This window comes from Triturus cristatus, chromosome 12 (assembly GCF_964204655.1).
Source record: "Triturus cristatus chromosome 12, aTriCri1.1, whole genome shotgun sequence".
Taxonomy (NCBI): Eukaryota; Metazoa; Chordata; class Amphibia; order Caudata; family Salamandridae; genus Triturus; species Triturus cristatus.
In genome coordinates, this window is record NC_140595.1 from 782,926,054 (window position 1) to 783,199,792 (window position 273,739).

Sequence of the window (273,739 nt, forward strand, 5' to 3'; positions counted from 1 at the left end):
CCCAGTTTAATCAACCAATGGATACACATGATTATTTAAGGTTATAATGAGTTATTAACATTAAAATATACTCACAAAGGGTGATATGCTTCTAATCACAGAATGTTCCAAATACGATAAAATGTGGAAGCACAATCCATTTGTCTCCGAGCCATGGGGTTTCTGTCATCAACACTGCTCCCTTTTTCCACAACAGCAGTTCAAACATGAATGGCAAAATATCCTACATTGCAAATGTTTTGTATATAAATATGGCCCTGCCATATTTGCCTCATAATGCAAGATTTGCTGAATAATCTGACCATTTAAACTAATGCATTGCTTGTAGCTCAAACGCATCAAAAGTTAATAAGAAATGTGACTTGTGTTGCTGCGGAGTGGATGGCCTATTGGAAAAGTTGACTGATCACCTTTCTCACTGCTGCATTTGTATGTTACACTGGTACTAATAAGGCAAAATCTTTCCAGAGACTGTTAGCGTGTACACATATCAGAATAATAAAACAGTCAGAAAATATACTGCATTACGTTGCAGCTTTTTTTTTAATGCATAATTTAGTCAACACTGCAGCATAATTTTGTCCTCCTTTGCTGCATAATGAATTCCAGTGGCCCCACAGCGGGCACCACTTGTTAAAAGTGCTCGTGAATGAAGCAGAGAGACTGTGAAGTTTGCAAACTTAGTTTGGTGTGCGTGCAAATCCTACATTGCCAATCCCTGGTGAGTTGCAGCTACTACTGCGGAAACAAGGCCAATATAGGTACCTATCAGTGAGGCAGACTGGTCTTGAGGGCAGGGCCTTCTAGGGTCTAGCATGGGATTGTGCTCTCTCAGGAGAGTGGTCTGGTGGACTGGTTATTTAGGCTGAGCCTGGTTACCCAGTTGCAAATTCAACAGCTCTGGCCAAAGTGCCACATCATCTCCCCCACTGAACACCATACTGCCCCACTGAGAAAAACTCACACTGCCTTCAACTACAACCCAATTGTTGCCAGCTATAAACACCCGGATGCGACTCAATTTATATTACGCACTAGACAAGAGCAATATGCGGCCTACAAAAAAAAGTAACAGTCTCCTGGAAAAAGCAAACACTCATAGGGAATGCAAAATTTAGCAAACCATGTGAAATGTAAGCAGGAACAACATGGTTACCTTAACGCTTTTACACTCACTATTCAGAAATCAGTGAGTGCTTTTGCCTGAAAAGTTAAAGACACGACTACAGGGCCCTGAATGCACCTATTTCAATGTCCATTGCTTATATCCTTACAAAACGTAAGCAATATGGTAAAAACACCACATCTGTGGACGCAGAGCCGCAGTACACATTTTGTTTTCCAATCCACACATTGCAGTACGTCCAGGATTGGTGCACTAGTTCCAAGTCCAGGGAAAACAAAGACAAGAAAACAAAATTAGAGCTTCACTGGCAAACTCTGTAAAAGTGGTGCTAGTGTGTTTGGGTGTGAATAAAATCAATCTGGCCAGTTTGCTCCCACTCTGTCTTACTTTATTTAGTTATTTTTCATATTTTTAACCTTTTATTCCCGACGCTGCACTTTGGAATTAAAATGTCAGAAAAATACGACATTTCCAGCAAAAGTGTTTTTTGGATCCATTTCACAGGGGGGAGCAAATAAGGGAAAGAGAGTGAGAACCCCGTCTTGAAGTGACGGTTTTCAGTAAGAGAAGAACTGATAGACAGAAAGAGAGGGAAGAAGGAAAGAGTGGGGGGGGGGGGCAGCTGAAGCGGCATAGCAGAAGTGGACACTGTCCTTGTCTTCTCTGGGCAAGAAGGAAAAGACAGAGTCCTTACTTATCTGCCGCCTGGCCTCGAACGCCAGGAACGCCGAGCTTTATCTATAGGCGATGGAAATTTCTTGCGTCCTGGGACGCATTTTAAAAATAAAAAAGTAGGGGAACGGAATCTTTAGAATTAAAGAAGTAGGGGCACGCCGTGCCCTGCCGATCCTGCCCACTTCGACCACTGGATGCGAGACACCCGAAGGGATGACAGGTCAATGGAGGAGCCACTTCAGTGGTCCTCAGTGATGGAGCGAGGGGGTGGGGATGGAATGATGAGCCCAGTGGGGTGCATGAGTATGAGAGTGATGGAGCGAGGGGGGATGGAACGATGAGCCAGGTGGGGTGCATGAGGGGGAGAGTGACCCCTAAGGCTGAACATGTGTGTGTGGTTTAGGGGTATGTCACTGTATACTGTGATTGTGAGGTTCTCGATATCCTTGTGACCAATCGCGTTCGCACTGCTCCCACTCTGGAGGAGAGGAACATGAAGGGAAGAGTGGAGAGATTGATAGGCTCGACTCGAGCTTCTGAACGGACTGTAGACTCTGGAGGAGAGGAACATGAAGGGAAGAGTGGAGAGATTGATAGGCTCGACTCGAGCTTCTGAACGGACTGTATACAACAAGTCTTGATCATTTAGACATACTTGTGATCTCTGAGCGGAATACTGTGTAATGTTCTGGTTTTCTTTTTTGCAAAACTACAATAAAAATACAAGTTCTTAAAAATAAAACAAACTTGCATAACACTAAGGCCCACATTTACGAAGCTGTCAGTCAACGCAGCACTATCTTGCTCTCTCCCCAGTGCAGGAGCACAATCAGGCTGCCGAGCACCACACACTGCCCTTTGCACCATAGTGCAACGCTGCCTGTGTGAGTCTACCCCTCCACTACAAAATACTATGCTTAGACTAACTTTAAAACACTTCCAACTTTGGACGTGTGCTGTGCAGTGCAGCACACATGCAAAGTGGGAAAAGTTAGGAGAAATGAACGCATCACAACTTTTCAAAATCTGCTTCTAAGTGGCATTATTTTTTGGTGCAAACCCTGTCCACTATTGTTAGTAGAGCGGGTTTTGCATAAGAAACATGGGTGGTTGGATGGGAATGCCGATGTACCACCCAGGGAACGCTCCCTCCATGCAGTGTGATGCAAAACTGCAATTTGCGCTGCTTTGGGTTACTTTTAGACAACGTTTCAGCTCAACACTACTAAAAAACTGTTACTAGTGCTATAATCTGGGAAAAGGGACAGTATTTGCCCATACTAACAGCAGTAAAACCTTGGGTGGTCCCCAAACACTCCAACAAAGTCTAGCACGCTGTCTGTGAGCAACATGTCAAAGTCATGTAAAGCCGTTGTCAAGGGACTTGTGGCATGGATTTCTAACACCAACACAATTAACATCTGGGCATGTTGGCATGTTGGAACTGTGCCAGGGACTTTGGACCCTACAGCAGGCCTTGCCTCTCGCGCACTGGTCTGCCTCTTTAAATAAGGCCTCTGGCCTCCCCCGCCTCTTGCCTAAACTATTAACATCCACATCTGCTTCACCTGTGTGCACGAGTGGACATCTACCTCTGCAGAGTCAACAGAGCTGAGTGTTTACCTATCCCAGGAGAACAAAGGTCTAATCTAAAAGGAAGAATTCAGCAAACCAAACAGGATCATTCCCCAAAGAAGCTCACTCCAGCGACAGCTCTCGGATCATGGACCCCCGGGGTCTCTCCTGGTGATTGAATGAAATCCAGATAGACTGCTCACACGAAGAACCTCAGCCCTGCCACTCTTCGGTTCCTCACCCTGACTTGTTCTATCCCCATCCCTACTGACTGCTTTCAGGACCTGGGTCCCTCGGTCCCTCCTCAGAGATCTCCCTTGAGAGCCTACGCTATCTGCTGCTCATCTCTAGTTGAGGGATCACTCTAACTCTAGACCCCCTCTTCCCACCATCCCTTCGCTGCATCTCTGCATCTTTCAGCCTTGACCTGCCCTCAACTGAATCCACCACAACCCCTTGAGACCTCCCTATTGACAAACCCTCCTCGCAAACAACAGTTACCCTCAGGCTCACCGACTTGTTGACCAGCCCCATCGGATCTGCACACAATGGAGACTCGCGTTGGTCTGCTCCTGGCGCTGTTGACGCTGTTGCATCTTACTAACGGAGACATCAGTCCCAAGCAGGAGAATCCCAAGGACGAAGAGGGGGTAAGTTGGAAACGGGGTCAGGTTGAAGCTTGCGGGTGCTTGGCCAAGGTTCGACAACCTGGTGTAGACCTCTTTGTCTTCTGGTCCAGTTGAGCTGGGATGGCATAGCTGCTCGTCCCAACAAAATATTTGGGGGTGCCTCTGCTCAGGGGGGTTTAGGCGTGTTCACAAACAATAGCCAATTGCTTTGTTTCTCCCCACAGATTGGCTTGTGCCACAATATATACCACAAGGACACCGAAGCACTGAACATCGGGCAGTACTGGTCCGGGGCTGTCCCGGCTGCCACAACGCACATCGACCTGTCACAAGTGACCAGGTAAAGGGGTTTTAAGAAAGTGTCATGCATAATTACATACGACTCCCTGGTATCCATTTAGCTTGTTGCAAGGGCTGGAAAGAATGGCAGGGCTGCTACCTAATAAAAACAAGCATTGGCAAAGTTGATATATCTAGCTTTAACACATACATCACATTTGTGTACGTCTGTGTTTGCATGAATTATAGAGGTAGTCGAGACTCTGAAAGCTCCAACCTGAAACCTGGTGGAGGTCCTTTTGGACCCTCGAGCCTGTGGCCTGCTGAGCTTTCATGTGGCTTTTGTCTCTCTCCCTCTATCCCGGATGTGGAACTAATGAAACAGGTTGAGTCTGGACGTCAGATCAACATCCTGCAAATCACACAATCTCCCCATGCCTATAAACAGTGCCTGTGCCCTTGTATAATGAAATTGGTGCTCATGTAAAGAATTCCAATACCTTCGGGTCGAGTTCTCTCTGTATTTAAAAATTGTAGAAGAATGCACAAAGAGGTAAAAACAAATCCTTTACATTGGGAAAAACAAATAGATACCCAATTACTGGATAAATCGCGGCTTCCCTGCTCAAATTGTGTGATCTTAGGCAAATATTTTATGTCACTAAAACTCTTTTTTTCTTCAATATCATGTATGAAAGCACTTTTGAATATGTGAGTTCAGTCTACCAGTTGTACAAAACTATCACTTATAATAAGTACTTCTCAGTGCAGTGCTTCAAGGTGCCATGTTAATGTCAAAGCTTCCACATATAAAATAAATATTTGTTTCAACTTTGAAGAGGCTTTTGCATATTTTACATGGTTTGGTGTATGATTTACATAACATATTTTCAGAGCTCGGCTCGTGCATGGGCTCTAAGACCCTGGCTAGAACCTTGCCTCGGCTCTCCCTGTTCATTTGTTTGCTCACCACCTCTAATGAATTAGTTCAATAAACCCAGGTCTATTGGCTTTGCCATTGCTTGATTGCTTGTTTATCTCTGCCTTTTTGTATTTTTCACGTCTGCGTGTAAACTACGAGTATCAAATTGAAAGTCATAATCTGTGTTGTAGTCTTTTCTATCATGGAACGACTTGATGTCTCTGTGGTTGTAGGAACATGTGCTGGTTTGGGGCTAGGGTGCTTTCAGGAGTGTCTTGGACAGGTGCCACGAGTACATGTTTCTAGACGCACAGAGCCCCAGTGGAAGTGCTTCTCAGGTTGCATGACCATGTAGCAATACAAAGAGTCGACAATAGTAAAGACGGACTAGCATCCAGTGTTTGCTGTGAGGTTGTGAGTGGGGGTGGGTACAAAAGAGGCCCAGATCGTAGCTGGGTCTTCAGCAAATTTTACAATTGTATTTAGAGCCTGGAGAGGCGCACTAGTGAGACACCTGGAAAACACATGAACTCTTGTGAATGGCTTGAGACAAAAGAGTTCCCTAAAAGTGAGCAGTGGAAGGACATAAGTAAAATTGGAATGCTTTAGGGCAGGGACAGTTACACAAGATGGACAAGCAAGCTGGGATAAGAAGCAGGGATGTGACAGTAAAGTGAAACCAATGCTGAGCTATGGGTAGGCTGCAAACATCCCTATGTTCTAGGTAAACCCACAGTATGTCTTTCACAACCAGACGGCTGCTCTGCCTAGTGGGCTCGACCTAACAAGATGGTGCAAATTCTAATGCTCTATATTGGTGCAAAATCTAATGCTCTATTTTAACATCAATTAAAATGACAGTAAATGCAATGACACCACTTCTTACAACCTAATGAAAACACTCAATAGAATATTCTAACTTCTATCTGGCATTATAAAACTAGGGACAAGGTCACAGACTTTGTGACAAGAATGTCATGTTTTGAACTTTCAGAGACTTACTTGCCAGCAAATGCCACCCTCCTACCCTGCCTAGGTACGTGTCACAATAAAGCATTTTCATGGTAGGTGGATCATTTAAATGTGACATTGTTTAGTGGGAATTTTCGAGCTGGAAAGATGCCTTCAAGTATAAATGATGAATTGTAGAGTTTTGACTAATGTAAAACATTATAACCTTTGGTAGAAAACAGAGGATTCCACCCACCCTTAGCCAAAACTAGGAATTTTTTAAACCTTAAAACAATACTTATTACATTTATTGTATACCCTGTCTGCGGTGCATCCTTCAGTCCATGCGCAAACAGTTTTTGCAGTTCCTTTAATCTCTTGCTTTGGTTTAGTCTCTTGTGCCCACTCTAATCTGTACTAAAAACCTATCCCATGTTTCACTCGGGCCATACCCACTATGGCATTCATGGCATCAAGCAGCATTCGTACCACACCAAGACCATTGCTACCCGCAGGGCGATACCACTAAGGGGGCTAGAGCAATACTTGTTAAGACCATTGCGACCCTCGTGGCGATAACACTAAGAAGAAGGCTACAGTTATACTTGTAAAGACCACTGCAACCCACATGGTGATACCACAGAGACGGCTAGAGTTATACTTGTAAAGACCATTGCAACCCACAGGGCGATACCAACAAGAGTGAGGCTACAGTTACGCTTGTAAAGACCACTGCAACCCACAAGGCGATACCACCTAGAGGGCTACAGTTATACTTGTAAAGACCACTGCGACCCACATGGTGATACCACTAAGAGGGCTAGAGTTATACTTGTAAAGACCATTGCAACCCACAGGGCGATACCAACAAGAGTGAGGCTACAGTTACGCTTGTAAAGACCACTGCAACCCACAAGGCGATACCACCTAGAGGGCTACAGTTATACTTGTAAAGACCACTGCGACCCACATGGCGATTCCACCGAGACGGCTAGAGTTATACTTGTAAAGACCACTGCGACCCACATGGTGAAACCACTTAGAAGGAGGCTACAGTTATACTTGTAAAGACCACTGCGACCCACATAGTGATACCACTAAGAGGGCTAGAGTTATACTTGTAAAGACCATTGCGACTCGCAGGGCGATACCACTAAGAGGGCTAGAGTTATACTTGTAAAGACCATTGCGACCCGCAGGGCGATACCACTAAGAGGGCTAGAGTTATACTTGTAAAGACCACTGCGACCCACATGGTGATACCACTAAGAGGGCTAGAGTTATACTTGTAAAGACCATTGCGACCCGCAGGGCGATACTACTAAGAGGGCTAGAGTTATACTTGTAAAGACCACTGCGACCCACATGGCAATACCACCGAGACGGCTAGAGTTATACTTGTAAAGACCATTGCGACCCACAGGGCGATACCAACAAGAGGGAGGCTACAGTTACGCTTGTAAAGACCACTGCAACCCACATGGCGATACCACTAAGAGGGCTAGAGTTATACTTGTAAAGACCACTGCTACCCGCACGGCGATACCACTAAGGGGGCTAGTGTTATACTTGTAAAGACCACTGCGACCCGCACGGTGATACTACTGAGAGGGCTAGAGATATACTTGTAAAGACCACTGTGACCCGCACGGTGATACCACTGAGAGGGCTAGAATTATACTTGTAAAGACCACTACAACCCGCAGGGCGATACCACTGAGAGGGCTAGAGTTATACTTGTAAAGACCACTGCGACACGCAGGGCGATACCACTGAGAGGGCTAGAGTTATACTTGTAAAGACCATTGCGACCCGCAGGGCGATACCACTAAGAGGGCTAGAGTTATAATTGTAAAGACCACTGCGACCCGCAGGGCGATACCACTAAGAGGGCTAGAGTTATACTTGTAAAGACCACTGTGACCCGCAGGGCGATACCACTAAGAGGGCTAGTTATACTTGTAAAGACCACTGCGACCCGCAGGGCGATACCACTAAGAGGGCTAGAGTTATACTTTTAAAGACCACTGTGACCCGCAGGGCGATACCACTAAGAGGGTTAGAGTTATACTAGTAAAGACCACTGCGACCAGCAGGGTGATACCACTAAGAGGGCTAGAGTTATACTTGTAAAGATCACTGTGACCAGCATGGGGATACCACTAAGAGGGCTAGAGTTATACTTGTAAAGACCACTGCGACCCACATGGCGATACCACTAAGGGGGCTAGAGTTATACTTGTAAAGATCACATGACCCACATGGCGATACCACTAAGAGGGCTAGAGTTATACTTGTAAAGACCATTGCGACCTGCATGGCAATACCTCTAGGAGGGCTAGAGTTATACTTTTAAACACCACTGCAACCAACATGGCGATACCACTAAGAAGGCTAGAGTTGTACTTGTAAAGACCATTGTGTCCTTCATGACGATACCACTAAGAAGGCTAGAGTCAGGCGTGGCCGGTACAGGTAAGAGCAGTGGGGTGGACCGGTGGGGGTGCGCGGGAATTTGACATATAGCGGGATAGGGAAATAAAATAAATAAATAAAACCACTTACCTTGCGCTCACCCCATCACCGAGTTTGCAGCGGGGCGAGCGCAAGGTAAGCGGTTTTATTTTTTTTATTTTTCCTATCCCGTCGTATGTCGACTTTCTGCCACACCCCTGCCCCATCGCTTTTACCTGTACCGGCCGCGCCTAGCTAGAGTTATACTTGTAAAGACCATTGTGACCTGCATAGCGCTACCACTGGACTTGGTGGTGATCCACTTGAAGATCTTACGAAGCAGGCAGAGCGTGTGAAAGCAGGACGACGAAACTGCATTGTCTTGGCAGTTCATTGAGAGCGAGGAGTCCTGGTTGATGCATAGGTTTTGTGCCTGATCTGTGGGTGTGGGTGGGTTCCAAGTGCTGCGGGCCAGCAAGAGTCAGTCCGAGGCTGAGGGGGAGGAGCCCAGGATAAGGACTTCGGTCTTGTCTGAGTTAAGCTTGAGGCAGGGGTCATTAATCCAGGTGTTGACTGCCTTCATCCCACTGTGGAAGTTGCTCTTGGTGGCTGTGGGTTCATCTGTGAGGGAGAGAATCATCTGGGTATCATCAGCGTAGATGATGTTGAGTCCATGGCTCTTGGCGATGGCTGCAAGCGGGGCCATGAAGATTTTGAAGAGGATGGGGCTCAGTGAGGATCCCTGAGGCACTCCGCAGCTGATCGGTGGAAGTCTGACTCTCTGTATTCGACCGGGGAGGAAGGATGGATCCATTCTAAGGCCTTGTTGTGGATGTCGGCGTCATGGAGTCTTGCGCAGATGGTATTATGGGAAATGGTGTTGAAGCGGCTGAGAGGTCCAAGAGGATGAGAGCAGCAGTCTCGCCTCGGTCGAGGAGGGTGCGGATGTCATCTGTCATGACAAGGAGAGCCATCTGAGTGCTGTTGTTGCTTCTGAAGTCCAGGATGTTGTTTGTTTCGATGAACTCGGAGAGTTGGCCATTGATGGCTTTCTTGATGACTTTGACTGGGAAGGGGAGCAGAGAGATGGGTCTGTAGTTCTTGAGGTAAGTCAGGTCGGCAGAGGGTTTCTTCAGCAGGGGTTGATCCCTGCGTACTTCCAGTCTTTCAGGAAGGTGTGGACTCGGAGCAGTCTATGGTGCGGCAGAGTTCGGGTGCAATGGAGGTGCCAGCTCTGTTGAAGATGTGGTGTGGGTAATGATCAGAGAGGGCTCCGGAGTGGATGTTTCATGATCCTGAGGGTGTCATCAGAGGTCAGGGTTGTCCAGCTGGTCAAGGTTTGCTGGGGTGTGGAGCCACTGGGTGCGATGATTGTGAGTGGGTGGGTCTTGGGCTGCAAAGCTGTTGTAGATCTCCTTGATCATGCGGTGGAAGAAGGTGGTCAGGTTGTCACAAGTTCTTGTCGGGGGAATGTCTGCTGTCTCTGTGCTGGGTTTAGCGAATTCTTTGACCACGGCGAAGAGTTCTTTGCTGTTGTGTGTGTTGGTGTTGATGCGTCCCTGGATGGCTGCTTTGATAGTTGTTCTGATGAGGCAGTTGTGTTCGGTGACAGTGGATTTGAAAGGCTGCATGGTCTGCTGTGATCCTGCTGCTCTTCCTTTTTTCTCAAGCCGTCTGCAGGTACGCCTCGACTCTTGGAGTGCAGAAGAGAACCAGCTGGCTTACTTGGAGGGCTGTTTGCCTGGCGTTTCATGAGGGGGGTAATGTGTTGGTGCAGTCTGAGATCCAGTGGTGGAGGTTGCATGCTGAGGTGTTGGCGTCCGTGGATGTTGATGGTGGGGTCTTGCTGAGGGAGGTGGTGAGCTGGTCTTCGGTGACCTTGTTTCAGCTTCTGCCAGGATTGCGGTGGGTGTGGTGACGTACGGTGGGTTTGGTGATGAAGAAGTGGACGCAGTAGTGGTCGGTCCAGTGTGGCTCAGAGGTGTAGTTGATGGAGATGTTGTTGCTTGTGGAGAAGATGGGGTTGAGCGCCCCTGCTTAAGAATATATGTTAAACCACAGTACAGTGACTGACTGATAAGAGATGTTTGTAGCTTACATTTATGTCAAACACTATAACATCAGTTGGAGAACATTGTGTGATTAAAGACAATGTTTGCAGCTTCATTGTAAAGAGTTTTCCTAAAACCTAGTATTTGGAGGTGTCAAAATGAAAATTTTTAAAAATTGTATTTCACTTGCTTAACTTGAGATCACTGGGACCTTGGTCAGAGGGGTGGTCTGAAAAGCGTCAGTGGCCTGGACGGGTAATGCATTGAGCCCTGGTCAGCAAGTAGCTGCCTATTAACATAATCAGCAATATAACAGGAAGTGACATCACTGGAAGTTGTTTCAAGTTCCCAAAATGTACATACAATTCCTAATGTACATACAATTCCTAAATTCCTAATAACCTCAGAATGGATGCAAAGGTTAATCCTGTCTGAACTGGATACATCTTAACTAGAGTTTCATACTTTTATGACAGTTCCACTCTCCGAACGGAGCCTCCCTTCACAAGCAGCAGTTGGTTTTATAGGGTGTGTGGTGGAAGCGTGCATAGCACACATTCACTCTAATGTTGTTGGCACTGCACCAGGTGGAGCCCACGTAGCACTGTGTGACAATGCAGGGCCAGTATAAATACACAGCGCACGTCATCAGATTACTGAGGCACCTAGATAGAGATATAAAGGATTAATGCTACTTCGAATATGCTTGTAATAAGTTAATGGTGCCTCCCCTGGACTGGCACACAATACTGGCGGAAGTGACGTCTGACGTGGATTCTAGGCCGGTGGAATGTAAGGAACCGAAGAACTTAAGAAATGGAAGTTATTTGGACAAAACATGCCATTCCTACAGCTCTCTTATTACTGCCAGACAGGATGAGTGTTCAGGCCCCACCACAGGCTGTTCGGTGGGATGCTCAGGTAGGGGGTGACGGGGTGTATAATTACCAAATCCAAAACGGAGACTCTTTGGTTTAATACTACTCCGGAAGTCTTCCCATGCAAGTTTAGGGCTGATTATAATCGGAATCGAAAGAGAATTAGGTGTGTATTATTCGGAATTAATGTTGGATATTTATTATTTAAACTACATCCCACTTTTAAGCATAATTCAGTCATGTTTTGAAATTGGAAAATCCCTCCCTACTTCTATTATAGGTCACACCTCACTTTTTAACATGTCTGTTTCTATTTTTATTTTTAAGTGTTCCTTGCAAAGTAGAGAACGATTTTTTTTAACCAAATTGGACAGTATGATGACATCATTTGTTTGGGGTAATAAGCCCTCCCGCGCTCATATGAGTATTTTACATCGCCCCACATCTGCAGGCGGGCTGGCGCTTCCCAGTTCTACGCAGTACCATTGGGCGTTCTTCATATTCCAGATCTGAAGACTTTGAGGGAAACCGGCCAAATTCTATGAGTTTGTTGTTTCACACATGCTGAAGAATGACGGGTTCAGCAGTCTCCACGAGGCCATTAAAGAACCCAAAGTACCGAAAAAGGAGAGACATGAGGCGCTTTGGTCTACTCTGCGTCAATTGTTTACAAAGTACAACATCCCCACAGTCTATGCTGAAACACCCCTGACCTGTTGCAAACTTGTATCCCCTGGTTTTCAGGGGATGCTGAGATCTTTGCTCAGATTTCAGGTCAGGTATGTTAACACTTGAACCATCACCTCTTTAGGCACTCTGCGGTATTGCTGCAGACTTCCCATACGGAAAGAAGGTGCACAATTTATCTTTATTTCAATAGGTGGTTGCCTGTTGGATTATTACTAAGCATTGGAAGTCTCCTATTGGTCCTACGTTTGCTGAATGGTCTTATAGAGCCTTCTAGCCTACCGTAGCGGGCTATACGAGGCATTAAAGGTCCGCTCTGGCGTTAAAGGCCCGAGCCAACAGTGAGGGCTTTTAACAAGGGACCGTGACTTTAATGCCAGTATAGCCCAGCTACTAGAAGGCTGTAAGACGACTAGAACATTCCGCCACTTGAGGGCAGAATGTTCTAACAAATAAAGCAAAGGCTTCACAGAGCCAAGGGGATAGGAATACCTTCCGGCTCCGTGAGGCCTTCACAGCAAAAGCTTTGAACAAAAACATTGGAATTTTGGAGCTCCGGGCTTCTATCGGTCATTAAAAGCCCGAATCACTCCATTGTTTTCAATCAAGCTTCCAACATTCCAATATTCTAATAGGTTAAAGATAGTGAAAGAGAGCTTTGGTACCATATTCAGATCAACAAAACAACACCCTACAATAAAATATGGGGCCTTTTTGCCTCAGAGCGAGTAAGTAGGTCTGATTTCACACAAGGCCAACTGGGTGGTTATGGGTTTGAAGTCCATCTGGCACAGGTGTATGGTCACATTTTGGCGTGTCAAGGTGGAGCAAGCATTGTTGGCACTTTATCGTAGTAGGCTGCGGGTTTTTTGTTTTACAAGAATACTGCAGGGGTTATGTGGTAGCTCAGTTATGCCCTTTAGGTGACATTTGCACTTTATGGGAGTTTTGGAGGTGAATTGCCTGAATAGCTGTATATATTGATTCGTATGAAATGTTGACAGTTATGTTTGTTACGTTGTAATGTGTAAAGTTGTGTAAAGCTGTAAAAATGCCAATCCGTCCAAGGTGTTTTGCAGTGAGTGTGCATTACCACCACAGAGTGGTGTTTGCAAAGGGCACGCATTGTTTAAAGAAGTCTCTTAACTGCCTTCAAAACATATGTGTGTGTGAGGACCACACGTGTGCAGAACCTATTCCACAGTATAATTGTTCGCACTCTTCACCTACAACAATGCAACCTACGTCATTTCAGAAGAAAAGCTGATGTATTGAGTTTAATGCTTTTGGGGCGAGGAGTGACACTGCACAACCTAATTAAAATATCTATTGATGTATAATCTGTAGATGCATGGGTGTGTGGTAACCGCTTACACTGCTGCTACCTGTGCCCTACAATCATTTTCTGTCTCACCGACCCCTTGCGTAACACGTTTCACTATACAAAGGACGAAAAAATTTGCTTTGTCAATTGGTGATTTAGTATTTGGCACTGGATAACGGAGGGTAGAGTGTGTGCAAAAATGTCTGCCTTCTATGAGCAGAAAGGATAAACAGGTTGAAACACACACAATCACACTTTCAGAGAAGCATCTGTAAAGGAAAGCTTGCAGACCATGAAAAAGTAGCAAGACACCAGCAGGGATGATCACCAGGGGATGTGAAACCAGGAGGGCAGGTCTGCCAGGAGTTGTGACACCAACAGAGAGAGTCTGCCAGATGTGTGACACCAGCAGGGATGGTACACCAGGAGGTGTGACACCAGCATAGGTGGTCTGTTAGAGGGGTAACACCAGGAAGGATGGTCTGCTAAGAGGTGTGACACCAGCAGGAATGGTCTGTCAGAGGTGTGACACCAGGAAGGATGGTCTGCCAGGAGGTGTGACACCAGCAGGGATGGTCTGTCAGAGGTGTGACACCAGGAAGGAGGGTCTGCCAGGAGGCGTCAACCCAGCAGGGATGGTCTGCCAGGATGTGTGACACCTGCGGGGATGCTCAGCCAGGAGGCGTGACACCAGAAGGGATGGCCTGCCAGGAGGTGTGACACCAGCAGGGAGGGGTCTGCCAGGATGGGTGACACCAGCAGCGATGTTAAGCCAGGAGATGTGACACCAGCACGGATGGTCTGCTAGGAGGTGTGACACCAGCAGGGGTGATAAGCAGGAGGTGTGAAACCAGGAAGAGTGGTCTGCTAGGAGGGCTGAAACTAGCAAGGATGGTCTGTCAGAGATGTGACACCAACAGAAAGAGTCTGCCAGGAGATTTGAAACCAGCTGAGAGATGGTCTACCATGAGGTGTGACACCAGCAGAGATGATCTTCCAGTTTTTGTGACACCAGGAAGAATGATCTGGCAGGAGGTGTGACACCAGGAAGGATGGTCTGCCAGGAGGTGTGAAGCTAGTAGGGAAGGTCTACCAGAGGTTTTACACCACCAGGGATGGTAACCTAGAGGGGTGACACCAGTGGACATGATATGCAAGGAGGGTGTTACACCAGCACTAGTGGTCTGCCAGAGGTAGGACACCTGCAGCAATAGTCTGCTACGATGTGTGACACCAGCAGAGATGATCTGCCAGGATGTGCGGCACCAGCAGAGATGATCTGCCAGGAGGTGTGACACCAGGAAGGATGATCTGCTAGGATGGCTGAAACTAGCCGGGATGGTCTGCCAGAGATGTGACATCAGCAAGCATGATCTGCCAGGAGGTGTGACACTAGTGGGGATGGTCTTCTAGGAGGCGTGACTACAACAGAGATGATCTTCCAGGAGGTGTGACACCAGTAGGGAAGGTCTGCCGGAGGTGTGACACAACCACGGTCACCTAGAGGGGTGACACCAGCAGGGATGATATGCAGGAGGTGTGAAACCGGGAAGAATGGTCTGCTAGGAGGGCTGAAACTAGCAAGGATGGTCTGCCAGAGATGTGACACCAACAGAGAGAGTCTGCCAGGAGATTTGAAACCAGCTGAGAGATGGTCTACCATGAGGTGTGACACCAGCAGAGATGATCTGCCAGTTATTGTGACACCAGGAAGAATGATCTGCCAGGAGGTGTGACACCAGGAAGGATGGTCTGCTAGCATGGCTGAAACTAGCAGGGATGGTCTGCCAGAGAGGTGACATCAGCATGGGTGGTCTGTCAGGAGGCGTGTCATCAACAGGGCTGGTCTGCTAAGACGTGTGACACCAGCAGGGATGGTCTGACAGAATGTGTGATACTAGCAGAATGGTTAGCCAGGAGGTGTGACACCATCAGAGATGGTCTGCCAGGAGGTGTGAAGCTAGTAGGGAAGGTCTACCAGAGATTTGACACCTCCAGGGATGGTAACCTAGAGGGGTGACACCAGTGGACATGATATGCAAGGAGGTGTTACACCAGCACTAGTGGTCTGCCAGAGGTAGGACACCTGCAGCAATAGTCTGTTACGATGTGTGACACCAGCAGAGATGATCTGGATGAAGATCAGCCGACTGAAGTCGAACACGGACAAGACGGAGGTCCTCATCCTCAGCTCCAACCCTTCCGCCTGGGACGACTCCTGGTGGCCGAGGGCACTGGGGGCAGCCCCGACACCCACCGACCACGCATGCAACCTGGGAATCATCCTCGACTCAACGCTCTCCATCACCAAGCAAATCAAAGCCATCTCCTCCTCCTGCTTCAACACCCTCCGCATGCTCCGCAAGATCTACAGATGGATCCTGACAGACACAAGAAGAACAGTCACCCAGGCCCTCGTCAGCAGCAGACTCGACTACGGAAACGCCTTCTACGCGGGAGCCCCGACCAAGCTTATCAAACGATTGCAACGCATCCAAAACGCCTCTGCACGACTGATCCTCGACGTACCACCTGAGAAACCTGCACTGGCTCCTCATCAACAAGAGGATATCCTTCAAGCTCCTCATCCATGCACACAAGGCACGCCACAAGACCGGCCCAGCCTACCTCAACAGACGACTTTCCTTCTACATCCCCAACCGCCAGCTCCGCTCCGCCGACCTCGCACTCGCCACCGTCCCTCGCATCTGGAGAATAACCACCGGTGGAAGATCCTTCTCCCACCTCGCCGCCAAGACCTGGAACACCCTCCCACTGAGCCTACGACAGAGCCAAGACCTGCTGACCTTCAGGAGGCTACTCAAGACCTGGCTGTTTGACCAGTAGCGCCCCTCCCCCTCACAGCGCCTTGAGACCCTCGTGGGTATGTAGTGCGCTCTACAAATGACTGATTGATTGATTGATTGATTGATCTGCCAGGAGGTTCGACACCAGCAGAGATGATCTGCCAGGAGGTGTGACACCAGGAAGGATGATCTGCTAGGATGGCTGAAACGAGCCGAGATGGTCTGCCAGAGATGTGACATCAGCACGGATGAGCTGCCAGGAGGTGTGACTTTAGGTGGGATGGTCTTCCAGGAGGCGTGACTCCACCAGAGATGATCTTCCAGGAGCCGTGACACCACTAGGGAAGGTCAGCCGTAGGTGTGACACAACCAAGGTCACCTAGAGGGGTGTCACCAGTGGGCATGATCTGCAGGGAGGTGTTACACCAGCAGTGATGGTCAACCAGGAGGCGTGACACTAGCTGGGATGCTATGCCAGGAGGTGAGACGCCAGCAGTGATGGGCAGCCAGGATGTGTGATACCAGCATGTGGCCCCCTCCCTGAGCCTTAAGAGGCCCTGGGAACACCATCCCTGGGGCCAACCAGTAATAATAGCATGGGGGTGCGGGACGCCAATTACAAAGCCTTATTAGGGGCCGAGGACCCTATCCCATGGACCGAATTCTATTAAGGGAAAGGAGCATGTTGCACCCCTTCCCAACCCTTATTAGGCTCCGAGGACCCCATAACCCAGAGCCAAATGAAAAAAGCAGGGGAGAGGACCAAGAGTCCCCCTCCAAAGCTTTATTAGGCCTGGGGAACCCATCTCTTGGGCCGAATTGTATCATTAAGGGGATGAGGTATGCAGTCCCTCTCCCCAAGCCTTCTTGGACCCTGGGAACCCCATCACCTGAGGCCAGAGGTGGATGCCCAGGTGCCCACTTGGTGCACCCAAAAACCACTAGTTAGGGGCTGTGGGCGGTGGCAGGGCCACTGCAGCCCCAGCCAGCTCCCTGCCTCGTAATAGAGCTGGAATTGCTCCCCCGGAGAGGAAGCAGCTGTTTATGCCTGATCCCTACATGCTAGAGAAAATTCTGTTTCTCTGCCCTTGGAGTACTAGAAGGGAAAAGATGTCTCCTCCCACCGGACAGGAGCATTTTTAAATGTCCTGCTGGCTGGGAGCTGACATGCCTTCCCTGCCTGCGCTCCTGAAGGCAGGAAAGGCAGTTTGCTCTTGCTCGGCTGGAGATTTAAAAGTGTTCCTACCGGGCGGAAGCAAGCATATGTTTCCTTGTACACACTGATCCAGACAGAGTATTTGAGCTGGCCCTGGGGACGGGGTCCTTGGGGCCTATGAAGGCTTGGGTAGCGGGGCCATGCGATCTCCTTCCCCTTTGTTAATGAATTTTGACTTTGGGAATGGGGTACCTGGGGTCTGTAGAGCAGTTGCGGCGGGCATGACTTGCGGGTGGGGTGGTCGCGCAGGGGGGAGGTTTAATACAAAACAAAAAGGGTTAACTTACCTCCGCCAGCCCGGTCTGGTCCTACATCTTCTCTGCTTCTCTGCTCCTCATAGGAAGCAGGCAGCCTTCCTCCCCTCTTCTAAGCCAATCATAACGCTGCAATGGCAGTTGTGATTGGTTGGGACGCCGACCACACAGACGTCTATGGGGAGGCCATTTTCTCCATGTAGCCTGCAAACAGCCTACATGGAGAAAAGGCAGAGTGTGTATGACTGGTTTGGTCAACCCTGGGGCCGACCTAACAGTCAGCGCCCTCAGAGTGGGCAAACCACTCCTCCCCTGCCCTAGACCAGGACTGCCCAACCAACCAAACCCTTCTGCTTTCTCGCAGTGCGAGAAGCAGAAACATAAAATGGTATTTTTAATACCATGTTATGTTTCTGCTTCTCGCAGTGCGAGAAAGCAGTGGGGCAACGCTCCTCCACCCATATGGAGGAGCCCCCCTGCTTTAGAGTCTTGGGGAGGTGGGGTGCATGGCCCCCCTCCCCTTCATTAGAATTTGGCCCTGGGGATGGGGCCTCCCGGGCTATGATTGACCCGGGGAGGGGGTTGCATGCCCCTCTCCCCTGAAATTAAGAACCTAGCCCTGGGGTCATTTGGTCCTTTAAAGGCTTGGGGAGGGTGGTGTGTGCCCCCTACCCGTTTTTAGGTCTCGCGAGCCAAAGGCTCGAAGAGACATTTTATATGTGGGATTTTCAAAGTGCTACCCACAGTCTTTTGGCTGGCCTAAACCTTGAGTGCACGATCACATGCACGTGCACAGCTGCTCCTCTGCTCATTGCATTCCCCCCTCCCTTCTCACCCAGCCCTTTGATGCTCTGCTCGATTACTTTCACACGCGCGCAGCGCCATGTGACTTTCCTCCGTAGCACGCGATCGTAATCTCGATCACTTTCACTTTCGCGGCCGCGTCATTGCCAAAGCTTGTGTATGTATCGCGGCCGCGTCTGCTTCACTTTCGAGGCCTCGTGGCCAATGCTTGTTTGGTTGTTACATATGCTTCCTATACACGACTGTGTGCTTAATTAAGGCCACATTCAGGGATTTCTTACAGCGTGAACGATCTTCGAGTAAACAATTAACATCCCACCAGGGAGGTTCTATGCAGTCGAGGCCAGACCGATACCAAGGCAACCTCTTGAGCTCTGCAATTCATGATTCTGTAAGAACAGCTCGTAACTTTGTTTGGTTTCATCATTAGTCAGTTCTGATTTTATCTACAGTTTCATGACTCTCCACGCACTAATCTCGGTTTTAATAATGGTGTCCAGTTTAATGACGGAGGATCGTGATTTTATCAACCTCTGCCCCCTCACGCCGTCCTTACGCACCCCTCCGTCTAACAGCCTCTCGCACCCTCTTTCTTTACCATTCTCTCTGTCATCCGATCTCTTTACTCTTCCTGTCTGTACACCTTCTGCCTCTTACTCTCCCTGTCTCGATCTTACTCTCCGTTGTGGTCTCTGCCTCACCGGCGTCTCCCCTCCCATCCGCCTCTGTTTTCGTTTTGTCGTTTTCTTTCCTTCCCCGCTCCACCACGCTTTGCCCTCCTGCACTCTTCTGCCGTCGCCGCTTCGCTCCCTTTCTGTCGGACCTTTCCCTCCCCTTCCTTCTGCTCGTCGCTTCTTCCCAGTCATTTCTCGCCCCTTCATTCTCCCCTCGCCCTCTCCCTCTCCACCCTCGGTCTCTCCCTCTCCACCCTCTTCCCTCGCTCTCCCCTCTCCCGTAAGAGGGCAGGTGGAGGGGTGGGAGTCAGGGGCAGTCGTCTTTAGCACATTAACCTTTTCTGGGCTGTGCACAGGGGTCCAGACACATTACAAATGGTCAGCTTTCATCATGATGTCAGCTCATTAACCCGCAGAGACCCCTCACTGCAAAACCATTTCAGAGCCAGTCCTTCATCGCCGGGCTCGGCTGCGCCTACATCCTTGTCCGTCCAAACAGTCCCGCCTGTCTAAGTCGACCTGCTTGGCCCCAGCCCTGCCTGCCCCGCGTGCCTCACCATCCTGCCTCTGCCTTCACCCAGTTCTGTGCTTTCATCTCTGCCTGTCCATATAGACCTGATAGTCCCCGGCCCTGCCTTCAGCTGTGCCTTCATCCCTGCCTGCCCGCCCCGTTCCTTCGCCCTCCCTGTCCACCCAAACCCGCCTGCCCGTAACCCTCTAGCTCTCTGTCCTGCCTGTCTCCTCCCCTCCCCTCCCGCCTTGCCGATAGCAACACATTGCTTTCCACTAGCTTTTTGTTTGACACTCTTATTTTTGGCCCCATCTTCGATGGTTTTTATTTGTGTTAGCCTGTCCTTGCTCCTAGCCTAGTTATCTCTCCGACTCATTTAAATATTCTGCAAGTGTCGGATTTTCGGGAACTTTCTTCTTTTTCTAAAAGCCCTCCATGAGAGTGCATGTGTTTCCCCCATGGTTTGCGTTTTCCCACTTCTCACAGCACATTTCGCTCCCTAGAATTATAAACAAAATATTTTCCACCACTTTGTCTTAAGCGGTCACTTTAATGGAGATTTGCACTTTAAGCCTCTATAATGTGCCCTTACTCTCCACGTTGCACTCTTAACCGTTCACTTCCAGCTCCCCATGTTGCTCTGTCACTTTGCGTCCGCCACCTGTGCCTTCCAGGCTGCTTCCCCCTGCACACCCCAGTGGTGCTTCTTTCTGCCTGCCCTTTGTGTTGCTTACCCGCTCTCTCAGATTCCACCCCTCTTTTGCTTTCCACAACTGGTTTCTTCCCTCCACCTAATCACGTCGGATCAGTAAAGAAAAACAAGCATTTGCAATGCAATAGGTCTCGCATTTACGGGAGTTTGAGCTATTGGCATTGTAAATGACAATGCCTTTTATTTATGTTTTGGTTTTTAAAACATAAAATAAAAGGCATTGTCATTTACAATGCCAATAGCTCAAACTCCCGTAAATGCGAGACCTATTGCATTGCAAATGCTTGTTTAAAAGTTGACACAGAGTGATGGAGTCTCTGGGGCTGAAAATCGGCTCAGAGAGGGGGCTCTACTCAAGTCCCCCTCCCCAAATATATATATTATTTCATGTCAGGCCTTCATCTTTGATTCTGCTGGTGTCCCATGGACTCGCTGCAAAACCTGCCATTTTTTTTATTTTGGCTCTGGGGTCGGGGGAGGGTTCCCCTCTGGTTTTCTCCACAGGTCCTAGAGGGGCTGGGTATCCCTACCCTGTGCACTTATTGTTATTTGACAACATTTCAGGACAGGAGATTAAGTCTCCTAGTCCTGTAATGGCTGCCAGCAACATTTTTCTTCATTTTGCTGGCAGCCAATCAGAGCGCTTGCTCCTATGGGAATCTGACTCCCGTGGGAGCGAGATGCCCAAGGGAAAAAGAGCTCCCTGGGTCAATTAGATGGCTCTATCTTTTTTAAATGGGCTTGTGGAACTCTCGTGAGAGTCCCTGGAACCCAACTGTCCAGATATACAAATATTTTTGGAGCTTAATAGCTCCAAAACTACTTAATTGATTTACACTAAATCACAAAAAGCACAATCTGGGGACCAAGATCTAGCTTCCTGCCAAATTTAGGGTAATTCTGTTTAGCAGTTTTTGCAATAGAGATGCCTAAAAATGGTTATGGAAAATGCTTGGGGGTTTGGCGTTTTGGGACTCCCCTTTTCACTCAGCTCCCGCTTGATGAATGTCCCTGAAACTTTCCATGCACAAACTCGGCAAAAAGAGAACGTTTTGGGAAAGTTTTGTGTAGATTCGTCAAATGGCGCCAAAGTTAATAAGAAAACAAAAAAGGCATTTTTCTGTGGAAATGCTGACTTAACTATAGCTATTAAGTAGCGACCGCCAGTGGGTAATATATATAGGTTTTTTTAGGTCTCGCCTGGTGTTAGCAGCGTGCATGCGCTGCTCTCGCCATGTGAGGGCCTTTTGCAATCAATACGATTTCAGAAGGGGGCTTTAAGCCACGCCCTTCTTTTTAATTGGCTCGTGTCGTCATTTATGTTAAACGATGGTGCGTGATTGACAACCGGGATTTTTTGTTTCCACCTTGTCCACTTTTAGGACGGTACCAAACAAAGCAAAGGAGTACTCCCAATCGACAGAAAACTGTCTTTGGGGTATTGGAACATAGAGCAGAGGAAAGAGATTATCTTTCTGAAGGAGACCCCTCACTCACCAACCTGGTTGGTGACATGCTTCATCATCGGGGTCCCACCTGGACAACCGAGTGCCATCCAGGTGTGCTGCGACACCTGACTACATTGGAGCTGGTTTTTGTGTGAAGGTGAATACAAAATTTAGGTTAAAAATTGGCCAAATTGGACCCAATCCAAATAATTTATTCTAGGGCAATTTGGACAATGTTAAAAAATGATATAGATACCGTGATAGGTTAGATTGACCTATAGTATCTTCAAGTGAATAAAAAGTGAAAAAAGGTCTACATGTTTCAACCATCCGTTGTTATTACCGGGTTTTAGGACGGCCCATTTCGACTGGCCGACGCCATCTTTGTTTGGCGTGACGTGGGAGGGTTTGGTTTTGCGCATGCCCGCTTTCACTTTTAAAGTGCAGCCGAGACAAGGCGCCACGCTTTCACTTTCAATATGGGGGCCGCCCTCTTTTACTTGCCAAAGCATACGTTCTTTTTTTATTTTTACAAGCGCTACTGTCTGCTTGTTTTCTTTGTTTCTACTGTTGCTTGCCCATATTGCCCGAAATACACCTCCTTCTTAACTCTGCTTTCACCCACTGTCACACGAGCGACGTTTATCGCTTGTCCCTCCCCCTTTTCTATTGACCCTTTGCCTTGCTACACTCTTGGCTATGCCCAGCGTGTTTCCCCAGACCTGTCCCTCTGGGAAAGGCCAGTAATATGGTACGTTCCCACAGATCAGGGGGTGGTGCTCATGGATTAGTCGTCTCCTCAGAAGCATAGCATGGCTCGGGATCGGCCACCTCCCTCAGACTGTTTACAGTCCGGTAAGCGATGCTCTCCGGTACTGAGGCTTCGTTAAGAGGGCTCCCGTGTCATGGATGTGGCTAAGGGGGTGTTGTATTCTGTTGCAAGTAAAATGTGCTAACAGGAACTGCCTGCATTTTTTAATATGATGAAATCCGGGAGACATTGTGGACGTACGGCCAGAGCTGCTGACTTTGGATGGAGCTGGGGAACCAGGTTCGAGCCTCGGCGTCAGCTCAGCTTCCTGTGATTCTGGGCAAATCACGTAATCTTCCCGTGCCTACCAACAAACAAATGTGTCACCTTGTGTAACGTAACTAGTGCTCGTGTAATGCACTCCAATACCTTCGGTCGAGTTCGTGTTACATAAAACTGCAAAAAAGAGAGAGTTCCTAAGCCTGATCGCCGGTGCCGAGATAGCTTTAGACGCTTTTTTTTTTTTTTTGCCGATTTATATAGCGCAAACTCGAGCCGAAGGTATAGGAGCGCTTTACATGAGCACAGTTACATTACACAAGGACACACTCATTTCCTGACAGTGCATGAAGATGCGCCAAAGGGCTTGCTATAAGGTAACTTGGGGCAAGGGATCAACTAAATTTGGCAGACCTGGTCGAGTGAATTGGGCATATTGTCATATGTTTGATCACAGAGGTGTTTAACATAACTCTTCATGACGGGGAGACCGCCCAGCAGCGAGATGGGAGTATGCTTCTATTTCTTGAGGCTAGTGAGCAGTTTTCATGCTTGCTCAAAAGCTGCACCTTTTCTGTAGTAAAGCCTAGCTTGAATTCAAGCATTGACTGCTGGGACATCATTATCGGAAACCGTGAAATGTTGAATGTTTTAGCACTTTTAAATAAGCACCTATGGTACTTCACTGGCATGGTTAATCAATTGTCGGCACCATGCTGCTTCTTGAGGCGCAGTTATCTAATCTCCTCTTTCACCCTCCCGTGATGTACATTTTCATGTCTGGTGAAAGTAGACGTGGGTGTCAGCAGCATTGATGGTGCGCACAAGGCATAATTATACAGGTTTCTGTTTTTTACAATTTCTGAACATTACTGCGGTGACATGAAGAATGCACATCCTTATAAACAACCAGTTAGCCCCTCCTAGTTTGGGGTAGACTTAACCTAAAATGACTTCTTCTAATCGTTCTGCTTCCCTAATCTTAAACACTGCTCCTCTCCTACTAAACTATGCTTTAAACTACTACACAGCTCACAAATACAATTCCAAAAGCATAAAATAACTACATATCACAAACATACAGTAATTTATACAAATATATAAAACAATACAATTAGCAAACCAAATTGCTTTAACTTAAACAAAGGCGAGACCTATTGCATTTCCAATGCTTGTTCTTTACTGGCACTGGAGGAAGGAAAGTGTGATAACCAAGTAATCTAACATATCGGTGAAATATCTGTGCGGGTAAACATGACAAAAGCCAAGAAGAGAGTCAGAACGGGGACAAAATGATGTTCTGAGTAAATGTTCCCGTTAGCCAGGGGAGGAAGTAGGGAGCCAGTATGGTCCTTATAAATGACAATAGGTATTAACTCTACCTCGAAGTTTGTTGGTCTTGCCCAGAAAGGAACTACTTTGTTTGTAGAAGAAATATACTTTTATTTGATTTCATAAAAACCTTAAAAGGGTGGAGAATACCACCATAAATAAAACTTTCAAGAATGTACATTGTGATTGGTAATATAAAAAGTATAAAAAATTAGCATTTGAACAAGAATTTCGAATGATTTTGAAACCAGTTAGTCTAATACAGCGTAAGTTAGTTAGCGGATTCTGTATTGGCCAAATCTTTTGCTGCATTTTTTAGGAAGTTTATGACTCTGCAGGACAGTGGGATGGATGAGCCCGTAAGACAGTGAATCACTGCTGCTCTACAAGTTCTTATTTGTTCCGTCCTAAAGATCTCCCGGAGGTCCTTTTTGCTTGTAATATTCAAGACTTTGGCATAATATATGCTTTGTTCTCTCTTTCAGCCCTGCCTCTTCCTTTGAATTTCGCACCTTTGACCCGGAAGGAGTGATCTTCTATGGAGACACCGCGTGGGGCAAGGACTGGTTCACGCTAGGCCTAAGGAATGGGCGGCCAGAAATCCAAGTGAGAAACACCTTTTCTCCTGCCAGTGTCTCTGGCTGTAAACCGATCAACGATGGGCAGTGGCATCTGGTAAGGACCTTTGGAGTCCAGTGTTATGGGGGTGAAGGGAGGGGTATACACTTCTGTCAAGTCACCCACGGGTGTTATGTTATCAGCTATTTATATAGTGCTTGTAAACGGGAGCTTCATGGTGCTTCCATAAACCAGACTCCTCTGTTTAATTACTGAACAGGAAAGCTTTTAACTGTTTCCTAAAACAGTTTAAGAACAAGCATTAGAAATGCAATAGGTCTCGCATTTGTTCGAGTTGGAGCGATTGGTATTGTAAATGTCAAAGTTTTTTACCTATGCAACAGATATGCCCTCCCCACCTTAATAAAATAAAGAACTCAGTTGTGTATGTTTTAATGTACTATTAACATAGCTATAAAAAAAAAAAGTCCTTTCCATAATAAAACACTAGCCAATCCTGATTGGCAGTTTTAAGTAATTAAAATGTCTTCCTGGCATAAAACGCAGCCCATGACAAACTTGACATATTACAACATATGTTGTTTTGTTTCACTTATTGAATATGTTTTCGTTGTTGTTAATACTAGAATACTTGTATCCAATGTATATAGTGCTGATATGCCAAGACATCAGCTTCAAAGCACGTACATAGAACAAGTAGCAATAAATACAAAGTAGACAAGGGGACAAAGGAGGACAGCAAAGTATAACAACACGTTCAGGTGTGTAACGGCCCCATTTTGTTTGTATTGTTGTGTTTTCAGCTCCTCGATGTTTCATATGTTTAATAGTAGTTATTGTAACAGATATTGTTCTCAGTAAAGTGCTCTCACCCACCGCCTGGGCCTTTTATGTGCTACAAAAAAAGTGTCAATAAACATAGATGCACACAAAGACTCACACAAAAGTGCAGGCACAGATTCACAGAAACACGTATACACACACAAATGCATACACAGACATGCCCACATACAGGAACACAGCCAGCTGCAGCCTCATAGACAGATACATGCAGACACACAAGCAAACATACACACACACTCATGCACACACATTTGCAGGCACCAGCACATACATACAAATAGACACACGTGCACATAGACATGCACTTAAGCAAGCAAGCACATACATATACAACATTACCAAGGGGAAATACATCGACACACACACAAATGCACTCATACAAGCACATACACACACTCCTACATACCTGTGCACACTCAGACACACATGTGCAGGCATGCACGCACACACACAATTATCGTGTCATCAGGTTTGTTGGGACATGATATGACACCAGCCTAACTGTTGTGTTTGGATTTTCAGGGGAGCTCTGCGGCTAGCTTTCATTTTTAAAGCAAAACAGATCAGTTTCAGGGAGTAAGTGGCCTTTTCTTGTACAGTTCAGGGTCTGCGGAAGATTAGTTGAAGACAGCAGCCTTGCAGCCTTGTTGCTGCCAGCAGGCCTGGATCCTCCTGGCTCTGGCTTTGCCATCTTGCTCAAGCATGGACATACATATGCGCACACTCACTCACATACATACGCATGCACCCACGCAGTTCTACATAGTAACCTACAGATGCACACTCAGACACACACACACACCAAAGCCCAATCACACACGCATGTAAACATGCAAGCACACGTACAGACACACACAGACAAGCATGCACATACATATACGCACATACGAACACATAAGCACAAACATGCTCATCAACTGACAACATTCACGTGCATACAGAGGATCAGACATTTATGTTGGTTTTTATGGCATCTTTCTTTTGCCTAAACCGGTTTTCCTGAACGTTGTAGGTGAGATTAACGTTTATTCTTTATAGGTGATGTTTCATCCTGATGCTAAATAAGTCTTGTCTAGTAATCTGGCCAGGCCGCCTGTGAAGAGTTGAAATTGATGACAGCGTCTGTAAAAGCGTTCACTAATTACTGGATTAATGGACGGGTGGGAGGACTGACATATGGAGATCTTGAACACTGGAGATGGGCATGGTGTGAGCGCTGGTCTGCTTCCCACAATACAATAAGAGTAATCAAAGAGAAATCATTGTTTACTCTTATCTGAACTGGGAAAGGGGGGGGCATCTTATTAACCCAGGTGGAGGCCTTGGGAACATGGCGGGCTAACACTATTACATGCTCACTTAGATGGGTGGGATGTGTGGAGGGCATACAGGTTATAGAACCAGGCACCTGTCAAAAGGTGGTTGAAAGCAAGGTGGGTACCCAGTGCAGTAGTTACACAGATTATCAGTTTGGACGAATTTGGTCATTTGAGGACTGACCTGGCATAGTAAAACCAAGGGTGGGAGTTAGCACGTTTTAGTTATTATCGGTGATGGCGTTCAGTGTCTCATTTAAACCCCACTTCCCAGTGAAGTTTCAAAACATTGGAGCACTTGCACGAAGGAGGGTTTTATTTGCATTTGTTCGGTTAGAAAAAGACACATTTTCACACCTATGATGAGATACTGGCTGGGACTCTTCCCCGAGGGGAACTCACCAGCCTCTTCTGGAAGAGAACGGCCCACATGTCAGCAAAAGAAGATGCTCATATGAAGGACAAAATGGGAACGGTCTCAATTCGCTGGTCAAAATACAGGCAATATGCAGCTCTATTAGAAATTCCCATCCAGATGTATGCCTCCAAGAAACGCACCGCATAAGGAAGGACCAGAACAGGATGAAACCTTATTACAATATTGCCTATTACTTATCCAGTGCATATACTCAGTATGGGGCCTCCATTTAACGCAGACTCCTTTTTAACTACACAAGACACCAAAATAGACATGGGAAGAAGATAAGTCATACTATGGAGCAGAATAGGAAGGAAGGGCACTCGCTATAGCTTTCGTGTATTCCCCTAATAGGGCACCAGACTAGTTTCTGATTAAATTCCTCAAAACACTGGAGGAATGGGCCAATGGAGCTATTGTCGTCACTGCAGATTTCCATTTGATGTGGGACATATCCCAAGAATTTGGGGGTGGGGGTATGCGAGAGGAACTTCATCCTTTAGGAAAGAGAATACTCTTTTGCACATCCACCGCATGTATTCCCTCAGATTTACATTTAGAAAGTAACCCTCTAATGTATTCACTCTAAGTGTGAAGAGGGGTACACTGGGTTTTTTCGAAAACACACACACACACACACAAACAAACAAGCGGCCGTGTGGCCACGAAAGTTAAAGTGATCGCGATCAAAGCGGCCGCGAAAGTGAAAGTAGTTGCGGTCAAGCGGGGCGCGCGCGCCCGCGCACATGCACTGTAGCTCTAGGCTGGCCTGGTAGCACTTTTTGGAGCACTCTCAATAAGTCTTGCCAGACCAGCGCATGCGCTGGGTCAGGCGAGACCTAAAAAACTAATGTTGTAGGCATTATGGGAAAGAATTGCAGGCCCTAGCAAAAAAGCCTCGTCGCCAAAGTGTGCTGCTTCTACCTTTGGGACATCTACCATGGAGATCAAACAAAAGGAATGAGAAGGCTCAAGCTAATAAAATTTAAAAGCGCTGAAATCTGGTAGATGCAAATGTTTGGCTAAATGGACGAAAACCACTGGGCGTCATCCGCATTTTAGGTTAAACCCCTATAGAGCCATAAAATTAGGCTTACAGCGCACACGCTGAGGCTAGCCTGTAAATGTAATTGGGGTAGGAACTAGTCTTCTTCAGTCAGAGTTATCTCACAGTCACCTTTGGATCCTGTGAGATAAGTTCATCCCTGAAGAGTTACAGAAGGTGTGGAGCAGCAGCATGTCTTACTTCCTGTCAGGGTCACTATGTGTTGTGCAACATCACCAGCACCACGCTGACAGACGGACAAGCAGGGGCAGCGATCACAACTGAATACTAGCATAGAGACTGATCCTTGGTACGTCCCCCCTTCCAAAAGGTGTGGGGGTATGCCAGGACCAATGGCCTTAGTGGAGGCCATCCCGAACCCGGACTGGTCAAAATGAGCATAAACAAATGCAAGGAATGTACCTGGTCTCCCTAGCTGGGCACTGGGTCCATCCTAGTTGTAATTGTAGGCAGTGTAATTCCTCCTTGGGCTGAGGGGGTCTATTTACCCTCGAGTAACCGTTTTCTCTTGGTATTCAACACGTGATAGGAGATCACATGGTGTGCTGGTGCAGTGGCATTGCACTGACAGTCTGTGACTGACCTCTGCGTTATTTACAGAGCCATCACGACCTGCTTATTTTGCAGACAGGCTCCCCACTTCTAGTGGCATTCGAAACACCTGCAGCCAGGACACCATCCGACTGCAGACGAAGAAGTGTAAAAAATAAAAGCAATGCAGCTGGTCTTTTCCATGTATGCACCCAGGACCTGGAACAGCATTCCTGTTTACATCATCACCGCCCCAACGCTGCTCCAGTTTAGGAAAGAGCTGAAGACCCACCTCTTTAAAGAGTGACACAGCAGAATGGATGACTAGTTCACAAACCAGCTACTTCTCCTATTGATGGTTAACTTTATGTTTGTCTTTGACCCGATAACGCACTAGCTTCACGCTATAGAAATACTACATTCATACACACATACAAATGCCCCTCAGCCACAGGCTTTGTACTGTGTATGCAGGGCAGGGTTCACCAGGTTCATGGTGTGCAGCAGCTGGGCCAGCCTTCATCGGGCATGCAACACATATGTGTTAGGAAAGCACAGTACCGTACTGTTGATCTGCAGAAAACATTTCTTTCAGCCATATTGCTCTCTGCAGCTCGTGGGCAAGGAGAGGGAAAAATGTACAAGCTCCAGGGAAGAGTAAGTGATAGACGACCACTTGAGCCGCGAGGCTCTCCTCAGAACCTTTAAAGGGCCCACAGGGGTATGGGCAGGTGGCTCAGGATAGACCAGAAACTGCGACAGCCCTGGAATTGCTCCCGTCACTCCCACTTGATAAAGAAACACAGAGACTCGTTTTCTTATAAGCAAAACTAATTGTTCTTTTCACATCATTTTATTTTCCAGTCACACAAGAGCAATGAGAGGCCACAGGTGATTGGATTTTCAGCGTGGGCTTCTGTTATGCAAACTCCAAAATCATATTAAACCTCAGCCTGGCAATTTCTCGACTGCACTGGCAGTGCAGATAAGACAGAACAAGAAGGGGTTTCCAAGCGGCCCAGTGTCCAAGATCACACAGATAGGTCAAATGGGGACTCCAGGATGCAAACCAAGTCCTGAAAGCCCTTATGCTCCATCTGTACTTCATTCTCCTCACTTTCCTTTTCTTGCTAAAGATGCTGTTGAGAACAAAAGACGAAAAAAATTGTGTGGCATGTGTGGAGAGAGGATCCTTAGACATCCCTTTCTAGATATTTATACGGAAGTCCCGGAGCACTGAAAATGTTCAGAAACTCACCCCCAGTCATAGATCTGGGTTGAATCCATCATCGTTCTTTAGCTCACTCCCCCACCTCAGTTCAGACCCAGCTATATGCAAATCAGTCTTGGCCCTGTACCTCATGGGAACAGTCCAGCCCAAACTGCCAAGCCAGGGCTTCCCTGAACCTGAAACAAGCATCATGGGACTGGTTTCGGGGTAACACCCCTCATCATTCTAAACTCTCCACCATGGTAAAACTCTGAATACCTCAGTAGTTGCCTCATTGTTGTCATGTGTAGTTGACAGGTAAGGGTATAGAGTCTGGTTTTGACATCAGACCTGAGGGGGGTCACGCTTAGGTTGTCATGAATAGGAAGACTTCTGCAAGTCAGAATTCAGCTGGGGCAACGACAGAGAAAGGTGAGGTCAGGATTGAGGTGTAGTAGCAGATCTGTGGCAAGTAACATTGAGGTGCTTTGGTAGAGCTGCAGGGGCTGAAGATTGAGATGTAATTGTGAATTGTATTTATATGTTATGTGTTAGAATGGGGAACCTCTGGTTGGCACCGGTAGGTACTGGTGACAAGCAGTGGTCCCTTCTTCTATTCAGGGCAAGAGAATTACCCCTTCAGAACAACCCCTGCTCACCCTGTAGGTAGTGTGGCGCGAGCGGTCAGGGCTAAACTTCAGGGCGTTACGCCAGTTAAGCATTTATGATCACACACAGTAAGTTACGAAGATCCCCCACAAACGGACACCAGGCGTAAGTTGTATCAAAAATACGTATACTTTATGTAAAAGTTTCTTTGTTACGCAGGCATGTACAAGACCATAAATAACGGTTGCGGAATGGGGGCCACAAGATAATAATTAGGCACTGTTCTCTTCTTTGGTAGATTTCTTCTGTTACTGGCGCTTCGTAGCGCTCTTTCGAGTTTGTCCAGTCACGGTGACGCGCAGCACACCCGGTGTACAGTGATACGGGGATATCAGAACGTTGCGGACCCCGAGTTCACTGTACCTGGGGACGTGCGGTGTGTTGGATGGGTCTTCGATGGGAGGTGCAGGTTCTGCACCTCGAGGGTCTCCGGATCGGGAATCAGCGGGCGGCTCTCAGTAGACAGGCGCGGCCCCGGGCCTCTGACACGGACTGTGCGGGAGGTCACTTCAGAGGACGGCACAGTCAGACTCTTGTTGGGAGGCGAAGCGGGGCGGCCGGATACGTTACGACGTACGGGCGGCCGTCCGGGGCTTGATTTCGCTTTCCGATTAGAAGGCGAGGGGGCACCAAGCACGCTCCAGTGGCAGGCAGGTGACAGGGAAGCGGGGCAGCCAGACCCGATGGATCAAGAGTGACTCAGGTAGAGCGGGGCTCTCGGCGAGTGGAGGCGGCCAGGCTTCTGGGTGTCACGGCCCTAGGAGGGGGGTGCGAAGGTGCGCAGAGCACTCCGGCGGGAGAAAGCACACAGCTCGATTCTCAGACGAGCGGAGACATGGGGAACCCACTGGTCCTGGGGTTCAGTTCAGGGGGCAAGCTCAATCAATCCCTTGGAGATTGCTGTGAGCACAAGTTTTTGAGCAGATAAATAAAGCAAGTCTTGGTGAGTTTCTTCTCTACTTTGGCAGCGAGGCAACCACTGCAGGCAAGTCCTCCAGACTTTAGGAACAGCGTTTCCTCCTTCAGCTTCAGGTTCCTCCTCCTCAGGCAGAGCGTTCTTTTTGGTCACGAGCAGGATCTGATTTCTTAGGAGCGGGGCTCCTTCTTTTAAAGCGCAAATCTTTTGTTCTTTGTCGCCAGGGGGCCTGGGCCTGGCTCAGTCCAGTTTTGGAGCACTTTGTTGTGGTGACTCTGCTCTTTCCTTTCAGCAGCAGGGCAGAGACATCAGCCGCTCCACAGGGGGTGGAGCCGGCTTTGTGGTGGCAGAGCACAGGTCTATTCAAGAGTCAAGGTGTACTCCTCCCACCCATCCTGGTGTAATCTCTCTACCCACCACCTGGCAGCCAGCCTGTCTCCTGGAATTCCCCAGCCCTGCTCCTACCGTTGCTAGGCAGAACACACACACACAGCGCAGAGGCGGACTGAAATGGTTAGGCAAGCAAAGGCTAAATTTCTAAAAGTAGCATTTGCAAACCCAGGATATTAAAATAACCTTTACTAAAAGATGTATTTTATTTTTCTAAGTTCAGGCATACTAAACATGAATTTCTACCATGCTTCCTGAGCTTGCTAGGATTATAGAGTGTTATAATCTAGCAGCCCATTCTGGCCTATGGAGAGCAGGTAGCCTTGCAATAGTGAAAAACGAAAATGGCTGTAATTCACTATTAGGACTTGCCACACGCATCAGGGCATGTCCTACCGTATCCTTACAATACACCCTGCCCTAGGGCCTACCATAGGGGTGACTAATATGAAGGTAAGGGAAGGTTTAGGACTGGCAAGTGGGGACACTTGCCCAGTCAGCATGACAGTACCAGACTGCATGCAGGTTCTGCAGTGGCAGACCTTAGACACATTTTACCAGGCTGCTTCTGTGGTTGGCACAACCAGTGCTGCAAGCCCACTAGCAGCATTTGGATATACAAGCCCTTGGCACCCCTGGTGCACTCTACTAGGGACTGATAGTAAACCAAATAAGCCAAACATGGAAGTCAATTCACATAATACACTTTACCATAGGGAGAGCATATGCACCTTAGCACTGGTCAGCAGTGGTAAGGTGCCCAGAGTCATAAAACAGCCAACACCAGGTCAGAAAAAATACAGGAGGAAGGCAAAAAGTTTAGGGATGACCCTGCAAAAAGGGCCAAGTCCAACACAACCCCCTTCCAGCCAAAACGCAGGATAGACCAATCACCACCGTGATGGTCTTCCCTGCTTGGGGCGATAGAACAAGGACCTGGCCCGCAACTGCAGGGGCAGACTCCAGTTCTACGCCAATCTGAACCTATTGGAATCCCTCTGTTCATACTCTCAGGGCCCACCAAGCCAATCCCTGGGGAACCCTTCTCCTCACCTGTGGACACCACCTGTGCAGCACCTAACCTTAACCGGCCCACAGATGTGTCCCAACAGACAGACAGCAAAATGCTACCGTGGCCACTGACAGTAGTCAGGGATGAGACCCAGGCCGTATGCCTCTCAGGGCTCTCAAACCTCTGTGGCGCCAGGGAGCGGGGGGCAGTAGCCCCAGGTGCTTGGCACCCTTTGTCCATTCTCCCCCTTGTCAGGTCAGGTATGACATCCTGGCACTGACCCACCAGCCCCAGGACTGTACCCGGCGGCTGGACTAAAGACTGGGGTGGCCTCTCCCACACCCGGTCCTCCCTCTTGGGGCTCTGTACCCTCCCACCTGGAGTGGTACCCCCTTCCAGAATTGCCAGGGCACCTGGGGCAGGTGTCCTGCGCAATTCGCCCACCAGTTCAGGGGTTCTATCCTGCAACTGGGCGTCCAGGTCAGGGCGGACACCCTGCACCTGGTCCTCTAAACCCTTCAGTTGAGCCGGGGTCAGAGGCGAGGACTCCCTCCCTCTGCACCCCCTTCCAGAGTACTGCCCACTCCCAACTGGCGTGGTACCCCTAGAAACAACATGGGTCAGGACACTGATTACAGTTGTCCCACCCTCCAGGTCAGACAACACCTGAACCTGGCTTCCCAACCCTGGGTCCAACCCATGCGGTTGAACGCTCGCCTGGCGCACCAGGACTTCCCGGGGAGCACGCATGCCCCTCCTGAGGGTGACACATAACTCATGTGTCGTGTGACAGTCTGCCTGGCGCTGATCTCCCGACCCCTGTCCATCTGACAGTGCCTGAAGATCCCCCAGGACAGAAGTGGTGTCACCATGGTCATTCCCTGGTGACGCAGCCCTCCTGGCTGGCCCCTGACCCACTAGTTCTTCCACTGGGGACTCTTTCCCCCTCTCACCCCTCACTCTGCACTTCTGCACCCTCCCAACTGGAGCGGTACTGCCAGACACCAGAACCGAGGGAGGCCTGCTTACAGACACTCCCCGTCCACTAGACTCTAGGGGATCCCCCTCAACGGGCGGACCATCAGGACAGCCTAGGCTCCCCGCCTGGTGTTCCCTTAAGGAACCATCCAGGCTCTGAGACTGGGTTTCGGGCACCTGGGGGCACGCAGCCCCGCACTCACTCCTTCTCCACTGAGACAGGACGTGAGCCCCTACACCCCTCCCACTACCATGGGACCTAGCTGGGCTACTCTGCACCACTTCCACCACTCTGGGTTGGAAGATACCTGAGCCACTCCTCACGGGGTCACTCCCCAATGCCTCTCCGGACCCTCTTGAATCCACCAAAGGGTCTGCCTCCAATGTGGGCTCTCTGCGGTCAGAGAACTCACCCTCACACAGGTGTTGGCATAGCTCTGGAAAACAGGGACTTACAATATGCTCTCCCACAATTGGATCACACAGCCCCCTAGCAGGGTTAACCAAACTATCCTTCACCTTACCATCCCGTGCCTCGCACACGTACTCCACACCACTCTCCTGACACTGGCTAGACAGTATCTGACTGTCTCTGTCACACAACCCACACTCTTCTGGGCGGTCTTCACACTCACCCACCAGGACTTCAATTTTGGGGGAACCCCTCTCCCTGTACCTCTCAGCTAGAGTCAGTAGAGTGTCCCTCCCTCCACTAGGACTATGAACCCCTGCGCCAGTTACCCTATTCCCTTCAGGGATACTGCGCACTACTGGAGCTACCTCATGCCCTTGAACCTCCTGGTGTATGTTAACCCCCTCCTTCAAGTCAGGCGCCACATCTCTGGGTGTGCGTACTACTCTCTCAGCACTATAAAATTCAATATTGCTGCCACCAGAGGGAGAGTTGTCTAAACTCTTGGCCTCGAGATCCAACTCCCTCATTCTTACTTCATGCTCCATGGCCAGCCTTTGTCTTTCCATTTCCATTCTCAGTTTTGCCATCTCCACTTCATATGCTCTTGCAGCCCTCCTGTCGGCCATCTCCTCTGGCGACAGGCCTCTGCCAGGCTTAGAAGCACCTTCTGGGGGTGTCACCTCCCGCCCATTCTCTGGGAACTTGGATTCGTACCAGGCCCTCAGCGCCTTTGTGTACTGCTCCTTGTTTTTCAATTTAGTTTGTTTAATTCTGTACTTGGAGAGGTATCCTTTCAAGACTTCACTTGTGCACTTCAGCAGTGCCCTCTCCTCCCAATCTATGTCATCAACTCCAGAGAATATAGAGGACGCCCCGCCTCCATTGACTGAGCTAGGCATGGTTTCTTAAAGTGGAGATTCTTCAGCAAAACAAAAATCAATCTGTGGCTACGTTATAGGTCTGCTCTCCCTACGTGGTGATCAATAATTCACTGTATGTAAATCATAAATGCAAATTCGAAATCCTCACCGCTGCCACCAATGTTAGAATGGGGAACCTCTGGTTGGCACCGGTAGGTACTGGTGACAAGCAGTGGTCCCTTCGTCTATTCGGGGCAAGAGAATTACCCCTTCAGAACAACCCCTGCTCACCCTGTAGGTAGTGTGGCGCGAGCGGTCAGGGCTAAACTTCAGGGCGTTACGTCAGTTAAGCATTTATGATCACACACAGTAAGTTACGAAGATCCCCCACAAACGGACACCAGGCGTAAGTTGTATCAAAAATACGTATACTTTATGTAAAAGTTTCTTTGTTACGCAGGCATGTACAAGACCATAAATAACGGTTGCGGAATGGGGGCCACAAGATAATAATTAGGCACTGTTCTCTTCTTTTGTAGGTTTCTTCTGTTACTGGCGCTTCGTAGCGCTCTTTCGAGTTTGTCCAGTCACGGTGACGCGCAGCACACCCGGGGTACAGTGATACGGGGAAATCAGAACGTTGCGGACCCCGAGTCCGAAAGGGAGTTCACTGTACCTGGGGACGTGCGGTGTGTTGGACGGGTCTTCGGTGGGAGGTGCAGGTTCTGCACCTCGAGGGTCTCCGGATCGGGAATCAGCGGGCGGCTCTCAGTAGACAGGCGCGGCCCCGGGCCTCCGACACGGACTGTGCGGGAGGTCACTTCAGAGGGCGGCACGGTCAGACTCTTGTTGGGAGGCGAAGCGGGGCGGCCGGATACGTTACGACGTACGGGCGGCCGTCCGGGGCTTGATTTCGCTTTCCGATTAGAAATCCGGCGGGAGGGCGAGGGGGCACCAAGCACGCTCCAGTGGCAGGCAGGTGACAGGGAAGCGGGGCGGCCAGACCCGATGGATCAAGAGCGACTCAGGTAGAGCGGGGCTCTCGGCGAGTGGAGGCGGCCAGGCTTCTGGGTGTCACGGCCCTAGGAGGGGGGTGCGAAGGTGCGCAGAGCACTCCGGCGGGAGAAAGCACACAGCTCGATTCTCAGACGAGCGGAGACATGGGGAACCCACTGGTCCTGGGGTTCAGTTCAGGGGGCAAGCTCAATCAAGCCCTTGGAGATTGCTGTGAGCACAAGTTTTTGAGCAGATAAATAAAGCAAGTCTTGGTGAGTTTCTTCTCTACTTTGGCAGCGAGGCAACCACTGCAGGCAAGTCCTCCAGACTTTAGGAACAGCGTTTCCTCCTTCAGCTTCAGGTTCCTCCTTCTCAGGCAGAGCGTTCTTCTTGGTCACGAGCAGGATCTGATTTCTTAGGAGCAGGGCTCCTTCTTTTAAAGCACAAATCTTTTGTTCTTTGTCGCCAGGGGGCCTGGCTCAGTCCAGTTTTGGAGCACTTTGTTGTGGTGACTCTGCTCTTTCCTTTCAGCAGCAGGGCAGAGACATCAGCCGCTCCACAGGGGGTGGAGCCGGCTTTGTGGTGGCAGTCTGGTGTAATCTCTCTACCCACCACCTGGCAGCCAGCCTGTCTCCTGGAATTCCCCAGCCCTGCTCCTACCATTGCTAGGCAGAACACACACACACAGCGCAGAGGCGGACTGAAATGGTTAGGCACGCAAAGGCTGTCTAAAAGTAGCATTTGCAAACCCAGGATATTAAAATAACCTTCACTAAAAGATGTATTTTATTATTCTAAATTCAGGCATACTAAACATGAATTTCTACCATGCTTCCTGAGCTTGCTAGGATTATAGAGTGTTATAATCTAGCAGCCCATTCTGGCCTATGGAGAGCAGGTAGCCTTGCAATAGTGAAAAACGAAAATGGCTGTAATTCACTATTAGGACATGCCACACACCTCAGGGCATGTCCTACCTTATCCCTACAATGCACCCTGCCCTAGGGCCTACCATAGGGGTGACTAATATGAAGGTAAGGGAAGGTTTAGGACTGGCAAGTGGGGACACTTGCCCAGTCAGCATGACAGTACCAGACTGCATGCAGGTTCTGCAGTGGCAGACCTTAGACACATTTTACCAGGCTGCTTCTGTGGGTGGCACAACCAGTGCTGCAAGCCCACTAGCAGCATTTGGATATACAAGCCCTTGGCACCCCTGGTGCACTCTACTAGGGACTGATAGTAAACCAAATAAGCCAAACATGGAAGTCAATTCACATAATACACTTTACCATAGGGAGAGCATATGCACCTTAGCACTGGTCAGCAGTGGTAAGGTGCCCAGAGTCATAAAACAGCCAACACCAGGTCAGACAAAATACAGGAGGAAGGCAAAAAGTTTAGGGATGACCCTGCAAAAAGGGCCAAGTCCAACATTATGTTAAGTGTGTGAGAAGTTGGCCTGGTATATGCTGTCCACTAGTTATAGTGGGCACCTTGTACCAGTCCAAGCAACCCCTAGGTTAAAGACAACCTTTATTGAAAGCTATCCTAGTGGTAGCTATGGAGAGCAGCCTTCAGGCTAAGTCTTGAAGGAATAAGCAGCTTGTTTTGCCAGTCTATAATCTCTTGAGTGCCTAAATGAAAGACAACCACACCAGATATGTATATAAAATATATTTATTTATTTCTAAACATACCCTCCTAGACTCTTTATGAGGCTAGAGGTCAAAACACATAAGTTACACTTTACATATGACAGTAATAAGCACAAATACACATTAAGGCCTAGGGGCGAGCCAAACCATATACTAAAATAGTGGTATAAGAACCACAACTTAACTAGACACAAGGCCTAGAGCCTGTAGAATGGCTGGGACCCCAAGGAACCACCCAAGGTAGTGACACAGGGGACCCACGGGGGCCGTGTGCAGTGTGAGAACACAGCCGTAAACTCCTGTTAGCTTCTATGGGGAAAGTCGCGGTTAGGTTTTTAAAGATTAGGGACACATAGAAACGAACTAGGACCAAACCCTTTGGGACTTAGGAAGTTGTAGGGTCAACACCCACGGGAGCACCAGAGTACTCGTGTTACCCCACCCAGGGAAGCTGGGTGCATAGGTGTCAAATGGTGTCGGGTCGCTTCGTCGATTTCAATGGGAGCTGGCAAAGAAGTGCTGCTGCCGGGAAGATGCGAAGTGTCTGAAGAGATCCAAGCCTGGATCGAAGATGGAAGAACCTGAAAGCAGAGGGGACAGAGTCTGGGTCACTTGCCAGTGACCAGGAAGGCGATAGGCGGATGCCCACCGATGTCGGGTGCTTCAGGTGAAGAAGGTGAAGCTTGACTCCTCAGCCACGAGGACCAGGAGGCATCGAGGATGACCAGGAGCTGGATTTGAGCTGTCCCACGAAGGATGTCGAGTGCTGCAGCATCGGTGCCCGGATTGGACACAACAAGCCTTGGCAACAGCAACCTATGCAGGAAGGAGAAAGATGCTTCGGTGCAGACCAGCAAGGTCTGAGGGACTCACTACTTGGTTGGGAGTCAGGGCACGTCTGGAGCAACCAGGGAAGCCCAAGGAAAATCAAAGTTACCCCCTCAGGGACCCACCAGTCGATGGACCAGGGATCCGAAGGGTCTTCGAGAGGAAACACAAAATGGCAGCCCATGGGTCACTCAGGGTGACTGGGCCAACAATCTTCGGAGGATCTTCTGCTCGAGGTGGGGGCTACAAGTAACCCCAAGCACGACTTCGAGAGACGTTGAGAAGTCAATGCACTTGCAAAAGTGCATGGTGACCAGGAGTTCCGGTTCCACGCTACTCACGAGGGCTGCGGGTCACAGCTTTGCTGGGGACTCAGGTCGGCCTCTGGGATGTCTGGAAATCCTCTTACTGGGCTGCAAGTACTTCGGAGTCCGGTGGGAGCTTCGGAAATGCAGACCGGAAAATTGCTTCGTTGGTGACTGCCAAGCAGGAGAGTCACATGTCCAGGGATATCTAAAGTTCTGGTTACAGAGGTTCCTTACTTATTCCTAAGGAAGGTGGTTGGTCTAGCTCTAGGGACCCACCTATGGGAGGGTTTGGAAAGAGGGGTGGCTACACCCATTTCCATTGTCCAGTCTCGCACCAGAGCAGAGGCTGGAAGCCCCTGAACTGGTTTGAGCTGGACTATGCACAGGGACACCACATGTGCACCATTGCAGAACTTCAAAGCACTCTGAGAGTGCTCCCACCCAGCCCCAATACACATTATCCTGTCTGGGAGGTGGTTACACCTCCCTTTGACAGGAAACCTATTGTCCAGGCCACCCCTGCCGGAGTTTTGGTCAGCAGCAGGAGGCCAGACCCGTGTCTGTGGCTGCAGCATCCATTTTGTGATGCCAGGGCTCTATTAGATTTCTACCGGGTAACCCAGTACTGCCATGTCTCTCCCTATTGAAGGGTGGGATCATATCCTCACATCAAGAACTGATGTGGGGGTATGAATCCAAGGTTGTTGACACCAAACATGACATGTTTCCGTGCAGCCAGTCCAAAGTTAGCATAAACCGTTTAAGATATAATGCTCTTAAGAGTATATGGTCAGGCTGCACCACTGACAACCCCGGAGAAGAGATTCCGAAGGCTGCAGAGGGGCTCAGCTCATGCCTGGCCACCCTCTCACATATAACCAAGCACTCTGCCTTCAGGATTGTTAAGGCCTGCCATAGGAGTGACTGATAGGTTTGTATGTGCAGTGATAGGTGAGGTATAGTGAACCTATACCTCAGTAAGGGGTGCATGCACCACCTTAGCCAGGCTGCAGTAGCAGACCTGTGGTGTCATTTTGGGTGGCTTTCCAGGGGTGGCATAATACATGCTTCAGCCCCTGGTAGGCCTCTGGGGTACCTATGCCCTGGGTACATAGTATACCATATACTAGGGACTCACAAGGGTACTTCAGGATCCAATCTGTGGTGTACCTAAAGTACATGCAATCAATTTAGAGAGGAAGCAGCTAGGCTGGGGCCCTGAATGCTAGGGTCCCAGCCAGACTAAAGTCGAAAAACAGTGAAACACCAGCATAAAGTGGGGGTAAACATGTGAAGCAGATCCTACTCTCCTACACAACCCCCTCCCCAAACGCAGGGACATTAAACTAACCTTGACCTTGAGTCATCATGTTCTAAGTGGAAATATCTGGAGAGTCCATCTGCATTGGCATGGTTACTCCCTGGTCTATGTTCCACAGTATAGTCCATCCCCTGTAGGGAAATAGACCACCTGAGAAGTTTGGGATTTTCACCCTTCATCTGTTTTAGCCATGAGAGAGAGGGGCTTATGGTCTGCCTGAACAATGAAGTGAGTACCAAACAAGTATGGCCTCAACTTCTTCAGAGCCCAAACCACAGCAAAGGCCTCCCTCTCAATGGCTGACCAACGTTTCTCTCTGGGGTCAACCTTCTGCATATGAAAGCTACTGGTTGATCCTGACCTTCATCATTCAACTGTGACAGTACAGCCCCTACCCCAACTCAGATGCATCTGTTTGGACAATTAACTTTTTGGAGTAGTCAGGACTTTGCAGAATGGGAGCAGTGCACATGGGCTGCTTCGGGTCATCAAATGCCTTTTGAGCTGTCCACTGAACCTTTTTGGGCATTTTCTTAGAGGTTAAGTCATTCAGGGGTGTCACTATTGATCCATACCCCTTGACAAATCTTCTGTAGTACCCAGTCAGGCCTAAGAAGGCTCTTACTTGAGTGTGGGTAGTTGGAGCAACCCAGTCCATTATGGTCTGCAGTTTGCTCTGCAAGGGTTGAACCTGGCCTCCACCTACAAGGTGGCCCAGGTACACAACCTGACTCTGCCCTATCTGGCACTTATTAGCCTTGATAGTTAGGCCTGCTTTTTGCAGGGCCTCCAAAACATTCCTCAGGTGGACCAGGTGATCCTCCCAGGTGGAGCTAAATACAGCAATATCATCTAGATATGCTGCACTATAGTCTTCCAGGCCTGTAAGGACTTGATTCACCAACCTTTGGAAAGTGGCAGGTGCATTCTTCAAACCAAAGGGCATTACCATAAATTGATAGTGCCCACTAGGGGTAGAAAATGCTGTCTTTGCATCATCAGCTAGTCTGATCTGCCAGTTGCCAGCTGTCAGGTCAAATGTGTTTAGAAACTTGGCTGAGGCCAAAGTATCTATCAGCTCATCTGCCCTGGGATGGGATGGGTATCAGTCCTAGTGACTGCATTGAGACCCCTGTAGTCCACACAAAACCTCATCTCTCTCTTGCCATCTTTGGTGTGAGGTTTAGGTACCAGGACTACTGGACTAGCCCAAGGGCTATCTGCGGGTTCAATGACTCCCAAATCCAACATCTTTTGGACTTCTGTCCATATACAGTCCCTGACATGGTCAGGTTGCCTGTAAATCTGATTCTTCACAGGAAGACTGTCCCCAGTGTCCACTTCATGAGTGCACCAGGTGGTCTGACTTGGAGTCAGAGAAAACATATATCTGTACTGACTGAGAAGCTTTCTGCAGTCAGTTTGCTGCTGGGCAGTGAGGCTGCCTGCCAAGGCTACACAATCAACTGAGCCATCATCATGGTTCTGAGAAAGCAGGTCAGGGAGTGGGTCACTCTCTTCCTCCTGTCCTTCATCAGTAGCCATGAGCAAGCCCATGTCTGCCCTGTCAACATATGGTTTAAGTCTGCTGACATGAAGTACCCTGTGGGGACTCCTAGGGGTTCCAAGGTCTACCAAGTAGGTGACCTCCCCTTTCTGTTCAACAATTGTATGGGGGCCACTCCATTTGTCCTGGAGGGATGCTGGGGCCACAGGCTCCAACACCCACACTTTCTGTCCTGGCTGGCAAACAGTCAGTACAGCCTTTTGGTCATACCAGGCCTTTTGTAATTCCTGGCTAGCCTCAAGGTTTTTAGTAGCCTTTTTTTATGTATTCAGCCATCCTTGAGCGGAGACCAAGTACATAGGGCACTATGTCCTATTTAGGGGGTTTGAGAGGTAACTCCCATCCCTCCTTCACCAGACACAAAGGACCCCTAACAGGATGGCCAAACCAAAGTTAAAAAGGGCTGTAACCAACCCCCTTTTGTGGCACCTCCCTGTAGGCAAACAAAAGGCAGGGCAAAAGGATGTTCCATCTCCGCCTAAACTTCTCTGGGAGACCTTTGATCATGCCCTTTAAGGTTTTGTTGAATCTTTCAACTAAACCATTGCATTGTGGGTGATAGGGTGTGGTGAATTTGTAATTCATTCCACACTCCTTCCACATAGCAGTTAAGTAACTTGACATAAAGTTTGCATCTCTGTCAAATACTACCTCCTTAGGAAAGCCTACTCTTGAGAATAAACCCAAGAGAGCTCTGGCCACCACAGGTGCTGTAGTGGTCCTAAGTGGGCTTGCCTCTGGGTACCTGGTGGCATGATCCACTACCACCAGGATAAATCTGTGCCCAGATGCAGTTTGAGGATCCATGGGACCAACAATGTCAATCCCAACCTTCTCAAAGGGAACCCCCACCACAGGTAGTGGTATCAGGGGAGCATTTGTGGTTCCACCTGTCTTGGCACTGGCTTGACAGGTCACACAGGAGCGACAAAACTCCTTAGTGTCTTCAGACATGTGGGGCCAGTGAAAGTGAGGGACAATTCTGTCCCAAGTCTTGTTCTGGCCCAGGTGTCCTGCTAAAGGAATATCATGGGCTAGTGTCAATAGAAAGCCCCTAAACTTCAGAGGTATAACCAACCTCCTGGATGCACCAGGCTTGGGGTCTCTACTCTGAGTAAAGGAGTCCATCATCCCAATAAATGTTATGGGTGCCACTAGCATTCCCAGCAGCCTCATCAGCAGCTTGCTTTCTGAGGGGTTCAAGAGAGGGGCAGGTTTTCTGCTCCTGGCTCAGATCAGACCTGGAAGGGCCCCCTGTCCCCAAGAACTCAACCTGGTCAGGTTCAAGCTCCTCTGGAACAGTTCCTTCTTCAGGCTCAAGAACATCTCCCTGAGGAGACTGATCTGCATTCTGAGTCAGGTGGGCAGGCACTGTCTTATCCCTACTGCTCCTCCTCTTGGGAGGCACCTGGTCCATTATTCCAGAATCCAGGGCCTGTCCAGTGTTAGACATTTTGGCCTGTGACCTAGTCACAGCAAAGACATGAGCAGGGATCCCTAACATTTCTGCATGTGTCCTGAGCTCCACGTCAGCCCAAGCTGAAGTTTCTAGATCATTGCCAAGCAAGCACTGTACTGGTAGGTCTGCACTTACCACAACCTTCTTAAGGCCAGTTACCCCTCCCCAGGAGAAGTTAACCACTGCGAGAGAATGGTCTGTTCTGACATTACTAGCATTGGTCACATGGTACATTTCACCAAGTATAAACTGCCCAGGATCCACAAGATCTTTTGTCACCATTGTGACACTTGCTCCTGTGTCCCTGAATGCCAAAGCCTCTTTTCTATTTATCAAAGGCTGCTGTCTGTATTTGCCCAAATTACTGGGACTCACAAAGGGGGACATATCCATGCCCCCATCACAGACTAGGACAGCCTGAGTTGGAACTCTGACTAGGCCAGAGTCCATCTCAGATCCCAGGGTCAACCCTGCTACACCCTTATTCTGAACATTACCACCACCAATTGTAGCTGTACTGGGGAACAGTTGCCTTAGGGGCAATGGTGGCTGGAGTTGATTCTTTGGACTTGGTGCAGTCACTTGTCCAGTGAGTTTTCTGCTTACAGATTTTGCACCATGGTTTCTTTGGGCCTTTTCGCTTGTTAGACTGTGAATCCCCACCTGAAGAAGATTTTTGGGGCCCTTGTGAAGACTTCTGGTCTTTACCTTTCTCCCCACCCTTGTCAGAGTTTTTAGGATCTTGCTTCTTGGGTTCACCACCTTGGTTTTGTACCTTCTGCCTCACCCTGGTTCTGACCCACTTGTCTGCCTTCTTTCCCAAATCTTGGGGAGAGGTCAGATCTGAGTCCACCAGGTACTGGTGCAACAGCTGATTTTGACAGTTATTAAGGATCTGCCCCCTCATAATCAAATTGAACAATCCTTGGAAGTCATGCACTTTGCTGCCAAGTAACCAACCCTCCAGAGCCTTAGTAGCACAATCTACAAAGTATACCCAGTCTTGATTCCGTGCCTTTTGGGTATCCCTGAACTTTAACCTGTATTGTTCAGTGGTTAGGCCAAACCCTTCAATTAATGCACTTTTCAGACTGTTAAAATCACCTCTCTCCTCCTCTCTAACAGTGAGGAGCTTATCTCTACCTTTGTCTGCAAAGGAGAGCCATAGGATTGCTGCCCGCTGCTCCTGGGGGGCCCTTTGAACTTTCCAGGCCGTTTCCAGTGCAGTTATCCATTTATGGATGTCATCCACAATCTGGTAGGGAGGGACAATCTTATTCAGGTTTCTATGGTCATGAGAACTCTCCCTATCTCTAGGGATGTTGCTGCCACCATGGGACTCTAGTCCCAACTTTTTTCTAGCTCTACAGAGCTATAGGGACTCCTTATCTAGGGCTACCTGCTTTCTTCTGATTTCAAGCTGAGCTTCCTCATACTTAAGCAGTCTCTCCCTCCTCTCCAGAGAGGTTTCCCTCCTATGAGAGGAAATAGAGGTCCCTATAGATGAACCAGAATGGTCAGACTCCACTGAGGGAGATCTTGACCTTCTAGGCCCACCACCAACTCTTCCAGGAGGGAAAAAGGGGGGCCAGTGAGGCCTTCTTCCTCATCTTCCAGGGGAGCTGGATTTTCCAGGTCAAGATCATTTTCATCTTCCTAGTCAGCATTAGAGGTCAGGTCATGGGGAATTTCACCCCTAGGCCCTTCCTCATGTGCTGTCCCACCCACTCTGCCTGCCCCTTCAGACCCTATAGGTCTTCTGAGATCATCCAGCCTGAGTACCTCTATGAGATGCTGGGAGGTTGGACTTTTGCCTGTCTTCAGTTTCCTAGCTGTGCATAATGCTCTCAGTTCCATGAACGGGATGTTATCATACTTGGAAACTAGAAGCCCATTGGCTTCTGGCAGGGACACTGGTGAGGTGTGGTGTATTGCACTACCTACTCTAGTGTGGCCTACTAAACTCTCTTGAGTTGTAGAAAGGGTGTGTTAAGCCCTTAACATACAGCTCTAAGTTCAGTAGAACTTACTGTATTCTAAAGCTTGTATTATATGTACCTAGGGCACCTTTAGTGGTTTTCAGTTAGTCACTCAATTGAGATTATCTGGTAAAACAATAGCATGCTGGAATCCCACACGCTGCACACCAATGTGAGAGGTTGGCCTGGTATATGCTGTCCACTAGTTACAGTGGGCACCTTGTAGCAGTCCAAACAACCCCTTATTGGTTATAGGTTAAAGACAACCTTTATTGAAAGCTATCCTAGTGGTAGCTATGGAGAGCAGCCTTCAGGCTAAGTCTTAAAGGAATGTAAAGCAGCTTGTTTTACCAGTCTATAATCTCTTGAGTGCCTAAATGAAAGACAACCACACCAGGTATATATATAAAATATATGTATTTATTTCTAAACACACCCTCCTAGACTCTTTATGAGGCTAGAGGTCAAAACACATAAGTTACACTTTACATATGACAGTAATAAGTACAAATACACGTTAGGCCCTAGGGGCGAGCCAAACCATATACTAAAATAGCGGTATAAGAACCACAACTTAACTAGACACAAGGCCTAGAGCCTGTAGAATCACTGGGACCCCAAGGAACAACCCAAGGTAGTGACACAGGGGACCCACGGGGGCCGTGTGCAGTGTGAGAACACAGCCGCGAGCTCCCGTTAGCTTCTATGGGGAAAGTCATGGTGAGATTTTTAAAGATTAGGGACACTTAGAAACGAACTAGGACCAAACCCTTTGAGACTTAGGAAGCTGTAGGGTCAACACCCACGGGAGCACCGGAGTACTCGTTGTTACCTCACCCAGGGAAGCCGGGTGCGTAGCTGTCAAATGGTGTTGGGTCGCGTCGTCGATTTCATTGGAAGCTGGCAAAGAAGTGCTGCTGCTAGGAAGATGCGAAGTGTCCGAAGAGATCCAAGCCTGGATCAAAGATGAGAAGAACCTGAAAGCAGAGGGGACAGAGTCTGGGTCACTTGCCAGTGACCAGGAAGGCGATCGGCAGATGCCCACCGATGTCGGGTGCTTCAGGAGAAGAATGTGAAGTTTGAATCTTCAGCCACGAGGACAAGGGGCCGTCGCGGACAACCAGGAGCTGGATTCGAGCTGTCCCACGAAGGATGTCGAGTGCTGCAGCATCGGTGCCCGGATTGGACTCAACAAGCCTTGGCAACAGCAACCCACACAGAAAGGAGAAAGATGCTTTGGTGCAGACCAGCAAGGTCTGAGGGACTCACCACTTGCTTGGGAGTCAGGGCATGTCTGGAGCAACCAGGGAAGCCCAAGGAAAATCCAAGTTACCCCCTCAGGGACCCACCAGTTGACGGACTAGGGATCGCGAAGGGACCTCGAGAGGAAACACAAAATGGCCGTCCACGGGTTACTCGGGGTGACTATGCTGACAATCTTTGGTGGATCTTCTGCTCGAGATGGGGGCTACAAGTAACCCCAAGCATGACTTCGAGAGATGTCGAGAAGTCAATGTACTTGCAAAAGTGCATGGTGACCAGGAGGTCCGGTTCCACACTACTCACGAGGGCTGCGGGTCTCATCTTTGCTGGGGACTCAGGTCAGCCTCTGAGATGTCTAGAAATCCTCTTCCTGGGTGGCAAATACTTCAGAGTCCAGCGGGAGCTTTGGAAATGCAGACCGGCAAATTGCTTTGTTGGTGCCTGCCAAGCAGGGGAGTCACTCCTTGACCCCAAGGGAGATTTCTTCAGTCCTCTAGTCTTTAGTAGAGCGTCAAAGTTCCAGGATTCAGCTTCATTGTTTCGTCCAGGGATATCTAAAGTTCTGGTTACAGAGGTTCCTTACTTATACCTAAGGAAAGGGTTGGACTAGCTCTGGGGACCCACCTATGGGAGGGTTTGGAAAGAGGGCTGGCTACACCCATTTCCTTTGTCCAGTTTCGCGCCAGAGCAGGGTCTGGAAGCCCCTGAACCGGTTTGAGCTGGACTATACACAGGGAAACCAAATGTGCCCCAGTGCAGGACTTCAAAGCACTCTGAGAGTGCTCCCACCCAGCCCCAATACACATGATCCTGTCTGGGAGGTGGTTACACCTCCCTGTGACAGGAAACCTATTGTCTAGGCCTCCCCTGCCGGAGTTTCGATCAGCTTGGGAAAAAGGGGGTGGTGATGGACAGAGTTTCTGAATGATGCAGAATACTCTTACCAAGTCAAGAGATCATGGTTTTAATCCATCACCGTTTTTTAGCTCACTGCACCATCCCAGCTCAGAACCTGGCTACATGCAAATTAGTCTGTACCTGTCCCAGTGCATGATGGGAACAGGGCAAACCAAACTACCAGGCCAATTCTTATACTGGGAAGGAAACAAGCTTCCGGGGACCGGTTTCTGGCATCACAGCCTTCGTCGGCCCGGCTTGCCTGAATCCTGATGGTGCAATGAGCAAGGGACTCACGTCTGAGCATACCCTCCCACACTGAGTGTGGATAAAATCGATTTGGGAAAAAGGGGGTGGTGATGGACAGAGTTTCTGAATGATGCAGAATACTCTTACCAAGTCAAGAGATCATGGTTTTAATCCATCACTGTTTTTTAGCTCACTGCACCATCCCAGCTCAGAACCTGGCTACATGCAAATTAGTCTGTACCTGTCCCAGTGCATGATGGGAACAGGGCAAACCAAACTACCAAGCCAATTCTTATACTGGGAAGGAAACAAGCTTCCGGGGACCGGTTTCTGGCATCACAGCATTCGTCGGCCCGGCTTGCCTGAATCCTGATGGTGCAATGAGCAAGGGACTCACGTCTGAGCATACCCTCCCACAATGAGTGTGGATAAAATCGATTTGGGAAAAAGGGGGTGGTGATGGACAGAGTTTCTGAATGATGCAGAATACTCTTACCAAGTCAAGAGATCATGGTTTTAATCCATCACCGTTTTTTAGCTCACTGCACCATCCCAGCTCAGAACCTGGCTACATGCAAATTAGTCTGTACCTGTCCCAGTGCATGATGGGAACAGGGCAAACCAAACTACCAAGCCAATTCTTATACTGGGAAGGAAACAAGCTTCCGGGGACCGGTTTCTGGCATCACAGCCTTCGTCGGCCCGGCTTGCCTGAATCCTGATGGTGCAATGAGCAAGGGACTCACGTCTGAGCATACCCTCCCACACTGAGTGTGGATAAAATCGATTTGGGAAAAAGGGGGTGGTGATGGACAGAGTTTCTGAATGATGCAGAATACTCTTACCAAGTCAAGAGATCATGGTTTTAATCCATCACCGTTTTTTAGCTCACTGCACCATCCCAGCTCAGAACCTGGCTACATCCAAATTAGTCTGTACCTGTCCCAGTGCATGATGGGAACAGGGCAAACCAAACTACCAAGCCAATTCTTATACTGGGAAGGAAACAAGCTTCCGGGGACCGGTTTCTGGCATCACAGCCTTCGTCGGCCCGGCTTGCCTGAATCCTGATGGTGCAATGAGCAAGGGACTCACGTCTGAGCATACCCTCCCACACTGAGTGTGGATAAAATCGATTTGGGAAAAAGGGGGTGGTGATGGACAGAGTTTCTGAATGATGCAGAATACTCTTACCAAGTCAAGAGATCATGGTTTTAATCCATCACCGTTTTTTAGCTCACTGCACCATCCCAGCTCAGAACCTGGCTACATGCAAATTAGTCTGTACCTGTCCCAGTGCATGATGGGAACAGGGCAAACCAAACTACCAAGCCAATTCTTATACTGGGAAGGAAACAAGCTTCCGGGGACCGGTTTCTGGCATCACAGCCTTCGTCGGCCCGGCTTGCCTGAATCCTGATGGTGCAATGAGCAAGGGACTCACGTCTGAGCATACCCTCCCACACTGAGTGTGGATAAAATCGATTTGGGAAAAAGGGGGTGGTGATGGACAGAGTTTCTGAATGATGCAGAATACTCTTACCAAGTCAAGAGATCATGGTTTTAATCCATCACCGTTTTTTAGCTCACTGCACCATCCCAGCTCAGAACCTGGCTACATGCAAATTAGTCTGTACCTGTCCCAGTGCATGATGGGAACAGGGCAAACCAAACTACCAAGCCAATTCTTATACTGGGAAGGAAACAAGCTTCCGGGGACCGGTTTCTGGCATCACAGCCTTCGTCGGCCCGGCTTGCCTGAATCCTGATGGTGCAATGAGCAAGGGACTCACGTCTGAGCATACCCTCCCACATATAACCAAGCACTCTGCCTTCAGGATTGTTAAGGCCTGCCATAGGAGTGACTGATTTGTATGTGCAGTGATAGGTGAGGTATAGTGAACCTATACCTCAGTAAGGGGTGCATGCACCACCTTACTCAGGCTGCAGTAGCAGACCTGTGGTGTCATTTTGGGTGGCTTTCCAGGGGTGGCATAATACATGCTTCAGCCCCTGGTAGGCCTCTGGGGTACCTATGCCCTGGGTACATAGTATACCATATACTAGGGACTCACAAGGGTACCTCAGAATCCAATCTGTGGTGTATCTAAAATACATGCAATCAATTTAGAGAGGAAGCAGCTAGGCTGGAGCCCTAAATGGCAGTGTCCCAGCCAGACTAAAGTCGAAAAACAGTGAAACACCAGCAAAAAGTGGGGGTAAACATGTGAAGCAGATCCTACTCTCCTACAAAGTGAATTTGTAGAGCACGGCTAATCACCAGTGAGGGTATCCAGGTGCTGAGTTGGGCAGGCCTGTGGGGGAAGCAGGAGATCATGCCTGTTTCACCAGGAAGAGCCATGTCCTGAGGTTCCTTAGGAAGTTTATGAGAGAGGGGGAGGTTCTGAGGTGTTTCGGGAGGTCGTTCCAGGTCTTGGCTGCGAGGTATGAGAAGAAGCGCCCTCCGGTTCTGGTTGTCTTGATGCGAGGAAGTTGTGCTCTTGACTGGGACGCCGATCGAAGGTGTCTTGTGGTTTGGTAGAAGTAGATGGCGGTGGTTGAGGTAAGCAGGACCGGTGTTGTGGAGAGCTTTGTAAGTGTGGGTGAGTAGTCTGAAAGTACATCTTTCCTGGACTTGGAGCCAGTGGAGATTGTTACTACCCCTGACGAGACGCTGAATCGCTTTGTATGCAAGTAGCACACTACTCCGGCACCCAAGATTAGAGTTTGTGTTGGTAGTGAGAGGGCAGACCTGCATATTGAAGTGCATTGTTAAAGCTTTGCAAATAAGCTTGAGTTGCATTTATTATGAATTTTAGTACTGCCTAGCTAGCCTGAGTCTGAAGGTGTTTGGGCATAAAAAAACACCTCAATTAACTATTTGCAAAAACGTTTCTTACCCATTGGGCACCTGTCCAATGAAGAAGCTGTAGGTTTTTCTGAAGAGCAAATGTTAGCCATGACCTTAGCTGTAGGCCATATTATCTGTAGGGCTGGGCCTAACACAGTGGTAGTTTCCAAGGGGACAGCTTGTGGCATCTCTTGCAGAAGAGACTGTTAATGAAAAAGTAAAGGTATCCAGGCATTGTTCGTGCACATGTACACAGGAATGCTCAAATGTAGATCACATGCACATATACAAAGGAGTGCACAAAAGTAGCTCACATGCACATATACAGAGGAGTGCACAAAAGCAAATTACATACACATATAGACAGGAGTGCACAAAAGCAGATCACATGGACATGTACACAGGAATGTACAAAAGCAGATCACATGAACATGTACACAGGAATGCACAAAAGCAGATCACATTAACATGTACACATAATTGCACAAAAGTAACTCACATGCACATATACAGAGGAGTGCATAAAAGCAGATCACATGGACATGTACACAGGAATGCACAAAAGCAGATCACATGAACATGTACACATAATTGCACAAAAGTAACTCACATGCACATATACAGAGGAGTGCACTAAAGCAAATGACATACACATATACACAGGAGTGCACAAAAGCAGATTACATGGACATGTACACATGAATGCACAAAAGCAGATCACATGAACATGTACACATAATTGCACAAAAGTAACTCACATGCACATATACAGAGGAATGCACAAAAGTAAATTACATGGACATATACAGATGAGTGCACAAAAGTAGATCATATGCATATGCACACTAGAATGCAGAAAAGTAGATCACACTAACATGTACACATAATTGCACAAAAGTAGATCACATGAACATGAACACATGGATGCTTAAGTACAGTACAGTTTTGTTTTTTAAATTAAAATATTTTTTATTTTATCATGAAGAAAAGTACAGCTGAAGCAAAAGATCACAGAACTTATAATACCATAGATATAGGTCTAAATATGATTAATAAAAATCATTGTCCACTAAGACCATATACCAAAAACTAGAGACTTTAAAAGAATGAGGTCTATATAGAGGCAATCGAAAATTTTAGAGGTTAATGCAGTTGACTTTTCATATAAAACAAAGCTATATTCGATAAAAGGATAAGAAGCAAATACAGCGACACCCTTTCATCACAAGTCATACATTTCATTCTGCCTGTATAAAAGGAGTAACCCAGGTTGTAAACAAGCCCCAAATCTTTTTCCCTTTTATCCTACCCTTTCTCCATCTTCTATCATAAAGTGCTTTTTCTAGATTATAAATGTGTAAAAATCGTCCTTTCCACTGTTGAAAAGTTGGAGGTTGCGAATCTAACCAGGCAGAAGCAACACTAGGGTGCCGATTACGATCCGGTAAAAACCGGGTACGAACCGTCGGTCGGAGCGTTTTCCCCGTCCGACTCGTACCGGTCGTAAAACTTTACAAACATGGAATTACGATTCGCACGGAAACACCATTTCCGTACGAATCGTAAAAAACACCGACCGACGAAAATATACATACGAATGTGATCCGGGAATGCTGCGACGTGACGTCGGTACGCTTTCAGGCAGCGTTTCACGACCCAGGAATTACGATTCGAACCGACAGCAGTCCGGACGGCAATATTTTCACGGCACCCAAAAAGTGCCGCAAATGCGAAGTACGGCGCGAAACGACCAGAGTAGGTGGCCCGGTAAGCGCCGTACCCCCCCCCAGCCCCCGCATGTACGCACCGTACCCCCCCCTGCCCCCGCATGTATGCACCGTACCCCGCCCTGCCCCCGCATGTACGCACCATACCCCCCCCTGCCCCCGCATGTACGCACCGTACCCCCCCTGCCCCCGCATGTACGCGCCGAACCCCCCTGTATGTACACCCGTGTACGTGTCGAACCCCCCCTGTACGTTCGAGTCGAACCCCCCCGTGTACGTTCGAGTCGAACCCCCCCGTGTACGTTCGAGTCGAACCCCCCCGTGTACGTTCGAGTCGAACCCCCCCCGTGTACGTTCGAGTCGTACCCCCACCCGTGTATACACGGGGGGGTTCGACTCGAACGTACACGGGGGGGTTCGACTCGAACGTACACGGGGGGGTTCGACACGTACACGGGTGTACATACAGGGGGGGGTCGGCGCGTACGTACGGGGTCTGGGGGGGGTCGGCGCGTACGTACGGGGGCTGGGGGGGTCGGCGCGTACGTACGGGGGCTGGGGGGGGGTCGGCGCATACGTACGGGGGCTGGGGGGGGTCGGCGCGTACGTACGGGGGCTGGGGGGGGGTCGGCGCGTACGTACGGGGGCTGGGGGGGGGTCGGCACGTATGCGGGCACGTCTCCATGGTTGCTATGGGAGTTCGGTGCGGACGGTGTTTTTTCCATCCGGTTGTGACCTCGGACGCACGGGATGGATCGTGATTCCTCGTCGGACTTGACTTTTCACGTTTGTACGGTACATCGTCCGAGGACGTGTCGGACACATTTTCCGACCCGAGGACGTGTGGGGAATGATTCCCAATGCGGTTCGTATGGACTTTTTACCATGCGAATCGTGATTGCCAGTTCGTACGGCACTTGTAAAATTCGTACGGTAAAAAGACCGGATACGAGTCGCACGGGGAAATTTTTTACCGGATCGTAATCGGCACCAAAGTCTAAAAACTGCCATTGCAATAAAAATAAGCTCTTCTCCCTGTTCCCCTATTAATTTGTTCACCCCCAATAAAATAAGATGTGGTGATAGGGGAACATCCTCTTTTAAGACAAGCTGTAAAAAAGTACATGTTTCTTGACCTAGTGGCTCAATGCGGGGGCAGGTGGAAAAGATGTGTATTATAACCGCATCATGTGCCTTACATCTAAAACAGTGGATTCCCTCCACACCTTCCCATTTTGCGATATTCGCCGGCGTGATATAAAGATCGAACAGGGTCTTGAAATGTTGTGATTTCAGATTTGCTGAGTACAGCACAGAGTTCCCAAATTCCACTGACTTAAGGAAACGTAAGTCCGAGACCCCCAACTTATCCTGCCATCTTTGCCTGTGCTTGTCTAAATCGTCTGGCAACCCTGCCAGCTATAAAGATTTGAGATTGATGAACCCGAACTACGAGTCAGCAAATCTATTATCGCCACCTGCCCAAAACCTGCGGCGCCCCCCACTTTTTCAAGAAGGAAATCTCTTAGCTGTAAAAAAAAATTAAAATCCCGGGTGCCTATACTAAATCTTTCCCGAATTGTATCAAAGGGAGCTATGTAATTCCCTTCCAACAGATCCGCAATCCTATAAAAGCCACCTCTTTCCCACCTTGCCAAGCACTCATCTTGTAGAGCCATCGGCAGCTGATCATTCGCGATCAGGGGAGTGTACCTGTTAAACCTGCCTACTCCTAATTTTTTTCCTTACACCAGCCCAGTTACGAAAGGCAGTCATTCAAACTTTAAACCGTGTTTTTTTGAAGTAAATGGCTTCATAATATTTTAAAAGGCAGCCATTTGCCCGAGTACCCATCAAAATTTTGAATATTGAGGGGACATAACTAGGATTGTTTCCCTCCCTAGCCTTGACTCTGAGGAGAGGCCCATAGTATTGCATGACTGAAGTACAGTACAGGTTTGATGACTTAAAGGACGAGCTGTCTGTAATGTAGCAGAAGCCGATATCTAAATCTTGTGTTCATTCCGACCTCAGTCTGCTGAACTATTATTTTATTTCAAAAGTTTTATTAGATTATCAAGATATACAATAAATGTTCAAGGTACATAGTAATTTAACAAAGTCTTCATATAAGAAATGTCTCAGCCAGTGCTTAGACTTCAGTGCGCTTGACACTTAACTTCTTTCTAAGGCTCTCATCATGAGTGCATTTGTAATTTCACACAGTAGTGTCAGTCCCAGAATTACCAATGGATTCTGAGATGCAAAACTTACTGCACTGATTTCCACAGGTAGTTCCCCAATTCGGGGACTTTTCCTGAGAATAAAAACTGCAAAGTTTGACCTGGAAAATGTGTACTCTGAAACACTCTGTGTAAAACTCGACGCAAAATTAGCACATGTTGTGTAGAGTCCTGCTGGACACATACTAGTGTTTCTACCAAGCACTCCCAGAGGGCTGGCTTTTACTACCACCCCACACCTATCCAACAATCCAACACAGGTGCCACCGGTCAGTTGACAGCCAATAAAAAGGTCCGAGCGCACATACTTGTGGTCAGTTCCAAGTACCATACTGACAGTGTGTGTGTGTCCTTTATTTCTATAGCATCTGGGTCTAGGGCCTAGGGCCCACGACTTTACATTGGCAACGAGGGGTCTGACCCCTTACATTGGCGATGAGGGGTCTGACCCCACATGCCGTGCCACCTTGCACCTCTGCTGCTGGGAAAGAGGGGAGAACGGAGATTGTTCATCTCCTGCAGGCTACCGGGGTCCACGCAGGAGACCCGCTAAGAGGGCGGCCGCTCTTAGTGCCACAAGAAGTGGGACCCTCAGGGGTCCAGTATGCAGCGTCACTTCCGGGATAGAGGAGGCGGGGGGTGAGGTATTTATACCTTTCCCTGCCCACTGGGCGCCCTCTTTGCCCACTACCCCGATGCCGTTTCGGACGTGTCCCCCGGATCCGTGCATAATTGTGGTGAGTGCTGTTCCTCCCTCCCCCCTCCCCCGAAGCTGGGCGGCCGTGCCCGGCCCCTGCCGTGGTCTGGTCTGCCATGGGGAGGGAGAGGGCAACAGCTCCCGGGAAAAGGGTAGCGGCACCCCTCCCTTGGTAGTGCCCTGTGACTGGGGAGTGGGTTTTTAATTTAATTCAGGCCCAGGGGAAGTTCCAGGTGCTGGCCTGACTTGGACCCCAGGGCCACTGCTGCTTGTCGCCGGGGCTTTCACCTGCGTGGTGGGGGGGTGGATAGCGAGCTGCGGCCACCACCAGCAGGCCTCCTTCAGGCCCCTGACCCTGTGTCTTCCTTTGCCTACCTCTTGTGGGGGTTGCACTTCCGAAGGGAAGGAACACAACGGGACTGTTGCGTGTGGGGCGGGGGATGGTGGGTAGCTCACCGGTTGCGTGCACGGCTGCTCCCACCTGGCGGGGACAGAGTAAACCGGGCCTTACTAAGTGCCTTTACCTCCCTGCTGGACCCCCAGTGGAGCCGTCCTCGAGGTTTAGACAGTCCCGTGCAGGCCTGCTGTTGCCGAGGTGGGGGGGACATTGAGTGATGGCCCCTCCCCCCAGCCCCTTGTCCGACTCGTCTGGTCCGCAGCTTCTTCCCCAGTGCAAGTGCAGGCTCTGCGCACAGCAGCGACATCGAGTTGTGTAAAACAGCCGGTCAGCTGATAAGCGTGATTTATTTTCTGCAAAACAGACTCCTAAATGCCACCCACCAACCTCAATAAGAAACAGAGAAAGCGGCATATAAAACGAATATTCAGCATATTAACATAAAATTAACAAAGCCAATAGATGTTCGCATAATTATAGATTCGCCTCATTTGCCTCATAATCCATCATCAGGAGCATAATCTGCATATTTCCGAAAGAAGGAATTCTTTTCTAGTCCAAGCAGTTCAAAAGTTACAAAAAATGCAGTGACACGTGTTGGCAAGCGGTGGAAAGCCCTGCAAAGCTGGACTGGTCACCTTTCTATAGCTTATTGCGGTATTTAGGTATTAAACTGGTACTAATGAAGTGCAACCAATGCCCAGACAGTGTTGCCAAGTTTAATAAAAATGTGAAAATAATGAAGTAATACAATTGCCACTCGCTGCCCTTGACTGTGGGACGCCTTGGAGTTTGTTCTCTCTCCCCACCGGACCTACCTGTTTGCCTGGGACGCTGTGCTGATCTTGCTGAGGCCGCCAGAGGGGTTCTAACAGCCGGGACTGCGAGGACCAGGGTGCTTGTCACTCGCTTCACCCAGCACACCTGCCTCCTCTTCCCGGCCCCGCCTCCATCTCCTTTATTACTGCTCGCGGCCCCCGCTTCGCGGGAGGCACTCGCTGCCCTTGACTGTGGGACGCCTTGGAGTTTGTTCTCTCTCCCCACCGGACCTACCTGTTTGCCTGGGACGCTGTGCTGATCTTGCTGAGGCCGCCAGAGGGGTTCTAACAGCCGGGACTGCGAGGACCAGGGTGCTTGTCACTCGCTTCACCCAGCACACCTGCCTCCTCTTCCCGGCCCCGCCTCCATCTCCTTTATTACTGCTCGCGGCCCCCGCTTCGCGGGAGCCACTCGCTGCCCTTGACTGTGGGACGCCTTGGAGTTTGTTCTCTCTCCCCACCGGACCTACCTGTTTGCCTGGGACGCTGTGCTGATCTTGCTGAGGCCGCCAGAGGGGTTCTAACAGCCGGGACTGCGAGGACCAGGGTGCTTGTCACTCGCTTCACCCAGCACACCTGCCTCCTCTTCCCGGCCCCGCCTCCATCTCCTTTATTACTGCTCGCGGCCCCCGCTTCGCGGGAGCCACTCGCTGCCCTTGACTGTGGGACGCCTTGGAGTTTGTTCTCTCTCCCCACCGGACCTACCTGTTTGCCTGGGACGCTGTGCTGATCTTGCTGAGGCCGCCAGAGGGGTTCTAACAGCCGGGACTGCGAGAACCAGGGTGCTTGTCACTCGCTTCACCCAGCACACCTGCCTCCTCTTCCCGGCCCCGCCTCCATCTCCTTTATTACTGCTCGCGGCCCCCGCTTCGCGGGAGCCACTCGCTGCCCTTGACTGTGGGACGCCTTGGAGTTTGTTCTCTCTCCCCACCGGACCTACCTGTTTGCCTGGGACGCTGTGCTGATCTTGCTGAGGCCGCCAGAGGGGTTCTAACAGCCGGGACTGCGAGGACCAGGGTGCTTGTCACTCGCTTCACCCAGCACACCTGCCTCCTCTTCCCGGCCCCGCCTCCATCTCCTTTATTACTGCTCGTGGCCCCCGCTTCGCGGGAGCCATTCGCTGCCCTTGACTGTGGGACGCCTTGGAGTTTGTTCTCTCTCCCCACCGGACCTACCTGTTTGCCTGGGACGCTGTGCTGATCTTGCTGAGGCCGCCAGAGGGGTTCTAACAGCCGGGACTGCGAGGACCAGGGTGCTTGTCACTCGCTTCACCCAGCACACCTGCCTCCTCTTCCCGGCCCCGCCCCCTTTCAGACCTCCCATCTGCTATAAGCTTCCCGCTCATACGCGTTAGCGGGACGCGCGCGGGACGCAGCCCGGGGCGAAGACCGGGCAAAGAGCGGGCCGTTTGAGGCCGTTCGAGGTCAGCGAGCTCAGGTCGGGGCTACCCTTTCTGTTATATCATTTTAACAGCTCTGTCGTTCCTTATTTGTTAATTAGTTATTATTTTATACCCACAGTTTAGTCAGGGGGTTGCCGTTGTTGTGGTTGCCAAGCTATGTCTACAAGGCAAACACGGAGCAAGGCCGCAAATAGCGGTCCCTCAATCATTGGTCCTATGGACGATTTTATTACTCGTACTAACACAGCTATAGATTATGAGATTTCTAAACTCCAGACTCGAGTTTCCCTGGAACTCGCATCCGCAAGGAGACTGTCCCAGGTAATTGATTTGTCAAAAAAATCTTCCCTGGGCCATATAGCCACTGCGGTTACCCCGGTGCGCCCAGCTATCCCCCATTGTGTAGTTACACAGGTTGACGTTCATCACACCCCGGTTCTCCCCACACTACCCCCCACTTTAGAGCCATTGACTCAGGATAGTGCAATGAATTCTCTTAATACGCCTTTTAAGCAGGATGTTAGTTCTAACAATTCTACCCCTGCTATGTTTCCACCCAGGCGCTCTATTAGTAAAAATTATCAACCCAAAAAAAGATGCACCTCTCGGTCTGCATACGGTCGCAAGAAGGCCAAAATTGTGGTTGCACAATACCCGAATGTGACTAGTGCTCCGGTTTTAAATTCTATAGAAGGGTGTGTGCCCAGGGAACAACCACATCATGTGGGAGTTAAATAGGGTCCAGTCTCTGCTCCCTTGACTGCCCCTACGGTCACGGAGTCAGAGGTTGAGGGCCTACATGTGGAGAATGGGGAAAGTAATGAAGGAGAATTCATAGGTTTAGTTTGGGAAACCCTTAAAAAACTTCTTACCCCTCTCGATCTTAGACTCTCACGCATTGAGAATAATCTGCTCGAGATGGAAAAGAGCATTATTGCTCTGGCCACTCTCGGCCTGAGAAGTCTAGAAAACCAGGGTTTTCCTGCTGTTGAGCCACCTCCTCATGGTTTAACCCCTCAAGTCCCGCAAACCTCCCTTCCTGTCCCTGCCACTGCACGTTTGATTCCTACATCAGGGACTGTGGGTGTGGATCCTAGTAACACCGCCTCCATACCTAAGGCTCTAAAGCGTCCTATCCCTCAACCATTAGCTAAATCCAATGTTGGTGCACCGCGTAGTCCCCCTCCCAGTGAAGTGGCGTTGCATTCATCTAGGAGCCCTCCTGCTAAGAACAACTTTAGAGGGGGTTACATTGATCTCCCTCCAGAGGCCAATGATCATGTGGTTGTGCTGACGGGTGTCCCCGAGTTAGGAAGTGGCCTTCATGAGAACTATGAGTCTCTGGAGAACAAGACAATCCATTGGCTTAACGTGAATAGACCAATCCCTATTGGACAGAGAAGTAGAATCTTGATGGTACGCAGAACCCCTGGGTGGGCCCCTCAAAGAAATCTAGTCCCGGGGACTGTATAGTGGTGACCTTTGAGGACCCTCACACGGCACATCACATCTGCTCCTGGCCTACTGGTGAAGGTTGTCTTGTTACACCAAGGCCATTGCCCTTTTTTTACCCACCGCGTCCTAGATACACACGGGAAGAGGACTGGTCTGTAGCACACCACCATAACTGGAGGAGCCATCCCAAAAAATTTCAAGATCCATGTATAAATTGGTATGGTTTCTCCACCTCGAATCGGTTTGCTGGGCTTGAGGAGGTAGATTGACTCGTATGCCAACCGGTTCCCCAGGTCCCCTTATCACAGGTCTTGGGGCACAACAACTCTTTTCTTGTAGTGTCTGTTCCTTCGGTTGTTAGCCCCCCTAGTCTAGAGGGAACGTTTTCTGTTTTACCTATAGAGGAGAGTTTGTATACACCATGTATTTCCGACTCCCAAGTAGTAAGGGATCAATTGAATCCATCTTGTACGATCCCCTTGCCTCCAACTCAGAATGTTTCGCCAATCCAAAATGTTTCATCAACCAGGAGGTTGACTGCTGTAGCAATAGCTCCCTATCACCATCAGTTTGAGCCACTGCCTAGGCTAAATAGATCTACTGCGGAGGGGGTAGGACCTGCGTCTATTCTGGCCACAGTAGTTAACCCTCCAAGGGAGATTACCCCTGACGTCCCTTTGCTAAAGATTATAAGTTGGAATGTAGCAGGGCTTGCCCGCAATTTTGAAATCCCTGAATGGAATGCCTTTTTGGACCCTTATAAAATCTGTCTTTTGCAGGAAACGTGGTGCCTTGAACCTAAGCATCGAGTGGGTTTTACGACCTACTTTGTTCCAGCTTCCCATCAATATGGACGTAAAGGCCGCCCGTCGGGTGGCCTTCTTATATGGGTTAATATTGCTTTAGGTTTAAGTGTAACCCAAAAGCCTACGCATTCTCCTGATCTTCAGAGGATAACCATCCTATGCCCAGGGGGCAGGAAGCTGGAGGTCTTTAACCTCTACTTAAGGGGGGCTAGGGGCGGGTCTTCTACTCTATCCTCCACAGGATTAAGCAATGATTTATCCGCCTACTGTATTGATTCTTATATTCTTCTCGCAGGCGACTTTAATTGCTGTTTCGAGCCATTGGCCAGGGAGGATATTTTGGATACCTGGGATGAGGATATAAGGAGAGGCATTCCCACCCTGACCCTAGACCCGATCCCTAAATGGTCCCAGAGTACGGTAGACATCAATGCACTCTGTATGGAATATGACCTAAGACCAACCAATGGTCGATCCAAATCGGATCCTTTGGGTGCGCACACCTATAACAGGATGGGACACACTTCTAGAATAGATTATGTTGTGTTGAATTATAATTTGTGGTCACTCCATTATGATATGGAGGTTATTGCGTCTTGCGATAGCGACCACAACCCTCTCTCCTTAACATTGTTTTCCCCCTGGCAGGCTGGGAACACAGCTGAGATCCCCTACAAGTGGAAAACCTCCCATGAGCTTGCTCCTTCGCGCTGTGGCAGGCGCCTAAAGTGGGCTAAAGTAGCAGCGGATGAGGAAAGGATGGCACAGGCAGGGACCACTATGGCAGCATCGGGCACGCGCCTTGAAGCCCTGGGTACCACCAGCCAATCTGTTTCATCATTATTCACAGAAACCATTGCGCTGTTAAGTGATTTGTTTATTATACCCCAACCCAGCGTGAAAGTTTCTGCGAAAAGTGCTCCTAGGGCAAGAAACAAGTGGTATTCTTCTAAATGTCGGGTTGCAAAGGGGGAACTTATTTCTGCAGTGAAAAGTAAGGATGCAGGCAACATTAGATGGGCGAGGAAACTCTATAAAAAAGTTGTGGCAGAGGCAAAGGAGGCCCATGATTATAGTTTTTGGTGGGATCTAGTGGAGGCAAGCTCCAGGAAAGACTCCAAGGGGTTCTGGGAGCTGCTGAGAGCTAGGGACAAACCTTTTGATTCCCTGCTTACCTGCAATATTCCTGGCGATCTTTGGTTTGCCCACTTCTCTAAACTCTACTCTGTCCAAAGTGGGGTACCCCATCCTAACATGGGCCTCCTCGCCAGCTTAACAGCTGAGATCTCCATTAATGCCTGCCCCTTCAGCACTGAGGAAGTTGCAAGGGCAATTAGTTGTATTGTTTCTAACAAGGCTGCCGGACCGGACGGAATCCCGGGTGACTTGCTGAAGAAATATCCATTATCCTGGAGTAGGTTAATTGCATCACTTTTGAATGAGGTTGTGTCGGGAGGTTCTCTCCCTGACTCATGGAGGGGTGCTGAGGTCGTCCCTATTTTTAAAAAAGGTTGTCGGGACGACCCAGCTAATTATCGTCCTATTAGCTTGCTTGCTTCTACACAAAAGGTTGCGGGCAAAGTGGTACTAGGTAGGATCCTGCAGTGGGTTGAAGAAAACCAGGTTCTGTCAGACTCCCAGGCAGGTTTTAGATCAGGGATGGGTATCATCGAGCAGACGTTTCGCCTTCTAATGATATATTGGAAAGTGGTTGTGCTGGGTGGGGGCAGCTTGTATTTAGTCTTTATAGACTTACGAACTGCCTTCGACCTGGTCCCACGAGTTCAATTGTGGAATGTCTTAGGTAGGTTGGGTTTACCGCCCTATTTGTTGGCCTTGCTTATAAAGTTCCATGAAAGCAACTTTGCCCAGATTAGGTGGGGTACCCAGGGGGAGAAAACACCTCGTATCTCCGTAGATAGGGGCGTCCGCCAGGGATGTGTGCTTGCCCCCACTCTGTTTTCTCTTTATGTTACCGGAGTGGTGGAGCATCTGCTCCAACAGCTGGCAGAAAAGTACCTACGCTCCTTTTCGCGGATGATACCCTCCTAATTTCAAAGTCACCAGCAGGTATCCAAAAGTTGCTTTCCAGTTTTAAGGCCTTTTGTGATACAAAGGGCCTGTCTATAAACATAAGCAAGACCAAGTTCCTTGTTCTTAACCCTCCCAGGAAAGCGGCTGTTCCTCCTTCCCTGGACTCTGTTCCCCTTGATAGAGTCAACGAATTTGACTATCTAGGTATCCGTCTGTGTGCCAATATGAGCTGGAAGGCGCACCACCAAAAGGTGTTTTTGACCCACAAGAGGGTCACAGGGGCCCTGCTCAAGGAACAACGTGCCTCAGCTTTAAAACCTATTGGGGCACTTCTTGATATTTATAGGGCAAGGGTGGTGAGTGCAGCTCTGTATGGTGCGGAATTATGGGGTATACAAAGAGTTGACATTTTGACACACCTCGAAAATAATTTTCATAAAGACCTTATGAAGTTACCCCACAGTACCCCTTCAATTCCTCTCCTGTTAGATGCAGGCACACGCTCAATCAGTGAGCAAGCTAGGCTACGTCCCCTTTTATTATGGGCCAGGATATGGAATGTCCCTGAATTGAGTAGTTATGCAGATGCCCTCAGCGAAATCTTATCCTTATCCGGCTGGTATAAGGTAATCTGGCTCAGGGAGGTTAAGCGACTTCTCTATGACCTGGGTTTAGGAGATGCTTGGGTCAATAGAACAGCACCCTCAAAACAAATGCTCAAGAAGATCTATTGGCTCTGGGTGGATAATGAGAGGTTGTGTAACCCCAATCATTGTAAATCTGTCGCCCAGTTTTTGTTAGTTAAGGAGATCCCTTTCAGAGAACTTTATTTGGATGCAATCTCCAACCCAGGCGATAGAGCATTATACTTTAAATTCAGGGTGGGTGTCCTTCTCCTAGGATTTTTTACGTCTACCTGGAAACCTCCATACCAAACCGTCCCTTACTGTCCCTTTTGTAATTTAAGGGTCGAGTCCATAGCTCATCTGTTGTTCGAGTGCCATGCTTATTCTGTGCCTAGGTCGAGATGGCTGAAGCCTTTATGTAGGAGCCTAGGCACAAGATCATACTTGGAAGCTTTACGCATATTGCACTCTGACGCTCGTCCCTTCTTCGCCTGCTGTTTAGCTACATTTTTGGGTTGGGCTTGGAGGATAAGAACTGCAAGGAAACAGCTGTTACAGTAATATCTTTTTTTAATAATTTTTAGATATCCGACAGTATATGGAATTTAATAATTATTTTATCTTGCAACTGTATTGTATTATGCCTTATTTATTGTGCGTTATGTGTTGTATTGTTGTGCTTTTATGACTAACTGTTGAAATAAAGCTTTTGAACGAACAATTACAAGATGTGCCATATTATGCCACATCATTTGCCTTTTCTTGGTGCATATTTACTCAACCCAGCCGCATTATTTGTCCCTCTCAGCCACATAATTCCAGTGGCGTATCAGAGGGCCTGGAGCAAACAGATAATTATGTATAGAAGTCACAATTAGGGGACTTTCTCAGCGATGCCGCAGCACATGCTAGCACCGGTCGACTAGGACTGGGCGTTGAATGTGCGGAGATGTGGGGCGGGCAGCGAGTTTGCGCCGCTCTCCTCTCGTGCAAAGGTGAGGAGGAATGTTCGACAGACGTTTACATTCTCAGTCTCCGAATGCATTGGTCCGACTGCTGTCAGTTATTTTCAGCTAGGAATAGAAATGCAGTTGCTTATGTGTAAAGGAGGCTGTACGCACATGGGGTAACACAATCTTGCAGAGGCAAGCATTGTTCACCAAACCCCCTTGGGTTGGCGGCAGTAGGGGGGTGGGGGGTCGGCACGCCACTGTAAATTACAGAATGGTTACTGCTTGAAAAGTGCTGCTAGGGGTAAAACCAGGCTTGTAGCGAGGGGCTGGTGAATTTGGTGTTAGGTGCCCCTCTTTTATGTTTTCATAAGCAGGGAGGTTAGCAACTGTTCTAATAAAGTATTGTAATTTTCAGGCACAACACTGGTTCAGGTGCAGTGCTTTTAGGCTCCTCCTGTCTCTTTGTAGTTTAATTGGTTTTCTGACGGCCCGCCTGGCAACTCTTGGTAGCTGTATTGTTGTGGCCTCAGATCCTGTTTGGGCCGGGTCCCATTTTAGAGAGAGACACCAAGGAGTCCACTAATACTCTGAGCATTAGTAAGTAAGTGAGTTTGGGGTCGCAAAGTGAGTCACATGGGTCCCTCACCCCCACCCCCCCCCCTCCCGGCTTGTACCTGTGGCAGCCCGCTCGTTCCCGGACCTGTGCTGCTCCAGCTCTGGTTCAAGTCTCGGCGGGGGCAAGCAAACCAGTGATTCTGGGCAAATCCTTCGCTCTCCCCTTGTCCAATAAATAAAATAAAAAACTGTGTGTAATGTAAATGGTACTCATGTAAAGTGCTCCAATACCAGCTGGTCGCGTTCGCGCTATACTAATTGCACCAATCAGTGCTCAAAGGAATGATGGTAAACACTGATTAAAGGGGAAAGAAGCAAAAGAAAAACTGCCGATTTAACACAGCTTTGTGTAAAATTAGTCTTTTCAAACCACTGAGGGCGCCTGGCTGGCAGACGCGGCACAGTGCCGCGGAGCCCCCTCGGCAAAGCAACCACTGCACGGGTGGGAAGTTACGTGACTCTGAGAGTCAGATTCACTAGTTATACAGCTTAGAGACTGCACAGGTGAGGCCCAAAGCGCAAGCTAGTGGTAGAACAGTGACCGCTTTGCCGGCTGGGCGCCTGCAGTCGGCTGTGTGGGGTCCCCGGGACAAGCCTATGCAAATTTCAATTTCTATCCGAATTTCAGGTAATAATGTTCCGGTTCAACGACCCTTTCGCCATTACTATTGGTACGCAGGTTTGGTCAGCAGTCTGGGTGCTTCTGCTTTGTTCGCTAAATTGTTTCCGCCTTCCACCTGTCGGTGGTAAGTAAAGGCAGCTAGGAGCATTGCTGACCCTGAACAGGCTATATTTTAAACCACCCAGCATTGGAAAAGAGCCTTGTGGTGGGCTTGACATACCGCCCAATTAACGTGGTTCATAACAACTAACACCTGCCAGCCTAATAATTCTTAAAGCTTGGGGGGCTCGACCAGTCTGAACTTTCACACTGGTGCGGTGTGATGGGTAGGAGTTAGGGAAGGTCTTGCGCAGGCAGTGGCAAGGCGTAAACATCAGTGGTGAGGCAGCTCCTCACCCAGGTCAGTGGATCCAGGCAATGCTGTGCAATGCAGGTGTTGCAGCGGGTGACCTCCTCTTCCCACAGTAATTGGCCGGGTGGTTTCCGGTCCTCAGCACCATCACTTATTGTCGATACCGGCAATGGTGACAGCCTGCCTCTCAGGGCGCTGCCTCTCTGTTTTAGAAATGACCACAGCATCGGACATTTATTAATTCAACGTACATTAAATCTATTGCCTGCTGCCCACGCCATCCTTCTAGCACTGGGGGCCTGGAATAGTCTGAATATTCACACTTGCACAATTGTTTGGGTTAGGAGTTGGCATGTTAACTAGTCTCTTGTATATGGCCCGTCTGGTGTACCAAAACTCCCCACCGCAGCGACATCTAAGGGTCTAACCATGGTTCTTTGCGTAGCCAGTTTTCTGTTCTAAAAGAAACCCATTGCTAGGCCCCGTGCTTCTAATTGCACCAGTCTTTGGGCAGGGCGGACCATATTGAAAGTACTAGTGCGCGCTGCCCATGCCTTGCTTTTAGCCGTTGGGGCTTGGAATAGTCAATTGGTTTTGTATACTGCAGGGGGAGGGACTCAATCATTTTCACCCCTGCCAATATAAAGCATAGTGATACACACTTTCCAGATTTCTACGGGGGGGCAAGGGGCAGTTACATGGGCATAGCTTCTTGCTGCAATCAGCGCACGAATCTAATGCATGTTTATGTAAGGGCACGGCATAGCACAAGAACTGCAAATTACATACATCCTCCAGTACCTTCAGTATACATGTGCGTCCATTTCTCACACTTCCTGTGGAGGGCTAGGAATCCCGGGCGATACAAAGGGAACCAGAGCTATGGTTGGTTCAGCACCAAGGGTCACTGTTGGTCAGCAGGTAGGGTTACCTGGGATAGGACTACAGCAAGTAAGCAGGATGGGCTGTGTAAGGGTCTCCCCACACAAGGTGCAGTGACTGCAATGGGGGCACTTACGAACCATCCCTTAATCCAGATTGACTCCATTCATGTATTCGCCATGTTACAGGATGCTTCAGTTAAACAACATTCCCTGCCCGAACAACCATAGATACTGGTCCGTGGTATGGTTTCTCATTGACAGAAGTTTTGAAGTGCAGGACTTGCACGAGGGAGGGATATCGGCCTGGAATCACAGCAGTTATATGCACAGGCAGAAGGGAACGGGTAGCACGCATTATGGCCATGTTATGTAGCAGCTATATACAGCTATAGGTCTCACATTTGAATACTAGTACATTTCTTAGGGTGTTCTTGCAGTTGGCATAGAGTTCGAGGTGTATCCCCAGGTCAAAGATCCTTTCCAAACGAGATAGCTCACTAGGGTATGTGCCTGCTGCTAACCCACCTGTGATGTGCAGTGCATGAGTAGCTAGCTCATTCTTTCACTCTTTGAGTGTGATAAAACTTTCACTCTTTGAGTGTGATAAAATTGTACGGGGTGTACCATGCACAGTTATTATTCTTGGAGAAACAGGGTAGTAGAGCACTAAAAGGCTTCTAGGGATTAAGAAACGTTGGCATTCCCATTAGTCTATTTGTCTTACTGTGCCCCCTCCATCCACTTGACTGCGCCATGGTTTCACTCTGGCAGAACATTTTTAGGAGAATGACTGCGCTTGGAGGAGACAGCAGCCTGGAATCCCAGCACTTATATTCACAGACAGAAGGTGTGGGGCTAGTGCGCAATGGCCAGGTTATGAAGTGCCCAGTAATGGGGATGGCGCTCAGCATAAGCAGTGGGTACCACAGGACACTTCCCTTATGGGTAGGTAACTGCCTGCCCCTTAGCTGGACCATGCAGGTGGGTAGGAGTGGTTGCTCTTAGAGGGGGGCAGGGTCCTCAAGGTATGGGATACACTTGTTGGAGGACTCAGGCTGACTAAGTGTATTAAAGATCCTATATTTCCTCTCCTGCATCCCAGCGATAGTCCAACCCGGGGGCTGGGTGATCCACACCAGGGTGGGTGCACCGGCACGGCAACACAACATCCATCAAAGTCCGCAGTCAGACTGGGTTTGGATTCGGGGCAGACTGTCCTTCCGTTCTCACCATCCACTGGTCTGCTTCCTGGTTTTCATTACCAGAAGTTGGGCAAGGGACTACTCGCGCCAGGGTGGGGACAGTAGCAAGGTGACTCCGCATCTTTAGATCGCTTTCTTATGTTCTACATCCTAAAATCCACAGCATATACTTACTCCCCCGGCACCCTGGTAACAAGCGGTAAAAGCACATAGGGGCTACAATGTCTCAAGAATACTTGGCATGACCCTTTTCGATTTTCAGGTTGTACAGGTAATGTAGGCATGCTTAAATATGTCAGGCAAGCGCTGGTCACTCAGTTAGGATAGGGACAGCAACCACAGCAGTCAGGGCTGGCTTGTCCGCGGATCACAGCTTACAGATGGGACAATAGGAATCCCATGGTTTTAAGAGGTACACCCGACCGTAAGCCACCCAGGGGAGTGGCCGGAAGACTGGTTAAGCGTTTTATGTACAGGCGAATTGTGAGTATACCGAAGGTACCCCTGTGTGCCAGATGGGTAGGAGCGGTTGCCCTTGAAGGGGGGCAAGATCCTCAGTGTGTGGGTACACTTGTGGGAGAACTCTGGATGATAGTGTATTAGTGCTCCTACTTTTCCTAGGGCAGGCAAGTTATTTGGATGGTTTACTACAGGGCTTCACTAGCCTCGAGCCACTTGACTCTCTTGAGGAAGAGGGATCTGTGCCGGAGATGAAGTCCTCCATGTGTAAGTTAGGCTACAATTGGAGGCATGTGAGTTTGCCATGCCAATTCACAGGGTGTTTTGAAGAAGATGGGGTTACACCTGCTAAAAGTGTTTGCTGGACCGGGGAGAGGCCCGGGTATCAGCTGGAAGAGCAAACAGGATGTAGGTAAATAGGCTTAGGTGCAAACTGGAGTGTACAGAAAGGTGTGCAGTGCTCAATTAAGGGTGTTAAGCAACCCAGCATTCCTTTATTTTGCCAGGATCAATGGTTGGTTATATGGCCTTTTGTGCGTCTTCATGGGTGGCACGAGGGACATGTGAGTTATAGGGGTCAAGAAAAACCCCTTGCTTAGTGAAGCAAGGAGCCCGGTCAAGGGAGGCCAGGAAGCCTCATGCAAAAGAGTTTACCGCACCATGCGTAATTCACTGTACAAAATAGACATTATTTGGCTAAGATACCCAGGCATGCGCTGGACCAGCTTGCTGAAGAAGCTACAGCAGAGTCTTGGGGGGGGGGGGGGGATTCCTCCTCTTAGTTTGCTGGCCATACACCTGGGAGCGAATAATCTGGCATCTCTGAGGAGAAAGGCACTGTTTCAAGCATTACAGTCACCATGTGTAAGTTGAGCAACCAGCTGGGGACCTGTGAGATATGGTGGCCTGAGATAACGCCCCGGGGTGTGGCAGGGCGCACAATCCTGGGATGCCATGGAGGTCTCTCGCAGGAAGGTAACAGCGCCATGAGGAAATTTACTGAGAAAGGGGGTTTGCCTTCCTCCGTCATGGGTTACTGCACACTAAGACCACAGGGTGTTTTGATGAAGATGGGGTACACCTGTCCAGAGTGGGTATGGACCTGTTCTTACTTGATCTGGGGGAGGCCTTAGAGACAGCAGGGTGTAAGTAAGGAAGCCTATCTTGGTGGGGGGCTCTGGGGTGACGGTGGTCACACCCAGAGCTGTGGCGGAGTTACAGGGCGATCTAGAGGCTGTAAGGTACAGAAGGGTTCCCTCTGCACGAGCACAAGAAGGGTGCTAAAGCCAAATATCCCCAGGGAGGTCCTCGCGTTGGACCCTGGAGGAGCGACGGTGCCCCGTTAGTCCTACGGGCGGTTGTGGACCTGAGCAACCGGGGGTTGCCTGGAAGGCTCCGCCCCCCTCTGGGGCGTGAGCAAGGGAGTGGACTGGCGGTCCACCGGGGGGAGGGGTCGCCCCTCCCCCAAATCTGACTAACACCGATTAGATTGGCCACGGTGTAATTTGGCTCATCAGGTGGCAGGTGGCAGGCGGCAAGGGGCTGCCTGCCTTAGGATCGCCCGTAAGCTAACCCAGCAATCTTGGCATTGTTGTAATGCTAATAAACCTGCAGCAATTTTCTCCACAAAGAAGGTGTCTTGTCTGGTTATTTCGCTAAGAGATTGCTCTATGGGGGATGGTGAGTGTTGCCGATATTGGCACTATGCCGGCTGCCGGGGGTCCACGCAGGAGACCCGCTAAGAGGGCGGCCGCCCTTAGCGCCACAAGAAGGTACAGAAGGCAGCCTCCTAGTGTTTGGGACACTCAGGGTTCCAGTATGCAGCATCACTTCCGGGTAGAGGGGGCGGGGGGTGAGGTATATATAACTTTCCCTGCCCACTGGGCGCCCTCTTTACCCACTACCCCATATGCCGTTTCCCTCCCTACCGCATACCCGGCGTTAAGACAGGGTGTGGGCGGGAGGAGTTTTTGTCTAATGTATTCTTTTGTGTTGCAGGCGGAGTTACAGGGCGCTCCAGAGGCTGTAAGGTACAGAAGGGTACCCTCTCCACGAGCACAAGAAGGGTGCTAAAGCCAAATATCCCCAGGGAGGTCCTCGCGTTGGACCCTGGAGGAGCGACGGCGCCCCGTTAGTCCTACGGGCGGTTGTGATCCAGAGCAACCGGGGGTTGCCTGGAAGGCTCCGCCCCCCTCTGGGGCGTGAGCAAGGGAGTGGACTGGCGGTCCACCGGTGGGAGGGGTCGCCCCTCCCTCAAATCTGACTAACACCGATTGGATTGGCCACGGTGTAATTTAGCTCATCAGGTGAGGCGGCAAGGGGCTGCCTGCCTTAGGATCGCCCATAAGCTAACCCACCAATCTTGGCATTGTTGTAATGCTAATAAACCTGCAGCAATTTTCTCCACAAAGTAGGTGTCTTGTCTGGTTATTTCGCTAAGAGATTGCTGTATGGGGGATGGTGAGTGTTGCGGATATTGGCACTAAGTTCCTCTCCCAAACTGCTACCGCCCCCATGCTCAGTAAGGGGGGGACATCTGGTAAGGTTCGTGGAGAAACACCGGCAACGCTAGCAGCTAGACGCCAAGGACAGTTGCTTTGTGGCCCATCAAGGTATGCCTGGGCCCAGGCATCGCCCCTACCTGGTGAAGTGCTCCCAAACTGCCCCAGCCTGGCACCATCTGTCCCGGGGTGAGGAGGAGAGAGGCGCGCCCTCACAATAAGGCGATGCAAATATACACTGCTTCAACCGGCACTCAATAGAAGGTAGGGTTAGAGATGACTCTCCGGTCAGGCTCTCCGGTATGAGGCTAGCCGCCGGGCACCGGATCTGCACCACGTGAAGAAAGGCCCCGCCCACCCTTTCACCATGCCCTCAAGCACAGAATAGATGTGGGTGAAATTGGTCCAAGCGATAGGCCCTGGGCTCGTGCCTCACCACAGAGAGGTGTTGGAAGACAGGGCAATGGAAAACACCCATAACTAGTGCTGCACTCCCTTTGCACGACTAGCAGAGTGCAAAGTAGCATGCGGCCGTGGAGGCTGAGTCCGTGAAGGAAAGCCGGGGAGCACAGCGCGCCGCCGGGCTGTCGCCTACTGCCACCAATAAGAAACTGCACACAATTTTCCGAGCAACGCGCTCATTCATGTGAATGGGAACTGCAGAATGCGGCGCCGCAGCCGGCCACCAGAGGGCGCCCTTGCCCAATTCAAACATAAAAAAAGACAGCCTGTCATTATCGGGATGCAGGGCGCTCCCCAGTCCCACACAGTGAGTAGGAAACGGAGCGCCAGTTGCTGGGAGCGTCACCTGTGTAAGGCCAGCAGCGTACGGCCTCCGTCCTGAACAGGTACTTCGGAGGCATTCCTCACCCCGGGAGTTATACACTGCAATCTGCACGCAGCCTGAACTCGGAAGGCTACTCACTCCAAAGCCTGGCAAGGAACAGTAAAATCAACAGGCAACTGAACTGAAGCAGAAAAGGTGTCATCACCTACCTTTTTTGGCATCGCCCGCTCCTCAAGGGCATTTGGCAATCCAGCGCAGGCACCACAACTGCCTCCCCTGCTTCACTCTACTTTAACCCGGTCTCCCATTAGAAGGAGGGAGGGTTGAGTTGCTGCGGAGACTGTAGCTGAACTGGCCATGAAAGAGGTGCACGCCCCCTGCTGGGGACCGGCCGTCACCGCATGCAGCCTTGGCAAAGGAGAAGCGTACTACATACCCCCCTCCCCCCAGCTGGTGGCCACAGCAAGACTAAAGACACAGGCAGAGGGAACCAGCCCAGGGCACCCTCAAAGAGACGATTTATGTTACGAAAAGAGCCTGGGTGCCTGCCAGGTGCGCCCGCGAAAGAGATACTGCACATGTCCAGTGCTTCCCAGAGGAAAAGAGGGGAGTAAAAGCTTAGCGGGGCCTGAATGCGGCAAGGGGATCACCTACACCCCAACTGCACTAGCACTGCCCCGAAGACTTCAGAGAGTGTCCCCAACACTGCCTTAAGACTGTGTTGCACATCGGCCCATCACAGGCACGCCCCCTAGTGGCAAGCTGCCACCACTGCAACATGAAGAGGAGAAGAGTCCCAGTCCTATAGACAGGACAAGATCAGCGAGAGGTCCGTGCAAACAGGACTGGCGCCACGTGGCCTAATGCCACCTTTCAGCATCTGTAGAGAAGACATGTAATTGGCTGGTTGGCACATCACCCTGCAAGCAAGAAGAACAGAGCGAGGTGCAATGCGACATAGTGAAGAACTGAAAAGGAGAGGAAAGAAGAACGTGTGACCAGACCAGTCACACTGGAAGATCGGACGACCACATATGAGCAAGAGCGCAAGACCACAGGATGAAGAGATACAGGACTCGTGGCACTAACGAGAGTGCCTCTGCAGACACAAGCTAGCCACTAAAGGTGGATCGACGTCCCTGGCGACAGGTCAGTGGGAGAACCAAACGAAAGCCTCCAGCAAGCGCAAATCGGGTCTCTACCTGACTCTTCGCAGTGCGACCGTCAGTTTCCAAGCATCGGATGCTTGAGGCAGATGGCAACTGCACCAGGATTGATACCGAGCTAGGGGACTGCAAAGTCCCTCTAGTCACCCTTGCTCCATGCAAGTCATCACCATCTGTCGTCCAGGTCTTCTAATGGCAGCTACACCATCAGTACTATGTGCATCACCCAATCCAATGAAGGAGCATCTCACCACCAGGGTGGATCCTTACACCTGCAAAGCGTCAAGAGACCAACAAGATGCTCCTGGAAACGTAATAGACCAAGTGTCAAGAGACTATCTGATAGCCCTCCTACACCTGGGTCCTGTGCGTAAGCAAACTGACCATGAGTCATCCACCCTTGTGGGTGCAAAAAGGACTTTGCTGTGGATTCTGTTTGCGATCCTGCAGCGGCCCCCAGGCACCCCAAACGCAGTCCTTGCGGTTCCGTGGTAACCCAGAAAAAAGGGCCTTAAGGACATTCCTGCCAAAGGTATCCTGGTACGTGAGATGGTCTGGAAGCTGCTCCACCAACAAGATACCGGAGATTTGGAGGAAGATGTCCCAAGCATCGTCGACGCCATCCCAGTCCTGAAGAGACTTGCTTTATGGAGTCAGGATGCCCCAGAAGTAAGCTCTACGCTCCTGATGCACCACGTTTGAACTGTTTGACACCGAACGCATCACTGCAAGAGCACGCAGGACTGACCATCAGTGCATGAGTGGACATTGACCCAACTGACATGCTGTCAAAGAATCCGGACTCCATCTACACATTGTTTGTGCCCAGTGGTAGCTGGTTAAACCATGGACGCCTGCAGAGATGCCCAGGTGCTTCCAGCTGCACCTGTCCACCACTGTCCTGCGGAGAAACTAAGTGGTGTCTTGTGTGTATTGTTTTATTTCCATGGGTTGGACTTGTTTTATTTTTAATAAAGTTTGAGAGGAAGGTAGTGTCCTGATGGACACATACTAGTGTTTCTACCAGCCACTCCCAGAGGGCTGGCTTTAACTACCACCCCACACCCATCCAACACAGGCATCACCAGTCAGGTGACCCTGCCAATAAAAAAGGCCCGAGTGCACAAGCTGGTGGCCAGTTCTAAGTACCATAGCGACTATGTCTGTGTCCTTTATTTCTATAGTATGTGGCCCTACGGCCCACAACTTTACATGAAGTATCTTTAAGAATTTCCAATTTGTCTGGGAACTCCCATTACCGGCTCAATCTGAATTCTGACCCACTTATAAGGAGGGCCCAAGAGAAAAGTCAGCGGAGGAGGCTGAACCTGTCAGAGGGCTTGGGTCGGACAATGTTAAACTCTTATTGTCCTCTTTTTATCTCTACAGGTCGCAGTGAGGAGTGAAGCCAGTAATATCGTGCTACACGTAGACCATGAAGAGGTCTTCCGCGTCTGGCACCTCTCGATGCCAGTGAACGAGAGTACAGGCATGATTCTGCGCATCGCAGTCGGGGGAATGCTCTCCAATCAGAGCAACCTGCTGGTTCCAGTAAGGACAATCCATGTTTATCAACTCCCAGGGTGCTTCCCAGACCTAATTTGGCTTATGTGCCCCGTCTCTTGATTTAAGAGAACCCTTTGATCAGGAAGGATAGCTGCCAACTGGCCCCATGTCATGAGTGTGCCGTTCATGTTTATCCTTTTAGGTCCAAGCATACCAGACAGTGCAGCTGTTTGGTTGAGAGCAATTTCTTGGGGACATTCTGAAAGCTTCCCTAGAAATGCATTCTGTCCTTTGCTTACAATTGGCTTAGTGTTTTGTAACTTACATCTGCTTGCTTCCTATTTGCTGGCTTTATTTGTGTTAGGCTGTCTAACATGTCTCTGTGCATTGCCTGTTTACCACATCTCCGACTGGTTCCCTGTATTCTTCCACGAGTGTTTGCTTTCTGGGAACTCTTTTTTTCTTTTTCGTGAAGCCCTTCAGAAGAGTATATGTGTTTTCAGTTGTCTCTCTTTGAATGCTAGTTCAAGAAACACTAAGCATGCAGTATTTGTTTGAAAAGGTTTCCTGCCTCCTATCTTTCTGCTTGACTGTTTCTACTCATATCTGCCACTACCAGTTCATCAATCTTGCACGCCTGTGAGGAACAGTGTTCTGTCTATGAGCTTGTTTATTTTGGTCAGTGCTCTTTACCAATAGCATAACTTAATCCTCTTCCTCAATTTCTCGCCCATGCCAATAGGCACTGGAATTAGGGGAGAGGGGGGTGCTGAAACACACCCAAAATATCCATGCTGCAGTTCAGAACTTAATAAGCAATAAGAAGCCCTTCAAAGTTTGTTTTATCTTGTCACATTTGCTGTGCATTCAAGGACAGAGATCAAATGTTAGGCTCTGTCTTCCAGGGAGCCTGGTGTTTACTTTTCTTTTTCTGACTGCAAAGTGAGAGAATTTATGTGACGATTTTGCTGGGTAGTGGGGGTGAGGAGAAGGAAAGGCTGTAGCATGATATTTTGTTTCTAGCACACAACACAATTTAAATGCATGTTAATAAACTGTAAAAATGTTTTGGAATATATCAGAATTAAGAAAGCACAAATGAAGCACATTTTTTTAAAAATTCTGAAGTGTGGGGGAAACACATATTTTAAACAGAGCTGCACACTTTCAGCTTTCTTATGGGGTTCCCCAAGAGTCATTCCTAAGCCCTACTTTATTTAACTTGTATGTTGCACACCCGGCAAAACTGGTGTGCTCCTTCGGTTTCCATGTGTTGTCCTATGCGGATGACACCCAAATCACTGTTTCTATCTCTGATGACTGGAAAGAGGTAGCTGATAAGTTTAGTGCTTGTATGCAGGGGATTAGCAGATAGATGAGGGAGAGCTGACTCAAAACGAATGGGGAAAAACCAAGATTGTGGGGTTTGGATTTGAAAGCTCTATCTGGACTCACCGCTGATGGCCAGAAACTTGTGGTACTTTACCTGTTCCAGCGGCCAAAAACCTGTGGGTGATTTATGATAACACCTTGACTTTTGATACCCAGGATAATAGAACAGTGAATTATTGATTCTGGATGATTGGAGTTTTGAAGAAAATATTGCCTCTTCTCCCGAAAGAACTCAGGGTGTCAGTGGCCATTCCACTTATCACCTCCCGCTTAGACTACTGTAATGCCCTGTATCATAACGTCAAACAACTTTAGTTAAATAAGCTCCAAATGATTCAGAATGCGGCCACACGCTTGGTCCCCGGAGTATCCAAACACTCCTCAGTTAGAGAAGGATTGAGATCTCTACCATTCAAGAAGCGGGTATCTTTTTAAGTGATTTGCTTCATGCATATAAATGAAATGAAATACCAGCATTTGTAAAGCGCACATAGCTACCTCCGAAGAGGTGTCCCGGCGCTGGGGGCCCTCGGGAAGATTAAGCAAGCTATTGCCCAGAGTCACATGGTGCTCGGCTAACCCGGCGCCGGGGATCAAGCCGTGAACCCCGTGTTCCGGAGTCAGGCACCCTGGCCGCTGCGCCACACCTCTTCCACATAAAGCCCTCCACTCGCAGGGATCAAGTTATCGTAGGACAGCCCTCTAGTGGTATGTTCCTGGGAAGCCTTTGAGATCAGCATGGTGCTATAAGGTGGCGGCTCCACGATGTAAGAAAGCTGGGTCGGGGGAATGTGCTTTTACCGTGGCAGCTGCCAGGTTGTGGAATTCCCTTCCTGAACATATCCGGAGCCTAAGCCCACATTTGTTGTTTTGCAAGCAAGTCAAAACATCGCTTTTTGCAGATTAGGCTTCAGTTGGGGTTGTATGAAAGAGGGTCTTTGTCTGCTCCAGGTTGTCTCTGTCTCACTCTGTTCTCTCTCGTTATTAGTGCATTGATGCTTTTGGGTCTATTGCGCTTTAGAAACAATACAAATACGATCCAAACAAATCCATTGTCTAGGTGATGCCAATTTTCACACCATTATCGTTTGTGCGCTGTATAGTTTTATCAGTAAAACGGTATGTCTCCCCTAAGGTAAGTCATTTTAATTGAAAATGAGATCACTATCACATCATGCATACTCCAGTCTATGCCACTCCACTCCACCACACTCTATGCCACTCAACGCTCCTCCACTCTGACACTCTACTCCACCCTGTACCACCCATCGCCACTTTCACTCTATGGTGATCCACTCAAGGCCCCTCTACTCTTCTCTACTCCAAGCCATGGAATGTCACTCCATTCTATGCCATTCCATGCTACTCCACTCTCTACTCTATGCCACTCCACTCTATGCCACTCCACTCTCTGCACCTACACTCCACACCCCTACACTCCACTACACTTTGCTCCACACTACGTCACTCCACTCTGTGACACTCCACTTTATAAGACTCTACTCCACTCTGGGCAACTCCACTCCACTATAGGACATTCCACTCTACTATACTCTACTCCATTCTGCACCACTCTACTCTAAGACACTCTACGGCACTCCACTCTATCACGCTCTACGACACTACGCTATTCCACTCTACGGCATCCAAGCCACTCCACTCTGACACTTCACTCACTCTATGTCACTATACTCTGTGGCACTCTACTCCTCTTTACTTTACTCTACGTCACTGCACGCCACTCCACTCTACGACACTCTACTCGACTCTGTTCCACTCAGCTCTGCTCCACTTCACTGTACGCCACTCCATTCTATGACCCTCTATTCCACTCTTAGCCATTCTGCTCTACGACACGCTACTTAACTCAATGACACTCCATGCTCCTCCTCTCTACGACACTCTGAGCCACTCCACACCACTATGCTTCACTTTACGCCACTATACTCTACTCTATGCTACTCCATTCTACGGCACTACACTCTATCCCACTCCATTCTAGGACACTCTACATAAATCAAATTTCCTGCCCCGCTCTCCTCGGCAGAAAACATAGCTTTTTTCCCTCCCGGTGGGAGCAGAAACAAAACCTCACAAATGACATCACTCATGTCGTTCTATGACATCATTGATAACATCACTAATATCATCTGAAATGTCATCAGTAACATCATGAATCATGTAATTTGAGATGTCATAAGTGATGTCATCTATGATGTCATTGAACATGTCATGAGTGATGTAATAAGTGAGGTCTTACGCAGTGCATGGTGAAGGGCGCAAGTTAAAGTTAGCTCGCTGAACTAATCCTGGCAAATTTCAGTGGGTTTTATGGTTTAAAACGTTATGTTATCACTGACATTGCCATCTAACTATAACGTCCTTTTAATCTTTGTATTTTTTCAGTGAATTTCTAGGGCGTTTTTAACATAACTTAATTTCTTTTTTCAATGCCTATTACGTTACTTTAACTGTTGTTTTTTTCATCTTGATGTCCCTCCTTCCTCCATGTGCGTGCCCCTGCCCCCTCTCGCTTCCTTCCTTGGTCCATTGAGCTGCCCCTGCCAGCCTGCTCGCCGTGACCAGATTGCTACCTCTGCCCCCACAATCCATGTGCATGCCCCTGCCCCTCCCACCTGCCCTCCATGGTCCATTGTACTGACCCTGCCCAAGCCAGCCTACACTCCGTGACCAAATTGCTGCCTCTGCCCCCCTTCTGCTTGCCGTCAGTTCACCATCTGCATGCCCCTGCCCCGTCCCGCTAGTCCACTGTTGACAGTTTACTGTTCCTGTCTGCCTGCCCTACATGGGCAGCTTGCTGTCCATGCTCCAGCACCCCTCATCCATGCCCTTCGTTTTCTATGTACCATCTCCTACGCCGACAACACCCAGCTCGTCCTTTCGCTCTCAGCCGACCGCCACCTCGACAAAGACAAACTCCCACAATTATATAAAGAACGCCTCAGTCTGGATAAAGGAGAACTGCCTCGAGCTCAACACAGACAAGATGGAAGTCCTCAACTTAGGCAAACACACGGCCCTCTGGAACAACTCCTGGTGGCTGCCAGAACTCGGACCCATGCCAAAAGACCACGCCCGCAACCTCGGCATCATCGTTGACTGCGAATTCTCAATGAAATGTCAGGTCAATGCTGTCTCCTCAGCCTGCTTCCACATGCTCTACAAAATCTTCAAGTGGCTCCCCATCAACACCAGGAAGACCGTAACACAGGCCCTCATCACCAGCAGACTGGACTACGGCAATGCACTCTATGCAAGCACCACCACTGAAATCATACAGAGACTACAGACGATGCATAACACAGCCACCAGACTTATCCTAGAACTGCCCAAGAGTACCCACAACACCCAGCATCTGAAATACCTCCACTGGCTCCCGCTCCAGAAGAGATGCCAGTTCAAGTTCCTGACACACGCCTACGAGGTCCTCCACGACCAAAGACCCATCTATATGAACCACCGTCTGCACTTCCACCGACCCCCAGGAACCAGGAATCTCTGCTCCACACACCCCACCCTTGCACAGACCCCATACATTCGCTGCTGCCATGCCGGAGGGCACTTCTTCTCCCATCTCGCTGCCAAAGCCTGGAGCACCCTACCCCTCCACCTATGCACCTTGCCCTTGCTGACTGGCTCCAGGAAGGTGCTCAAGACCTGGCTTTTCAACTGAGACCATCAGCCAGCCTCTGAGTAGCCTCTTGGGTGACAAGCCGCACTTTAAAAATATGATGTGATTGATATGTATGTGCCTCCCTCCCTCTCTCTTGCCTTCCATTGTCCTTTGTGCTGCTCCTGCAGGCATCTCCTCTGAGGTCATTGTCTGTGCCGTGTCTCCTCCCTGCTTCTCTGCATGGTCTTTTGTGCTGTATCTGCCCCTTCCACCTGCCAAAGCAATGCCAGTGGGGAAGTAACTATTGCTAACAGTCGTGCAATACAGCAAACACAATAGCAATACCTTGTGAAACGCCTTTCTGGTATACTTTATCCAATAGTTAAACACGTATATTATGCTTTTTATTCAGAAAGAGTTTTTTCAAGTCATGTGTCCATAACATATTAAAATAAAATGTAATGTTCATTTCCCTTCCTTCGTAGTGAGTCACAATTAGGCCCGGGTGAAATTTTAATCACGCTGTCGTGATTCATGTCATTTCAGGAATTTCACGTTAAATTCACAAAATTACACCATTACGCCACATTCATGGCAAAATTGAAGCATGGGACCAACATGATTCACCAGAACACGAGCAACTATTGTTCTCAGCACATATATTTTTGGCACTACTTTTTAGTGTGAAATGTATCCCCACAACCATTTGGACATGGGGATGCATTTTACAGTAGAATATAGTACTAAATGCTGGATTTGCATCTGAGGTAACTACATGTCATAAAATGTCACTATATTACTCAAAAGCAAATTTCGGGTGTTTCGCAAACCCCTAGTCACAATCGTGAGCATGTCTAAACAAAAATATTTCCGACATTTCATATTACTTGAATGGTAGGATATCCCGTATGCACAGTTTGTGATAAGCATTTCCCAACTTGCTGAACACCTGCAGAGCTCCATGTCGACCATGTGATGTTCAGAGTGGTGTAGTGTTGGTAGGGCAGCAGGGGCAGCTGCCCCAGATGCAAAATTCTTAGGGGCGCAAAATTTTAAAAGAAAAGTGGAAGGATACTTGCCTTGCCCCAGGCGCTGGTAACCCACTCTACGCCGCTGGGTGTTCATCAAAATAGTGAATGCAGATCTTATGAGATTGCTTCAAAAAATTCTTGAGAATGAAGAATAAAATAACTGAAAGTTGGTCTGAAAAAATTATTATTTGGGTTGATAATTTCTGTTTGTCACACTGTATTCAAACTTGACCGACTCCCCTGAAGGAGTAGGGAACATGCTCCAGGCAAAGACCTGCTATCGCTGCTGAGACCTTACAGGAGAAAGAGGTAGACTGCCTGGCATGCTGAGAACCAACCTTAATGCAAGCTCAGAGCTGCAGGCCCAGCTGCACCACATGCTGCCACCAGGTGCCATATTAGCTTGGTTCCCCAGGGATGGAATGGGCGTTTGCGCCCGCTGTGCCTGCTCCTGGGGCACTTTGGTATAAATGAGGGAATCTCTTTGCCTTTGCGCCCATACCGTATTACTGACATGAGCGCAGAGGCAAACATGCATTTAGAAGGCGCATTGAAAGTGCGCCACAAAAAGGTGGCACACTTTCAGTGCACCTTCTAAATGCAGCCCTCTAGGGATGAAAGGGGGTCCCATGTACGCCCAGAGATCCCCTTGTAGGCGGGTGCAGTCATTGCACCCACCTGCTAAGGGGTCTCTAATTCCTTTTAAAATTGTAGGCGGGCTTCCGCCTGCACAGAGAAACATGTAGTAGCTTTGAAACGGCTGCTCTGTATTTCTCTTAAATGCGCTGCCCAGGGGGCAGCCTGAGTTCATAGCTGCCCGAGGGCAGTGCATTCTTTCTTATAGGGTGTTTGCACCCAGAGCACCTGCTTTAAGGTGAACCGTGGCGCAGACATGGAACGTGGGTCCTATCTGTGATACGGGCCCAGGACTTGTCAAGATCAGAAACCCCTGCTGCCTCCCACCCAGTCCAGGATTGCTGATAGGAAATCAAAGCTGTCCCGCTGCATGCTTCCATGTCCCCCAAGAGGGAGGTGAACTGATGGGCTGCATCCACTAACTGCTAGGAGGGTAGAGTCAAGAAGTTGTTGGGGCACACCACTGCTGGAGAGTTGGATCCTTGGTGGCGTCTTCCCTCCTCCCTGTACCTCTATGTTCTCTCTATGGGGTGGTCCCTGGAGTGCAAACTGATCTGGTGGTTCCTGACCAAGTGGCTTATCTGGCCCCAACCACCAATACTGCACTCTCTGGGTACGCCGCCATTGAATACAAAAAGTGGTGGGAGGAATGCTTGCAATTTGTCTAACCATTGGCAATCGCTTGGGGTAGCATCCCAACCCATCATTCTTTTGCTCATCATGCCATTGACCGTCTTTATCGAGAGCTGCTGTCTGTGTTCTTGAGCTGTTCTTCAGTGACCCCAAAAGTCAAAGGAATTCCAACTAAATGTCAGGTCCCTGCGGACCTGTAGCACTCTCCCAGCAAAGTACTTGGCACCCCAAATTTGTTCCCAGACATCATTGGTTTGTTCCCAGACACACTATGTTTTATCCCAAGCACTTCAGGTTTATGCCCAGACACGTTTTTTCCCTAGGCTCTCTAGGTTTGTTCACAGGAACTTCAAGTTTGGTCCAAGGCACCCCAGGTTTGTAACCCAGGTGGCATAACTTTCTTTCCTAGCACCCACACATGGAAAGCCAGACAACCCAGCTTTGTAACCCAGGTGCCATGACTTTCTGCCCAAGTACCTGCCCATTGTAATCCATACACCCCAGCTTTACAACCCAGGCTCCCATTACTTTTTGCCCAAGCACGCGTGGATGGTAACCCAGACATCCCAGCTTTGTCACCGAGGTGCCAAGACATTCTGCCCAAGCACCCACAGATGGTAACCCTGACACCCCAGTTTTGTAACCCAGGTGCCATGACTTTCTGCCTAAGTACCTGCACATGGTAATCCATACACCCCAGCTTTACAACCCAGGCTCACATTACTTTTTTCCCAAGCACGCGTGGAAGGTAACCCAGACATACCAGCTGTCACCGAGGTGCCAAGACTTTCTGCCCAAACACCCACAGATGGTAACCCTGACACCCCAGTTTTGTTCCCTGGCTGTCAGGCTTGCTCACAGACACTCTGGGTTCTTCTTCTCAGATACCTGGGATTGTACCCCAGGATTGTACCAGACACCATGAGTTAGTTTGCAGGCACACCATGTTTTTTCCAGACACCGCAGAATTGTACTCAGAAACCCTGAATATTTCCCCCCTAGACTACATTGTGGTCCTAGACCCCCTGGCTTTGCTCTCCGGGCCATAGTTCTGTTCCCAGACATTCTTGTTCTTATTGTCCTGCACTCCGAGTTTGTTCCCTGACGCTCCTTTGTTGTAGTTCTTCTTTTAGACACAGCGGGGCGCTCTAGGATTACTTGTCGGTTGATGCACTAATGGGTCATATTGTGATGGCTTTCTCTCTCCCTCTCCTCTTCAGATGAACCCTGCACTCGATGGCTGTATCCGCTCTTGGAACTGGATGAACCAGACCAAGACCTGGCTGACCGGCCCCCCCATCAGACAGGGGGTCAGTAAGCCCTGCTTCGCCCAGGTGCACAAGGGCAGCTTCTTCTCAGGGGCGGGCGTGGCCATGTTCAGATCGAAAGGTGGGTGATCGCTGCCTGGGAGCATTCTATTCGCCCTTTACACCCTTGTTTATCACCTTCATGCTCTGCTTGTCTCTCTTGTTTGATTCTCTCGCTTTCTCTCTGTAGCTGTCTCCTTCATTTCTATTCACTGTCTCCTTTACCATTTTTATTTTCCCTCCCCTCCTTTATTCTCTTTTGATCTCCTCACTTCTCCTGCCATTCTCTCCTCTTTCACTCTTTCCTGTCTAATCCATACCTTCTTTACCCTCCTATGACTGTCTCAATCCTTCCTTTCTCTTCCCTGCCTCCTTCAGTCCCTCCTGGCTGTCACTCTCCTTTACTTTCTCCTGTTTCTCCTGTCTCTTTCTCCTGCCTCTGTCTCTTCCTTTACTCTTCTATGTTTGTCTTCCATCACAACTTCTCTACAGGTCCATTGGTAGCTGCAGGCCCTAGTCCTTGGTCCTTGGTGGGCTCTGCCCTTGACCACCGGTGACCCGGGGCATTGTGTAAGTTTGCATTTAGCCAAGTGCTCTCTTTGTCCTGCTGACTCTCCAGAGGCAAAAGACACACAATTGATGGACGGAATGCAGAACAAATCAAAACATTCACCCCCAGTCAAGAGATCTTGGTTAAATCCATTGCTCTTTTGCTCACCATGCCACTCCAGTTTAGATGCTTGTTTCTGGTCCGGGGAGGACCTGGCTTGGCAGTTCTGTCTGGACTGTTCTCATGAGGCACCGGGTCAAGACTGATTTGCATATGGCTGGGTCTAAACTGGGGTGGCATTGTGAGCAAAATAACAATGGATTTAACCCAGATCTCTTGACTGGGGGTGAATGTATGATTTATTCAGCATTCCGTCCATCATTCGTTTGTGTAGCACTTTTCACCCTAAGTGGGATGGGTATACCCAGACATAGGCCCCTTGCTCACGGTGCCACTGGATTCAAGCTAGCCTGGCTGATGAAGTCTAATACCCAGAAACCGGTCCCAGGATGCTTGTTTCTGGTCCAGGGAGGACCTGGCTTGGCAGTTTGGTCTGGACTGTTCCCATGAGGCACAGGGTCAAAACTGATTTGCATATGGCTGGGTCTAAACTGGGGTGGCATGGTGAGCAAAAGAACGATGGATTTAACCCAGATCTCTTGACTGGGGGTGAATGTATGATTTATTCTGCATTCCGTCCATCATTTATTTGCGTGACTCTCCAGAGGCAGCTGAGCAGAGGAGTCAAGCTTCTCCAGGAGGCGGTGCATGCTTGGATCTCATATGTAGTTTAACATAGCACATGCCCACCATACCCATTAATATCCAGGCAGAGCTGACCTTGTGATAAGGGCAGGTCTTCTCTTCAATGCTCAGGTAAGTTGCTTCTTCAGGACAGGACTGGGACAGCTGAGCTGCAGATGGCACCAGGCCGGTCTCTTCTCTTTACTCCACACATGTAGGTCACCTGAACATTGATTCTGTCTCTTCTTGATTAGGGCACCCAGCTCCTCATCTTCCAAGAATGACCTTGTCTTCTGGTCCAAGGCTTAGTTCCATCCTCGAATAGGCCTGCGACAGTGTCCTGTTCCTGGGATATCTTCTCTCCTAGAAGATGCGGCTGAGCTGCCCTCTGGAGGACTGAGTACAAAGCCCGGGCTCTGGAGGACTAGTGCTACCAGAGCCAGAACTTCAGATGGTTCACCCTCTTCAAACTCAAACTCCTCAGCCAACCACAGCGGGGAGCACCTTCATATGGATTTTCCTGGGCTTCCTATATTAAAGGGGAGATTAGAAATTGGTCAGTGTGAGGCTGACTGGGAGATCCATGTCAGTAATTAGATTTTATGGTGATTTAGACTTAGGATAGGACCCGCTCTTGAAGTTAACATGAAACATAAGGTAAAAAACAAACAAGCATCCTTTTTTCCCTTTTCCTGATTGGACTTTAGCAAACACTTGTAGTGTGTTGACCCTGATGTGCAGCTTCAGTGACACTTTCTTTGGGCCCTGCATCTCCACACCGGTTTGTTCTTTCTCGACCATTGTGTAGCCGCGGTGTTGGATCGACCCAGACTGGTATCGTGGTCTGTTTCAAGTTGTACATGTGCACCGAATCAAGTGCATGTTTCCTGAATACACGCAAGGAAATTGTGTTTAAATTGATTTCCATTCACTGAGGGGCCGATTCCGATCCGGGTCGGAAAGCTCTCCGACCGAGCCGGATCCGGAGTGTTTTCCGACCGAGCTGGAGTCCTGCAGTCCAACCGAGCGAGTATGATGCGGCCGTATGGTGCCGGACTACTTGGACTCCCATAGAAGTCAATGGGAGCCGTTCGTACGACGCGTACATGGGCTTCCATTGACTGAATGGGTACGTCTCGCACAAGGGCGCCCCCTACAGTGGGTACATGTCGGTGCCATCCACAACGTACATGCCTGTGTTGGGGGGACCCTTGGGTCTCCCCCTATGTCCGAGTCGTAGGGCTGCGGGTGACAGGGGGTCTGACGCCCACCCCCAAAGGCAACTTCCCGGACATTTTGCGAGCCGGACACTCCGGCTCGCACGGGTTGTCCGACGCATGCATTGTACTGGCTCGGTCGTAAATCGCATCCATTGCACGTCACGGTTAGCTTACGACCGAGACGTACGGAGCGGTTCGGACCCGGAAACGACTCGATCGGTGAATTTCACGTAGCTCGCATCGTACCTGCTCGCTCGTACAGCTGTACAAGTCGGGCGGAAAACACGTGTACGGCTCGTAGTTTTTCCAGCCAGATCGCGTTCAGTGCCCTTCCAACCCGGATTGGAATCGGCCCCAGAATGTAGATATTAGTCTTTCCCTACCCAAGGCTACTGAAGTTACATTTCCTGCTCCTTTTGGATTTCTTCCTGGTCATTGTCATCCTTCACTATAAAAGGAGAGAAAAGGACTTATTTTGTGTATTAAACGTTGCTCACTTCACAAGATTCTCTTTTCTTCCTGATATTCAGACTTCCTGCTTCGCTCTGGAACTGCTCCTCGAGGCTTGTATAATCCAGGAAAGATTTTTCCTCTCATTTAAACTTTTTTTTTAACCTTCCTTGGACAAGTGTCACTTGTTAAACCATTTAAAACCCGGATGAGCGGTGCGGCCTTGGGCGGCTGGCCCTTTCTTCAAGACAGAAAGAAGAAACAGCTCATTGTGTTGACAAATAAACAAGCCTTGACAGGTTACAACAACAATGGCTTGACAGGATAGATCAACTCCAGGAGCCTTTGGCAACAGTCAATAAGCTTTCTACCCTATTCCAGATTCTAGCCATCAAAGATTCTGCGTTGGGACGACCATCATGGCCCTTTTGAAGCAGGGTTCTTTAGACCGTTTCTTGGCAAATCAGGCTGAACAGAAGATTGACAAATCCTCTTTAGTGAAAGGAGGTCCTTGAAACCTGTGAAATACACTATACTTTCAAGTCCCATTTTTATGCCTCTGACCAAGCTAAAGTGAGCTTTATTGTTTGGAAGACTGGGGGAAATGCACTGGCTTGGGCAACTTCAATGGTGTCTCAAGCTTTTCCTCTCTTTGATACTTTTCCAGCCTTTTTGACAGAATTTAAGAAAACATTTAATAGGCACAATCATAGTTACTCTGCCCAGGGAGACATCTTGGAATTTACAATCTTATTTAAGTGAGAGGACTGCTCTGGCAAGAGAATACAGCCGCGTCTGATTCATGTATTCGTTATTGGAAGGGGCTAAATAAAAAAAATAAAGATGCACTAGCTATAATTTTGCCTCTTTTAATGACCTTATAGTCCATTCTTTTCAAATAGATTTCTTTTAACAGAATTTGTACAAAAAGACACATGATTTTGAAAAAAAGTGAGGACAATTCTAAGAAACCTTTCACTCATCAGCAATAAGCAATATAAATTTCATGTCTAAAGTGGTGCCAGTGCTCATACACAGTATGGACCAGAGATAACTATTATCACCAATCAAGTAAAAACTTGCAGAAAAAGAGACTGAGAGCACACTAAAAGAGCAGGACATCAAACAAAATCATGGAGAATCTAAATTCACAACTAAGGTTCATTGAAAATATGGTAAAGGGCATTGACAGGCGAGAGTAAAATAGTATCCGGACACCAATAACCCTCATGATCGTATTACATGATAAAATACAGATCACCTCTGCCATAAAGTGCGATAAGACATCACAAATACCATTATTTACAATCATAGTTCATCAGGTCAACTACTCAACCATGTGGAATATTAGAAAAATACTATAGCCCAGCCCTGTGGAACATAGAGCATTCATCTCAAGGGGAACCCGAACTATCCTGTCCCAGAGAGCCCAGACTTTCAATTGAATTGCGATGCTGCCCAGAGGCATGGAAGCTCTTCAAGCCCCCGGCCCTCTTTGCGTAGGCTTCCTCAAGTTGCTTCATTCTAATCACTTTATTCAGCCATTCTTGATATACTGGGGCCCTGTAGGTTCCCCACAGTTGCAGAACCAAAGAGCCAACTATAGTCAAGACAGTTGACAAGAACCTCTATCCTGATTTTACTATTATTGAGGATTGACCATTCTTGAAAAGTCCAAAAGTACCAAAGCAGGATCCATATCACTGCTTACCCCCATGACCGAGCTTAAAACAGAAGGCAGCTCCTGCCAAAAGGGTATTAACGTGTGGCAAGTGTAAGTCACCCCCTTCGCCCTGGCGGTTGTAACGAAACCAATAATGATCAAGTGATGGAAACATTATATTCAGGGCTTCTGGAGTATAGTAGCCCATACAACGATAGGAACAACATCCTGTTAAAGTATGACTCTCTCAACGACCTATGGCCTGGTAGTGATAGAGTCTGCAATTCCTCCTCAGAAAGATGGCAATGTGTTGTTAACTGGATTTTATCTAGAATATTTTTTTATCACATTCTGTTGCACCCCTCTATTCCATATTATCCTGCACCAATTCCATACGCCAACCACTTTGGACCTAAAAATGCACAAAGTGCAGGATGAATATCGAGACTGCGATCAAAATAATGAGCCCTGATAAAGGATGTGATCTGATGATAGCCCAGAAAAAGCTGCTGCCCGTGATAATAATAATAATCCACATTTGTAAAGCGCGAACAATCACCCGTAAAGGTCTCTAGGCACTGGGGTCCGTCGGGAAGATTAAGCACGCTATTTATTGCCCAGAGTCACATGGTGCTGGGCCAATCTGCCGCCGGGGATCAAACCATGATCCCCAGATTCCAGAGTCAGTCCCTCTGGCCGCGGCGCCACAACTCTTCCACCCCACCACGCAGAAATCTCTTGCCATGTCCTCCATCTGCCCTGAAGGAACAAATGCCCCAGCTGTCTAAATCCAGAATAATCCCAGAGCCTAATTAGGGCAGGAGAAATTGTTAAACCAAGATAACCAAATCCCTGGAGTGTAAGAAGCTTCCAGCCAGAAGAAATGTGATTAGAAGGGTATATATTCAAAAGTCTAACACGTAGATCTAGCAAAGCCTCATGTCTGGTCTTTAGCAGAAATTTTTGAATCTTAATAAAGACTGGTAGATGAGTACCGTCTTCCTGCATCATTTTATCCAGAAAAAAGAGTCCATCGAACCTCTGCCATCCAACGCCCTGGCACACAAATCGAAAAAGAGCCGTCTGGTAGGACATTTAAAAATGGGGAAGCGTCAACCCGCCCTGTAAGGTACCCAATGATAAAGGCAAAAATTGGTTCTGTTGGGAATTGGTAAGCTTAGTTACACATGCAATAAATGCTAAATCTCATTCAGTAAACATTCATTCATGGAGCAAAAAAGGGGGGAGTATACACACATGAACAAAAGAATTCAGAAATTAAATTAATTTTTACTTTATAATCAGTGTCCGGAAATTTTTCAAAAAGCTGTGCATTTACAGGTCTGACCAACCATAATACAAATACAACATAGAACATTCAGTGCTTACATAGACTCATTAACATCAAATCACATTTGCCATATACACAAATCACAACAATAACAAAAATAAAGATACAGATAGAGTCCACAAATCAAGAGCATTGACCACAATTGGACATGATTTCCCAATTCTGATTGTGGAAGTGCGTGGACGATTTGGACAGAGCACGTCGACGTTTCGACCCTATATAATAGTGCTGGGTTGTGTGCATCTAGAACGGGTCTTCCTCAGGACAAAAAGTAGGGCTGGCTGCCTGTAAGTACAAATAATTTTACATAAGGGACATGTGTGTATGAAGAATGAAGGAACAATGAAGGTATCCCTCAGTGTCTCAGACGCTCACCTGGAGTCAGGGTAATATGGGATTTTAATTTCCTTGTCTCTCATTAGAGTTCTCAGCCGTCATCTGAATTAATCAGGGATTCTGTAATCAATAAATAACAGAAATAGGCTCTAGAAATCCCTATTGTACACGACGGCATGTAACGCAGTATAGTTAACAGGTCACGTACCTTCACAGTGAAAGATTCAACTGGAGAATGGTGGTGCCGTCAAAACGATCGCCACTTACTGTAAATAAGAGGGCAGAAATTAGCGCCATAATGGAAAGCCTAGATTGATTTTAACCAGTTACACGGTAGACTAATGTGTTGTACACAGCAAAAGCAGATGCGTATTATGCGCCCATGTGAAAATATTCTTCTACCGTATAGCCAAATGTGTGCAGAATAGAAAGTCATTCCTAACGGGTGGCACTCGTAAAGCCCACTCCGTAATCGACCCGACTTAGAGCTTTAAGGTACCCAGCCGGAGAGCAGAGTATTCAGATGAACTGCCCAAAAGGGCATCCAAATCAGCTACTATTGGCTTTAATGTGAATGTTTGAGAAAAGAAACAAAAGCAATGGGAGAACAGACATGTTGATAAGAGCCAGGGTCGGGGGAAGCTGAGTCCATCTATCGAGTAATCCCTTTATTTTGTAAAACGTTGCAAGCTAGTTTAGTTAAAAAAGCTTCATCAACACCATTTTTCCTTCTCCCACGTACCTCACGCGTCATTGTCATATTTCGCTCTTAGTACTGTCTTTCTCTTCCTCTGCTCTCTTGTATCACCTTTTATGTTTCTTTTCTCCTTTATTAGGTCTCGGCCTGGCGAAAGCAGCGCATGCGCTGCTCTGCCAGCAGAGGCCTTTTGGAATCGATACGATTCCAGCGTGCACGCGGGGAGACAAACGAGACAGAAGGCGTGCACGCGGGGATTGTCCCCTTTACTCGCGGCGTGAGACGGACGCACTATATTTCGCCGCCAGCATGCACATCTTCTGTCCGTCCCATGCAGCTGATATGAAAGTCTTGCTGTTGCCTCCATTAAGGCCTGTGTAGAGATACTTGGTTCACAGCGCCACTACAAATGGCCACACGAGGGCACCACATTCCAATAAATTGCCTATACGACGACCTTGTTGCTTAGGGAAAGGGAGCACTCAAAACAGCAAATTATCATTGGTGACAGCATCATGGCAGCCGCTCAGGGGGAATGCCGCCTCGCCGCAGGAGTCACACCGACGTACCTCACCCGGATCCCATAAAGAACACTAATGATTAAAAACTAGGATTTGTGTTTAAATTCACTTTAACTATTCTTAACTATTTTTGTTGCTCTTGTTCAGAATTCACTTATGTTTCTTTCACTTGCTCCCAAAACACAGTACAATGCTTTATGAAGTCTGGGCTCGTTTACCGCAAAACGTTATTATTTTACATGTTAGGATTTCGCGCCCCCTTGAACGTCTGCTGTTGCACAGAGCATCTGCGGTCAGTGCCCCGCGCAGAGGCAATATAAGGCCTGGACAACGTGAGACCCTCTCTTAGTCCTCCTTTCAATCCTGTTTCTCCCTCTCAACCCCTCTCCCTCTTTCTGCCTCTGACTCTGTCTCTACATGGCGACATCTTAGGGACTTTTGGGGACCCGAGCAAGACCTATTTCAGCTGTTGTTGTGACCCTGTTAAATAAAGTTTAACATGTAATGCAGTATTGATCAGCGTCTTGATGATGAATTATCAGGAAATGGTAATACAACTAAATGTGCTCTATACACTTGCCCCCAAAATATGTTGTGCCCCAGGAGCCCCCAAATCCTTCACATGGCACTGGGCCTGATGAGGATTGGCACACGAGTGCCGCTCTCCCACAGTGGCAAGGACAGTAAACACGGTGCCAGCTCAGACCAAGCAACCAAACACTGCGAGTTGTGATGTCTTTTATTGGACCAACCGCAGATAAGTGCACTCAGTGCCACATTTGTATCACCTTTCAGAGTCCCACAGAGGCCTCCCTCAGGATATAAGGAGGCCTTGAACATATCTTCTTACACAAATGAATGCATGCACAAATGTAGACATTCTGCTCACTGCTTCGAAAGCAAAGTGTCTGGAGAATATACCACAATAAATGACTGTCTGCTGACTTGATAGTTTTATACAGCACTACACAGAGGCGCAACTAGAGCCAAATTTCGGGGGGGGGAGGGGGGGCTAAGAAAACATTTCGTGGGGGGCTGAATCTTTAAGCAATAGGCAGAGTGGAGTTGATTTGGGGGGGGGGGGGGGCGAATCTTATCTTTAAGCCGTAGGCAGAGTGGAGCTGCAGGGGCTCTTAGAAGGGGTGAAACAACAGCGAGGCCTCATTAACATGTACATTGTCTTTTAAAGACCTGTGAAGTGCTCGGGCGCGGCTGTGTGTGTGCCTGGGAAGCTGTCTCATCCCGGGCTGCCACACACGACGGGGGGGGGGGGGGGGGGGGGGCTGAAGCCCTGTGAGTCCAATGGGTGTTGCGCGCCTGGCACTACATATCAAGTAATGAGTTACTACAGGCCGCTGTGGATGCTGACAGTGTGCTTGGCAGGCGGGTTGGGGTAGGTAGCATCCCATCCCTGGGGCACGGCACTGGACAGTCTGCAGCCCTGGACACATTGGGATGTGCCTGGTCTGTCAGCCACTCGCAGGCCCATTGGTGTGTAAAGCAAGGAGCCACTTAGTGCAGATTCCTTGCAGACACGTGGACCACTCTCCATTTCTGTGCTTATTCTGGCCTTCTGGCCCAGCAGGATTTGCAATTTGGCAACTCCGTTATAAAGAACATACATCAACAAGTCGTTTTTGTTTAGGTTTGTGTTTTTACAACATAGCTGTCGAACAGACCTATTCCCTGGGCCACTGGAATTATGTGGCACTGGAGAACCAATTTATGCAACTGGGTTGACAAAATTATGCGGCAAGAAAAGAAAATTTGAGGCATAATGCCGCACAATCTGTAGTAGTATTTTGTAATTTTAGCAACTATTAATAGTTTTTAGGCACAGTTGCACAGGACTAGTACCAGTTTAATGCCTGAACACTGATCAGCAAATGAAAGGGCCCCAATGAACCTTAAGAACAGGTCTGCAAATGCACAGAACCACGTGCCACACTTTTAGTTTAGTGCCTCATGATATGCGTGAGCTAGAAACAATTGTTTTTCTTTAGTCCAGTCTCTGCCCGCACAGAATCAATTAATTCCAGTGACCCTGTCTACTATACATAGAGTGGGCTCTGGACCCACCCCTTCGTCTGTCCTAGATCAGCCTTTTTCATCCATTAGCTGGAGACGCTGTCAATCACATCTTGGCTCAGCCCAGTGGAATATTCATCTCTCATAAAATGCTGTTGGCTGTTGAGTGCTGCTTCTGCATGCATTAGATGCTAAACTAAAACCTATTGGCTTTGTTAATGCTCTTTCCACTTCACCTTTCTTGAGTTAAATACTGCCTTTCTTCTCACCACCAGGAGAAGGACAATGCTATGTTGTTTAAACAATGAAGGCGGAGACAAACTCCAAGGCCAGGTGCCATTCAGTGCTCAGATTTTTAGATTTGCTTTTCTTCGGCCAGACCAAAGTGCATGTGTGTTTTTTATTTGCACAAGAAAATGTCTATGGCTTCGTTGTTATCATTCACCGCTTAATGTTCCACTGCTGGCTGTTCATTCACTGCTCTGGCCTATTTTATGTCTCAGCCTGACGTAGGCAGCGCATGCGCTGCTTCGTCATACGAGGCTTCTTGGAATCGATACGATTCCAGAAGCCTCGTCCCAGCTCCGCCTTAACTTTTGATTCGTGCGCGTTGTTTTGCATTACAAATTATGCCAAAGGCAGTGCAATGATTGCACTGAAGGCATGTCACTCCCTTATTGTTAAAGAACCACAGTTACACCCAGGGTCTGGCCCGGGGAGGGAACTAGAGGCGTTAGGGCACTAGAGAACGGTCAGCCTCCAACCAAAGCTATGAACCACAGAAAGGACCGTCCCTAGTTGTGTCTAAGAGATGCCCAATTTAGTGGGGGCAAATCACAAAAATTTACGGACTGGCATCACACACCACCAGGTGTCATGCTTCATCATCTGCCAGTCCTCGCCCTCTAATCAGTGATTGTTAATAGGGGGTCAACATGTTTCTGCCTGTATTGTCCACTTGGGTACGTGGCATTCCCCGGGGAGGAGGCTGGACGCATGCAGCACTAGGTTTTCTAGCGGGGAGTACGCCTTGAACTAATGTGGCCACAAGAATTTCCCCCCAACCCCTCCCATGGGGCAAATAGGTTTTTCCAATAGGGTTTCTCTAAACAGGTGGCAGCTGGCTATAGGCCTACGCCCCCAGTGGTGAGATTGGAGCCCAATATTTAAGGTCCTGACGAATGCCACGTACCCAAGTGGACAATACAGGCAGAAACATGTTGACCCCCTATTAACAATCACTGATTCACAGCGGCGACGGGATGATCAGGTCCCCACTCACCGCACTTATATATTTTAATCCTACATAGTAAACCCATAGAATAAAAATTGTTCAGGTATACTATGATGGTTTTTAAATTCACTCACTCCTTTTTTTGTTTGGGCCCCCACTTAATTTAGAAGTGCATCCCTGTCTTCAGGTGTATGCCCGCCCTCTATCAAACGCGGTTTTTAGAGGGCGAGGACTGGCAGATGATGAAGCATGACACCTGGTGGTGTGTGATGCCAGTCCGTCAATTTTTGTGATTTGCCCCCACTAAATTGGGCATCTCTTAGACACAACTAGGGACGGTCCTTTCTGTGGTTCATCACTCCCTTATTGTTGCCACCATGTCTCCTTTTATCTACGCCCTATGGGATTGGATCTTTTACCCGCGGTGTTACACTAGTGGCTTTATTTATTGGGGAAGCAGTATTTGTTTCTCCTTCCGTCTGTCTCTCTGAGACACAGCTGCTTACCACTGTTGTTCTGTACCATAGCCTGGACGCTTATCTCTATTATGTTGATTCAAAAAGTGTTGATGTGGGTTTGTACTTCGAACTACAGCCGAATGCTGAATGGACCCTCTGTTCTGTTTTTTGGGAGTGGGTGCTGAATCGACGTTGCATTTTGTTCCTTAAGACAGCACAGAACGTAAACTGCACTATGTTCTGCCACACCAGCGATGTGACGTCACACTATGTGTAAGCAGTAGCAGTGAAGCGACACCGCGTTCTCTCGGTGTGAGATAACTGTGACCTCACACTGCGTGTTGTTAAGTAGCAGTGAAGCGACGCTGCGTCCTCTCCGTGTGACACAGCGATGACGTCACACTGCCTGTTGTTAACTAGCAGTGAAGCGCGTGTTGTTAATGGTCAAGTGACAGTGCATCTTGTTCTATGGCTCAACAATGAAATGAAAGTGTAGTTTATTTAAAGAACGTTGAGGTCACCTGTGTTTTTTGCATGTTAGTGGCTGAAGGAAAGCCTTATTTTTATTTTGTATCGTACAAAGTCGAAATTACAACGTGTACCTTATTAGTTAAAGTAAGTGCGCCCTACAAATGCACGCAAGAGAACATAAAAATAAATAAATAACGCAACATACTTCTGAAGATACAATGTATTTTGCTCGATTAAGAGACCGGCATTAGAATGCATTCTGCTATATTTCAGATAATGTTATAATCTATTTTACTCGATAGCCGAGGATGTCGAAGTGGCCCTGTATATCTATTTGGTATCAGAAACTGTTGACATTGCATTATATTTTGATCCATAGCAGAGAGTGTTGTGTATATATATATATATATATATATATATATTAATTCAGAAGATTTACATCGTATTTTCTGGTAGCAGAAAGCGTCGAGTCGACGCTGTACATTTATGTTAGATCAGACAATGTTGAAGTCACAGTGCTGTTTGCTCGGGAGCACAGAGTGCTGAGGTGACCCCGTATATATTTGGGTCATACAAGGTCATTTGTTCGACAGCAGAGAGCGCTGAGGTGACCCTGTAAATTTATTTTGAATCAGATAATGCTAAATTAACAATGCTGGTGCTGAGGCGTCCCTATATATTAGCCTCATACAAGACCTTGTGCCCGGTACCAGCTCTCTACTACTCTCTACTGCTCTCTACTCACTACTCACTCTCTACTCTCAACTACTCACTCTCTACTACTCACTCTCTACTACTCTCTACTACTCACTCTGCTACTCACTCTCTGCTACTCTCTACTCACTCTCTACTACTCCGTACTACTCACTTTCTACTACTCACTCTCTACTACTCTCTATTACTCACTCTCTACTACTCACTCTCTACTACTCTCTACTACACTCTCTACTACTCACTCTCTACTCACTCTCTACTACTCACTCTACTACTCACTCTCTATTACTCTATACTACTCACTCTCCACTACTCACTCTCTACTACTCACTCTGTTACTCACTCTCTGCTACTCACTCTCTACTCACTCTCTACTACTCTCTACTACTCACTTTCTACTACTCACTCTCTACTACTCTCTACTACTCACTCTACTACAATCTACTACTCGCTCTCTACTACTCTCTCTCTGCTACTCACTCTCTGCTACTCTCTACTCACTCTACTACTCTCTACTACTCACTCTCTTACTCTCTACTACTCACTCTCTACTACTCACTCTACTACTCACTCTCTGCTACTCACTCTACTACAATCTACTACTCACCCTCTACTACTCTCTACTACTCACTCTACTACAATCTACTCACTCTCTACTACTCACTGCCTACTACTCTCTACTACTCACTCTCTACTACTCACTCTCTGCTACTCACTCTCTATTACTCTATACTGCTCACTCTCTACTACTCACTCTCTGCTTCTCACTCTCTACTACTCACTCTACTACTCACTCTCTATTACTCTCTACTACTCACTCTACTACAATCTACTCACTCTCTACTACTCACTGCCTACTACTCTCTACTACTCACTCTCTACTACTCACTCTCTACTACTCACTCTCTACTACTCTCTACTACACTCTCTACTACTCACTCTCTACTCACTCTCTACTACTCACTCTACTACTCACTCTCTATTACTCTATACTACTCACTCTCCACTACTCACTCTCTACTACTCACTCTGTTACTCACTCTCTGCTACTCACTCTCTACTCACTCTCTACTACTCTCTACTACTCACTTTCTACTACTCACTCTCTACTACTCTCTACTACTCACTCTACTACAATCTTCTACTCGCTCTCTACTACTCTCTCTCTGCTACTCACTCTCTGCTACTCTCTACTCACTCTACTACTCTCTACTACTCACTCTCTTACTCTCTACTACTCACTCTCTACTACTCACTCTACTACTCACTCTCTGCTACTCACTCTACTACAATCTACTACTCACCCTCTACTACTCTCTACTACTCACTCTACTACAATCTACTCACTCTCTACTACTCACTGCCTACTACTCTCTACTACTCACTCTCTACTACTCACTCTCTGCTACTCACTCTCTATTACTCTATACTGCTCACTCTCTACTACTCACTCTCTGCTTCTCACTCTCTACTACTCACTCTACTACTCACTCTTTACTACTCACTCTCTACTACTCACTCTCTGCTACTCACTCTCTACTACTCTCTACTACTCACTCTCTACTAACCACTCTACTACTCTCTACTACGCACACTCTACTACTCGCTACTACTCACTCTCTACTACTCACTCTCTACTGCTCACTCTCTACTACTCACTCTCTACTACTCTCTACTCTCTACTACTCTCTACTACTCACTCTCTACCTCTCTCTACTACTCTCTACTCTCTACCTTTCTACCTCTACCTCTGATAAATACAAATATATGCATGCATACATATACATATACATATACATATATGCATACATATGCATGTTATGTACATGAAAGTTTGAAAACCACTAATAAAAGTGAAGTTAAAAAGCCGCCTAATTACAAACAGAACTGCTTTAATTTAAACGAGGGCGAGACCTATTGCATTTTCAATGCTTGTTTCATCTGCAAAAGTATTGCCTTCTTCCTTTGCCAGCATGTTCCCCTTCTCCTTATCCCATCCTTTGGTCTCCTCTATCACATCTATCTCTGCTCTTTGTCTCCTCCTGGACCTCTTTCCTGGTTCATGCTTTCTACTTTCTTTTTCTCTCTTCCTCCTTCCTGTTCCTGTCTGCTCTCACCGCCCCCTTCTTCCTCTTCCAGATCTGGGGCATGGAGTGCTCAAGGACTGGTCCCTGACCCTGGAGATGCACATCCGACCCTTGAAGGACGCAGGCGTCATCTTTGCCGTGGCCGATGTGTCTTCACAAGACCGGCCTATTCTGAGCCTGAGACTGAAGGGACAGGTGAGTCAGCTGTGCAAACCCTTTCACGGACAGCTGTGAATCTGTGCACTACTGCAGAATGGGGGTTGGAGAGGAACCAAGAGTGAGTGTACGACAGCAGTGTGAATGAGCATTGTGCACAAGCTATAGTAACCAGTGTGTCTGAGCACCAACGAGCAGTGTGAGAGAGCCACAATAATCAGTGTGCATGGGATATAGGGACCAGTATGCAAGGAAACCAGTGACAAGTGACCAAGAACTTCAAGGGTGCTGACATACACATCCATGAAAAGTTTATGAGAGCACCGGGGACCAGTGTACTAGAACACCAACGAGCAGTGTGAGAGAGCCGCAAGAATCTGTGTGCAAGGACACCAGTGACCAGTGTACACGAACTTCAGGGGCCATAACATACAGCATCCAAGAAGAGTGTATGAGAGCACCAGGAACCAGTGTGTAAGAGCATCAGAGACCAGTGTACAAGAGCACCATGGACCAGTGTGTGAGAGCACCTGAGACCAGTGTACAAGAGCACCAGGGACCAGTGTGTGAGAGCACCAGGGACCAGTGTACAAGAGCACCAGGGACCAGTGTGTGAGAGCACCAGAGGCCAGTGTACAAGGGCACCAGGGACCAGTGTGAGAGAGCCACAAGAATCTGTGTGCTAGGACACCAGTGACCAGTGTACACGAACTTCAGGGGTCATAAAATACAGCATCCAAGAAGAGTGTATGAGAGCACCAGGGACCAGTGTGTAAGATCAACAGAGACCAGTGTACAAGAGCACCAGGGACCAGTGTACAAGAGCAGCAGAGACCAGTGTACAAGAGCAGCAGAGACCAGTGTACAAGAGCACCAGGGACCAGTGTACTAGAGCACCAGAGACCAGTGTACAAGAGCACCAGAGACCAGTGTACAAGAGCACCAGAGACCAGTATACAAAAGCACCAGAGACCAGTGTGCAAAAGCACAAGAGACCAGTGTACTAGAGCACCAACGAGCAGTGTGAGAGAGCCACAAGAATCTGTGTGCAAGGACACCAGTGACCAGTGTACACGAGCTTCAGGGGTCATAACATACAGCATCCAAGAAGAGTGTATGAGAGCACCAGGGACCAGTGTGTAAGAGCACCAGAGAACAGTGTACAAGAGCACCAGGGACCAGTGTACAAGAGCACCAGGGACCAGTGTACAAGAGCACCAGGGACCAGTGTACAAATGCACCAGAGACCAGTGTACAAGAGCACCAGGGACCAGTGTACAAGAGCACCAGAGACCAGTGTAGAAGAGCACCAGAGACCAGTGTACAAAAGCACCAGAGACCAGTGTACAAGAGCACCAGGGACCAGTGTACAAGAGCACCAGAGACCAGTGTACAAGAGCACCAGAGACCGGTGTTCTAGAGCACCAGGGACCGGTGTACAAGAGCACCAGGGACCAGTGTACAAGAGCACTAGGGACCAGTGTGTGAGAGCACCAGAGGCCAGTGTAGAAGAGCACCAGGGACCAGTGTGTGAGAGCACCAGGGACCAGTGTACTAGAGCACCAGGGACCTGTGTACAAGAGCACCAGAGGCCAGTGTACAAGAGCACCAGGGACCAGTGTGTGAGAGTACCAGAGGCCAGTGTACAAGAACACCAGGGACCAGTGTACTAGAGCACCAGAGACCAGTGTACAAGAGCACCAGAGACCAGTGTACTAGAGCAAGAGAGACCAGTGTACAAGAGCACAAGGGACTAGTGTACTAGAGCACAAGGGACCAGTGTACAAGAGCACTAGGGGCCAGTGTATGAGAGCACCAGAGGCCAGTGTAGAAGAGCACCAGGGACCAGTGTGTGTGAGCACCAGGGACCAGTGTCTGAGAGCACCAGGGACCAGTGTAATAGAGCACCAGGAACCTGTGTACAAGAGCACCAGAGGCCAGTGTACAAGAGCACCGGGGACCAGTGTGTGAGAGCACCAGAGACCAGTGTACAAGAGCACCAGGGACCAGTGTACAAGAGCAGCAGAGACCAGTGTACAAGAGCACCAGAGACCAGTGTACAAGAGCACCAGGGACCAGTGTACTAGAGCACCAGAGACCAGTGTACAAGAGCACCAGAGACCAGTGTACAAGAGCACCAGAGACCAGTATACAAAAGCACCAGAGACCAGTGTGCAAAAGCACCAGAGACCAGTGTACTAGAGCACCAACGAGCAGTGTGAGAGAGCCACAAGGATCTGTGTGCAAGGACACCAGTGACCAGTGTAAACAAACTTCAGGGGTCATAACATACAGCATCCAAGAAGAGTGTATGAGAGCACCAGGGACCAGTGATGTAAGAGCACCAGAGAACAGTGTACAAGAGCACCAGGGACCAGTGTACAAGAGCACCCGAGACCAGTGTACAAGAGCACCAGGGACCAGTGTACAAAAACACCAGAGACCAGTGTACAAGAACACCAGGGACCAGTGTACAAGAGCACCAGAGACCAGTGTAGAAGAGCACCAGAGACCAGTGTACAAAAGCACCAGAGACCAGTGTACAAGAGCACCAGGGACCAGTGTACAAGAGCACCAGAGACCAGTGTACAAGAGCACCTCAGACCGGTGTACTAGAGCACCAGGGACCGGTGTACAAGAGCACCAGGGACCAGTGTACTAGAGCAAGGGAGACCAGTGTACTAGAGCACCAGAGACCAGTGTACAAGAGCACTAGGGACCAGTGTGTGAGAGCACCAGAGGCCAGTGTAGAAGAGCACCAGGGACCAGTGTGTGAGAGCACCAGGGACCAGTGTACTAGAGCACCAGGGACCAGTGTACAAGAGCACCAGAGGCCAGTGTACAAGAGCACTAGGGACCAGTGTGTGAGAGCACCAGAGGCCAGTGTACAAGAACACCAGGGACCAGTGTACAAGAGCACCAGAGGCCAGTGTACAAGAGCACCAGAGGCCTGTGTGTGAGAGCACCAGAGACCAGTGTACTAGAGCAAGAGAGACCAGTGTACTAGAGCACAAGGGACTAGTTTAATAGAGCACAAGGGACCAGTGTACAAGAGCACTAGGGACCAGTGTATGAGAGCACCAGAGGCCAGTGTAGAAGAGCACCAGGGAGCAGTGTGTGTGAGCACCAGGGACCAGTGTCTGAGAGCACCAGGGACCAGTGTAATAGAGCACCAGGAACCTGTGTACAAGAGCACCAGAGGCCAGTGTACAAGAGCACCGGGGACCAGTGTGTGAGAGCACCAGAGACCAGTGTACTAGAGCACCAGGGACCAGTGTACAAGGGCACTAGGGACCAGTGTGTGAAAACACCAGAGACCAGTGTATTAGAGCACTAGGGACCAGAGAGACAGAACACTGGAGCCCAGTGTACTAGAGCACCAGGGACCAATGTACAAGAGCACTTGGGGCCAGTGTGTGAGAGCACCAGAGACCAGTGTACTGGAGCACTAGGGGACCAGTGTACTAGAGCACCAGGAACCAGTGTACAAGAGCACTTGGGGCCAGTGTGTGAGAGCACCAGAGACCAGTGTACTAGAGCACTAGGGGACCAGTGTACTAGAGCACCAGGGACCAGTGTGCAAGAGCACTAGGGACCAGTGTGTGAGAACACCAGAGGCAAGTGCATGAGAGCACTAGGGACCAGAGTGACAGAACACTGGAGACCAGTGTACTAAAGCACCAGGGACCAGTGTCCAAGAGCACTAGGGACCAGTGTGTGAGAGCACCAGAGGCCAGTGTACTAGATCACCAGGGACTAGTGTACTAGAGCACCAGGGACTAGTGTGTGAGAGCACCGGGGGCCAGTGTACAAGAGCACTAGGGACCAGTGTGCGAGAGCACCAGAGATTTGTGTACTAGAGCACCAGGGACCAGTGTACAAGAGCACCAGAGACCAGTGTACAAGAGCATCAGAGACCAGTGTACAAGAGCACCAGGGACCAGTGTACAAGAGCACCAGAGACCAGTGTACAAGAGCACCAGGGACCAGTGTACAAGAGCACCAGAGACCAGTAGAGAAGAGCACCAGAGACCAGTATACATAAGCACCAGAGACCAGTGTACAAGAGCACCTGGGACCAGTGTACAAGAGCACCAGAGACCAGTGCACAAGAGCACCAGAGACCGGTGTACTAGAGCACCAGGGACCGGTGTACAAGAGCACCAGGGACCAGTGTACTAGAGAAAGAGAGACCAGTGTACTAGAGCACCAGAGACCAGTGTACAAGAGCACTAGGGACCAGTGTGTGAGAGCACCAGAGGCCAGTGTAGAAGAGCACCAGGGACCAGTGTGTGAGAGCACCAGGGACCAGTGTACTAGAGCACCAGGGACCAGTGTACAAGAGCACCAGAGGCCAGTGTAGAAGAGCACCAGGGACCAGTGTGTGAGAGCACCAGAGACCAGTGTACTAGAGCACCAGGGACCAGTGTACAAGAACACCAGGGACCAGTGTACAAGAGCACCAGAGGCCAGTGTACAAGAGCACCAGAGGCCTGTGTGTGAGAGCACCAGAGACCAGTGTACTAGAGCAGGAGAGACCAGTGTACTAGAGCACAAGGGACTAGTGTACTAGAGCACAAGGGACCAGTGTACAAGAGCACTAGGGACCCGTGTATGAGAGCACCAGAGGCCAGTGTAGAAGAGCACCAGGGACCTGTGTGTGTGAGCACCAGGGACCAGTGTCTGAGAGCACCAGGGACCAGTGTAATAGAGCACCAGGAACCAGTATACAAGAGCACCAGAGGCCAGTGTACAAGAGCACTGGGGACCAGTGTGTGAGAGCACCAGAGACCAGTGTACAAGAGCACCATGGACCAGTGTGTGAGAGCACCTGAGACCAGTGTACAAGAGCACCAGGGACCAGTGTGTGAGAGCACCAGAGACCAGTGTACATGAGCACCAGGGACCAGTGTACAATAGCACCAGGGACCAGTGTGTGAGAGCACCAGAGGCCAGTGTACAAGGGCACCAGGGACCAGTGTGAGAGAGCCACAAGAATCTGTGTGCTAGGACACCAGTGACCAGTGTACACGAACTTCAGGGGTCATAAAATACAGCATCCAAGAAGAGTGTATGAGAGCACCAGGGACCAGTGTGTAAGATCAACAGAGACCAGTGTACAAGAGCACCAGGGACCAGTGTACAAGAGCAGCAGAGACCAGTGTACAAGAGCAGCAGAGACCAGTGTACAAGAGCACCAGGGACCAGTGTACTAGAGCACCAGAGACCAGTGTACAAGAGCACCAGAGACCAGTGTACAAGAGCACCAGAGACCAGTATACAAAAGCACCAGAGACCAGTGTGCAAAAGCACAAGAGACCAGTGTACTAGAGCACCAACGAGCAGTGTGAGAGAGCCACAAGAATCTGTGTGCAAGGACACCAGTGACCAGTGTACACGAGCTTCAGGGGTCATAACATACAGCATCCAAGAAGAGTGTATGAGAGCACCAGGGACCAGTGTGTAAGAGCACCAGAGAACAGTGTACAAGAGCACCAGGGACCAGTGTACAAGAGCACCAGGGACCAGTGTACAAGAGCACCAGGGACCAGTGTACAAAAGCACCAGAGACCAGTGTACAAGAGCACCAGGGACCAGTGTACAAGAGCACCAGAGACCAGTGTACAAGAGCACCAGAGACCAGTGTACAAAAGCACCAGAGACCAGTGTACAAGAGCACCAGGGACCAGTGTACAAGAGCACCAGAGACCAGTGTACAAGAGCACCAGAGACCGGTGTTCTAGAGCACCAGGGACCGGTGTACAAGAGCACCAGGGACCAGTGTACAAGAGCACTAGGGACCAGTGTGTGAGAGCACCAGAGGCCAGTGTAGAAGAGCACCAGGGACCAGTGTGTGAGAGCACCAGGGACCAGTGTACTAGAGCACCAGGGACCAGTGTACAAGAGCACCAGAGGCCAGTGTACAAGAGCACCAGGGACCAGTGTGTGAGAGTACCAGAAGCCAGTGTACAAGAACACCAGGGACCAGTGTACAAGAGCACCAGAGGCCAGTGTACAAGAGCACCAGAGGCCTGTGTGTGAGAGCACCAGAGACCAGTGTACTAGAGCAAGAGAGACCAGTGTACAAGAGCACAAGGGACTAGTGTACTAGAGCACAAGGGACCAGTGTACAAGAGCACTAGGGACCAGTGTATGAGAGCACCAGAGGCCAGTGTAGAAGAGCACCCGGGACCAGTGTCTGAGAGCACCAGGGACCAGTGTAATAGAGCACCAGGAACCTGTGTACAAGAGCACCAGAGGCCAGTGTACAAGAGCACCGGGGACCAGTGTGTGAGAGCACCAGAGACCAGTGTACAAGAGCACCAGGGACCAGTGTACAAGAGCAGCAGAGACCAGTGTACAAGAGCACCAGAGACCAGTGTACAAGAGCACCAGGGACCAGTGTACTAGAGCACCAGAGACCAGTGTACAAGAGCACCAGAGACCAGTGTACAAGAGCACCAGAGACCAGTATACAAAAGCACCAGAGACCAGTGTGCAAAAGCACCAGAGACCAGTGTACTAGAGCACCAACGAGCAGTGTGAGAGAGCCACAAGAATCTGTGTGCAAGGACACCAGTGACCAGTGTAAACAAACTTCAGGGGTCATAACATACAGCATCCAAGAAGAGTGTATGAGAGCACCAGGGACCAGTGATGTAAGAGCACCAGAGAACAGTGTACAAGAGCACCAGGGACCAGTGTACAAGAGCACCAGAGACCAGTGTACAAGAGCACCAGGGACCAGTGTACAAAAACACCAGAGACCAGTGTACAAGAACACCAGGGACCAGTGTACAAGAGCACCAGAGACCAGTGTAGAAGAGCACCAGAGACCAGTGTACAAAAGCACCAGAGACCAGTGTACAAGAGCACCAGGGACCAGTGTACAAGAGCACCAGAGACCAGTGTACAAGAGCACCTCAGACCGGTGTACTAGAGCACCAGGGACCGGTGTACAAGAGCACCAGGGACCAGTGTACTAGAGCAAGGGAGACCAGTGTACTAGAGCACCAGAGACCAGTGTACAAGAGCACTAGGGACCAGTGTGTGAGAGCACCAGAGGCCAGTGTAGAAGAGCACCAGGGACCAGTGTGTGAGAGCACCAGGGACCAGTGTACTAGAGCACCAGGGACCAGTGTACAAGAGCACCAGAGGCCAGTGTACAAGAGCACTAGGGACCAGTGTGTGAGAGCACCAGAGGCCAGTGTACAAGAACACCAGGGACCAGTGTACAAGAGCACCAGAGGCCAGTGTACAAGAGCACCAGAGGCCTGTGTGTGAGAGCACCAGAGACCAGTGTACTAGAGCAAGAGAGACCAGTGTACTAGAGCACAAGGGACTAGTTTAATAGAGCACAAGGGACCAGTGTACAAGAGCACTAGGGACCAGTGTATGAGAGCACCAGAGGCCAGTGTAGAAGAGCACCAGGGACCAGTGTGTGTGAGCACCAGGGACCAGTGTCTGAGAGCACCAGGGACCAGTGTAATAGAGCACCAGGAACCTGTGTACAAGAGCACCAGAGGCCAGTGTACAAGAGCACCGGGGACCAGTGTGTGAGAGCACCAGAGACCAGTGTACTAGAGCACCAGGGACCAGTGTACAAGGGCACTAGGGACCAGTGTGTGAAAACACCAGAGACCAGTGTATTAGAGCACTAGGGACCAGAGAGACAGAACACTGGAGCCCAGTGTACTAGAGCGCCAGGGACCAGTGTACAAGAGCACTTGGGGCCAGTGTGTGAGAGCACCAGAGACCAGTGTACTGGAGCACTAGGGGACCAGTGTACTAGAGCACCAGGTACCAGTGTACAAGAGCACTTGGGGCCAGTGTGTGAGAGGACCAGAGACCAGTGTACTAGAGCACTAGGGGACCAGTGTACTAGAGCACCAGGGACCAGTGTGCAAGAGCACTAGGGACCAGTGTGTGAGAACACCAGAGGCAAGTGCATGAGAGCACTAGGGACCAGAGTGACAGAACACTGGAGACCAGTGTACTAGAGCACCAGGGACCAGTGTCCAAGAGCACTAGGGACCAGTAAGTGAGAGCACCAGAGGTCAGTGTACTAGAGCACCAGGGACTAGTGTACTAGAGCACCAGGGACCAGTGTGTGAGAGCACCGGGGGCCAGTGTACAAGAGCACTAGGGACCAGTGTGCGAGAGCACCAGAGATTTGTGTACTAGAGCACGAGAGATTTGTGTACTAGAGCACCAGGGACCAGTGTACAAGAGCACCAGAGACCAGTGTACAAGAGCACCAGAGACCAGTGTACAAGAGCACCAGGGACCAGTGTACAAGAGCACCAGGGACCAGTGTACAAGAGCACCAGGGACCAGTGTACAAGAGCACCAGAGACCAGTAGAGAAGAGCACCAGAGACCAGTATACATAAGCACCAGAGACCAGTGTACAAGAGCACCATTGACCAGTGTACAAGAGCACCAGAGACCAGTGTACAAGAGCACCAGAGACCGGTGTACTAGAGCACCAGGGACCGGTGTACAAGAGCACCAGGGACCAGTGTACTAGAGAAAGAGAGACCAGTGTACTAGAGCACCAGAGACCAGTGTACAAGAGCACTAGGGACCAGTGTGTGAGAGCACCAGAGGCCAGTGTAGAAGAGCACCAGGGACCAGTGTGTGAGAGCACCAGGGACCAGTGTACTAGAGCACCAGGGACCAGTGTACAAGAGCACCAGAGGCCAGTGTAGAAGAGCACCAGGGAGCAGTGTGTGAGAGTACCAGAGACCAGTGTACTAGAGCACCAGGGACCAGTGTACAAGAACACCAGGGACCAGTGTACAAGAGCACCAGAGGCCAGTGTACAAGAGCACCAGAGGCCTGTGTGTGAGAGCACCAGAAACCAGTGTAGTAGAGCAAGAGAGACCAGTGTACTAGAGCACAAGGGACTAGTGTACTAGAGCACAAGGGACCAGTGTACAAGAGCACTAGGGACCAGTGTATGAGAGCACCAGAGGCCAGTGTAGAAGAGCACCAGGGACCTGTGTGTGTGAGCACCAGGGACCAGTGTCTGAGAGCACCAGGGACCAGTGTAATAGAGCACCAGGAACCAGTGTACAAGAGCACCAGAGGCCAGTGTACAAGAGCACTGGGGACCAGTGTGTGAGAGCACCAGAGACCAGTGTACTAGAGCACCTGGGACCAGTGTACAAGGGCACTAGGGACCAGTGTGTGAAAACACCAGAGACCAGTTTATTAGAGCACTAGGGACCAGAGAGACAGAACACTGGAGCCCAGTGTACTAGAGCACCAGGGACCAGTGTACAAGAGCACTTGGGGCCAGTGTGTGAGAGCACCAGAGACCAGTGTACTAGAACACTAGGGGACCAGTGTACTAGAGCACCAGGGACCAGTGTACAAGAGCACTTGGAGCCAGTGTGTGAGAGCACCAGAGACCGGTGTACAAAAGCACCAGAGACCAGTGTGCAAAAGCACCAGAGACCAGTGTACTAGAGCACCAACGAGCAGTGTGAGAGAGCCACAAGAATCTGTGTGCAAGGACACCAGTGACCAGTGTAAACAAACTTCAGGGGTCATAACATACAGCATCCAAGAAGAGTGTATGAGAGCACCAGGGACCAGTGATGTAAGAGCACCAGAGAACAGTGTACAAGAGCACCAGGGACCAGTGTACAAGAGCACCAGAGACCAGTGTACAAGAGCACCAGGGACCAGTGTACAAAAACACCAGAGACCAGTGTACAAGAACACCAGGGACCAGTGTACAAGAGCACCAGAGACCAGTGTAGAAGAGCACCAGAGACCAGTGTACAAAAGCACCAGAGACCAGTGTACAAGAGCACCAGGGACCAGTGTACAAGAGCACCAGAGACCAGTGTACAAGAGCACCTCAGACCGGTGTACTAGAGCACCAGGGACCGGTGTACAAGAGCACCAGGGACCAGTGTACTAGAGCAAGGGAGACCAGTGTACTAGAGCACCAGAGACCAGTGTACAAGAGCACTAGGGACCAGTGTGTGAGAGCACCAGAGGCCAGTGTAGAAGAGCACCAGGGACCAGTGTGTGAGAGCACCAGGGACCAGTGTACTAGAGCACCAGGGACCAGTGTACAAGAGCACCAGAGGCCAGTGTACAAGAGCACTAGGGACCAGTGTGTGAGAGCACCAGAGGCCAGTGTACAAGAACACCAGGGACCAGTGTACAAGAGCACCAGAGGCCAGTGTACAAGAGCACCAGAGGCCTGTGTGTGAGAGCACCAGAGACCAGTGTACTAGAGCAAGAGAGACCAGTGTACTAGAGCACAAGGGACTAGTTTAATAGAGCACAAGGGACCAGTGTACAAGAGCACTAGGGACCAGTGTATGAGAGCACCAGAGGCCAGTGTAGAAGAGCACCAGGGACCAGTGTGTGTGAGCACCAGGGACCAGTGTCTGAGAGCACCAGGGACCAGTGTAATAGAGCACCAGGAACCTGTGTACAAGAGCACCAGAGGCCAGTGTACAAGAGCACCGGGGACCAGTGTGTGAGAGCACCAGAGACCAGTGTACTAGAGCACCAGGGACCAGTGTACAAGGGCACTAGGGACCAGTGTGTGAAAACACCAGAGACCAGTGTATTAGAGCACTAGGGACCAGAGAGACAGAACACTGGAGCCCAGTGTACTAGAGCGCCAGGGACCAGTGTACAAGAGCACTTGGGGCCAGTGTGTGAGAGCACCAGAGACCAGTGTACTGGAGCACTAGGGGACCAGTGTACTAGAGCACCAGGTACCAGTGTACAAGAGCACTTGGGGCCAGTGTGTGAGAGGACCAGAGACCAGTGTACTAGAGCACTAGGGGACCAGTGTACTAGAGCACCAGGGACCAGTGTGCAAGAGCACTAGGGACCAGTGTGTGAGAACACCAGAGGCAAGTGCATGAGAGCACTAGGGACCAGAGTGACAGAACACTGGAGACCAGTGTACTAGAGCACCAGGGACCAGTGTCCAAGAGCACTAGGGACCAGTAAGTGAGAGCACCAGAGGCCAGTGTACTAGAGCACCAGGGACTAGTGTACTAGAGCACCAGGGACCAGTGTGTGAGAGCACCGGGGGCCAGTGTACAAGAGCACTAGGGACCAGTGTGCGAGAGCACCAGAGATTTGTGTACTAGAGCACGAGAGATTTGTGTACTAGAGCACCAGGGACCAGTGTACAAGAGCACCAGAGACCAGTGTACAAGAGCACCAGAGACCAGTGTACAAGAGCACCAGGGACCAGTGTACAAGAGCACCAGGGACCAGTGTACAAGAGCACCAGGGACCAGTGTACAAGAGCACCAGAGACCAGTAGAGAAGAGCACCAGAGACCAGTATACATAAGCACCAGAGACCAGTGTACAAGAGCACCATTGACCAGTGTACAAGAGCACCAGAGACCAGTGTACAAGAGCACCAGAGACCGGTGTACTAGAGCACCAGGGACCGGTGTACAAGAGCACCAGGGACCAGTGTACTAGAGAAAGAGAGACCAGTGTACTAGAGCACCAGAGACCAGTGTACAAGAGCACTAGGGACCAGTGTGTGAGAGCACCAGAGGCCAGTGTAGAAGAGCACCAGGGACCAGTGTGTGAGAGCACCAGGGACCAGTGTACTAGAGCACCAGGGACCAGTGTACAAGAGCACCAGAGGCCAGTGTAGAAGAGCACCAGGGAGCAGTGTGTGAGAGTACCAGAGACCAGTGTACTAGAGCACCAGGGACCAGTGTACAAGAACACCAGGGACCAGTGTACAAGAGCACCAGAGGCCAGTGTACAAGAGCACCAGAGGCCTGTGTGTGAGAGCACCAGAAACCAGTGTAGTAGAGCAAGAGAGACCAGTGTACTAGAGCACAAGGGACTAGTGTACTAGAGCACAAGGGACCAGTGTACAAGAGCACTAGGGACCAGTGTATGAGAGCACCAGAGGCCAGTGTAGAAGAGCACCAGGGACCTGTGTGTGTGAGCACCAGGGACCAGTGTCTGAGAGCACCAGGGACCAGTGTAATAGAGCACCAGGAACCAGTGTACAAGAGCACCAGAGGCCAGTGTACAAGAGCACTGGGGACCAGTGTGTGAGAGCACCAGAGACCAGTGTACTAGAGCACCTGGGACCAGTGTACAAGGGCACTAGGGACCAGTGTGTGAAAACACCAGAGACCAGTTTATTAGAGCACTAGGGACCAGAGAGACAGAACACTGGAGCCCAGTGTACTAGAGCACCAGGGACCAGTGTACAAGAGCACTTGGGGCCAGTGTGTGAGAGCACCAGAGACCAGTGTACTAGAACACTAGGGGACCAGTGTACTAGAGCACCAGGGACCAGTGTACAAGAGCACTTGGAGCCAGTGTGTGAGAGCACCAGAGACCAGTGTACTAGAGCACCAGGGACCAGTGTGCAAGAGCACCAGAGACCGGTGTTCTAGAGCACCAGGGACCGGTGTACAAGAGCACCAGGGACCAGTGTACAAGAGCACTAGGGACTAGTGTGTGAGAGCACCAGAGGCCAGTGTAGAAGAGCACCAGGGACCAGTGTGTGAGAGCACCAGGGACCAGTGTACTAGAGCACCAGGGACCAGTGTACAAGAGCACCAGAGGCCAGTGTACAAGAGCACCAGGGACCAGTGTGTGAGAGTACCATAGGCCAGTGTACAAGAACACCAGGGACCAGTGTACAAGAGCACCAGAGGCCAGTGTACAAGAGCACCAGAGGCCTGTGTGTGAGAGCACCAGAGACCAGTGTACTAGAGCAAGAGAGACCAGTGTACAAGAGCACAAGGGACTAGTGTACTAGAGCACAAGGGACCAGTGTACAAGAGCACTAGGGACCAGTGTATGAGAGCACCAGAGGCCAGTGTAGAAGAGCACCCGGGACCAGTGTGTGTGAGCACCAGGGACCAGTGTCTGAGAGCACCAGGGACCAGTGTAATAGAGCACCAGGAACCTGTGTACAAGAGCACCAGAGGCCAGTGTACAAGAGCACCGGGGACCAGTGTGTGAGAGCACCAGAGACCAGTGTACAAGAGCACCAGGGACCAGTGTACAAGAGCAGCAGAGACCAGTGTACAAGAGCACCAGAGACCAGTGTACAAGAGCACCAGGGACCAGTGTACTAGAGCACCAGAGACCAGTGTACAAGAGCACCAGAGACCAGTGTACAAGAGCACCAGAGACCAGTATACAAAAGCACCAGAGACCAGTGTGCAAAAGCACCAGAGACCAGTGTACTAGAGCACCAACGAGCAGTGTGAGAGAGCCACAAGAATCTGTGTGCAAGGACACCAGTGACCAGTGTAAACAAACTTCAGGGGTCATAACATACAGCATCCAAGAAGAGTGTATGAGAGCACCAGGGACCAGTGATGCAAGAGCACCAGAGAACAGTGTACAAGAGCACCAGGGACCAGTGTACAAGAGCACCAGAGACCAGTGTACAAGAGCACCAGGGACCAGTGTACAAAAACACCAGAGACCAGTGTACAAGAACACCAGGGACCAGTGTACAAGAGCACCAGAGACCAGTGTAGAAGAGCACCAGAGACCAGTGTACAAAAGCACCAGAGACCAGTGTACAAGAGCACCAGGGACCAGTGTACAAGAGCACCAGAGACCAGTGTACAAGAGCACCTCAGACCGGTGTACTAGAGCACCAGGGACCGGTGTACAAGAGCACCAGGGACCAGTGTACTAGAGCAAGGGAGACCAGTGTACTAGAGCACCAGAGACCAGTGTACAAGAGCACTAGGGACCAGTGTGTGAGAGCACCAGAGGCCAGTGTAGAAGAGCACCAGGGACCAGTGTGTGAGAGAACCAGGGACCAGTGTACTAGAGCACCAGGGACCAGTGTACAAGAGCACCAGAGGCCAGTGTACAAGAGCACTAGGGACCAGTGTGTGAGAGCACCAGAGGCCAGTGTACAAGAACACCAGGGACCAGTGTACAAGAGCACCAGAGGCCAGTGTACAAGAGCACCAGAGGCCTGTGTGTGAGAGCACCAGAGACCAGTGTACTAGAGCAAGAGAGACCAGTGTACTAGAGCACAAGGGACTAGTTTAATAGAGCACAAGGGACCAGTGTACAAGAGCACTAGGGACCAGTGTATGAGAGCACCAGAGGCCAGTGTAGAAGAGCACCAGGGACCAGTGTGTGTGAGCACCAGGGACCAGTGTCTGAGAGCACCAGGGACCAGTGTAATAGAGCACCAGGAACCTGTGTACAAGAGCACCAGAGGCCAGTGTACAAGAGCACCGGGGACCAGTGTGTGAGAGCACCAGAGACCAGTGTACTAGAGCACCAGGGACCAGTGTACAAGGGCACTAGGGACCAGTGTGTGAAAACACCAGAGACCAGTGTATTAGAGCACTAGGGACCAGAGAGACAGAACACTGGAGCCCAGTGTACTAGAGCGCCAGGGACCAGTGTACAAGAGCACTAGGGGCCAGTGTGTGAGCACCAGAGACCAGTGTACTGGAGCACTAGGGGACCAGTGTACTAGAGCACCAGGTACCAGTGTACAAGAGCACTTGGGGCCAGTGTGTGAGAGCACCAGAGACCAGTGTACTAGAGCACTAGGGGACCAGTGTACTAGAGCACCAGGGACCAGTGTGCAAGAGCACTAGGGACCAGTGTGTGAGAACACCAGAGGCAAGTGCATGAGAGCACTAGGGACCAGAGTGACAGAACACTGGAGACCAGTGTACTAGAGCACCAGGGACCAGTGTCCAAGAGCACTAGGGACCAGTGTGTGAGAGCACCAGAGGCCAGTGTACTAGAGCACCAGGGACTAGTGTACTAGAGCACCAGGGACCAGTGTGTGAGAGCACCGGGGGCCAGTGTACAAGAGCACTAGGGACCAGTGTGCGAGAGCACCAGAGATTTGTGTACTAGAGCACCAGAGATTTGTGTACTAGAGCACCAGGGACCAGTGTACAAGAGCACCAGAGACCAGTGTACAAGAGCACCAGAGACCAGTGTACAAGAGCACCAGGGACCAGTGTACAAGAGCACCAGGGACCAGTGTACAAGAGCACCAGGGACCAGTGTACAAGAGCACCAGAGACCAGTAGAGAAGAGCACCAGAGACCAGTATACATAAGCACCAGAGACCAGTGTACAAGAGCACCATTGACCAGTGTACAAGAGCACCAGAGACCAGTGTACAAGAGCACCAGAGACCGGTGTACTAGAGCACCAGGGACCGGTGTACAAGAGCACCAGGGACCAGTGTACTAGAGAAAGAGAGACCAGTGTACTAGAGCACCAGAGACCAGTGTACAAGAGCACTAGGGACCAGTGTGTGAGAGCACCGGAGGCCAGTGTAGAAGAGCACCAGGGACCAGTGTGTGAGAGCACCAGGGACCAGTGTACTAGAGCACCAGGGACCAGTGTACAAGAGCACCAGAGGCCAGTGTAGAAGAGCACCAGGGAGCAGTGTGTGAGAGCACCAGAGACCAGTGTACTAGAGCACCAGGGACCAGTGTACAAGAACACCAGGGACCAGTGTACAAGAGCACCAGAGGCCAGTGTACAAGAGCACCAGAGGCCTGTGTGTGAGAGCACCAGAGACCAGTGTAGTAGAGCAAGAGAGACCAGTGTACTAGAGCACAAGGGACTAGTGTACTAGAGCACAAGGGACCAGTGTACAAGAGCACTAGGGACCAGTGTATGAGAGCACCAGAGGCCAGTGTAGAAGAGCACCAGGGACCTGTGTGTGAGAGCACCAGGGACCAGTGTCTGAGAGCACCAGGGACCAGTGTAATAGAGCACCAGGAACCAGTGTACAAGAGCACCAGAGGCCAGTGTACAAGAGCACTGGGGACCAGTGTGTGAGAGCACCAGAGACCAGTGTACTAGAGCACCTGGGACCAGTGTACAAGGGCACTAGGGACCAGTGTGTGAAAACACCAGAGACCAGTTTATTAGAGCACTAGGGACCAGAGAGACAGAACACTGGAGCCCAGTGTACTAGAGCACCAGGGACCAGTGTACAAGAGCACTTGGGGCCAGTGTGTGAGAGCACCAGAGACCAGTGTACTAGAACACTAGGGGACCAGTGTACTAGAGCACCAGGGACCAGTGTGCAAGAGCACTAGGGACCAGTGTGTGAGAACACCAGAGGCCAGTGCATGAGAGCACTAGGGACCAGAGTGACAGAACACTGGAGACCAGTGTACTAGAGCACCAGGGACCAGTGTACAAGAGCACTAGGGACCAGTGTGTGAGAGCACCAGAGGCCAGTGTACTAGAGCACCTGGGACTAGTGTACTAGAGCACCAGGGACCAGTGTGTGAGAGCACCGGGGGCCAGTGTACAAGAGCACTAGGCACCAGTGTGCGAGAGCACCAGAGATTTGTGTACTAGAGCACCAGGGACCAGTGTACTAGAACACCAGAGACTAGTGTACTAGAGCACCAGAGGCCAGTGTGTGAGAGCACAAGGGACCAGTGTACAAGAGCACTAGGGACCAGTGTGTGAGAGCACCAGAGATCAGTGTGCAAGATCATTAGGGACCAGTGTGTGAGAGCACCAGAGGCCAGTGTACAAGAGCACCAGGGACCAGTGTCTGAGAGCACTAGAGACCAGTGTAGTAGAGCACCAGGGACCAGTGTACAAGAGCACTACGGACCAGTGTGTGAGAACACCAGAGAACAGTGCATGAGAGCACTTGGGACCAGAGTGACAGAACACTGGAGACCAGTGTGTGAGAGCACCAGGGACCAGTGTACAAGAGTACTAGGGACTAGTGTGTGAGAGCATCAGAGACCAGGGTACTAGAGCACCAGGGACCAGTGTGTAAGAGCACCAGAGACCAGTGTACAAGAGCACTAGGGACCAGTGTGTGAGAGCACCAGGGACCAGTGTACAAGAGCACCAGGGACCAGTGTGTAAGAGCACCAGGAACCAGTGTACAAGGGCACTAGGGACCGGTGTGTGAGAACACCAGAGACCAGTGCATGAGAGCACTAGGGACCAGAGTGACATAACACTGGAGACCAGTGCACTAGAACACCAGGGACCAGTGTACTAGAGCACTAGGGACCAGTGTGTGAGAGCACCAGAGACCAGTGTACTAGAGCACCAGGGACCAGTGTACAAGAGCACCAGAGACCAGTGTACTAGAGCAAGAGAGACCAGCCTACTAGAGCACCAGGGACCAGTGTACAAGAGCACTAGGGACCAGTTTACTAGAGCAAGAGAGACCAGCATACTAGAGCACCATGGACCAGTGTACAAGAGCACTAGGGACCAGTGTACAAGAGCACTAGGGACCAGTGTGTGAGAGCACCAGAGGCCAGTGTACAAGATCACTAGGGACCAGTGTGTGAGAGCACCAGAGACCAGTGTACTAGAGCACCAGGGAACAGTGTACTAGAGCACCAGGGACCAGTGTACAAGAGCACTAGGGACCAGTGTGTGAGAACACCAGAGAGCAGTGTGTTAGAGCACCAAGGACCAGTGTACTAGAGCACCAGGGACCAGTTTACAAGAGCACTAGGGACCAGTGTGTGAGAGCACCAGAGACCAGTGTACTACAGCACTATGGACCAGTGTGTGAGAACACCAGAGATCAGTGTACTAGAGCAACAGGGACCAGTGTACTAGAGCACCAGGGACCAGTGTACAAGAGCACTAGGGACTAGTGTGTGAGAGCACCAGAGACTAGTGTACTAGAGCACCAGAGACCAGTGTACTAGAGCACCAGGGACCAGTGTGTGAGAGCACCAGAGGCCAGTGTACAAGAGCACCAGATACCAGTGTACAAGAGCACTAGGGACCAGTGTGTGAGAGCACCAGAGACCAGTGTACTAGAGCAACTGAGACCAGTGTACTAGAGCACCAGGGACCAGTGTATTAGAGCACCAGTGTGCAAGAGCACGAGGGACCAGTGTGTGAGAGCACCAGAGGCCAGTGTACAAGAGCACCAGGGACCATTGTGTAAGAGCACCAGAGTCCAGTGTACAAGAGCACCAGGGACCAGTGTATTAGAGCACCAATAAGCAATGTGAGAGAGGTGCTAGAACCAGTGTACCCATGCTAAAGTGACCAGTGTGCTAGGGCACTAGTGTTCAAGAGTTTCAGGTTTAGAACATACAGCATTCAAGACGAGTGTGTGAGAGCACCAGAGACCAGTGTACTAGAGCACTAGGGGACCAGTGTACTAGAGCACCAGGGACCAGTGTGCAAGAGCACTAGGGACCAGTGTGTGAGAACACCAGAGGCAAGTGCATGAGAGCACTAGGGACCAGAGTGACAGAACACTGGAGACCAGTGTACTAGAGCACCAGGGACCAGTGTCCAAGAGCACTAGGGACCAGTGTGTGAGAGCACCAGAGGCCAGTGTACTAGAGCACCAGGGACTAGTGTACTAGAGCACCAGGGACCAGTGTGTGAGAGCACCGGGGGCCAGTGTACAAGAGCACCAGGGACCAGTGTGCGAGAGCACCAGAGATTTGTGTACTAGAGCACCAGAGATTTGTGTACTAGAGCACCAGGGACCAGTGTACAAGAGCACCAGAGACCAGTTTACAAGAGCACCAGAGACCAGTGTACAAGAGCACCAGAGACCAGTGTACAAGAGCACCAGGGACCAGTGTACAAGAGCACCAGGGACCAGTGTACAAGAGCACCAGGGACCAGTGTACAAGAGCACCAGAGACCAGTAGAGAAGAGCACCAGAGACCAGTATACATAAGCTCCAGAGACCAGTGTACAAGAGCACCATTGACCAGTGTACAAGAGCACCAGAGACCAGTGTACAAGAGCACCAGCGACCGGTGTACTAGAGCACCAGGGACCGGTGTACAAGAGCACCAGGGACCAGTGTACTAGAGAAAGAGAGACCAGTGTACTAGAGCACCAGAGACCAGTGTACAAGAGCACTAGGGACCAGTGTGTGAGAGCACCAGAGGCCAGTGTAGAAGAGCACCAGGGACCAGTGTGTGAGAGCACCAGGGACCAGTGTACTAGAGCACCAGGGACCAGTGTACAAGAGCACCAGAGGCCAGTGTAGAAGAGCACCAGGGAGCAGTGTGTGAGAGCACCAGAGACCAGTGTACTAGAGCACCAGGGACCAGTGTACAAGAACACCAGGGACCAGTGTACAAGAGCACCAGAGGCCAGTGTACAAGAGCACCAGAGGCCTGTGTGTGAGAGCACCAGAGACCAGTGTAGTAGAGCAAGAGAGACCAGTGTACTAGAGCACAAGGGACTAGTGTACTAGAGCACAAGGGACCAGTGTACAAGAGCACTAGGGACCAGTGTATGAGAGCACCAGAGGCCAGTGTAGAAGAGCACCAGGGACCTGTGTGTGTGAGCACCAGGGACCAGTGTCTGAGAGCACCAGGGACCAGTGTAATAGAGCACCAGGAACCAGTGTACAAGAGCACCAGAGGCCAGTGTACAAGAGCACTGGGGACCAGTGTGTGAGAGCACCAGAGACCAGTGTACTAGAGCACCTGGGACCAGTGTACAAGGGCACTAGGGACCAGTGTGTGAAAACACCAGAGACCAGTTTATTAGAGCACTAGGGACCAGAGAGACAGAACACTGGAGCCCAGTGTACTAGAGCACCAGGGACCAGTGTACAAGAACACTTGGGGCCAGTGTGTGAGAGCACCAGAGACCAGTGTACTAGAACACTAGGGGACCAGTGTACTAGAGCACCAGGGACCAGTGTACAAGAGCACTTGGAGCCAGTGTGTGAGAGCACCAGAGACCAGTGTACTAGAGCACCAGGGACCAGTGTGCAAGAGCACTAGGGACCAGTGTGTGAGAACACCAGAGGCCAGTGCATGAGAGCACTAGGGACCAGAGTGACAGAACACTGGAGACCAGTGTACTAGAGCACCAGGGACCAGTGTACAAGAGCACTAGGGACCAGTGTGTGAGAGCACCAGAGGCCAGTGTACTAGAGCACCAGGGACTAGTGTACTAGAGCACCAGGGACCAGTGTGTGAGAGCACCGGGGGCCAGTGTACAAGAGCACTAGGCACCAGTGTGCGAGAGCACCAGAGATTTGTGTACTAGAGCACCAGGGACCAGTGTACTAGAACACCAGAGACTAGTGTACTAGAGCACCAGAGGCCAGTGTGTGAGAGCACAAGGGACCAGTGTACAAGAGCACTAGGGACCAGTGTGTGAGAGCACCAGAGATCAGTGTGCAAGATCATTAGGGACCAGTGTGTGAGAGCACCAGAGGGCAGTGTACAGGAGCACCAGGGACCAGTGTGTGAGAGCACTAGAGACCAGTGTAGTAGAGCACCAGGGACCAGTGTACAAGAGCACTACGGACCAGTGTGTGAGAACACCAGAGAACAGTGCATGAGAGCACTTGGGACCAGAGTGACAGAACACTGGAGACCAGTGTGTGAGAGCACCAGGGACCAGTGTACAAGAGCACTAGGGACTAGTGTGTGAGAGCATCAGAGACCAGGGTACTAGAGCACCAGGGACCAGTGTGTAAGAGCACCAGAGACCAGTGTACAAGAGCACTAGGGACCAGTGTGTGAGAGCACCAGGGACCAGTGTACAAGAGCACCAGGGACCAGTGTGTAAGAGCACCAGGAACCAGTGTACAAGGGCACTAGGGACCGGTGTGTGAGAACACCAGAGACCAGTGCATGAGAGCACTAGGGACCAGAGTGACAGAACACTGGAGACCAGTGCACTAGAACACCAGGGACCAGTGTACTAGAGCACTAGGGACCAGTGTGTGAGAGCACCAGAGACCAGTGTACTAGAGCACCAGGGACCAGTGTACAAGAGCACCAGAGACCAGTGTACTAGAGCAAGAGAGACCAGCCTACTAGAGCACCAGGGACCAGTGTACAAGAGCACTAGGGACCAGTTTACTAGAGCAAGAGAGACCAGCATACTAGAGCACCAGGGACCAGTGTACAAGAGCACTAGGGACCAGTGTACAAGAGCACTAGGGACCAGTGTGTGAGAGCACCAGAGGCCAGTGTACAAGATCACTAGGGACCAGTGTGTGAGAGCACCAGAGACCAGTGTACTAGAGCACCAGGGAACAGTGTACTAGAGCACCAGGGACCAGTGTACAAGAGCACTAGGGACCAGTGTGTGAGAACACCAGAGAGCAGTGTGTTAGAGCACCAAGGACCAGTGTACTAGAGCACCAGGGACCAGTTTACAAGAGCACTAGGGACCAGTGTGTGAGAGCACCAGAGACCAGTGTACTACAGCACTATGGACCAGTGTGTGAGAACACCAGAGATCAGAGTACTAGAGCAACAGGGACCAGTGTACTAGAGCACCAGGGACCAGTGTACAAGAGCACTAGGGACTAGTGTGTGAGAGCACCAGAGACTAGTGTACTAGAGCACCAGAGACCAGTGTACTAGAGCACCAGGGACCAGTGTGTGAGAGCACCAGAGGCCAGTGTACAAGAGCACCAGATACCAGTGTACAAGAGCACTAGGGACCAGTGTGTGAGAGCACCAGAGACCAGTGTACTAGAGCAACTGAGACCAGTGTACTAGAGCACCAGGGACCAGTGTATTAGAGCACCAGTGTGCAAGAGCACGAGGGACCAGTGTGTGAGAGCACCAGAGGCCAGTGTACAAGAGCACCAGGGACCATTGTGTAAGAGCACCAGAGTCCAGTGTACAAGAGCACCAGGGACCAGTGTATTAGAGCACCAATAAGCAATGTGAGAGAGGTGCTAGAACCAATGTACCCATGCTAAAGTGACCAGTGTGCTAGGGCACTAGTGTTCAAGAGTTTCAGGTTTAGAACATACAGCATTCAAGACGAGTGTGTGAGAGCACCAGAGACCAGTGTACTAGAGCACTAGGGGACCAGTGTACTAGAGCACCAGGGACCAGTGTGCAAGAGCACTAGGGACCAGTGTGTGAGAACACCAGAGGCAAGTGCATGAGAGCACTAGGGACCAGAGTGACAGAACACTGGAGACCAGTGTACTAGAGCACCAGGGACCAGTGTCCAAGAGCACTAGGGACCAGTGTGTGAGAGCACCAGAGGCCAGTGTACTAGAGCACCAGGGACTAGTGTACTAGAGCACCAGGGACCAGTGTGTGAGAGCACCGGGGGCCAGTGTACAAGAGCACCAGGGACCAGTGTGCGAGAGCACCAGAGATTTGTGTACTAGAGCACCAGACATTTGTGTACTAGAGCACCAGGGACCAGTGTACAAGAGCACCAGAGACCAGTTTACAAGAGCACCAGAGACCAGTGTACAAGAGCACCAGGGACCAGTGTACAAGAGCACCAGGGACCAGTGTACAAGAGCACCAGGGACCAGTGTACAAGAGCACCAGAGACCAGTAGAGAAGAGCACCAGAGACCAGTATACATAAGCACCAGAGACCAGTGTACAAGAGCACCATTGACCAGTGTACAAGAGCACCAGAGACCAGTGTACAAGAGCACCAGAGACCGGTGTACTAGAGCACCAGGGACCGGTGTACAAGAGCACCAGGGACCAGTGTACTAGAGAAAGAGAGACCAGTGTACTAGAGCACCAGAGACCAGTGTACAAGAGCACTAGGGACCAGTGTGTGAGAGCACCAGAGGCCAGTGTAGAAGAGCACCAGGGACCAGTGTGTGAGAGCACCAGGGACCAGTGTACTAGAGCACCAGGGACCAGTGTACAAGAGCACCAGAGGCCAGTGTAGAAGAGCACCAGGGAGCAGTGTGTGAGAGCACCAGAGACCAGTGTACTAGAGCACCAGGGACCAGTGTACAAGAACACCAGGGACCAGTGTACAAGAGCACCAGAGGCCAGTGTACAAGAACACCAGAGGCCTGTGTGTGAGAGCACCAGAGACTAGTGTAGTAGAGCAAGAGAGACCAGTGTACTAGAGCACAAGGGACTAGTGTACTAGAGCACAAGGGACCAGTGTACAAGAGCACTAGGGACCAGTGTATGAGAGCACCAGAGGCCAGTGTAGAAGAGCACCAGGGACCTGTGTGTGTGAGCACCAGGGACCAGTGTCTGAGAGCACCAGGGACCAGTGTAATAGAGCACCAGGAACCAGTGTACAAGAGCACCAGAGGCCAGTGTACAAGAGCACTGGGGACCAGTGTGTGAGAGCACCAGAGACCAGTGTACTAGAGCACCTGGGACCAGTGTACAAGGGCACTAGGGACCAGTGTGTGAAAACACCAGAGACCAGTTTATTAGAGCACTAGGGACCAGAGAGACAGAACACTAGAGCCCAGTGTACTAGAGCACCAGGGACCAGTGTACAAGAGCACTTGGGGCCAGTGTGTGAGAGCACCAGAGACCAGTGTACTAGAACACTAGGGGACCAGTGTACTAGAGCACCAGGGACCAGTGTACAAGAGCACTTGGAGCCAGTGTGTGAGAGCACCAGAGACCAGTGTACTAGAGCACCAGGGACCAGTGTGCAAGAGCACTAGGGACCAGTGTGTGAGAACACCAGAGGCCAGCGCATGAGAGCACTAGGGACCAGAGTGACAGAACACTGGAGACCAGTGTACTAGAGCACCAGGGACCAGTGTACAAGAGCACTAGGGACCAGTGTGTGAGAGCACCAGAGGCCAGTGTACTAAAGCACCAGGGACTAGGGTACTAGAGCACCAGGGACCAGTGTGTGAGAGCACCGGGGGCCAGTGTACAAGAGCACTAGGCACCAGTGTGCAAGAGCACCAGAGATTTGTGTACTAGAGCACCAGGGACCAGTGTACTAGAACACCAGAGACTAGTGTACTAGAGCACCAGAGGCCAGTGTGTGAGAGCACAAGGGACCAGTGTACAAGAGCACTAGGGACCAGTGTGTGAGAGCACCAGAGATCAGTGTACAAGATCATTAGGGACCAGTGTGTGAGAGCACCAGAGGCCAGTGTACAAGAGCACCAGGGACCAGTGTGTGAGAGCACTAGAGACCAGTGTAGTAGAGCACCAGGGACCAGTGTACAAGAGCACTACGGACCAGTGTGTGAGAACACCAGAGAACAGTGCATGAGAGCACTTGGGACCAGAGTGACAGAACACTGGAGACCAGTGTGTGAGAGCACCAGGGACCAGTGTACAAGAGCACTAGGGACTAGTGTGTGAGAGCATCAGAGACCAGGGTACTAGAGCACCAGGGAACAGTGTGTAAGAGCACCAGAGACCAGTGTACAAGAGCACTAGGGACCAGTGTGTGAGAGCACCAGGGACCAGTGTACAAGAGCACCAGGGACCAGTGTGTAAGAGCACCAGGAACCAGTGTACAAGGGCACTAGGGACCGGTGTGTGAGAACACCAGAGACCAGTGCATGAGAGCACTAGGGACCAGAGTGACAGAACACTGGAGACCAGTGCACTAGAACACCAGGGACCAGTGTACTAGAGCACTAGGGACCAGTGTGTGAGAGCACCAGAGACCAGTGTACTAGAGCACCAGGGACCAGTGTACAAGAGCACCAGAGACCAGTGTACTAGAGCAAGAGAGACCAGCCTACTAGAGCACCAGGGACCAGTGTACAAGAGCACTAGGGACCAGTTTACTAGAGCAAGAGAGACCAGCATACTAGAGCACCAGGGACCAGTGTACAAGAGCACTAGGGACCAGTGTGTGAGAACACCAGAGAGCAGTGTGTTAGAGCACCAAGGACCAGTGTACTAGAGCACCAGGGACCAGTTTACAAGAGCACTAGGGACCAGTGTGTGAGAGCACCAGAGACCAGTGTACTACAGCACTATGGACCAGTGTGTGAGAACACCAGAGATCAGTGTACTAGAGCAACAGGGACCAGTATACTAGAGCACCAGGGACCAGTGTACAAGAGCACTAGGGACTAGTGTGTGAGAGCACCAGAGACTAGTGTACTAGAGCACCAGAGACCAGTGTACTAGAGCACCAGGGACCAGTGTGTGAGAGCACCAGAGGCCAGTGTACAAGAGCACCAGATACCAGTGTACAAGAGCACTAGGGACCAGTGTGTGAGAGCACCAGAGACCAGTGTACTAGAGCAACTGAGACCAGTGTACTAGAGCACCAGGGACCAGTGTATTAGAGCACCAGTGTGCAAGAGCACGAGGGACCAGTGTGTGAGAGCACCAGAGGCCAGTGTACAAGAGCACCAGGGACCATTGTGTAAGAGCACCAGAGTCCAGTGTACAAGAGCACCAGGGACCAGTGTACTAGAGCGCCAGAGGCCAGTGTACTAGAGCACCAGAGGCCAGTTTACAAGTGCACCAGGGACCAGTGTATTAGAGCACCAATAAGCAATGTGAGAGAGGTGCTAGAACCAGTGTACCCATGCTAAAGTGACCAGTGTGCTAGGGCACTAGTGTTCAAGAGTTTCAGGTTTTGAACATACAGCATTCAAGACGAGTGTGTGAGAGCACCAGGGACCCATGTCTGAGGGCACGATGAACCATTGTGTGAGAGCCTCAGAAGCCAGTGTACAAAAGCACCAGATGCCAGTGAACAAGAGCACCAGGGATCGGTGTGTGAGGGCACCATGGACCACTGTGTGATAGCACCAAAGACCAGTGTACTAGAGCACCAGAGACCAGTGTGTGAGAGCACCGGATACCAGTGTATGAGAACACCAGGGACCAGTGTGCCTGAACACCAACAAGCAGTGTGAGAGAGCAGCAAGAAACAAGTGTGCATGAACTAAAAAGACAGTGTGCAAGGGCACCAGTGAGCAGTGTACAAGAGCATCCAGGGTCATAACATACAGTATCCAAGAACAGTGTATGAGAGCACCAGAGACCATTGTGCCTGAGCACCAATGGGCAGTGTGAGAGAGCTGCAGGGACCAGTATGCATGGGCTAAAGAGATCAGTTTGCAAGGGCACCAGTGTGCAAGAACTTCAGGGGTCATAACATACATCATCCAAGAAGAGGGTACAAGAGCACCAGGGACCAGTGAGTGTGAGAGCACCAGGGACCACTGTGTGAAAGCGCTAGAACCCAGTGTGTGGGAGCACCAGAGACCAGTGTACAAGAGCACCAGGGACCTGTATGTGAGAGCACCAGAGGCCAGTGTACTAGAGCACCAGGGACCAGTATACAGGAGCACCAGGGACCAGTGTGTGTGAGAGCACCAGGGACCACTATTTGAAAGCGCTAGAACCCAGTGTGTGGGAGCACCAGAGACCAGTGTACAAGAGCACCAGGGACCTGTATGTGAGAGCACCAGAGGCCAGTCTATGAGAACACCAGAGAGCAGTGTGTGAGAGCACCAGAGCCAGTTTACAATGGCACCAGAGACCAGTGTATAAGAACACCAGAGATCAGTGTACCAGAGAGCAGTGTGTGAGAGCACCAGAGACCCATTTACAATGGCACCAGAGAACAGTGTGTGAGAACACCAGAGACCAGTGTACTAGAGCACCAGGGAGCAGTATGTGAGAGAACCAGAAACCAGTTTTCAAGAGTACCAGGGATCAGTGTGTGAAAGCACCAGAGACCACCGTACAAGAATGCAGGGCACTAGAGTGTGAGTACACCAGAGACCAGTGTACAAGAGCACCAGGGAGTGTTGTGTGAGAGCATTAGGTATCATTGTATGAGAGCACCCAGGAGCATATGGGTTAGTGCATTGTGGACGAGTGTCAGAGAGCCCCAAAGACCAGTGAGTAAGAGTACCAGGGATGGGAAATAGCGTTTACAATGCTGCTATTACCACACAGGTAGGTAACAACGCGGTTGTTACAACGACCGCGTTGTTACCACAGGATGAGTGTTGTAGGAGCACCTCCAGGGTCCATGTAGGAGAGAACCTGGGATTAGTGTAAGAGAGCACTTGGGACTTCAATGTAAAAGTATCAGTGTGCAAGAGCCCACGGGATGAGTTTGTAAAAGCAGAAGAGCCTGGGGTAGAAGAGAACCTGGGATTAGAATAATAGAGCACATGTACGATGGAGGGGCCAGTGTATAAAAGTCCCAGGGACCAATGTGCAGGAGCCCGAAGCAATAGTGCATAAAAGCACAAGGACTAAGGAAATAGAAAACTAAGGATTAGGGTAATACAGCACAAGAGACTAGTGTATGGAAGCACCAGGACCACTGTGCAAGACCCCAAGTGATGAGCACAGGGGATCAGGGTATAAGAGACCCTGGGATTAGTGTAATAGAGCAAAGGAGAATGGTAGGAGAGACCCTGGGAATAGTGTAAGAGTGTGCAAATGTACGATGCACGGGCCAATGTATAAAAGTCCCATGGACCAATGTGCAGGAGCCCGAAGCAATAGTGCATAAAAGTACAAGGACTAGGGAAGAAGAAAACTAAGGATTAGGGTAATACAGCACAAGAGACTAGTGTATGGAAGCATCAGGACCACTGTACCCGAGGGATAAACTCAAAGGTCCAGGATATAAGAGACCTTGGGATAAGTGTGATAGAGGACAGGAGAACAGTGTATGGAAGCACCAGGACCACTGTGCAAGACCCCAAGTGATGAGCACAGGCGACCAGGGTATAAGAGACACTGGGATTAGTGTAATAGAGCACATGCGACTTCCATATAAAAGTACCAGGGACTAGTGTGAAAGAGCCCAGGGGATGAGTGTGTAGGAGCACAAGAGCCTGGGGTATAAGAGACCCTGGGATTACTGTAATAGAGCAAAGGAGAACAATAGGAGAGACCTTGGGATTAGTGTAAGAGCTCACAAGGAACCAGTGTGCAAATGTACAATGCAGGGGCCAATGTATTAAAGTCCTGGGGGCCAATGTGCAGGAGCCTGATGCAATAGTGCATAAAAGCACAAGGACTAGAGAAGGCGAAAACTAAGGATTAGGGTAATACAGCACAAGAGACTAGTGTATGGAAGCATCAGGACCACTGTACCCGAGGGATAAACTCAAAGGTCTAGGATATAAGAGACCTTGGGATAAGTGTGATAGAGGACAGAAGAACAGTGTATGGAAGCACCAGGACCACTGTGCAAGACCCCAATTGATGAGGACAGGGGACCAGGGTACAAGAGACTCTGGAATTAGTGTAATAGAGCACATGCGACTTCCATAAAAAGGTACCAGGGACAAGTGTGCAAGAGCCCAGGGGATGAGTGTGTAGGAGCACAAGAGCCTGGGGTATAAGAGACCCTGGGATTAGTGTAATAGAGCAAAGGAGAACAGTAGGAGAGACCCTGGGATTAGTGTAAGAGAGCACAAGGAACCAGTGTGGAAATGTACGATGCAGGGGCCAATGCATAAAAGTCCCAGGGACCAATGTGCAGGGGCCCGAAGCAATAGTGCATAAAAGCACAAGGACTAGAGAAGGCGAAAACTAAGGATTAGGGTAATACAGCACAAGAGACTAGTGTATGGAAGCATCAGGACCACTGTACCCGAGGGATAAACTCAAAGACCCTGGGATTAGTGTGATAGAGGACAGGAGAGGAGTGTATGGAAGCACCAGGACCACTGTGCAAGACCCCAAGTGATGAGCACAGGGGACCAGTGTATAAGAGACCCTGGGATTAGTGTAATAGAGCACATGCACCTTTCATATAAAAGTACCAGGGACTAGTGTGCAAGAGCACAGAGGGTGAGGGGCCCGAAGCAATAGTGCATAAAAGCACAAGGACTAGAGAAGGTGAAAACTAAGGTTTAGGGTAATACAGCACAAGAGACTAGTGTATGGTAGCATCAGGACCACTGTGCCCGAGGGATACACTCAAAGGTCCAGGATATAAGAGACCTTGGGATAAGTGTGATAGAGGACAGGAGAAAAGTGTATGGAAGCGCCAGGACCACTGTGCAAGACACCAAGTGATGAGCACAGGGGCTCAGGGTATGAGAGACCTTGGGATTAGTGTAATGCAGCACAAGTGTCCAGTATACAAATGCATGAAGTACCAGTGTATAAAAGTACCAGGTCCCAGTGTGCAAGAACCCTTGAGTTGAGTGCATAATAGCACAGGGGCCCAAGTAGGAGGGAACCTAGTATTAGTGCATGAAGCCATCAAGACCTGTGTACCCGCTATGCACAGGTTGTTGGTCATTAAATTGCATTTGACCAGAACAACTATTCTATTAGTTAATTCATAAATACCAACTGAGAGCAGAAGACACCAATAACTTGTTATATTTTGTAACTGGACTTTTCTGAATATGTGTCACAAACTCCATATTACAGCATTAGAATTACATTGAAAACATTGGTAAATGGTCACCTGGAATAACCACCAGGAGTTACCCAGAACTGCTGACCTGTTAATGATGGGGAAGCTCGTGGATGAAGCCAGAGGAAGGGGCTTTACTCAAACCAGGAAGGGACGTTTGAGGTCAGAGGAGCACCAGAGGCAGAACGTTTGCCCTTGAGAGTCTGAGAGCACCAAGGCTGTGTTGCAGATGTGTTCCCCTGGGTTGAACCAATATACTATGGAAATATGCTGAGAGGGATATGCACAAATGAGAGTATGAGATGGGGTGGGATGGGATGTGGAATAATAAAGTTTGTCTACTAGCTATAAAGCTCTCTCGCTCTTCCAGGAATACAGCCTGCAGGTGGGGAGTTCGACGGACACCTTTAGTACCACGAGAATGCCATGTGAAGAAAGCCAATTGGTCTTAGTTATCACGAAGACGCGTATCACCATAGGAATGAGGGACCTCCTAATTGGAGATGCGGACATCTCAGACCACGACTACCAAGACCTCAGGGAAGCCTGGAGTAACCCGCAAGGTCGACTCATCTTCGGGGGATTGCCAAGTAAGTTTACATCAACACCAGCAAGGTCAGGCGTAAAGGAATCTTCAATGAAGGCTACTGTGATGGATCAAAGAGACCCTACAATAGAAGACATCAGGTCAAGTCACCATCAGCTAGGTGGAGATACCAGACCAGCCTGAGTAATACTGTAGCAATGACGCATTACCACGTCTTATAATTCTCCAGATATTGGACACTAGCACTGTATCACCAACCCCTACAATACTCCGTACATAGTAGAGTACAGTATATATATCATCAGGTCCTATAGCACTTCAGATGTCAGAAAATAGCAATATATTACCAGGTCCTACAGCACTTCAGACATTGGAGATAACCCTATTTTAAGAGGTCCTATAACACTCCAGACATTGTAGAGTGGCAATATATTCCAACTTCCTACAAAATTCCAAACATCATAAAGTATGACATCCTCTGTGATTCAAATGTAGTGATATTCTATCAGACTCTATGATACTACAAACATTAGGTGATAACAGTACAACACCAGGTCCTTCAAGATTCTCAACGTAGGAGAGTAGCGGTATATTAGCATTACCTATAAAACTCCAGACATTGTAAAATAGTAATATATTACAAGGTTGTACAAAACTCCAAATGTCTAAGTGTAGCAATATTGTACAACATCCAACAGTGCTTCAAATGTAGTGTGGTACAACCCGATCCCATGATGCCACAAAAGTCAGACAACAGCAGTATATCACCAGGTCCTTCAGTAGACCAGATGTAGGAGAACAGCAATATTTCACCAGGTCCTTCAGTAGACCAGACGCAGGATAATAGTAATATATCACCAGGTCCTTCAGTAGACCAGATGCAGGATAATAGCAATATATCATCAGGGTCATCAGTAGACCAGATGTTGGAGAATAGCAATAATCACCAGGTCCTTCATTAGACCAGATATAGGAGATTAGCAATATGTCACCAGGTCCTTCGTTAGACCATGTGTAGGAGAATAGCAGTATATCACCAGGTTCTTCAGTAGACCAGATGTAAGAGAACAGCAATATAGTGCCAGGTCCTTCAGTAGACCAGATGCAGGAGAATAGCATTATATCAACAGGTCCTTCATTAGACCAGATGTAGGAGAATAGCAAAATGTCATCAGGTAGTAGATCATGTGTGGCAGAATAGCTATATATCCCCAGGTGCCTCAGTAGACTAGATGTTAGAGAATAGAAATATAGCACTGAGTCCTTCGTTAGACCATGTGTAGGAGAATAGCAGTATATCACCAGGTCCTTCAGTAGACCAGATGTAAGAGAACAGCAATATAGTGCCAGGTCCTTCAGTAGACCAGATGCAGGAGAATAGCATTATATCAACGGGTCCTTCATTAGACCAGATGTAGGAGAATAGCAATACGTCATCAGGTAGTAGATCATGTGTGGCAGAATAGCTATATATCCCCAGGTCCCTCAGTAGACTAGATGTTAGAGAATAGAAATATAGCACTGAGTCCTTCATTAGACCATGTGTAGGAGAATAGCAGTATATCACCAGGTCCTTCAGTAGACCAGATGTAGGAGTACAGCAATATATCACCACATCCTTGACCATATGTGCAGCAGAGAGCAGTGATGAACTACTAGGTTCTATAATGCTACAGGCAGCAGAGAGCAGTAATATACTACCAGTCTCTATAATACTACAGACAGCCGAGAGAAGTGATATAATACCCGGTTCCACAATCTTACAGAGAGTAGTAATATATTACCAGGTTCTTCAATACTACAGATAGCAGAGAGCAGTAATACACTACCAGGTTCTTGAATACTCCAGATAGCAAAGAGCCACAATACACTGCCAGGTTCTATAATACTAGAGGCAGCAGAGAGCAGTGATATACTTCCAGGTTCAATAATACTACAGACAGCAAAGAGCAGTAGTAAACTACCAGATTCAATAATACTACAGATAACAGAGACCAGTATTACACTACCAGATTCCATAATACTGCAGATAACAGGGAGCCGTAAAACACTACCAGGTTCAATAATACTAGAGACGGCAGTTATATACTGCCAGGTTCAATAATACTACAGACCGCAGAAAGCAGTAATATACTACCATGTTCTATAATACTACAGATGGCTGAGAGCAGTGATATACTACCAGGTTCTACAATCTTACAGAGACAGAGAGAGCAGTAATATATTGCCAGGTTCTATAATACTACAGGTTGCAGAGAGAAGTAATATACTACCAGGTTCTATAATGCTACAGATAGCAGAGGCAGTAGTGCAGTACCAGGTTCTGTAATACTACAGACAGCAGAGAGCAGTGATAAATGGCCAGGTTCAATAATACTACAAACAGCAGTAATACACTTCAGATTCTATAATGCTACAGACAGCAGAGAGCAGTAATTTACTACCAGGTTCTTTAATACTACAGATAGCAGCAAGCAGTAATCTGTTACCAGGTTCTCTAACACTACAGAGAACAGTGATATACTTCCAGGTTCAATAATACTACAGACAACAGAGAGCAGTAATACACTACCAGGTTCAATAATACTACAGGCAAACTTATTTTGATAGAGCAATGTTACATCAAATAGGGAGAGCCTCAAACGCGGATTGTCTCAGATACCGCACGGAATACGGAACATTCATACACACCCTTTGGGAATGCAACAGGATTCAGACCTACTGGGAAAAGATTGTGAGAGAGCTCAATAATATACTGGAAGTCCAACTGGAGTTGGAACCAACATTTCTCCTGCTGGGTATCCCTATAGACGTGGACATCCCACAATGCAAACTCGTATTAGCTAACTTGGGGTTGGTGGTAGCCAAATGGGATATAGCAAAATGCTGAGGGGCCCAACAACTTCCTACACTCAATGAATGGAGGGCAAGTCTTGATATATATATGGTTGCGGAACAAGTGACATACAGGACCTGGGGTTGCCTTCGGAAATTCCGGAAGATATGGGCACCGTGGATAAAACACTGTGGTCTGGAAGTGGGGGGGGGGGGTGGAAGAAGAGGGAAGGGCACTGCTGCCAGAAAGATTGGGGGAGGAGCCTTGAATGATGTAATGTTTGACCCTACTGTTGGTAACTACGAACAGCGTAAATGTGACCCTTTATGCTTGTACACTCAGGTCGTTTAAGTCTATCTACAGACTCACCTGCAAAAGAAATATCGCTCTTATAATTGCCCTACAAAAATGTTGTGGACTGACATTCACTGTATATCGTGTATTCATGCTTTGTTTGACATTTGGTTTTATTTTCAAAACAAAAATAAAAATATTTATAAAAAATAATAATACTACAGACAACAGAGAGCAGTAATACACTACCAGGTTCTATTATGCTACAGACATCAGAGAACATTGATAGACTACCAGTTTGAATAATACTACAGACAGCAATGATATACTAGCAGTTTATACAATATTACAGAGAGCAGTAATATACTGCCAGGTTCTGTAATGTTACAGACATCAGAGAGCAGTTTTATACAACCAGGTTCCACAATATTACAGACAGCAGAGAGCAGTAATACACTACCTGGTTCTATAATCCTACAGATAGCAGACAGCAGTTATATATTACCAGGTTCAATAATACTACAGACAGCAGAGAACAGTAGTAAACTGCCTGGGTATATAATCCTACAGATAGCTGAGAGTAGTAATAAACTACCAGGTTCTATAATACTACAGACAACAGAGAGCAGTGATATACTACCATGTTCTACAATATTAGACAACAGAGAGCAGTAATACACTACCAGGTTCTATAATACTACTGATAGTAGAGAGCAGTAATATATCACCAGGTTCAATAATACTACAGACAGCAGAGAGCAGTAGTAAACTACCTGGGTCCATAATACTACTGATAACCGAGAGCAGTAATACACTACCGGGTTCAATAATACTGCAGAGAGCAGTAATACACTGTCAGGTTCAATAACACTACAGAGAGAAGTAATATACTACCAGGTTTTATAATACTACAGACAGCAGAGAGCAGTAATACACTACCAGGTTCTTTTATTGCTGCATAAGCAGAGTGTAGTAATATACTACCAGGTTCTATAATATTGCAGACAGCAGTAATATATACAGAGTTTCATTACTGCTGCAGACTGCAGGGAGCAGTAATATGCTAACAGGTTCTATAATACTACAGAAAGCCGAGAGCAGTGATATAGTACCCGGTTTTGCAATCTTACAGACAGCAGAGAGCTGTAATATATTACCAGGTTCTAAAACACTACAGGTAGCAGACAGCAGTGATACACTACCAGGTTCTATAATACTACAGCGAGCAGTAATACATTACCAGGTTCTATAATACTATAGACAGCAGAGACAGTGATTATTTCAGATTCTATAATGCTACAGACAGCAGAGAGCAGTAATATATTACCAGGTTCTAAAACACTACAGGTAGCAGACAGCAGTGATACACTACCAGGTTCTATAATACTACAGCGAGCAGTAATACATTACCAGGTTCTATAATACTATAGACAGCAGAGACAGTGATTATTTCAGATTCTATAATGCTACAGACAGCAGAGAGCAGTAATATAGTACCTGGTTCTATTAGACTACAGACGGACGTGAACTGTAATCTAATACCAAGTTATATAACACTATAGACAACAGAGAAAAGTGATATACTACCAGGTTCAATAATACCACAGACAGCAGTGATATATTTCCAGGTTCTATAATACTACAGACAACCGAGAGCAGTGATATACCACCAGGTTGTACAATATTACAAACAGCAGAGAGCAGTAATATACTAGCAGGTTCTATAATGCTGCAGAGAAGAGTGATACTCTACCAGGTTCTATAATACTACAGACAGCAGAGAGCAGTAGATTCTATAATGCTACAGAAAGCAGAGAGCAGTAATATACTACCAGGTTCTATAATACTATAGACAACAGAGAGCATTGGTATACTGCCAGGTTCTATAATGTTACAGACAGCAGAGAGCATAATATACTACAAGGTTCTATAATGCTGCAGAGAGCAGTGATATACTACAAGGTTCTATAATGCTGCAGACGGCAGAGAGCAGTAATATACTATCAGGTTCTATAATACTACACCTCATATAGCAGTACTATACCACCAGTTTCTATAATATCACAGACAGCAGAGAGCATTAATATACTACAAGGTTCTATAATGCTACAGACATCAGCGAGCAGTGAAATAATACCCGATCCTCTAACTTTACAGACAGCAGACAGCATTGAAATATTCCAGGGTTTACAAAGAGCATGGACCTAGTATATTGCCTAGGAGTATATTAACCTATTAGATCTGCCAATGCCTTTCGTTCATGCTGCACAGCGTTGGCAAACGTGTTGCTGCTGTATAGCATAAACAATAGGAGGATAAAATGGTTGATGATTCGGCCCCTGGCAGCTGCGTCATTTGTAGGTGCATGTATGCGCGTGATGTGGGCACATTTTATTTTATCAAACTGATCCAAGATGGAATGATAAATGAAGAAAATATGAAAATAAAGTAGTGGGAACGTGCTTTTATTTATGGAGCGTACGTTCTAGCAGCAATTTGCTGCCTGGCCCTCTGGAGAAAACAAATAGGACCACATTGGGCAAGGGAGGATGGAGGGAAAAGTGGGACGATAGAGGAGCTGGTAAGTTTAGCGGGTGATGTAAGTAAGGAAAAGAAACACAAGAAAGAGTAAGCAACAAAAAAATATGAAAAGTGAAGGGAGAAGCACATGAGGGCGAGAACACGCAGCAAGAACACGGGGGGGAGGTAGAAGCACAAGGGCAAGAGCAACCTAAAAAGGATCTCCCTCTTGGAAATACAGTGGTGGTTGAGGTTGTAAGGATTAGATTAATTTGAGTACCCCAGGGAATGGGTGGGATTATAGTTTTTCAGAAAATTTGCCAATGAGTGTTTTTCACACAAATTTAAACTTCAGGGGCTGTACAGAAAAACCATAATTTACATCCTTTGCTCCAGGTGCACTTATTTCCTCTGTGCCTCCGATATGTGTTCAAACGGTTCACTGATAGAACATCGATGCTAAAAACATCAATGGTAAAAATATTGAAAAAAATATATAGATTGTAAAAATATCAACTCCCTATACTTAAACAGGTAAGTACAAAAATATTGAAACAAAAATATCGAAGTTAAAAATATAGATGTAAAAAATATCGATTTAAAAATATAAATAAAATAATATATATTAATTATATAAAATATTAATATTATCTTTAACAAAATAAATTACATTTAATAAACATTTTAACTAAATATAAAAATTCAACTTAATTAAAAAAATATTAACACACAAACATAATCATTTATACACATATATTTACTTTAAAATAATTGATTAACTATTTAATTTTGAAACCTTTAAATTATATAAACAATAACATATATACATATATAAATAATTAAAAATTAAAAGAAATCTATAAATATTTAAAACATTAAACTAATAATCAAAATTAAAATGTACATTTTGCAATACAATAAAGGAAAATGTTGGATAGCGAAATAATTAAATTTACTATTCCAACTGCAAGGAGTGCAACAGTAGGGAGAGTGTTGGATAGCGGAGGGGTACAAATTACTATTCCCACTCCAAAGAGTGCAACAGTAGGGAAAGTGTTGGATAGCAGAGGGGTAAAATTTACTATTCCCACTCCATTGAGTGCAAAAGTAGGGTAAATGTTGGATACTTGAAGAATTAAATTTACTATTCCAACTCCAGTGAGTGCAACAGTAGGGAAAATGTTGGATAGCGGAGGGGTAAAAATTACTATTCCCACTCCAGTGAGTGCAAAAGTAGGGAAAGTGTTGGATAATGGAGGGAAAAATTACTATTCCCACTCCAGTGAGTGCAACAGTAGGGAAAGTGCTGGATAGCGAAGGAGTAAAAATACTATTCCCACTCCAGCGATTGCAACAGTAAGGAAAGTGCTGGATAGCGGAGGGGTAAAAATCACTATTCCCACTCAGCTGAGTGCAACAGTAGGGAAAGTATTGGATAGCGGAGGTGTAAAAATTACTATTCCCACTCCAGTGAGTGCAACAGTAGGGAAAGTGCTGGATAGCGGAAGGGCACAAATTACTAGTCCCACTCCAGTGAGTGCAACAGTAGGGAAAGTATTGGAAAGCAGAGAAACAAAAAATACTAATAACATTTAAACAATTAAAAAAAATGAAATCATCTTAAAAATAAACAATATTTAAAAAATATAGAAATAAATGTATTAAACATATAAAAAGAACACATATTATAATGTTCATTACATATAACAAAAAGCTACAAATATGATATAAAAAATTTAATCAATGCATTTATAAACACTATTTATTTAAAAGGAGCAAATATTCACAAACAAAAAATTATTTAAAACATAAATGTATTTATTTTATTTCCTACTCTATAACACCACACCAATAAAAAAAGACATCATCATTTTTATTTAAATTTATTTCCATAATTAACATAATCAATAATGAATTTAAAATATATTATCATTAAAAAAGATAATAAACATTCATTCAGTACACATTCTATAACACTATAATATCCACAAAACACACTTAAAAATAATTACACAACTCCCATAATTAATTACCAATTAATTAATTTAAATGAATTAACAAATAATTAATAATTCATCAATAAAAAATTAATTACTTCCCACCCTCTGCACCATTTATACCTATAAACACCACAACACACACCTAAATTAATTTAAACAATTACCATAATTAATGACTAATTAATTTAAATTAATTAACAGCTAATTAATAATTCAGCAATACAAAATAAATTACTTCCCACCCTTCACACCATTTACACCTATAAACACCACAATACACACCTAAAATTAATTACACAATAACCATCATTAATTAAGAATTAATTAATTAAAATTAATTAACAACTAATTAACAATTTAGCAATAAAAAATAAATTACTTCCCACCCTTCACACCATTTGCACCTATAAACACCACAATACACACCTAAAATTAATTACACAATTACCATAATGAATTACTAATTAATTAACAACTAATTATTAAACTCGAAGGGGCTGAATTTCTTCATTAGACGCATGAACGTCGATTCACCAAAGTGCAGGAGTAGTGGAAGTGATATCATACACCGTTAAAATTAATGATAACCCAGGAAGTAGCGCCGTTGCCACTTTCGACCATCAATCTTCCCAAGAAGTGGTGTCACATGACCTAAACCATAATGACATCACAATAACTGACATCACCGAAGTTATAATAACTTTATGCTTAACCCTTTAACTACTGAAGCTTTTCCACCCCACTACTGGGCCTTTTTTTATTATTTGGGGTACTTCTGGCATACGCCTCCCTAAGTTTTTTCCATGCCAATTTTTTATTTTTTTTTCCCCAAAATCATGGGGACTCTAAGGTTACCCATGACTTGTGAACTCCCCTGAAGGGGCCTGAGAAAATAACCAAAATATATCTAAATTTAGCGTTTTTGAGAAAAATGGGAAAAAAAGCTCTGGAAGAAAGATTTTTTCCCAAAAATGCCATCAACGCAAGGTATCATGTGCTAAAATCCCCATTTTCCCAGCTTTTTTGACAAGCAGAGCTGTATCAAAAACCACATTTATAACCACAGTTATGGCATTTTTTAAGAGGTACCCCATCATGTGTGCTGCACTGTGCAGCGCACATAAATACAGCAAAACGTCATGCATGATTGTTTATGTGTAGGAAGGTGTCACTTCCTGCACATAAACAATCATTTTAAAAAGGACGAGTTGCAACTTTTATGTGTGCTACACAAAGCAGCACACATAGAAGTTACAAATCACCATTTAAGATTATTTATGTGCAGGGAAGGGACACCTTCCTGCACATAAACAAAAACTTCCCACAATGCAGACACACTCGCACTATGGTGCATGGGTGCCTGCATGGGCGCTAGACAGCTAAATTTATCGCCACTGCACGGTAAACGCAGGGCTGCACCGCATTGTAAATATGTTGCAGCCCTGCATTTCAGAAGTGGCAGAGCACGGCGTTAAGTCAAGAAGGCTAACGCCGTGCTCCGTCACTTCTTTGTAAATATGCCCCATTGTCCTTACATTTCTGTAAGGAAAAGTTCTAGAATCTGCGAGGGTTCCCAAATTTCCTATCACCCACATCTCCTGATACAAATGGTACATTACATGTGTGAGTGGGCATTGCACCTTCAACAGGAAAGGGCTCAAAATGCAGCATGGATTGATTAAACATTTCAACCCAAAGCCGGACCATATTTTTGCAAATTTAGTGGCTGCAGAATTTGAGCTCTAGCTCAGCCAGCATGCAGGATAACCTACCAGCCCCACACATTTCTGAAAACTAGACACCTGGGGAAGTCCAGGGTGGGGTGACTTGCGTGACTCTCACAAGATTTTCTTACCCTTGCAAACTTCAAACTTTGGATAAAAACACACATTTTCCTCACATTTCTGTGAGGGTAAAGTTCTAAATCTGTGGAGGGAAACAATTTTCCTTCCACTGAGCTTTCCCCCAAGTTTCTCAATAATAATACTTATGCGGGTGGGCCTAATGCCTGTGACAAGAAAGGGTCCAAAATGCAACATGGATATAGCTAATATTATCACTCAAAGCCCACCTTTGTTTTGGCAACTTAGCTAGCATGGAAATCTACCAAATTCACACATTTCTTAACACTAAAAACTGTGGGAGTCCAGGGTGGTGTGCCTCACATGGATCCCACATGTTTTTTCGCTCACAGTGCTCTGCAAACCTCAAAATTTGGCTACAACACACATTTACCTCACAGTTCTATGAGGGAGCATTCTGGAAACTGCAGGGAGCTACAAATTTCCTATCAACCACGCTTCCCCCACGTCTGCTGAAAAAAATGGTAACCCACTTGTGTGAGTTGATCTAATGCTTGCGGCAGGAAATGTTCCAAAACGCAACATGGATAGATCAGATTTTTCCACTCAAACAACCGTTTTTTTTGCAACTTCGCTAGTTGTGGAATTTGGGCCCTAGCTCAGCTGGCACCAAGCAAAACTTACCAAGCCCACACATTTCTGAAAACTAGACATCTGGGTGAGTCCAGCATGGTGTGCTTTGCCTTGCTACTATTACGTTTTCTTACATACAATGCCCTGCAAACATTTTTCCTTACTTTTCTTCGAGAGAAACTTTTGGAATCAGCAGGAATCCACATAATCTCTATCAACCACAATTACTCCACTTGCCCTAATATAAATGGCACCCCACTTGCGTTGGAGGGCCTGCACTTGTGATAGGATAGGGCAAAAAATGCAAAATGCACACATCAAATGATTCCACAGACACCAACCGTGTTTTTGCAATGTGAGTAACTGTGCATTTTGGGGCTTATATCAGCCACCCCCAAGGGAAACCTACAAAATCCAGACAATTCTAAAAAATTGCACACCCTGAGAAGTCCAGTGCAGTGTGACCTGTATGGCTCTCATGTGGTTTTCTAACCCAGAAGCCCGTGCAAACCTCAAACTTTGGCTAAAAACACATATTTTCCTCACAGTTATGTGCAAGAACGTTCCAGAATCTGTGGGGATCCACACATTTCCTATGACCAAGCATTCTCACATGTCTCCCAATAACAACAGAACCCCACTTGTGTGGGTGAGCCAAGAGACCGCAACCCAAAGGCCGTTATATACTACATTGAGAGATCCATTATAGGGATAGCTGCTGTATTTAGGGTTAGGCTTGGCCACCACCCACGGACACCTACCAACCGCAGACATTTTTTTAAACTAGACACTCTAGGTTGGTTTGACTTGCATGGATCCCACAACGTTTTGTTACCCACAATCACCGGCAAACCTCAAACTTTGCCTAAAATCACACATTTTCCTTACATTTCTGTGATGGAAACTTCTGGAATCAACAGGTACCCACAAAATTCTTACCACCCAGAGTTACCCAACTTGTCCCGATAAAAACGCTGCCTAGCGTCAGCAACAGTAACAGATCAAAACGAGGTCAATGGGAGTCTTGAGTACCCTCACTACAAAAACAAAGCTACAGTTTTGAGTGGAAAAATTGATTGTCCACGTTGCGTTGTGAGCCCTTTCTTATCACGGGAGTTAGGCCACACAAATTGAATTCCATTTTTATGTGGGGGCATGTGGGAATGCTGAGTTGTTGCAAATTTGTGGATCGCCACAGATTCCTCAAAATCTTCACAAATTGTAAAGAAAATGCATAATCTTAGCCACTTAGGCAAAGTTTGAAGTTTGCAGGGCATTGTGGGAAAGTGAGTGGGCTCAATGCATGTTACCCCAACTTGGACACCTCAGGGTGTTCAAATCTCAAAAATGAGAGAGGTTGTTATTGTTCCTTCTGAGGTGTTCCACTACTGAAATACAGACTTACGCCATTTGGTTTTGGCACTTCCTGAAGTGCTACCTTCAAAGAGCAAATACTAATAACAGTATTAGTGAGCTGTAAAGCCACATCAAAGCACCAACCACTTTATAGGCCATTCCACACGCCTTTTACTCACCACATTCTATGACTTTTATACCTCCAGCCGTGGGGCCAATCCACAGCAGCAGAACACTCACATCAAATTAACACAGGCATTCAAGGGCCCGTCACATTCACACACCATAGTACGGACTCACCATTCACACCACATCTCACCCAGTCATCATACAAACACACCACAATCTGTACACAAATGGCCAGACATGTTGTAGATTGATTACTCAACAAGCTTCACTGAAGTATAAACAAAAGTGATGGATGGAAAGCTTGAATGAATCTCAGGCAATGGTAATCAGTCGGGCCACTTCCCAGTCCATCACTATTTTGCACTCCATGCCACCTCGGTTTGTACACAGCCATATGCAAACTAATTTCTACCTTTCTCCAATGGGAACAGTCTAGCCCAAACTGTTAAATCAGGTCCTACTTGAACTGAAACACAAGCAACCCAGGAACTGTTTTGCCCGAATAAGGGCTAATCTGCTGGATATAGCTTGGCTCCCATGGCAGAGTCTGCACAGGACCCACATCTGGGCATACCTGTCCCACTTAGGGCATCACACTGAAGTGCACAAAAAAGTAGAGCACGGTCGAGACTGATGTGCTTATGGCTTGGTCCAAACTGGGGTGACATGATGTGCAAATAACGATAGACTGGGGTGCGGCCCTAAGAAATTACCAGTGGCGGAGATTAATTCAAGCATTCCATCCATATATTTTTTTGTATACTTTAGTGTGACCCCCTAAGTGGGACAGGTATGCCCAGACATGCGTCACACATGCAAAATGCGGCACACATGCAAACAGGAAATAACGAGGAGAAGATAATTCTCCTTCTTACGCCAGCCTCAGGCAGGAGATTTTGGTGCAAATTAAAATATTTGTAGATATTGGTTTATGTCAGAAACCAAGTGTGGGTTCATGGGAACACCCATGCATCACCCACGGAATGCCTTCTTGATGCAAAGCAATGCAAGGCAGCAAAATGTGATGAATACTTTTTTTTTACACAAAACAACACAAATAACCATTTGCCTTGATTTGAAAAACCTCAAGGATTTTGCATCAGGTATGCATGAAAAAAGTCACGCAAACATGACATAAAATCTTTGAAATGCTGGCCCTTGTTTATTTTAGTGAATTCAAAGGCCACACTAAAAAAGTAGCATACATTTCAACATTGGAGCAGTTTTTACATTGAAAAAACAAGCTGTATAGGTGTTTTGTACAGTATAGCATGCTGCATGTATTTGTGTTTGCTGCAGACAAGGTTTGTGTTGATAGCAGGGAAATCAACACTAACAACATTACATGGGCCTGCATACTCCCTGGAGTCTAGCGGATTAGATCCATTTGTTTACCCTAGGGGTGCACCTGTGTGCTTTTGGGGCGGCGCCATTCCACCCCATAGGGTAAAACATACATTAACAAAATATATATTGCCCCCAGAGGTGGTTGGCTCGTGTCTCGGGATGACGATTCCCCCACCATGTGACCGCCACCCTGGAGTTTCAGAAAAGGAGAATTCTAGTGGAACCACCAGAGGCCCCCTTTAAACCTTTTCCAGCTGCAGCATCACAGGGGATGGGAGTGCTCATCAAACAGGTTAATACAACATATCAAAGAAACAATTCTGTTTTAGATACAACCTATAATAACATGCTAACATGATATGCCGGGAAAACACTACTCATGTCTCTTTGTATTACATGGTTCTAGGCTGTGCAGGACAGGAATGGGAACCTCAATCTTTTATAGCGCAAGCTGTGCAATATTAGGGAGAGAAGACAATAGATTTAAATAAAACAATAGTAGGTTTGTCGACACATATTATTTGATATAGACCCTGTATTGAATATGAGCTATTTTACCTAACTTACCTCTTATTGTTAATGCATTTTGATTTAAGAGAATTTGAAAGACACTGTCACTCATGTCTTCACAATAATTAAACAGCAAGAACATGTTTAAAAGTGTCAATCTTTATCGGTTCAGCACCCTGAATTGACCAAATGTGTCTCATGTGTTAGGCAAACGTTTAGGAAAATTCTCACAGGCAGTCACTGTATATAAGACATATTCTTTACAATACACAATATCCTTCAGATGTCTTTTGTTAACAATTCTTTATTCATTTTCTTCCGTTAATAATCAATTTAAAACCATTGCCAATGTGTTTCTTCCTCTTGGACTTCTTCAGGGCTCTCTTTGAATTCCTTCTGAAATAAATATGTTGAACTCCTACATCTATAATTTGTTCAAATATATTTTGTAGGGTCAAATCATGGAACCCTCTAGTTTGAGAAGTGACATTCAATGACCCTATGTATAGTCATTCCTTCAATAATATTCTTTGGCTTATGTCCACTTACCCAACATTCAAAATTAAATTAGAAATTGTTGACGATGTCCTATTGGTGAAGGACAGGATTCATTCTTCCCGATCGAGTAGAATTCCAGAATGCTCGCCAGAGCATGGGGAGCTTGCTGTGAGTGCCTGCATGGATTTCTGAGTGGGTCGGTCAGTGCCTGCATGCCTTTTTCAGTGGGTCTGTGAGTACCTGTTTTGTCCTGTCAATGGGTATGATAGTGAATGTATGGGTCTGTGAGTGAGTATGTGAGTGTTTGTGTGGGTCTCTAAGTGGGTGTGTGAGTGCCTATGTGGGCCTGTGAATGGGTGTCTGCTTGTGTGGGTCAGTGAGGGGGTATGTGAGTGACTGTGTAGGTCTGTCAGTGTGTGAGAAGGTCTGTGAATGGGTTTGTGAGTTTCTGTGTGGGCCTGTGAATATCTGTGTGGGTCTATGAGTGGGGCTGTGAATGTCTGTGTGGATCTATGAGTGGGTGCGTGATTGACTGTGGTTCTGTGAGTGGGTGTGCGAGTGTCTGTGTGGGTGTGTGAGTGCCTGTGTGGGTGTGTGAGTGCCTATGTGGGTATGTGAGTGGGTCTGTGAGTGCCTGGATGGGTCTTTGAGTGGGTGCATCAATGCATGTGCAGGTCTGTGAGTGGGGGGTGAGTGCCTACATGGGTCTGAGAGTGCCTGCATGGCTCTGTGAGTGGCTGTGTAAATGCCTGCAAAGGTCTGTGAATGAGTGTGTGACTTCCTGTGCGGGTCTGTAAATGGGTATGAGAGTACCTGTGTGGGTGCCTGAGTGGGGCGAAAGTGTTTTTTTTTACAGTGCGTCAAGATTCGTGGATCCATTGTGGATTTACACTGGGGCCACACTGAGCCTCGAGGGGGATCATGGATTCCCAAAGTTGAAAACCCCTCTGATATAACTCAATTTCGTACCCAACATAGTTCCCTCTGACACTCCTCTAAAGCACCCATGGGGCTAGAGTACCTCTACCGTGACCCCTTTAATCATTTTGCTGAAACATTTTAAGACCCCAGGACCATTCCTTGATACCTAAAAAGGCATCCGCAACCTCCCGGTCAAGTTGTGGTCAGCCAATCATGGCACTGCTGGTGTTGTGTGACTTCACAGATCCACCACTTGGGATCCACGGAAGGTCTGATTCCCTAGATATACAATTTTGTTTTTCCTTTAATAACTCTGCAACTATCAAATGAATTTACACCTATTTGCCAAATTTGATGTAATTCCATCTAGTATTTCAGGCTGTAGTCGTGTTCATAATCCCTATGGAAAATTGCATTGGAAATGTAAATGTTTTGACCACACCCTTCTCAGCCCCAGCTTGATGGATCACCCCGAAACTTTCAATGCAGAACTAGACAAACGGTGCCAGATTTTTGGGAAAATGTCATGAAGATTAGTCAAACGGGCCAAAGTTATAAGCAAGTCAAAATAGATTTTCCTATGGAAACTAGGTCCTAACTATAACTGCCTACTGGTGATTGGCAGTAGGAAATAAATATATATAAGTGTAGTGGAGAAGTGTGGCTCACTGGTTAGAGGAGGCATACCCTGAAGCAGAGGTCAGACCCGGGACCAGGGTTCAATTCCCGACGCGGCAGGGTCTGAGCCCAAGTGTCCACGGACTCGATAATTCTCACTTCGGTGCCTACTCGAATCATGGGTTCACACTCTGCAACTCTGGGCAATAGCTTGCTTAATCTCCATTGCGGCCCCCCCCCCCGCGGCGGGATGCCTGGCTTTCACCTTGGGGATGCCCAGTACGGGTTATCTCACAGGGAAAAAGCCAGGACGGGTTCCCAATGCAAGCGCCGAGATGCCCAAGGGTAAAGTCGAGCGCTATATAAGAACTCACATACATACATACATACATATATACACACACGGGGATCTTACCGCCATTGTCGCTGCACCTGAGGCCTCCTGAGCAACCTTTCTCTGCCCTGCTTGTCTCCCTCCCGGCGCCGTGTCCGCTGCTCTCGCGGCAGCGTCACGAGGGGAACTACATTTCCCATCACCACCTGGGGCGGAAGCTCTCGGCCAACCATCATCGCCCGGAGGCGCTTCATAAGCGAGGCTATCCCCGGTGGAGCGGGGGATCTTACCGCCATTGTCGCTGCACCTGAGGCCTCCTGAGCAACCTTTCTCTGCCCTGCTTGTCTCCCTCCCGGCGCCGTGTCCGCTGCTCTCGCGGCAGCGTCACGAGGGGGACTACATTTCCCATCACCACCTGGGGCGGAAGCTCTCGGCCAACCATCATCGCCCGGAGGCGCTTCATAAGCGAGGCTATCCCCGGTGGAGCGGGGGATCTTACCGCCATTGTCGCTGCACCTGAGGCCTCCTGAGCAACCTTTCTCTGCCCTGCTTGTCTCCCTCCCGGCGCCGTGTCCGCTGCTCTCGCGGCAGCGTCACGAGGGGGACTACATTTCCCATCACCACCTGGGGCGGAAGCTCTCGGCCAACCATCATCGCCCGGAGGCGCTTCATAAGCGAGGCTATCCCCCGCGTCGCGGGACGCGCGCGGGCATCGCCGGGCCGAGCCCGGGCAGAGGGCGGGCCGTCTGTGGCCGTCAGGGGCTGAAGGAGGCTGGGCTGGGCCACGTCCTTTTCCTTTGCAAGAACTGTGAGTACATATCCCGGTTTTGTATCCAGTAAATTATGTCTACCCGTTCCGGCAAGTTGTTAAGGACTGAAAGCGCAAGGGGGCCAAATGCGGCAAGCCCCATTATTGGATCCATGGACCGCTTTATTACCAGGGTGGCGGCGGTGATTGAAAAGGAGATTGCCATGTCTGAGCGGCGTCTGTCAGAGGTTTACCTTCCCTCAAGACGTTCATCCCTGGGGGTCGACGCTCAATCATCGTCCATAACGGCCAGTACCCAGGTTCAGCCCGCTACCCCGCCTAGTGTGTCTAGTATCTCCAAAGACCCACCCCAGTTGGTTGGTATTGAACAAAATATAGGTAGGTTAGAAAGCTTGGCTGCTCTTTTCCCCATAGTCACCGTGGAGCCTGACGGTCTTGGTAAATTGATTGCTTCATCATCCTTCAATACTCCAAGTGAAGTCATCAGTGATCTGGAGCCCTTAACATCGTCCACTTCGCCCTTGGCACTACCAGAAGGAGAGACAGTTAGGTCCCCCAAAAACTCCCAAACATCAATTAGTAGGCAGGAGATTAGGCCCTTAAGCAAAAAGGCCCGCAAACGTAAAAAGGGCTGCCCAGTTAGACAGGCCGCTCTTTATCAAAGTTTAAGAAAGCCTTTTGGAGTAGGTACGAGAACTACAAGGGGTAAAGCTTTAGTGAATAAACCGGACATAGCTGGGGATGTTGTGAACCCTCCCGAGGAGCTATACCTTGGTGCAAATAGTGGGAAACTTTTAAAGCTTCCTGACCTAGCAACGGCAGAAAATATTTTTGAGAAGGTCTATAGCCTCCTGAATCCGTTGCTAACTCAAGTTAAAGGCCTTGGGGAAAGGATAGACAAACTCGAGCAATCAACTCTCGACGGCTTTCACTCACTTAAAGCAGTAGTTAAACAAATAAGTAGAGTGACCGAAGCTAAGAACTTGGTTGCAAGTGGAAACGTGCCTTCAACTCAGCGAGTCCCTAAGCACCCAATATGTTGTGAGAAGGGAGATTCCAATAGTCCATCTACTTTAGCCTCCACATCTACCCCAAGTTCCAAAGCAGGACCCCAGCAAAAGGGTTCCCTAACCCATATAGAGCCCGATAAAAATAAGTCCAAGTCTCCCCAACAAAAGCAGCCACAGGAAGCGTGTGGCATAATAGAAATTCCCAAAAAGCAAGGGGTATGTACCAAATCTAACAGATTAGCCCTAGAGAAAACCCCTAGGCCCGTCCCCCATCCTACCACTACATCTACCGTTTCACTGTCCTCTACTAAGCAAGCACGACGGATCCCCCCAGTAAACCTTCCACCAGACTGTCAACCCTTTGCGGCAGTCATGGTTAATGTGCCCCCTTTAAAGGACGGCCAGTTGGAAAATCATCAATCACTTAAGAATAAGTGTATCCACTGGCTAAAGGCAAATAAGCCAATCCCGCTAGGTGTGGATGGCATTATACTGAGTGTCCGTAGAGTGGACTGGGTTGAACAGGGGGTAAAAACACAGGAGGGGGACTGTATAATTATAAATTTCCAAGATTCAAGAGTGGTACCATCGATTTGCACTCCTATTCCTAATATGGGGGTTTCGGGGGTTAAAGTGGTTGATCTTTCCTTCTTTTACCCCAGGCAAATCGTTGATTTTACCGGTGGAAGCTTAAGTCCCCCTGTTCTTGACCAGAATCGGGATGGGGTTCCAGGGGATACCAGGGAGAAACATTTGTGGCCAACAGGACCCATTTGACTGGAAGTTGGGCATAGAGTAGATTCAGTGGAAACATTACCATTTAGTAAAAGAAATCCTACAAGTGGGATAGGTGACCTTATACCCACCTTGCACGACCCTCGCTCTCCTCATGTTTCTCCGAGGAGCTCTACGGGTGGGGGCATTCCGGCGCCCTGCGACACACCAGCTGTGACGGACCTTGACCTTAAGGTTTTCAGCTGGAATGTCGCAGGGATTGCAGGAAAGTTGGCCCTGCCTGACTTTATTGCTCCGGTCGACGAGCACTCTCTGTGCCTTTTCCAAGAGACATGGAGTTGTGTTCCGGTCCACAGGGTGGGTTTTTCCTCTTACTTCTGCCCTGCGCATGTTTCGCCTTCAGGGAGGGGGCGCCCAGCCGGTGGCCTCCTTATTTGGGTTGCGGCATCTCTTGATTGCAGAATTATGGAATTCCCCACAGGTTCTCCTGACATACAAAACATCACCTTAATAGACCAAAGGGGGAGAGTTGTTTTAAACGTCTATAATGTTTATGCCCGGGGAACCGTGGGCGGGAGAAAGTCTCCTGTAATATCTCTACTCGAGACTTTGTTAAACAACACCCCATATAAGTCTCGTATATTGGTTGCAGGTGATATGAACTGTACGTTCGAGCCCTTGGGCTCGGACGTTTCCCTCGACCAAGAAGAGGAGGATACCAGGTGGGGTATTCCGACTCTGGAAATCCCACCGATTAAAAGGTGGTCAGAAGTGGCGCTTCAGTTATACTCCCTGAGCCTCGATTTCAATCTAAGGGCTGCTAATGGGAGGACACCCTCGGATAGGCTGGGCGCCCACACGTACAACAGGCCTGGACATACCTCTAGGTTAGATTATTTTTTAGTAGACGTATGTCTGTGGCCCCATGTAAAGGACATGCAGGTGGTTCCCTCGTTTGAAAGCGACCACAACCTGCTTTCTTTAAGTATGGCCCAGTGGTGGCGTCACTCAAGTAAGGATTCTATAAATCGGGTAGCAGCACCACCAGAGGTCTCGGAAGTCTCCCCTTGTGGTAGGCGAATTAAATGGGCCAAACTGGTTTTATCAGAGGGGAAGGTAGAAGAAATACAATTTCACCTAAACCACACGGTATTAAACCTTGGAACATCCTCGGAAGGCGCGGGTAGAGTGAGTGGGCTCTTTGTCTCCCTGATAGAAGCCTTAACTAATGTCTTTACTCTACACTATAACAAATTGGGTAATAAACTCTCTAAAAAATCCATCGATGGCTGGTATACCCAATCATGTAGGGTTTTTAAGGCTAAGTTAGTTGAGGCGATCAAAGCTAAGTCCCGTCCGGGGATACAGGAAGCAAGGAAGGCCTACAATAACTCCCTTAAACTAGCCAGGAGGGAGTGGGAAGTCAAATATTGGGATGACCTGCTCCAGGCCAGTAAAAGTAAGGACCCAAGGGCATTTTGGCAACTTATAAGTGCACGGAAAAACCCTGATGCACTTTTGAGACCTTGTAATATCTCGCCACAAAGCTGGGTAAAGCACTTCGGGTCCCTATACCTCCCTCCAGATGGGGATTGTAATGTGGGGATGGATCTCACTCGAATAACTGAACCTCATGCCTACGACCTCTTTACTCCGCAAGAGCTTGAGGGGGTTATAGGGTGGGTAGCCCCACGCAAGGCTGCGGGTCCCGATGGCCTCCCGGGGGACCTTATGAGGGCATATCCAGCGGAATGGGCACGGGTCATATCAGCGCTACTTAATGACATCATGATGGGAGGGGCAGTACCAGAATCCTGGAAAAGGGCGGTGGTGGTCCCGATTTATAAAAAAGGGTGCAGGGAAACACCGGGGAACTACCGACCCATAAGTCTGATTGACTCCACTCAAAAGATAGCCGGTAAAGCTATCCTTGGTAGGATTCTCCACTGGGTGGAGGAGAACAAAATTCTTTCAGACTTTCAGGCAGGTTTTCGGGTTGGAATGGGGACAATTGAGCAGGTGTTTAGGCTGGTATTATTGGGGTGGAAGGTGGTGGAACTGGGCAAGGGCAGTCTTTATCTGGCCTTTATAGACCTGAAGACTGCCTTTGACCTAGTCCCCCGAGAAGATCTTTGGAGGGTACTTCATGAGCTGGGCTTACCCCCTTACATCTTGTCACTTCTTATCAGCCTACATGCCCATACCTTTGCCCAGGTTCGTTGGGGTAAAAACGGTGAACTTACCGAGAAGATTTCAGTCTCTAGGGGCGTAAGGCAGGGCTGTGTATTGGCACCCACCCTTTTTTCACTTTATGTGAATGGGGTGGTAAAACATCTCCAACAAGAACCAGCCGACGCCCCCTGTCTCGGAGGAGTCCGTATCCCCACCCTGCTTTTTGCGGACGACACGCTCCTGATTTCGAAGACCCCTCAAGGTCTCCAGAAATTATTAACACGATTTCAGGAGTTTTGTGGTGTAAGAGGATTAACAATAAATGTGGATAAAACAAAATATCTAGTCCTAAATCCTCCTAAGAAACTGGTCCGCCCACCGACTCTAAACTCGATCCCCCTAGAGAAAGTAGCCGAATTCGATTACCTCGGTATTCGGATTACGGATAGGATGTCCTGGGCTAGTCATATTGACAAAATGGTCCTCAGACATAGGAGAGTGGGAGGTGCCCTTATGAGGGAGTTCAGGGCCTCTCCAAGGAGTTCACTCACCCCAGTAGTTGAGATTTACAAGGCTAAAGTAGTGTCATCAGCCTTGTATGGGGCAGAATTGTGGGGCCACTCTTGTTTGAACGACCTAGAGACAGCGGAGAGCAAGCTATTGAAATCCCTTATCTCCGTGCCCCTGAGCACTCCATCCGTACCTGTCCGGTTGGACATGGGCTGTAAAAATATTAAAGACCAGGCCCAGCTTCGCCCGCTTTTGTTATGGACAAGAATCTGGAGGGGTGAAGAACTAAAATCTTATGCTGATGCCCTGGGGGAAATAATGAGCTTGGGGGGTTGGGCTAAGATAAAGTGGCTAAGAGATACTAAAAAGCTTTTGGAGAATGTCGGTCTAGGAGGCTGTTGGTCATCACGTTCAGCCCCTCCAAAAGAAGTCGTCAAGGCGCTTTATTGGAACTGGTGTGCGGAGCGGTTAACTACAAACTCTAATCACTGCAAGTCGACTGTCGCCTTTTTGCAAATTAAAGACACTGTGGCTTTTGAACCCTACCTGGACTTGATAACTCTCCCTTTTGATCGAGCCCTTTATTTCAAATTTAGAGTTGGATGCCTCCCCCTGGGTGCAGTGGTATCGAGTTGGTCACCTGTGCCCCGTATTTCTCCCAACTGTGCGTGTTGCCCAAGCAAGGCCGAGACCATTGTACATGTCTTATTTGTTTGCCCGGACTATGCAAGGCCTAGGAGTGTCTGGTTGAAACCCCTTTGTCGCAATTTGGGCACACGTAGTCACCTCGAAGCCCTGCGTATCCTAACTACGGATACTTCCCCCCTTTTAGTGTGTGGAATTGCAAAATTTTTAAAGTGGTCCTGGCTTATTCGTTGCAAGAGATTGTCAGTAGCTGTTTAATACTTTTTTTAGATAATTTATTATGGGCAATTTATGTCCTTTTTATCTTCTTATGAAATTCATACTGGCTTCTTGTAGCTGTGGTTTTTATGTGCCTACTGTAATAATTGTATTTTTTTATGTGCTTACAAGATATCTTGCATATCGAATAAAAGCTTATGACTGACTGACTGATATATACACACACACTTATATATACACACTATACACATATACTTACCTTAACTATATTTACCATGCATAGTAAAAATGTGTGTGGTAAATGATGCATGGTAAAGGCATTGTGTGGTAATGTCTGTGTTGTAAATGCTGTTCCTCATTATAAGTATCTTTCAAGACAGTTCACAACACATAAGTTAGGCCATAAAGGAAAATTGGATAGAGGATATTCTTTAAAGCACATTTAGTACATCTAATAATGTCAAAATAAACTCCACCAGAAGGAAACACATTCTTGATATGTCCATAGCCCTAACATCAGAGACCCACCTAAAATAAGCTAAGCATAAAAGCATGGCCAATAAGAGTTTAAACTATAAACCTGCATTATCTCCCCGAGGATTAAAATATTTCAAGGACCTGATTCGCATATCAATCAATCAATCACGCATTTGTTAAGCGCTACTACTCACCTGTGAGGGTCTCAAGGCGCTGGGGAGGAGAGTTTCGCAGGTTCCAGTCCATCAAGGAGGGGTTCTTGAAGCATACAACATTATAGTATACTTTGGTTTAGGAGGGTTTGAAAACCTTATACCTTTAAATAATTTACAGATTAAAAGGTGCTCCCCAGCTGGTTTACTCCATTCTTATCATGACCAGGTGAAACGGCAGATCTATAACCATTGTTGGTCCTATATGACTTTGCCCCTGCTGCCAAAGTTGCTAAAAATTTAAGTATAGCAAATTCATCCTCTGAAATAGGATCTTTGCGCCTTTCCAGACACTAACTACACCGAGCTCCCCAGAATACCTTGGGACCAGGATGCTCTGATGTGATTTGCAGTGGACTCAGAAATTTCTAACATACCTGCACTTCCCCAAAAGGATTCTATGCCTCCAAATGCAATGAACCTCTAGTTGTCAAAACATGGCAGTGAACAAGAGGATTTGTCAGGACAGGCTATAGGGGAAGACTGATAGGAAAATCCACTGACATTTGGAAAAGCATTGGATACCAAGGTTGATTCAGCCAAAAGAGGGTTATTATAACTGCCTTTGCAAGCTGTCTGCAGGCTTGATTTAAACATCAAAATTATACAAAAAGGGGGAAAAGCATAATGAGATCCCTGAGACCAGTCCAGTAGAATAGCATCTGTTGCCAGTGCCTCCGGGTCTGTTCTCCAACTGAAGAAGTAGGGTAACTGATTGGTGAGCCTGGAAGCCAAGAGATCTATCCCAAAGGGCCCCCAGCTTTCCTGCAGATGATTGAACACTGGAAAATTATGATCCCATTTGTTGAAATCTTGTAGAATCCTTGAATACCAATCTGCTATTATGTTGGATTGATGCAGAAGATACTCTGCCACCAACAAACGTTTGTGCTGTAGGCAATAATGCCACAACGCCCTCGCTATCTTCACTAGTGATTGCAAGTAACCCTAAACAGTTGATATGCAGTTTGGACTCCTTCTTTGATCATCCTACCCCAGCCTAAGTCATACCACACCTTGCGCCTCAGCCTGTCAGACTTAAATCTGATTCTAAAACAAGATCTGGGGAAGATGGACCAGCCGTTCCAGGCTTCTATGTGATCCAGCTTCCATTGTAACTGTAGCTCTGCTTCGTTGTCTTCTGAAATTACAGAGAGTAGCTTAACCCTTCTCTTAAGTATTTTATTTTGTATTGGAGAGGACTTGGAAAGACTGCTTGAATGGAAGAGGTTAGGTGACCCACTTATCTTGCTAATTTTGGGAGAAAAATGTGAGCGTGCAACAGGTCTGCTTTTAGTTCCTTCTTGATGGCCTTCAATTGTACTGTTGGGAATCATAGGACACCTGCTTCTTAATCTATTTTTATCCGAGAAAGTCTATATGCTTTGAGGGAATCAGATTTGATTTCTCACTGTTTATAATAAACCCTAGATCTTGCAGGAGATCTACTGCTTCCTGAACCTGAGCAACTAGGAGAGCCTGGTCCTCACACAGAAATATAATATTGTCCAAATAAAGGATTATTCTCACACCCTATGATCTCAGATATGCTGCTACCGGCTTCAGTACCATCGTGAAGCACCAAAGGGTAGATGAAAGGCTGACTGGTTGGGATTTGAACCTGAAAACCTCACCCTGCCAGATAAACAGTAGATACCTCCTGTGATGCCATCAGATGGGAACTGTTAGACAGGTACCTTTGAGATCCCATTTCCCCTTCCAATCCTCTACTAGAAGAATGTCAACCAAGGGCAGAATAGTTTCCATTTTGAAGTGCCTGTAAACAATGAAATCTTTGAGTTGTTGTTACTGGCCTGAACTTTTTGTTTTTCTTCTGTATAAGAAACATTTTGCTTAAAAACCCTCTAGAGTGAAGAGAACATCTTTCTATCGACCCCCTGGAAAGAAGGTCCTGCACGTCTTTGGAAATTAGGTCCACACCTCCACAAGAAAACGCATGAGATGTGACAACTTTGTGGTGATTGGAGTGGCTAGAAAATCTATTCTGAAGCCCTTTACCAACTGTAGACTCAGGGATCTTGTGAAATGCCCTGCCATTTGTGAAAGAACAGAGCCAATCTGCCCCCAACTGTCACCAAAGGAAGAGAAAGGGGCCTTATCTGTGACTCCCCCTCCCCTAGCTTGTCCACTGAATGGACCGAAATGTCCTCCCCTCCGCCTCAGGGGAAAGAAAGCCGATCTGGCGAAACCACATTGCTGGTCATAGTAGGGCCTGTAATATCTCTGAGGGCCGGCGAATCTGCCCACTTTCATAAACCTGTCTAATCACACGTACGAGATGAGTGCGCTTTATCCAAGGATGTAAAGGCATTCGCACACTTGGCAATTTCCTTCAAGTTCTTGTCCCCAAATAAAGTACCATGGATGGGGCTTCCAGGCTCTGACTCTGCCAGACTTCTAAGTATACGATCTATCCTAAGAAGAAGGCTTTTCCTTCTTTTAACTCCTTCCGTGCTCATGACGGAACCACGCCGTCATGAGCCACGGTTGCCGAGTGCTCATGACGGAGTGGTTCCGTCATGCTGCGGCCGTTGGCGGCCGCGCCGCCCACGCGGCGCTAATTCCCCGCCTGTGCGGGCGATTAGCGCTGTGGGCGGAGTCATGACGGAACCACTCCGTCATGAGCACAGCCCAACCGTGGCTCATGACGGCGTGGCTCCGTCATGAGCACCGGGCCACCACACTGCCCCCCCGCACCCCCCAGCGCTGCGGCGGAATTTCCGCCGCAGCGAAGGGGTTAATGTATAGACTTTCTTGCTCATGAGACAAATCGCCCTCTGAGCCCAACTGGGAATAGTAGGAGGGTCAAGAGTTTCCCCTGAAATCTTAGCTTTTTCAGCTAAGCAACTTGTTTTGGCAACAGGCCCCAAAAAGCCTAAAGGTTTATCTTGGCGTGATGACCAAACATTGTCGCGCATCCTTTTCTAGGATCTTTACCTTTTTTAGTTAAATATGTTGTAATCTTTTGATCCAGTATCGGAGCCACTGAAGCCTTCCCATATACTGTGAGTCTTGAGCATTCTGCCCTCTTCTTGAGTCTAGTGGCTCTGTCTAAGGGGGAAGCAATATGGATTTTTACATAGTCATCTAACAAGCATTTGTAATGCAATCAGTCTCGCCTTTGGGACCTTATATGTATTTAGCTATGCAGCACTTTAGCCTGGGTGCTGAAACATCTACTGTTCTTTAATATGGAGAGAAAGTAAGCACCATACTGCGTGACACGCCAGGTATGGGAAAACATGGAGAGAAATATTGCCTTTCAATGGAAAATTGTATAGTCCCAAGCTCTGTTTTTAACATTAAATCAGGGCTTTCGTGGTCATATCACTGAAAATACAAGATTTGAAAAAGATATTATTGTCTACGGGTGCTCGTGAAAGACAATTTCTATGGATTGGAATCTAGATAATGCTAAAGTGATTCTGGTAATTTACTGACCTCTGCTGGTCGTTTTCTATCAAGAACGTTAAATAGAGGCAGTTGCCAGAAAAATAAAAATAAAGAACGTCCCTCAGCAGAAAGCAATTCTGGTACTTTACTGACCTCTGCTGGTCGTTTTCTATCAAGACAGTTAAATAGAGGCGGTTGAACAGAAAAAAGTCCCTAAGCAGAAGTAGACAAGTCCTAGGGCTGATCTCCAGAGCCCACAAAGTACATACACATCTAAGTATATATAAGTATATTCTGAAGTATGTTCAAGAGGTCTCGAATGCTCAACCTAATAATGACAGGAGAAACCATTCAGATGAGCTTGGATGCTGAATCAGGCTAGGGTTGAAGAGCGTATTCCCCTCAGTATCCAAAAGCACACGTTGATGTTGTGTTTTTTATTCGATGTGGAAACATAGACATCATCATAGAAAAAAAAAAATAAGAATCATCTTTATCAAATTCCAAAACCCGTATCTGGTGACCCTTTTATTTACAACAGGACGCACAAGACGGAAAAATATAACAAATCTCCCAGTAGAGCAATGCCGCCACCTTCCACATGAATGTGCCTGGGTACATTTGAGTCGCAGTGTTTTGATTCAGCCTGATTGTTCACCTAAATCAGAAAGAGAAAAAGCAATGGCAGTAGCCACTGACTGGTCTATGCCAGAGGCCACTGACTTAAAGGTATTTGTGACTGCATTTAAAATGGATTTGAAAACAGAAGAATCTAAAAACTCATGCAGGTGCTTTTTAAAAGACCTCCAACACATTTGTGTCATCCATCTTTCTCTTTGGAGGACATTGCACTTGTTTCTTTTTCAAAAACTCCTAATCCTCCTTTTTTGTTTACCAAAGCAAAGTATGCAAAAAGATATTGATTGATGATACACAGAAAACTAAATCCACAGAGACAGTTTAGCACAACTTTAAATGCACTCAAGGGAATAATTTTACCAAAACAAATAGTCAAGTAATTGACTTACAGCTGAGAGAAAAAACAGTCAAGTAATTGACTTACAGCTGAGAAAGAAAAACACATTTCTAGTTGTCAAATCAATTACAATCCCCCCCAGGGGATCCCTTCTCTCAGGAGAAAGCTGCTAAAGTAATTAACTTGAGTGTTTACAAGTCCATTAGGCTGGAACTAAATGCAATACGCTAACCCTGCTTCTCAGAAAAGTGTGCAATCAATTACCTCAAGTCAATGAGAGAACAAAATAACTACTGTCTCCAGAGAAATGTCCCTCTCCAGGGCTTACATGCAGAAAAGTAAAGAACCAATTAAACTAAATCCCCATAGAGCGAATTAAAAGCAAGTTACTTACTCTCAAACAGAATTTTCAAGAACGGTTCAAATAATACTTCACCGATTATCAATGCAGGAGTCCTTTATAACAGCACTTAATTTTATTGCGCAGCAGTTAGTAAAGAGGCGGAGCCGCTGTTGGATGGACCTCCGTTACATACATTTCCTTTTGACATAATTTGCTGTATCACAACTGCATTATGGGAGTTGTAGTTTCTTTTAAGTGTTATGAATAAAACAGTAAGAAAAGAGTTGAGAGCATAATATGAGCCAACGTCTTGTAGTAAAATTGAAGATCTTTCTGTATACCCTTGTGGAACCCTACACCAAAGCAGGACCCTATTTAACAATCTTAATGTTAAAATGATACTGACTGTCCTCATGAAGAGGAATGGAGAAAAATGTTAGTCACCAATCAATCACAGTGAACAATTCTGCACAGGACAAAATAGGTTTACAATATTATTAATTTTGTGAAGATCTTGTACAATCCTGCATTTTCCACTTGGTTTCTTTAAACTCATGATCAGTGAATAGCATGGGCTTCCTAGCACATCTTTTAAAATTCCCTGCTCAGTCAATTAGTCAGTAACTGCTGTCATTCCTTCCTCTGCTTCACATGTAAGCTTGTACTGAGGGTTATTTGGAAACACTGAATTGTGTGTGTTCTTCACTCGTTCTGCACTCTTAATTAATCCAATGTTTTTTCTTGAAAAATCCCAAACACCACTTTTGACTGCGTGCCTTAAATCTGGTGGTACATCCTCTTTTGTGAGAAATGGAAACAAATGAATCCTAAACCCTTGTCTGTTCTCATCCTGTGTTTGAATGTGAATGACATCCGGCATACAATAAATCACACAGTTTATTTTACAAAGCAAGCCACTACCCAACAAATTGACTGGCTTCGTGTAACAAATTATGAACTCATGGTCATTCTCTAAAGAACCAATTTTTCTGGGACATTTGCTGGAACCTTATTAGTTATTTGCTTATTTGAGATGCCTACAGATTGGACTTCTTTACCGAGAGAGGTTAGTCAGGAACTTTCATTGGGGGAACCGCAAAGTGGGTATCACCTGTATCGATTAAAAAAGATACAGGATGACATTCACCTCACAATATACATATGAGACACTCTGGTCTACCTCTAGGACTGCACCAAGCATACAATCCTCTTCCCTGCTCATGAACTGTCATTGTGGCTGATTCGGGCTATAGGAGCTCCGAATAGCATTGAAATCTGGGGAATATTGTTATTAATCATTCAAAGATGTTGTTGAAATTTGTGATTCTGTTGAAAATTAGTTATTTTATTCTGAACATATTGTTCCATCATTGGAGCTAGAGGCATATTGCCATTGAAATGCCCTTGATTCTGTATGTTCTGCACAGGGGCCAAATATGCTGAGATCGTTGACTGTGCCATCCGATTATGTGCTCTCTGCTTAATGTTCTGTTGCATTTGGGTATTCATTTGCTCATCTTTTTTAACTCGATCTGGGATCTGTCTGAACTTTTGCTTCCATTGGCCTAGTTTGCCACAATAATGATGAGGTGTACTCTTTTTCAGCATATTAGTATCTGATTTCACTATGTTACTATTATTAAGAAAACCTCTTCCTCTCTATTTTGTGCAAATAGAACAATATTTCGACATACACCATCACCTATTTGCACCTAAACCTTTTATGCCACACTTTTGAAGAAACTTTGTCTGTTCTACTATAAACCTATTCTTAATTTTCCTCTGCTTAGTATCAAAATTATCTCTACAAAACTTTGCATACTTTTAGATCTCCTCTAAGGACTTTCCCTGCAATTCTTGTCACATTCTGCTAACTATGAGAACTAAGCTTCAGACACAAACTGAGCACAAACTCTGAGATGAAGCAACTAACGCCCTCTCTTGCAAGGTTTTCAACTCCACTATATTGCCGTTAAATCTGCATGCACTGACACTTTAGGGTTGTATGTCGCCCTCATAATTGTGGATGAATTTACTTGTTTCTATGAAACTTTAGACTTCAAATGATCAATCACAAATTTATATTTATCATCAAAACAAGAGACGGCTACTATTAATAGCCACCCTTAGAGGCTCTTCAGTTGGCCAGCCTATAATTCCTTTGCACTCAATCCATAAATCTCTAGGAATATCATCTCAAGTAATGTTATAGAATCTATCCAAAGTATCTTATAAATTGTCACAATCCGTTTCACTTATCTAGTTCTTCCCCAAACTTTTATGTGAATGACAGAAGATCTGATCTGTTCCATGGTACATGTGCTCCTCAATGCACTTCTCTCAATTTATTTATTTATTTCGCGATTTTTATTGCGCAAACAAATACCCGAAGGTGTCTCGGCGCATGTGACAAACGAGAGACCAATTGGCATTCTGAAATCATTCCAGGTTCACGTTCACTCATACTTGCCCCCTGTGCTGCTTCTTTTTCTAACTTTTTATTCTGGGTTTTACCCGCCCTTTTTCACTCGCTTGTCTCTGTATTTCTTTAAGTTCTCCCATTCATTTGTGCTTTTAATTACATTTCTAATTTGTGCTTTCAAACTCAACTGAGGCTTAATATACTCACTTCATCATCATCCATATCCATTCTGTAATTTCTGCTCAAATTGTTCTTTTTGTATAATTCTTCCACCTATTTTTTAAGTTTCTCATATGCTTCACATGCATATGCTGCTTCCTTAGTCATGTACCCTCATTGTATGCAGTCAGTCTCTCTAAGCCAAATGTGCACTTAAAATATCTGCAAATTCAATTTTTTGTCCTAAAATGTCAATTTATTTTCTTATTGGATGACTGGGTGCTGATGCACTGGCTAGCATAGTGGGACGACCTGGGTCACTTCTATTAGGACTCAGCTCCCTGACTCACTCCTGCTTTTTCAATGCTGCTGGTAGCAGATTATTATACGGCGATGGTCTTGAATTTGATAAATCACCCAAACATCCACCCTACTCTTCTGAACCACTTTCTGTGTCTTTCTTTTCTTTGTTCCCTCTCATTTTGATCTTATCTTTATCATAAGTTTTTTTTGTTTTTGGCAGTTTTTCTAATAATCTATGGGAAAGATTTTACTTATTTCATCATGGCCTCACTCCATGCTTTCTTTTAAGTACACCATTTCACATCCAGCCAATGGCTTACAGAGTTACTAATGTTACCGTTCATCAACTTCTTAAACTCTTTTTCATTTGCTCTATGATCCTACTCATTCAGTGCTTCCAACTGCGCATGTCTAGGCTGCAGCTTCATTTCATACATCAGGCGCCTCAAATACTTACTCTTTCTCACATTGAAAGTATCATTCAAAGGCATGTTTTTGCCACAAGAAGGGATCTTATTCCATTCTTTAAGGCACAAGCACGTCTGAAGACCTGAATTTAGCAACATTTCATAGACAGGAGAACCATCAGGTAAAATCTTCTCTCCTTCACAGAGTCTAAAGACTTCTTCAAAGCAGAACACATTTTCACTCAGCCAAACACTTTGCTAAACACGTCATATCAACACCAACATTCAACCAATCACAATGTAACCTGAACGCGAACAAACAAATGAACAATATAAGCTTCAAACTGAACAAATCATTTTGTCTGCTTTAACTTGAAATAGGAAAGGAGAAAGGAAATAGTAATTATACCAGTAAAAGTACTATCGACCACTCAAAGGCTGGTTCTCGACCAGAGGTAATCCACCTTGACCAGTGTGTTTACTCCTGTACACCCAAGAATAAACAAACATCAATCTGAATTAGAACATATCACAACTATACCTTTTATTACTTAGAAACCTTTGGTGTATTACTGCGACTCACACCTCACACCTCTACTTAGCAGACAACCTCAAGAATAACAATTGTAGCTTGAGATCTTGGATTTCAACCAATCTATTAACCTTTCACATAAATCCAAATAATAATGAACTCAATACAAAGCATCAATTCACCAACAGGAATATAATGCAATTTCATCACATCAACCGAATAATGCACAAACACTAACTAATAACCAACTGACTGACTATATTACGTACACATGCGCCAAAAAGCACTTAACAGCAGGGTTATCTAGAAGGCCACTTGAGTCTTTAGAGAGCGTAGAGTTCTGCTGAGGTTGCCCACTAGGAGATCCTGCTCTCCATGATAGACCGGGCTATAACACTACTGAGACGGGACTCCTTTATTACTGCGGAGAGCAGTGGTAGAGCGCTAGGTTCTATAACACTACAGACGAGGTAGAAGAGTGAGATAGTACCGGGCTATAACACTACTGAGACGAGACTCCTTTATTACTGCAGAGAGCAGCGGTGGAATGCTAGGTTCTATAACACTATGAAAAAGGTAGAAGTTTGAGATAGTACCGGGCTATAACACTACTGAGACGAGACTCCTTTATTACTGCAGAGACCAGCGGTGGAATGCTGGGTTCTATAACACTATGAAACAGGTAGAAACGTGAGATAGTACTGGGCTATAACACTTCTGAGACGGGACTCCTTTATTACCGCGGAGAGCAGTGGTGGAATGCTAGGTTCTATAACACTATGAAAAAGGTAGAAACGTGAGATAGTACCGGGCTATAACACTACTGAGACGAGACTCCTTTATTACTGCAGAGAGCAGTGGTAGAGCGCTAGGCTCTATAACACTACGGACGAGGTAGAAGAGTTAGATAGTACCGGGCTATAACACTACTGAGACGAGACTCCTTTATTACTGCAGAGAGCAGCGGTGGAATGCTAGGTTCTATAACACTATGAAAAAGGTCGAAGTGTGAGATAGTACCGGGCTATAACACTGCTGAGACGAGACTCCTTTATCACTGCAGAGAGCAGCGGTGGAGTGCTAGGTTCTATAACACTATGAAAAAGGTAGAAACGTGAGATAATACCGGGCTATAACACTACTGAGACGAGACTCCTTTATTACTGCGGAGAGCAGTGGTAGAGCGCTAGGTTCTATAACACTACAGACGAGGGAGAAGAGTGAGATAGTACCGGGCTATAACACTACTGAGACAAGACTCCTTTATTACTGCAGAGAGCAGCGGTGGAATGCTGGGTTCTATAACACTATGAAAAAGGTAGAAGTGTGAGATAGTACCGGGCTATAACACTACTGAGACGAGACTCCTTTATTACTGCAGAGAGTAGCGGTGGAATGCTAGGTTCTATAACACTATGAAAAAGGTAGAAACATGAGATAGTACCGGGCTATAACACTACTGAGACAAGACTCCTTTGTTACTGCAGAGAGCAGCGGTGGAATGCTAGGTTCTATAACACTATGGACAAGGTAGAAGAGTGAGATAGTACCGGGCTATAACACTACTGAGACGAGAATCCTTTATTACTGCAGAGAGCAGCAGTGGAGTGCTAGGTTTTATAACACTATGAAAAAGGTAGAAACGTGAGATAGTACCGGGCTATAACACTACTGAGACGAGACACCTTTATTACTGCAGAGACCAGCGGTGGAATGCTAGGTTCTATAACACTATGAAAAAGGTAGAAGTGTGAGATAGTACCGGGCTATAACACTACTGAGACGAGACACCTTTATTACTGCAGAGACCAGCGGTGGAATGCTTGGTTCTATAACACTATAGGCAAGGTAGAAGAGTGAGATAGTACCGGGATATAACACTACTGAGACGGGACTCCTTTATTACTGCAGAGAGCAGTGGTAGAGCGCTAGGTTCTATAACACTATGAAAAAGGTAGAAGCGTGAGATAGTACCGGGCTATAACACTACTGAGACAAGACTCCTTTATTACTGCAGAGAGCAGTGGTAGAGCGCTAAGTTCTATAACACTATGAAAAAGGTAGAAGCGTGAGATAGTACCGGGCTATAACACTACTGAGACAAGACTCCTTTGTTACTGCAGAGAGCAGCGGTGGAATGCTAGGTTCTATAACACTATGGACAAGGTAGAAGAGTGAGATAGTACCGGGCTATAACACTACTGAGACGAGAATCCTTTATTACTGCAGAGAGCAGCGGTGGAATGCTGGGTTCTATAACACTATGAAAAAGGTAGAAACATGAGATAGTACCGGGCTATAACACTACTGAGACAAGACTCCTTTGTTACTGCAGAGAGCAGCAGTGGAATGCTAGGTTCTATAACACTATGGACAAGGTAGAAGAGTGAGATAGTACCGGGCTATAACACTACTGAGACAAGACTCCTTTATTACTGCAGAGAGCAGTGGTAGAGCGCTAGGTTCTATAACACTATGAAAAAGGTCGAAGTGTGAGATAGTACCGGGCTATAACACTACTGAGACGAGACACCTTTATTACTGCAGAGACCAGCGGTGGAATGCTGGGTTCTATAACACTATAGGCAAGGTAGAAGAGTGAGATAGTACCGGGCTATAACACCAATGAGACGAGACTCCTTTATTACTGCAGAGAGCAGTGGTAGAGCGCTAGGTTCTATAACACTATGAAAAAGGTAGAAGCGTGAGATAGTACCGGGCTATAACACTACTGAGACGAGACTCCTTTATTACTGCAGAGAGCAGTGGTAGAGCGCTAGGTTCTGTAACACTACGGACGAGGTAGAAGAGTGAGATAGTACCGAGCTATAACACCACTGAGACGAGACTCCTTTATTACTGCAGAGAGCAGTGGTAGAGCGCTAGGTTCTATAGCACTATGAAAAAGGTAGAAGCGTGAGATAGTACTGGGCTATAACACCACTGAGACAAGACTCCTTTATTACTGCAGAGAGCAGTGGTAGAGCGCTAGGTTCTGTAACACTACGGACGAGGTAGAAGAGTGAGATAGTACCGGGATATAACACTACTGAGACGGGACTCCTTTATTACTGCAGAGAGCAGTGGTAGAGCGCTAGGTTCTATAACACTATGAAAAAGGTAGAAGCGTGAGATAGTACCGGGCTATAACACTACTGAGACAAGACTCCTTTATTACTGCAGAGAGCAGTGGTAGAGCGCTAAGTTCTATAACACTATGAAAAAGGTAGAAGCGTGAGATAGTACCGGGCTATAACACTACTGAGACAAGACTCCTTTGTTACTGCAGAGAGCAGCGGTGGAATGCTAGGTTCTATAACACTATGAAAAAGGTAGAAACATGAGATAGTACCGGGCTATAACACTACTGAGACGAGACACCTTTGTTACTGCAGAGAGCAGCGGTGGAATGCTGGGTTCTATAACACTATGAAAAAGGTAGAAACATGAGATAGTACCGGGCTATAACACTACTGAGACAAGACTCCTTTGTTACTGCAGAGAGCAGCGGTGGAATGCTAGGTTCTATAACACTATGGACAAGGTAGAAGAGTGAGATAGTACCGGGCTATAACACTACTGAGACGAGAATCCTTTATTACTGCAGAGAGCAGCGGTGGAATGCTGGGTTCTATAACACTATGAAAAAGGTAGAAACATGAGATAGTACCGGGCTATAACACTACTGAGACAAGACTCCTTTGTTACTGCAGAGAGCAGCAGTGGAATGCTAGGTTCTATAACACTATGGACAAGGTAGAAGAGTGAGATAGTACCGGGCTATAACACTACTGAGACAAGACTCCTTTATTACTGCAGAGAGCAGTGGTAGAGCGCTAGGTTCTATAACACTATAGGCAAGGTAGAAGAGTGAGATAGTACCGGGCTATAACACTACTGAGACGAGACACCTTTATTACTGCAGAGACCAGCGGTGGAATGCTGGGTTCTATAACACTATAGGCAAGGTAGAAGAGTGAGATAGTACCGGGATATAACACTACTGAGACGGGACTCCTTTATTACTGCAGAGAGCAGTGGTGGAATGCTGGGTTCTATAACACTATAGGCAAGGTAGAAGAGTGAGATAGTACCGGGCTATAACACCACTGAGACGAGACTCCTTTATTACTGCAGAGAGCAGTGGTAGAGCGCTAGGTTCTATAACACTATGAAAAAGGTAGAAGCGTGAGATAGTACCGGGCTATAACACTACTGAGACGAGACTCCTTTATTACTGCAGAGAGCAGTGGTAGAGCGCTAAGTTCTATAACACTATGAAAAAGGTAGAAGCGTGAGATAGTACCGGGCTATAACACTACTGAGACAAGACTCCTTTGTTACTGCAGAGAGCAGCGGTGGAATGCTAGGTTCTATAACACTATGGACAAGGTAGAAGAGTGAGATAGTACCGGGCTATAACACTACTGAGACGAGAATCCTTTATTACTGCAGAGAGCAGCGGTGGAATGCTGGGTTCTATAACACTATGAAAAAGGTAGAAGCGTGAGATAGTACCGGGCTATAACACTACTGAGACAAGACTCCTTTGTTACTGCAGAGAGCAGCAGTGGAATGCTAGGTTCTATAACACTATGGACAAGGTAGAAGAGTGAGATAGTACCGGGCTATAACACTACTGAGACAAGACTCCTTTATTACTGCAGAGAGCAGTGGTAGAGCGCTAGGTTCTATAACACTATAGGCAAGGTAGAAGAGTGAGATAGTACCGGGCTATAACACCACTGAGACGAGACTCCTTTATTACTGCAGAGAGCAGTGGTAGAGCGCTAGGTTCTATAACACTATGAAAAAGGTAGAAGCGTGAGATAGTACCGGGCTATAACACTACTGAGACGAGACTCCTTTATTACTGCAGAGAGCAGTGGTAGAGCGCTAGGTTCTGTAACACTACGGACGAGGTAGAAGAGTGAGATAGTACCGGGCTGTGACACTACAGAGACAAGAATTCTAAATCCCAGCAGAGAACAGCGGTAGAGTGCTAGATTCTATAACACTATGAAAAAGGTAGAAGCGTCGATAGTGCTTGGGTTTAACACTACAGAGAGAAGAGTTCTACATCACTGCAAGGAGCAGCGGTGGAGTGCTAGGTTCTGTAACACTACAGACAACTGAGAGCAGTGAGGTAGCACCAGGCTGTAACTTCTGGGAGGAGAATACTGTAATCCTGTGATCTCCATAGAGAACAGTGGTCTATAAATACTCCAGAATGGTGATGGCAGTGATGTAACCGCGTTCTAAAATAATGTATGCAGAAGATGAAATGATGTATTACTTCGTCCTTTATTACTGCTATGATGTGCTACTGCCTCCATGAAATGGACCTGTCTTTTTCCGAGCCCTACTTTAAAAGGCATTTTCTCAGTTTGAGATTTCTTTGTAGCCCAGTTCTACCCATTGTGCCCTCTCTAACCCCCTTCAGCCCTTTAGTGCTCACCCCAGGCCTTTGTCTTGCAGAGGAGTTGGAGAACTATGACCCTGAGCCGATGGTGTTCTTTGAAGGCTGCATGCGGGATGTGATGGTGCAAGAGCATCCGCTGGACATGGACCATGCTCTCTTCAAAAGCGACAGCATCTGGTCCCACAGCTGCCCACAGAATCCCCCCTCCACCTCCTCGGGAGAGAAGAAAGCGTAAGAGGAATGTCACCTGCGCAAGTCTCCCAAGATCACTCTTGACACTGAGCCATGTGTAAACACACATCCAGAACACTACAAAAAGTCTTTTGATGGTTTGCTACTGGAGCAGGCCTGATTTTATTGAGGGAAGTTCTGATCCAGTATTGTTTGCTTTTGCGTTCTTTGCATAGGAAAACAGCCGACACATGTTTCGTCTTAGATGACTTTTTGCAAGGCTGAAAAAAGAAAAAAAACCCGGACAGTCAATGGGGAACAGAAGGGCCCAGGGCTGTGAACAGGAACCTACTAATGACAGGCAGTGCCCAAAACGCAAAGTAATGCCATGGTTGTTGGACCAAGGTGAGTTTTAATAAAAATAAGTATTGGGTCACTGGATGCACAACCAGCGTTTAGTAATGGAGGGCCATGATAAGCCTGGAATATACGTGGTGTAGGGTAACTCGTCCAGCGGGCGTGTTGCCTCGGGACTGGGGCCTTGAAAAAGCCCTAGGCCTCCTAGCCATACAGGACGAAACATTTGTTGGATGTCTTGTAACTTTGAAGTAGCAATATTAAATACCATATCAGATGTGTACACAGAATAAAGAAGAAAGCATTGTTTGGAAAGATATCCTCTTCTCAATGTTGTTCATTAATCAGTGCTGTGCCTGTTTACTATTGACAGCCAACTTGCTGAATTATATCTATTTCTTTGTCCGAAACCTTTCTGTGCTCAGTAAGCTACTGTGGAAGGGGCGGTCCAACCCAAACTGTTATACTTCATTCCCTATGAATTGGAGCAGAAACAACTTTAGATCAGTTTTATCTCTTTTGAGCATTGTCAGTGAGTTGCAGCTTGAGTCTCCAAAACAAAACAAGAGACCTATCTCTACGCATACTGTGTCTCCTAGGGTGTTGTCTACGAGAAGTCTCACTGAGCAAAAACATTTTTTTGTGATCGACGAGGCAGTCCAGACCAAATGTCTAGGCTGCAATCCCAGTGAAGAGTCTGAAACGGATGGGGCTGCTCATTTTCATGTGTCCATGGGTGTATTTTGAGTCCCTGAAGCACACCAAGGTAGAGGACACATGGCCAGGCATACCCAAATACTCTAGGCTCACCAAAGGAAAATAAAATGTGATGGATGGAATGCTTGAAATAATATTAATAACTTGCAGTGTGAAAGGTGCAGTATAATATTCCATGATATTTTGCTCACTCTGCCATTACAAAGATAGATCCCCCATATCCGAAGCCTACTTGATCTCACCCTGGAAGGGGCAGCCCAGCTCGAACTCTCATTGGTCATCTCAGCTTTGAGTTGACTTTATATATATCTGTGTTTAGTCACATGTGTAGAGTAACAGTAAAACATAAATTCCTCATAATTCAGTAATGTTAATATAAGTAAAAATGATTGTGGAATACCTAGTCATGCAAATATGTTTGGAACTTGAAATAAATCACTACAGATATATAAATACTAAAAGTTTTCAGTTGATAATGTGCTGATTATGTAGTCGAGCATGCCACGTGCATTGTGGGTTATGTGTTCTGGTTGCTGCACACCGGTATGCTATGCTGCAGAAAAAAACAGACAAGGAAGAGGTACTACTCTACATTATGTGAATGCAAAGCTAATGCAAGTATACTGTTTACTAAATGAATCAGGAAGGCAGGTATTCCATAACCGGGATAAGACCCAACAAAAATAATAAGGTTTCAGAATGACTGCAAACCTTAAGGGCAGCGACTGACCATCTTCATCAGTGCCGACAAAACGTTTTGTTGCTACACCCATTGGAGAGAAGTTAACATGAAGCATAAACATACGTAGAGACAGCAAATCAAGAAGGAAAAGTTATATTCAGCATTTGCTGTGCCCCTGCTCAGGGATCATGCGCTGCAATTTGATAAGTCTGTATAGTTAATAACTAATGTTTAAATGAATCCTGTGGACAGGGGTGTTATAATGCATGATGCATTCATCAAAAGTAGTCAAAGACACCCTTCTTTTCAGCAGTAATTACCCCTTCCTCCTTATTTGCTTTTGACACAGTCGACCACCAAGCACTGATCGACACCTCGGAAAGAGGCACAGGTTTTTCTGATACAGCCCTGCATTGGTTTTCATCTTACCTCACCCACCGCCACCAGCTACTCTAGATAGGAATCTCAAGGTTCCAAAAAGTCCCCATCTTTTGCAGAGTACCCCAAGATTCCAGCCTCTCCTCCAGCATCTTCATCCTTTCCCTGGAACCCAGTGTAGCCATACTCTCTGATAAACAATATCAGGATCCATCAATACACTGATAACACTCAACTCTGCCTCAAACCCACTGCATGTAAAGATGTTCAGTGACTTAAAACCTACCTTGAGCTAATTCAGGACTGGATTTCCAGCACCTACTAGAGATCAAATATTCAAAGAAAAAAATTCCTCGTGTTCCTTAGTACCACCAAACAACCAAAAACTTAAAAACGTAATCATGGCAATCTAAAATGTGCACTGATGGCCTCACCCCCCTCTCCCTCCTACCCCAGCTGACATGAAATGGAAAATCACTAACATTCACCCGTGACGCAGATCTCTCCTTCAAAGAATATATAATCATGAAAACCAAGAAAGCACGTTACCTGCTGTACCTCCTGAAAGAAGTGAAACCTCTTGTATCAGAAGCCGACTTCAGACCAACAGCGCAAGCTTACCCGACATGGTGTAACATGAGGAAATTGCATAATATAGTAGAGTAAAAATGGATCAATAGCCCAGCACCATATTTAGTCCTGCACCAGAACCCCAATAGTGTGTTGAAATGTTCATATTATCCAAGAAACCCGTACACAGTCAACACGTGTTTCAAGGAATGTCCTTTTCCTCAAGGCCAAAGCAGATACTGGGGTAAATTCTAGAGGAAGAAGTCTGTTTCTGCACTCCTGAATGGAGGAGAATTCTATTTGTGCTATAAAATTGTCCTTCCGGAATTGACTTTCAATAGGAATATACTAGAAAGATCCATAAGAATACTGTGGCCTTGAGAAAGAGGACATTCCTCGAAACCCGTGTTGGCTGTTTGCATACTGGATTCTTGGGAGTTTGTGACAAATGAAGAATGGAACAAATACTACACTGACAATAAATATTACTTTTATAACAACTTATGAGCATTTAGTGGGATTGATGATTTCACAATAAAGTGGACTTTTCTAAAATCTCCCCTAAGATGTTATAACACAAGGATTTTGACCATTGATCCAGAGGGCCTGATCCAAAGCAAATGATCAAGATATCCAGAGAGAGATTATAAGTATGTAATCGTTATATAATCTGTGAAAATCTAACTTCGTACTTGCCCTCATAGACTAGTTGATGTAATATATATTGAAGGCTTGAATATTCAGCAGAGATAGTGATAACTAATCAAATCATGAATTTTGCACAAAGTTGTGTCTTATCTTTAAAAGATATCCTTTAGACATACCGGTATTAGTTGTTTTAGAGATGGGTAACAATTTAAAAAATGTCAATCTTGAATTACATGCCATTGAGGCTAAATCTCACCTCTGATAGAGTCATACTGTTATTGAAAAAATTAAAGAAGTAACTTGATGTCTTTAGTTGGTGTATACAAATATTTCCTGCCCTGCCTGGTGAAGATGGGCATGGACAGTCAGCCAGATATAATTTCGACAAAATGTAACACAACAAATAAAAAATGCAACATACATCAAAAGATCATTAAAAATGTATTGATTTCTAAAATGATAATCATTACCCAACACCCCTCTACTTGAAGTAGAATGCAGCATATATCTCTCACAGTATGTTGTATTTGGCAGCAAGAGATTAAAAAATGTCGGTGTACGGTGTACCTGACCCATTTGAAGAGGTCCTGTCTCTGACAGTTGACACTCGTTATGAAAATTCACATTTTTTTTTTAAATATCTTTATTGCATTTTATCTTTTCTGTTACATAAATTCTAAGTGTCGATACACATTGCATTCATAATAACATTATCTATTTTATGCCACTGTGAACATAAATCAAAACATTTCTTACTCACAATCCCGTAACGGTTTGCATCTACAGTGCAAAATTACTTGTGCATTTATAAAGTATCATGGGCATCAATGGCCCGCACATGCTGTCATCTCCGATCGAGGGGCGGAGTGTGTCTACTAAGTGCGCCTCTGCACAACAGTGGTCATCAATGGGTAAGTATATCGATGTATACAGAAGCGTGTTGTTCATACTCAACTCAACTTTGAAATTACAACATATAGTGCCACTCACTAGATATCTTCTCTTATAACATTTTAACCACATCTAATGAAAACAAGAAAATAAATCAAAAGAAAAGAGATATCAGATGTTTGAAGGTATATGTAACCAGTATGCAGAGTGCCGTTAGAGTGTAGTCATGACTAGGCTAGTGCGTAATTAGCGAATGTGGGCTGCTGTTCCTGCTGTATATGAGGTTGCATGGACACTAGGGTATCGCGTGGCAAGAGCCACGTCTATGTATTATCTTTTAAGGAATGCGAGGTCTGTGCCTAACCCAACATCCGTTGTTGAAGTGTCATGTGATTGTAGCGTGTCCTCTACATCTAGGTGACATGTCAGGTATTGGTTCCCGCCCGTTACATAGGAGGTGCCCGCAATGTAGCATTAGAGCGTGTAAGGGCTCTGAGCATATCATCCCAGGTTTGTGCAAAGGGATACTTTCGCAACCCTGCCGTTTCTTCCCTATGTAGGGTGGTGCTCTCTGCCTGCGCCCAGACCTCTAGTGATTTCACCCAATGCAGTACCTCCGGTGGGTCCTTGTGTTTCCACCTCTTAGTTATCAGTCATTTCGCTGTTATGAGGCCTAGGTCACGAAATCTGGAGCTTACTTTGTTGGCCTTGGTTCGTTTGTAAAATCCCAGGATACAGACCTCCCATGTGGCAGGCACCTCAGCGCTAGTGCAGTTCGTAAGTGTTTCTGATATCGTGCGCCAGTAGGGTAAAAGCAGGGGGCAAGACCATAGCATATGTAATAGGTCAGCACCTAGGAGACGGCATCTCGGGCATTCGGAAGTGTTGATGTTAAAATATTTATTGATCTAATCTGCTGAGAGATACGCCTTATGCAGTATATAGGTTTGTATAAGTTTAAATCTTGAAATGCGTGGTATGTGTGTGGCACTTGCTAGGACGCGTTCCCATTCCTTATCAGTCCAGGGACGGCCTCTGTCCTCAGTCCAACGTGTGCGGAGTCTCTGTAGTGGTTGTAATACGCGGATGAGCAGGGCTTGTACTAACCAGTGTATCACATGCAACCCCTCCCTCATCACATGCAAGTACTGCAATAACTGATGTGTCGGCGGCTCATTAGTCAAATCTCCCCATGCTAGCGTCAACGTCCGTGTGATGGCTGCATGTAGAGGAACTGGCCCACCGGTAAACCCTTGTCTGCCGTTAGTGTCGCAAAAGGTAGTAGGGTACCATCTGCGTATAAGTCTCTTAGCGTCTTCACTCCCGCTTCAGTCCAGGGCGTCGGTGCTATATCCATTATAGAGTCTCTACCTCTGGGTGTCCCGATAAGTGGCAGTATTGGGGCATAGGGGATCGTGTCTTTGTGAGTTGAAGGCTTCTCTTATAACATCTATGAGCTAACTCAATATGTATCTGTGTCGGGCGGGGGATTTTCGACAGTGGGTGAAACAATCCATAGATCTGATTCTGCGTCCATATTGACGTCTCGGTCGCCGTGTCCGCCATGTTCTTGCCGCTCAGCCACTTTGTGACCCATTTTAGCTGCGCAGCTATGTAACATAGTTCCAAATGCGGATGAAAATTCACATTTTATGTTAGTTCTTTTTGGATTTTCAATCTGTATGTACTATTGATCACTTTCCACAATGTTTATTTTGCATTAACATTGTATACTCTCAAAATTATTGTGGTAGTATTTCTCCCATTTTTGCTTTTCTGGAAGGTTGCATGCTAGTTGTACAGGAACCAAACAACTTGTCCTGTAATAGGTTGCGGCACACTGACTCTCTCTATTACTGATACTGACAGAGTTATATTTTGGTTTATTTTTCATGAATTAATTGTGGGTTATGTCTAAAGAAGTGTGTCCTTTTGGGACCCGAAACCCATAGCTGAGTGGGATAGGATACTTTCGCACCCTCCTGTTTCTTGCAGAGTTCCAAAATCCCTGCCTTCCAATTTGGATACAAGATATGAATTTGTGACAATGTTTTGTTCATTTCCATCGCCTCTTGTAATTTATGCCTTTAATAATGAGTCAACACTACCATGATATTTGTTATGATAGCTGCTAATTTCTATATATTAACTGAAATAAATATATGCTTTATCATTAAGGGGGCATTATGCTTAATGCAGTTTGTAGCAGTGTTTTATATGATTGATTCTATATAGCAGAGAACCTCTATTTATATGTACTAAATTAAAACATGCTACAACAAATGAGTAAAATGGTATGTAGATATTAGCAGCTACAGCAAAATCGTCTATTAAAACAATTGTAACATAAAGAATCAATGTTGAGGTAGATCGCATCCTAGCCACCCTTTATGTCTGACTCGCAATAGATCGCAGCCATTTCAAGTTTGGAGGTTCCTCTCAGTACAAAGATTTCTCCATGCATTATACTTAATATTGTTATGTAGCTTATAACAGTTTTTTATGGGATTGATTCTACATAGCAGAGAACCTCTATTAAAATATTTATATGTACTAAATTAAAATGTGCTACAACAAATGAGTAAAATGGCATGCAGATATTAGCAGCTACAGCAAAATCTTCTATTCAAACAATTGAAACGTAAAAATTCAAAGTTGAGGTAGACGGCATCCTAGCCACCCTTTATGTCCGACTCGCAATAGATCGCAGCCATTTCCAGGTTGGTGGTTCCTCTCGGTACAAAGATTTCCCTTCAGACTTAGAAATTGTTTTTGAAGGTTGAAGATCTTCAGCAGGACAAGAGTGGAGCCTGCATCAAAGAATGGCTTGATGAGTCTGGATGTATTTGAGGGATCCGGATGCAACATGAAACATCACACCAAAAAACTGCGAAGATGGTGCAACTAAGGTTACTTATTTTCCAGGTAGGATTGGCACTTTGTCCGAGTCCAAAAGAGATATTTTGTAAAGTTCTACAATCTTTTGATATCTGAAGTCTCCAAAGTTTCAGGAAAGGTTGTTCACATGCTAATACATGGGTTCCAATTGTAGCAGGGTTTCTCATCGCTCCAGAGGTTCCAGTTCCAATTGTTTCCTGCAACTCTTTGGCAGTAGCATCAGTTGCCTTTGCCCATAGAACCAGCTGCCCTCTTCTGTCACAGGGGAGAGGTTTCACTGACGCATGCGGGAGAAATGCCGTGTTTAACTGGCCACTGGTTTTCTCCCAAGTTTCCACTGATAACTATGTTTCTATGATCTTCTGCACTCTCCAACCACACAAGAGAAGTTTCACAGGCGTAATCAGGCTTCACTGGCAACACATGGGCATTTATGTTCTTGGGTGGGGGAGATGGCAGCTAGAGTCATGTTCTTTAGGCTTTCAAGCAGCCATTTAGGCCTAGAGATTCAAGACAGAGTTGGTGACTGAGCTCTTCATAGGCCTTTGTCCGGCAGCTGAGAACTTCGCAGGGAAGCAGCAAGAAACTTTGTCTTCCTTTCCTGTTTATGTAGGAGAGGTTGAAACCTAAAACAAGTCTGTGGTTGACGCTAAGGAAAGTGGATTAAAATTCCTTGGCTTTACCCGCTCAGGTTTTAGAGGGAAAGGGGCTCAGTTCCTGGAATTTGCTTACGGCCAAAAGCCGCCCCTTTCGTCACAGAAATCCAAAATGGTAACTTCCTTGTTCTTCTATGCTCACCGCTTTCTCTCCCTAAGCCCCTCCTAAGGCTGGTCCAGTTAATGTTAACAAGGATGAAAGAAAATCTTGGCCGCCACACTTCAAGTTGTGTTAGCACACTTGTGCATTTGGTTGCTACAGTCTGATAAAATCACCCACCGCAAAATGATGGTTTACTAAGGGGGCTATTTGCATTTTGTAGTGGCCCAAAAGGCCTGGGGCTAATTTTCCCTCCCTTAATTATTGCATTATGTGAGCTTCCTCTGGTGTACTAACCGCTGCACCCTGAGCCACAGGGGAGATGAGGTAAGAATGATGGGAGGCCAGTAAACAATGTGGATGCCTGTTTTCTAAATACTGCAGATGAGCCTCAAGTACACTTTAATATCTAAACAAAACATGCATAAGCAGTATGAGCAATTAGACTTTAATCATGCTGTTTAATTTTCCAAACTGGATTAGCTATACTCTGCCCGTTTGATGTAAATAGTTTTTTCCTATTAGGAGTTAGCATACCAGTTTAAATCCTTGCTGTACATGTTAAAGAGTGCACATGTTAAAGAAGGCTGTACAGCCTGGCTGCAGGATGCATTGTTTCAAAAGCAAAACATATATTTTTAGTTGCAGATAGCACACAAAGCTCCTTCAATCCTGCACCCCATAATTGAATTGTGTACAGTTGTGCAGAGCGTTAGTACACAATTATAGCTGATTTCCCAGAGCTACAGTTATAATGACGTTAGAGTAAAACCTGTTCTTTTTTTAAAGCTGCTCGATAGGTCACAACAATAGATTTTCGATGCATACACAAAGGCTAACTCTTCACAGTGAACGATTCCCTACAATATTCTAGCTTCATGGATAATGTTACTGTCAGGAGAGGACCGTCTGATACACATTCAATCTCCCCGCAACACACAAAAGTTTACTAGCAACTTGCATTTGTGAGTGTACATATTTATACCCCAAAATTTAACTTCATATCCCCCCCCAAATTGTGCTGAATTCTGGACATGGTTTGTGCTCTATGTATGTTTCTCCGGTGTATTGCTGTGTTGTCATGGTTCTGTTTTTTTATTATAGAATTTCATGTATTTAGGAGTCTATCAAACCCCAAAGGGGAGTTGTATGTGCATAAAGAGCAAGTTAAAGTTACATCAGTGTGCATGAGGCAGTAACACTGCTTTAAAATTTATATTTGTTTAGAAGTTAAAAAATAATTCCATGCATTACAATACAAATACATGCAATATAAACTCATGACAATGCATATCCCTCACTGCATCGCTTTAATCTGGAAATGAGAGGTTCACAGTTATAGATACCTAAATAACAAAACCTAAAAAATGGTGCAAACAGAGCAAATTGTTGGTTGGCGTAGGGGGGGAAGTATTTCATTCGTACATTTCACAGCAGTTTTGTACCTTAGAGAGCAACAATCACATGCACTGTGTTGTAATATGTATGAGTATCTATGTATTTGTGTTTGTGTGTATATATAGGAATTTGTGAAGCACAAACGAAGCTGGGGTGCAGTGGAGTAATGCACCTGGGGAGGGGAACAGCCTTGGTTTACAAATCAATATCTTGTACAATGAAGTAGGATGTTCTGACTTTTTCCCCTCCTCTTTCAAGGGCATCTCCTCTCCTCACCCTGCCTTCTTCTCACAAAAGCTCCCAATTCTCTGCTCTCTCCTCACCCTGCCTTCTTCTCACAAAACCTCCCAATTCTCTGCTCTCTTCTAACCCTGCCTTCTTCTCACAAAAGCTCCCAATTCTCTGCTCGCTCCTCACCCTGCCTTCTTCTCTCAAAAGCTCCCAATTCTCTGCTCTCTTCTTACCCTGCCTTCTTCTCACAAAAGCTCCCCATTCTCTGCTCTCTTCTAACCCTGCCTTCTTCTCACAAAAGCTCCCAATTCTCTGCTCTCTCCTCACCCTGCCTTCTTCTCACAAAAGCTCCCAATTCTCTGCTCTCTTCTCACCCTGTCTTCTTCTCACAAAAGCTCCCAATTCTCTGCTCTCTCCTCACCCTGCCTTCTTCTCACAAAATCTCCCAATTCTCTGCTCTCTTCTCACCCGGCCTTATTCTCACAAAATCTCCCAAGTCTCTGCTCTCTTCTCACCCTGCCTTCTTCTCACAAAAGCTCCCAATTCTCTGCTCTCTCCTCACCCTGCCTTCTTCTCACAAAAGTTCCCAATTCTCTGCTCTCTTCTCACCCTGTCTTCTTCTCACAAAAGCTCCCAATTCTCTGCTCTCTCCTCACCCTGCCTTCTTCTCACAAAAGCTCCCAATTCTCTGCTCTCTTCTCACCCTGTCTTCTTCTCACAAAGGATCCCAATTTTCTGCTCTCTTCTCACCCGGCCTTCTTCTCACAAAAGATCCCAATTCTCTGCTCTCTTCTCACCCGGCCTTCTTCTCACAAAAGCTCCCAATTCTCTGCTCTCTCCTCACCCTGTCTTCTTCTCACAAAAGCTCCCAATTCTCCTCTCTCTTCTCAGCCTGTCTTCTTCTCACAAAAGATCCCAATTCTCCGCTCTCTTCTCACACGGTCTTCTTCTCACAAAAGCTCCCAATTCTCTGCTCTCTTCTCACCCGGCCTTCTTCTCACAAAAGCTCCCAATTCTCTGCTCTCTTCTCACCCGGCCCTCTTCTCACAAAAGCTCCCAATTCTCTGCTCTCTTCTCACCCGGCCTTCTTCTCACAAAAGCTCCCAATTCTCTGCTCTCTTCTCACCCGGCCTTCTTCTCACAAAAGCTCCCAATTCTCTGCTCTCTTCTCACCCGGCCTTCTTCTCACAAAAGCTCCCAATTCTCTGCTCTCTTCTCACCCGGCCTTCTTCTCACAAAAGCTCCCAATTCTCTGCTCTCTTCTCACCCTGCCTTCTTCTCACAAAAGCTCCCAATTCTCTGCTCTCTTCTCACCCGGCCTTCTTCTCACAAAAGCTCCCAATTCTCTGCTCTCTTCTCACCCGGCCTTCTTCTCACAAAAGCTCCCAATTCTCTGCTCTCTTCTCACCCTGCCTTCTTCTCACAAAAGCTCCCACTTCTCTGCTCTCTTCTCACCCGGCTTTCTTCTCACAAAAGCTCCCAATTCTCTGCTCTCTTCTCACCCTGCCTTCTTCTCACAAAAGCTCCCAATTCTCTGCTCTCTTCTCACCCGGCCTTCTTCTCACAAAAGCTCCCAATTCTCTGCTCTCTTATCACGCTGCCTTCTTCTCACAAAAGCTCCCAATTGTCTGCTCTCTTCTCACCCAGCCTTCTTCTCACAAAAGCTCCCAATTCTCTGCTCTCTTCTCACCCGGCCTTCTTCTCACAAAAGCTCCCAATTCTCTGCTCTCTTCTCACCTTGCCTTCTTCTCACAAAAGCTCCCAATTCTCTGCTCTCTTCTCACCCGGCCTTCTTCGCACAAAAGTGCCGACAAAACGTTTTGTTGCTACACCCATTGGAAATAAGTTAACATGAAGCATAAACATACGTAGAGAAAGCAAAGCAAGAAGGAAAAGTTATATTCAGCATTTGCTGTGCCCCTGCTCAGGGATCATGCTCTGCAATTTGATAAGTCTGTATAGTTAATAACTAATGTTTAAATGAATCCTGTGGACAGGGGTGTCATAAAGCATGATGCATTCATCAAAAGTAGTCAATGATACCTTTCTTTTCAACAGAAATAACCCCTTCCTCCTTATTTGCTTTTGACACAGTCGACCACCAAGCACTGATCGACACCTCGGAAAGAGGCATAGGTTTTCTGATACGGTCCTGCATTGGTTCTCATCTTACCTCGCCCACCACCACCAGCTACTCTAGCTGGGAATCTCAATGTTCCTAAAAGTCCCCATCTTTCGCAGAGTACCCCAAGATTCCAGCCTCTCCTCCAGCATCTTCATCCTTTCCCTGGAACCCAGTGTAGCCATACTCTCTGATAAACAATATCAGGATCCATCAATACACTGATAACACTCAACTCTGCCTCAAACCCTCTGCATGTAAAGATGTTCAGTGACTTAAAACCTACCTTGAGCTAATTCAGGACTGGATTTCCAGCACCTACTAGAGATCAAATATTCAAAGAACAAATTCCTTGTGTTCTCTAGTAGCACCAAACAACCAAAAACGTAAGAACGTAACCCTAGCAATCAAAAATATGCACTGATGGCCTCACCCCCCTCTCCCTCCTACCCCATTTGACATGAAATGGAAAATCACTAACATTCTTCCGTGACGCAGATCTCTCCTTCAAAGAATATATAATCATGAAAACCAAGAAAGCACGTTACCTGCTGTACCTCCTGAAAGAAGTGAAACCTCTTGTATCTGAAGATGACTTCAGATGAACAGCGCAAGCTTACCCGACATGGTGTAACATGAGGAAATTGCATGATATAGTAGAGTAAAAATGGATCAATAGCCCAGCGCCATATTTAGTCCTGCACCAGAACCCCAATAGTGTGTTGAAATTTTCGTATTATCCAAGAAACCCGTACACAGTCAACACGTGATTCAAGGAATGTCCTCTTCCTCAAGGCCAAAGCAGATACTGGGGTAAATTCTAGAGGAAGAAGTCTGTTTCTGCACTCCTGAATGGAGGAGAATTCTATTTGTGCTATAAAATTGTCCTTCCGGAATTGACTTTCAATAGGAATATACTAGAAAGATCCATAAGAATACTGTGGCCTTGAGAAAGAGGACATTCCTCGAAACCCGTGTTGGCTGTTTGCGTACTGGATTCATGGGATTTTGTGACATATGAAGAATGGAACAAATACTACACTGACAATAAATATTACTTTTATAACAACTTATGAGCATTTAGTGGGATTGATGATTTCACAATAAAGTGGGCTTTTCTAAGATCTCCCCTAAGATGTTTTAACACAAGGATTTTGACCATTGACCCAGAGGGCCTGATCCAAAGCAAATGATCAAGATATCCAAAGAGAGATTGTAAGTATGTAATCGTTATATAATCTGTGAAAATCTAACTTCGTACTTGCCCTCATAGACTAGTTTATGTAATATATAGTGAATGCTTGAATATTCAGCAGAGATAGTGATAACTAATCAAATCATGAATTTTGCACAAAGTTGTGTCTTATCTTTAAAAGATATCCTTAAGACATACCGGTATTAGTTGTTTTAGAGATGGGTAACAAAATGTCAATCTTGAATTACATGCCATTGAGGCTAAATCTCACCTCTGATAGAGTCATACTTTTATTGAAAAAATTAAAGAAGTAACTTGATGTCTTTAGTTGGTGTATACAAATATTTCCTGCCCTGCCTGGTGAAGATGGGCATGGACAGTCAGCCAGATATAATTTCGACAAAATGTAACACAACACAACAAATTAAAAATGCAACATACATCAAAAGATCATTATAAATTAATTGATTTCTAAAATGATAATCATTACCCAACACCCCTCTACTTGAAATAGAATGCAGCATATATCTCTCACAGTATGTTGTATTTGGCAGCAAGAGATTAAAAAAAGGCGGTGTACGGTGTACCTGACCCATTTGAAGAGGTCCCTTCTCTGACAGTTGACACTCGTTATGAAAATTCACTTTTAAAAAAAAAATATCTTTATTGCATTTTATCTTTTCTGTTACATAAATTCTAAGTGTCGATACACATTGCATTCATAATCACATTATCTATTTTATGTCACTGGGAACATAAATCAAAACATTTCTTACTCACAATCACGATACGGTTTGCATCTACCGTGCAAAATTACTTGTGCATTTATAAAGTATCATGGGCATAAATGGCCCGCACATGCTGTCATCTCCGATCGAGGGGCGGAGTGTGTCTACTAAGTGCGCCTCTGCACAACAGTGGTCATCAATGGGTAAGTATATCGATGTATACAGAAGCGTGTTGTTCATACTCAACTCAACTTTGAAATTACAACATATAGTGCCGCTCACTAGATATCTTCTTTTATAATATTTTAACCATATCTAATGAAAACAAAAAAATAAATCAAAAGAAAAGAGATATCAGATGTTTGAAGGTATATGTAACCAGTATGCAGAGTGCCGTTAGAGTGTAGTCTTGACTAGGCTTGTGCATAAGTAGCGAATGTGGGCTGCTGTTCCTGCTGTATATGCGGTTGCATGGACACTAGGGTATCGCGTGGCAAGAGCCACGTCTATGTATTATCTTTTAAGGAATGCGAGGTCTGTGCCTAACCCAACATCCGTTGTTGAAGTGTCATGTGATTGTAGCGTGTCCTCTACATCTAGGTGACATGTCAGGTATTGGTTATGCCCGTTACGTAGGAGGTGCCCGCAGAGCGTGTAAGGGCTCTGAGCATATCATCCCAAGTTTGTGCAAAGGGATACTTTCGCAACCCTGCAGTTTCTTCCCTATGTAGGGTGGTGCTCTCTGCCTGCGCCCAGACCTCTAGGGATTTCACCCAATGCAGTACCTCCGGTGGGTCCTTGTGTTTCCACCTCTTAGTTATCAGTCATTTCGCTGTTATGAGGCCTAGGTCACAAAATCTGGAGCTTACTTTGTTGGCCTTGGTTCGTTTGTAAAATCCCAGAATACAGACCTCCCATGTGGCAGGCACCTCAGTGCTAGTGCAATTTGTAAGTATTTCTGATATCGTGCACCAGTAGGGTAAAAGCAGGGGGCAAGACCATAGCATATGTAATAGGTTAGCACCTAGGAGACGGCATCTCGGGCATTTGGAAGTGTTGATGTTAAAATATTTATTGATCTTATCTGGTGAGAGACACTCCCTATGCAGTATATAGGTTTGTATGAGTTTAAATCATGAATTGTGTGGTATGTGTGTGGCACTTGCTAGGACGCGTTCCCATTCCTTATCAGTCCAGGGACGTCCTCTGTCCTCAGTCCAACGTGTGCGGAGTCTCTGTAGTGGTTGTGATACGTGGATGAGCAGGGCTTGTACTAACCAGTGTATCACATGCTACCCCCTCCCCCATCACATGCAAGTACTGCAATAACTGATGTGTCGGCGGCTCATTAATCAAATCTCCCCATGCTAGCGTCAACGTCCGTGTGATGGCTGCATGTAGAAGGAACTGGCCCACCGGTGAACCATTGTCTGCCGTTAGTGTCACAAAAGGTAGTAGGGCACCATCTGCGTATAAGTCTCTTAGCGTCTTCACTCCCGCTTCAGTCCAGGGCATCAGTGCTATATCCATTATAGAGTCTCTACCTCTGGGTGTCCCGATAAGCGGCAGTATTGGGGCATAGGGGATCGTGTCTTTGTGAGTTGATGGCTTCTCTTATAACATCTATGAGCTAACTCAATATGTATCTGTGTCGGGCAGTGGATTTTCGCCAGTGGGTGAAACAATCCATAGATCTGATTCTGGGTCCATATTGACGTCTCGGTCGCCGTGTCCGCCATGTTCTTGCCACTCAGCCACTTTGTGACCCATTGTAGCTGCGCAGCTAAGTAACATATTTCCAAATACGGATGAAAATTCACATTTTATGTTAGTTCTTTTTGGATTTTCAATCTGTATGTACTATTGATCACTTTCCACAATGTTTATTTTGCATTAACATTGTATACACTCAAAATTATAGTGGTAGTATTTCTCCCATTTTTGCTTTTCTGGAAGGTTGCATGCTAGTTGTACAGGAACCAACTTGTCCTGTAATAGGTTGCGGCACACTGACTCTCTCTATTACTGATACTGACAGAGTTCTATTTTGGTTTATTTTTCATGAATTAATTGTGGGTTATGTCTAAAGAAGTGTGCCATTTTGGGACCCAAAACCCATAGCCGAGTGGGATAGGATACTTTCGCACCCTCCTGTTTCTTGCAGGGTTCCAAAATCCCTGCCTTCCAATTTGGATACAAGATATGAATTCGCGACAATGTCCATCGCCTCTTGTAATTTATGCCTTTAATAATGAGTCAACACTACCATGATATTTGTTATGATAGCTGCTAATTTCTACATTAACTGAAATAAATATATGCTTCATCATTAAGGGGGCATTATGCTTAATGCAGTTTGTAGCAGTTTTTTATATGATTGATTCTATATAGCAGAGAACCTCTATTTATATGTACTAAATTAAAACATGCTACAACAAATGAGTAAAATGGTATGTGGATATTAGCAGCTACAGCAAAATCTTCTATTAAAACAATTGTAACATAAAGAATCAATGTTGAGGTAGACCGCATCCTAGCCACCCCTTTATGTCTGACTCGCAATAGATCGCAGCCATTTCAAGTTTGGTGGTTCCTCTCAGTACAAAGATTTCTCCATGCATTATACGTAATATTGGTATGTAGCTTATAACAGTTTTTTATGGGATTGATTCTACATAGCAGAGAACCTCTTAAAATATTTATATGTACTAAATTAAAATGTGCTACAACAAATGAGTAAAATGGCATGTAGATATTAGCAGCTACAGCAAAATCTTCTATTCAAACAATTGTAACATAAAGAATCAATGTTCAGGTAGACCGCATCCTAGCCACCCGTTTATGTCTGACTCGCAATAGATCGCAGCCATTTCAAGTTTGGTGGTTCCTCTCAGTACAAAGATTTCTCCATGCATTATACTAAATATTGTTATGTAGCTTATAACAGTTTTTTATGGGATTGATTCTACATAGGAGAGAACCTCTTAAAATATTTATATGTGCTAAATTAAAAAGTGCTACAACAAATGATTAAAATGCCATGTAGATATTAGCAGCTACAGCTAAATCTTCTATTCAAACAATTGTAACATAAAGAATCAATGTTCAGGTAGACCGCATCCTAGCCACCCCTTTATGTCTGACTCGCAATATACCGCAGCCATTTCAAGTTTTGTGGTTCCTCTCAGTACAAAGATTTCCCTATGCATTATACCTAATATTGTTATGTAGCTTATAATGGGATTGATTCTACATAGCAGAGAACCTCTATTAAAATATTTATATATACTAAATTAAAATGTGCTACAACAAATGAGTAAAATGGCATGTAGATATTAGCAGCTACAGCAAAATCTTCTATTCAAACAATTGTAACATAAAAAAATCAATGTTGAGGTAGACGGCATCCTAGCCACCCTTTATGCCCGACTCGCAGTAGATCGCAGACATTTCCAGGTTGGTGGTTCCTCTCGGTACAAAGATTTCCCTTCAGACTTAGAAATTGTTTTTGAAGGTTGAAGATCTTCAGCAGGACAAGAGTGGAACCTGCATCAAATAATGGCTTGATGAGTCTGGATGTATTTGAGGGATCCGGGTGCAACCTGAAACATCACACCAAAAAACTGCGAAGATGGAGCAACTAAGGTTACTTATTTTCCAGGTAGGATTGGCACTTTGTCCGAGTCCAATAGAGAAATTTTGTAAAGTTCTACAATCTTTTGATATCTGAAGTCTCCAAAGTTTCAGGAAAGGTTGTTCACATGCTAATACATGTGTTCCAATTGCAGCAGGGTTTCTCATCGCTCCAGAGGTTCCAGTTCCAATTGTTTCCTGCAATTCTTTGGCAGTAGCATTAGTTGCCTTTGTCCATAGGACCATCTGCCCTCTTCTGTCACAGGGGAGACGTTTCACCGATGCAGGCGGGAGAAATGCCGTGTTTAACTGGCCACTGGTTTTCTCCCAAGTGGCTACTGATAACTATGTTTCTATGATCTTCTGCACTTTCCAACCACACAAGAGAAGTTTCACAGGCGTAATCAGACTTCACTGGCAACACATGGGCATTTATGTTCTTGGGTGGGGGAGATGGCAGCTAGAGTCATGTTCTTTAGGCTTTCGAGCAGCCATTTAGGCCTAGAGATTCAAGACAGAGTTGGTGACTGAGCTCTTCATAGGCCTTTGTCCGGCAGCTGAGAACTTCGCAGGGAAGCAGCAAGATACTTTGTCTTCCTTTCCTGTTGATGTAGGAGAGGTTGAAACCTAAAACAAGTCTGTGGTTGACGCTAAGGAAAGTGGACTAAAATTCCTTGGCTTTACCCGCTCAGGTTTTAGAGGGAAAGGGGCTCAGTTCCTGGAATTTGCTTACGGCCAAAAGCCGCCCCTTTCGTCACAGAAATCCAAAATGGTAACTTCCTTGTTCTTCTATGCTCACCGCTTTCTCTCCCTAAGCCCCTCCTAAGGCTGGTCCAGTTAATGTTAACAAGGATGAAAGAAAATCTTGGCCGCCACACTTCAAGTTGTGTTAGCACACTTGTGCATTTGGTTGCTACAGTCTGATAAAATCACCCACCGCAAAATGATGGTTTACTAAGGGGGCTATTTGCATTTTGTAGTGGCCCAAAAGGCCTGGGGCTAATTTTCCCTCCCTTAATTATTGCATTATGTGAGCTTCCTCTGGTGTACTAACCGCTGCACCCTGAGCCACAGGGGAGATGAGGTAAGAATGATGGGAGGCCAGTAAACAATGTGGATGCCTGTTTTCTAAATACTGCAGATGAGCCTCAAGTACACTTTAATATCTAAACAAAACATGCATAAGCAGTATGAGCAATTAGACTTTAATCATGCTGTTTAATTTTCCAAACTGGATTAGCTATACTCTGCCCGTTTGATGTAAATAGTTTTTTCCTATTAGGAGTTAGCATACCAGTTTAAATCCTTGGTGTACATGTTAAAGAGTGCACATGTTAAAGAAGGCTGTACAGCCTGGCTGCAGGATGCATTGTTTCAAAAGCAAAACATATATTTTTAGTTGCAGATAGCACACAAAGCTCCTTCAATCCTGCACCCCATAATTGAATTGTGTACAGTTGTGCAGAGCGTTAGTACACAATTATAGCTGATTTCCCAGAGCTACAGTTATAATGACGTTAGAGTAAAACCTGTTCTTTTTTTAAAGCTGCTCGATAGGTCACAACAATAGATTTTCGATGCATACACAAAGGCTAACTCTTCACAGTGAACGATTCCCTACAATATTCTAGCTTCATGGATAATGTTACTGTCAGGAGAGGACCGTCTGATACACATTCAATCTCCCCGCAACACACAAAAGTTTACTAGCAACTTGCATTTGTGAGTGTACATCTTTATACCCCAAAATTTAACTTCATATCCCCCCCCAAATTGTGCTGAATTCTGGACATGGTTTGTGCTTTATGTATGTTTCTCCGGTGTATTGCTGTGTTGTCATGGTTCTGTTTTTTTATTATAGAATTTCATGTATTTAGGAGTCTATCAAACCCCAAAGGGGAGTTGTATGTGCATAAAGAGCAAGTTAAAGTTACATCAGTGTGCATGAGGCAGTAACACTGCTTTAAAATTTATATTTGTTTAGAAGTTAAAAAATAATTCCATGCATTACAATACAAATACATGCAATATAAACTCATGACAATGCATATCCCTCACTGCATCGCTTTAATCTGGAAATGGGAGGTTCACAGTTATAGATACCTAAATAACAAAACCTAAAAAATGGTGCAAACAGAGCAAATTGTTGTTTGGCGTAGGGGGGGAAGTATTTCATTCGTACATCTCACAGCAGTTTTGTACCTTAGAGAGCAACAATCACATGCACTGTGTTGTAATATGTATGAGTATCTATGTATTTGTGTTTGTGTGTATATATAGGAATTTGTGAAGCACAAACGAAGCTGGGGTGCAGTGGACTAATGCACCTGGGGAGGGGAACAGCCTTGGTTTACAAATCAATATCTTGTACAATGAAGTAGGATGTTCTGACTTTTTCCCCTCCTCTTTCAAGGGCATCTCCTCTCCTCACCCTGCCTTCTTCTCACAAAAGCTCCCAATTCTCTGCTCTCTCCTCACCCTGCCTTCTTCTCACAAAAGCTCCCAATTCTCTGCTCACTTCTCACCCTGCCTTCTTCTCACAAAAGCTCCCAATTCTCTGCTCGCTCCTCACCCTGCCTTCTTCTCTCAAAAGCTCCCAATTCTCTGCTCTCTTCTTACCCTGCCTTCTTCTCACAAAAGCTCCCCATTCTCTGCTCTCTTCTAACCCTGCCTTCTTCTCACAAAAGCTCCCAATTCTCTGCTCTCTCCTCACCCTGCCTTCTTCTCACAAAAGCTCCCAATTCTCTGCTCTCTTCTCACCCTGTCTTCTTCTCACAAAAGCTCCCAATTCTCTGCTCTCTCCTCACCCTGCCTTCTTCTCACAAAAACTCCCAATTCTCTGCTCTCTTCTCACCCTGTCTTCTTCTCACAAAAGCTCCCAATTCTCTGCTCTCTCCTCACCCTGCCTTCTTCTCACAAAATCTTCCAATTCTCTGCTCTCTTCTCACCCGGCCTTCTTCTCACAAAATCTCCCAAGTCTTTGCTCTCTTCTCACCCTGCCTTCTTCTCACAAAAGCTCCCAATTCTCTGCTCTCTCCTCACCCTGCCTTCTTCTCACAAAAGCTCCCAATTCTCTGCTCTCTTCTCACCCTGTCTTCTTCTCACAAAAGCTCCCAATTCTCTGCTCTCTCCTCACCCTGCCTTCTTCTCACAAAAGCTCCCAATTCTCTGCTCTCTTCTCACCCTGTCTTCTTCTCACAAAGGATCCCAATTCTCTGCTCTCTTCTCACCCGGCCTTCTTCTCACAAAAGCTCCCAATTCTCTGCTCTCTCCTCACCCTGTCTTCTTCTCACAAAAGCTCCCAATTCTCCTCTCTCTTCTCACCCTGTCTTCTTCTCACAAAAGATCCCAATTCTCCGCTCTCTTCTCACCCGGTCTTCTTCTCACAAAAGCTCCCAATTCTCTGCTCTCTTCTCACCCGGCCTTCTTCTCACAAAAGCTCCCAATTCTCTGCTCTCTTCTCACCCGGCCTTCTTCTCACAAAAGCTCCCAATTCTCTGCTCTCTTCTCACCTGGCCCTCTTCTCACAAAAGCTCCCAATTCTCTGCTCTCTTCTCACCCGGCCTTCTTCTCACAAAAGCTCCCAATTCTCTGCTCTCTTCTCACCCGGCCTTCTTCTCACAAAAGCTCCCAATTCTCTGCTCTCTTCTCACCCTGCCTTCTTCTCACAAAAGCTCCCAATTCTCTGCTCTCTTCTCACCCGGCCTTCTTCTCACAAAAGCTCCCAATTCTCTGCTCTCTTCTCACCCTGCCTTCTTCTCACAAAAGCTCCCAATTCTCTGCTCTCTTTTCACCCTGCCTTCTTCTCACAAAAGCTCCCAATTCTCTGCTCTCTTCTCACCCGGCCTTCTTCTCACAAAAGCTCCCACTTCTCTGCTCTCTTCTCACCCGGCTTTCTTCTCACAAAAGCTCCCAATTCTCTGCTCTCTTCTCACCCTGCCTTCTTCTCACAAAAGCTCCCAATTCTCTGCTCTCTTCTCACCTTGCCTTCTTCTCACAAAAGCTCCCAATTCTCTGCTCTCTCCTCACCCTGTCTTCTTCTCACAAAAGCTCCCAATTCTCCTCTCTCTTCTCACCCTGTCTTCTTCTCACAAAAGATCCCAATTCTCCGCTCTCTTCTCACCCGGTCTTCTTCTCACAAAAGCTCCCAATTCTCTGCTCTCTTCTCACCCGGCCTTCTTCTCACAAAAGCTCCCAATTCTCTGCTCTCTTCTCACCTTGCCTTCTTCTCACAAAAGCTCCCAATTCTCTGCTCTCTCCTCACCCTGTCTTCTTCTCACAAAAGCTCCCAATTCTCCTCTCTCTTCTCACCCTGTCTTCTTCTCACAAAAGATCCCAATTTTCCGCTCTCTTCTCACCCGGTCTTCTTCTCACAAAAGCTCCCAATTCTCTGCTCTCTTCTCACCCGGCCTTCTTCTCACAAAAGCTCCCAATTCTCTGCTCTCTTCTCACCCGGCCTTCTTCTCACAAAAGCTCCCAATTCTCTGCTCTCTTCTCACCCGGCCCTCTTCTCACAAAAGCTCCCAATTCTCTGCTCTCTTCTCACCCGGCCTTCTTCTCACAAAAGCTCCCAATTCTCTGCTCTCTCCTCACCCTGCCTTCTTCTCACAAAAGCTCCCAATTCTCTGCTCTCTTCTCACCCTGCCTTCTTCTCACAAAAGCTCCCAATTCTCTGCTCTCTTCTCACCCGGCCTTCTTCTCACAAAAGCTCCCAATTCTCTGCTCTCTTCTCACCCGGCCTTCTTCTCACAAAAGCTCCCAATTCTCTGCTCTCTTCTCACCCTGCCTTCTTCTCACAAAAGCTCCCAATTCTCTGCTCTCTTCTCACCCGGCCTTCTTCTCACAAAAGCTCCCACTTCTCTGCTCTCTTCTCACCCGGCTTTCTTCTCACAAAAGCTCCCAATTCTCTGCTCTCTTCTCACCCTGCCTTCTTCTCACAAAAGCTCCCAATTCTCTGCTCTCTTCTCACCTTGCCTTCTTCTCACAAAAGCTCCCAATTCTCTGCTCTCTTCTCACCCGGCCTTCTTCTCACAAAAGCTCCCAATTCTCTGCTCTCTTCTCACCCGCCCTTCTTCTCACAAAAGCTCCCAATTCTCTGCTCTCTTCTCACCCTGCCTTCTTCTCACAAAAGCTCCCAATTCTCTGCTCTCTTCTCACCCTGCCTTCTTCTCACAAAAGCTCCCAATTCTCTGCTCTCTTCTCACCCTGCCTTCTTCTCACAAAAGCTCCCAATTCTCTGCTCTCTTCTCACCCTGCCTTCTTCTCACAAAAGCTCCCAATTCTCTGCTCTCTTCTCACCCGCCCTTCTTCTCACAAAAGCTCCCAATTCTCTGCTCTCTTCTCACCCTGCCTTCTTCTCACCAAAGCTCCCAATTCTCTGCTCTCTTCTGCCTAACCCATCAGTCTCAAAGCTGCCTGTGCGGCGGGTTATGAGTTAGAGCACTCTCTAGGCCACTGGATAAATAAAACAAGCTTGCATCACAGAGCTCTGACACTGCTATCTGCACCTCTAGTTCATGCTCCTTTGCTGGAAGCATATCTGAGATGGACCACAGACTCGAGTGAAAACGCATGTGAGGTCTAACCTAATTTTGCTCACATTTTCTTTCTAAATGATCATCTGTGAAACAGACAAAAGGTGATGGGAGGCTGGCTGCAATAAGTCTAACCACTGCCAATCGCTCATACTCATACTTAAGTAGCATACTGTACCAGTAAGGCACTTAAGGCCAGATGTAGGTAAATGCATGTTTGCGATTCCTTAATAGCGATTTTTAGGGAATCCCTATTAAGGAATCGCAAAATGCCATGTAAGTAGGAATCGCAATATTTTTTGCGATTCCTTAATATTCCTTAATTGTGAATCACAAATTGCGATTCGCAATTAAGGAATACCTTCCCATTCATTCCTATGGGCCAAGAGGCCCATAGGAATGAATAGGAATTGCTCCTGCAATTTGCGAGTCACCAAGAGGCACTCGCAAATTGCGGGGGCAATTTCAAGGATTCCAGGGTTCCAAAAGGACACCCTATTGCACCCCTGGAATGTGCTTGTGTGCACATGTGGCACACATACATACCCTAAGGGCATGAATGTGTGCCACATGGCACTTAAAAAAAAGCAAAAAAGTGCTTTTTTAAAGGAAATCGCTAATTGCCACCAACTCGAAGTTGGTGGTAATTAGCGATTCCTTAAGGATAAAGTGCACTTTCTTTTGTGCTACTTACATTGCATTTAAGGAATCGCAATTTGCGATTCCTTAAATGCAAGAGCAAAATAAGGAATCACAATTTTGCGATTCCTTATTTTGCTAGTAGGTTTCAACTTACCTACATTGCTCGCTGCCAAATAGCGAGCACTAATGCTGAAATTCTGCGAATTTCAGCGTTAGTCCTCGCTATTTGGCCACCTTCATCTGACCCTTAATTGTCAACAGTGGCACTTATGGCTCTCTGCCACATGGTGGCGCTATTGTCCTATTTAGAGATGAGCACAAGAACAGCTGTTTATTCAAAATACATTACAAATGACTAATACCTTACCTACAAGCTATTCTTAAAGCTTTGGGCCCTGAAAGAGTCTGAAATGTCATACCTGTAGGACTGTGATTGTTAAAGGTTGTGTTGGTACAGTTGTTGGCAGCACTGTCAGGGGCTGTGGGTAGTTTGAGCTGTGGTACCTCCTGAGGAGAGCCCTGGCACTTACGGTTTTACAAATTAAGCACTGTAGGAATGGTATTATTATAACATAATTATATTTGGTTTGGCAAGTTCTGCTGCTCTGCTACAGAGATTAATGAGCAAAATGCTCCACAATCTTGATGGGACAAAAGCGTTTCAGAGTGACATTTTGTTTTTTTGAAATAATAGAGAGATGCATGTGAATCTCAGGAAACTACTAGGAGTATTACAAAATGTGGGGTTGAGTGTCAAGTGGAAGAAGTGTAGATTTGGGCAATGTGAGGTGGAATATTTTTAACAAAATCTCTCAAGACTGCGTGCAACCTAAAGAAGGCCAAGTGGTTGCAATCTTCAAAGCACGAGAGCCCTCCACAAAAAAACAACTATTGTCAATTTTAGGTCGATCATTCAAGACCTCTTGTATATACCTTAGTATATACTTATTGTATACTTATATGTGTATGTACTTTGTGGGTTCTGGAGATCAGCCCTAGGACTTGTCTGCTTCCGCTTCGGGACTTTTTTTCTGGTCAACTGCCTCTATTTAACTTTTTTGATAGAAAACGACCAGCAGAGGTCAGTATATTACCAGAATCACTTTAGCATTCACTAGATTCCAGTCCATAGCAATTGTCTGCCGCGAGCACCCGTAGACAATAATATTTTTTTCAAATCTTGTATTTTCAGTGATAAGACCACCGAAGGCCATGATTTTATATTCAAAACAGAACTTTGGACCATACCATTTCCCGCTGAAAAGCAATATTTCTCTCTATGTGTTCTCATACATGGCATGTCTCGCAGTTTGGTGCTTACTTTCCCTCCATGTTAAAGAACAGTAGATGTTTCAGCACCCAGGTTAATGTGCTGCATAGCTAAATACGTATATGGTCCCAAAGGCGAGACCGATTGCATTGCAAATGCTTGTTTAGTTTGACCTTTGCGCTAGGTTTAAAGAGAGCTATGCAAGCAAAACAGAACCAATATGCAAACTGCTAAAGAAAAATGCTAAATTTGTTTGAGATCAAGAACCAAAAGAAAGCTGTGAGGAAGTCAAATGCGAATTTGTACAGGCACTATGCTTAAAGCCATTTGTAATCGATGGAAAATCTGTGTTTCGGATGCAAGTGGTGTATGGTGGATGCAAGCGGTTACGGGTTGATAGCTGTTTTAAAGAAAAAAGAGGGGGGCATTGACTAGTATCTTATGCATTGAAGGCTTTGACACTGCTGAAAAATTATTCATAACATTTTTAATAAAGCTGCCTGTAGCCAAGGCATACAAAAGGTCAAATTCTCCTCCTTCTAACGAAGTATTAAAAACCTGAAATTTCACTTGTTTAGGTTTGCGAAGTTTAGGAACTTTGCACTTTGCAAAGGTTTCAAACTTTATAAACTGCATAAAACTTTGTAGAAGAATTGGGGCCGGATCCTTTGTGTTCCCCTTCCCTGAATGTCTGAGTTGTTGTCTTGAATGCTGAGAGTGAATGATGCAGTAGAATGTTGGTGTGGGGAGTGGAGTGGAAGCTAGGAGAGAATTTAATGATCAATCTAAAAAGAGCTTTCAGGAGTGCAACAGAAAGGGGCTTTGGCTCAGCCCTCATGCTGGCAGCTAGGGCTACAGGTTCTGAATGGGCAGAAGTTGTGTGCTTCCGCTGAGAAAAGTGTCCCCCTCCACGCAGCTGTGATTACATTGTCTGTATATCCAGATGCCTGAGCCAGCAGCTGTACGGCTACCATGAGCTGAACCTTTAGGAGCACACATGACATTGTAATGCTGTTAGAGTGCCTTAGATAACTAGGGGGCATATGTATCAAACGATTTTGTATTCGCAAACGCTGCGAATCGCAAAAAAACAGCGTTTGCGAATACAAAATCGCAAAATGAGATATATGAGGCATTTCAGCCTCGCAATCTTAAGGAATCGCTAATTTTGCGATTTCTTAAGTTTGCGTAAGCATTTAAGAAATCGCAAATTGCGATTTGTTAAATGCAATGTAACACGCACCCAAGTTGGTGGTAATTTGCGATTTCTTTGAAATATGCACTTTTTTGCATATTTCAAAGTGCCATGTGGCACACATAAATGCCCTTAGGGCATGTATATGCACCATATGTGCACACATGCTGATTTCAGGGGTGCATCAGGGTGTCATCATGACACCCTTGCACCTTTGAAAAGATTCTCAATTTGCGATTAGCAAATAGCGATTCGCAAATTGAGAAGGACTTCCCATTCATTGCTATGGGCCTCCTGGCCCATAGGAATGAATGGGAAGATATTCCATAATTGCGATTTCGCAATTTGCTAATCGCAATTAAGGAATTTTAAGAATTCGCAAACTTTGTGCGAATTTTTGGATACATCCCGTTTTGCAATTCTCAAATAGCGATTCTCAAAAAATCGCTATTTGAGAATCGCAAATGAAGATGTTGATACATATGCCCAGATCATTTAAACAAGTGTTTTTCTCTGGCGGCAGCACAGATGGGAGGAGGGCAGTCATGAAGAATGTACTGCAGCCCCAGCACCCCCATCTTCTATTATTACTTTTAAACTTCAGAGTGCAGCTTTGTGCTTGAGAGCAGCGTGGGATGCCCAAGGCTACACTGCTCTACATGCATTTGTAGGTCTGGCTCGATAATAAGTAAGGTCATTGGAGAAAGTCCTTACAGATGTTATAGGTTTAATCTGTTTAGTATGAAACTTTATGATAAAGCCAGTAGGCCTGACCTACTTATCATGAAAAGCATGTGCTAAAGACAACATGCTGTTAAGGATGGACTGTTATTGCACTGTACTAAAACCTGTCGGCTGTTATTTATTTACCTTCAATTTCACAGCTTACGTTAGTAGGCAGGAGCTTTGGTGTTGGTGATCCGCCCGTACAAACGGGGGATAGAAGGTATGCACTACAATAATTCTTGATAGCCTGTCTTAGAAGAGGCAGTATTTTGCTTTGCCAACTGTATCTTTGTAAAAATGTGTACTTTTATGGAAAGCTTAAGCTCCGTACAGCAGGCTTGATTTGGTTATGCTCACAAGTCAATGATAAAGGCTAGAGTCCTGCTTGTGTATTATGAAAAGTTACAATAAAGGTAGTACACCCGGCATATTGATTATGGAAAGCATATGTTAAAGTCAATTGCCATTTGTGGTCGAATTGTTATATTACGCTGAATGATAAAACCAGTGTGTACTTTTTTAGTTAATTGGCTCTCGCAGATTATTTTAGTAGGCAAAGGTTTTGGGGTTGATTACCCCCTCTGACAAATAGTGGGTAAAAAAGATTTGCTTTGTGAGAAACTATGTTAAGCCCTGTTAGTAGAGCTTGTACTTTGCTTTGTCAACTGTGATTTTGGATACATTTACAACTTTATGACTGTATGCTGATGATTGTCTTGTGGGAAAGCTTATGCTCAGTACAGTGGGCCTGGGCTGGTTATGGTGACAAGCCATTGATAAAGGCTTAGGCCTTATTGGTACACTTTGTAAAGTTGTATCAGACCTTAGGTGTCATCTGTGTGTAATGAACATTTATGAAAATAGATTCCTGCGTTCTTTGCTATCAGTTCCCCAATCAACACCTGTTTTTTCTATTCATGCGGAGGTTGGTTTGGGTTATGTTTCTGATAAATTGAAGTTGGCTCCATTGTTATTTTGGGTGAAAACCTGGTTAAACCAGGAAATCTCCCTTAATCATCAGATCCTGAGTGATGTTTTAGCCTTAGATCATGCTAATAGAATCCCCTGGCTAGAGTACATTAGAGTGGCGTTCTCTAGCATGGGGCGCCCTGAGCTTTTTTCGTCTCCATCTCTCATAGTTAAAGCAGATATTGCATGGACCAGGCAGTCTTTTTTAGATAGACTTACTATGGACCGCGAGGAGACGGAACTTCGAAAACCAAATGTGAGAGCACATTTTTTGCTTCTCTCGTCTCCTTCGCTGGAACCCTATCTAAGCATTGTTTCAAATCCTTTCCATAGATTTTTATTACTGCGTTTTAGATTCAATCTGATTCACTACTCACTTGGCTCTTATCCTCTGTGGGGCAAGCCCGAATGCAGCATACCATGCCACTGTGACGACTTTTCATGTCAGGATACGTTGCATTTTATTATGTTTTGCGAGTTTTATTCTGCTAGCCGTAAAAAATACTTACTTCCAATTCTAAAGGAAGCTGGCTTCTCACAAGTTAGACCTGCCCTGCTGTTTCTTCAACAGCTGAGTAGTACTCGCATTATCTTTAGTGTGGCAAATTTTTTGGTGGCTGCTATGCGCTGTAAGGCGAAACAATCTTCTAGCTTGGGCATCATATGAGTAATTTTCTAATGATTTTTAAATATGTTGCATGTTGTTTTATTATATGGTTTTATTGTAACCATATTTTTTATTGATTATGTCATGGCCTATGCTTTTATGAATTTCTGTACTTTTATGATTTTAACTAATCGAATAAAGTGTTTTTGACTGACTGACTGACACTTATGATAAAGCAAGTAGGCCTTATTTACCTTATTGTGAAAATCATGTGTTAAAGGTAATAGGCTCTTAAGGGGAAATTGTTATTACGCCGTTCCAAAACCTGTCGGCAGGTATTGTGTTACATGGATTATCACAGATTACCGTAATAAGCAAAGGTTTTAATGTTGGTGGCCTACACCAACAAACTATGGAATAGACAATGTGCACTATGGTAATCTTTATTAGGCTCTATTAGCAGGGATTTCATATTATTTGACAACAGTATTTTGTACATATTAGTAATTTTATTTGGGTACACATGATGATTGCTTTGTGGGGAAGGATTGTAACCAACACGGCCAGTCTGAGTTGGTTATGATGACAAGTAAAGGGTATGATGGTAAGTTACAATAAAGGCAGTAGGCCCGATATTGATTTTTAAAAGCATATGTGAAAGTCAATATGTATTTATGGGTAGATTGTTCATTACTCTGTATTAAAGCTTACAGAAATGTATTTCGTTACGTGGAATCTCACACATGACTTAAACAGGCAAGGGTTTTGGTACGGTTACTCCCTCTGACAATCCGTGGGTATAGAAGATATACATGGCCAGAATTCTTGTTAGGCCCTCCTAGGAGAGAGAATATTTTGCTTGCCAATTATAATCTTGTCTACTGTGTAATTTTATGACTGTATACCAGACTGTTGCCTTGTGGGTAAGCTCAAGCATAGAGTTACGATACACGTATTAGGCCTGGCAGATTGATTGTGAAAAGCATATGTTAAAGTCAATAGTTATTTAAGGACGGATTGTTATTTCTCTGTAATAAAAAATACAGATAGGTATTTTGCTACATGAAAATGTCACAGATGACCTTTGTAGGAAAGGATTTTGTCTTGGTTACCACCTCTGAAAACCCCTGAGGGCAGAAGAAGATTTAATTCTGATACTCTCTGCTTAGCTTCTGACAGGATGTTGAAATAAAAAAAAATCATTAAATAATACACACATGCATATATATATATATATATATATGAAAAAATAATCCCCAATCGTTTCAGATTAAGGAACAAGCACTCTTCATCGTGGGGGTTCTCTCATTTATTGTGCAAGTTACATCGGACCCATGGACATAGCAGAGACGCGTTTCGGCAGTCAAGCTGCCTTTATCAACCTGAAATGCGCCATATTGGTGCTCATTTTTAAAAGAAACATTCATTGACATTGAAGATGCACTACATTTCGTCATGATTGGGTCAAAGCAAACATGTGGGCTGATAACCATTCATAAAATCGGCAAAATCACAATTACTTAACAAACTGCAACAGTGTAAATCCTCCAGTTTTAAACCACTTTTAAAGTAATTCACATCCTGTGCAGTTCTGTGTTAATGCCCTCTAGTTCATTTCATTTAAGAAAGGTTCCCATCATGCCACATTCCGTTTTCCATAAAACCCGGACTGGATTTATGCATGTCCTTAACTATGAACCAAAGCATCTGCATAATGTCATTTAAAATTCCAGAAAAACGCATTATTTCAAGTTCATGACAAATTTTCTTCAAGCATTGTTACCAACTTTGTTAGAAATGTCACTTGAAAAAGCACTCGTTTCCGAGGGCAGTCTGTTGTTTGTTTGAAGACGGATTCCTTAATTTAGTACTATTGTTCCAAAATAAAAGGAGACTCACAGTGGTAACTGCTGAAAGTTTCAACTCCTTGTTGATATATATATATAGCTATATCGACACAGAGAGGGCTTTTGGTTCAGCTCTGTTCTGCCATTGGTCTGTCTGAGTGTCATTTACACTCTGCTTCCATCCGTGAAAGCGTACTGCATGGAGTAATATTTCACTCCTCATCAGTCATTAGCTCCGCTGCTGTGTGAATGACTGCATTTTCTGACGACGTGTACATTCACCTGGAAATGAGTTCGCTTCAGTGTCAGGGCTGGTTGGACACTCCTTTTGTTTTTTATTTTCTTCTTTTATAGCCCCCCTTTCATTTATTTGCTTCTTCTTTTATGTTAATATTTCTTAAGAGGAATCTACAGCTCCTTCCAGCAGTGCTAATGGGTTACTTTCTTGGCACTCATTTCATCTACAGTGTGCTACATGCCACAAGACCACTTCCTCTAAACCAGGACATCATTATGCAATGCTAATGTCCATAGTGTATCATTATGTTACCGTTCCAAGATGGCAAACACATTGGTTCTAAACGTAGCCACCATGCTGGAACTTTAAAACAATAGGATATTTAGAAAAGCTTTGCAAAACCGACACCTGCTGCTATGTGTAGTTTTGTTATTGCAAGCAAATGATCACTATGTTTACATGGCAGCATGTTTCCTTTTTTCTACTTGTATTCTTTTCATTTATCTTGCGTATGTAGTGGAGTTTGTGTGTCTTTTTTACTGTGTGTGTCAAAAGGTGGATGCAGAATGAGGCAGGTGGTGGATCGATGCAAGCATATGCACAAAGATGAGTGACAGAGTGCTTCTATAATGAATTATTGAGTGCCTAAACCCACAAATGACATTAAAGTTTATTTCATTCATAAGCCAGATTAATTGGCATTGCCAATGGTTGTTTCTCTTTACACCCCCTCTCTCTTTTCACGAACCCCAACCCAGATGCTCATTACCCCACTGCCCATGGTAATTATTAAAATTTTTATTATTTGTTAAATAATTTTTTTACACAGGCTGGAGAGCTGCAAAGAGCTGATGGGTTGCATGCTTCCTTTATTACTCTGTGTGTGCACTTCTTTTTTTTTTTTTTTTTTACATTTCAGTATACCATGCTAACATGGCCATCAGCTGTGTTAGAGCCATAAGTTTAAAATGGGCAACTGTGTCAGAACGCATTCTCGCTCATGCATCCTGACTGATAACTCCGCCATCTTGGAATGGGTTTCCTGTTATAGAAACCCCATTCCAAGATGAGTGCTGAGACTATTGCCTTTGTCAGTGCTTGTCTTCCTAATGCTCTTGATTTCTACCCAGGAATGACAAGAGCACATTAAGTAAACAGATACATCGATGTAACATGGGCACGGGGAGTGATCTTATCCCATAGACACATATGCGCAAACCACGGATGGACCGAAAGGCCAGACAGCCCACGTTTAGATCAAGTGTCGCAGCTAAGGGCCCTAGTGCTAGTGCCTATGAACATCAGACATATGGTCACATTTACAAAAGACTCCCAGCCTATAATAATACAGCTGCATTCTAAGTTGACTACATTCTTCCTAACAGTGGTGGCTGGTGAATTCTAAAAGTGGAGAGGCACTTAACCAGCAAACAAGCACTTCTGAAATTAAGGAGGGGGTTGTGAGGTTTTTCTTTTTGCAAGCCGCCTATTAAATTCTGTATTTCCATAAAAAAAATAAAAAAAATAGTCAATCAAATGGGGCTGCTTCAAAGCATCGTGTCATTGCTTACTGTAAACAAAGATGGTAAGAAAGTCAGCTTTTGGCGACATGAAAATCAACAGAGCGGCAATTGTAACCTGCGTTTCAGGAAATCTATAGCAACATGTATAGCCTGTGACATCAGTAGTTATATATATCGATTTTTGCGGGAAAAAGTAAAAGTTCTACTCACCATGGATCTGGGAACTGTAGAAAGCGTTTAAATCATGCAGTGATGAAAGGTGTCCTGGGCCCTGCTGCCGCACTAATGGTGACCCCACCCCAGCCCCCTGGCACTGCCAGAGGCAGTCAGAGGGAGGAGGGATGAGAGGCTGAGAAGAGCAGCTCCTCTATAGCCTACCACTGCAGGCTGCATGTGCTCTCCACCCTTGAGGCCAGCCTTCCAGGGCTGGAACTAGCTGCCAGATTCCTCCCCCAACAAACCCTCAGTACCGCCCTCTCCCGCAGCCACACTGCAAGCCATCTCGCCCCTGGCCATTTACTTCCATGAAGCCCTGCTGACTCCACCCTGGGCCACAACAATAGTGGCAGACTTATGCAGAGCTGCTAAAACAGCCCATAGTCCCCGGTCTGGACCAGGGCCAGCTTTAGGGCAGTGCGACTGGTGCGGATCTGTGGAGGGGGCTCCGACCTCAGGGGGTGCGATGTGTTTAGCAATAACTTATGATTGAAGAGAAGAGGGGCACTTTTGCCCGGTGGTAGTGAGAGAATCAAAGGCGGCGGTCATGGGATCTGGGGGCGCCAAAAATGATTGTCGCACCAGCGCCACCAGTGCTAAAGCCGGCTCTGGTCCGGACATGACTTCACTGGCTTGGACCTTGAGGGCGAGCAAAACCTCGACCCGCGCATGTGCAGAACTTACCACTCCATCCCTCCTCGTTCCCTCTAAACAAACTGTCTCAGCTGATTCACTGTGAGCGACCTGATGCCCTTAGTCTTGAACTGCTCAGAGTGCTCCTTCTGCTCCATGAATGGGTGGGCAAAACCCCAACGCTCCTTAACACCAGCCGCCACTGCTTCCTAACAGTAGACATAGCCCACTGCCAACTAAGACTGGTGCAGTAATCGTGTGGTAGCAGACTCCACTCTTGTTTGAAAATGTGGGGAATGACCTTCTGAAGTCTAGAAAAGGGATGAGAAGATATTTTTCACAAAGTGCCAAATAGGGTTTTCATAAACGTGTCACTATCTAGCCAAACCCTCAACTTTCGGGGAAGGTTTAGCAATTAGAAGTGATTCTCAGCCAAACGATAGTATCACAACTTTCAAAAGAGACAAGTAGCTCTGAACAAAGGGAAGAGAAGCAACAGATCATGCTACAGCATCCATGTAAGGAGTGAGGAATGAGAAATTAGTGGTAAGGAATGAGCATGGCCTCAAGCTAGTGCTGTACTTGGGATAGATGCCTGTCTGTGCTGTGCATAGTGTTGATTAATGCAAAAACAAGAGAGGACCTGCCCTGGCAGTTCGGTCTGTACTGTTCCCATGGGGCACAGGGTCAAGACTGATTTGCATATGTCTGGGGTGGCGTAGTGGGCAAAAGAACGATGGATTTAACCCAGATCTTTTGACTGGGGAGAATGTTTGCATTGTCAGCATTCCGTCCATCATTTGTTTGCTGTAACACTTTTTGCCCTAAGTGGGATGGGTATGCCCAGACATGGGTCCCTTACTCACTGTGCCACTGGATTCAAGCTAGCCTGGCTGAAGATGGGTAACAATACCCTGAAACCGGTCCCAGGATGCTTGTTTCCGGTCCAGAGAGGACTTGGCCTGGCAGTTCGGTCTGGACTGTTCCCATGGGGCACTGGGTCAAGACTGATTTGCATATGGCTGGGTCCAAACTGGGGTGGCGTAGTGGGAAAAAGAACGATGGATTTAACCCAGATCTTTTGACTGGGGGAGAATGTTTGCATTGTTAGCATTCCGTCCATCATTTGTTTGCTGTGCATAGTGTTGATAACGTAATTAATTTACCTGTAGTAACTAAAATCTCAAAGAAGGCTATGTCTGCAAGAATAGGAAGAAGAGGCACATGGCTGACAATTATTATGAAGTTAACCCAACTGCTAATATGTGTGGTCAAAATGGAACTCACAAGAATGATGATCTGTGTTAAAAAAAGGGCACATTTTACAAAATCATTTTCATGTTGGGAATGCAATTTTTTTAAAATGAAATTAAGCAGGCCATAAGGAACTGTGCTATGTTATTTGCCTGCACAACTGACAAAACTAAAAAATACAGCGAACATTATAGTGTTCGGACAGTCACTTTATTTCGCAAGTCGTGGCATCTTTCTGGTGTCTTTTTTGGAGACCTTTGGGTTTCGCGTCGGATGCCAAACCTGTCAAAAATATCAGGGGTAAAGGCTGAGAAATCATTTCATATCATTATGACACAAGGGCTTACAAAAAAGAAAACAGAAAAATATCTACACCAGTAGGTGTCCAACTTTGCATGCTTGTAGATTTATAAATTTTTGTAGTTCCTAAAGGGCACATTATTTTATGCTTATTTGTATGGCACGCATAGCTCCCAGGAGGACATTGTGGCACCCAGTGGTGGCTCGCATAGGTAACGCTGCGGGCGGTGAGGCCAGTCAAGGGCGGGGCTGGGTGGGGGGTAGTGGAGTCCGACATACAATGGCAGATATTTATTTTTTTATTTACATTTACGTTTGCCGTTGTATGTCGGATTCCACTACCCCCCACCCAGTCCCGCCCCTGACCGGCCTCACCGCCCACAGCGTTACCTCTGCGAGCCGCCACTGGTGGCACCTAAGAAGGGTGGAGCTACTGTAACTGCAGCCTATAGGTTTTCATCTGGGATGAAGCTGGACGCTCTGATGTCGAATGGGAGGTCGGCTAGAATGCACCTACAAACTCAGAAGATGGATAATTTGAGGCGTGTGCCGTTAAACTATTGTGAATTTCATGTTTGCAAGAACAAACACACCTTAATATATATTTGCTCAAACAAAAGTCTGCTGAGAAAATACAAATGTAGTTGCTATTGTTAAACATTTTCTCCATGGGGACATTTACCCATTGCTGCTCCCCTTTCCCAACATACCCACCAATCCTGGGTGAGCTCCCTGCCTCCACTGGGAAGAAATTTACTCTTTCCCTTCTACGGAATACATATCTATTGGAAATGGCCCGTTCTGCAGGGTTGCCCCCAAACCTTTTGCCTTCCTCCTCCCTTTTTCTGACCTTGTTTTTGTTGGATTGAGAACTCTGTGCACTTTACCACTGCTAACCAATGCTAAAGGACATGTACTCGCTCCCTACAACATGGTTTGATTGGCATATTTAATTTACTTATAAGTCCTCAGTAAAGTGCACTACATGTGCCCAGGGCCTGTAAATTAAATGCTACTAATGGGCCTGCAGAACTGATTGCGCCACCCACTTAAGTAGCCCTTTAAACATGTCTCAGGCCTGCCACTGCAGAGCCTGTGTGCAGTTTACACTGCCATGTTGACTTGGCATTTAAAACCTCATGCCAAGCCTTGCACTCCCCTTTAATTTCATATAAGTGACCCCTAAGGTAGGCCCTATGTAGCCCATAGTGCAGGGTGCTATTTAATTAATAGACAGGACATGAACTTACGTTTTACATGTCCTTATAGTGAAAAACTCCCAAACTTGTTTTCCACTCCTGTGAGGCCTGCCCCACCCATAAGTTAACGTTGGGGATTCCTTGTTGCATCTATTAAGTTGTAATTCCCAATTGAAAGGAGGTAGAGCTGTCATGTTTAGCACCTATGGATTTGTAATGATAAATCCTACTTAATGGTAAAGGCGTATTTATCATTACAGTTTAAATAATTCCACTTTTAGAAGAAAAAGATGATGGACGAAATGCTACACATTGTCAAACATTCACCCACAGTCACAGATCTGGGCAAAGTCCATTATTATTTTGCTCACCATGCCATCCCAGTTTGGACCCAGCCATATGCAAATCAGTCTTGACCCTGCTCCCCATGGGAACATTCCAGCCAGAACTGCCAGGCCAGGTCCTCCCTGGAACTGAAAACAAGCATCCAGAGGACAGTTTTGGGGTATCACCCCACATCAGTCAGGCTAGCTTGAAACCAGTGGCATAGCGAGCACGAGACCCACATCTGGGCATACCCTTTCCACTTCAGCAACATGAAAATATAATGGACGGATTGCTGAACATTGTCAAACATTCACCCCAGGTCACAGATCTTGGTTAAATCCTTTGTTTTTTCACTCACCATGCAACCCCAGTGGTGCATCAACACCTTTCTTGATGCATCATCACCATTGCATGGCTCGGAACCGACGCATCACCTTCCTCTGTGGACCGATGACGACGCATCGCCTCCTCTGCACCCCGCATTTCGTCTTCAATGGCGATGCAACTAAGGTACTTTGCAGAGGGCCAAGGCTGGTTCCTGTACCTTATCCGACTCATGCTCCATCGCGGTCGCCTGAATATTTGGGGTTGACCCGGTCTAGCGCGACCAGATAGCCCTGGTTATTACTTTATGCTTTTAAGCACTACATTTTAGTTTATTCTTTAAAAATTCTTAACTCCAGTTCTACTTATTGGATTTTTGTCATTTTGTTTTGTATTTTGCTCATTAAATTAAGCTCTATGTTTCTGTTTGTGTGCTCTTTTCACTATTTTACAGTTTGAAGTGTTGACCAAACACTTTACAAATTGCCTCTTAAGTTACGCCTGACTGCTCTGTGCCAAGCTACCAGGGGGTGTTAGGGTGTGTTTGTGACTTACCATGAATAGGATTGTGGTTCCTGCTTGGACAGGGTGCATACCTCTGCCAACCAGAAACCCAATTTCTAACAATATCTGATTGTTTCCAGAGAGGAGGGAGTGAGAGTGGAGTTTGTGAATACAGACAAGTGTGTACGTTCGTGGTGTGCACAATATCACAGGACATTTCAGCATTAGAATTCCTTCTTTCTACCCCTTAGGAGTAGATATACATGAAAATCTATATTGAGTACATCCCATTAAGGATACAACACTAATTTTGTTGCATAAGTGCTTTTGCTACTTAAGCACCTATGCCAGATATACATGCAGAAAAGAGCTTTGTGAATTGGGTACCATATTTCCAGCCCATGACTTTACCAACATGGAGTGACCAGGCAATCTTATGAGTGAGAGTTTCACTTCCTCACACTAGGATAAAATCGAGAGATTCCACCAGAAAGCAGCCAGAGCACTTCCCAACAGGTCTGTGCTTGTCGGTGGCTGCCATGGCTGGGCATACGTCAGAGGCACCTGGGATCAGCAGCTTCCAAGATTTGCTCACCATGGATTCCAAGGGGTACACACGGGTCCTAAGGCTCTGGCCGGGCAGAAGCTTGATTGCAGGCAACTGCTGCACTACAGTGCCGCTCCAGTGCATACATGGTGCAAGACAAGCCTGCTGTATCCCAAGGGTGTTCCAGGATGTACAGCCCATGTAACCAGTGCCCAGTATGTACACATCATAGTAGGCCTTTGATTCAGACCAGAGGCTTGCACTTCAAACAGCAAACTTTCATAGGGCCCAGCTTTCCTAGACTATGCGCAGTCGATCTATGGCTCATGGCCTAAAGTTACTGAATGGCATGAGTTATAGTTTCTTCAGATAAGTATTACTAGAAGTATAACTATAACTGCAGAATTTTTATGGTTTGTATGAGTTAAACATAAACCAAGGGACTAGTAAAAAAAAATCAGCATAGATCCAGTGTGAATATCAAATCTATTCTAAGCCATTCAAACCCCACAGCCTTCATTTTTTGCCTTTTTAAAGATATCAAATGTCATGCAGAAGTTAGGAGGCAAAACAAATTCACTTTGTGGAAATGCCTAAAGGACTGCTGAAGTGGTCATTTATGGTAGAGTTGCTGTCATTGGTGATTTCATATGTGATGTCATTGATGGTGCCATTTATGATGTTATTAGTAACTCAGTGGTCAACCTAAAATGTATGCTCTGCTTTCCTGTGACAAGAATTCTGTATGTGTTTTAGATTTAGAATATCTCTAAAGAATTGAGGTAGTGGCCTCACTGGAAAAGGCAGACCTATTTGGATATTTCCAGTCACTGCCGGTCTCAGCCCTGCTTCCTGTGCACCAAGCCAATGTCCACATCCACTCTTCGTCCATTCTCCCTCCTCCATAAAAAGACCCTGGAGATTTATCTATTAGGAGAGACACATGAGAGGAAATGCACTTTTGTCCTGGCTGAGGTTGCTCCAAACTCTAAACTGGCATATACCTCCCCTGCGGAGGAAATAACAGGCCGCTTTTCTTGAACATGGGTTCATAAGGGTTACCAACATTTTTGCTTTCTGAGTGGAATGCCACTAGTTTTTTAGGAAATTGTCATCACGTTATCTACTCTGCCACAACATTTTCTGCATCCCACCATAGAAGTTTCATAACATTTCTGACCTCTGACCTATCACCCAGCATGTCCCCATGTCTCCAAAATGTCCCAGGACCAACCTATTGAAAACTGCCAATTTTATCAGGAGGGGTGAAGGCCATAATGTAAATAAATGTAAATGTTGTAGACTTGTAAAGCGCACAGCTACCCCAGCAACGGGGCGTCCCGGCGCTGTAGACCGCTGGGGAACCCGTCCTGGCTATCCCTGTGAGATGGTCCCTTTCTGGGTATCTCCAAGGTGAAACCAGGCATCCCCGGCGTCTGTGGGGGGCCGTTGTAGAGATGAGGCAAGCTTAATGCCCAGAGTTGCCGAGTGTGTTCCTGGTTAGAGTAGGTACCGAGGCGAGAATTATCGAGTCAGTTTTGACCCTGGGCCACAACCCTGCCGCGTCGGGAATTGAACCCTGGTCCCTGGCCGATTCTCTGCTTATGGGTCTGCCGCCTCTAACTAGTGAGCCACACCTCTCCACTCTCTCCACACTCTCTCCCAACTACCCCCTTTCCCCAGTGACCCACTCCAGTCCAAACCCCCATAGTGGATAGATAATCAAATGAGCAGCAACTCTCCTGATGTATTGTTATGTTACTGTTGGTACAAACAGGACCCTAAGTCGATGGACAAGATATGTAGTGGGGAGGACTGGACCTCAGGTGCCCAGGGGTGAACAAACTTGCTGTGAGGCAACTTTGATTCTTATGAAGATGAATATCATTCTTCAACATGAGATCTTTTTCATAGATTCACACGCTTGAATTATACTCTCTTGTCAGTCCAGAAATCCTCTGTAGGAATATTAAATCAGCAGTCATTTAACAAGATACCATCAACAGCCTCTTCGTCTCATTGTAAGACCCTGTTATGATTCGCAATGCACCCAAATATATGCCTGGGTAGTCCCCTAACCTTTCCCCTTACATTTGCCCTGCCATTGTACTACATACCAGGTTTGGTGCTGAATAAATGTTGTGTGGTTTTCTCCGAAAACTAGTCTCCTTTATTATGCATGAGGATTCTCAGGAACACAGCAGGAGTTCCACCTTCTGCATAATACCTATGTATAAGATTCATCACTATCGTCATCCTCAACCAACATGACACAGCAAGGTGGAACCCCTGAAGGTACCTTTTGAGTATATAAACACCATATATTTGCTAGGGGAGGCAGAGGAGAAAGAAACGTCCATGCTGGCACACTGACTGAGACGCTGAGGTTCCTGCACGCAGACACTCAAGCACGCAGAGGTCTGACATCCCTCACGGGTTGTCCATCTCGAGACTAAGACGGGGTACTTCGTTCTCTCACATCAGGTAATGGGGTTGGTCTTATCCTAAGGTGATTCTTGGCTATACACCTACATACATGCTAGGTACATTTAGGTAAATCTAGTTAGGGTTAGCATCGTAGGAGTATGCATTATTACTGTCATGTATTTATATGCCTGCCTGAATCGATTGTTTTAGCACTATGGTAGAATTCTACCATCTATTTACTCTGTTGGTGCTTATAAGAGTATACATCTGTTTCTGACTTATGGTTGTTGCAACACACGTATTTTACACTAGAATGATACTGGTTCAATAAACGTTTATTGAAAACGTCCTCATTGTTTATTCTGTGTATCTCTCTGAGACAAAGGGAGCACGAGTGACTGAGCGAAAAGTACTGTACTGTTTCCACGATCCCTGACGGGACAGAGTTGTCATGTTCGATAGTTGCCAGAAACTATTTTCTCTTGGTAAGAGAGGTTCATAGTGGCACTGTGAGCTAGGTAGGATACAGGCGAACATATATGTGGGGGTGTCTGGAATCAGTCTGACAGCAATCCCACAGTTTATGTTGTTGAAACACGACAACCCAAAGTAGAACCAACGAGGTGCAGTGGCTCTGACCTTCACTCGCTCTTGAGGCTTCCTTATCTCTGATTTTTTACTGCACTACTTATGGAAGAAAATTATCTGGAGCTCTGCTCTTTGAACAAACTTTTTCTCCATGACATGCTACTTCTTGTAGTTACAGCTGAATGAAAAAGATAAAATGAGGACATTTGTTTATTGTGATTCATCTTAATATATGTTTTTTTACCTAAATCTTAAAAGCCTATGAGACTGAAATAAAATAATTTTCCAGCAGGAGCCATTTTGAAACCCAGCTTTATTTTCTACACACAGTGGCCGACAACGCAGCAACAGGTCAGGAAGGCATATCACTTTATCCTCCTGCTAGATATAACAGAAAAGATACAAGATGAACATGAAAGCTCTTCCAGAAAGCTGCGATGTCTACCACTTCACTTACGACACACAAATCATAACTGCAACAGCATGGAGACATATGTGCAGGGCCACTGGAATTCTGTGATTCTGTAGTTAATGTGTTTTCCACCTCACTACGGATTTCCATGTGCCTCTTAATACACACTTTTCCGCCAAACACACAAAGAATAAAGATACCCGGAGTTAACTACCCCATCCAAACACAAATTACCGTCTGCCTGCACCAGGGTCAGAATAGCTGGGTGTTAAATGCTACAGCCAACCTTGCATGTGAAAAGAGTGGAAAACCCTTGAGTTTAATTTCCCCATCATCTCACTCTCCAAACATACCATCTAGGATTCCTTGAGGAAGCTTTCATATCCCTGTACCCTACATTAATAAAAAAACCTGAGGTAACTCCCTTGCCTGCACATCTCTCCTTATGCAGGAAGACTAATAGAACAGTGTGTCAATGTAGCCTCCCCTTACTCTGGTACTGTGATGGATGGATCAACATGAACCTTCCATGCACCATGAGCTGAATAAGTAACTAATCACTCTTAACACATGAACCACACCCTCCTGCCATCATACAGAAACTCAATATCCACATCCCTCACACAGAAACCATACACAATGGTTAGGGCTGCTCTAAGACAACCTCCCTTCTTTATAAAATGAGGTAAGAAAAACAAGGGGTCATAAAACCTAGATTCCTACTCTAGAAAGAAATAAGTGTAATTCTCTCACATGGAAGCTACACAGACTAGGACAGGTGGACTTTAAGACACCCTTACTTAAACAGTCAGGTGAGAAAAATAAAGAACCTAATACGCTGGCCATCCTCATAGACAGATAATGACCAGTGTGTGTGTGTGTGGGGGGGGGGGTTAGGAAGCCTTCCAGGCTATGGGCCTGATTACAATCTTGGCAGATGGGATACTCCATTACAAACGTGACAGATATCCCGTCCGCTGTTTTACAAGTTCATTAGGACATAATGGAATTGTAATTTGGCAGATGGGATATCTGTCACTTTTGTGACAGAGTAACCCTGTCCGCCAAGATTGTAATCAGGCCCTGAGTATAGACACTGACATCTGTAAGTTCATCTCTCATTATTACTTAGGGTAAACAGTCGCAAATAGGGTTATTTAGACAGATGAATAAATGTTAAAAACAAGTGCAAGTATTTATGCCCATTTTAGCATTTTTTCCCATTGGAACATAAGTACAAGGTGGGGGGAGGGACGTAATAAAAGGGGCAACATGTATAAAAGATTTGTGATCATGAAAGTGTCCATCACGTACCACCATGGTCATGATCGACTGCTAAAGCACACTAACTAACAGTTGCTAATGTAATTTGCACTGGGTATTGTCATGCCTATTATTTCCTCATGGGTCCAGGCGACTCAAATACAGTGAACTGTGGGGATTCAAATTCCACCTCTCTAGTAAACACCAATGGTGGAGACTAGAAAAGCAGGGACTCCTGTGCCATTTCCTAGAACTAAATCTAGAAACAGTAGGAGACACAAACCTTCCCATACTAATAGAATGGAGTCAGATTATGGACCCTCTTCTCCCAATGTCCCAAGATGATGAATAAGTCCGACATCACACTTTCAGTGCGGCTCGAAGATCTGACACCTCTCCGTATCTTGTATGACTCCTTACACCCCTACAATCACCAATATAGAGTTTATGTGTATGTACACAATCTATGCTTACATGCATCCCTTGGAAATCATCTCATAATACAAATGATTACTTTTTAGTCACAGGGACAGGGTTGCATTATTTTGTACACTTACTATATTTACTTTGTATACTGATGGAGCAGGTAAAACAAAATGTTGTATACCTTCTCTATTGTGCATGAAAATATTAATGACGTAATCAATTTACATATTCACCTATATTAACTGTGTGCCGTGGTATACTAATCAATAAAGTGCACCTTGATAAACATGAATTACACGCGGGACTAATTGCTATTTGCATGGCAGAATAACTTTAATGACCAACTATGGTACGCATATTAACAATAGAAGGAGTGGTGATAGAAATTACATGATTTGTGTTGCTTTTGTGACATTTTGTGTTCCTGCTGGGACCAAATGGTGAGTATTATTGCTTTAAATGTTGCTATAAGCTAGGAAAATACTAATATATAATGGGATTAGTGTGGGTTTAAACATTAGAATCTTCACTTCCGTATATTAATTATGTTTTATGTTTTGTTTTGCTCAAGTTTCCATTCAGGCCTACCAGGCCATGATATTCAAAATAGAGTTCTGAAGTGGCCACCGTCTTGTGAGCGTGATGTCTACGGCGCAGACTCGGATGGCTCCGAAGATCTCCAGGCATCCTCAATTTCAGAGCACAGTGTTCCTTGTCAAGGATAGGAACGTGGAGGACTGCCAGATTTTAGTCAGTATGAATGACTCGCAAGAACAATAGCCACCTATAACGGAAGGTCAAGTTGTCGATACATCAGATCCTTTCACATGAGAACTGTATGAGCTAAGGGAATGACAGCAAATTTTATGAGAACCCAGGACTACAAGAAATAAGGACTATATTGCAACTTTAGAGGGTTCAACCAATCAAAAAACATTCCCAATCCAGTAAATGTTACATGTTCCCTAGAATTTATTATAAAAGGATAGTAGAATAGGGAGGAAGTTAGTGCGTTCCGGAGGGATCTCCCGAATTTGCGTAATCAACTGGCTTGCACGATTGCTTGGTCTTTTGGATATCTTTGGGACTGTGCCATGCTGAGCGAAGGAACTTTTCGGACTTGTTGAGTTTTGGCCTGCATTTGATTGGGACGATTTATCAAAAGAGATTTGAGTTATGCAGAGCTAACAGAATTAGAGAAAAGACCCCGATAGCAAGAATTGGTAAATATAAATGTCATTCTAAAATGTGTTGATTAATTAAATTTGAACATTGTTGACCGAAATGCTAATTTATGCAACTGAAAGCAAGTAATTAGATAAACTAAAACATTGATTAACAGAGAATGAGTTTGTGGTTCTTTAAGTAGGGCATTTAATAAGGATTCTGAAGCTTTAATGTGTTTTAACTGGTCCTAAAATCCCCATCAACCAGTCCAACTAATTGGACCGTCGACCAAGTGGTGGAGTACCTTGATGTTAAAGCTAGGTTTCTATAGGTATTGATGTAAATATGTACATATTGTAACACGTTTCCTTCCGTATAGGTAATAAGGTACCCCCCCACATGTCCAGCGGATTACTCATCCGCTGGACATACGAGTGAGATGTGCAAGTGTTGGTGTTATGGGCCCCACCAATGAATGTGTGTGTGAATGAGTAAGTACGATGACGGATCTGTGACGCAGGGAGGATATGTAAATTTGCCCCTTTTCGCTGGATCAGTTTTTCTGGTAGCAGATTGATGGTTTTATTGCATTGGTTTGGTGTTTATTGCTTATTGATTTTGATTCCTGATTATTGATTTTTGATTGTGGATGTTTGGTTGATTATTGATTTATGTACTAACATTCTATGTTGAAGCGTGCCATGTTTTATGTTGTTTTTGAAAACTTCTGGGATATAGGAAGTTGGATGCCCTGTAGGTACACGGGGAAAACGTGTGGCAAGTGAAGTCGCACAGTGTATTGTCTTGTTGCCCTGTAGGTACACAGGGAAAACCGTGTGACGATTGGAGTCGCGCGACGCATTGTCTGGGTTTGAATTGATAACATCGTCATGTGTTATCGGTAGGGATATTTTTGGTGTGAAAGTGGTGTATGGATAGCGAAGGCCACCTGTGAAATTTCAGTCTTAAGAACAGGAGTCAATTGTGAGCTCTGATTACACTTATCACTGGAAAGGTAATAGGTCTACCCTAAGCTTGTAAGAAGGGTAAAGTAGAGGGAAGTGCTACTTTATCGGCGAATGAAATCATTCTGTGGAAGGGCAGAGGTAAGCGCTGCTCTCGAGAAAAACAGAATTCTTGTGCAAATGGACTACATTTTCCGTATGAATGTGTATAAGTGAAATAGCACTTGGTTTTCTCGTGAAACTCTGGCATTAATTCTCAGGAGCATTGTAGTCTCCACATGTGTTTTATCTCCAGAGAAACGGTTAGCCTTTGCTTGTCAGAAGGGTAAAGTAGAGGGAAGTGCTACTTTGGAATAATTCTGTGGAAAGGCAGAGGTAAGCGCTATGGAATTCTTGTGTAAAAGGTCAAAACTATTTTTTTGTTTGGTTTAGTGAAGCGGACAATGGTGCTGTTTTTATGTCATTACTAACAGATTTTGAGTGAAAAAGAATGTGAAGAAAGTTTGCCAATAAAATTGTAAAGGAGGGGTCAGCAGAAGCAGGAGTAGCGAGAAAAGCTGACTTCAGAAAGGTCGCGCTGGGATTGGAGAATTACAGGGTGACGTAAACGCTCCGGATTGGTGCGTTAGTGTGAGTCGCGCAACGATTGGACAAGAGGAAAGCTAGCGATACAGGATAAGGAAAAATATGTATTACGATCCACCAGAGAAAGAGAAAAAAATCATGGTTTGGAAAAGTCAAGAATTTATTTAAAATGGATAAGCCAATTGTGACTAGGGAAGAACAGATACTTTCCCCACCAAAATCGCCCACATCCTTTATGGTGGCGAAATATGGGTACCATACGTGTATTTGGTTAGATAATTGGGCAAAGTATACCAAAGAAGATGGAGTATTAGCATTCCCAGAAAATGGCTCCTTTAGTTTAGCGGTATTAAGGAATTTAAGAGAAAGGATGATGAGACTAGAACCGAAACCTAGACCTACTCAGTTTGAAGCGTTAACAGAATGGGACGATGAGATGTATGAAAGGGAGCAACAGCGGAGTGGCGGAAGGTATACATACATGTTTGGGAGACCGTGTGGACAGGAGAATCAAGATGACAGAATGAAGAGATGGCGGAGTGCAAATATGGCTGATGGGATGTTCCCTATGAGAAATGCTGAAGAAGCTAGTAGTAGAAAGTGTACAGAGAAGAGAAACAATACAGGGCCAGAAGGCTACAAGTATGGTGTGAATGAGTCGGAGGATGATGTACTTGAGGACATGTTTTTGTAAAAATCCTCCCCCGTACCAACCAAATTCTACGTTGTTGACACCAAGTGCGCCAGTAAAAGAGGCACCACAAAGTAAAAAATTTGAGCCAACGCCACCTGATTCAGGGAAAAACAATCCCTTTAGAGAATCAGAAAATACACAGCCCGGTAGCATGGCAAATGAAAACTCAGCTGAGTTAGCTAAAACTACCCTGGAGTTAACTGAAAAGATTAGGGAATTGACCAAAAATGTAGAAGCCATAACTGTTCCTGTAACGATAGGACCAGTGATGCCTGTCTTTGAAAAGCAAAAGGATAGTGAGCATTGTCTAACCATCCCTTACAACAGTAATAAACAAGCTGAAACGGTGAAAAGGGATTCAGGAGAAAATCCATGGGGACAATTGGTAGGAACTTCTGGGTTAAGTACTCCTAAAAATTTGACAGTGAACCAAAGTCCAACAAGTAAAACATTAATGACAACATAATCTGCACCAGAATCCCCAAAGAGTCTAGAACGAGTGAGGAATGAAATAATCCCTGTAGGTCCCACTTCTGATGAACTAAGTGAGTGGTTAAGGAGCCTACAGCGAAAAGATGCCGAACCTCGACCTTTAGATGTGGCAAAATTAAAAATAACTTTGGAAGAACTGATAGTAGGGACTATTTCCACAGAAAAGTTAAAGGCATATCAGGATGACGAGCTAATGTTTCTATGTAAAAGTATAACATGGAGGGCGAGAAGGTGCATGAAAAATTGGAAGAAGTGGCGAGTGAAATGGGTATTGATTTTGAGAGAATAAAGTCATTACAGAAACCATACAGAGTAGACTTTGCTGAAAAAGACATTGAGAATTTGAATACCGCAGGAAGATTAACTCAAATTAAAGAACTGATTGTTCTGCTAAGGAAATGGGGCGATGTAGATAAATGGAAGAGCAGGTGGTTTTGGAAACGAGACGATGCAACAGACAAGGCTTTTTCGGCTTTCCCAGTAAGAGAAAAAGAGACAGTGGTAACTGAATGTCCCATGAGGGAAATCCCAGGAGGGGGCTACGTGCAGGTTCCTTGGACTAGGCAGGACATTTTATCATTTACAAATGACTTTCCCCGACTTCGCGAGAAGCCGGTGGAATGGTACAGGCAGGTAGATAAGTTTGTTAAATTATCAAAAGTACGGATAGATTTGAATGGTCTATTTGACATAATTGTGCCAGCAGATCTATGGGCGGAGTGTAAAATTACAGTAGGTTGGCCCACTCAGGAATACTCTAGTGATCCTAAAACAGGTGCCCCTGATCCAGAAGCAATGAGAAAATACAAACAGGTAGATACCTTCTTGAAAAATAAAGTACCTCCAAAAGAAACTGATTGGGTAAAAATTGATAGAACTCACCAAGAAGTAAAAGAATCTGTACATGCCTATTTTGAGAGATTGTTATTGGCTTTTAAACAATACAGTGGTGATGAAAATTTGAGTGAGAAAGATTTAAGTCATTTTGTATATCGATTTGTGTATGGGTTGCGACCTGAAGTAAGCGAAATGATAAAACAGCATGCTGTGGATTGGCAAAATAAAAAGATAGACGAAGTATTGAGGCATGCAAAATATTTTAGTGACGAGATTGAAGCCAAGCAATGTAAGCTAAAATAAAAAGCCATGTGGGCTCAGGTTAAGGTGGCGGAAAGACAGGAAGCCCAACTGATTGAACAGGCAAATGGCATGAGCCATGTGAAACAAAAACCCAATATTGGGAAGGGAAAAGGACAGATTAGTCTAGATGAAGCCAAAAAGAAGTGGCCATGTCATAACTGCGGAAAGGTAGGGCATTGGAAAACCGAGTGTAAATTACCCCCAAGTGCTAATGGCGATAATGCATCATTAAATCCACAGGTGCAGAATGAGGTGAGTTGTCAACCACAGCGACAGCAGCAGGTTGTTGCCCAACAGTGTCAGGTGCCAAAACCACCTTTTCCACAGAGCGTAAACCCTCAGAAATACAGTAATGAGACAGGATTCTACACCGAAGAATAGGTAACTGAGCTGCCGCGCGCTAGTGCTGTTTCGCAGTATTGGCTGCAATGCGATGAGAGTGAGTCAGAAGAGAGTTATTGATGGTGCCGAGGAGAGGAAGAAGAGGGCGTACTTGACGCAACTCTGGAAGTAGACCAGACAGGCCCTTTTGTGGACGAAAAGATAAATGATGAAAACATTACTTTCCTAGTAGATACTGGTGCCACTCGCTCAACTGTTAGATCAGCTGATGTTAAAAATCTTCCTCTCTCGGATGACACAATCCAAGTAGTTGGAGTCTCAAATAGACAGATAAAAACATATCTTACTGAACCAGTTAAGGTTAAAATAGGGAAATTTTCCGACATGCACCGCTTTGTCATGTGCCACACCAGCCCTGTGAATTTGTTAGGGAGGGATTTGTTGTGTAAGATGAATTGTACGATCTTCTGTACCCCTGATGGCATAGCTTTTGAGACTCCTGATGAGGATGTATTATACAAAATGACTATGGCCAATATGGAACCTGAGGTTACTGAGGCATTTGTTGTATTTGACCCAGAGGAATTACCTCAAGAATTGAAGAAAACGGTGAGACCCGAAGTATGGGATTTCACGGGAGAAGACATGGGACTAATGAGAAATGTAGATCCCGTAAAAATTACTATAAAAGAAGGAATAAATTACCCAAATATTCCCCAGTACAAACTGACACCTGAGATAATTGCAGGAGTAACTCCTATAATAGACAAAATGATTAAACAAGGTATTTTGAGAGAAATAATGAGCATCACATGTAATTCACCCATTATGGGTTTGAAAAAAGCCTAACGGAACTTTTAGGATAGTACAAGAGCTGACAAAAGTAAATAAAATTGTTGTATCATGTTGTCCCATTGTACCAAACCCTTCTGTGATTCTATACCAGATTCCTCATGATGCAGAATGGTACACAGTCATTATTTTGTGTCATGCTTTCTTTTCCATCCCATTGCACCCTGACAGTCAACAGATTTTTGCGTTCCGGTTTGGCGAACGTACTTTAGCATGGTGCCGAATCCCACAGGAGTATACAGAAACTCCATTAATATTCAATCAGATTTTGAAGAAGTCCCTAAAAGATTTAAAAATGCCCGAAAGTTCAGTACTAGTCCAATATATCGATGACCTACTGGTGGCATCGAGAACCCGAGAAGCCTGTGTAGTGGATTCTGTTGCATTGCTAAATCATTTGGCGGATGGAGGACTTAAGGTATCCCCATCAAAATTACAATTTTGTCAAAAGGAAGTATAGTATTTAGGCCATAAAATTGAAAAAGGGCTGAGAAAAGTGACTGCAGATAGGATCAGGATAATCAAAGGAATGAGAGCACCAATGACTCAAAGAGAGGTGAGAATGTTTCTTGGAATGGCTGGATATTGCCGTCAGTGGATCAGCAACTTCTCACTGATTGCTAAACCTCTGGTACTATTGGCAAAAAGTGATGTGAAAGACCCCCTTGAATTGAATAAGGAGGAGTTGAAGGCTTTTAAACAATTAAGAGATGGTTTGTGTGAAGCCCCAACCCTTGGAATGCCTGACTATGAAAAGGAGTTTGAGCTCTATTGTAGCGAGAGGAATGGGTGTGCCCTTTCTGTACTGGTACAGAAACATGGAAAATTGAGGCGACCAATTGCATATTTTTTGGCTATACTAGATCCTGTAGCTGTGGCATTGCCTGGTTGTTTGAAAGCTGTAGCGGCTACCTGTAAGAGTTTGGACAGAGTGAAGGAATTGTGATGGGATATCCTGTGAGAGTGTTTGTGCCTCATGATGTGGCGATCCTTTTAACTAGGAGTCGCACTCAGTTTATGACGCATAGTCATCTAACTAAGTATGAGAAGGTGCAACAAATGTGAGCTTTGTGAAATGTCTAAATGTGAACCCATCGACATTGTTGCCTGATGCTGAGAATGTGGAAGTAAGGGATGACGTGGATCATGATTGTCTGGAAGTACTTGACTTTTGTACCAAACCACGATCTGATATAAAATATGTGCCCCTGAAACAAAGTGACTATGTGATGTTTGTGGATGGATCATGTCTGAGAACGGATGAAGGGATTTTGAGTGCAGCGTATGCGGTATGTACTGTAGCGGCTGTACTGGAAGCGTCTTGTCTGAAAGGAGTGAGATCAGCCCAGGTTGCTGAATTATTTCCATTAACAAGAGCGTGCAAATTGGGAAAGAATCTGAGAGTCACTGTGATTACCGATAGTCAGTATGGCTTTGGTGTGGTGCATGACTTTGGGCTGTTATGGTCCCAAAGAGGGTTTTTGACATCGAATGGAACTCCTATAAGGAATGCTGAAGTGGTTGGAAAGTTGCTTGAGGCGATACAGCTGCCTAAGCAATTGGCAGTAGTAAAATGTGCTGCACATTCAAAGACTGCTGACTATGTGTCGGCGGGGAATGAGTTTGCAACTGACATGGCACAATATTGTGCGTGCAACCACAATTCGGGGCAGGGAAAAAGAAATTAATTCATGTCCCTTACTTTTTACTAACACTGTTAATACGTGGGAGGAGGTGAGACAGTTACAAGAAGAGGCAGGGGATGAGGAAAGGAAACAGTGGATAAAATCAGGATGCGCACCCCGAGAGACAGATCACATTTGGGTTTATCGGGATGGAAGACCAGTCATGCCTGATAGCATGGTCTCTACCTTGGCACCGATGTATCATGGACAAGCACATGTAGGTAGGGATGCTATGATTAGGCTTTTCAAACAGACATGGTATAATGCCACGTTTAGACTTGTAGCTGAGAGCCTGTGTCAGAGATGCCTTATATGTCAGCAATACAATCCTGGAAGAAAAACAGTGGTGAGTCTAGGAACGATAGGACAGGAAGGAGGGCCTTTCACCAGAATGCAGATTGACTTCATTTAAATGCCCCCTTGCAATAGACTCAGGTATGTTCTAGTGGTAGTTTGCTTATTTTCACGTTGGATGGGAGCGTACCCGACTAGAAGGAGTGATGGAATTACAGTAGCAAAACTCCTATTGAGATAATTCATTCCCAGATTTGGTTTTCCAGTCACGATCGAATCAGATAGAGGGAAGCATTTTCATAATGAAATCATGAAACTGATTTTTGAAGCATTGAATGTACAGCAAAAACTGCATTGTGCTGATCGCCCAGAGGCTTATGGAGTGGTAGAACAAGTGAATGGCACCATTAAAAATAGATTGGGGAAAATGTGTTTGGCCACAGGTTTGAAATGGCCTGATGTCTTGCCTCTAGTGCTCATGACTATTAGATCTATCTCTGATAGGAATACTGGATTGAGTCCCCACGAAATTGTAATGGGGAGGGCAATGAGACATGTTTTCATTCCTGTCAACAAACTACTGCCTATAACTGATGAATTGGTCTTGGATTATTGCAAGGGGTTGGCTGATTCTGTTCATTCTGTGTTTCATCAGGTTGGATTGGATGCAACCACTCTTGAAAAGAAGCCAGCTCATGATTTAAGTCCAGGAGACTGGGTAAGAATTAAAGTGCACAGAAGAAGAAATTGTCTGGTCCCACGGTGGGGAAAACCACGTCAAGTGATCTTGACCACGATGACAGCTGTGAAATGTGCCAGAGTGAAGAATTGGATTCATGCGAGTCATACCTTGCGAATCCCTAGTCCAGTCAATAACCCTGAAGAGGAATACTTGGAAGTTCTGAGTTGGATTCAGAAGAAGCACGAACAAGACCAACTCCTGGAAGGGGAGAGTTGGAATCAAGTCCAGTTACAGCACCAGAGAATCTGCCCTTAAGAAGGAGATTGGAGATTTCTGACACTAGCTCAGAATCAGATACTGAACAAGTGCAAGTACATGAAAAGGTAAAAGAGAACATTGAGGAAACTGTCAAGGAAATTCTTGATAAAGAAGCTCCACATGTAAATATGAGAGAAATTCCACCTGAGGTCACAGAAGTAGAAGGTGAGTAGAAGGTGAGGTAATAGTAAGATTGTTGCGGAAGAACCCTGAGGAGGTGTAGGAAAACCCCACATCCAGATAGAAGAAGGGACAGTTAGTCAGCAGGAAGATTGTGTGGAAGAAACACGAGGAGGGACAAAATTAAATAGGGAACAAGAAGTTGTGGAAAGAGAATCTACTGAAGATAAGGGTCAAGGTGGAACTGAATCTGAGGACAGTGAAGAAGAAATACAAGAAGGTCGAGTCCTGAGGAAAAGGGCATGGAAGACTGAAAGAGGTGAAAAGGGAAGTAAGTTGAAAAGGCCAGCGAAGGAGGAAATTTGGCCAAACAAAGTAAAAAGATTAAGGTATCGATTAACACGAGTAAACTCATTTAGAGCAGAACAAGTGAATGAGGTGTCTAGCCAAGAGAAATCAAAAGACATTGATCAGATACCCTTGGAGAAGAGAAAACGGACTAAGAAACCCAACCAGAAGTATAAGTCACCAGAATGGACATACGTGGCACTTCTTGAAGTACAAGAGGAAGCAGACAGCCAAGGAAGTCTAGGTGTGACTATACCAGAAGTGGTTGAGGAAGACGAATATTCGGAAATCCTGAGAGTTATCTTGTCCGACATCGGGGAAGAGATGGATGTTCTGGAAATTCTGATCCAAGTCTGTGAGAACGAAGTGAAGAACAATCAAATGCCAGATTGAAGGGACACGAAGATGTTACGGAGAGATTGAATTACTAAGTGAGACATATACCCGAAAGGAACCAGGTAGGCGCTCAGAGCCTTGGGTTTAGACAAAACTAGTTGTGAGTAGACGAGGCTAAGTCAAAAGACACTAATCATTTCCGAAATGGCAAACACAGAAGGTAGAAAATCTACATGTGTGTTCCTTCAAAGATGGTGCAAGGTGTGTTGTTGCTGTACAGGATTACTAATGCTTCTGTGGAGTGTATTAGCTTTAATAGTTTCATTTAAAGTAACGTTCGAAACGATAGAGGGTCATAGTGAGAATAAGACTAATATAGAAAAGATTCATGATACTCATTCAACTAGATTGATAGACAGAACTGATTTACATAAGGACAGGTCCATAACTGATTTTTCTAACAATGTTGTTTCCAAGTTATTATATGAATACGTAAAAACTATGGATGTGAGAGATTGTTACGTCTGCATGCAGTTACCTGCATCAGTGTCTGAAGATGTGACGTACCACCACCTTCCTGTGACATATGGAATAACATGTAGTGTATTAGCAAGTTTGTTTTATAAAACAGGGAAACTAGAATATTACTTCTCTGATGTAGATAAAAAATGTTAACAAGTACCTGTAGTTCCTGAATTGAATAAGATAAAACCAGGTGAAGTTTTAGGTGGATATTTCTTAGAAACTAAAGAATTAACGTTAGAAGCAGTATATAAGAATAATCTCACTTGTAGTCTGAAGGGGGAAGAAAATACCTTTTTGGATATGGTGGAAGAGAGGAGAATCAAGATGCAAAGGAAGATACCTGAGGGAAAGGGAGAAAAGACGGTTTGGGACGTTGAGAGAGAAAAACATTTGAAAGGGGAAACCAGTCCGGCTATGTCTTTAGATTGGCCTCAGAGAGGGAAATTGTGTATTAGAAGAAATGAAACTGTGTATGATAACTATTTTATAGGTGCGAGTGAATGCCTTGATACGTATAGAATCATGGGGGGATGGGGATTTAAAGGAGGAAATGATCCGGTATTCCCTGGATTATATTTTATCTGTGGGAACAAAGCTTATTATCGACTACCGGACCATTGGTATGGCGCATGTTACCTAGGCCTGGTCTTCCCAAAAATATTTCAAGGGGGAAGGGGAAAAGATGGTGCACATGAGATAGGTAGACAACTAACACGTAGAAGGAGGGAAAGTTGGTCAGAAATTGTAGGGGAAATTTTTGGAGCACTGATACCAGCCGTTGGAATATCTCTGAATGCACACAAAATTAGAAAATTGTCGACAGTGGTGGATCGCTTATCGACAAGCACTGCTGGAGGGTTTTTGTTAGTAAATACAGAAATGGTTGCCATGCGAGCCATGGTGATGCAAAATCGACTTGCCATTGATATTATTTTGGCCAAAGAGGGAGGAGTTTGTGGAATGTTGAAGGTGGAACATTGTTGTACTTCTATTCCTGACAGAAATCAAGATTTAAAGACATATATTAAGAATATAACCGACTTGCATGAGGAGATTGTTCCGTTGGAGGTTGAAAGTGTATGGGAGAAAATTGGGAGAGGGTTTTCTACTATTAAGAACTTCTTAGTTAAGTTAGGAAGTACATTTATAGGCAAGATTCTAATTCCAGGAACTTGTGTGATAATATTAGTATTAATTCTGAGGCTACGATGTGTATGTATAAAAAGGAAAAAGTTCCAAAATAAAATAAAAAGAGAAGTCGTTAAGAAAAGAGAGAAAGAAAGAAAGGAAAGAGAATTGGGAGACATAGAACTGGAAGAATGGAAAGAAAATATGTATAAGAAAACAAGGGAAGATGAAACAGGGGAAACCATGATGTGAAGTAACAAAACGTAAGAGAACTGAATTCATTTCCGTAAAAATGTTATCAAAATTTAGGGGAATTTGTGGTGATATTAAAAAATCACCAAAGGGGGGATTGATGGAGCAGGTAAAACAACATTTTGTATACCTTCTCTATTTTGAAAATATTAATGACGTAATCAATTTACATATTGACCTATATTAACTGTGTGCCGTGGTATACTAATCAATAAAGTGCACCTTGATAAACATGAATTACACGCGGGACTAATTGCTATTTGCATGGCAGAATAACTTTAATGACTAACTATGGTACGCATATTAACAATAGAAGGTGTGGTGATAGAAATTGCATGATTTGTGTTGCTTTTGTGACATTTTGCGTTCCTGCTGGGACCAAATGGTGAGTATTATTGCTTTAAATGTCACTATAAGCTAGGAAAATACTAATATATAATGGGATTAGTGTGGGTTGAAACATTAGAATCTTCAATTCCGTACATTAATTATGTTTTATGTTTTGTTTTGCTTAAGTTGGCATTCGGGCCTACCAGGCCATGAAATTCAAAATGGAGTTCTGAAGTGGCCACCGTCTTGTGAGCGCGATGTCTACTGCGCAGACTTGGATGGCTCCGAAGATCTCCAGGCATCCTCAATTTCAGAGCACAGTGTTCCTTGTCAAGGATAGGAATGTGGAGGACTGCCAGATTTCAGTCAGTATGAATGACCCGCAAGAACAATAGCCACCTATAACGGAAGGTTAAGTTGTCGATACATCGGATCCTTTCACATGAGAACTGTATGAGCTAAGGGAATGACATAGCAAATTTTATGAGAACCCAGGACTACAAGAAATAAGGACTATATTGCAACTTTAGAGGGTTCAACCAATCAAAAAACATTCCCAATCCAGTAAATGTTACACGTTCCCTAGAATTTATTATAAAAGGATAATAGAATAGTGAGGAAGTTAGTGCGTTCTGGAGGGGTGTCCCGAATTTACGTGATCAACTGGCTTGCATGATTGCTTGGTCCTTTGGATATCTTTGTGACGTGCTTAGCGAAGGAAATTTTTGGACTTGTTGAGTCTTGGCCTGGATTCGATTGGGACGATTTATCAAAAGAGATTTGAGTTATGCAGAGCTAACAGAATTAGAGAAAAGACCCCGATAGCAAGATTAGGTAAATATAAATGCCATGCTAAAATGTGTTGATTAATTAAATTTGGACATTGTTGACTGAAATGCTAAATTATGCAACTGAAATTAAAGTAATTAGATAAACTAAAACATTGATTAACAGAGAATGAGTTTGTGGTTCTTTAAGTAGGGCATTTAATAAGGATTCTGAAGCTTTAATGTGTTTTAGCTGGTCCTAAAATCACCATCAACCAGTCCAACTAATTGGTACGTCGACAAAGTGGTGGAGTGCCTTGATGTTAAAGCTAGGATTCTATAGGTATTGATGTAAATATGTACATATTGTAACAAGTTTCCTTCCCTATAGGTAATAAGGTACCCCCCCCACATGTCCAGCGGATTACTCATCCTCCTGCGTGCAGATACGAGTGAGATGTGCGAGTGTTGGTGTTATGGGCCTCACCAATGAATGTGTGTGTGAATGAGTAAGTGCGGTGACGGATCTGTGACGCAGAGAGGATAGGTAAATTTGCCCCTTTTCGCTGGATCAATACCTTTACCAATTTTTTCTTAACATCTTCAATAAGAGTATTTTAAGAAGACATTATCAACCCCTCTCTCATTAGCACATTCATATACTCATGAAATCACATGTTGAAATGAAATGCCCCCTTCCATTGTAGACACAAACTGTTCTAAACATAAGCAACATTCTGCAGAATGTAGAAATTATTACACTTTCTTGACATAATTTATGTGACACATAAATTCAATCTGTAGGTGAGATAGTAGACTGATGTCTTGTGTCTTCCTTTGGTCAAGTCTGAGAACAAAAGGCAAGGCAGAGCAGCTAATTAAATTTTTGTAACCGTTCTAGCTGAATAGTGTGGAGTGAGGGACTCTTGGTGAGGGTCAACATGAAACGATGCTCTTCAGCCACTAGTGAATACATCTGAGGCTCCAAGCCTGGAAATAATATTTTGACTAAATTATAATCTATAGAAGATTTTGACTACTTCCTGGCTCCTCCTTCTAGGAGTATTGCTATATATTTGTGGACTTAGAAATGTTCAATAGGGTATAAAGGAAGCATTGGTAACCACGGAAATATTAATGTTACCTGCACCCTAAATTAACCAACAGACAATCTCCTGCCCCATCTGCTGTAAATTATGGACAGGCCCCTCTGTTCCTCTTTGGCTGGGTTCAAACGTTGGATCCTATTTGACCCCGAATCAAGGGTGAAAGGACACCTCTCTGTGTCAGGTAATCGTGAATGATGCTTCACCAAGAAAGTTCAGATGAGGACGCAGGTCCCAGAAGTGTTACTGTTTCCTGAGTCAGAGCCTCGACACAGATCTTTGGGAATGGACCCTTTTGCACCCCAAGTGTTTAGCTCCCCAAACACCCCCGTTTCAATCATCTCTTCTTGCCAGGGGACGGGCATGTTCCCTGAAGCAAACTCTGTGTAGAAGTCCTTGTCAGCATCGTCGATCACCACTCCTTTGATTGTGGAAAAGGCTCCCACGTCGTCAATGTCCTTGGCATAGACAGTTCTGGAATCAGGAACAAATGGTGGATCCAGGAGACCTTGAAATCAAATAAAGGAGATGAGAAGCAGTATTAAGACAATGAAACTTTGATGTTCTCTCTTTCTCTCTCTCTCTTTATCTATCTATCTATCTATCTATCTATCTATCTATCTATCTATCTATCTATCTATCTATCTATCTATCTATCTATCTATCTATCTATCTATCTATCTATCTATCTATCTATCTATCTATCTATCTATCTATCTATCTATCTATCTATCTATCTATCTATCTATCTATATATATTTATATATAGAAAGAGAGAGAGAGAGAGAGAGAGAGAGAGAGAGAGAGAGAGATAATGAAAAAAACAAAAGGTTACAGGAACAGTAAAGTTGGATTCACATTTTACCCACACAAAACCATTGAAATCTAACAGTTATACTTATGTTAAGAGACTGAAACTTGTGGCCTGAAGTTACTGAATTGCATGAGTTATAGTTTCTTCTGATAAGTATAACTAGAAGGAGAACTGTAACTGCTGAATTTTTATGGTTTGTGTGCGTAAAACATGAACCTAACTATAACGTCCCTGTAACCTTTGATTTTTTCAGTGAATTTGGATTTTTTTAAATGTAAAGTAATATATAATTGGATCGGCGGATCTGCGTCCCTAGACATGCAAAGTTTTATTTTTTTAATAACTCCAAAACTACTGAAAAGATTTACACCAAATTACAAAAATGGCTCTTTCTGGACCAAGAGCTAGAGTTCTGCCAAATTTGGTGTATGTCCGTTCAGTGGTTCGGCCTGTGGTCAATCATGTCAATCAATCATGTCTAGAAATCGCAAAATCCCCATAGACACTGCATGGGAAAAAATGGTTTTGGGGACTCTCTTTTTCTTGCCCCCCACTTGACGAATCACTGCAAAACTTTCCATGCAAGTAGGCCATGCAAGTAGGCCACTTTGTTTGGAAAATTTTGTGAAGGTTCGTCAAACAGTACCAAAGTTACTAGCAAAACAAAAAACGCTTTATTGATGGGAAACTTTGGCCTAACTATAACTACCTAGGCTATCGTCAGTAATATTTATATATCTATATCAATATGTGACGCTACAACGCGATCAAAATGATCGCGGAATGTTACCACAAGTCGTTACAACGACGCGCTGGAGGGCGCTAGACTTAGGAATAGTATGATTTACTATCCCAACACCAGTCTACGTACAGTAGGGAAGGTGTTGGAATAGTAAATCATACTATTTCTTAGGTTAGAGCGCCATCCAGCACAAGTCGTTGTAATGACTTGTGTTGTAATACCCGTGATGTAAAGGCATTGCGATGCAATGCCCGCGTGGTAATGTTTATCTATCTATCTATCTATCTATCTATCTATCTATCTATCTATCTATCTATCTATCTATCTATCTATCTATCTATCTATCTATCTATCTATCTATCTATCTATCTATCTATCTATCTATCTATCTATCTATCTATACATATATATGTATATATATATATAAATATATATATATATATATATATATATATATATATATATATATATATATATATATATATATATATTTGTACCCGATGCCATAGGTTTCTCCCTCTTGATGTGGAGCACCTGTCGCCGAGTTTGTGTCCTTGCCAATATTACATTCACAGTGCTCCTCTGTATTCATGCTGCTCCTCCACGATCAAACCTCATTGTGGGAGCAGAAACATTTGTGTTCATTGGTGCATCTTAACAAAAGAAACCACTTTATAACAGCATCCTGATTATCTGAGATATCTGCAGAGGAGCAGTGTGAATGCAATATTGGAAAGGAACTGAACTCGCTGATGTGTAGATAGATAGATAGATAGATAGATAGATAGATAGATAGATAGATAGATAGATAGATAGATAGAATAACCACACTGGTCGCAATAATACTGCCTGACCTAATCAGCAGTGTAGCATTGGGGCTGAGTGCGGATGCCAGTAAAGAAATCCAATAAGAAATCCAAACACAAGTTTTGGAAGAACGCTCACACAGGATAGCGGTGCAGAGGGTGTTTATTCCTTGATCTCCTATAATTGCGTGTTGTGTATTCTTATCAAGCATTTGAAAGAGTCTCTGTGGCCATAGTAAGGATGTTGTGAGCTTTTTATCAAATGTTTTATTCACTGGAGATTCACATATATTATGCACTTAGTAGAGAGGATGACAGAGAGGAAGACTTTTGAAATTTAAGTCACTAATAAATTATGAGAACATTGATGGATTACGGGTTGGGGAGTAGATCCTGACCAAATATGAATGTTAGGAGTCAAGTCTTGAATTTATCCACTGTCTCACCTGTGAAAAAGAGAAAGTAAAGTTTATTTACGTATGAGATGATTCCTAACCTCTGCTTTATTTTATTATTCTACTTTTTTAAATGTCTGTGCATGATTTTCACTTTGTTTCTTTCGGTGACTTTTACCAGTTATATGATGGCGCATATTGTAGAATTCCTTTCAATCCTTTTCCTGTGTTGATGAGTATCGTGGTATTTATATTCTATCCACCACTATTGTCATTATGTGATCAAGCCCCTTTGAGGCCGAAACGTGTCATTGGGATCAAGGAATAAACACCCTTTGCACCACAAAATTTTTTAAAATAAAATGCTGTATTTTTCATACAAGCCCATGATTTCATTAATGAATATGAACAGTTTTTTTTACTACAGAATATGTCCAGTATTGCACTACAGACTATCGGGCTATTCACAAAGGTTACAAGTTGCTCATGAGTAATTTACATGTGTAAATTTACTCTTACACGTTTGGGTAACTTTTCTAATTTTGGCTGTTTACAAAATCTGAGAGTAAATTCACTCAAAATTGTAGACTTACACGTCTCCACCCCCTGAAAAAAGGAGTGAAGCCTTGTTAAAAATATAAGTAGATATAAATTATTGTTACAAAAATATTATAAACTTAGCAGATATTTTTTATTGAGCATAAAATATTTTAATAACCATTTTTGCATTTAAAAATGAAAGTAACTATAAATGTAAATAGGTCTCCCTATGGTAAAGCATAGGGAAAAAGAAAAATATTTATTCAACTTGGAAATATTTTTGATCTAAAACATTAATGTAAATTCTTTTTATATATTTATTTTAATTGTAGAACTAAAAGAGAAAATGCTACAACCATATTAACTAAGTTTTTCACTAAAATTAATTGATTTACACTAGATTAAATTACATTAAAATTCACAGTTAAGTTATTTTTTTAAATGCAAAAGAGGTTATTAAGATATCTCATAATTAAATTAAAACATGTACAATTTTTATAATTAAGCATTTATATTTTTAACTATTTAAATTATTTCAATGTAACATTATTTGCTGTGGAATTTTATTTCAAGTCCCTAATTCCATTATTTTGTAATGGGAGGGTATTGCAGTACCATTGGTTGGCCGTGTGTGGTACTGGTTTTATTCCAGATCTTAACTGGAGTATTTTATTAATGTTGTGGGTCCCTTTTTGGCTGCAGTAACTTTGGAAGTGCAGTTTGTGACTAGGAATGGGCTACACTTTTATGGGTGGGCAAATGCTCCTTCTTAAACGATTCCCTGACCCTCCCTGACCCTCTCTTAACTCTCCTTATTCCTCCCTATTCTCCTGCACTTTAGTAGTAAGTATTCGTCATTTTGCAGCCACTCACCTCTGTCCCTCCCACATTTACTACTAAAACGTGTACTTATATATGAGGAGACTCTGCATATGTCCAGTGCTCCAATATTAAATATGCCCAGTGTTGTACTGTACAATGTATACAGTTTTGTGCTATAGAATCTGTCCAGTGGTATACTACAGAATGTATCCAGTGTTGCATCCATGTTGTACTAGAGAATATTTCCAGTGTTGCAATACTTAATATATCCAGTCTTGCCCTATGGAATGTGTGGTCAATGTTTTCCGAAAAATGTGTTATACTAGAGAATATGTTTTATATTGTACTACAGAATATCTCCATTGTTACACTACATATTATGTACAGTGTTGTACTTTAGAATGTGTCCAGTGTTGTACTACTGAATATGCCCAGTCTTGCATTACTGAATTTTCCCAGTGTTGCAATATTGCACATGTCCAATGTTGTACAACTGAATGTGCCCAGAGTTTATTACAGAATGTGCCCAATATTTTACTACAAAGTGTGACCAGTATTGAGCACATAATGTGTCCAATGTTATTTGACAGAATCTATCCAGCGTTGTATTACGAAATGTGTCCATTCTTATTCTAACTAATATGTCGAGTGTTGTAGTACATACTATAAAATATGTCCAGTGTTGGATTAGGTACTACAAAATATGTCCAGTGATACTGAATATGTCTAGTGTTGCAATAGTGATTATGTGCTGTGTTGTACAACAAAATGTGTCCAGTGGTTTACTGCAGAATATGTCCAGTGCTGTACTACATGTGTCTCGTATTGCAATACGGAATATGTCCCAAGTTATACAACAGAATGTGCCCATTGTTTTACTACAAATGTGTCCAGTGTTGTGCTACAGTGTGTGTCCAATATTGTACTATATGTTTCCAGCATTGTAATACAGAATGTTTCCAATGTTGCAATACTGAATATGTCCAGTATTTGAATAGCGAGTATGTCCCATGTTATACAACAGAATGTGCCCAGTGATTTACTACAGAATGTGTCCAATGTTGTACTAAAGAATGTGTCCAGTGTTGTTCTACAGTATGTGTCCAGTGTTGTACCACATAATGTGTCCAGTGTTGTACCACATAATGTGTCCAGTGTTGTCCTGCAGAATGTGCTCAGTGTTCTAATACAGAATGTGCCCTGTGTTGAACTACAGAATGTGTCCAGTGTTGAACTACAGAATGTGTCCAGTGTTGAACTACAGAATATTTTCAGTGTAGCAATACTGAATATGTCCAGTATTGGAATATTGATTATGTCCCATGTTATACAACAGAATGTGCCCAGTGTTGTACTACTGAATGTGTCCGGTGTTGTACTACAGAATGTGTTCAGTGTTGTTCTACAGATTGTGTCCAGTCCTACACTAAAGAATATGTCCTATATTGTACAACAGAATGTGTCCAGTGCTGTACTACAGAATATTTCCAGTGTTGCAATACTGACTATGTCCAGTATTCAAATATCGATTATGTCCCATGTTATACAACAGAAAGTGCCAGTGTTTTACTACAGAATGTGTTGTGTTGTACTAAAGTATATGTCCAGTGTTGTACTACAGTATGTGTCCTGTGTTGTACTACATAATTTGTCCAGTGCTGTAATACAGGATGTGTACAGTATTTTACTACAGAATGTGTCCACTGTTGTACTACAGAATGTGCCCAGTGTTCTACTATAGAATGTGCCCAGTGATGAACTACAGAATGTGTCCAGTGTTGAACTACAAAATGTGTCCAGTTTGTACTACAGAATGTGTCCAGTGTTGTACTACAGAATATTTCCAGTGTAGCAATACTGAATATGTCCAGTATTGGAATATCGATTATGTCCCATGTTATACAACAGAATGTGCCCAGTGTTGTACTACAGAATATGTCCAATGTAGCAATACTGAATATGTCCAGTATTGGAATATTGATTATGTCCCATGTTATACAACAGAATGTGCCCAGTGTTGTACTACAGAATGTGTCCAGTGCTGTAGTACTACAGTGTGTGTCCAGGCTTACACTAAATAATATGTCCTATATTGTACTACAGAATGTGTCCAGTGCTGTACTACAGAATAATTTTAATGTTGCAATACTGAATATGTCCAGTATTGGAATATCGATTATGTCCCATGTTATACAACAGAATGTGCCTAGTGTTTTACTACCAAGTGTGTCCAGTGTTCTACTACCGAATGTGCCAAGTGTTGAACTACAGAAAGTGTCCAGTGTTATACTGCAGAATCTGTCTAGTGTTGTACTACAGAATGTGTCCAGCGTTGTACTACGAAATGTGTCCAGTCTTGTAATAAAAACTATTTCCTATGCTGTAGTATAAAATGCGTCCATTGTTTTACTACAGAAAGTGTCCAGTTTGTTACTACACAATATGCCCAGTGTTGAACTAAAGGATGTGTCTAGTCTTTTATTACAGAAAGTATTCAATGGTTTACCACAGAATGTGTCCTGTGTTGTATTATATAATGTGTCCTTTATTCTACTACGCAGTAAGGTAATAATAGTTCTGTGGATTAGTGGCATGCCTCAAGAGCCGAATCCTCCTATCAATGTGCTATAGAATATGCCCTCAGTGTACGACCCACATGCTCATCGTTGTAGCACAGCATATGCCAATTAGAATTGCTGGTCAATGTACTACAATACATGACCATCTACACTCCTCAGTTTTTATCACTGACTAGTAAAGAAATGTGTTCTGCTCTAGGGATGTACTAGGACTAATACCATTACAAAACATATGATCTTGCTATTTGCAATAGTGATGGTGCACTAAGCTGCCAGTTCAATAAGTACTAAGAAGCCTCGAAAGCAGACCCTGGCATGGTTTTGGGCCCCAGGGGCTGTGAATACAGAAAACAAAGGCAGAGTGGGAAATCCTTAGTTACCTCCTTCAAGTCGGCCCCAGTTCATCTTTTTAAACCATGACTGTTGTTTCAGCTCTGAGCAGTTGTCATTCTTGAAACCAAGCCTTTTCTGAGGGTCCTTCATTAGAAGCCCCTCACACAGGGCCTTGCAGCAAGTACTGAACTTCTCGGAGTAGGAGGCAGGGTCATTCAGAATGCGCCGGGTGACTTCCTTGGTCTCCACCTGCCAGGAGGGAGAAAGGAGGCAAAAGTACCGGGAATTTGGTCAATAAAAACACAATATGGCACTCCATCTAGCTTTCCTGATTCCCAGCCCAAGAAAATTTTATATGTGCATTCTGGCTAGAGGACATGAGGCATGAAGTGCAGATGCTAGGAATCCAGGGTGGAGAGAGTGAGGGACGATGAGTGGTGATGTTAATCCACCGGTTTTATCCTACTTGTTTTTTTAATTTCCACTTGTGAATTCCTCTTGTTCACCATATTCAGTGGTTCTTACAATTTTGGTCAGGCACGCCAGTCCATTATATTGAATGGTTGTCATGATCACATCAAATTTACACACGCAATTGAAAAAGAGAAGATCGCATTTCTGGACGTTCTAGTACAAATTGATGTTGATGGAATCAAGACTAATGTGTTTATGAAAGCCACGGATCACAGCAATTGTTTCACTTTTAAAGTTTCCATCAAGAATCACTGAAAAAACAACTCCCATTTTCACAATTCATCAGATTGAAAAGAATCACATGTAATCCTCAAGAAACTGCAGAATCCATAAAAAGTTATGCTACAAGATTTTTGGAAAGGGGATATCCTAAAACGTTGATTGAGGAATCTATCAGAAAAGTGAGCACTAATAATAGATCTACTTTATTAAGACCAAAAGATTTGAGAAAACAAACACCCAGTGTATGCATCCTCAAGCACTGTACGCAAGGTAACACCATTAAAAACATCATTAAACAAGCATTTGCAATATAGGTCTCGCATTATTAAAGTTTGAGCTATTGGTGTTGCATTATTTAGCAATGCCAATAGCTCAAACTTTAATAATGCAAGACCTATTGCTTGATGATCTTTTTAAGAAAAATATAGGTTCATAATATTCTGTGTTTCCGGGTTGCATGAAAGCAAATCCGATTGTTGGACATATTCTGTATGCCCCTTGAGTGTGAGAGAGTTGTAGTATGTAAAACGATCTATGATTGGAGCTTTCTCGGCATCTCAGCCAATCCCGGTGCGTGCGTGGAACTTCTAAACACTAATCGGCTGTGAAGCTACTGCTAGGCATGAACACTTTCTCAGCTGTATACTCTCCGGTTCGGTGGGTGCTACGCAGGAGGGAACTGGCTGGCTGACCAGGTGCTAACATTTGGTCTGTAGGGCATGCGCGGAACCGATCACTTTCGCGTGCCCAGTGGCGGTGCGTGCAGCCGGTGAAGACAGCGCCTGTCCCCTTCCGGGGCTCCCGTGGTGAAGAGGGAGCCCCGGCGCCAAAGAGGAAGTGCGGGAGCAGAAGTCCCGGGTCCCAGGAGGGGGCCCGGGTGAAGAGTGGCCAGTCGCCGTTCAGGAGGATTCCCCCCGCAGAGTGGGTGAGTGGGGGATTCTCCATTCGTCCAGTGGTTTGTTTCCTGAGCGGAGCGGAGTTTAAAAAAAAAAAAAAAAGCGAAAGTGAAACTTCATGCTGGCTTGCGAGGGAAGGGGGACAGGAGATGTGCACGACGCGTGGCTGTAAGCGCGTACAAAGGCTCCAATCCGCCAAAAGCCTGCGCGTGCCCATCTCCTGTCCCACTTCCGAGGCAAGTCAGCAACAATAGATCTCGCTGGCGACAGCAGCGCTTCGCGCTGCGTTCGCCAGGCGAGACCTAAAAACATTGGAGAATGATAGAAACAAAACCGGATCTAAGACGCATATCTGATAAAAGAGTGGTTTTTGCTTTTCAACGTTCCCAAAATTTAAAGGAATTATTATCCAATAAAAAAAGAGAGTGTTATAAAAAGTTTCAATGGCATGCAAAAATGTGGAAACTGCACACATTGTAATAATGTGATCACAGGCAACGAGTTTATGCTTCCTTTACATGGCACCAAAATCGCATTACAACATTCAAGCACATGTGATAGAATGAATGTAGTGTACATGATTAAATGCCCTTGTGACAAAACATATGTGGGTATCACGGAGAGAAAAATCAAAGTAAGGATCACGGAGCATAAAAGTAACATTTGTTTAAAAAAATGAAAAATCTACTGTAGCCATGCATTGGCTGGAAGCAGGACATAATATCTCACAGTTAAGAGTCACTGTCTTGGAAGCATTGAAGATTCAACCAGATATTGATCCTCATAAACAATTGCTCAGATCTGAGTTCTTTTGGATGAAAAAATTGAACTCCATGCATCCCAACAGGATGAATGGACCATATTGAACTTGCTTATTTTTAGTAAATATTTCAGCAGCATATGTTTTTGTTCAGTGGGATATTTTGTAATTTTTTGGTTAATTGCACATGCAGCGTCATGTATGATATGTTTATGTATGCTGAGTAAACAGTAGGATACATATCTACTAGTCCACACACATATTTTACATAAATTCACTATTCCATATCGCAGTATATATAGTATTTGCGCTTGAAGAATCTTTATCATCCAGAGACACCTTTCTTAAAAGGAGCATTTACCTTTAAAAACGCGAATCGAGCGAGAACCCGTGACCGTGTTGTGTACACGTCTCACGTAAAGGAGGAAGCACTTAGACACACGTCAGTTCACCGTGCCGAATTCACGGTAGCAACAACGCGTATGGCTTCGGAGAAATACAAGGCGTGCCACTAACTAATTAGTACGTGTATACGGGTTCCCAGAAATGAGAGCGTTCGGTTTTTCAGCCTTTCAACAGTTTCAGCTAATCATTTTTCTCTACCGACGAAACTAACAAGCATTGGCATAGCCAATAGGTTTCGCTTTTTGGACCTTATAAGTATTTAGTTATGCAGCACAATATCCTTGGTGCAACAACATCCACTGTTGCATGACTAAACACTTATAAGGTCCCAAAGGCGATACCTATTGGCTATGCCAATGCTTGTTTAGGACTTGTGCTCTGCGGTAAAGGGAATCTGCTTTTAGGCAGAGAAGAAGGTTGCTCACACATAAAGGTTGGGCACTGGCATAGGTCTGGGGCTAGAATGGGGTCACGAGGCTGCTAGTCCAGCTATATAGTCTGCAGCTGACTACGAAAATGCCAGGGCACCCGGAGGGTGAGGAGAGTGGCACTGCTACGGATGGTCTTTGCGCTCACAACAGTCTCCTTACTCGCTTGAATTATTCATACAGTTGTATTCCTGTATCTGGCACTCTGTAAACCAAGCCTTCAGTTGGTAAAATTACAGGTATACACCCAACATATTCCTCCCTGCATTAAAGCAATAATAATTCATTTGAGACGCGCAGTGCATTTGGGGGCATATCAGCAACGAGGCGATATAAAATTATCGCCGCTTTTGCGTCCGTTTTCGGGTGAAAAGCGGCGATAATTGTATCACCTAATTAGCAAGGTCACGCTATCGCGTGAAACCTTGCATTAGCGCCCAGATTCTTAACGCCCAGCTTTGCATCTCTAATGAGATGCAAAGTGGGCATTCCTGACCTGATATGACTGGAGAAATGTCGCTAAGCGACATTTCTCCTATCATCAAGCCCCACGCTATGAAGCATAGCGGCAAGAAAAGTAGCGATAACCCCTGTTATCGCTACTTTCCTTATGCCTGCTTCAGGACTGACTTAGCCATGATATCCTATGGAAGGTGGATATCATGGCTAAGTATGTGAGGCCCTATCATCAAGTTAACGCCAAACTTCGTGAGATTATCGCTGGGTTTCCAGCGATAATCTCAAGTTTGGCAGTTAGCGCTAGGATTTTTATCGCTTTTGAGATAAGCGTTGCTAATAGCACGCCATCTCAGCGATAAAAATCCACGTTAGCCGGCAATAATTATCCTAGCGCTAAGTGCGCTTAGCGATAATTATCGCCGGTTGTTGCTGATATGCCCCTTGGACCTCTACGGAGATTGAAGAGTTTTCATTATCGAACTAACAGGCCTCTTTTTTTTCAATTACATGCCGCTTTTTATTCTCTTTTTCTAACAAACCCAACGTGTTAACTCCGATGTCCCAGCCTCAGAAGGGAAGCGCTCCCTACAGTTTCATCTCCATTTTTTTTCAGTGATGAGATAAGTGCTCATGGCAGAGGTCCAGGAGATTTCAATTCCCACCCATTTCCAGAAACAAGCCACGCACGGGTGACTGGAAACTGCTGCTGGAAACCCCCAAAAATACAATAAGCAGAGGCACAAAGGAAAGAAGCTGCAGGTCAGAGCCAGCTCTAATAGACACATCAAATATTGCCTGAAATAATACAAAACTCATTTCTGTGGTTAGGAAGTCACAGCCATGGAAACTGCTACCGCTCATGTTAATTTATGCTACTCGTTTTCACAGGCACAAACGGGCTCTTAAGAAATGTGCTTTGGAATATGTCATGCAAAAGACACACAATTGATGGATGGAATGCAGAACAAATCAAAACATTCACCCCCAGTCAAGAGATCTGGGTTAAATCCATCATTCTTTTGCTCACCATGCCCACCAGTTTAGACCTGGCCATATGCAAATCAGTCTTGACCATGTGCCTCATGGGAACAGTCCAGCCCGAACTGCCAAACCAGGTCCTCCCTGGACTGGAAACAAGCATCCTAGGACCGGTTTTGGTTTTGGTTTCGCTCTCCCACCACACAGCTCCGCCTGTGTGCCCTGATGCTGCTGTTGAAGTCGAGGCCCTCCTCCACCCGCAGGCTACCACCTGCGCCTCATCCCTGGTGGCCAGTGGTAGGCCCTAGGTTTGTATCTTTGTGCCCGCTTTGCCTTATGTCTCCCCCTCGCTGTCCTTGATTTGTGCCCCTTTTTTTGCCTTCTGTCTCCCCCTCGCTGCCCCTGATTTGTGTCTGTTTTTTGCCTTCTGTCTCCCCCTTGCTGCCCTGATTTGTGTCCATTTTTTTGCCTTTTGTCTCCCCCTCACTGCCTTTGATTTGTACCCCTTTTTTTGCCTTCTGTCTCCCCCTCGCTGCCCTTGATTTGTGTCCGTTTTTTGCCTTCTGTTCCCCCTCGCTGCCCTGATTTGTGTCCGTTTTTTTTGCCTTCTGTCTCCCCCTCGCTGCCCTTGATTGTGCCCGGTTTTTGCCTTCTGTCTCCCCCTTGCTGCCGTTGATTTGTGCCCATTTTTTGCCTTCCGTCTTCCCTTCGCTGCCCTGATTTGTGCCCTTTTGCCTTCTGTCTCCCCCTCGCTGCCCTGATTTATGCCCGTTTTTTGCCTTCTGTCTCCCCCTTGCTGCCCTGATTTGTCCACTTTTGCCGTCTGTCTCCCCCTCGCTGCCCCTGTTGTGCCCGGTTGCCTTCAGGTGCCCCCACCGCTCCCGTTCCCGCCGCTGCGTCCCCTGCGGCCCTGCACCCCTCATTGCCCATTTGCTGCCCCGGCCTCCCGCCTGCCACCTGCTCCTCCCTCCCACATCCCCATATATGGCGGACGCTGGCACACCTAAGGCAAGCCCGTCTGCGCCCGTCTGTGCCTGGACCGCGCCCAGTGCCAGAACCCCTGGTCCCCGCACCCGCCACGACGACCACCGCTGCTACGATGCCAGCACACTCCACACTCTCAACCCCGGACAGACCCACACCTGCTTCAAGGCCGCCCCGAAATGCACACACGGTCCCTTCACCTGCCCGAACTGCAGCTACACCAGCCTCAGAGCCGCCGAACAACCCACCAAGAAAGACCTCAACCACCACCAATGCATACTACTAAACACCCGCCCCGCACGCAAACCCGCCGTCGAGCTCTGGGACCTGCTCAACACATCATGCCCGGACATCGCCTTCCTAACAGAGACCTGGATGAATGACTCCTCCGCACCCGACATCACCATAGCCATCCCAGACGGCTACAAGATCACCCACAGAGACCGCACCAACGGAGTCGGAGGAGGAATCGCCATCGTCCACAAGCACAGCATCAGGGTCTCGACCAGCACCGACGACACTCCCAGCACCGCCGAACACATGCATTTCCAGATCCACACAGACCCCAACTCCACCCTCAGAGGCACCCTCGTCTACAGACCCCCCGGACCCCGACCCCAGTTCAGCGACTCCATCGCCGACTTCATCAGCACGCATGCCCTGACCTCCACTTACTACATCCTCCTCGGAGACCTGAACTTTCACCTGGAGAACAACAGCAACAACATCTCGACAACCCTGATCGATAACCTCGCCAACCTCGGACTAAAGCAACTCATCACAATGCCCACCCACTCCGCAGGCCACATGCTTGACCCCATCTTCTCCGCAAGCCCCCACGTCGCCTTCAGTCACACCACCGAACTCCTCTGGACCGACCACCGCTGCATCCACTTCTTCCAGAAACCCACAATACACCACCGCACCCAACAGATCCCTCGCCGCTGCTGGAAAAAAATCACCGAAGACCAACTACACGCAAACCTCGCTCTCAGCCCACCCACCGAACCCTCCCACACCGACGACTCTGCCCACAACCTCAGATGCTGGATCGATGACTGCGCCAACACCCTCGCCCCGCTGAAGAAACCCCCCCACAGAGACACAAGCAAGAGGGCCAGCTGGTTCACCCCAGAACTACTAGTCTCCAAGCAAGCCTGTGGAAGCTAGAGAAGAAATGGCACAGCAAACGGACTCCGGACTGCCATGCAGCCCACAAGGACACCACCCGCAACCACCATCACCTCATCAGGACTGCCAAGAGAACCTCCTTCAAAGACCGCCTTGACAACAACGCACACAATAGCAAGGAGCTCTTCAACATCGTGAAGGAACTCTCCAACCCCAGCTCCAACACCAACGACATCCCGCCGTCGCAATCCCTGTGTGACTCCCTCGCCACTTTCTTCCACCGCATGATAGCAGACATCCACGACAGCTTCAACACCCAGACAGCCCCAACAGACAGCAACACAACAATCTCTCTGCCCACCATCAACTACAACCTCCTGCTAGCCTAGACCAGCGTGAGCATCGATGACACCATCAAGACCATGAGCACAATCCACTCCGGCTCCCCATCAGACCCATTCCCGCACCACATTTTCAGCAAAGCCAGGAGCTCCATCGCACCCCACCTGCGCAACTTTCTCTTCCTCGAGACCGTGACCTTCCCAGAGAGCTGGAAACACGCCGAGATCATACCACTACTAAAAAAAACCAAGGCAGACCCTAGAGACCTCAAGAACTTCTGACCCATCTCTCTGCTCCTGTTCTCGGCCAAGGTCATCGAGAAGATCGTCAACAGACAGCTAACCCGATACATCGAACAAAACAGAATCCTGGACCCTTCCCAGTCAGGGTTCCACAGCAACCACAGCACCGAGACCGCCCTCATCGCCGCCACCGACGACATCAGGATACTGCTGGACAACGGTGAGACCGCAGCCCTAATCCTCCTAGACCTCTCCGCCGCCTTTGACACCGTCTGCCACCGCACACTACACGCACACCTCCACGCCGTAGGGATCTGAGACAAAGCCCTGGAATGGACCACCTCCTTCCTCTTCGGCAGAACCCAGAGCGTCCGCCTCTCCCCATTCCGATCCGAAGCCTCGGAGATCATCTGCGGCGTACCCCAGGGTTCCTCCCTCAGCCCGACACTGTTCAACATTTACATGGCCCCGCTAGCACACGTCGCTCAACAGCACGACCTCAACATAATCTCCTACGCTGATGACACACAACTGATCCTCTCCCTCACCAAGGACCCCATCACCGCCAAAGCCAACCTCCACGAAGGAATGAAGGCCATCGCCGACTGGATGAAGACCAGCCGACTGAAGCTGAACTTGGACAAAATGGAGGTCCTCATCCTCAGCTCCAACCCTTCAGCCTGGGATAGCTCCTGGTGACTGACGGCACTGGGGAGCTATCCGGCACTTCAACACCCTCCGCATGCTCCGCAAGATCTACAGGTGGATCCTGACAGATACAAGAAGAACAGTCACACAGGCCCTCGTCAGCAGCAGACTCGACTACGGAAACGCCCTCTACACGGGAGCCCTGACCAAGCTCATTAAACGACTGCAACGCATCCAAAACGCCTCGGCATGACTGATCCTCAACGTACCACGCCACGGCCACATCACCCCCCACCTGAGAAACCGTCAATGGCTGCCCGTGAACAAGAGGATCACCTTCAAGCTCCTCACCCATGCACACAAGGCACTCCACAAGACCAGCCCAGCCTACCTCAACAAATGACTTTCCTTCTACACCCCCAACCGCCAGCTCCGCTCCGCCGACCTCGCACTCGCCACCATCCCACGCATCCGAAGAACAACCACCTGTGGGAGGTCCTTCTCCCACCTCGCCGCCAAGACCTGGAACACCCTCCCACTGAACCTACGACAGACCCAAGACCTGCTGACCTTCAGGAGGCTACTCAAGACCTGGCTGGTCGATCAGTAGCAGCCCCCCTGCAACTTGAGACCCTCACGGGTATGTAGTGCGCTCTACAAATGTTGTTTGATTTGATTTGATTCAGCCAGGATAGCCTGATTCCAGTGGCACAGTGAGCCCAGGACCCACGTCTGGGCATACCTGGCGCACTTAGGGCGAGAAAGCTAAAGACACACAATTGATGGACGGAATGCAGAACAAATCAAAACATTCACCCCCAGTCAAGAGATCTGGGTTAAATCCATCATTCTTTTGCTCACCATGCCACCCCAGTTTAGACCTGGCCATATGCAAATCAATCTTGACCCTGTGCCTCATGGGAACAGTCCAGCCCGAACTGCCAAGCCAGGTCCTCCCTGGACCGGAAACAAGCATCCTAGGACCGGTTTCGGGGTTTCACCCCTCTTCAGCCAGGATAGCTTGATTCCAGTGGCACAGTGGCCCCAGGACCCAAGTCTGGAATATGTCATGACAAATCTATCATTTGATGTGTTGAAAGCGGCGCGCACTCGCTTCTCACAAACATGCCTTTTTATGATTCAGGGCAGAAGTCACATTAAATACAAACGACCCTAGCAAATTTCTTTATACAATGTATTTATTGTTCCATCCATATTGGTTCGAAAACAAGATAATTATGTTTGTAAACATGGTGCAACTGTGACCGGGAAAATGTTAAGGACTTAAAAATCTGTAATCTAGGTAATATAAATGTCTAACAGAAGTTACAATCCGAATTCATTTTGGCGTCTTTTATGTAGATGTTTTGAATTGGGCCCAAAATACAAACTCCCACAGACCTTTGGGTAAAAATAAATCAAGAAGCCGCAGGATTTCAAGTGGATCCCCCATGTAATAAACTGGCAAATGCGTGCTAGAACACCCCCCGACTCCCTTGCAAATGAAAGGGTTCCTCCTTCTCGGTGTGAGGTCATTGTGGAAGGTGGGACAGCGATCAGAGATAGAGGCACGTATTTAGGCGGCTGGCATCCACGACATTGACAAATCAAAGTCCATGAGTGTCCAGAGATAATTAATTATTTCCCATGCGGTTGAAGAAAGGGAAGATGTCGCTCTGTCGGAGGACATCGCAGTCGCACACCGGATATCGATTGTAGCAAGCATTCTGCAGGGTGATGATGGAAGAAGCCCCATGACAAGATGACAGCCCAAGCCACTCAACACGTAGGAACAAGTTGTCTGCGGTGATCACAGCAGCAGTGCTGCCTGCTCAATCCTGAGGCTGGGGAGGAGTGCAGGAGCACCAAGAGAAATTGTTGGACGTGCAGTATCCAAAAAATAGAAAGGAAAGTGAGTCCAGAACAATCAAGGAGCCCAGAATTGAAGAAATAAAAGCACAGAGACAGCCAGGTGAGAGCCATGTGGGCTGGTTCCAGCGTAGAGAGGCTCGAGTTAGAGCAAGCACCGCATTGTTTGGACACGGAAATGAAGGAAAAGCGCGCACGCCTCGTGCTAAAAGTAAAAAAAAACAAGTGGCGGCAAAAGTGAAAGCGTTTCCCTTGCGGGAGTGAGCAGCGCCAGGAGCGATAATTGCTAACACATGGTGCCAAAGCTCGCTCCCGCAAGAGAATCCCCAAACGTGCACACGTTGTTATTGAAAGCAATGCAACGCGTGCACGTTTTTGAGGACAAAAGCAGATCGATTCCAAGAGGTTCCCCCTATGCAGCGCATGTGCGCTGCGTTGGCGAGACCTAAAAATTAGAGCGTGCAGGTTTTTCAGTTTCTTAGCATTGCAACAGAGTCAGTTAATTATTTCCACTACCGGCTAGTTTAAAGCTAGTTCGCATGTCAGTTTCCCTGATTCTGAGTAGCGTTTTGTTGAAAGCAGCGTGACGCTATAATAGTGGGATGATATACAGCAAGGATATCATAAGCTGTATATTATACCATAGCTGCATGACACATGACCTTAGAGTTGAAGGATGTCGGTGAATACCACAATTATAATCTACAAACTAACTTTTTTCGTCAAGTGTACTTTGATTAGCAGAGATAATAGTGCATAAGTCATATCCATTTGCTTTTAACACGTTTGCTTGAAACAATTATGTTATTTGAATTTGTGAGCAGCAGATTAATAACATGAATACATGACCTTGTGCAAAGTATGATATAAGAGTGTACATATAATGTTTTGTTGTTACATGATTATTAGGAATATGGACTGATGTGGCTCTTGTTTTATATCATTTCTTTTTAGACCCCTGATGAAGGGTCCACATAGATCCGAAATGCATTGCGTTTCGGAAAATATTGGCAAACCATGAATTACTGATATATGGATTTTGGTTCGTTAAATGAGGAAAAGATTTGGAAATAAATTGATGATTCAATCAAAGATGCAATTGAAGAATTTTGTTTATTGAACTGATACTTTTTTAGTTTAACTTTGGATGCTTTCATAGTAAAAGTGCACACATCCACCAGGGACTGGCGCGCCTGACCTGACATATTATTGTTGAAACTAGGCACTGCAAGACACAGTTCGGCAGATGTAGTAGCACCAACATTAAACTTGTGATATATATAAAGAACGTTGGATAATTGAGTGCACTAAAAGATATCATATTTTAACCTTACAATTTTGGACCACTTAGATACCAATTCAAGTGCTCACCCCATCTGAGCTTGAAGCTGTTGTTGTGGACATGGTGACTCGAAAAGTGTTTCCTTACCTTTTCCAAATAGATTATTCTCCCTTAAACAGTCACAGGCAGCCTTTTGGTTTGATGCAAGTCCAATTTATGTTTAAGAGTGCAGCACTGAGCGAGGTCTGTTGACCCCTGAAAACAAATCCATAAATTCCCTCCTGTAAATTAGGCCCTCTCCTTCAAGCCTCAAGGTAAGAATTAGCTAATGTATGCCCATGCCCTTGATAAAATGAATGCATTCAGTACCTATAAATGTCAAAAATAACTTTTGCTTCCTAAAGCCCATGAAGAGGGTGGTATACCACCAGGAAGAACCGTTACGGATGGGTATTTCTCAGAAAATGTATTGGCGTAAATCACGTCCTTTCTAACAGAATTAGAGACAACTCTTCCCTTATACATAGACACAAGGTAAGCTGATGGAACCCAGATTTCCATCCTCATACACCAAAATCTGTATGGTTTCTGTTAGAACTTAATTTCTGCTGGCTATAGAACTCTGTGCACTTTACTCCTGCTAACCAGTGGTAGAGTGCTTGTGCTCTTCATTTCAACATGATGAAATTGGTATATACTGGATCTGTTTATTTCATTTGCCTATGAGTCCCTAGTATATGGTACAAAATATGCCCAGGAGCAGCAAATTATATGCCACCAATGGACTACAGCAGTCATGGTGCCATCCACTGCAGTGGCACTATAAAGTGTGTGTCTCCAGGCATACCAATGTAGCCTGGCTGTGTTATTTTAAGCTGTACATCCAACCTGTAAAAATCAGCGGCGTAATAGGGAAAATTAAATAAATAGATATATCCTATTCTGTCGTCTGTCGACTCCCCCCACGCTTCACCCCACCGCGCTTACCTGCACCGGCCGCAACAGGTCAAAGTAAACTTTTTGACAGGCCTAAATCTTTACTTTAATTATTTATGTCATCACTAAGTAGGCCTTATTACCCATAGGGCAAGGTGCATGGCATTTAAACAGAAGACATATAAAAGTTTAATGTTAAACATGTCCTTGCAGTGAAAACGCCCTCAAAGCTTTTTTCACTGTACCATGTTGGATGTTCCCTAGGAAATCATTAGGATAAAATATTAAGGTTAGTAAGTGTTATCACCCCCAAGGAAACAGCTACAGCTTTAGTTTTTGGACTTTTAAAAATATTTATTGCAAGCCAAATTCACTAGTAAAGTTGGATTCATGATAAATATTTTGGAAAAATGACTTTTAGAAAGTCACCTCTGCCATGTCTGCAGTCCCCAGAAGCTAAATGTGCATATTGCTCTCTTCTTTCTGCCAGTCAGTAATTAGCATTCTAATGAGCATGAATGAGTTATGAACTTGCTCCCAGGACAGGGACAAAAGGCCTTGGATGTGAGGAAGTGTTGTTGTGCCCTTGGCACTACAGCCTGTGGACTGGGCCCAAGGACTCAGTTAACATCAAAGAGGCCTACCCTGTCACAAGCAGATGTAGCTAACACCCAGGCATGGGCCTTTCTATTTTTATTCCAATTAGTCAGACCTCCACCAAAGTGGACATCTTCTTGACATCACAGTGATAGATTCTGCTGGAGTATGAAGACCTGCTTGATATGTATGCTTGGTGTTTTTTATGACATTGGAAGTGCACTTCAAAGGAGGGTATGAGAAATGTGGTTGTTGGTTGACTGGGGTGTGAGCTCTGGTAAAACAACAGCCACAATCCCTTGCAGGGTGAACCACAAAAAGTCACTAAATTAACCTGTGCTTAACCCTGAGTAGCTTGCCACAAAAAGCTTTCAAGCTTAACTTAAACGCAATGTGTAAAGTATTCATGCAGCACACAAACAGTAATAAAGTGAAACACAACACAAGAAAAATTCCAAACAAATGTAAACAATGGAGTAAATTTTAATGCATGATTTGACACCAAAACAACAAAAATCCAATCAGTATAACTGGAGTTATGAATTTTCAAAGAAAAAATGGAAACGTAGCGCCTACAAGCATAAAGCGCCAACTGCCGCAATTTGGTCGCCCTCTACTGGATCTAAGTCAAAAGTTCAGGCCAACCGTGATGGAGCGCATGTTAAATACAGTCCCAGATTAGTCCTGCTGAAGGTTTACCTTCTGAAGTTTTGTGCCAAGAGTCCCGTTCACATTGGAGATGGTCTCAAGGAGCAAGGAGAGCATAAAGGGGCCAGTCGCCGTGGTGCAAAGAGCAGGCAGAGCATCGCAGATGGGCTGACTGGAGCTTTACCTTAGCTGTCCCCGTGGGCTGTCGATGGGGTCAATGCTGCTGTGTGAAGAGACAGGCTGGTGGCAGCTCTTGCAGGATTTTGGTGCGAGCAGCGCGGTTACAGTGCAAACTGGCTCATTCACGGTAGAAAAGAGCCCAGAAGCTTGATTCCAAGAGCCACACTAAGGGTCCAGGACCTGAGAAGCGCCATTTTGGAGTCAGGAACTCAATGAAGATGGGTCCAGGAGCTTCAGGAGAGCCTGTTATGTCCCTGAGGCTCAGATCAGGAGGCCAGCAGACTCTCTGTTTGAGTCACTCTGGGATCCTGGGTTCAAGATGGAGTTGAAGGTCCAGTTCTTTTTCCTCAGGCTAGAGGACAGCAGATCAGCACAACAGGGCAACAGTTCTTCCAGAGCAACAGTCCAGAAGAGTGGAAGTCCTTGTAGCACCATAGCAGTCATATTTCCTGGCAGAGTATCCTAAGGTCGAGAAGTGTAATGAAGAGTTGGTGTCTGAGGTCCTTCTTCTATACCCTGGTGTGTAATGTGGGAGAAGCTTCTTGACAGTGGCTTCCCTGCCCTGGCTCCAAGCTGGCTGAAGTGACAATGCAGGGTTGTTAGGCCCTTTGTGTGAATGCAGAGGGTATACTGTTCAGTTGTAAGTGGGGCTGTGCTCAACTTCACACCCCATCCTGTCAGCACATGGCCCATCCAGGAACACCTAATCCTTCTATTGTTTGAATGTCAGCTACACCCAGTCATGTGACCCAAGACAGGCACAATAGGGCAGGAAAATACGAGCTTTCTAAAAGTAAAAGGATCAATTGATGGACAGAATGCTGAACAATGGCATGCATTCACCCAAGTACAGAGATCTAGGCCTTAATCCATAGTTTTTTTGCTCCCCAGGCCATTCCAGGTTAGACCCAGCCATATGCAAATCAATCTTGATCCTGTTCCCCATGGGAACCGTCCTGCCCAAACTACCAGGCCAGGTCCTCCCTGGATGGGAAACCAGTATCCTAGGACCGGTTTTGGGGTATCTTCCCTCATCAGCCAGGCTAGCTTGTTGCCTCAAAGGGAACCATCTCCGGCAGTGCCCAATTGCCGGCAAGAAGGCATATATTATGAGCAAATAACCAGCGCCTTGAATAGTATCTGAAAAAGGAATGCACTACTGTGTCCCCGCATAAGAGATTGGAAAACGAACTGTAGTTCAGTGAAGAAAACAGATAATACTAACGAGGTGCATTCTGGGGATTGCAGTATTTGGAGTCTACGATGAGATCCTGGAGTCTCACTGTGGTGTATAAAAATTGGATGTCATGCCGCAAATTCCATAAACGGCTCACTTGTGAATAAGGCTTGAAATAAGCTGAAATGCATCAGGAGGAAGTTAAAGATCGTAAGCAAGCTGCCTCTTTATTGAATAAAACGCCTGATGTCCATGAGCTCCGGTGTGCCACGTTCTTCTTTGTGGAAAGATAAAGAAGTTTGTGTTGTATATGTATATATATATATATTCACTGAAAAAACCATAGGTTTCAGGGCCGTTATAGTTAGTTGGACATTTCACTCATACAAAACCATAGAAATTCCCCCGTTATAGTTAGTTCAGCTACGGTGAAAAACCTGAAAAAAAAAAAAAAAAATAAATACATAACTTAGCATTTAAAAAACCGTACAAATTCACTGAAAAAACCATAGGTTTCACACACGTTATAGTTACGAATTAGCATTTAAAAAACCTTGCAAATTCACTTAAAAAACCATAGGTTTCACACATGTTATAGTTAGCTGGACATTTCACTCGTAAAAAACCAATGAAATTCCCCCGTTATAGTTAGTGCAGGCAACTATAAATCACGCGACCGCAATCCTCTGCTGATGACGTCAGATATTACATCACTGATGACATATGTGTCTTTATGAAAAATAAATATTTGTAATATATGTATAGCTAAAGATTAATGGAAGAAGACATGGGTAAATAAGTGTCTAAATACAGTGAAGTAATATCTGACGTCATCAGCAGAGGATTGCGGTCACGTGAGTTATAGTTGCCTGCACTAACTATAACGGGTGAATTTCATTGTTTTTTTACGAGTGAAATGTCCAGCTAACTATAACATGTGTGAAACCTATGGTTTTTTAAGTGAATATATATATATATATATATATATATATATATATATATATATATATATATATATATATATATATACATATATATATATATATATATATATATATATATATATATATATATATATATATATATATATATATATAGATACATATATGTTTATTACCTACTGGCAGTCGCCAGTAGGCATTTATAGTTAGGACCTAGTTTCCATTAGAAAAGCATTTTTTGACTTGCCTATAACGTTGGCGTTGTTTACTCAATCTTCATGAAACTTTCCCAAAAAGAGTCAAAGTAGGTCTTGTGTGCCATGGAAAGTTTGGGGGTGATCTGTGGCGTGGGGACCAAGAAATAGGGGTGTGATAAAGGGAGTGTTTGTAATGTTAATTCCCATGGAATGCGTTGTTGAACCTACAGCCCGAACTGCTCGATGGAATTACATCAAATTTGGCAGAAAGGTAGATGTTTTTATGCAGATTGTGTTTTTTGTTATTTGGTGAAAATTCATCCAGTATTTTGAGAAATTTAAGCCAAATATTATTGGTTTCGCGATGATTCACAAATGCGCACACCAACTGGAATGCTCTGATTGGCTGGACGCAACCTGAACAGAATGTAGTGACTGCCATTTTATCGTCCAGGAACAGTTCTAGGGACAGAAAATTTGTATGGAAGCTGTCATAAGGGTTTAGGGTGGAGATACTCTGACCCCATGTTTGGGAAATGGGTGTGTTAGTGACACAAGTTATCTGTCCAAAATGGATTTTTTTAATTGTGTGAGATATTCGCAATGATGCCGCGACTGCCAGAGAGCACCCCTGTGTACCGTCACAGGGTCATCACAAATATTGCAAAGTCATTGTGAACATTAGTGGAAACATAAATATATATATATATATATATATATATATATATATATATATTTGTACACACTCGCCGGTCACTGTCACAGACTTGTGTCATCTATCTACTCATATATCTACTCAGAAACTCATACACCCACTCACATACCCACTTATACCTTTATACATCCAATCACATACCTACTCAGATACTCAGGCACCCACTCACATACCCACTCAGAGACTCATGCACCTTCTTAGAGACTCAGTCATAGACTCATGGCTACACTCTCATACCCAGTTAGAGACTCTTGCACCCACTCACAGACCCACCTGGGCACTCATGCATCCATTCACAGACCCACTCAGATAATCATGCACCCACTTACAGACTCACTCGGAGAGTCACACACCCATGTACAGACCAACTCAGAGACTCAAGCACCCACTTACAGACACACTCACACACTCACATATGTAGTCACAGACCCACTGAGACACTCATACAGCCACTCACAGATCCACTGAGATTCTCATACACCCACTCACACACCCATACAGTCACTCCAACACTCAGTCACAAACCCTCTCAGAGACTTATGAACTCAGTCAGTCACTCATATACTCATAAACTCACACACCACCTCACAAACCCACTCAAAAATATACACACTCACCCAGTCAAGGCTCATGCATCCACTCACAGACTCACCCAGACACTCGCCCTCCCAGTCACGGATCCACTCAGACACTCACACAGCCACTCATAGACCCATTCAGAAACTTATGTACCCAGTCAGGTATACATTCAGAGACTCATATACCCACTCACAGTCACACTCAGAGACCCATGCACCCACTGACAGAACCATTTAGAGACTTACATTAAATGTCTGCATTTGTTTGTCATTTCGAGATATATTTGCAGTGATCACAGGTGCTGATATCATTGCGATGCTCTGCATCACCGCAAAAATGGAAAATAGGTTTAAAAGGTTGTTTTTATACAAACTTCTTGCACAAATATGAGTTTAAACAATGCAATAATAATCCTCTAGTGTCTATAATACTGTAAAATGTGTGCATATATGTGGTTAACCACTCCTAAAAAAGACACGATCGTCACAGTTACCGGAGGCTTCACAACTCTCAGTATAATCGTGATAACAGAAAGTAGGATTTAAACAGTTTCTTAAAAACCTTACTAGAAAAATGTGTACAAGTATGTTTTTAAAGCGGTGATGTGGTTAGTAATGTGTATTGTCATAGAATACATTTTCAAGTTAAATTTTTTGAATGTGGGAGTTGTTTGTGAATGTCTGCTTTTGTTTTCCGATTTCGTGACATCATCGTGACTTGACCGCAAATTTCAAAGATTAAGAAAAAATTATTTGACAAGAAAATGAACATACGTTTGGCCTCTTGGGTGGCTTTGACAAGAGTCTTTGTGCTAAGGGTGTGTATAAGACAGCTACAGGTAAGACTAGTGTCAAACATCAATTAAAATATCTGTATATATGTGTTTTAGAGTTTCTGAAAAACACACTATTTCTGCGACTACCGACATCGTCGCGATGCTCGGCGTCACCGCGAAAACAGAAAATAGTCTTTGTAGACGATTTTTCTGGAAACTCACTACAAAAATAGGAGTTTGAAAAGTACTCAATGAAAAAAACAAAGGTTACGGGGGCATTATAGTTAGGAAATAGAATTAACAAAAACATAGAAATTCACTGAAAAAAACAAAGGCTACAGGGACGTTATAGTTAGACTGACATTTCACTTGTACAAAACCAGAGAAATTAAGCAGTTCTAGTTAGCTGAGCTAACTAGAACTCATGCCCTCCACAATGCATTGCTTATGACATCACTGATGACATCATTTACAGAATCTCACACACCCACTCACACCCCAAAATAAACTTTCATACACACCCTCCAACTTCCACACTAACATTCTCAAAACCATTGACATACCCATACCAGTACTTACACACCCACTTACACATCCACTCACTGATTCATAAGCCTACACACACATCCACTCAGTTATCCATGCAGCCACTTATACACCAACTCACTCACTGATACATCCAGTCATACATCCATTCAGCCACTCACATACTGTCAGTCACTCATAGAGCTGCTCACACACCTACTCACTCACCTATAGAGTCAATCACACAGCCATTTACTCACCTATACAGTTATATACACACCCACACACTTATTCATACAGATACTAACACATACTCACCCACACATGCACTGACTAACCCATACAAACACTATCACAATTTCTCACTCACACATACAGTTACTCATATACTCCAACACTCAGCTATACTGCCTTTAACATATCCAGTTACTCACTAATATACCACTGACACATCCATTCACTCACCGACACAGCAATACACATACTCAGTCACTTATATAGTCCTTCACTTACACACTCACTAACCCATACAGCAATGGACTCATCCATCCATGCAGGCAGTCACACACACCCTCACCTACCCATACAGATACTCATAAACTCATACAGGTACTCAGACAACCAATCAATCCACTTAGACACCATCTGACAGACTGATACAGACATTCAGACAACCTAGTCAGTGACCCATACATTCAGTGAGACACCTAATCACTCATTTATACAATTAGTAACACACCCACTGAATCATCGATACAGGCACTCATACACCCATTGATTAATCAATACCCCTTGGTATGTATATATATATATATATATATATATATATATATATATATATATATATATATATATATATATATATATATATATATATATATATATATATATTAACACTCATAAACATTTTAAAAACACTCACAGTCAGTGGATGATGTAATCAGTGATGTCATTTGAGATGTCATCAGTGATGTCATGAATGATGTCACTGACCATGTCATGAGTGATGTAATATGTGAGGTCATAAGCAGTGCATTGCAGGGTACGAGTTATAGTTAGCTCAGCTAACTATAGATGCTGAATTGCTCTAGTTTTGTACGAGTGAAATGTCAGCCTAACTATAACATCTCTGTAACCTTTGATTTTTTCAGTGAATATTCATATACATATACATATATACATTCACTGACAATAAACAAAGGTTACAAGGATGTTATAGTTAGGTAATAGAATAGAAAAACCTTAGAAATTCACTGAAAAAAACAAAGGTTACAGAGACGTTATAGTTGGGCTCACACTTCACTCGTACAAAACCAGTGAAATCCAGCAGTTATAGTTACCTGTGCTAACTATGACTTACACCCCCACAATGCACTGCTTATGACCTCACATAATACATCACTCATGACATGGTCAGTAACATCACTGATGACATCTCAAATGACATCACTGTTGATCTCATCCAATCAGTGTGAGTGTTTTCCATACGTTTAGGAGTATTAAACATATACTCCAAGGTACTACAAAATTTTAAATAGTATACTTGCTGTACTACTAATGAGTAATACTATGAATAAGATATATTATGTGAGTGTCTGTGTGTATCAGTGTATGAGTGGGTGTCTGAGTGCCCGTATCGGTGTGTGAGTGGGTATGTGAGTAGCTGTGTGGGTGAGTGAGTGGCTGTGTAAATTACTATGTTGGCAAGGGCATGGGTGTGTCAGTGACTATATGGGTGGGCGAGCGGGTGTGCAAGACAATGGGTGAGTGAGTGGGTTGGTGGGTAAGTGTCTGAATGGCTGTATCAGTGAGTGAGTTGCTATTTGTGTGGCTGCTTGGTTAAGTTAGTTGGCTGTATTGTAAGTGTCTGTGAATGGATGTATGGGTGAGTGGATGTGTGAGTACATGTATGGATATGTGAATAAGTATGTAAGTGGTTGTTTGAGGTGGTGCTTGTATGGGTGAGTGAGTGGCTGTGTTAAGAGGCTATATGGGTGAGTGAGTAGATATGTGAGTGGATGTATAGGTGAATAAGTGGGTGTGTGAGTAGCTGTTTGGATGAGTATGTGACTGTGAGTGGCTGTATGGGTAAGTGATTGGTTGTATGAATAGCTTCATGGATGAGTCAGAGTTTGTGTGAGTGCCTGTATGAGTGAGTGAGTGGGTGTCTGAGTGGCTCTATGGATGAGTTAGTGGTTGTGTGATTATTTGTATGGGTCTTTGAATGGGTACGTGAGTTGTTGTGTGAGCAGGTATATGAGAGGTTATATAGGGGTGATAGTGGGTGTGTGAGTGCTTCTGTGGATAATGTCATCAGTGATGTCATTTGAGATGTCATCAGTGATGTCACTGACCATGTCATGAGTGATGTAATATGTGAGGTTATATGCATTGCACTGCGGTGCGTAAGTTATAGTTAGCTCAGTTCATTATAACTGCAGAATTTCATTGGTTTTGTATGAGTGAAATGTGAGCCTAACTATAACGTCCCTGTAACCTTTGTTTTTTTCAGTGAATTTCAACGTTTTTTCATGTTTATTTCCTAACTACAATGTCCCTGTAACCCAGTGGTGGCTCCTTCGCTAAGGCAGAGGAGCATTACACCACTCCTCAAAAGGAAAAATAAAATTATAATAACATAAACGTTATTATTATTTTATTTTTCCTATTTCAGTCAGTGGTGGGGTGGGTCTGGCGAGAGCAGGGAGAGGAGTGGTTTGCTCTCCCTAAGTGTTCATGACTGGCCGGCCCTCTTGGGTCGGGCAGTCATGCACACTTTGCATGTTCTCCACCAGGCTCCACCAGGCTGCATTACACAGCCTGATGAGGAACATGCACAGGCTCCCTGTTCCAGCCTGAGCACCCAACCACGGCTATCAGGTGCGCCCTTACAGCCTAGGCAGTAGTCTATAACACTTGCGTGCTACACTGGCTGAGCTAGCTTGGGTGAGAGCGTGAAATAGCACTTGCATTTTACGTGGCGCTTTTATTATCCTTGAAGGCATTGTTGACGTTGTGCACATGCGGTGGCAGCGAGTGGCTAGGCGAGCCACTATCTGTTTTGCAATCACGACACCCCCACAAATGTCACACAGATTTACAATATTATTTCACATCATACATTTAAACACAGGCACTTCCGGGTTACGGAGTGACTTTGACGAAGACCTTGAGGTTGAAACGCGTCAGTCAATAAAGTTTTTTTGTTTCCTTAAATCTTGAGTGCGACTCTGCCTTATGGACGCATGACGTAAGCATTTCCTAATAAAATAGCGGGTCCAGCGCCCACCTGTCGGCACCAACCCCGCCTGGTGGAAGCGGTCGGAAGAAAGGCTGAGAGCATATATATATATATAGTTCTCTGCTTCCTTTTTCGCATAATTTATGCATTACTCTATGCCTGAAAGAGTACTATTTTGACTTATGCTGGGTGCTCCCTTATGTCTGGACAAAGCTATACCTCTCTGAAGAGCTCTCATGAGAGCGAAACACATGCCAGGGGTTGCTTTTATTCATTCCAGGTTGGCCTGGTTAGTATTTTACCAATTTAAAGCTGTAATACTGTGCCTGGAGTGGTAAGAGGCTTTTGTCATTTTACAGCTCGGCATGGACTGCACTGTGCTAGTCCTATGCTTAAAGACTTTGCTGTAGAAATGGCAAAAGACTTTGGGGTATATTCACAAGAATGTGTGATAAACAACACCAAAAAATGTTAAAACAACATTACACATTGCAGCCTATCGCGGGAAAATAACCCCGTGTTAACGTGTAGTTCACAACAAGGCGGTACCATGCGATAGTCTGCCGACACCGCGGACAATGTCCGTGATTCAACCACCTCAATGGAGATAAAAACACAAACCACAACACAAAAAAACTTGCGATGGGCCAAAGCGCGATAAGAAAACAGTGACAACCAGCGCGAGGGCAGCAATACTCACGCGTAATGCGGGAAAAAGCACACGAACAGCCTACGGAAAATGCCACAGAAATATAAGACATCAACTGCGTAGTACCACCGATGTTTTTATGTGTGTTTTTGCCTGGGAACGCCTACTCTGCATTTCATTAGGGTTAGTTGGTGGTGTCCACTGTGGAGATGAATTTTGGGGCAGTTATCGCGGGAATACTGGCGATGTCTACAGTTTGCACCAGCTTGTGACTGGGGTGTTTGATCTATCTCCACTTTTGATGCGTAAGGTGGAGGTAATTCGGAGATAAGTCCTTGTGAATATGCCCCTTTGTCCCTTTCTATCTCGGTGTGGATGGCACTGTGCTAATCCTATGCTTAAAGACTTTGATAGAAAAGTAGACATTTGAGGTGAGCATATCTAGATTGTCGCTGGTGTTGAGGGTGTTCTATACAGGAGCTGCTTTCCACCTAAACTTGAGAACTACCCACAAAACCTCTTCCAGTGAACGAGAGCCTGCAGAAATCCACTACTTTATTTCATCAGGCAGCACTGAAAGATTCCAGGTACAGCAAACAATACTAAGATGACATGCTTTCGGTTATTTAGTAGCCTTTCTCAATCTAACAAATTGCCATTTTGTACATTGCATTTATGCTCATGATACAAAGGATATAAAGAAAATACATCCACGCTACTCGTTTGCAGCCATCAATGAATATATCATATGACATAGACATTTGGAATTCAGCACAATGTTTTGAACAGCTTGAGTCTTAAAATTTCCAGTACAATCAAGTCTGCGGCTCCAGCGTTGAACGTATCACTTTCACTGATCAATTTGGCGGATTGAGGCGCTAGATTATTGGCAGACAGGAATACATGCTGCCCCACTTGTGAAAGGTATTTCACTGAGACACGTTCAGGCATTTACTGAAGTATTTAACTTGGCATTATGGAGAGGGTGAAAGATGCCTCTGATTTAGGCGGCATCGATATATTTGAAACACTCGACTTGTTGGTTTGCATATTGGAGACCAGTCAAAGTGGCATGTTCCCCGCAGTAGCCTCGGACTTGATTGAACTCAAATGGTATATTTTTACAGTGCGCTTGAAGGCATTCAAACAGTTTGGGAGTGATGGTCATACCCACCGAACTTTTGCTTTATATGTACATATGCTGGAAATTTTAAGATCCAAGCTGTTAAAAACATTGTGCACACAAAAGTTACAAATGTCTATCTCATATGACATAATCACTGATGGCTGCAAACGAGTAGCGTGGAGGTATTTTTATTATATCCTTTGTATCACGAGTATAAATGCAGCACACGAAATGGCAATTTGTTCGATAGAAAAAGGCAACTGAATAGCCGAAATGCGTCTCATCTTACTATCATTTGATGTACCTGGAACTTTTCACCGCTACCTCATTAAATAAAGGAGTGGATTTCTGCAGACTTCAAGTACAGGCTCTCTTTTACTGGATGACGTTTTGTGCCAGTTGTAGGCGCTAGTGGTAGAGCCTTTCCTTACACCACCTGCATTCAGGTGCATTTTGGCAAACTGCAACCTTCCAGGAATAATATATATATATATATATATATATATATATATATATATATATATATATATATATATATTGTAGTGAGGGCTGCGATTTATATACATACATTGCTATGTTAGCATAAGCGCGTTAGATGTTAGAAAGCCATCTTGCCACTTTTGCTGCTTTTGCACACGACACTGCAGATACATGTTATTATTTGAAAACTGCTTACTCGCCTTTTTTCTTCACATGAGAACTGCCTGTTGTTCACATCCCTAGACGTGCGCTGCGACCTTGGTCTGAACATTGTGTAAAGAAACAGTCTGGGTCGCCAGACAATGCATGTTTTTGAGTTCAGGTTGATCGGCCCACCATTTAGCCATAACACGCACACAGCTGCAAATACCTGAGAGTCGAGAGCTTTTAATATTGCAGTCTGCATGCCTTAAACACACATTCTGAAGAAGAGCTTTCCCAGGAGCAGAGCACACCTGATCCTGTGATGTGATTCAACTGAGCTAATCTTTACGGTATGGGGTTCCCCATTCAAGCCTAGAGACCTTTTATTAATATAATAATATTAGTTTACTAGCGAAAGGAAGGTGGCTGTATTCCACTGTCATTTGTAATATGATCTCTCCTTTCATTTTCTATGGTATTGTAACAATGCTGATGGTTTTGATTTTAATCATTTGTCTGCTTATGTTCGCCAAAGTACTGCATCTTAGGACGCGTAGTTTATAAAATAAACTCTTTTAACTTTACTGTGTCTCCGATTACTCTTGTTGTGGACTGATATGAGAATAATAACGAACAGGTATTTCTGATTCCCACCATTCCTGAGAGTACTCTAAGTCGCTTGTTCTGGGTTGTCTATACATTGGGACCTCCGATAGAATACGGATAACGAATGGAACACTGATGCTGGTCGGATAGGGGTTCTGGGTTCTGAGGTGACTTTTTGGTAAACCACAATTCACTGAGGTCCTGCACATAGTTCTGTGCATGAGCAGAATCCCTGCAACAATATATATATATTCAACTTACAATAATGACAATACGCATTGATGCAATCATGGTTCAATCTGATAGCATTAGTCTTGAAACGTCAACATCAAATTTGTATATTCATATAATGTTTTATTAGGAAATTTTAAAGCAAACCGAGCACATTTGAATTTTATGTACCTTCGTACAACTATTTATTAATGTGTTTTTAATGCTCTTAAACTAAATGATATTATGCATTTATGTTTTTAGAATATCTAAAACTGGAATTAGATCAATTTGTACCATGCCCAGCGAAAAACAAATTATGCATACAAATTTACATGTTAAGTATATCTTCAATTTTCATGATGATGTGGATTTTGTTGCTCTCTATTTCGTTTTTGCACTAAGCACTTGCACTTTGAATACTATAAAATGGCGGCTGAAGCCAAGAAGCGTTGTCATGTGATCAAGGTCCAGGAGGGACCGAAACGCGTCATGGCCGACTAGCAAAATAAACAAATTTGCACAGAAACGTGGTCCGTGCCTGCTTTGTATCTCGGAGATTGGGGAGCGAAGTAAGCAGCAAAACAGGATATATATATATATATATATATATATATATATATATATATATATATATATATATATATATATATGGGTGTATATATATATATATCAATACGGGTACCCTTTCATGCATAGAGTGATGCATAAATTATGCAAAAAAGAAGCCAAGAACTCTGGGTAGTTCCCAAGTTTAGGTGGAGAGCAGCTCCTGTAAAGAGCACCCTCAACACCAGCGACACTCTAAATTTAGAGTGTCGGTGGTGTTGAGGGTTAAAGTGTCGCAGGTGTTGAGGGTGCTCTATACAGGAGCTGCACTCCACTTAAACTTGGGAACTACCTAGAGTTCTCTGCTTCTTTTTTGTATGTATATGTGTATATATATATATATATATATATATATATATATATATATATATATATATATATATATATATATATATATAATCTACTGGCGGTCGCCAGTAGATAGTTATAGTTAGGACCGTGTTTCCATAGGAAATCTGAAAATTCTATTTTGAATAACTTTGGCGCCAGTTGACGAATCCTCGCAAATTTTTCAAAATAGGTGGGGCGCTCTGCTCCGCTCCTACCCTGAAAGTCTCGGGGTGATTAGTCAAGCGGGGGCCAAGAAAAAAGAGGGGGCCCAAAACGCGTTTTCCCCATGCATTTTCCCATAGGACCTTTAGTCTAAGGTACAGCCCGAACGGCTGAACAGAATTTTTTTAAATTTGGCAGAGAGGTAGTCCTCAGGTCAGGGATGTGCCTTTTGAATATCTGAAGTAAATCTGTTCTGTAGTTCCTGAGAATATTTCAGTTAAAAGTACATATATATCTATAAGCACGCACCGTGCACGTACGGTAAGCTTACTGTACGCGCACGCTGCCGTGCGCGAGCGTAATTCTGATTGGTGGTTACATGACAGTAAACATTCCAGTCGGTCGAAATCAGGAAGTGTCGGCCGCCATTTTGTGTGTCTCACACTAAAAAACAAAGGTGGAGAACGTGAAAAGGGGGCAAGGTAGAGAGTTGCAGACCCTGTAGCCTTTGTCAGGGGGTCCAAAAAGGACCCAGAAGTGTGAAAAATACATTTTAATTTTTTTTTTTAAAACCGCGGGGTACGCTTACCGTGCGCGTATGGTAAGCGTACGGCGGAAAAAAATAAATAAAAAAAATAGAATTAAAAATCAAAATGAAATGTTTGGATGTTGGTTGGCTCTAAAAAGAGCCGTTGTGTTCATGAAGTGTTTTTTGTACCTATAAGTAAGTACCGATGCAGAGTCTCAAGTTCAAGAGGAAGTCTCTGTTCCCTTCATCATTGAAATGTACACCGTCTCCTCTATAAATGTCTTGCATGTTGTAACGCAAGTTGTTGTGGTATATAGAACCCATACCATAGTCTCTGAGGAAAGCAGAAACAGACTTATTGACGTGCTTTCTTGCTTTGTCAATCTGCGGACAAAATTGGTTGGACCAGTTCCACTTTTGCCTTTGGCATATATTAGAATATACAAAGGCAGTTTGTGGAAAGAGTGACATCAATTGCACAAAGGTGTCCTTAATAAGCATTTCCAGACCTACCCCAGTTAAAGTGCCTAGGTCATTTCCACCACAGTGCACAATAATAAGGTTAGGCTGTCGGAGATGTAGAAAGTTTTTCACCAAAGGCATTCATTGGTGCCACTTTAACCCTCTCTGACCAATCCATTTAATGTCTACATTTGGCAAAGCAAGGTCTTTCACAATACCTCTTTTTTCTGCAAACTTTTCACTCCAGAAGACATAGCTGTGACCTATAATCCACACTGTGAACATCTTCCAAGGAGATCTGGATGTACTCAGAAGGTGTCTTTCAGTAGAATGGCAATATGAAAAGAAAGATAGATGTAAAGTGGAGGCTAACATACTTTTAAAAAAAAAAAAAAAGAAATGATTGGCTGATTCAAACCATTTTACAGTTAAAACTAGGCTGTATGTTTAGATTTTTACAAGCATGTTTTGTATTGGTTCAGAAAAATGTGTTCACACAGAACATTACTTTGGATTTGCTGTTAGGTTCGAAAAGTCAAGCACTCTTGCTCTTTGGATTAGAAACAGTGGGGCATATCAACAACAACCGGCGATAATTATCGCTCAGCGCTCTTAGCGTGAGGATAATTATCGCCGGCTAGTGTGAATTTTTATCGCTGAGATAGCGTGCTATTAGCAACGCTTATCTCAATAGCGATAAAAATCTACACGCTAACAGGCTAACGTGAGATTATCGCTGGAAACCCAGCGATAATCACACGTTACCTTGTTGATAGGGACAGGCAAACTTAGCCATGATATCCTCCTTCCATAGGATATCATGGCTAAGTCTGAAAATTAGCAGACGTAAAAAAGCAGCGTTAACCGCGGTTAGCGCTGCTTTTTTTGTCTCTAACAGGGTTAGCGACATTCTTGATAATAGGAGAAATGTCGCTTAGCGACATTTCTCCTATTATTTTACTCTGGAACGCCCCCTTTGCATCTCATTAGAGATGCAAGGGGAAGCGTAGAGTAAAAGGGTGCTAACATGCAAATTTGCGTGTTAGCACCCTGTTGTTGATAGGGCACTAGTTTTATCTCTGCTTTTTTGGCTTTTAAAGCCAAAAAAGCAGAGATAAAGCCCTTGTTGATATGCCCCATTGTGTGCTGAACTTCTGACCTCTCTGCTCACACCAGTGTTCCATGATCTGTTGCTATGGTAGCAGGCAGAAGTCATGTTGGGGGTAGGAATCATTTGGAAAGGGATGAAATTTGCAACCAATAGAAATGTGTGTTTCCATTAAAAACACATTTAATTAAAATTAAGTTGGTCAGGTAAGTTTGAAATATCTGTATTTTTCACACATTTACTTTCGTAGTTCCTTGTTTTCAGTTCTCCTCACTCTGCTTTTGTCATTTCTCTTGTGGTCCCTCAAGTACACGGTAAATTAAAAAAAAAAAAAAAAACAGATGAAATAAAAAAAATAAAAAATTGTGAGGTAGGGTGGCTCTTAAAAGAGCCCTTGTGTTAATACAGGGACAGAGGAAAAAAAGAATTGGAATATTAGAAGGAACCGCACTTGTGCTGCTCAATCTTATCTATTAGAGGAATACTAGATTCCCCCACAGCAATAAGAGAGTAACAAGTGATGCACCTTATTTGTACCCTCTGAAACCGAGGGTAGATGTCCAGAGGAGCAGAAGAGGGTGATGCTCCCACCGCAGAGGAAGTGCTCGGCTGAGCTGCCGAAGATGTACTCGGCTGAGCTTCTGCGGATGTGCTCGGGTGACTTACTGAAGGGTTTGCTTCAGTATGTCGAGCAAAAGTCCTGGGATGTACATCCCTAATGTGTCTCAACATAGTGTGATTACCAAAGGAATACTTCTTCCTTGGGTTACCTCTAGATAAGACACGCTCACAAAGTGAGCAGGTGACTAATGGAGCATTTACCTTTTTCTGCCCCTCTGGAAATGTGAAATACTCCCATACAAAATAATTTTTCTGTTTCCTCCTTCTCTGTCTAATGATGCTGCTGCCCTGCTCACTCTCAGAAGAGGACTGCTGCTCTGCCATTGTATCCCAAAGACAATTCAGCTCCTTCTCCTAAGGAATCACAAGCAGTAATGAGGGGAATGGGTGTGGTGTTGGAAGTTTCTGGAAATGAAACAAGTTTAAACCAATGAAAAGTGTTGTTTCTGGATCACATGACCTACCGTGCGCGCTCCGTAAGCTTACCGTACGTGCACGGTAAAAGTACGCATGCGCGTACGTAAGAAGCGCACACGCGCGCATGCGCATTAGAAGCACGCGCGTGCGCACGTACGGCGGTTCCGCGTAACGTGCGTGCGCGCTTGCGCGTAGGGAGCAAGCCCTTACGCGCCGCACGCTAATTACGGACACCTACGTAAATCGCGTACGCATGCGCACACGGAGCATAAACATTACGTACGTGCACCGTACATAAAACGTACCGTGCGCGTACGGTAAGCTTACCGTACGCGCAGGGTAAAACATCCTAACAAAAATAAAAATAAAGGTTTGTAGAAGATATTAACTATGTTATTCAACTATATCTAACCATTTTTTTAAACAAGGTGAACCTTTCTACATTGCAGGATACAGTAAATCAATGATTATAAACATAGGTAGCATATTGTTTAAAAAAAACAAATTAAAAAAAAAGGATTTAAAAAACCTTGCAAATTCACTTAAAAAACCAGAGGTTTCACACACGTTATAGTTAGGAATTAGCATTTAAAAAACCTTGCAAATTCACTAAAAAAAACATAGGTTTCACACACGTTATAGTTAGGAATTAGCATTTAAAAAACCTTGCAAATTCAATGAAAAAACCATAGGTTTCACACATGTTATAGTTAGCTGGACATTTCACTCGTAAAAAACCAATGAAATTCCCCCGTTATAGTTAGTTCAGCTAACTATAACTCGCGCGCCCGCAACCCACTGCTGATGACGTCACATATTACATCACTGATGACATGGTCAGTGACATCACTCATGACATCACTGATGACATCACTGATGACGTCATCCATGTGATAAATTACAACATCTTCTCACACCCTAATATAACCTTTGATACACCGACTCAAAATTTCAGAGTTCCATTCTCAGAACCATACATACTCCAATACCAATAACTACATACCCACTTATTAACTCTTAGGTCTACATACACCTCCACTCATTCACCTGTACAGTCACTTATACTTACAGTCACTCCATACAAGACTATCATATGCATTTATACACCTATATAGACACTCACACACCACCAATCATCCATAGAGGTACTCTCACACCTAGTCAGTCATGCAAATAATCACACTACCATTTACTCACCTATGCGGTTATACACACTCAAGTTCACTTACTCATAAAAATAGTACCACATTCTTACGCTCTTATAGAATCATTGATACAAGCACACACTCATCCATACAGTCACTCTCGCAATCACACACTCTCACATCTACCCACTTATATACTCTTACACGCATATATAATGCCTTTCACATATGTAGTTAGTCACAAATGTACCACTGAGATATACATTCAATCCATAATACACCCATACATACAGTCACTCAACCATACAGTCCATCACAGATGCACTGTTAAAACCATGCAGCCATGGAATCACCCACTCACACATCTATGCACAGAGTCACACACAGCCTACCCACACAAACACTCAAGCACCCATACAGATACTCAGACAACCAATCGATAACTCATATAGACACTCATATAGCTATTCACAAAACCATGCAGGCACTTATACACCAACATACAGACACATACAGACATTTACACAGTTTAGTCACTAGTCTGCAGTAAGATACATTTAATGACTCACTTATAGAGTCAGTTACGCACCACAGAAAATCATCCATTTACACACTTGTACACCCACTTATTCTTCAACAGGCCTTTCCCTATATTTTTTAAACATATTAAAACTGTTCAGAAACACATACTCAATGGATGATGTCATCAGTGATGTCATCAGTGATGTCATTTGAGATGTCATCAGTGATGTCATGAGTGATGTCACTGACCATGTCATGAGTGATGTAATATGTGACATCATCAGCAGTGGATTGCAGGCGCGCGAGTTATAGTTAGCTGAACTAACTATAACGGGGGAATTTCATTGGTTTTTTACGAGTGAAATGTCCAGCTAACTATAACATGTGTGAAACCTATGGTTTTTTCATTGAATTTGCAAGGTTTTTTAAATGCTAATTCCTAACTATAACGTGTGTGAAACCTATGGTTTTTTCAGTGAATATATCTATATATATATATATATATATATATATATATATATATATATATATATATATATATATATATATATATATATTATCTACTGGCGGTCGCCAGTAGATAGTTATAGTTAGGACCCTGTTTCCATAGGAAATCCGCAACATTCTAGTTGGAATAACTTTGGCGCCGGTCGATGAATCCTCGCGAAATTTTCAAAATAGGTGGGGCGCTCCGCTCCGCTCCTACCCTGAAAGTCTCGGGGGGATTCGTCAAGCGGGGGCTGAGAAAAAAGGGGGGTCCCAAAACGCGTTTTTCCCATGCATTTTTCCATAGGACCTTTAGACACAGCTACAGCCCGAACGGCTGAACAGAGTTACTTGAAATTTGGCAGAGAGGTAGTCCTCAGGTCAAGGAAGTGCCTTTTGTAGGTCTGGTGTAAATCTGTTCAGTAGTTCCTGAGAAAATAGCATTTAAATCAATATATATATGTGGGCGGAGCCTAACCACACATCTCATCCTGAGATCTGATTGGCTGTCAGCACTTCATCCAAGAAGTGTTGGCAGCCATCTTGGGACCAATATACATGATAGCACCTCATTAAAAAGCATTGCAGTTAATAGAAGGTTTTAAGACTTTAGTTACATTATAAATCATTTGTTGATGGTACCATACTCATTTTAGGAATTGTGGTATGTTCTAAGGTGATTTCACCATGTGAAAAAGCCTTCTGCTGGGATATCATGATTGAGAGAAAAATATTTTCTCATGCTTTTACCACAGAGGTTTGGAAGGTGATCTATAAGCTAAACTGAGAGCTTATTTTCTGTAAATTCACATTATCTTTCTCAGTCATGTGAGAATGAAGTCTGACATTCTCAGTAAAACATGTACATCCAACAAGGGCAGAGACTGTCAGTTGATTCCTTTGTGTTCTACTGCAGCTTTCCAGAGTGTTCCAAAGAACTACTAGAGCGCTAACCGTCCTACTTATGATAAATGTATGGCACACCTGAAGCCATCTTGCTTGGATTAAAGTGGTAACTCTTAAAACATTTAATTTAAAAAGGAACAAAATGAGGGGGTTCATTTTTCCATAAAAAGTATGATTAGTGCTGCAGAAAGAAAAATGAGGGCACATTTTGAGTGACTTCTCAAATCCTCTTCTATTTCATTAAAAAATTCTGACATGCAGACTGAAACATGCACTTTCAATACCAGCAGCAGTTTTCCCTGGTGAGCAGTAGCTTTACTACAGTGATCTAATGAGCAAAAAGAGTGCTAACATTCTGATTTTATGGCAAATGTGTGACACATTTGAATGCCTTCTTGATGGAATCAAAGTAAAAAACTGAAAGTATTTCCTACTGAGGAGACTGCAGTAAATGAGGAAATTAGGAAACTTCATAACAAATAAGTCTCCCAAGATGGCCACCAGAGACAAAAGAGCCCAAATGTAGCCCAAATATCACCCAGATGTAGCCCAAGTATAGCCCAATGACAGAATGTCCAAGAATGTTCTTAAAAACAACTAGAGCACTTACTGTCTTCATTATGACAAAAGTATGGCACACCTGAAGCCATCTTGATTGGAATAAACTGGTAACACTTAAAACATTTAATTTAAAAAGGAACACAATGAGGGGGTTCATTTTGCCATAGAAATTATGATTAATGCTGAAGAAAGAAAATGAGGGCACATTTTGAGTGACTTCTCAAATCCTCTTCTATTTCATTAAAAAATTCTGACATGCAGACTGAAACATGCACTTTTAATACCAGGAGCAGACTTCCATGGTGAACAGTAGTTTTACTACAGTGATCTAATGAGCAACTAGAGTGCTAACATTCAGAATTTATGGCAAATGTGTGACATATCTGAATACCTTCATGATGGAATCAAAGTAAAAAACTGAAAGCATTTCCGACTGAGGAGAATGCAGTACATGAGGAAATTAGGAAACTTCATAACAAATGAATCTCCCAAGATGGCCACCGGAGACAAAAGAGCCCAAATGTAGCCCAAAATCACCCAGATATAGCCCAAATATAGCCCAATGACAGAAGTGTGCAAAACACTTATTATTTTGTGTTTTTGCAGTGTTATATAGTGCAGACTTGTCAGGTATTGGAGTGCTTTACATGAGCATTGGTTACATCACACAAGAACAAATTCATTTTGGTTGTAGACATGGGGAGACTAAGTGATTTGACCAGAATCACAGAATGTCGAGCTGAAGCAGAAACTTCAACCTGGTTCCCCAGTTGCAAAGTCTGCAGTTCTGGAAGTAACACCACATCCTCTCCCCTAAGTGCAACATTTAATCAAGTTGTCAACTAGATAAAAAAACATAAAGATAACAAATAATTTAAAAGTGCTTTGTCGCTATTTGAAAACTCAGAAAATATGTCCTTATTTTAGTCTTTTAGAGCACTAACCATAATTTTGATGCCAATAAGACCCTCTCATATATGTAATTTCTAAAGGAATGCTCTAGGTATTACAGTTTTGATTACATCAAGATGATGTCAGGCGTTCCACACTTTTGTAATAAATATAGAATGTTAGCAATCTAGTTGTTCATTAGGATACTGTTGAGAGGCAGAGGCCAGGGGCACGGACTCTGAAAATTGAAGGCAGGTAGGAGGGTGCAAAGGCAACAATTTAACCACACTGAGCAGGCAGGAAGGGCCGTGGAAGCACAACAGACTATGGAGGGCAGTGGAAAGGGGGGCAGGGGCAACAAACCAACAATACAGGACTTGCAAGAGAGGCTGTTGGAGGGAAGATCTATTACGGGTCAAGGAAGCTAGGGGCGGTCCCCAGAGCCCCGGGAGCCACCACAGAACTGAGCAGGGGAGTGAGTCAGGGACAAAAGGTGCACCTTAATTTGAGCCGGGGTGCCTAGGAACGCTTGCTCCAAAAATGAAGAAAACAGACATATGAGACATGGAATTGGAGGCAGAATACAATGGCAGTTTAATGAGAAGATGCAACTTCAAAGAAACCGCAGAATAGAGACATAAAGTACAAAATACAGAATCCAGATAATCATACAGCTGTCATGATATTCTCTGTATCTCAATTAATGGACTGACAGAGAGAGAGAGAAAACACATCTATAAATGCATCATGAGAAACAAGTTACACCAAGGAAAATGTTACCTAGGGACACTCACATTTACTCTTAGAGCAAGCATTCCTGCAATTACAATACAACATCTTTTAAATGCAAAAGTAAAGAGAACAATGGTTAAACATAACATGACATTTCATATAGGTAATATAGAATAAGATACTTCAAGCAAAGCAGAGCAAGACATTTTAAGCAAAGGAAGACAAGAGCTCCCAGTTCTTGGGGAAAACCTGCACAGCCTGTTAACCTACATACAGACGGCGAGGTTGTCCGTCGATATCTGTGGGTGCTCCCTTTTTATATCATTTTGTGGGCTCCTTTGCACGCTACATCTACCTACGTATGCTACCCAAAAGCTTCGTCTGCAGATTTTACCAGACATTTCGTCATTTACCCACTTAATGCTGACAATGGACTGGGTGAAAAGGTCAGTCTCTCAGGCCAATCGCTTATCGTAAGTTCCATAGAGCAAGCAGAAAATAATGGGTATTGTACAGGAATTCAATATATTCATGTATAAAATCTCCTCAGTTCTCCTAACTTGACGCTCTGCGGTTGCCACTTCCTTAAAAGCGGGAAACCTGCCCAGGAAGCAAGTACCAGTCCAGGATGCAGCCTACTGTATGTCGACAGCTTCAGGGGGATGTTGAACTTTGATACCGAGCACGGAGCCCTCGGGTAGGGTGGGGGCTACTAGTTTGGAGCAGAAGGCCTCGCAGACCTGCCTTCAGACTGCTATACACTAAAATTGCAGAGCTATGGTCAATTTAACAAAGAGGCCTACATATTGAACAGAAGGGCCTACACAGGGGTTTTATGCTGGCTGAGTGGTAAGGATGTCTCAGGATAATTATATAGCAACACAGGACCCGCTGGTCAATTTAATACGGCCTACAAATGCGGCTGGCAGGGCAAGGACAAGGGTCTCATACTTCAGGTGTGGACAGAACGGGCCAGGGGCCCCCTGTGATACAAAATCTACCCTCCTTCAAGGCTGTGGCAATGTAATAGACCATTGTGGGCAGAAGGAAGAGGCAATGGTAGTACAACCATACATGCCAACAGACCCGATTCAGCCAGGAAACGTCCAATGTTTTTAAGCTCAAATGGGCTTTATTTGATCTGTCTCCTGTCTACAATATCCTCTTTTTCAATGTAACTCAAAGGGGAAAATCAATACCACAGTTTTTTTTCAAAATCTCCCTCTTACCAAGTTCAAAATGTTCGCAAGTATGGTACATTGGATCATGGAAGGAAATGGGATAGGGACATGGACTTGGATGACAGAGGACAGGAGAGACATGGAGAGGTGCACCAAACTGACCCTGCAGGGCAGGCATCAGGGTTTGCAGCAGCACAATACACCATACAGGGCATGCAGGACGGGAGTGCAGCACAACAATCCATAGAAAGCAAGAGGGAGGGGACAGGACCATGCACATGGACAACAGAGAACAGAGGGGCAAGAGGCAATGGTAGCTAGCTGACCATAATGGACAGACAGGAGAGAAGGCTGCAGCATAACAGACCATAAAGGGCAGGAGGGACGGATCAGGGGCATTACAATGGAACAGACAAGCCAGGAGGGAGGGAGTAGGGGTCTGCACATGTAAACAGAGGGCTGGGGGCAAGGGGGCAGGGCAGGAGCAGCAAGATAGCCATGGAGGTCAGGCAGGATGGGCACTAGAAGCAAGACACAACATGAAGAGCAACAGTGAGACTGTGATGGCATACACACAGACCATGGAGGGAAGGTGGGAGGGGGTCAGGGGCAGCTAACTGACCACACAGGGAAGGTGGGAGGGGCCATGGAAGCACAGAAGACCATGCATGGCAAGTGGGAGGGTTAGTGGCAGCACAATGGCTATGATGGGCAAGAAGGAGGGTGCAGGGGCATGCACAAAGGACGATGGAGGATAGAAGGGAGGGTCAGGACCTGTGCACAGACAAGAAAGTTCAGGGGAAGGGGCCTCACAACAGACCACACGGGGCAGGCAGGAGGAGCAGTTGCAGCACAACAGACCAGGGAGGGCAGAAGGGTGTGGCAGTACAATGGACCATGTAGGACAGGAGGAAGAGGATAGAGGCATGGCATGTGGACAGGCAGGGTGGAGGTGGCAGGGACAGGTTACAGTCATCTGACAATGCTAGGCAGGTGGGAGGGGAGTGGCAGCTCAACAGAACACTCAGAGTAGATAGGAGTGGCAGGTCCATGGGACATGGTGGGCAAAAAGGATGGAGCAGGGGCATGCACAAAGACATCGGAGGGCAGGGGGAAGGAGAATAGGGGCAGCAAGCTAAGCACAGAGTTTAAGCAGGAGGTCAATGATGGGGCATAGAATTGGGCAATGGAGGGCAGGAGGAGTGGACTGGTACATCATACTAAATTGAGGGCAGTGGCAGCACATCAGACCATGCATGGCAGGAGGGAGGAGGCTAGTCCATGGATTCACACAACAGAGGATAGGGAGGAGGGGGATGGGGCAGCAAGCTAACTGTTCAGAGAAGGCGGGTATTAGAAACTTTATTGTTTTTAAAACATTTTGTCTGTGCAAACTACTTAAAATATGAACAAGTATGCAGCATAATCTCACTTTTATTCAGGAAGAAGAAGATGTTAGTGACTGTGACTCCGGGCTCACTTGGCAAAAACACCCCCTGACCCTCCACCCCCTATCGCAAAATGTAATGCCCGTGAAAAGGGTAGGTGAACACAGTGTTATATAGAACATAGTCCTGAGAGCACGATTGAAAATGAAAACTAGATATAGTGTATGGTATAAACTATGCACCAAAAAGTGTGATATAAGATGAACCAGGCGTGAAATATAATATGCAATACATTGTGCGCAATGACAGATTCATTGGAGAGCGCGAGATAGCACAGGCACTAGCGCGTGCTATGCGATATGCGCCTTGGAGTGTAATATGCACAGGGCAGTGTTGTGTAACCTAACTAGTCTCTAAAGTTGTAATATAAAATATGTGCTGGGGAGTGTAACGTTGCATATGCACTGTGACAAAGATATGGATCCCAAATTGTAATATGTATGGCATAGCACTGTGCGTTATAACATAGGCATCGAGGAAGGAACGTTAGATGGGGCAATATAACCCGTGCGAAGACAAGTGTGGCATGACATTTTCACGGGGTGGTGTTACAGTGCACATGGGCTAGAGAGTGTCATAGCATATGCACTAGCTAGTGGAATACAATACAGAGGTGTGTGGCACTCGGCAGGCAATGGTGGGTGTAACACAGCATTGGGCTCTGTCAGGAGCGCGCTGTGACTCGCAAGTGATGTTCGTCCCCTTTCCAGAGAGTAAAATAAAAAGTATTACACATCCGGCAGTGGATGTGTGTTTTATTAACTGTGAGGGGGGTTTCTTGCATAGTTTTGGTCGAATTTTTGTCGAATCCCCTTTGAATGGCTTGGTGTGCATGTGTATTAAATGTGCCCGTCAATAGCTACCCATGTTTGTATAAATAAACGACAAGGGTGTCTACCGGGATTAGGCACGGTAGAGCATCAGACATGTCAGAGCTTCACTAGTGGTGTAAATACATTCCACGTGGATTAATTGCATGCATAGTCGCCTTTTAATGAATATCACGCAAATCGTCATGGTGATAGGTACGTACGGTTTGTCCAGCATGTCCTAGGTGTGTCTATAAATATATATTTTTTAAAAATAATAAAAAACAGTGGCCGGCCCTGGGGATTGGGGTCAAAAAAATATGATTAGGAGACAGGCCCTGGGGGATGGGGTCATCAGGGCCAATAAATTAGAATAAGAAGGGGAACCACACAGCCCCCCTTCTTAAAAAAATAAAATAAATAAAAGACTGGCATCGTGCCGGAGGCCATGCCCCCTCCATGCAGCACTCTGCAAACGCGCCCCCAACAGGCATCTCCAGTATGCGCCAGGGAGCTGCGCTGCAGACAGGTGTTCTGAGGCCAAGCCCCTTTTTACACCTCTCTGCAACGCAGCTCTGTGGCGCTTACTGGAGGTACCTAGTGGTCTAGTGTGACCCTAGGGACCCTTAGGATTCAAGGGGACTTAATCTCTCAACTTAGAACAGCGACAGGGCGCGTTTACACAGCGGTGAAGGGAGGGGACGGGGCCTGAGGTGACGTGTGCAAACACGCACCATGGCACGTTTTAAATTGGGGATATAATTTCCCTTCAATACTGAGGGCCCCTGGGGGCTAACTAGCCCACCAAGTGCTTCCAGTAAGCGCCACTGAGCTGCATTGCAGAGAGGTGGTCCAGGCCGTGCCACTTTTTACACCTCTCTGCAACGCAGCTCTGTGGCACTTACTGGAGGTACCTAGTGGGCTAGTTGGACCCTAGGGACCCTCAGGACTCAAATGAACTTAATCTCCCAACTAAAAACGGACACAGGGCGTGTTTACACAATGGTGAAAGGAGGGGACGGGGCCTGAGTTAACGTGTGCAAAAACGCCCTGTGGCCTGTTTTAAGAGGTAGTTTTAATCCCCATGCCCTATTATATACTAGGGGCTTATAGAGGAGGTAAGGCTAATCACAGGGGGACCCCAACGCATAATGTTCCCTAGTGTATGTAGGTGTTTTCACTGTATTCTAAGTGTCTTTTAACATAGCACTGGCTCTAGGACTGGTTAGTCAGACTCAGTTACCACCAGTATCCGTCTGAAAAAGTTGAGGGTACAGGATGATTTTGCAACAAGGCTTCTTTCTGCTCTTCTTTTTGTTCTTTCTGCACGTTATCCTTCTTCCTGCACTTATCTTCGTATTTGAGGACTTCTGTTGCTTCTTTCTGCACTTCTTTTGTTTCTTTCTGTGCATTTTTTCTTCTTTCTTCACATGTCCTATCTCTGTAGGCATAGTTAGAAATTAGCATTTAAAAAACCTTTGAAATTAACAGAAAAAACCAGAGGTTTCAGGCACGTTATAGTTAGGAATTAGCATTTAAAAAACCTCAGAAATTCACTGAAAAAACCATAGGTTTCAGGGGTGTTATAGTTAGCTGGACTTTTCACTTGTACAAAACCATTGAAATTCCCCCGTTATAGTTAGTTCAGCTAACTATAACTCGCGCGCCCGCAATGCACTGCTGATGACGTCACATATTACATCACTCATGACATGGTCAGTGACATCACTCATGACATCACTGATGACATCTCAAATGACATCACTGATGACATCACTGATGACATCATCCTTGTGATAGAGTGGCAGACCTCCTCTCACCCTAATATAACCTTTGATACACACATTCAAAAATAGAGACTAACATTTTCAAAACAATGGACATACCAATACCAGTTACAACAACCTCTTCAGTAATTCTAAGATCCACATACACATCCACTCATTCACCAACAGTCCAATACAGTCACTCATACATGTACTCACTCATCATATGTACTCATACACCTATACATCCTGTTACACAATGCCACTCATCCATAGAGTTACTCACACACATAGTCACTCATGCTAATAAAGAATCAAACATACATTTACTTGCATATACAGTTATACACACACCACCACACTTACTTCTACGGAAACTTACACATACTTAGTCTTTTAAACAATCACTTATAGAAACACATACTTATTCATACAGGAACTCTTTCAATCTCTCACTCTCACATATACTCACATATATACACCAATAGTCACATATACTAGTTTAAAACATATGTAGTTACTCATAAAGACACTATTGAGACAGTCATTCACTCACTAACACACCCATACACACACTCATCCACCCATACAGTCCTGCACACATACTGTGTTCAACACATACAAACAGTGAGTCACTCATTCATGCACCTATGCACTACGTAATACCCCCCACCGAACCATGCAGACACTCAGACTGATACTCAAAAAACCAACTAATAACCTATATAGACACCCATGTAGCTACTCACCAACCCATGCAGCCACTTATACACAAAGTGAGAGACTGATACAGATATTTACATATTTAAACATTACTCACTAAGCCATGTATTCACTATGATACACTTAATCAGTCAGTTACACAATCAATTTTTCAAAAACAAATCATCCATTTAGACACTTATATACCCATTTATTCTTCCATCGACCTTGAGATATACATATATAAAACATATTTAATTTTCAGAATAACACACATTCACTGGATGATGTCATCAGTGATGTCATCAGTGATGTCATTTGAGATGTCATCAGTGATGTCATGAGTGATGTCACTGACCATGTCATGAGTGATGTAATATGTGACGTCATCAGCAGTGCATTGCGGGCGCGCGAGTTATAGTTAGCTGAACTAACTATAACGGGGGAATTTCAATGGTTTTGTACAAGTGAAAAGTCCAGCTAACTATAACACCCCTGAAACCTATGGTTTTTTCAGTGAATATATATATATATATATATATATTATCTACTGGCGGTCGCCAGTAGATAGTTATAGTAAGGACCGTGTTTCCATAGGAAATCCGCAACATTCTATTTGGAATAACTTTGGCGCCGGTTGACGAATCCTTGCAAAATTTTCAAAACTAATGGGGCGCTCCGTTCAGCTCCTACCCTGAAAGTCTCGGGGTGATTCGTCAAGCGGGGGCCGAGAAAGAAGGGGGGTCCCAAAACACGTTTTCCCCATCCATTTTTCCATAGGGACCTTTAGTCCAAGGTACAGCCCGAACGGCTGAACAGAATTACTTGAAATTTGGCAGAGAGGTAGTCCTCAGGTCAGGGAAGTGCCTTTTGCAGGTCTGGTGTCAATCTGTTCAGTAGTTCCTGAGAAAATCAAAAGTAAAATCATATATATATGTGGGCGGAGCCTAACCACACATCTCATCCTGAGATCTGATTGGCTGTCAGCACTTCATCCAAGAAGTGTTGGCAGCCATCTTGGGACCAATATACATGATAGCACCTCATTAAAAATCATTGCAGTTAATAGAAGGTGTTAAGACTTTAGTTACATTATAAATCATTTGTTGATGGTACCATACTCATTTTAGGAACTGTGGTATGTTCTAAGGTGATTTCACCATGTGAAAAAGCCTTCTGCTGGGATATCATGATTGAGAGAAAAATATTTTCTCATGCTTTTCCCACAGAGGTTTGGAAGGTGATCTATGAGCTAAACTGAGAGCATATTTTCTGTAAATTCACATTATCTTTCTCAGTCATGTGAGAATGAAGTCTGACATTCTCAGTAAAACATGTACATCCAACAAGGGCAGAGACTGTCAGTTGATTCCTTTGATTTCTACTGCAGCTTCCCAGAGTGTTCCAAAGAACAACTAGAGCGCTAACAGTCCTACTTATGAAAAACGTATGGCACACCTGAAGCCATCTTGCTTGGATTAAAGTGGTAACTCTTAAAACATTTAATTTAAAAAGGAACAAAATGAGGGGGTTCATTTTTCCATAAAAAGTATGATTAGTGCTGCAGAAAGAAAAATTAGGGCACATTTTGAGTGACTTCTCAAATCCTCTTCTATTTCATTAAACAATTCTGACATGCAGACTGAAACATGCACTTTCAATACCAGCAGCAGTTTTCCCTGGTGAGCAGTAGCTTTACTACAGTGATCTAATGAGCAAAAAGAGTGCTAACATTCTGAATTTATGGCAAATGTGTGACACATCTGAATGCCTTCTTGATGGAATCAAAGTAAAAAACTGAAAGTATTTCCTACTGAGGAGACTGCAGTAAATGAGGAAATTAGGAAACTTCATAACAAATAAATCTCCCAAGATGGCCACCGGAGACAAAAGAGCCCAAATGTAGCCCAAAATCACCCACCCAGCCCAATGACAGAAGTGTGCACTTATTATTTTGTGTTTTTGCAGTGTTATATAGTGCAGACTTGTCAGGTAATGGAGTCCTTTACATGAGCATTGGTTACATCACACAAGAACAAATTCATTTTGGTTGTAGACATGGGGAGACTAAGTGATTTGACCAGAATCACAGAATGTCGAGCTGAAGCAGAAACTCCAACCTGGTCTCCAGTTGCAAAGTCTGCAGTTCTGGAAGTAACACCACATCCTCTCCCCTAAGTGCAACATTTAATCAAGTGGTCAACTGGATAAAAAAACATAAAGATAACAATTTAAAAGTGCTTTGTCGCTATTTGAAAACTCAGAAAATATGTCCTTATTTTAGTCTTTTAGAGCACTAACCATAATTTTGATGCCAATAGGACCCTCTCATATATGTAATTTCTAAAGGAAATGCTCTAGGTATTACAGTTTTGATTACATCAAGATGACGTCAGGCGTTCCACACTTTTGTAATAAATATAGAATGTTAGCAATCTAGTTGTTCATTAGGATACTGTTGAGAGGCAGAGGCCAGGGGCACGGACTCTGAAAATTGAAGGCAGGTAGGAGGGTGCAAAGGCAACAATTTAACCACACTGAGCAGGCAGAAAGGGCCGTGGCAGCACAACAGACTATGGAGGGCAGTGGAAAGGGGGGCAGGGGCAACAAACCAACAATACAGGACTTGCAAGAGAGGCTGTGGCAATGTAATAGACCATTGTGGGCAGAAGAAAGAGGCAATGGTAGTACAACCATACATGCCAACAGACCCGATTCAGCCAGGAAACGTCCAATGTTTTTAAGCTCAAATGGGCTTTATTTGATCTGTCTCCTGTCTACAATCTCCTCTTTTTCAATGTAACTCAAAGGGGAAAATCAATACCCCAGTTTTTTTTCAAAATCTCCCTCTTACCAAGTTCAAAATGTTCGCAAGTATGGTACATTGGATCATGGAAGGAAATGGGGTAGGGACATGGACTTGGATAACAGAGGACAGGAGGGACATGGAGAGGTGCACCAAACTGACCCTGCAGGGCAGGCATCAGGGTTTGCAGCAGCACAATACACCACACAGGGCATGTGGGACGGGAGTGCAGCACAACAATCCATAGAAAGCAAGAGGGAGGGGACAGGACCATGCACATGGACAACAGAGAACAGAGGGGAAAGAGGCATTGGTTGCTAGCTGACCATAATGGACAGACAGGAGAGAAAGCTGCAGCATAACAGACCATAAAGGGCAGGAGGGACGGATCAGGGGCATTACAATGGAACAGACAAGCCAGGAGGGAGGGAGTAGGGGTCTGCACATGTAAACAGAGTGCTGGGGGCAAGGGGGCAGGGCAGGAGCAGCAAGATAGCCATGGAGGTCAGGCAGGATGGGCACTAGAAGCAAGACACAACATGAAGAGCAACAGTGAGACTGTGATGGCATACACACAGACCATGGAGGGAAGGTGGGAGGGGGTCAGGGGCAGCTAACTGACCACACAGGGAAGGTGGGAGGGGCCATGGCAGCACAGAAGACCATGCATGGCAAGTGGGAGGGTTAGTGGCAGCACAATGGCTATGATGGGCAAGAAGGAGGGTGCAGGGGCATGCACAAAGGACGATGGAGGATAGAAGGGAGGGTCAGGACCTGTGCACAGACAAGAAAGTTCAGGGGAAGGGGCCTCACAACAGACCACACGGGGCAGGCAGGAGGAGCAGTTGCAGCACAACAGACCAGGGAGGGCAGAAGGGTGTGGCAGTACAATGGACCATGTAGGACAGGAGGAAGAGGATAGAGGCATGGCATGTGGACAGGCAGGGTGGAGGTGGCAGGGACAGGTTACAGTCATCTGACAATGCTAGGCAGGTGGGAGGGGAGTGGCAGCTCAACAGAACACTCAGAGTAGATAGGAGTGGCAGGTCCATGGGACATGGTGGGCAAAAAGGATGGAGCAGGGGCATGCACAAAGACATCGGAGGGCAGGGGGAAGGAGAATAGGGGCAGCAAGCTAAGCACAGAGTTTAAGCAGGAGGTCAATGATGGGGCATAGAATTGGGCAATGGAGGGCAGGAGGAGTGGACTGGTACATCATACTAAATTGAGGGCAGTGGCAGCACATCAGACCATGCATGGCAGGAGGGAGGAGGCTAGTCCATGGATTCACACAACAGAGGATAGGGAGGAGGGGGATGGGGCAGCAAGCTAACTGTTCAGAGAAGGCGGGTATTAGAAACTTTATTGTTTTTAAAACATTTTGTCTGTGCAAACTACTTAAAATATGAACAAGTATGCAGCATAATCTCACTTTTATTCAGGAAGAAGAAGACGTTAGTGACTGTGACTCCGGGCTCACTTGGCAAAAACACCCCCTGACCCTCCACCCCCTATCGCAAAATGTAATGCCCGTGAAAAGGGTAGGTGAACACAGTGTTATATAGAACATAGTCCTGAGAGCACGATTGAAAATGAAAACTAGATATAGTGTATGGTATAAACTATGCACCAAAAAGTGTGATATAAGATGAACCAGGCGTGAAATATAATATGCAATACATTGTGCGCAATGACAGATTCATTGGAGAGCGCGAGATAGCACAGGCACTAGCGCGTGCTATGCGATATGCGCCTTGGAGTGTAATATGCACAGGGCAGTGTTGTGTAACCTAACTAGTCTCTAAAGTTGTAATATAAAATATGTGCTGGGGAGTGTAACGTTGCATATGCACTGTGACAAAGATATGGATCCCAAATTGTAATATGTATGGCATAGCACTGTGCGTTATAACATAGGCATCGAGGAAGGAACGTTAGATGGGGCAATATAACCCGTGCGAAGACAAGTGTGGCATGACATTTTCACGGGGTGGTGTTACAGTGCACATGGGCTAGAGAGTGTCATAGCATATGCACTAGCTAGTGGAATACAATACAGAGGTGTGTGGCACTCGGCAGGCAATGGTGGGTGTAACACAGCATTGGGCTCTGTCAGGAGCGCGCTGTGACTCGCAAGTGATGTTCGTCCCCTTTCCAGAGAGTAAAATAAAAAGTATTACACATCCGGCAGTGAATGTGTGTTTTATTAACTGTGAGGGGGGTTTCTTGCATAGTTTTGGTCGAATTTTTGTCGAATCCCCTTTGAATGGCTTGGTGTGCATGTGTATTAAATGTGCCCGTCAATAGCTACCCATGTTTGTATAAATAAACGACAAGGGTGTCTACCGGGATTAGGCACGGTAGAGCATCAGACATGTCAGAGCTTCACTAGTGGTGTAAATACATTCCACGTGGATTAATTGCATGCATAGTCGCCTTTTAATGAATATCACGCAAATCGTCATGGTGATAGGTACGTACGGTTTGTCCAGCATATCCTAGGTGTGTCTATAAATATATATTTTTTTAAAATAATAAAAAACAGTGGCCGGCCCTGGGGATTGGGGTCAAAAAAATATGATTAGGAGACAGGCCCTGGGGGATGGGGTCATCAGGGCCAATAAATTAGAATAAGAAGGGGAACCACACAGCCCCCCTTCTTAAAAAAATTAAATAAATAAAAGACTGGCATCGTGCCGGAGGCGACGCCCCCTCCATGCAGCACTCTGCAAACGCGCCCCCTGGCGAGTTGTAAGTTGGAGAATTAATTCCTCTTCAATACTGAGGGTCCCTGAGGGCCAACTAGCCCAACAGGCATCTACAGTATGCGCCAGGGAGCTGCGCTGCAGACAGGTGTTCTGAGGCCAAGCCCCTTTTTACACCTCTCTGCAACGCAGCTCTGTGGCGCTTACTGGAGGTACCTAGTGGTCTAGTTTGACCCTAGGGACCCTTAGGATCCAAGGGGACTTTATCTCTCAACTTAGAACAGCCACAGGGCGCGTTTACACAGTGGTGAAGGGAGGGGGCGGGGCCTGAGGTGACGTGTGCAAACACGCACTATGGCACGTTTTAAATTGGGGATATAATTTCCCTTCAATACTGAGGGCCCCTGGGGGCTAACTAGCCCACCAAGTGCTTCCAGTAAGCGCCACTGAGCTGCATTGCAGAGAGGTGGTCCAGGCCGTGCCACTTTTTACACCTCTCTGCAACGCAGCTCTGTGGCACTTACTGGAGGTACCTAGTGGGCTAGTTGGACCCTAGGGACCCTCAGGATTCAAATGAACTTAATCTCCCAACTAAAAACGGACACAGGGCGTGTTTACACAGTGGTGAAGGGGGGCTTACAGAGGAGGTCATGCTAATCACAGGGGGACCCCAACGCATAATGTTCCCTAGTGTATGTAGGTGTTTTCACTGTATTCTAAGTGTCTTTTAACATAGCACTGGCTCTAGGACTGGTTAGTCAGACTCAGTTACCACCAGTATCCGTCTGAAAAAGTTGAGGGTACAGGATGATTTTGCTACAAGGCTTCTTTCTGCTCTTCTTTTTGTTCTTTCTGCACGTTATCCTTCTTC

The 273,739-nt window shown here is 45.7% G+C and overlaps 2 protein-coding genes across 2 annotated transcripts in view; one reads left to right on the plus strand and one right to left on the minus strand.

Annotated features, from left to right (window-relative positions):
• The first annotated feature begins 3,334 nt into the window (after nt 1-3,334).
• Nucleotides 3,335-164,466, plus strand: SHBG (sex hormone binding globulin). The gene is made up of 8 exons (XM_085638077.1): nt 3,335-4,026; nt 4,230-4,345; nt 24,825-25,014; nt 74,054-74,215; nt 82,717-82,885; nt 97,380-97,522; nt 126,918-127,137; nt 163,676-164,466. Exons 1-8 carry the CDS (start codon nt 3,925-3,927, stop codon nt 163,852-163,854), a joined length of 1,281 nt encoding a protein of 426 aa, XP_085494203.1. The 5' UTR covers nt 3,335-3,924; the 3' UTR covers nt 163,855-164,466.
• Nucleotides 164,467-203,628: 39,162 nt separating this feature from the next.
• Nucleotides 203,629-273,739, minus strand: part of LOC146782831 (rhodopsin kinase GRK1-like) — a 315,996-nt gene continuing 245,885 nt past the window's right edge. Inside the window, exons 7-8 of the mRNA XM_085640123.1 lie at nt 227,172-227,373; nt 203,629-220,601 (exon numbers count right to left, since the gene is read on the minus strand). Of these exons, the coding sequence (XP_085496249.1) occupies nt 220,309-220,601; nt 227,172-227,373 (495 nt within the window). The 3' untranslated portion in view covers nt 203,629-220,308. The remainder of the gene's footprint in view (nt 220,602-227,171; nt 227,374-273,739) is intronic.

Bases quoted from the DNA above. Each gene is read 5' to 3' on its own strand.
- SHBG (XM_085638077.1), top strand. From the start codon at position 3,925: ATGGAGACTCGCGTTGGTCTGCTCCTGGCGCTGTTGACGCTGTTGCAT. The intron at 4,346-24,824 runs GTAAAGGGGTTT...TCTCTCTTTCAG, and splicing joins GACCTGTCACAAGTGACCAG to CCCTGCCTCTTCCTTTGAAT. The intron at 25,015-74,053 runs GTAAGGACCTTT...TTATCTCTACAG, and splicing joins ACGATGGGCAGTGGCATCTG to GTCGCAGTGAGGAGTGAAGC.